The sequence below is a fragment of the Chiloscyllium plagiosum genome, unplaced genomic scaffold (assembly GCF_037043375.1).
Source record: "Chiloscyllium plagiosum isolate Xiang-an unplaced genomic scaffold, Cpla_swu_hap1 HiC_scaffold_3, whole genome shotgun sequence".
In the NCBI taxonomy this organism is placed as follows: Eukaryota; Metazoa; Chordata; class Chondrichthyes; order Orectolobiformes; family Hemiscylliidae; genus Chiloscyllium; species Chiloscyllium plagiosum.
The window spans coordinates 136,253,016-136,483,843 of record NW_028270141.1 but is presented as its reverse complement, the minus strand read 5'-3'; the positions used below and the strand labels follow the sequence as shown (position 1 = coordinate 136,483,843).

General features: G+C 41.8%; 2 protein-coding genes and 1 pseudogene across 4 annotated transcripts; all 3 read left to right on the top strand.

The window, feature by feature from the left end:
* Window positions 1–20,870: 20,870 nt before the first annotated feature.
* Window positions 20,871–76,650, top strand: tmem87b (transmembrane protein 87B). Of its 2 annotated transcripts, none has more exons than XM_087983702.1 (21): window positions 20,871–21,142; window positions 31,861–31,921; window positions 44,634–44,725; window positions 45,552–45,689; window positions 45,779–45,832; window positions 47,325–47,384; window positions 47,617–47,658; window positions 47,894–47,993; window positions 50,844–50,905; window positions 54,069–54,252; window positions 55,911–56,010; window positions 56,657–56,750; window positions 64,024–64,099; window positions 67,271–67,375; window positions 67,474–67,532; window positions 69,362–69,465; window positions 70,607–70,674; window positions 71,002–71,069; window positions 72,273–72,322; window positions 73,039–73,069; window positions 73,839–76,650. In XM_087983702.1, exons 1-21 carry the CDS (start codon window positions 20,996–20,998, stop codon window positions 73,878–73,880), a joined length of 1,737 nt encoding a protein of 578 aa, XP_087839828.1. In that variant the 5' UTR covers window positions 20,871–20,995; the 3' UTR covers window positions 73,881–76,650. The 2 variants fall into 2 exon arrangements, with proteins under 2 accessions (XP_087839828.1, XP_087839819.1); XM_087983693.1 differs by lacking the exon at window positions 64,024–64,099 and adding an exon at window positions 61,397–61,472 and having other exon boundaries at window positions 20,875–21,142.
* A 15,735-nt stretch (window positions 76,651–92,385) lies between these two features.
* On the top strand, window positions 92,386–137,825 carry fbln7 (fibulin 7). 2 transcript variants are annotated; one of them, XM_087983686.1, is made up of 9 exons: window positions 99,275–99,401; window positions 106,778–106,949; window positions 108,415–108,485; window positions 109,176–109,349; window positions 118,139–118,264; window positions 123,924–124,043; window positions 127,610–127,747; window positions 130,621–130,759; window positions 136,411–137,825. In XM_087983686.1, exons 2-9 carry the CDS (start codon window positions 106,837–106,839, stop codon window positions 136,781–136,783), a joined length of 1,254 nt encoding a protein of 417 aa, XP_087839812.1. In that variant the 5' UTR covers window positions 99,275–99,401; window positions 106,778–106,836; the 3' UTR covers window positions 136,784–137,825. The 2 variants fall into 2 exon arrangements, with proteins under 2 accessions (XP_043543123.2, XP_087839812.1); XM_043687188.2 differs by lacking the exons at window positions 106,778–106,949; window positions 108,415–108,485 and adding an exon at window positions 92,386–92,616 and having other exon boundaries at window positions 99,242–99,401.
* Window positions 137,826–218,817: 80,992 nt separating this feature from the next.
* Window positions 218,818–221,195, top strand: LOC148151354 (uncharacterized; annotated as a pseudogene).
* The last annotated feature ends 9,633 nt before the right edge of the window (window positions 221,196–230,828 follow it).

Genomic DNA, 230,828 nt, shown 5'->3' with positions numbered 1-230,828 from the left:
TTCAAGTTCGAACAAGACTTCTTTTCTGCACAGGACCTCCAACCAACACTATACACTATATTGACAACATTTTCTTCCTCTGGACCCATGGTGAGGAGTCACTGAAACAACTAAACAGTGACGTCAATGAGTTTCAACCCACCATCAGAATTAAAATGGACTACACTTTAGTATCTGTCTCATTCTTGGATATATGCATCTCCATCAAGGATGGGCACCTCAGTGCCTCACTCTACCGCAGACACACAGATAACCTCACAATGCTGCACTTCTATAGCTTCCACATGAAACACATTAAAACAGCTATCCCCTACGGACAAGCCCTCCGCATACACAGGATCTGGTTGGATGAGGAGGAACATGACGGGCAATTGAAAGCGCTCAAGGATGCCCTCATAAGAACAGGGTACAATGCTCAACTCATCGACCGCCAATTCTGACATGCCACAGTGAGAAACTGTAATGACTTCCTCAGGAGACAGACACAGGCTGCAACAGACAGGTTACCCTTCATGGTCCAGTACTTCCCGGGAGCCGAAAGATCACGATATGTTCTTCGCAGCCTGCAACACAATATCAATGAAGATGAGCACCTCGCCAAGATGTTCCCCATGCCTCCTCCTCTTTAAACAATCACCAAACTAAACAGATCATGATTCATAGCAAACTGCCCAGCCTTCGGGACAATAACACCATACAACCCTGCCACAGCAGCCGTTGCAAGACGTGTCAGAGTATCGACACAGGTAACACCACTACATGCGGTGAAACATCCCACCATGTATGCGGTGAATACTTATGTGACTTAGCCAACGTGGTCTATCTCATATGCTGCAGGCAAGGATGCCCTGAGACATGGTACATTGGCAAGACCGAGCAGACGCTACGACAATGGATGAATGGACACCGCACAACAATCACCAGACAGGAGTGTTCCCTCCCATTCGGCCTCAGACCATCGGGTGACCATCCTCCAAGGCAAACTTTGACACTAGAAACAATGCAGAGTGGCTGAGCAGAGGCTGATAGCAAAGTTTGGTACCCATGGGAATGACCTCAACCAGGACCTTGGATTCATGTCACACTACAGGTGATCCCACTGCGCTATACAAACACACACACACACACTCATGCGCACACACATACACCCCCCGCACTCACACTGACACACGCATCCTCTCACAGATACCTCATTACACTAACACACACATTTAACAAAGCTTACACACACAAATATGTACATACACACTCTATCATGAGCACTCACACCCACACACAGTCACATACACACTCAATCTGTCGCCCTACATGCGCATACATATAAGCTTAGGAGATGAATTTGTTTTTGCAGAATTACATTTTATTTTACTGCATGAATCCATATAAAACTCTATAAAACTATAAAGAGAGTTTGTTTGTCAGTCTGACATAGTATTGGGACACAGACAGACAGACTTCACACCTATTGTTTAAAAAGCTGAGTTATCTTGACAATGTAATTTAAAAGAAGTTCTGGGATTTACATATCAAAGAACAGAAACCAGCAAATCATTAACCTGATTCTTTCCTGGACCACATCTTCACGACACTGGACTCCTTTGGCTATAAATTCTGTGAGCATGATCTTAACCTCCACAACCACCTGATGAAGGAGCGGCACTCTGAAAGCTAGTGCTTCCAATTAAACCTGTTGGACTATAACCTGATGTTGTGTGATTTTTAACTTTGATCACTGGTAAAAATATGCTTTTTTATGAGTATTATCAAACATAGACAATGCTGACAGGTTCAATGTCTTTGTTTTCTCCAACAAATAAATCAATTTACGAGTGAAGCAGATTGAGAACAAGTAGAAAATGGCATATAAACATATGCAGTCTCATGGTAATATAGTACATTTAGAATACAAAAAGACTCCCATTGTTTACTTCTTGTAAACTTGAATCTGTCTCTGTTCACGTCATGAATTTCTTGTCCCAGTACAAAGAAAGCACAGAGGAAAAGTAAAAATAAGAGGGAAATGAGATTGTCTAAGATTAGATTAGCATGTAACAAAAGGGAAACATAAAGATCTTTTATAAATAGTGAAAAGGAGACAATGCATAGGCAGGGCTAATAGAGATCAGAAAGGAGATCTTTTGTAGTGGCAGAGAACATGACTGACATCCTGAATGAGTGCATCTGTCTTCACTAAAGACACTGCCAATGACAAAGGAAAAAAAATAACATTAACTTTATTCTAAATAAAAACGGAAAGAACTGCAGATACCATAAATCAGAACCAAAAACATAAGTTGCTGGAAAAGCTCAACAGGTCTGGCAGCATCTGTGAAGAGAAATCAAAGTTTCAGGTCTGGTAACCTTCAAAACTGATGATAGCTAGGAAAATATTGGTTTATATGCAGAAGATAGGTTGGGGGTGGGGTAAGGAGTAAATGATAAGTATGGATAGAGCCTAAAGAGATAGAAGAACACTTGGACAGACAAAGGAGTCAATAACCATCTGGCTGGGAGGGTGAATAGCTGTTAATTGAGATTGTTAATGGCTAACAATGGATAGTGTCATGATTTGGAGATGCCGGTGTTGGACTAGGGTGTACAAAGTTAAAAATCACACAACACCAGGTTATAGTCCAACAGGTTTAATTGGAAGCACTAGCTTTCGGAGCGCCGCTCCTTCATCAGGTAGTTGTGTGTAATGGCAGACTATGTGATAACAAGGCTCTGGTTTGTGTGGTAGGGGTCTAGGATAGAGGAGATTCAGGTCCTCAAGTTATTAAACTCGATATTGAGTCTGGAAGGCTGCAGGATCCCCAAGCAGAAAACTCGTGTTGAGCTTCGCTGCAGGACTGCAGCAAGCCTGAGACAGAAATGTTGGTAAGGGAACAGGGTGGTGTGTTAAAATGGCGGGCAAGTGGAAGCTCAGGATATTTTTTGCAGACAGAACATAGATGTTCTGTGAAGCGATCACCCAGTTTATGCTTCATTTCCCCAGTGTAGAGGAGACCACATTTGAGCAGCGAATACAGTAAACTAGATTTTGAGAAGTGAAGATAAAGTGCTATTTCATAAGTATGTAAGTTAGCTCGCTGAACTGGAAGGTTTGTTTTCAGACATTTCATCACCATGACAAGGTAACATCATCAGTGAAAGTCTCTGGTGAAGTGCTAGTGGTATGCCCCGCCTCTCTATTTATAGGTCTTGGTTTCTTTGTGTGGGTGATGTCATTTCCAGTTCTTTTTCTCAAGGGAAGGTATCTAAGTCAATGTGTTTATTGATGGAGTTCTGGTTAGAATGCCATGCCTCTGGGAATTTTCATGTGTGTCTTTGTTTCGCCTGTCCTAGGATGTGTGTATGGTCCCAGTCAAAGTGGTGTTCTTCTTTGTCTGTATGTATAGAAACTAGTGATAGTGGGTCATGCCTTTTGGTGGCTAGTTGGTGTTCACGTGTCCTGGTGGCAAGTTTCCTGCTTGTTTGTCCAATGCAGTGTTTTTTATATTTTTTGCATGGTACTTTGTAAATGACATTAGTTTTGCTGGTAGTATCTAATGGCATCATGGTAGCCCACAAACCTACCAACACACTTAAACAGCAACTAATGAACCGAAAGGATTCCTTAGATACTTCACCGGAGATGCTCATTGACAATGTTATTTAGTCATGGTGACGAAACTTCTGAAAACAAATCTTCCAGTTCAGCAAGCTAACTTACATCAACCTGAGCTACAAATCTCAAAATTCGCTAAGTGCTGTTTCATCTGGTAGGTGTACTTGGGCCCCTCGACACTGTGGAGGGAGGAGGTAAATGGACAGGTGTTACACTTTCTGCAGTTGCAGCGGTGTGTGCTGTGGGGCAGTGGGTAGGTTTTGGGATGAAAGAAGAGTGGACCAGGGTGTCCTGGAGGGAACGGTCCCGGGGGGGTGGGGGGAGATACATGAATGGTGGTGGCACCTTGTTGGAGTTGGTAGAAATGGTGGCTGATGATGTTCTAGACATGGATGTTGGTTGGATGGTTCGTAAGAAAAGGAGAACCTATTACTGTTGCGGGAGGGAAGAATGGGGTGAGGACGGAAGTATGGGAGATGGATCAGACCCAGTTGAGGACCCTGTCGACAACAGTGATGGGGAACCCTTGTTTGTGGTCGAAGGTGGACATTTCAGAGACTTCCTTGTCAAAGTTGGCCTCATCGGAACATACGCGACAGAGAAGAGGAACTGGGAGACTGGAATGGAATCTTTACAGGATACAGGGTGCGAGGATGTATAGTCCGGGAACTGTGGGAGTCAGTGGGTTTATAATGGATACTAGTGGCCAATCTATCCCCAGAAATGGAAACCGAGATGATAAGGAAGGGAAGAGAGAAGTCAGAGATAGACCACGTGAAAGTGAGGGCGGGGTGGAATTTGGAAGTGAAATCGATGAACTTTTCCGATTCCGGACGAGAGAGGGAGGCGGCACCGATGATATCATTGAGATGTTGGAAAAAGAGCTGTGGGTGGGGGCCAGGATAAGACTGGAACAAGGAATGTTCTACGTACCCAACGAAGAAACAGGCATAACTGGGGCCCATGCGAGAACCCATTGCGACCCATCTGACCTGAAGAAAATGAGAGTAGTTAAAAGACAAGCTGTTGAGGGTGAGGATGAGCTTGGCCAAGCAGAGGAGGGTAGTGGTGGGTGGGGATGATTCAGGCCTTTGCTCCAGGAAGAAGCAGAGAGCCCTGAGACCATTCTGGTGGGAGATGGACATGTAAAGGGATTGCACGTCCATAGTAAAGAGGAGGCAGCTGAAACCTGCTAAGTGGAAATTCTGAAACTGATGAAAAGCATCAGAACAATCGCAGATGTAATAAGCAGGGACTGGACCAGCAGAGAAAAGACTGAAGGAAGAGATCTAGGGCTGGAGCAGGCTGAAAAAATGGGTCGACACAGGCAGTCTTGCTTGTGGGTTTTTGAAAGGAGATAGAAGCAAACTGTGCAGGGCTGTGGGTCTATTAGCTTGGAGGCAGTTAGGGGAGATCACCAGTGAAATGAAGTTCAGTGACTGTAGCTGATACAATGACCTGATGTGCCATGTTGGGTTCATGGTTCAGGGGAAGGTAGGAAGAGGTATCCAGGCTTAGCCTCTGTAATGTAGAAGTCAGTATGCCAGATTACAACAGCAGCACCCTTATTGGCAGGCTTAACAACAAAGTCAGGGCTGGATCTAAGCACACGGAATGCAGTCAGTTCAAAGGGAAATAGGTTGGATTAGGTGAGGTGGGTAGAGAAATTGAGCCAAACAATGTCACATCAACAGATCTCAATGAACAGATCATGTGCAGGTAAAAAGCCAGAGGGAGGGGTCCAGGTGGATGGAGTGTTGGAACTGGCTGAAGGGGTCTATGGGACAGGGAGAGGACTCTTGTCAAAAGAAATGGGCACGGAAACAAAGACAATGAACGAGTTTGACATCGTGTCGTGCTTGAAATTCATGAAGGTGGGGACACAGAGGGATAAAGCTGAAATCTTTGTTAGGTACACAACATTCAGCATTGGACAACAGAAGCTTAGAAGGTTATGTGAATACCCGAGAAGAGGTGGGGTTGGGGATTGGATGGAGTCAGAGGGGAGGGGAGGGGAGAAATTTCCAGGAGACCATTTTATCCGAACCAGTTTCTTTACTAAAGAGCTGGTATTTGAAAGCTTGGCAACATGTGCATCCTAGATTGCAGAAGAAAATAAGAATGGAAATTGTGAAAGCTCTGATGGGAGATTGGAGGTTTCTATATTCAACAAACACACTCAAAACAAAAGGAAGAAAAGTCAGCAACTGTCAGAATATGAGAAAACCACTGCCTAATATCTGTTGTTGGAAAAATGCTAGAGTCTCTTATTCATAGCAGGTCATTTAGAAAAGCTTAATACAATCAGAATCAACATAATTTTGTGAAAAAGAAATAATGTTTGACAATTTTTCTAGATCTTTGGCATTTAATGGGGAAGTTAATGGACAGTTAATAATGGGGAATATAGTATATTTGGATTTCCAGAAGGCATTCAATATGGTGCCACATTAAAGGTTGTACAGGAGTTAATAGCTCTTGGTATTGCAGGAGTTAATGTATTATGATGGATCAAGGTTTGGTTAGCACATTAAAGACAGACGGCAAAGATTAGTAAGTGTTTTTCAGCTTGGAAAAATTTAACTCGTGGATTGCCAGAAGGATTGGTTGTAGGGCCTCATATACTATCGATATTAATGATTTTGATCACAAAGCTGATCCCTTCTTTCTAAAAGCTGTTCCTTTTCTCAAGGATACTGTGTCCTTGGTTTTCTTTCAGTGGGGTTGTAAACCAGTTTCTAGCTCCAAGGTGACTAGCCTTTTGTTTATATGTAAACAGGTGAGACTTCAGGCCAAAGTGGTCATGTTTTAGACGTGACCTGTATAATGAAAGGGGAGTGGTCAGTTCTGTCCAGAACTAGTTAGGAGCTCAACAGTGAACTGTGTGGAAACAGGTTGCTAGACTCTCTCCTTCTGCCCGTCTAAATTCAACCAGTAAGCATTTGTTCCATTTTTACAGTTTTTTAAGGGGGTTTGTTTATTGGGACTGTTGTGTATATTCAGAACAGCATAATTAAGTCTAGTTTGGATAGACTTTGGATAGAGTCATGGGGTGGAAGGTGAGGACTGGGGGTGCTATCTTCGGGGTGTGGGATTTGAGGGTGGAGGTGTAAGAGGTGGAGGAGATGCACTGACGGACATTGTTGATCATGTGGGAGGGAAAATTGTAGTCCTTGAAATAGGGGGACATCTGGGATGTCCTGGAGTGGTATCACTCCTCCTGGGAGCAGATATGCCGGAGGTGGAGGAATTGGGAGTAAGGGATCACATTTTTACAGCAGAGGAGTTGGGAGGAGGTGTAATCAAGGTCGCTGTGGGAATTGGTGGGTTTGAAATAGATGTCCATGTTGAGTTGGTTGCCAGAGATGGAGAGGTCCTGGAAGGGGAGGGAGATGTCAGAGATGGTCTATATGAATTTGAGGTCGAGGTGGATGGTTGGGTGAAGTTGATGAACTGTTCAACCTCATTGTGGGAGTACAAGATGGTGCCAATATAGTCCTCAATGTAATGGAGGAAAAGGTGGGGGATAGTACCAGTGTTACTACAGAAGGTGGACTGTTCTACGTATCCTACGAAGAGGCAGGTATAGCTGGGCCCATGGCTACCCTCTGGTCTGTAGGAAGTGAGAGGATTTGAAGGAAAACCTGCTGTACTTTTCCAACACCACACCTTTTGCCTCTGATCTCCAGAATCTGTAGTCGTCACTTTCTCCTCTGTTGAGCTGAATGTCCTGCTTCTATATGTTATGTTCTTATGAAGATAAATAAAATAGAATACTTCTTGAAATTAACATGATCATTCTAAAAGATGAAAGACATAAAACTAACTTTATTTAATATTACCTTCCATGACACTGTAATCCTGTTGTTAAAAAGTCTGTGTATTATGATTCTGCTCCACAACCACCTGAAGAAGCAGCGCTTTAAAAGCCATTGATTCCAAATAAACCTGTTGGACTATAACTTGGTCTTGTGTAATTTATAACTTTGTCCACCCCAGACCAATACTGTTACCTTCAAATCATGATCTCGATTGGTGAGAGACCTGAGAAATGTTTATATTTAGTGGAATCTGGATGTATTTACATATGTTATGTTTTGTAGTTCCTGGAACTCTAAAATAATTCATACGAACTGTGGAGCTGAGGTACTTATGATTACTTCCCCACTTTCCTGGATCAGAGCAGCTTCAACATTCAAAAATCTTGACAGCATCCAGGACAAACTGTAGCAGTAGTACATCCATCTTCACTAAGGCTCCTTAGACAGTACCTTCCAAACCCACTGTAGCTTGAGAAATGAAAACATGGAAGGCCAAAGATCATAAAACAGGAGTTCTTTATTCGACTGGCATCACAGACATGAAGGGAAAGTAAGGTTAAACAAAGAAGTACTTAAGTGGAATGAAGTAATTGGTTTACTTTGAGTTGAGGAATCCCTTATCTGAAGAGGAGTGATGGCCGAGTGGTATTATTGCCAGCTTGTTAACTTAGAGACTCAGTTAATGTTCTGGGAACCTGGGTCCAAGTTCTGCCATGGTAGACAACACCTGGACGGCACGGTGGCTCAGTGGTTAGCACTGCTGCCTCACAGCACCAGGGTCCCAGGTTCGATTCCAGCCTCAGGCAACTGTGTGGAGTTTGCACATTCGCCCCGTGTCTGTGTCGGTTTCCTCCAGGTGCTCCGGTTTCCTCCCACAATCCAAAGATGTGCAGGTCAGGTGAATTGGCCATGCTAAATTGCCCATGGTGTTAGGTGCATTAGTCAGAAGGAAATGGGACTGGGTGGAGAAAGTGAGGTCTGCAGATGCTGGAGATCAGAGCTGAAAATGTGTTGCTGGAAAAGCGCAGCAGATCAGGCAGCATCCAGGGAACAGGAGAATCGACGTTTCGGGCATAAGCCCTTCTTCAGGAATGGGACTGGGTGGGTTACTCTGCGGAGGGTTGGTGTGGACTGGTTGGGCTGAAGGGCCTGTTTCCACACTGTAGGGAATCTAATCTCCGGGACACCCGCACCAACCAACCAACCCCACCGCCCCGTGCTGAACATTTCAACTTCCTCTCCCACTCTGCCGAGGACATGCAGGTCCTGTGCCTCCTCCATTGCCACTCCCTCACCACCCAATGCCTGGAGGAAGAACGCTTTATCTGCCACCTCGGAACCCTTCAACCTCAGGGTATCAATATGGACTTTACCAGTTTCCAGCTCAGCACTGCCCTCATGACCTGTCCCACCCGTCAATCTTCCTTTCCGACCTATCACCTTTACCCCCATCTCCATCCACCTATTGCACTCTGAGGTAACTTCTCCCCAGCTCCACTCCACTCCCACTATCTCTCCACCGCCAAGACTCTCAGCCTCATTCCTGATGAAGGGATCTGGCCCAAAATGTCAATTTTCCAGCTCCTCGGATGCTGCCTGACCTGCTGTCTTTTCCAGCAACAGCCTGTCAACTCTGATCTCCAGCATCTGCAGACCTCACTATCTCATGGTAGAATTTGAATTCAACTTCAAATTAAAAATCTGGAATTGACAGTCTATTAGTGACCATGAATCCATTGCTCATTGTTGGAAAAAAACATTTGATTCATTCCTATCCTCCAGAGAAGGAAACTGCCATCCTTACCTGTGACTCCAAACCCACAGCAATGTGGCTTTTAACTACCTTCTGTGCAATTAGGGATGGGTAATAAATGCTGGCCTAGCCAGCAACACCCTCATTGTGAACATTTAACCAAAAATCTGCTTGCTGTTCCAATGAGGCCTCCTTCCCCCAAACCACTCCCTTTTTACCCAAAGAGATCCATTCAACTACTGCAGCAAACCTCTTTCATCAACCCTACCTGCTGCTGGAAATTTCATTACACAAAGGGCAAGTCCTGCTTGTTTGTCTCCAAGGCACTGATCATTTGACTTAGAAATGTATCACCATTCCTTCAGTGTCACTAGACCAAAATCTTGATTCCCTCCTTTACAACATTGTGAACGTGTATACACCAAATGGACTGCAGTAGTTCAAAAAAGCAGCTGACCACTACCTTCTCAAGACAAAATGGGAATAGGCATAAAATGCTGGCCCAGCCAATGATATCAACATTCTTTGAATGGAATTTTGAATCTTAATTTATTATTTTCTAATACATTATTATTGCTATTGTATTTTTCAATCATTTTAATCTGTTTTCTTGGCTTTTGTTTATGAGATTGATAATTTTTTGTACTTCCTATCTCTTAACGTACATTTCTTGAGTATTTGTTGAGCTTTTTCTGGCCTCTGTTCTTCTTCAAGGTCAGAGCAGTGTGTCTGTGTTTGTATTTGGTGTCTTTTTCAAGGATATGAAGGTTCTCTGATTCCACTTCATATTTTCTGTTAGTTTCCACCAAACAGTATCTAAACCATTCCCTTTCCTCAACAACAGTTTTTCATTGTTTTTGGTCTTGGATCTATACTCTTTCCCTGGATGAAGAATTGATCATTCCCTTGCTTGAAGGTAGTCATTTCTTTTTGGATTATGCACACTGTCTCACTCAATGATAACCTTCTACGGTAGTACAACAATCAAAGTTACATTCTTCAACAGTCTTCTCCCCATCAACAACCACGCTGGAGATAATCATTTTTGCTATGGTGATGAAACAATCAGGAAAAACTACATTTGCAGGTTTTGGAAGAAATAATTCTAAAACCACAAAGTCTTGGGTTTAACCATGTATCTACTGAGCTACAGACTGATCATTGCTGTGCAGATGAGATTAAAAATTTGGAAAGTGTATGAAACCAACCCATCTAATTTTGGATTTGGATTAGAAATGTGATTTCCAAGATGCACACAGAAATCATGCTCTTATTAAAGATGAGTGTTTCAATAAATATTTTTGTTAAAAAAAATTGGCATGGTTTGCTCTTATCCTGGCTAACAGTCAGAAACAAAATTGGATTTTTGTTAGTTTCATTAAATTTTCATATTTGTGGTGATTCTGGGGCGAGTGGGGTTTGATTTCCAGTGCAATACTCCAGTGGGTCATGACACGTAAAAATTTGACAGTTGAATATCATTTCCTCAATCCTATGAGTAATCACTGGTCATCAGTGATCATTGGATTCTTGCTTAACATTTTGATATTCCTAGAAGTCCTTGATAAAATCTTCAGATAATATCAAATTTGAATATTTTATGTGTTAGCAACTTTTTGTTAATCAAATTATCTATAACTGTGAGATGTTTTCATTGCTCAAAGTATTGTCTAAATATAGAGATACTGGTGATATATGCTGGTTGTCTAGCTTGGCAAATCTGGCACTACGCTTCGTCTCCGAATACATGTACACAATACCATGTTTTTTGATGATATTGGGAGAAAGTGAGGATGCAGATGCTGGAGATCAGAGTCAAAAAGTGTGGCACTGGAAAAGCACAGCAGGTCAGGAAGCATTCGAGGAGCTCATTCCTGATGAAGAGCTTATGCCCAAAATGTTGACTTTCCTGCTGCTCGGATGTTGCCTGACTTGCTGCACTTTTCCAGCACCACACTTTTTGACTTTCAGATGACATTACCAAGGAGTAGAATGTAGATGAGAAATAGGAAGGGGATAAGAATACTCCAGATGCAAGGGTGCAGGAACAGGATGAGAAGGTATTGAATGCGATTAGCTGTTTACTACTAAATAGGTAAAAATGGAACCAGTCAATGGCAGTACCAACCAACAGAACAATAAAGGAGAAGCATCAGAGGAGGATCGTCTTATCAACAGTGTCAAAGTCTGCAGACGGGTCAACATGACTGAAGAGGGATGATTCAACATTGTTACATAGATGTAATTTGTGTCTTTGATAAGGATCATTTCAGTTCCATTGCAGGGGACAAACATAGAACATAGAACATAGAAGAATACAGCGCAGTACAGGCCCTTTGGCCCTCGATGTTGCGCCGATCCAAGCCCACCTAGCCTATACTAACCCACTATCCTCCATATACCTATCCAATGCCCGCTTAAATGCCCATAAAGAGGGAGAGTCCACCACTGCTACTGGCAGGGCATTCCATGAACTTACGACTCGCTGAGTGAAGAACCTACCCCTAACTTCAGTCCTATATCTACCCCCCTTAATTTAAAGCTATGCCCCCTTGTAATACCCGACTCCATACGCGGGAAAAGGTTCACACTGTCAACCCTATCTAACCCCCTAATCATCTTGTACACCTCAATCAAGTCACCCCTAAACCTTATTTTCTCTAATGAAAACAGCCCCAAATGTCTCAGTCTTTCCTCTTTGGGAGGTGACAACACATTCAAGTGAGATTTGGAGTGGTAACTCGCAAGAATAGATGTGTAGAAGTAGAGGTTTTAGGAATGGTGATGATCGTAAATGGCGTGTCACCTGTGCAGAAGAAACGGTGAACAAACTTAACTAGCACTCAGGGCTGGAGTGAACAATGTTTGGGTGTTAGCAACTAACAGTAGGAATATTTGACAGATTCATGCACAAAGTGAGTTCAGAGATGGCATGAATGAAAGAAGGAGAAAAGCTAGACATGATGGGTTTAGGCCAAGGGAGCCTTGTGGAAAGTGTGGCCTAGAGGGCCAGGGAAGGAAAGGACGCGAAGAGGCAGATTAATATACAGTTTCAAAATTTGAGAGAAAAAGAGATCGCTTGTAATGGAGATGGAATCCAGTGGTTTCTTTGCATCCCAGTCAGATCCATTTGACTAATTCTTTAGTGCTGTTAACTTGCCAACAATCAAAAGTTTGATCTAAAATAATATCAATGCTCTGAGCTGTACTAAATCAACAAGCAGTTAATATTGTATTGATGTGATGTAACTGAAATGCTTCTGTAACAATTATTTCAAAAAAACATAAACATTCATTATGTAAATAATTAGTAAATGCGGCTGTGATTCTGAAGCTAACTAATAATTGTTAGTTCAAAACTTGGTTGTCTGAATTCTTTGACAATTGGCAAAGGGTTACATTATGTAAAACTTGTGCAGATTGTGATAGGGACAGTAGAGGCGTTGAGGTTGGTCATGTAAAAGTTCGTATCTCATGAATTAAAAACAAAGTCTCAGGCATTGTCAAGAGAGCAAACCCTCATAAGGCCCTTGAGAAGGCCTACAGTGAAGAGATTACATATTGATAGATTTTCCTTGATAAACACTAATTAAATTTGAATCCTATATTTTGAATATGTTATGTAATGGTGATATAGTAACTCCCATTTTAAATAGTTCCACATTAACATCATTCAACAGGGCCCGTATTCACGTTTAGTATCAGCAGTTTTAAGATTGTTTTGCACTACATCCTCACAATGTAGGATTGTGAGACATGATCTATGCCATTTAGAGTGGTGTCCCCCACTCCCTTACTCTCTTGGTTATTGCTCCCTCTCACTGACCTTCCCTCTTACAAACCCTTGCTGCTCAACCTCCCTCTCATTGACTCATGTTCACTGCTGACCTTTCCTTCCATTGACCCTCATCCCTTCCTCTGACCCTCCCTCTCCTAAGCACTGCTGACCTTACCTTTCATTGACCTTCCCAGCTGCTATTGATATTTCTGCTCACAGACATTTCCTCTCATCTATTTTCCCAGTTACTATTCACGTTTCGACTCACTCACCTGCTCTCTTGTCTTTCTCCACTTCACAGCTTGCCTCTGCAAATCTGAAATGCTAAGCTGCTCTTCCTGCCTCTCGTGCTCACCTTGTGAGTCCAAACTCACAATGACCATTCAGGAAAATGAAGCAATGAGTGGGAAAGATTAGAAGATGGATGCTTGGCAAGAGATGGTCAGCATGAGGATAGTTTGATGTGATGGAGGGTCAAGAAGAGGGAGGATTGGCAAGCACGATTGGTGGCAACTTGAAAGGTCAGAAGGCAGGAATAGTGGTTAACTGAAGGGTCATGGAGTGGGAAATGCAGCAAACCAGACAGCTGGGGAACTGGAGAGGTGGCAAACTGGAGGGTTGAAGAACAGGAGAGTAGGATGTTGAAGAGTCAGTGCGCAGGAGAGGTAGTGAACCAGCAGTCAGGACAAAATATCTACATTTCTCTTTTCAGTTTCAAAATTATTTTATCTTGAAACTCACTTAATTTATGAATATAGGAACTTAGCAATGTCAGTTATTTCAACTTGCAGGGTTAAATGGCAATGAAAAGTATTTCACTCACACAAACTTTTTAGTTTGACAAAAGGTATGATATAAATGAATTATTCCTTTCTTTGTAATGTATACAATTGATTACAATTTTGATTTCAAACTGGTGTCTTGCACTTTAGCTGGCTTAGTTTTGGTGGTAAAGAGATCTTGTGACACAGTGGGTCAGTCCCTGCCTTTGAATCAGAGGGTAGGTTAGAGTCCCATTGCAGAATTTGGTGGCTGAGCAGAGAACATTTGTATTCTGGCCAAAGATCTGCAAATCCTTCCAATACACCTATAGCAAGTGCTAAGAATGGGAGAGATTCCTGATCAGCCAGAACTGTGTGAGCTGCAGGACTGCAGCCAATCCATTGAAAAGATTCTCTGTGCAAGCTCTTGTCACAGGATCTGTGTCAAGAGAAGAGAGTTCTGATGGTTTAGAGATGAAAATAACAGCTATTATGCATTCTCTGAATTTTTGCGATTATGGCTAATCATCAAATCAGAATAGGATTATGCTTGGCCCCTGATGCCCCCTTCTGGACAAATAATTTGCCAATACCGACTCTCAAGGACACTACATGAATAACGGATCATTTTAAGAACAGAAGAACTAAGAGCAGAAGTAGGCAATTCAGCTCCTCAAGCCCACTCCTTCATTTAATACGATCATGGCTGATCTCATCATGGTCTCAACTCACTTCTTTTGCCTCTTCCCCATTACCCTTCAACCCATTACTCATTAAAAATCAACCTTGTCCATAAGTTTATTCAGGGTACCAGCATACACCAACCCTAGGGTAATGAGTTCGACAGATTTGTGATCCTTTGAGAAGTAATTCCTCCTTATTTGTTTCAAATATATCACTCCTTTGCCTAAAACTATGAACTGTCATTCTAGAATGCTGCACAAAGGGAAACATCTACATTGTCATAGAATTGCTAGTGTAGAAACAGGCCATTTAGCCCAACAAGTCCACACAGACCCTCCGAAGAGTATCCCACTCAGACACATTCCCCTACCCTATTACTCTACATTTTGTCCCATGACTAATGCACCTAACCTACATATCCCTGGACATGATGGGCAACTTAGCATGGCCAATTCACCTAATCTGCACATCTTTGGACTGTGGGAGGAAGCCAGAGGAAACACATGCAGACACCGGGAGAATGTGCAAACTCCACACAGTCACTTGAGGCTGGATTCGAACCCGGGTCTCTGGCGCTGTGAGGCAGCAGTACAAACCACTGAGCCACTGTGCCGCCCCAAGACAGTCTTATATCTTATATACCTCAATTAAGTCTCCTTATCCTTTTAAATGTGAGTATAGGTGTAAACTCCTCATACGTTAAAAATCACACAACACCAGGTTATAGTCCAACAGGTTGAATTGGAAGCACACTAGCTTTCGGAGCGCGCTCCTTCATCAGGTGATTCAATCCTTCCATCCTTGAAATTAATCCAGTGAACCGTAACTGTCTTCAACACATTGTTCCTCAATTAAAGGGACCAAAACTGTACACCAGATGCAGCCTCACAAAAGCCTTGCACAATATCAAAAACATTTACCTATTTTTGTACTCCTTCCTTAGCAATAAATCCCAAATTTCCATTTGCCTACTTATTACTTGTTGTACCTGCATACTAACTTTATGCTGGAAGAACACGCCAAGCCAGGTAGCATCAGGAGATGGGGAAGTTAACAGGACTAAAGAAGGGTTACATCAGAAACGTTGACTTCTCCATTTCCTGATGCTGCCTGGCTTGCTGTGTTCTTCCAGCCTCTTGCTTGTCTACCTTGGATTCCAGCATCTGCAGTTTTTTTTTGTCTCCATTAACTTTATTCAGGACATGCACAAGGACACCCAGATCTCCCTACTCTGAAACCTTTTGAAATTCCTCTCCATTTAGATAACAAGTTGCATTATACTCTTCTGACTAAAATGAATAAAACCTCACATTTATCCATGTTCAACTCCATCTGCCTAATTTTGGCCAATTCACCTAGCCTATCCATATCCAGTTGTAATTTTCTTACTTCTTTATTGCAATTTACTTATTTTAGTGCAATCTGCAAATTTGTCGATAGTACATTCTATCTCAAGTGACCAAATCCTATGGCACCCCATTAGAGTCAGAGTCGTAGAGATGTACAGCATGGAGACAGACCCTTCAGTCCAACTAATCCATGTTGGCCAGATATCCTAAATAAATCTAGACCAGTTTGCCAGCACCTGGCCCGTATCCCTCTAAACCCTTTCTATTCACATGGTCATCCAGATTCCTTTTAAATGCTGCAATTGTGCCAGCCTCCACCACTTCCTCTGGCAGCTCATTCCAAATACACGTCACCCTCTGCATGAAAAAGTTGCCCCTTAGATTTAAAAGGGACCTTTCTCCTCTCACCCGAAACCTATGCCCTTGAGTTCTGGACTCCCCCACCCCAGGTAAAAGACCTCATCTACTTATCCTACCCATGCCCCTCATAATTTTATAAACCTCTATAAGGTCACCCCTCAGCCTCTGACGCTCCAGGGAAAACAGCACCAGCCTATTCAACCTCTCCCTATAGGTCAAATCATCCAACCCTGGCAAAATCCTTGTAAATCTTTTCTGACCCCTTTCAAGTTTCACAACACCCTTCCAAAAGGAAGAAGACCAGAAGAATTGCACGCAGTATTTCCAAAAGTGACCCAACAAATGTCTGTACAGCCGCAACATAACATCCCAATTCCTACACTGATTGCTCTGACCAATAAAGAAAAGCATACCAAATGCCTTCTTCACTATCCTATCCATCTGTGATTTCACTTTCAAGGAACTATGAACCTGTACTCCAAGGTCTCTGTTCAGCAACATTCCCCAGGATCTTACCATTAAGTGTATAAGTCCTGCTCTGATTTGCTTTTCCAAAATGCAATTTATCTAAATGAAGCTCCATGTTACAGCATGCCAAAACAGGAAAAGACTCTTATCTCGACTCTCTGCTTTCACTGGTTAGACAATCCTCAACCCAAGCTAATATATTACCGCTAACCATGCGTGAGCTTAACCTTGTATATTAACCTTTTTTGCAGCACATGACCAAGTGCTTTCTGGAAATTCAGATATACATCTACAGGAGCCCACTACAATCTTTGCTTGTTACATCTTCAAAGAAACCTAGCAAATTAGTCAAACATAACTTACCCTTCATAAAATCATGCTGTCTCTGTTGGATTTTGTTTTGACTTTCTAAATGTCCCATTGTCATTTCTTTAAAGATGTATTCCAACAATTTTCCAATGACCAAACTTACTGGTCTATAATTTCCTAGTATCTGCCTTGCTCCCTTTTTGAAGAAGGCTATTTTATTAGCATATTTCCAATCTTTTGCAACCTTTCCAGAATCTAGAAAATTTTGGAATATTTTAGCCAATGGACAGAGTGATCAACACATATGGAACCATAACCCACCAAGGTTTCACACTTTGAGGAACAAAGGCAGGAAATAAATGTAGGAGCAACAGAGGTCATTATTTCAAATCTGACTATTTAATTTCTGTAGTAAGCATGATAGTTTAGAAAATGTGAGCTATTGACTTTGGTTACTGGCAATCAGATTCTACTGAAAACTTCAGTGTCCTCACTTAAAAATTCAAGTTGAATTTCTTTTTAAAACTCAAAGTAAAAAATGCCCAGTATGGTACAAAACCATACACTTTGACTATTCTTCTTATACCAAAGCTTCAGGGCTTTGTAGATTAATGTAAAAATGAACAAAGTAAGAGTTTAGAACTTGATGAAGCTTTTGTGCAGATCATTAAGTAATCAAAGTGAGTTATTGCTAGCAAACACAGAAAATGCTTGTTAGAGACTAGACTAGAGAATATCCCCAAAGCATATTATGGAGATAGCCTAGACCTTAACTTTTTTAAAAAGGCAAGTGTGAGGCACTTTGTTCCAGATATGATTCGATTGGTTCACTATTAAGCTTTAATCAATACTTGATTCTTACAGCACAGTTAAAATACAATGAAAAGAAGAATTGGCATAATTTTATTTAAATACTTAAAAAGATAATGTGTTATTTAATTACTAATCATCAACTGTTCCAATATAGGCAGCATTCCATAACACACCCTTGACAAAGGCAATTGAACAATACAGTTATTATTCTCACATGCTGTCTCTCTCCAGTCCAATAAAAAGAAACAATCTGCCAGTTTTGATATTTGAGAGGAAACCTCTGTCTAAGACTTCTGTCTAGCAGCAGAGAACTCAAGCTTTCAGCTCCAGCAGACAGCAAAACCACTAGCTAACTGCAAGCAAAACTAAAGTTCTTTTTGGGTTTATGCAAACCTAACACTGCACACTCATGATTCTTTTGTCTTACTTTAAAAAAAAACCATCAGGGAGAACTCAAAGTTGTTTACCAACTTCCTGGGTGAAGACGACATTTTGGTACCACTGTGACAACACCCCTCTGCAAGAGAAACAGAACAGAACACATCTCTTAAAGGCACAGTATCGTCACATGCTGGAGAAATCCAGCAGGTCTGGCATCATCTGTGGAGAGAGAAACAGAGTTATCATCGTAAATCCAGTATGAATCTTCTTCAGTTTTGAAATTAGATTGGATCCAGAAAAAAAATTAATCCTATTTGAAAATGTAAAAAGTTTTTTAAAGAAGCCTGGGTTTTCTGATCATATCCTCCTGATTTGTAGGAGTAAATTCTACATATCTGACCAGAAATTTGACAGAGTTTTGTGAAGCTGGGTACCTGCCACTTTTGTGTCAACTCTATTTTCAAACATGATTGCCAGCAACCTAAATAAAAGCCCGATTATGTTTTGCCATTTTCAGCTAATTTTCATACTGCGTGCAATCATGTCCCAATTCCTTGCACTAAGCTAACATGGTCTCCAAACAATACCAATCATGGATTCATGCTTGACCTAACCCACTTAACTATGTAGATGCCATGTATTAAATTGCTACCTATAAAAGTTCAGTACCTCATGACTCCTTGATGCCTTTCTTACACGTCTATACTATTATCAGTGCATCAATGTGGGTATCATTTACACTGCAGATGTGTAATGTCTTCAAATTCCTAATGATTCTGGAAAGAGTTTGTGCCCATTGAAGTCTCATCACATACCACTTAAGCTGCCCAGTTTAAATTCTGAATGAAGCCTGCTCAGTAATATTCAGTTTGCTTTCTGCCAGGGTTCGTTTATGTCCTAACTGACATGAGGAAGATGGACATGGTTGTTGGAAGTTAATCACCTCAGCTCCAAGTCATCCCTGCTGGTGCTCCTCAAGGTATTTTTCTCTATTCTATTCAGATACTCTCTTACACACAACTGAAAGCATTTTTCTCCCATTACCAAGCCACCTATGGCATTTTCTTTTCCATTTATTAACCATCTCCTCAGAGACTTGTGTCTTTGCTCAACTATTATCAGTTGATTGATCAATGACCTTCTTTCTACCATAAAGTCAGAAGGGGGGTTGTTCACTAATGATTGCACAAGATTCAGCACTATTCATGACTCCTCACTTCCTGCTAATAAAAGCAAAAACTGGATGCTGGAAAAAAAACCCCAAAGTGCTAGAGAAACTCAGCAAGTCTGTGGGAGAGAAATAGAGTTAACGTTTTGAGTCCAAAATGACTCTTCTTTAGACTTATTTCTCACATAATTAAGTAGTCCATGTCTATATACAGTTAGACTTGGACAATATTCAGGCTACAGCTGACAAGTGGCATATTCACATCATATAAGTGAGGCAATGATCATCTCTCAGAGAGAATCTAACCATCACCCCTGACAAACAATTAGATTATCATTACTGAATCCACAGTTATCAACATCCTGGGAGTTACCTTCAATCAGAACTAGACAAGCTATAAATAAAAAGGTAAAAGATAAAGTTGCCACAGACCCACAGGACTGTGCTTTCATGCGAACGACAGTGGATGGTTGTTTAACCCAATGGTCACACCTCATGCAAGGGGCAAGGCTGAGAAGGCAGATCCTTCACAGTGCAGAAACTGAACCCACACTATTGGCATCACTCTGAATCACAAAGTGGCCATCCATCCAAACAACTGACCCCTAAGCCATACAAATACAGTGGCTACAAGAGCAGGTCAGAGACTAGGATCCTGATGGAATTCATCTCCTGATTTTCCCAAAGTGTGTCCACCATCTATAAAGCACAAGCCATGAGTGTGATGGAACATTCCCTTCTGCCTGGATGAGCACAGCTCCAACAACAACACAGAAACTTTACACCATTCAGGTCAAAGCATCCCTCTTGATTGGTACCACATCCATAAACATTCACTCCCTCCACCAGTGATGGTCAGTAGCAGCAGTGTGTCCTACCTACAAGATGCACTGCAGAAATTCAGCAAGGATGTGAGGACAACACTTTCCAAACGCATGGCCACTATCATCCAGAAGGACAACAGCAGTTGATACGTGGGAACACCACCACATGCAAGTTGCCCTCCAAGCCACTCACCATCCTGACCTGGAAATACATTTCTGTTGCTTCAATGTCACTGGGTCAAAATCCTGGAACTCGCTCCCAAATGGTATTGTGGATGTACCTCCAGCGAATGGACTGCAGTCGTTCAAGGGAATAGCTCACCATCCCTGCTGGTGCAACGAGGGATGGACAATAAATGCTGGTCTTAGCCACCTTCACCCACATTCCCATAAGTGAATAAACAAAATATCAGCTGAAGGAAACAAACAGAAAACGCTGGGAATTGCGAGTCGTTACAATCTGTGGAAAGTGGAACATGACAGGTTGGTGAATTCTTCAGTCGGAAAAATCATGGTTAAAACGTTTGCATCATTTTCGGAGTGGAGGAAGAGGGGAATAAACCATTTATTTCCTTTCCAGCGAAGGCACCGCGAAAGGAAAACCTCACTCATCCCTCCCTCGACGGTTGATCGCGAGCCGTTCGTTTCCACGTGACCAAGAATTAAAGACAGCCAACCGGTGACAAAGACGCGCATGCGGACATGTTTCAGTCAACGCACCAGCGGAGGCGCGTCGCCCAAGGGCATACTGCGCGTGCTCTTCGGTGTCAACAAGCGCAGCCAGTCAGCTAGCGCACGCGCAGTTGTTGCCGCCTGGCGTTGTTTCCTCCCGCCTCTTCCGGGCAGGTAGGGTGTATGACGTCAGTCTTTGACAGGTGAGGCGGCAGTTGCCGTCCTGTGGGGGAAATCGGGCGGAAAGATGGCTGTAGGTGGGCGGCTGGAACCTGGACCGGGACGCGCAAAGCGGGCTTCCCCACTCGTGGCTTTTTACATCTCCGCCTCTTTTCTCATTCGTGGCGCACAGACAGTCCCGGAGCCGGGTTTCTGGAGCCGGACGGTGGGGCCGGTGAGTGTGTTGACGCCTCGTGGTTATCTTTGCCGGTGGAGGTGGGTGTCTCCTGATATCTTCACGCTGAACGATGGCGTGACCGCTGACACGGGATTTTTCCCCCTCAAGCGGTCTGGCCTACGTTGCAAACTCGTGGAAAAAAATATCCGCCCCATTAGGGATGCTGCGATCTGGAGGTATTCGTGGTCGCAAGCTGCTGGCCGAGTGGGGCTGCAGCCCCGTCGTAATCAAAACACATCAGATCAATGTTATCCTAGTCGTTTAAATCATGCGTTTCAAATATTTATTCGTGTAAAATAGACCTCCCGAAGTGCAACCCTTTCTCAAGGTAAGCACCAGGACGCATGACGACTATACATGCTGTCAGACCTGCGAGGCTTCAGCCGAAGCAGTTCCATTTGAAAAGTAATATCCCCAAGGTGGCGCGGGCATACCTCCTGTCCAATTTGTGGATTCTTATTTCAAGTAAGAGCAGTTTTCATCATTCATCCAAGACCTGTGTACAAATGTGATGTGGACAAGTCAGGGGCTGGAAATACACAGCAAGCCAGCCAGCATCATGTCTTACCTTGATTCCATCTCATTCCCCTCTCCCCTGCCTCGTTCAGGCATTCCCACTGACATCTGCAACATGAACCATGCCTGTCATCTCTTCAGTAACTTCCAATTCCCTAACACCCAGCACTTTATCTTCACTATGGACATGCAGTCCTTATGCACGTCCATACCCCTTAAGGATGGCCCTTTGCTTCTTCCTCTCTAACAGACTCACCTAGTCCCCCACCTCCACCTTGCCGAACTGGTCCTCACCCTTAATAGCTTTCCCTTAAATTCCTGCCATTTCCTCCAAATCCATCGGGTCACAATAGTCACCTGGATGAACCCCAGCTCTTTTTTGGCAATGTCGAACAGTGCCTCTTCAGTACCTACACAGGCACTGTGTCCAACTCTTCCGCCATTACATCTCTGACTGTATTGGTGCAGCATCCTGCACCCAGGCTGAACTGGAGCTGTTCATCGATTTTCCCCACAACTTCCACCCTGCCCTCAAATTCACTTGTCCATCTCTGATACGTCCCTCCCATTTCTTGACCACTCCATTTCTATTTTCGGCAGCAGTCTCCAAATGGGCATTTACTACAAACACACAGAGGGCTTATGTCCAAAACGTCGATTCTCCTGCTCCTCGGATGCTGTTTGACCTTTGCTTTTCCAGCACTACACTCTCAACCCCTATTACAAACCCACAGACTCCTGTAAGTACATGGATTACACCTCCACCCACCCAGTATCCTACAAGAACTCCATCCCGTTCTCCCAATCCTCCACCACATCTGCTTGGACAAGGAGACATTCCACTCCCAAGCATCCGAGATGTCCCCCTATTTCGAACAAAATGCTTTTCCTCCCTCTGTCATCCAGACAGCCCCCCACCGCAAGACTTCCATTCCCTGTTCCACTGCTCTAAACCTCCCCACAAATGCAATAAAGACAGAGTTCCCCTTGTCCTCACCTACCACTACACCAGTCTCCGCATCTGATGCATCGTCCTTAAACCCTTCCGCTAACTCCAACTAGACCTCACCACCATTAACAACTTCCCCTCCCCTCCCCACCCGTCTCTGCCTACTGCAAGAACCATTTCCTTCAACAGTCCTTGGTTTGCACCACTCTCCCCACCAATCTCCCGGATACCAGGTACCTTCCCCGCAACTGAAAAAGATGCAAAACCTGCCGGTACACCATCCCTCTCAGCTCCATCCAGAACCCCAAACTGTTCTTCCAAGTGAGATAGAGGTTCGGCTGCCTCTCTTCCAACCTAATTTACTGCACCAGGTTCTCCCGATGTGGCCTTTACATAGGAGCAACCAAACGTAAAATTAGAGAAGCATCTCAGCTAAGCCCACACAGGCCGACCAGACCTCCCAGTCACCGGCCATTTTAATTCACCTTCCCACTCCCTTTCCAAATGACCATCCTTGGCCTCCTCCATTGCCACAACAAACCAAACCACAAATTGGAGGAACAACACCTCGTCTTCTGCCTCGGCTGCCTACAGCTTCGAGGACTCAACATTGAGTTCTCCAATTTCATATACCCTCTCTTCCCATACTTCCACTCCTCCCACCCATCTACCGGATTCATTCCTCCCATTCACTAATCAGTTCGTACCGTCTCCCTGTCTTCACCTATCCCTGCTTCACCCTGCCCCTGCAGCTCGCCCAATACCTACCCCCCGGTCCTGAAGAACGGTTACACCTGAACCGTCGATTGCTCCATCTCCTCATATTGCCTGCCTTGCTCTGTTCTTCCAACCTTCTGCCTGTCGACTTTGAATCCCAGCATTTGCAGTTTTTATTTTTGCAGTCTCTTACAAAATGTATCTCTGACCTGTCACAAACCAAATACTATTTATTTGCTGCTTTGAAAAAAAAATTGAAATGCCATTACACTTTAAAACTTGTTAAAAGTGATTGGATAGATTTTGTTTTGGAAAGGAGGTAAAATTTGAAAATTATGTAGACTTGAGGTTTAGTTAATATGCAATAATTGTTTCCTTGAGCAAAGGGATTCATATCAAGGACAGAAATTTCTTAAGTTCATAAGATATAGGAGCAGAATTAGGCCATTTGTTCCATTGAGTCTGCTCTGCTAGTTGATCACAGCTGATCTGCTCCCCACCCCAATTTTCCTGCCTTCTTCCCGTAATTCTTCAATCCTTTACCAATTAAAAATCTGTCCCACTCCTCAGATTTACTCACTGTCCCAGCATCCACTGCATCCCCACAAATTCCACAGATTTAAAGTAGATCAAAGAACTTTAGGATACTGAAGATCTGATTCAAAAACAGGAGAAACACAGCAGCTCTGGAAACAAAAGCAGAGTTAACGTTTTGAATCCAATGACCACCTTCAGAACACAGATTTAAAGTAACTTTTTTTAATGAGTTCGGTTTCTTGTTGTCACATATACCAAAATACAGTGAAAAGTGTTGTCTTGTGTGCCATACAGGCAGATTGTTCCATACAATGTGCATCAGGGTAGTAGAACAGACTGCAGAGTTAGAGCCACAGAAAATGCAGAGAAAGGGATCAGAAAGAACAATTTTGAGAGGAAAGATTAAAAGATAGTTGAAGAGGTTTTGCTGTTATAGCCTAAGTGGAAGGCAGATGTTGGGTGTTTGGAACTCATAGAAGCCTTTATAGTGAGGATTTGGCCCATCGGGCCTGAAGAGCGCCCTATCCTACCCCATATTTACCATGGCAAACTCATCTAGCCTGAACATGCCTGGCTGTTGCGAATAATTTAGCAGAGCCAATCCACCTAACCTGTACATTTTTGGACTGTGGGAGAAAAACAGAAATTCATGGAGGGAACATGCAAACTCCAGACAGGCAGTCACCCGAGACTGGAATTGAACTCTGGTCCCTGGCATTGTGTGAGTCATCAGTGTTAACCACTGAGCTACCATATTGGTCTTCTGTCTTGACCACCCTTTCAAGCAGCAACTCGTGGAGGCAGAAATCATCATCACACTCAAGTAATACTTGAATGTGCACTCAATGCCATCATTTACACTGAAGACGATATTACGAGGTGAGATAAAAACAAAGTATTGAAAGAGCTAGGAAATGGGTTTACACCAGGTGGATATTTTTGGCCAGCATTCAAGTTCGGGATGGGGCAAATGGACTCCGTCTGCTGTAAATTTGTCTGATTCTGTATTTTATTATATTGACCAACCTCTCCCCTCACCTGAGGCCTGGTGATCCACGAGTTAAATCACCGCCAGTTGTGTCTCTCTAATGAGAGAACAGCCATTTGGCCAGTAGGACTACGGCAACTTTGCCTTTATATTCAGTAGAAATGTATTGATTGCAGAGTTTAGTTTTAGTCATGTACTAGACTTTACTTTATGTGGAGCTTTCTCATGCATGAAATTATAATTGAACATCCAAAGTAGTTGTCTTGGGTTAAGTCATGATCTTGTGCTAGAAATCTGAATTGTTTCACCCTGCCTCTTTGTACAATGGAATACATATCATACTGCACAGAAGGCAGCCATTTGACCCATCATGTCTGTGGTGATCCGAAAACAGAGCTGATGATGTCATTTTATTGCCTTATCCCTGTAGTCCTGCACAAGTTTTCATTTTAAATCTTTGTCCAGTTCCCTTAATACTACCTTTCAGATCTTTTGTATACATCTCTTTCTGTTCATCTATTGAAAAAGTGACCAATGAAGAATAACATTTTCCTGATAGTACAGATTTTATCTTTCTGGCCATATAGGTACCTACTACTTGCCTGCGGAAATAAAATTAAGCTTTTAATTCATATTCCATTTGATTTTCATGCAATTTGATATCTGACACACAAGCTCTTGGTGTCTTGATTTAGTACTTACCTATAAATGCATTGAGAGATGAGCAATAAATGCTGTTCCAGCCAGTAATACCCATGTTCTATAAAGAAATAAAAAGTGAAGACGGTGAAAGTGAAAGCAGCCATTACCAAATTCTGGCACCTATAAAATTCAAGCAGGCAATCAAATACTTGTACTTTGTACCGAGTTGTCCGCTTTGTGAATCAGATTGTTAGTGCTAGTGGGCTAGACGGTTGATACTCCTGACATAGTAAGATGAATCAAATGTCACTGTGCTTGAATCATTAATAATATTGAATTTAAAAGTTTTCAGCTCTGAAAGTAATAAATGGGCCTAAATGTCAACTTAAAATTTCCAACTATTCCTCTCAACAACAATTTTTCTACACCAACTTTGTAAAATAAATTAATTTTGGTCTCTCATCACTTCCTTAGTTTATTTATCATTGTAAATTAATGACTGTTCATCAACCTCCCAAACAAAGGGAATAGTGTCTTCCTCATTGCATCAAAATTATTAATTAATTTAAAATCTCTATTCAATCCTTGTGTGTTTTTTTTTATATTATTGGAAGTAGTCTCTGTATCTTGAGGTGAAAAATATGTTGCTGGAAAAGCGCAGCAGGTCAGGCAGCATCCAAGGAGCAGGAGAATCGACGTTTCGGGCATAAGCCCTTATTCAGGAATCTGATCTCCAGCATCTGCAGTCCTCACTTTTTCCTCTGTATCTTGAGGCTTTACTTGCAGTTGTTTCTCGTTCAACTGAACATTTACTGTGATGGCTTTAATATCCTTTTTACTTCCATCTTTTCTACATCCACTCTTGACTAAGCCAATTTGGAACATTTTGGGAGAGAGATCCAAATTAGTAATACTTACTGGGTTTTCAAAAATTTCCTGAATGGTCAAGGTATAATTTGATAATTAAGTACGGGCGGCACGGTGGCACAGTGGTTAGCACTGCTGCCTCACAGCGCCAGAGACCTGGGTTCAGTTCCCGACTCAGGCGACTAACTGTGTGGAGTTTGCACGTTCTCCCCGTGTCTGCGTGGGTTTCCTCCGGGTGCTCCGGTTTCCTCCCACAGTTCAAAGATGTGCTGGTCAGTTGAATTGGCCATGCTAAATTGCCCGTAGTGTTAGGTTAGGGGTATGGGTGGGTTGCGCTTCGGCAGGGCGGTGTGGATTTGTTGGGCCAAAGGACCTGTTTCCACACTGTAAGTAATCTAATCTAATCTAAAAGTCCTCTTAGAGTCATAGAGGTGGTACAGCGTGGAAACAGACCCTTCGGTCCAACCTGTCCATACCAACCAGATATCCCAACCCAATCTAGTCCCACCTGCCAGCACCCGGCCCATATCCCTCCAAACCCTTCCTATTCATATACCCATCCAAATGCCTCTTAAATGTTGCAATTGTACCAGCCTCCACCACATCCTCTCGCAGCTCATTCCATACACATACCACCCTCTGTGTGAAAAAGTTGTCCCTTTGGTCTCTTTTATATCTTTCCTCTCTCACCCTAAACCTATGCCCTCTAGTTCTGGACTCCCCGACCCCAGGGAAAAGTCTTTGTCTATTTATCCTATCTATGCCCCTCATAATTTTGTAAACCTCTATAAGGTCATCCCTCAGCCTCCGACGCTCCAGGTAAAATGGCCCCAGCCTGTTCAGCCTTTCCCTATAGCTCAAATCCTCCAACCCTGGCAACATCCTTGTAAATCTTTTCTGAACCCTTTCAAGTTTCACAACATCTTTCTGATAGGAAGGAGACCAGAATTACACGCAATATTGCAACAGTGGCCTAACCAATGTCCTGTACAGCCGCAACATGACCTCCCAACTCCTGTACTCAATACTCTGACCAATAAAGGAAAGCATACCAAATGCCGCCTTCACTATTCTATCTACCTGTGACTCCACTTTCAAGGAGCTATGAACCTGCACTCCAAGGTCTCTTTGTTCAGCAACACTCTCTAGGACCTTACCATTAAGTGTATAAGTCCTGCTAAGATTTGCTTTCCCAAAATGCAGCACCTCACATTTATCTGAATTAAACTCCATCTGCCACTTCTCAGCCCATCGGCCCATCTGGTCCAGATCCTGTTGTAATGTAAGGTAACCCTCTTCGCTGTCCACTACACCTCCAATTTTGGTGTCATGACTTCTTCCAAATGAATTAGTTTCTGTCTATACTCTTAAATCCTTTTGGTATTTGAAATTCCTCTATTGACTTGCACATCAATTTCCTATGCTCAAGGGAGTATAAGCCAAGTTTATTCAACCTGTCCTTTGAAATTAAACCTCTGAACTATGGTATCATTCTATGCTGTACCACCTAAAAGGCTAATAAGTCTTTCCTGAGATGCATTTATCGAACATCTAGTTGGATCCAACTAATTTTCCATATAAGTGTAATTTCGCTGTTTTCAATCCAGTTGTCTTTCTCCAGTACTTGATCAACACTTTTGTACCTTTTTGGATCTTGAATTTTATTTTGTGAACTGATCTTCAAAATCTCTTTGCTCAACTATGATTCCTAGACTTTAGAGAATTCAAAACTGTTGCTTATAACCTATCCCATATCAAGTCATTTTCATTAATCAATCCTATGCTCACTGAGCTGCAGTGGCTTAGATACTTCAATTTAAAATGCATCCTCATGTTTTAGTCCTTCTGGAATTTGTTTAAGCAAGAGTTGGATAGAGCTCTCAAGGATAGTGGAATCAAGGGTTATGGAGATAAGGCAGGAGCAGGATACTGATTGAGGATGTTCAGCCATGATCATAATGAATGGTGGTGCAGGCTTGAAGGGCAGAATGGCCTACTCCTGCACCTATTGTCTATAATTGTACATTTATCATTTATCAAATAGTGTATAGACCATGATTGACTCCAATGTAGCATTTGAAAGTGAAAAGCACAAATTAATTATCAGAACTTTAGATTTTGTTAAGGTGAACTTTAATCAGTAAAGTCACTGTAAACAGTGAAAATCTGTTACCAAAACTGAAATTGCTGGAGCATTTATGAAGAGAAGGTAAAGCCAATGTTTCAGGTCCAGAGACCCTTCAACAGAACAATTCATATCTAGAGGACTGGAGTACAAAGATGCAGAAGTTATGTCTCCGTTATACAAAAACCTGATTAGACTTGGAGTTCTGTGAGCTGATTTAGGGACTACACTTTAGGAGGCAAAAAAGCAAACTTTCTATTAAGCAAGCAGCTATGGGAACAGGAGTGTGCCGGTTGTCCAAATATTCTGGTTGATCAAGAGGCATACACAATCAATAGAAATGTAATATAGGGGATATACACATCACATAAATTTGCCTTACATAAAATTTACCAACAGAGAGCCTTTGTACTTGCACCCTCAACTGACTACTCGGATATCACTGAGATCACAATGTGGTAAACCTCTGGTATTTGAGGTACATAATTTTTGTTGATTTATTGAGAATGCCAGTTAAAGTTGCCACTTGAAACAAAGTTTGCTATATTGGCCTTGGAGGGAGTCCAAGACAGGCTTACAAGTATGACTCCAGAACTTCAGGGGTTAAGGTTTGAGGAGAGATTACACAAATGAGGCATGTTTTCTCTAGAATGTAGATGGTGAAGAAGTAATCTGATCAAAGTCTTCAAGGTACTAATATGCAAAGACAGGATAAATAAAGATACACTATTTCTACTGGTTGGGGGTTCTAGAACTCGGGAGCAAATCTAAAAATTAGGGCCAGATCATGATATTTCTGGAGTAATGTTGGGAAGCACTTCTCCACAGATTAGAGGGGTTTGGAATTCTCTTCCACAAACTGCAGTTGCTAATTTTTATTTTTTTTTTGTTGTTCAGCAAAAGTATTCAGGGATATAGGCCAAAGGCAGGTATATAGAATTAGACCACAAATCAGCCATTATTTCACTGATGGAATGGACTCAGAAGCTCAATGGCCTTGTCATTTATAACTCTGTAAGCTACTCAAGTCCTGTACAGAAGTGTGTTTGTCTGACTTGGGTCTCCTGTGCATCCCTTTCTTTTTGTGCCACCTTTTTGTTTTAGTTGCCTCTTCAGCTGTGTAGCTTACGTGCTGTAGAACATTCTCTCTAAAATAGGCTGAATTTCCACTTTCCTCTTTTTTTGATAATTTCCTCACTCAGTCTCTCTTGACTCAACCTTTTTCTTTTCCTTTCACTTGTTTAGCTCCTTGACAGGGGACTCATTTTTCATTGATTGTGCCTTAGAACATTTTTCAGTGTTTAAGGTATTTTGACCATGTGTATTTTTCTTTCTTTTTGAGATTTCATTGCCATTATGATCATTTTCTCAGGCTGAACCAACAGTTTGTAACTTTTCATCATGTTTGACCCTGAGCTGACCTTCAAAGAAAAGCAGGGAAATTATCTCTGGTGACAACATTTATCTTATCCGCTGTCACAAAAACAAACTGGCTATTATCACATTATTGTTTGTGGGAACTTGCTGTGCACATGTTGTCTGCTGTATTTCCTACACTATAACAGTACCTACACTTCAAAAGTACTTAATTGGCTGGAAAGTACTTTGTGACATCTACTGGTCAAAAAAAGCACTATATAAGTGTAAGACTTTCTTTTATCCCAGAACCAACCTTGTAAATATGAGGGGCATCAGTTACTTGGATAGATTGGAGAACCTGATGATCTTCTTGGAGAAGAAAAGATTGCAACAATATCTGTTAGAACTGTTCAAAAGTAGAGATGAATGTTCCACTGGGCACAAGTTGTGAGAAACTGAACCCTAATTTTAAGCGTAATAGCAAAAATGCAATATAAGGAAAAACTTTTTTAAGCACTACATGGTTAATAAGAGGAATTCACTAGTTGAGAGTATGTCAGAAGTGGATTCAATCATGGCTTTCAAAGGCAGTTAGATAAATGGCTAAAGAGAGAAAACTTGCAAAGTGGATGAGTGTCACAAGCTTTGCGGGGAGTTGGCACTGACTTTGTAACGTCAGATCTTTTGTTTTTAATCCTGATTGCCCTTGATCTGAGTGGCTTTCTGGATCATGTTAAGAGCCAACCACGTTGCATTTGAAGTTGCATATGGGTCAGACTGGTTAAGGATGAAACATTTCCTTCCCTGACCGCTTAAATGAGCCAAATAAATATTCTTTTGTCCATTGATAGTTTCATGGCCACCATTACTGAGTCTAAATTTTCATTCCAGATTTTTATTAGTTGAATTTAAATTTCACCAGCTGTATTTGAACCCAGCCCCAGAGCATTTCGTCTGGGCTTCTGGTTTACTACTTCAGTGAAATTGCCACTAAGTCACAATTTCCTCAAGTGGCCATTTCTTGTGCTTTAGTAGTTTTTGTTGATGTCATTGTTGTGCATCAGCTATACATTTGCGTATTTTGCATTAAACTGTGTTTTAGGAATTAAAGTTTTACGCTTATGATGAATGGAAACACTTGGTTTAAAAAAACATTGGTATTACCTAATATAAATGCAAATGAAACAAACTTATGTTGGCTTCAAAAGTAGTTGTTGGAAAAGCTCAGCAGGTCTGGCAGCATCTGTGAAGAGAAGTCAGAGTTAACGTTTCAAGTCCGGTGACCCTTCCTCAGAACTGCACTTTTCCTTTGAGGAAAGGTCACCGGACCCGAAACATTAACTGATTTCTATTCATAGATGCTGCCAGACCTGCTGAACTTTTCCAGCAACTTCTGTTTTTATTTCTGATTTACGGTATCTGCAGTTCTTTCAGTTTTTATTGGATTGGTTATATTTAATTAACTTGTGTTTATTGTACAAGGTCAAAGGGCTCTTGTGGCACAGTGGTAGTGCCCTACCTCTGTGCCAGAAGGTCTGTGTTCAAGTTTTATCTGTTTGAGGTGTGTCATAATATCTCTGAAGAAGTTGATTAGAAAAATTACCTGCAAGGTCAAAGTTAAAAGTGTACATACTGAACAATGGCTGACCCATCATTAACTCGACCAGAATGTTCAATGCATCTGTCTTTGCTAAAGTTTAGCTTTTTTATTAATAATCTGTCATAGAGACCTGTAAACTCCATATAATATAAATTATTCATGAGTATCAGAATTCAAGTAATTTTATAATTATTCATTCAATGGATGAACAGTATCTCTTAAGAACTTAACAAAATGCTTATGCATGTTTTGGGATCATGGTGACAAATCTTTCTGGTGCTTAACTAGAATATATCAATTCCGGTGCTGATAATGCCATTTCAACTTTAAAATATACCTGACACAATATTAGCATGATCTTCATTTTTGTTTTGTTACTTTTGACCAATGCTTGTGATTCAAATTTTATTTTCAGAACCATAAGCCACTGCTGTTTACAAAAACAATGTTTAACAAAACAGATATTGTACTTGAAGGTAAGTTAAGTTTATTTTGAACCTAACTTGTGGTGATTTTTTTGTTTGAAAGCAGTTGGTGTACATCTACAGTCATTAAATACGCAACAGTTATTTTCAATGTTTTTCTGAAGTAAAAATATAAAACTTTTATCCAAGTATGGTTAATAGCTATGTCTCCCTGTGCACATTTTGCAGCTGTGCTGCTTTCCTCTTGAATTACCCTGAAAAACCTAACGATCTTTTAAAAAGTAGGACAGGGAGAAAATGGGTGACTTACTCCTGTTTCTGATAATGACACACTAATAAAGTATGAGTTCTGTGACAAATGACTTGTAATGTTATGCTTCTATTTTCATTTTATGGGGAGACTGTATTTTTCTCATTCTCCTCAGCTTCTCTGTTGCTATTGATATCCTTTCCTCTGTTGCCCAGCTTCCTAGACTGCACGCACTTGATTTTTTTTCCTTTCCAACTGGAGCAGGTGAAACTTAAGACACTAAAATAGACAAATCTTGAGCACTTGATGATTGAGAGTTGCAGGGTTTTACAGCATGAAAAGAGGCCCTTCGGTCCATCGTGTTTGCGCCCGTTATCAAACATCCATCCGTTTTAATCCCATTTCTCAGAACATGACCCATAGTCTCGTAAGCTGTACCAAATAAAGTATGCATCTAAATCATTCTTAAATATCTTGGAGGATTCTGCCTTTACCGTCCTTTTGAGGCAGTGAGTTTCATTGTCCTCTCTGGGTAAAAATATTTTTCCTCAAATCCCTTTTAAACCTACTGGTGCTTATTTTAAAACCATGCCCTGAATTACTGACTGCTCTACTAAGGGGAGATGTTTCTCCCTATTTACTCTATCTCCATCACAACTTTGTACACCATCCTTTTTTGCTCTGAGAGCAACCCCACCTTATCTCGTCTCTCTTCATAACTGAATCTCTCCAGCCAGAGAATACCCTGGTGAATCTGTTGTGCACTGTCTGTAGCGCAATCACGTCTTTGGTATAGTGTGTCAACTTGAACTGACCTGAACACAGTACAGTACTCTTGTGGCCTGACTAACATTATATAAAGCTCCGTCAAAACCCCTTGCTTTTGTATTCAGTACCCATGGAAACAAATATCTCCTATTTCTTCTTAGCTATCTTATCTACCTGATCTGTTGCAAATAGACGTGCTGCCAAGGTCCCTCTGAGTCTTTCTTCCTGGGGTGCTGCTGTTCATCACATCCTCCCAAGACTTGCTATTCCTTTCAAAATTATTACCTCACACCTTTTGGGGTTAAATTTCATTTGCCACTGTTTTGCCAATCTGACTAGCCCATCTATATCAGCTGATAGTCTCTAGCTTTGCTCCTCACTGTTTGTCATACCACCAATTTTTATGTCACCTGTGCTTACTAATCATATCTCCTATGTTTGATGTGAGTTACAAGTGGAGTTCCGCAGGGATAAGTTCTGGGCCCTCTGCTGTTTGTAATTTTTATTAATGACTTGGAAGAGGGAGTCGAAGGGTGGGTCAGTAAATTTGCAGACGATACGAAGATTGGTGGAGTTGTGGATAGTGAGGAGGGCTGTTGTCGGCTGCAAAGGGACTTAGATATGACGCAGAGCTGGGCTGAGGAGTGGCAGATGGTGTTCAACCCTGTCAAGTGTGAGGTTGTCCATTTTGGAAGGACAAATAAGAATGCGGAATACAGGGTTAACGGTAGGGTTCTTAGTAAGGTGGAGGAGCAGAGGGATCTTGGGGTCTATGTTCATAGCTCTTTGAAAGTTGCCATTCAAGTGGATAGAGCTTGTAAGAAGGCCTATGGTGTATTAGTGTTCATTAGCAGAGGAATTGAATTCAAGAGTCGTGAGGTGATGTTGCAGCTGTATAGGACCTTGGTAAGGCCACATTTGGAGTACTGTGTGCAGTTCTGGTCGCCTCACTTTAGGAAAGATGTGGAAGCTTTGGAGAGGGTGCAGAGGAGATTTACCAGGATGTTGTCTGGAATGGAGAATAGGTCGTACGAGGATAGGTTGAGAGTGCTAGGCCTTTTCTCATTGGAACGGCGAAAGATGAGGGGTGACTTGATAGAGGTTTATAAGATGATCAGAGGAATAGATAGAGTAGACAGTCAGAGACTTTTTCCCCGGGTACAACATAGTGTTACAAGGGGACATAAATTTAAGGTGAAGGGTGGAAGGTATGGGGGGAATGTCAGGGGTAGGTTCTTTACCCAGAGAGTGGTCAGGGCATGGAATGCGCTGCCTGTGGGAGTGGCAGAGTCAGAATCATTGGTGACCTTTAAGGGGCAATTGGATAGGTACATGGATAGGTGCTTAAGCTAGGACAAATGTTCGGCACAACATCGTGGGCTGAAGGGCCTGTTCTGTGCTGTATTGTTCTATGTTCTATGTTTGTATCTTGGTCATTAACACTATAAACAGTAAGGGGCCAATCATCAAACCTTGTGGTACATTACTGGACAAAGTACAAAAATACCCTTTGACAGTCACTGTCCTACCACAAAGCCAGTTTTGGATGCAATTTGCCAAATTGTCCTGGGTTGCTCAGGCTCTTAACATCTTAACCAATGCGAGACCTTATTAAAAGTCTTACTGAAGTCAATGTAGACCATGAGAACTGCCCTCCTTTCATGTGCACCTTTGAAAAATGGTACCACATGAGCTGGTTTCCAGACAGGATTTGACAATTCATGTCAGAGCTCCTGAAATATCCTTCCTTGCCTCCCACAACAGCCTGGGATACTTCTCACCTCGGCCTGGGGAATTATCCACACTCGAGCCTGCTAAAATCGCTAATATGCCACCATCTCAGTAATCCTGTTCAAGTATATCACAGTCCACCTTCTGATTTCTGTACTTAAATCATCCTTTTGTTTTTTTTTTAAAAGGACCAATCACAAGCAATAAACAACTGTAAATAACACCCTGACCATCCTCCCCGTGGCATATACTTCCCCCAAAATACAAAAAGAAATGTCAAACAACAGTAATAAGTATAAACCTATAAATAACACAAAACCATAATAAATTAGATCAGCAGTAAGATAACTGCATTAGCAAAAGAAAGAGGGAAAAAAGAAGAAAAATAATCGCCACAACAGAAGATACCTCAGTCTGGAACATTTAAATAGACAACACCCTTAACATATGAAAGAAAAGGGTTCCAGATTTTTGTAAAATTGTTAAAGGAGCCAGATAAGGATAATCTAATTTTTTTAAAAGTCTAGCACATGTCTAACCCAGTGTGTATGAGTAGGCAGAATTAGGGATTTCCATTTTAACAATATCAATCTTCTGGCCAACAGGGTAGTGAATGCTATCATTTTTTCTAAGAGGGAGAAAGTTTAGGTAAAGAGGGTAACACCCCAAACAAAGCAGTCATAGCTTTAGGAGTAAGATTTTTGCCAGATACCTTAGATAAGATGTCAAAAATATCAGTTCAATATCTACTTAAAGAAGGGTAAAGCCAAAACATGTGCATATAATTTGCTGGGGTTTGTTGACACTGACCACAGGACAGAGCCAACTCCTCAAATATTTTTGCAAGTTGAGCTTTGGTGTAGTGGGTACAGTGTAGAATCTTGCATTGAATAAAACAATGTTTTGCACAGATAGAAAACCTGTGCATCCTTTGTGATATTTCATCCCACAGATCACCTAGTATTACTCTTCCAGAACTGACCCTCCGATAGCTTTAATAGAATCAAGAGAACTAAGCATACTTTATGAACATTTGAATAAATAGCTGAAATAGCCCCCTTTTAATGAAGAAAACGGTTCGAGAAAGATGTCAAAATCAGAATCATTAGGAAGGGCGGGGAAAACCTGAAATGAACTATGGACAAAGCTGCGAACTTGGAGGTATCTAAAGAAGTGGCTTTTAGGAAGTGAAAACTTTTCAACTAATTGTTGAAAAGATGCAAAAATGCCAACAACATATAAATCTTTCAGTTTTTATTCCTTACTTGGCTCAACCCGAAAAGGCACTGTCCGCTAAAGAGATTAGATTAGATTAGATTAGATTAGATTAGATTAGATTAGATTAGATTAGATTAGATTAGATTAGATTACAGTGTGGAAACAGGCCCTTCGGCCCAACGAGTCCACACCGAGCCGCCGAAGCGAAACCCACCCATACCCCTACATTTACCCCTTACCTAACACTATGGGCAATTTAGCATGGCCAATTCACCTGACCCTGCGCATCTTTGGACTGTGGGAGGAAACCGGAGCACCCGGAGGAAACCCACGCAGACACGGGGAGAACGTGCAAACTCCACACAGTCAGTCGCCTGAGGCGGGAATTGAACCCGAGTCTCTGGCGCTGTGAGGCAGCAGTGCTAACCACTGTGCCGCCCACTAAGATGGGGGAGAAATATGATTTGCCAGCAACGGTGCCTTAGTAGAATATGACTGAAAGCAAAAATGATGTCTAAATTGAAACCATATTTCTAGACACGGTAAAACAATTATATTGTTCAACTAAATTGAAGTAGAAGAAAGGACCGGTGAATGCAATACAGCCTTCAATGTTACCGGATGGGTGGAATTTACCTCCATAGCCAAGCAAATTGAAAGAACATGAAGGTTCTCATATTGGAGCCAATTATACAAATTTCTAATGTTTGCTGCCCAGTAATAAAATATTCGCTACCCCACCTAGTATCTTAAGCCTCTGTAACAAGTGTTTTCATAACCTAGAAGCTTTTTTATTCCAAATAAATTCAAGAATGAGACTGTCTACTTTATCGTAAAAGGAAAGAGGTAGAAGAATTGGTATGTATTGAAATAAATAAGAAAATTGTGGAAAAATATTAATTTTAAGGGAATTAATTCTAATAGGAACAGGCAAATTAAGGAGGGATCATTGTTCGAAGTCTCGTTTAATTTGTACCAATAATGGTTCAAATGTTTTCCTGTACAAATTGCCAAGTATATCTGCCATGTGTACACCAAGATAAACAAAACCAGAGTTGGCAATTTCAAATGATAAACAATCTAGTGGGTATTCCCTGACAGGCTTATTGATAGCAAATATCTCACTTTTGCTAAAATTCAATTTATACTCAGAAATCTTACTGAAAGATTCTAAAACTGAAAATGCGGTGGGAATGTAGAGATAAGTTCGAGACAAACAGCAAAAAGTCATCTACATTGCGAGCTATCTTCAACTCCACACTATTTCTAATAATGCCAGAGTTTGTCGAGCAATAGACAGAGATTCCATTACAATGGCAAACAGAAGTAGACTCAAAGGACAACTTTGTCTAGTGGGACGATAAAGGTTGCAATAACCAGAATTCATGTTATTGGTCCTAACAGAGGGCTGCGGTCATGCATAGAGTAGTTTGATCCAAGAAATAAATTTTTCCTCAAAGCCAAATTTCTCCGAAGTGGAAAAAAAATTATTTCATTCCACTCTATCAAAGGCTTTTTCAGCATCTAAAGATGTCAAAGCCTCAGGAACAGTAGATGGGGAAGAATTGTAAACAATGTTAAGTACCCACCTAAGATTAAAAGAGTGCCTGTTGCAAATATGTCCAGTTTGATCCAAGGATATGATCGATGGATGGCTGGTTTCCCAACGTCATGCCAATAGCTTTGACAATAATTTAAAGTTGAACATTTAGCTGATTTATAGGATGATATGACCCACACAGTAAGGAATATTTACCTTTCTTTAAAAGCACAAAAAGATGCCTGAGTTAAAGTTTGAGGAAGAGAACCAGAATTAAACACTTCAACAAACACATCTACCAAAGGTTTTTCCAAAATGGTTTTCTGGCCAAATTTCATAAAACATCGGGTCCAGGACCCTTACTGCTTTGTAATGATCAAGCTGCAGCCTCAAGTTTTGTTGCTGTGATTGGTTGTTCCAATGCCGTTGCCACATTTTGATCAATAGTAGGTACATTAAACTTATCAAAAATGCTATCAAAATCTGCTGTTGCAGAAGAACTTTCAGATGAATAAAGTGAAATGTAAAATTTCTTAAGTCTAGTTGGTTTCTAATAGGTCTGACGTGACACCTGAATTAGCCTTAATTTGTGGGATTAATTGAGATGAGGACATTTGATGTAACTGATGTGCCAACAATTTACTGGTTCTATCCCCTTATTCTTATCATTTTTACCGAGAGTGAAGTAAAAGCTCGGTGGTGTATTGTGACATTACAACATTATACTCTGCCTGTAGGGATATGTATTCTTTATACATTTCTGAAGACTTGGAGATTGCATCAATAGAGTCTAATAGAGACATGTTGTGCTAACCATGCCAATTTCTCTTTCCTAAGTATTTTCTTATGTGCTGCATAAGAAATTATTTCACCCCTAATGAATGCCTTCAGGGTTTCCTACAGCAAGGAAGCTGTGATGTCTGGGATTTTGTTAGATTTTTTTTGAAAAATCTATCTGCTGACACAAAATTAACAAAATCTTCTTCTAAGGGTAATGGCGTATTGAGATGCCAAAGTGGGCGTGTATTAAGAAACATTTTGAAAACGAACATTCATAGAGACAGATGCATGGTGTGATAAAACAACTGAATCATATTTGGAACCAGAAATGGATATGAGCAATCTGTCATCCACCAAAAAGAAATCAATACATGAAAAAGTGTGGTGGACATGCAAAAAAAAATCCTTTTTAGAGGGATTAAAGAACTGCCAGGCATCAACAACATTAAACTCCTCCATTAAAGTCTTAATTATTTTAGCAGATTTGGATTGGGCACTAGGAAATGAAGATTTTGATAGTGGAACGAGGACATGCCGCAACCCAAAGGACGAGCCACACTACCATATATCAAGAGCATTTCCAAACTGACAGCCAGACTACCGCAACCACTAGGACTCATAACAGCACACAAACAAACAGCCACTCTTCGACAACAACTCACCAGAACGAAGGACCCAATACCTAGCATGAGCAAAACCAATGTAGTGTACAAAATCCCATGCAAGGACTGCACAAAACACTACATAGGACAAACAGGAAGACAGCTAACGATCCGCATCCATTAACACCAACTAGCCACGAAACGACACAACCAGCTATACTTCGTAGCCACACACGCAGATAACAAGCAACATGAGTTCGACTGGAACAACACTACTATTTTCGGACAAGCCAAACAGAGAACAGCCAGGGAATTCCTAGAGGCATGGCACTCATCCACAGATTCAATCAATAAGCACATCGATCTGGACCCAATATACTGACCACTGCAACGGACAGCTGGAACTGACAACCGGAAGCGGCAGAGACAAACCACTATAAATGCCGGAGGAAAGATCACAGAAGCGCTTCACAGGAGGCTCCCAAGCACTGAGGATGTCACCTCGACAAGACGAAACGTCTGCAACACAAATTCCCAGCTCGGCGAACAGAACCACAACAACGAGCACCCGAGCTACAAATCTTCTCACAAATAATAAATCTGCCGGTAGAGTCAGATAGTTTTAGCATGGATGAAAGGAATAGATTTATGTAAAAGAATAGCAATTTCTCTAGATCAGATAGAAAAGGAGGAAACTTAAACTTGTCTAATCCGACCTCGTTTCAACTTAGGACTGACTATATTTTTCAAATGGGTTTCTTGTAAATAAATTATATGGGCATTAAGATGGCGTAAATACAGTAAAATCTTACTGTGTTTAATTGGGTTGTTCAGCCTTTGTAATTCAGATTGGCAAATTTATTGTCCCCACCACCAAAGGTGGTGAAGCATTAAACTTTTTCATGTGTAATAATCACATGTAAAATTCCAAATGTGCAAAAATAGATAAACAAATGTAAACCTTGTAAAAGTGAGGTATGTGCCACCCCCTTCTCTATCCCCATCAGAACCAAAACAAACTCCACCATCCCCCATTGCCGTATCCCCCCAAATTGAATACCTGCCCACCAACCCCTCCCCATCCCAGCAGAGGCATCCTCTAGATGGGTGCTTGCTGTCTTCACCCATAGTAAAAAAAACTGTCTTCTTTTGTAGCTCACGCGAACTACACGACGACTTTGGAATGTAAAAGTTAACTGAACAAAAACTACGTCGCAAAAATGAGTAACAATGTGGGCGGACGGTGGCACAGTGGTTAGCACTGCTACCTCACAGTGCCAGAAACCCGGGTTCAATTCCCACCTCAGGCGACTGACTGACTGTGTGGAGTTTGCACATTCTCCCCTTGTTTGCATGGGTTTCCTCCGGATGCTCCGGTTTTCTTCCACGGAAATGTGCAGGTTAGGTGAATTGGCCATACTAAATTGTCCCTTGGTGTTAGGTGAAGGGGTAAATGTAGGGGAATGGGTCTGGGTGGGTTGCTCTTCAGAGGGTCGGTGTGGACTTGTTGGGCTGAAGGGCCTGTTTAAACACTGTGTTGTGTAATCTAATCTAATCTAAATGAAATAAAATATATACTATGTATGGTTAAACAATTAAACTCTATATTCTTTGGTACCAGTAGAGCAACCTTTCAACAAAATACAAGTCTTGAGTAAAAAAGCATGTACTTTTGGTGAATGAAATCAAATATAAGAAGAATACCAAATCCAAGTCCATAAACATAGCATACTGTCCATCTTCATCTCCACAATGGGAAATGTAGTCTTTGTCTGTGGTAGCGTAAAGCTAATGTCTAATCGGCCTAGTTAGGCCCAACCATCAATCTGGCTCGGGAACCGCAATCTTTTTCAGGTTTTTATTCACCAAGACCATAGCCCAACCTGGGTCATCAAAACTGAGTTGGCTGCTCAGCAAGATGATATGTAATATCGCAGGATAACGAAGGTCAAATTTAACATTAGGACATGAGTGTTGCTCCTTCTTTACCTTGGCAAAAGCTGCATGCTGCTTAGCCACAGTCAGGGTGAAATCCAGAAAAATGTATACTCTTTCCATTATATACAAGGGGAGAAGCATCTCCAGCAGGGCACAGAATGTGATTTTGCACTTGAAACTGGTTCACCCCGACAACCATCGGGGGAGCAAACTCGCCTTCTTTCAATTTAGCACAGTGTGCAATGAGCCCTATCCAACACTGGTTTAGCCTCAAGTCTGAGCAAGTCCTGTAAAAGTTGGGCCATAAATTCTGTGGGGCGAGGATCCTCCAATCCCTTGGGTAAACCCACAAATCGAATATTATTCCACCAGAAGTGGGCCTCCAAGTCTTCACATTTCTTAGTCAGAGACTCAGTCGTAACAGATAACACACTAACATTAGCTTGGAGGCTAGCTATCTGGTTAATATGCTCATCAGCCAAACGTTCCAGGTCCAAAGTAGTCCTGCATTGTTTAAAAAAAAACGTTCTTCCAACGGCTTCAGAGCAGTTGTTACCTCCTTTTTAACTGGCTCTGAAATTATAGATTCAACCCTGGTCATGATTTCAACCACACATCATCCATCATGTTCTAAATCCTACATAGCATAGCTTCATTAGTATCCGGCTAAGGCAATTGGTGCAGCCTAGGACGACTGGACTTGGCTGACTCAATCTTTGTTCGAAAAGTCGCCATTTGAAAGGATACAGGTAAAAATGGGTTGTTCAGAAAAAAATAGCTGAACAGTGTAGAGGGCGTGTAACAAATGCATTTAAGAAACCAAATATTTAAATTTACTACATTCCCGAGGAGTGAACCCAAACTACATCAGACGTCGTTATGCCACTGGTCCCAAAATCTTGGTGGAAATCCCATCTCCTGCAATTTCCAGTTTGAGTGGAGCTTGGGAGGAGCTTCTCTCTCTCCCAGAGATGTCTGCTGACCTGTCGGGAGAATTTGTTTCCTGCCGTTCCTCCTCTGTGTCTCTGGGTCTTTCCTTCGTCTCTCCAACTCTGCACCCCTCTCTCTCCCCCATCCCCGGCTCCAAGGGTTCTGAGGAAGGGTCACTGGACTGAAACATTAAATCTGCTTTCTCTCCACAGAGGCTGCCGGAACTGCTGACCTTTTCCGGCAGTTTGCGTTTTTGTTAGTGGAGGATGTGAGCTTTGTGAATCCAGCAGTGATTGCCACTATGTAATTGCTATGGGATCAGTCAGGGAGCTAGTCACTTCGGCAGCTAGAATTCACCAAAGGGTCTCTAATCACTGGGTCCTGGTCACCATGGATGGTCATTTGTATTGGTCTTCCACAGTAGTCACTGTCTGTGCTTGCTTTGTTTCCGTTCTTTCCCTTCAAATGTTCTGTAAATCTTGAAGCTTTGTATGTTATCTCTCCATATCCTTGATGTTTTCACTGCTGACTGCTCATGTGAGCTGTTATTAACTAACCCACTGTGAAAGGGCCATTTGTCATTCAAGTTACTTATCACTTGAACCCACAGTATCTTGTCAGTTGTTGCAGTCAGGAGATTTCGAGAGTCCACATGTCAGACTTAATGTAGTTTATTAGAACCCTCTGTCCACAACTCTCACTTAGCCTTTTGAGTGACTCCCGCTCCTCTGATGTGCATTTTTCTGCAAACAGCTGCTCCCAATCCACTTGGCCAGATCCTGTATTATCTTGTTAAAATTGCCTTTCAGAACCCATCTTTTTTCTTGTACATAATTACTTTAAATCCCACTGAATTTATAGTCGCTATCACTGATTTCCATTTCCATTCCCTACCCCCAGCATCACTACCACTAACAACATCACATCTAACTTCATTTGGCTTCATTTGCAATAATGGGTCCAACCCCCCTCTTGTATGACTTTGTCTATGCTGGCTCAGAATGGTCTCCTGGATAAATTTTAAGAATTCTGACTGCTCTAAACTCTTCAGACTTAGTCTATCCCAGATGATATTCGGGAAGTTGAAATTCCTTACTGTTAAGACTCAATTATTTTACACTTCTAAGATTTGCCTGCATATCTATCTTGCTGTCTCTCCCTGATTATTTTGGCTAAATTTAGTGCAGAATTTGACTCCTTAATCTCAACATTCATTGCTCTTTTGTCATTAATCCTCTTTGTCACTTCAGAGAGTTGCATCAAATTTGTAAGAAATGACCTTCCCTTAAGGCTATGCTGACTATCCCTAACCAGGTCATGCCTTTCTAAAGGACCGTTTATCCAATCTCACGATTGATTTCAACTATTTGTTCACCACCAAAATAAGATTGTCCTGTAGGGTTTAATCAGTCACAGTGCTGCTGAGGTGATCTTGGTGATAGGCTTTGAAGTCACCACCCAGAGTACTTTCTGTACTCTGCCATCTTCAGCGCTTCTAACCAAGCAATACTGAATGTGGAGGAATGCTAATTCATCAGATGACAGCAGAACGTGTTGTAAAAGGATATCTTGCCAATTACTTTTTGACCTGATGCCATGCAACTTCATGGGCTTCGAAGTTAATGTTGAGGACTCCTAGGCCATTTGCTATCTGAGACTGCATCACTGTTCTGCCAGTTCATCTGGCTTTATCTAGCCAATGAGTCTGGTTGTATCCAGGGCCAGTGATAGTTGATGTCCTTACCATCGTTATCTAAGATTTGATTCTGTGTATATAACTGATAGGCTGTTGCAGTGGTCCACTTTCCCAGTTTTCACTGAAGCCTCCGGCTGGGTTTGCTATGAACAATCTCCTCCAATTAACTTTTGAAAGTTCTTTTCTCAAACCTTTAAAATTTATCTTACTCCAATTAAAAGTTTTTAGCTTTTATGGAAATCTTGTGCTTTTCCAAAACATTTTAAAGCTAATAGAATTATGACCACTAGACCCAAAGTGTTCCCTTCCTATCATGTCAGTCACTTGCCCTGCCTTATTATACTAGAGAAGGTCAAATTCTCCTTCTCTAGAAGGAACATTTACATTAGATTATATTAGATTCCCTACAGTGTGGAAACGGGCCCTTCGGCCCAACAAATCCACACCGACCCTCCGAAGAGTAACCCACCCAGTCCCATTTCCCTCTGTCTAATGCACCTAACACTATGGGCAGTTTAGCATGGCCAGTTCACCTGGCCCGCACATCTTTAGACTGTGGGAGGAAGCTGGAGCGCCCGGAGGAAACGCACACAGACACGGGGAGAATGTGCAAACTCCACACAGTCGCCCGACGCCGGAATCAGACTTGGGACCCTGGTGCAGTGAGGCATCAGTGCTAACCACTGAGCCACCGTGCCGCCCCAATTGAGGAAGAAAATTTTCTTGAATTCATTTAACAAATTCTTTACCTTCCAAACCTTTAACGCTATGGTAGTCCCAGTCAGTGTTTGGTAAATTAAAATCTCCTATCATTGTCGCCTTCTTATTCTGACATATATCTGAGATCTCTCTAGGCACTTTTTCTTCTCTTTCTCTCTAACTGTTAGGGTTGATGCCACTGTTGTAGCTGTTAATTGTTCACCACCATTCTTGGGCATTACACTGAAATTACTAAATTATTGTGTATGTCCAAAGATATAACACTTGTAGCAAAGGTTTTTGACTCTTCTTTTTTCTGAACAAAGCCGGTCTAAACGTCATGGTGTCAATCATGGCATCAGCAAAGGTTTTACTGTAAAAAATTATATTTGTATTCAGTTTCTAAACAATCTTGGGGAATTTGCATGAATTTAAAACATACCACTGTTTGTTGCGACCTAATTGGTGATTTGATATCAATGCCAGTTGATACTAGCAGGAATTGTTCTTTCATCGATGCTTGATTTCCTGAATTTTGAATTTCTAGCATTTTTACCAAGCAGTTTGTAGTATTCTAACATTTCCTTATGTTTTTCTTTTTTCCTGTTCAGTTGTTTCATTCAAATGTCCTGAGAATGTATCATTAACAGTTGAATGGTACCTTAGGTATTACCCTTGTCACAATGAATTTAATAACATCAAAGTAAGTATTCTTTTAAAATAGTTAAAATAGAGGATTTTTTTAGCTTTATATTTCCACTACAAGTAAGATATTGTATATGCAAGTCTTCACTAAGTAGCCCATGTGGAAAATGGTAATTTTATTTCAGACATTAAACATAAAGAAGAAATATCTGACTTCTCCTAATTGTCAACTGTCAATGGATCAAGTTTATAATGTGAAATGTAAACTAGTAATGCAAGAACTATTTGATATTTAGAAAGTAGATTTTGAACGATAAGATTTTCTGAAGGGGCATGCCCTTTATTAACTGCAAGGTTCGGGCTTTATTCATTCCCAAGCATCTTCAAAAAGTCAACACAAGTGTGTTAAAGGGGCAAACCCATTTTCGGCAGTACTTCATTTAGGGGATTGTTAAATTTTAGAGTTTTATTTATTCAAATGTTCACTGTTGAAAGATTACAGTATTAAGTCTTGGTATAATATTTTGGTTTTGCATTGCAAGGATGTTACAGAACGAAGTCTGAGTTTAGCTGCAAGCAATAAAACTAAAATTCTAGCTCCAGTCAGGATCACAAAGTGGAGGTATTTTGAACTCCTTAGTAAAAGCTACAACTGACAAATTATTATAAAATATCCATACCTTCAGCTTACTAAATCAGGGAAAGAAAAACTGCTTTCATCAAATTGTTCGCGAAAATACATTAATTTTGGCCCATTTATTTATATATTTTGCTGCTGCTGCTTGTCTAAGTATTGTAATCTTTAGAGCATGTCAGTGAAATGTTGATACCTTTTTGCAAATAATTCCATTTGTAACTATTCTAGTTTTCTTACTCTTCATTAGGAAATATATGACATATATTTTAGCAGTGGTATTCGTAATAGTCTTGAACCTCACCCATTAAGTCAAGGGCAATACATTGCACACAAGACTGAAAATATTGTCTGCAATGACAAAATTCAAGTCTTCCCAAAATTTAATGTAAGTATATGTACGTAGTGCTAAACTACATTATCTGTTTAAATTGAGTCCTATCCTCCAGTCTAACATATATAAATTTTACCTTTCAGATGAGCCATGATCTTCCAAAACCAGTGGTGGTACAGACGCCAAATATAAATATGGTAATGAATTGGCAGTACTTTTAATGTATTATAATTAGGTACTGCTTATTTTGTAGCCAACTTGAACTTTTAACACACTTTTTGCACTTTTCATCATGGTCAATACAAACAGCTTCCAGCAGGTTCTGAGCAATATTCACTTCATCTTATACATTGGGATTCTTTGCTCAGGTCAGCTTTTCTTGCAAGCAGTTTCCAAACACACAGCCTTCTGCCCAAAAAACACAATCAAAAACTAGTTCAATTTGTTCCCTTTTTTTTGTTTCTCAACATTCTCTGTATTTAGCTGTCCAGCCACCAGCCTCCTCTTGGCCAATGCAACATCCATTAGCTGAAGTCCTTGAGCGTATCACATCCTAGTGCTGCAGTGTTTTAAAACAATAATTGATCTTTTGAAGCCAGTTACCATATGCAAATATCAGTTTGTATGTTCTCTTTCACAAACAAGCTCCTGTTCTAAGTTTGATTTTGACTACACACAGTTTGCAAACCAAAAATGAAGAAAATAAGAAAATCCGTGATGGTCTCAACATTATTGCCATGAGTGTGTTTTAAGATATTGATTGTAAATTCAAGATTTCCATCTTCAGACTGTAACATTCATAATTGTTATGATCTTCCTTGCTTGGAGGATTCAATTACTGAGCTCATTAATCCTGTCTTATTCAACATTTGCCTGTTCCATGGAACACTTACCATATGACTACAGTAGCCCACCACCCCAATCCCAACCACCACCACTACTGTTTTCAACCAACCTATCAGTTATTGATGAAAGGCAGCGTTTGCCCATCCAGAGTTGTGCCAAATGGCTAAACAGTTGCTTTCACTCTTCTCAATGTTTAATCTTCAAGAGCAGTTAATTGCAGCCCATGTTAAATCATTAATGTTTGGCCTTGTTATAAATTTGTGGGAAAGTGTAATACATAATTCTTTTGTAATATGAGCCAGATGACATTCTGTTATAACTCCTAAAATACAGACAGAAAGTTTCAGGGAGCTCGTTATTGTTCTCAACTATATTTGGTAGTAACTTCTCATTTTTTCCAAGTAATTAATGTGATAGATTTGTTGATTTTAATTTGGTAGTTGTAGAGCAGAATTATTATATTAATTGTGCTGTTTGTAGTAACACTACACTTGCTGTCTTGACCTTTATTCATGAGGTCATGGGAATTTTTGGAAATGTGCATTTTTCTTTTAATTATTTTTAAAAGACTCCTATATAATAGAGAAGTTTAGTTGTATAGCCAGATAGTTATTAGTGATGAAGATTTTGAGGCACTTCTCAGATGGCGGTTCTACTTGACACTATTTTAATGTCCTTCTCCAGCATAGTCATTGTTGTGAAGGCAAATTTGACTTTTTTATTTTGATGTTATTGTAGACTTAAAGTAAATGCAAAATTTTGATGAAGTGTAACTTCAGTATCTTCTATTCAGGAACTATAATCTGAATAAACCTGTGTATAACTTTAATGTGTTGTTTTAAGACTGGAAGCAACTCTGATGTCAAGATCACTGATCACGTCCATGCGTCTGAAGAAGACAAGGTATTGCAGTTTTTAAAAACTGTTTTAATTGTCAATTATGATATAAAAACATCTGATTTTATTGTAAGTTAAGAATTTATTTTCCATAGTCAAGTGTAATTTTAAATATATAATCACTTGGTGTACTGTATCTACACAATAATATGTAATTTCCTTGTTACAAATTATGTTATTGTGACTGAGTGAAAGCAGTTAACAAAGCAAATGAACAGAACGATTTTTTTTATTTCAGACTCTTCATTCAATACGAAAAAGAGACCTCTCAATTAAAAAGGTACCAATTTACTTGTGAATATTACCATGTTAAAGTTACTTCAATTTTACGTAAACTCGGTATTGCTAATGCTAACATCTCATGAACAAATATCATATCCTCCTTTGATTGCAGTAGCAAGCAAAATGTATCAGATTTTTGTTTTGAGCTCCCATGAAGCTGTACTTATTATCTTTGAAAATATTTGCAGATTGATTCTCTTATTATATGTTAAGTAAGACACTTTATTTTGCAGCGTGATGTTATAGCGCAAACCTGGAGAGATGGCCCATATCTTTTTATTGTCTCAATCAAATCTCTTGGTGAAAGAATTGAAAGCAACTGGAATTTAACAGGTGAATTTCAATCCCCACACATACATAAAAAGGGAATGGGTAAGCTTTTATTTAAAAAATCAAATTCATGTGTTTACTTGATCATAGCTGTACATTATAGGTACATAATACGACAATAAAGAATTGCCATGACCGAGATTGGAGGAGTGCATTTTCATTCTCTCCCTCCCGGTTCCACCTCCCTCTCCTTTTCCACTCCTCCTCCCACCCACTCGTTCCATCCATTCATCACAAAATAAATTAACTATTTTCCCACTAATCTATATATTCATTTATATAGTTTATTTATATTGGGTCTTTTATTCATATAATCTATCAACCAATCACAAAGTTATTTATTTTTGTGACAAAAACAGGACTTGTTCAATAAAAAGGCAAAGCTGCCATCAAGCCAATTGAGCTTACCAACCCCAAAATTAAAATTAAACCAAATGTTTTTGACTTTTATGAGCCATAAATTTACGAATCAAGTAATCTTGAAAACAAATAAATAGGTACATAGGATTTGGAGAAGGAATGAATTATTTGAACCTTTAAAACTACTATTCTGGAAGATCATGGCTGATCGAGATGTGGTCTCAGCTACACTTTCTATCTACCATAACCCTTGACGCTGTTGACTATTTAAAATTCATTTAACTTGGTCTTGCAAAAATTCAATGACGTGGCCATCTCTGCCTTCTGAGGGAAAAAGATCCCTCTGATTAGTTATCCAAAACTCAGTCTTAAAAAAACAGAATCTCTTGTTCTTAAGCTATGCCCCTTCTAGTTTCTCTTACAAAGAGCTGCATCCTCTCAGAAGTTACTGTCTATTATCCTTGAAATCTTGCATTTGACTGTAGTAATTTCTCATTCTTGTAAATTCCAGTAGGATCATGGCTAATCTGATCACTCCACATTTCCACCAACCCCGGTAACATTTCACAGTATTCCTTAACAAAAATATCTAATACAGACACCATTATGTTCAAGTATTCCACTTCCTGACACCTTTTTGAGGGAGAGAATTTCAATGACACACACATTGCATTTTTCTGAGAGAAAAGCTCCCCTCATTTCTGTCTTAAGTGGACAACGCCTTATTTTTGAGCAATTACCCCTAGTCTCGATTCTCCAAGGATAAGCATCTTTACCATATCTGTCAAGCCTCCTCTAGACCTTGGATGTTTCAGTCAAGTTGCCTATTGCTCATCTAAGTCCCAGAGGTCTGTAGGGCTGCTCTCTAATTAGAGAGGAAGATGATTGGTAGTGAGTTTAACCTAAGCTTCTCCTCGTCCTCGTCCTCGTCCTCGTCCTCAAGGATGACCTTCCATTCCTGAGAGGAGGGGGTGGGAGGCTTCTGCGGTGGCTGAATAGTCCATACCTGGGATGGGTGAGATGAGATGGGACCTTCATGGTAACCTCAGCTGGTGCGGGAATTGACTCCAGGCTGTTGGCTTCACTCTGCATTGCAAAGCTGCCATCCAGCCAACTGAGTTAATTAAACCCCCACCACACAAAAGCCTAGCATAAGGCAATCTGCCCATTCAGATACTAGTCCAGTAAACCTTCTCTGAACTACTTTCAGTGGACTTCTATCCTCCTTTAAATAAGGCAATCAGCACTATACACAATCTAGAAAGGTTCTCACCAGTGCCTTCCATAATGGAAGCATAGTCTCTCTATTTTTGTTTAATTCCCTTCGCAATAAACAATGTTCTATTCACCCACTAGGGCACCCAAATTATTTGTGTCTCCAAGTTCTTCAATCTGTATCTATTAAAATAACACACAGCTTTTCTGTTTTTCTTGCCAAAGTAGGAAAATATGAATTTGTTCATATTATACGTCATTTCTCAAATTTTTATCCATTCACTAAGTTATATGCCTTTATAGATACTGTACTGCCTCTTGACAATTTCCTTTCTTGCCTATCTTCCTGTCATCATCAAATTTAATAGCCATGCATTGTCCTACATCCAATTCATTGATATTACATATACATTCATATATATTACATTAATTATGAATCTGGAAAAAGTGCATTTATCCTAACTCTCTGCTTCCTATTAGATAATTAATCTTTATTCTAACATGTTGCCTCTTCCACCATGAGTGGTTATTTTGTATGGTTAGCTTTGATATGGCAGCTCACCAAATGCCCTTTGGAAATCAAAGTAAACCAAATCCACATGTTCCCTTTTTTCCTTTTTGTTCTTTGTTAGCTGAGCACAATTTCTTTTTCACAAAACCATGTTGACTCTGCCCAATGAAATTAGGATTTTTTCAAGTATCCTGCTTTAAATTTTTTAATAGATTGTTGCAATTTCACTGTGACAAATCTATATGCATAAGAGTATAGGTTGCATAAGGCCTCTTCTCAGCTCTTGATTCCTGTAACAAAATAGCTTCCAACAGTGCAGCATAAGCATTCTGATCCAATGCAACTCCATTACAGTAGAAACTACACTTGAAGTATAAATTGACATGCAATGCTTTGGGATGTCCTGAGAAAATAAAAGCTGCTGTATAAATTCCAGTTTCTAAATATGTGAATTCATTTCTTGGCTGAGTGAGTTGCAGATGTTGATGTGTCCTGTTGGTTTTTTTTTTCTATTTGAGAAGCTAGCTGATCATTAAATGATTTCAACAAAGTTAATGGAGTTATCTGAAATATACTAAAATGAAATCCGAGTTGGGACTGAAATATTCATTATGAATTGAATGGTTTCCTGTGCTGTAGTTCCAATGATCTAGTTCTGAAATGTGATCTTTTACTTAGAAAAGAATTTTAGCCGGAAGTTAGACTTCATTAGTTTCAAATAATCTTACTCATTCAGAATTTCATAATCAATTGAAGTATCTTTGCAGTGCGAGTGTTAATGCAAGGTTCACATGGATATATCTCTGCAACTGAATTTCCACTGATGGTTGTAAGTATGACATATCTATTCTCCGTTTTTAAAATAATTACGTCTGATTTTTTTTGGTTATTGTTTGCTTGTATTAAACAATTTTAAGTGTTCCAATCCCTTGTGAATCCAGCTGTTATTTATTTGTCACACAATTCAAACTTATAATGTTAAAAATCACACAACACCAGGTTATAATCCAATTGCAAACACTAGCTTTCGGAGCACTGCTCCTTCATCAGGTGGTTGTGGAGTATTTATAGCAAAATTTTACAGTGTGATGTAGCTGAAATTGTACATTGAAAAATACCTTGATTGTTAAGTGTCTCATCTGTTAGAATGTGATTTACATATAAAAGAATGTGATTTACATATAAAAGAAGTGAAACTAACCTGGTCATTCCATTCCTGATGAACGGCTTTTGTACGAAACATTGATTTTCCTGCTCCTCGGATGCTGCCTGACCTGCTGTGCTTTTCCAGCACCACTCTAATCTTGACTCTGATCTCCAGCATCTGCAGTCCGCATGTTTGCCTGGTCATTCTAACCGATGAGAGACTTAACAAACAATCAAGGTACTTTTTAATGTATAATTTCAATTACATCACACTGTAAACTTTTGCTATAAATTCTGTGTCTTACAATTGTGTACTCCACAGACACCTGATGAAGGAGCAGCGCTCTGAATTAAATTTGTTGGACTATAACCTGGTGTTGTGATTTTTAACTTTGTACACCCCAGTCCAACACCGGCAACTCCAAATCAAACTTTTAATAGTTACCATGCGGCAAGAGTGCATGGAATCATTTCAGTATTATCCTTGTTAATCTTGGGCTTCAACTTCACTAACCTGTCTGTTCCCCATGCTTCTTGATTCCTCAATAGACCAAAGTGTATCTGTCCCTGCCTTAACAAGAAAACATCCCAAAATCCTGTGGGATAAAGAATTCAAAGATTTACCCCTTTTAGATTAGATTCCCTACAGTGTGGAAACAGGCCCTTCGGCCCAACAAGTCCACACCGACCCTCCGAAGAGCAACCACCCAGACCCATTCCCCTATGTTCACCTTTGACTAATACACCTAACACTATGAGCAATTTAGCATGGCCAATTCACCTAACCTGCACATCTTTGGACTGTGGGCAGAAACCGGAGCACCCGGAGGAAACCCACGCAGACATGTGGAGAATGTGCAAACTCCACACAGACAGTTGCCTGAGGTGGGAATTGAACCTGGGTCCCTGGTGCTGTGAGGCAGCAGTGCTAACCACTGAGCCACTATATGAAGAAACTTCTCCCAGTGCAGCCCTAAATGATTTGTGTGCTTACCCTAAGATAATGGGTATTTTAAATTCTCCTGTTGGTGGGAACAAATTCTGTCTGCACCATGAAACCTGTCTAGAATCTTTTATGTTTCAATGAGGTTCTTCTGAACTCCAGAAATGATGCGTCCAAGTCAGACAGATTCTCATCATAGGCCAACTGTTTCACCCGAGAAATTAATCTGATGAGCCTTCACACCTATCGCCTTCAGTATAGATATATATTTTTTCTTAAATATAGAGACCAAACCTGTGCACACAATTCCAAATGTATTCCCACTAAATCCACATACAGTTGTAGAAAGACTTATTTATTCATGTACTCCAGTTCCCTTGTGGTCGTGGCCGACATGCCTTTCTTATTACGTTCCGTATATGCATTCTCATTTCTTTGTAATCCTTACCTGAGCACATCCAAGTCTGTGTATTTTAACAAATACACATTTGATTCCTTTTAAAAATTCTGCTTTTTTACATTTATGACGTGGACTAGAGATGGTGAATTAGCTAACCCTCCCCACCTAATTACTCCATCTGTCATCTTTTGTCCACTCACTTAACCTGTTCTTTTGGCTGTCTGCATCCTCACAGCTCACATTTCCACCCAGGTTTGTACCTTCACCAAACCAGAATGCATACTCTATCTCTTTCTCTAAGTCACTGATGTAGAAATTAAATGTCTGAGCTCTCAACACTCTGCTCGTTATGGCCTGCCAATTCTCACTGTCATCTTTGTGGATCAGACCAAATCCCCTCAAAATATATCAAGGAAATAGCCTAACTTTTATTTAAAGGCAAGTGTAAGGCACTGTGTTCCAGATGTAATTTGCTTGGTCCACGACTAGGCTTTAAGCAAAACACATTTAAAATACAGAAAAAGAGGAATTTGCATAACTTGAACTTGCTTGAAATACTCAGTTAAATAATAGGTACACAATCCTTTATCCAAAATCCTTGGGGCCAGTTGTTTTACGGAATTTGAAATTTTTCTGATTTTGGAATAAATAACATTTTCACAGTGAAATAAAAAAAGTTTACCAAACAGCAAACGCATGTGTGAATAGTACAAACAATGAGACACAATTGACGCCTGCCAGTGCTGGGCCGTGCCGCGATGTCACATCTGAGTGACCTGGTTCGAGTGGATGTGGAGTTGAGTCACCTGTGTGCATGCCAAAATGACACACGACACTCCATGAAAAAGATTTTGGAGCTTTTTGATTTCGGATAAAAGATTTTGTACCTGTATTAGTCATCAACTGTTCCAATATAGCAGTATCCTATTTACATACCCTTGACAAATGCAATTCAGCAAAACAGATTTTCCCATGAGCTATTTCCAATCCAGGAGAAGGAAACCCTGAAAGAAACAATCTAACAGTAGCATGAGAGTCCAAGCTTTTCCCAAAAGCAGAGAGCCCAAGCGAGAGAGAACTGTATTTATCACTTACAACTCCAAAAACTTCAACTTCAACTGAAAACAAAACTGAAACCATGAGACTGTGTGAGCCTGACTCCAACCACTTATGCTTTTTTTTGTAATTGACAAAGCACATTCAGGGAGCTCAAAGCTGTTTACCCACTGCTTTTGAAGCAGACATTCCGGCAGCAGTGGAAACACCTCTCTGCAAGTGAAACAGCACAAAACAAATCCCTATTAAAGTTACAGTACTATCACATTTCAGACCAAGCAAATGGTCCTGTCAGACCATTTTGGTGTCGAGAGAAGTTGTTGTTTAAATTCTCCCTGTGTGTATTTATGATCTGTTGTTCTGGATCTAAATTTTGTATTTTATGTTTGGTCATTTGCACTAATTTTGAATATTGTTTCAAATATTGTGTATTTGTTCTTCTTACAGTTTTATATGGTGATGTGCATCCTATACATAATTTATGGCATCTTGTGGTTGTTCTGGTCTGCGTGTTACTGGAAAGACTTATTGAGAATCCAGTTTTGGATAGCTGGAGTTATTTTTCTTGGGATGCTGGAAAAAGCTGTTTTCTATGCAGAATATCAGAACACTAATACTCGTGGGGTATCTGGTATGTTTAATTCTTGCTCTGCTCAATCATTGAGTGACATTGATTAATACATTAAATGTGACACACACAGGTTCAAGCATTCAACACTTTTTCTAGAAATGAAATAGCTTAGGACTCGATCTGTTTTGATTCTGATCTTTACACTAGAGAAGTCATTAATTAGATGTGCATGCATCTTACAAGCTAAAGTACACGTATGTTCATAGTCAGTTTGAAAGTGACCTAAGTCTTGATATTGTTTTCTTATTCACCATCTTGACTAGGTCATACAATCTGGCTGGAGAGCACTTTGAATTAAATGGTGCATCAAGTTTCTTAGATTGCTGTCTTTGCAGATAATTTTCAGTGCTTCTGTCAATATAGATGCAAGATCCTAGAATTCACTCCATTAAGTTTCTTCCCTTCTTGTGGAAAACTGATATAATTGCATTAATGCTATTTGCTGTATCCTGTTTCATCAATAGTATGTGTGCAAAATGATGATGTGAATAAATATTAGCTGATAGGTCTTTTTGCAAGGAAAATTGAAAATATGATTTTGAATATCTAAACTGATGTAAATGAAATGCCACTTTCCTTTGGGGAATCATAGAATTGATTTTGTGTAAAAATAAATCTTCCTGTGTACTCCATATGCTATTAAAGGTTCATTGAGGTGATGTAAGAATATTGGGTCACTGTCAAAATATGTTCATCACTTATTAGAGCTGGTTGTCATGATATGCACATTCTTTATTTTCTCCCTATTGAAATTTCATTTACTTTCTGTTGTGTCTGTAAAAGATGAATTCAAACAAGAAAACATTTTAAAGTCACAAACAAAAACAAAGTGTTGGAGAAACTCAGCAGATCTGGCAGCATCTGTGGAGAAAAGCAGTTAATGCTTTGAGATCATGACTCTTCAGAACTGGACTTAAAATGTTAACTCTGCTTTCGTTTCATAGATACTACCAGATCTGTTGAATTTCTCCAGAAATTTCTATTTTTGTTTGTTTCAGATCTCGATATCTTCAGTTCTGTGTTTTATTTTAAGCTTTTTGAAGTCCTTCAATGGCCTCAAAAATAGTGTTAAAAGTCAAACAAAGTCCAGCAAACTGGATAAGTTTATTAAAAACTTGCTGATGAAGAAAGAAATTGGTGTTCTTTAGTTTGAAGAGTTTTGGACCTCAACGTAGTAAGCTGATGATATGCTCCTGGGAGTTTGCTTAATTTGGCAGTGTGTGAATGCATCTCTGGCAATGCTTCTGCTTTTCTTCTCTTATTTGTAAAGGTGAACCTGACCTCTTAGTAACATCCTTCCACTTCCTTGTTTTTAATGGGCGGCACGGTGGCACAGTGATTAGCACTGCTGCCTCACAGCGCTGGAGACCTGGGTTCAATTCCCGCCTCAGGCGACTGACTGTGTGGAGTTTGCACATTCTCCCCGTGTCTGTGTGGGTTTCCTCCGGGTGCTCCGGTTTCCTCCCACAGTCCAAAGATGTGCAGGTCAGGTGAATTGCCCGTAGTGTTAGGGTAGGGGTATGGGTGGGTTGTGCTTTGGTGGGTTGGTGTGGACTTGTTGGGCCGAAGGGCCTGTTTCTACACTGGAAGTAATCTAATCTAATTTACTGTACTTAAACTGTTTCGGAGGCACCTAATGGGTTTGTTTTTCCCTACAGTGCAAGGTCTTCTAATTTTTGCGGAGCTTATTTCTGCAATGAAAAGGACATTGGCTCGGCTCCTTGTGATTATTGTAAGCTTGGGATATGGAATAGTTAAGTAAGTATTTACCCAAATGAGTTTCAATTTAAGTGGATAGGAGAGAAGTCGGTATAAATTTACTGCAAGGGTTAGGTTACGAGGTATGACTAAACAAACGAGCATTGTATTTCCTGGAATTTATAAAGTTTAAGCAATGATTTGATGAAAAGTTTCAAGATACTAAGGGGAACAAATCTGGTAGATGGGGAGAAATTATTTATGCTTCTTTCAGAGTCCAGGTTAGTGATATAGTCAAAATATTAGAACCAGACCAGTCAGTAAGTGAAACACTTCTTTAAAAGCATGTATGTGAAGTTAGGGCACAGATCAGCTATGATCTTATTAAAAGTCAGAATAGGCTTGAGGCGCTGAATGGCCAACTCCTGTTCCTATGGAGTGGGTCATGAATGTTTGACTCTTCCTCATATGGTAATTAATTATATCAGTTTTTAAATTGACAACTGATCTACTGACTGATGTTAGCTAAAACTGCTAAGACACATGGACAAGAGGATTGCTGAACAACCATGATGTTGAATGGTGGCTGATCTTTTTTTTAAAAGACTAAATGGCCTTCGCATTTTCCTCAATGACCGAAACAGTTCATTGTTAAAAGGAAATATATTTGAAGTGCATCTCTTTAACTATTGTATCACTTATACAGACCTCGATTGGGCACAGTAATGCACAGAGTAATTGGTTTGGGAGCACTGTACCTGGTTTTTGCAGCTGTCGAAGGAGTCTTGAGAATTACAGGGGTAAAGTCAACCAATTATTTTTAATTTAGATTTTTTGAAACTGCCTCACACAGCTTAATTCTGTAAAATAGAGAACTGATGGTATGATTTACTCAAACCTTCTCTTTTGACCTGTTTTTCTCATTTCAGATGCTCTAAATTTATACAAACATGTTTTATGGTGAAATGGGGACCTTAAGTTTAAATGAAGTATAAGACGAAAGCTGAGTGTCTCGTACCATGTACTTTTTTTTTTTAAAAACAGCAATGTTAGAGCCTCCTGAATTGTGTACAAATACCCTCCATGAGCCACTTTTTTTTTTTTAAGTGATTTTTTTTATTTAGAGTCATAGAGATGTACAGCATGGAAACAGACCCTTCGGTCCAGCCTGTCCATACCGACCAGATATCCCAACCCAATCTAGTCCCACCTGCCAGCACCCGGCCCATATCCCTCCAAACCCTTCCTATTCATATACCCATCCAAATGCCTCTTAAATGTTGCAATTGTACCGGCCTCCTCCACATCCTCTGGCAGCTCATTCCATACACGTACTACCCTCTGCATGAAAACGGTGTCCCTTAGGTCTCTTTTATATCTTCCCCTCTCACCCTAAACCTATGCCCTCTAGTTCTGGACTCCCCGACTCCAGGGAAAAGACTTTGTCTATTTATCCTATCTATGCCCCTCATAATTTTGTAAACCTCTATAAGGTCACCCCTCCGCCTCCAGTGAAAACATCCCCAGCCTGTTCAAGCTCTCCCTATAGCTCAAATCCTCCAACCCTGGCAACATCCTTAAATCTTTTCTGAACCCTTTCAAGTTTCACATCTTTCCAATAGGAAGGAGACCAGAATTGCATGCAAAATTCCAACAGTGCCTAACAAATGTCCTGTACAGCCTCAAAATGACCTCCCAAATCATGTACTCAATACTCTGACCAATAAAGGAAAGCATACCAAACTCCTCCTTCACTATGGAACAGGAGAATCGACGTTTCGGGCATAAGCCCTTCTTCAGGAATGAGGAAAGTTTGTCCAGCAGGCTAAGATAAAAGGTAGGGAGGAGGGACTTGGGGGAGGGGCGTCGGAAAAGTGATAGGTGGAAAAAGGTCAAGGTGAGGGTGATAGGTCAGACTGGGGTGGGGGCGGAGAGGTCGGGAAGAAGATCTCAGGTTAGGAAGGCGGTGCTGAATTTGATGGATTTGACTGAGACAGGGTGGGGGGAGGGGAAATGAGGAAACTGGTGAAATCCGAGTTCATCCCTTGTGGTTGGAGGGTTCCTAGCCGGAAGATGAGGCGTTCTTCCTCCAACCGTCGTTTTGTTGTGGTCTGACGATGGAGGAGTCCAAAGACCTGCATGTCCTTGGTGGAGTGGGAGGGGGAATTGAAATGTTGAGCTACAGGGTGGTTGGGTTGGTTGGTCCGGGTGTCCCAGAGGTGTTCTCTGAAACGCTCCGCAAGTAGCCGGCCTGTCTCCCCAATGTAGAGGAGGCCACATCGGGTGCAGAGGATGTAATAGATGATATGTGTGGAGGTGCAGGTGAATCTGTGGCGGATATGGAAGTTTCCTTTGGGGCCTTGGAGGGAGGTGAGGGGGGAGGTGTGGGCGCAAGTCTTGCACCTCCTGCGGTTGCAGGGGAAGGTGCCGGGAGTGGAGGTTGGGTTGGTGGGGGGTGTGGATCTGACGAGGGAGTCACGGAGGGAGTGGTCTTTACGGAATGCTGATAGGGGAGGGGAGGGAAATATATCCTTGCTGGTGGGGTCCGTTTGGAGGTAGCGGAAATGACGGCGGATGATGCGCTGTACATGGAGATTGGTGGGGTGGTAGGTGAGGACCAGTGGGGTTCTGTCCTGGTGGTGGTTGGAGGCGCGGGGTTCAAGGGCGGAGGAGCGGGAAGTGGAAGAGATGCGGTGGAGGGCATCGTCGACCACGTCGGGGGGGAAATTGCGGTCCTTGAAGAAGGAGGCCATCTGGGTTGTGCGTTTTTGGAACTGGTCCTCCTGGGAGCAGATGCGGCGGAGTGGAAGGAATTGGGAGAATGGGATGACGTTTTTACAGGGGGCAGGATGGGAGGAGGTGTAGTCCAGGTAGCGGCGTTTTTACAGGGGGCAGGATGGGAGGAGGTGTAGTCCAGGTAGCGGCGTTTTTACAGGGGGCAGGATGGGAGGAGGTGTAGTCCATCGTCAGACCACAACAAAACGACGGTTGGAGGAAGAACGCCTCATCTTCCGGCTAGGAACCCTCCAACCACAAGGGATGAACTCGGATTTCACCAGTTTCCTCATTTCCCCTCCCCCCACCCTGTCTCAGTCAAATCCATCAAATTCAGCACCGCCTTCCTAACCTGCAATCTTCTTCCCGACCTCTCCGCCCCCACTCCAGTCTGACCTATCACCCTCACCTTGACCTCTTTCCACCTATCACATTTCCGACGCCCCTCCCCCAAGTCCCTCCTCCCTACCTTTTATCTTAGCCTGCTGGACAAACTTTCCTCATTCCTGAAGAAGGGCTTATGCCCGAAACATCGATTCTCCTGTTCCCTGGATGCTGCCTGACCTGCTGCGCTTTTCCAGCAACACATCTCCGGCTCTGATCTCCAGCATCTGCAGACCTCGCTTTCTCCTCCTTCACTATCCTATCTACCTGCGACTCCACTTTCAAGGAGCTACGAACCTGCACTCCAAGGTCTCTTTGTTCAGCAACACTTCCTAGGACCTTACCATTAAGGGTATAAGTCCTGCTAAGATTTGCTTTCCCAAAATGCAGCACCTCGCATTTACCTGAATTAAACTCCATCTGCCACTTCTCAGCCCATTGGCCCATCTGACCAAGATTCTGTTGTAATCTGAGGTAACTGTCTTCACTGTCCACTACACCTCCAATGTTGGTGTCATCTGCAAACTTGCTAACTGTACCTCTTATGCTCGCATCCAAATCATTTATGTAAATGACAAAAAGTAGAGGACCCAGCACCGATCCTTGTGTCACTCCATTTTTAGTAATGTGAAGAATTTTTCAAACAATTTTAATTGGATCAAAATTACTTTGAAATTTTTTTTTAAAAAGTCAAACTAAACATGTTAAATGATTATTGAGCCCCAGTCAAAAAGACACATGCAATGCTGAACTATACATCTAAATCGTTGAAGGAAACAAACTGCCTAGTTATCCAATAAGATTAAATATTTCATACTGTATCCAGTTCTGGTCATTCAGTCATAAAACAGGCATACAAATCCTTGAATTCTTTGAGAAGGCCCAAATAGCTCTCCAACTTTTAGAATAAGCAATTTGAGAAATTGCCTCAGAGGTCCAGAAAAAATTGCATAGAAAAGGTCGATTTGAAGTGAAGGTGAAAGTCTTGGAAACATTTAAACTCTTGAATGTGGAATGGATTTCTGGAGGTTTTTTTTTTTGGATGAATTGATAGCCTTCCTGATCGGTTGATATTTTCACTCCTGTTTCACTTGCTGTTCTCTCCCCTTAATAATAATGCAGGATCTCGCAAGCCTGTATTGCATTATTCCATGGTGCAGCACTTAAACACAGCAATATGGGGATGCAATAGCAAAGTGGTATTACTGCTGGACTGTTAATCCAGAGACTGGATTAGAGTGGTGCTGGAAGAGCACAGCAGTTTAGGCAGCATCCGAGGAGCAGTAAAATTGACGTTTCGGGCAAAAGCCCTTCATCAGGAATACAGGCAGAGTGCCTTCAGGGTGGAGAGATAAATGAGAGGAGGGTGAGGGTGGGGAGAAAGTAGCATAGTACCATAGGTGAATGGGGGTGGGGATGAAGGTGATAAGTCAGGGAGGAGAGTGGGGGAAGGTAGCAAAGAGTACAATAGGTGAATGGAGATGGGCTGAAGGTGATAGGTCAGAGAGGAGGGTGGAGTGGATAGGTGCAAAGGAAGGTAGGCAGGTAGGACAAGTCATGGGGACAGTGCTGAGCTGGAAGTTTGGAGCTGGGATGAGGTGGGGGAAGAGGAAATGAGGAAACTGGTGAAGTCCACATTGATGCCCTGGGGTTGAAGTGTTCCGAGGCGGAAGATGAGGTGTTCTTCCTCCCAGGTGTCGGGTGCTGAGGGAGTTGCGGTGAAGGAAGCCCAGGATCTCCATGTCCTCAGCTGAGTTGAAATGTTGGGCCGCAGGGCAGGGTGGGTGATTGGTGAGGGTGTCCCAGAGATGTTCCCTAAAGTGCTCTGCTAGGAGGTGTCCAGTCTAATCCAGAGACCCAGGTAATGTTCTGGGGACCTGGGTTTGAATCCCATCACAGCAGATGGTGAAATTTGAATTCAATAAATATCAGGGATTAAGAGTTTAATGATTGCCCATCCCTATTCATGGTAATAAACGCTGGCCTCACCAGTGATGCCCTCCTGTAAATGAATGAAAAAAAAAAGTCACAGGGTGAGGTGGGGGGAAGGAAAACATTTAAGTTGAAGTTGCTGTATCATTGTAGATATTGTCTGCTAATCGGTTTAATTGTGATAAAGCTTAATTCTGTCAGCAAACTAGGGATTAATCTCCTATCTATTATTCAATTTTGAAGTTTAATTTGTTCGTCCATGAAAATTGTCCAACATTTAAACTGACCTATTTTCTTTTATCCTATCAAAACCAATTCGAAGAAAATCTAACATATGCTTTCTTTAATACTGCAGGATCGAAGAAGTGTGCCAGTTTTGGTGGCTGACATAGCTTTAGCATTAATTGACTCCTGTTTTGTGTGGTTCATATCCTTCGAAAGCTTCTTATGATTTCTTAAAAAGTATTGATCTTAAAATGAATGGTTCTTGCTTAAGGGATTATGGACAGAACTTCCAACTTCGATATTGGTATAAAATGGAAGATGTCAGTATTGTTGGTTGTTCATACACACTCTGCTTCAGTCGAAAGTAACATCATGCAATAGGTTTAATGGTTGGCTGATTCCGTATTGCCAGTTGACTCTCTCTAAAGTTGAAAGTTCAGACCAGAGTGATCTTTATTTTTTGATGATGTAATTTCGTACAGTGGCAGAGTTATTCCTTGCCTTTTGATCAGTTTCTGCTATGATTTCAAGCCCACCAGTAGCATTTAGTTTATTTCTGATGCAGTACTGGAGTTTAACAATAATACTGTAACAGCATTGTTGCTCTGTTACTGGGCAAGCAACTAAGGCCTGGCCTCATTAATCTGGAAAGTTAGTGATCAGTCCCACCATGGCATTGTGAGAATATCACTTTGAGTAAATAAATCTGGAATGATAAATCTGGCACTGAAATTATGTCTATAAATTTAAGATAGTGCCAGGAAAATGGTTGGCTATTGTCCTTTAAATATCCCTGCCAGGTTTGGCCTATATGTGACTTTAGACATGTCAGAAGGGTATTTTACTCCTAAGTACTTTCTGAAATGACCTAGTAAACCACGTGTCACACCACTTCAAGCAAATATTATGGCACGCTATTGTCTTTGTTTGAAATGCAACTTATCACCACCTTCAGGATACTTAGGGGTGGGCGGTGATTTCTGGCCATGCGGTGATCTCCACATCCCAAAAATGAATAAAAGAGAGAACCCTCCGAAGCCTATCCTCCATTTTGTTTCAATCAATTCCCATTATACACAGATACCAAGCACTTACAATTTATGTAGGAACTATTGCTAGCGATATTAAACCAATCATTTCAAGCACTGCAAATTTATGGATACTGCTTTCCTCAAAACTTATGTGTGCTCCATGTATGAAGCCAAATAAAAGTAGTATTGGTAGTCTTGAGAATTTTGTTCTGCCCAAGGTTTTGTATTGATCCTTTTTTAATGAGGTTAACAGACTCTAAAGTAGACAGGTAATAACAATAGATCAATCTTGTGATAAATGTGTTTAATTTCTCACACAGTAACTACCAGCCACAAGATTTTTTATTTTAAGAAAGTCCACAGCGTTCATCCAAACATTCCCACCATGGGAGCAAGTTCTGTTTCTTAATTCCTCTGTTGGATTACATCACAATTACGAATTTGTTTTTTTTACATAATTTGTTAAAAATTATGGGATCATACGGTATAGGAGAGGCTCTTTGGCCCATCAAATCAGTACCACCATATCTACACTAAATTTCTTTGAACAGAGTTTAGGCTCTGAAAGGGAGGTGAATCATGAGGATGCAATTGTAAGCATAGATAAAAGCAGCACCGATATAACTTTAGAACAACTGTTGGCCCTACTCTGCTTGGTAATAAATGGGAGGTGAGGCAGAATATAAGCAAACACATCTGTTCTACAAATATGCAAACATAGTCCATTGCAATCTTTTTAAAACAAAACCTCTCGAAGGGCAACAAAAGGTACTTATGCAAAAATGACACAGCAGCAACTTCTCCCAGTTAAAAAAAATCCAATGATGACATGATAGCTCCATGTTGTAAATTGTTTAATTCACCAGCAAAATGTTATTAACTTCAGATAATTTGTGTGTAACATCACTGATAGCAATGTTGTCTCGTGGCACAACGTACTTAGTCATCTTCATTCTGACCCGGAATTGTGGTGTTGCTACATGCAATTATGAATTTTAGCTCTTCAGTGGATTAAACATCTCCAATGTACAGTAAATTGCTGAATGTTTTATGACTTTCAATTTTGTGAACCTGTAGGAATTAAGGCAGACATTCATTTTTTATATATTTTGGAACTTGGTGTCCTCATTCTCATGTGCTTGATAGCATTTGTTTATTGGAGCATTTTACTAATTGCAGTAGATTCAGAATTAATGTTTAACATCAAGCTGCAATCTCACATAAATAAGGCCAACTAGACATGCACAGAGCAATAAAGAATTTGGCCTGACTCATAGTATGTACTGCTATCCATGACAAAGTTTATTTATATCACAATTGAGATTATTTTCAATGTTGGACTGCTGCTAGACAACATGATTTTTTTTTAGAAGATGTGGGCTATACTGATTGGACCAGTATTTACTGCCCTTCCCTCAATCGAATGATGATTATAAAAGACATTTGATGTATAATTTTGCTTATGAACAACCTTCGTTAGAACCTGTTATTTGATCAGAGCTGTCAAGCACTGAATGATTTGGGCTTCTGTTTTTGTGATAAATTGCTTGTTGTATTGTTACACACTGGGTATTTTCTCAGCAAACAAGTCTTGGAAAGAATTCTCTCTCAATCTATTGTCAGTTAGTTTTCTTGTTATTGATTGTCAACTGCTGCTTTTGTCTTTAAACTGTGTGCTTTCTTTCTCTCTCTCTAACTGGAATTGTTTAACATTTTAACTTTCTAGGGAAAGAAATCTGGTTTTGAGCTTTTGTCCAATATCCCATTGGCTTTGCTTGATTCTGGCTTGTGCTGGTGGATATCCTTTAATAATAATCATTGCTTCTGATCTCGTGTCTTAAATTCACACCTCTGTTTTGCATTCTGAATCTAAAACTTCATACTAATGGTAAATTGTTCTCACTTGTTTCTAAATTGATTGTTCAGCAAAAGTCACTTCAATCTGTTCTGTATATCTTTTCCTTGAAAGGCAGGGTTGAGTTTATATCTGAAATGCCCAACAAGATCCATTATTTGAACAAGATGCATTCTTTAGAAAAGATTATTGCTTTTGTTTCTCTCAATTTTTGTAGATACTTGTGTAAAATTTGATTAAGTTGGTAATGGTGATACTAATGTCTCATTCATGAAGTGCATAATCTTGGATAACTGCAGTGCTGCGGGAATAGAAGGATGAAACATCACTGCATGTATGTATATCTGTTCAGGTAAAGCACAAGATCCCAGGGTAATGTTTGAGGAGGAACAATGAGTTCTCCCAGTGGGCTGACCATATTTTACTCTGAGGCCATGAGCAAAACAGAAGGTTAGCATGTTCATTCAACTTGTTTGTTGTCTTGGGGAATCTGAGTGCAAGTTGCCATGTCTACCCAAACAGGATATCACTGCACAAAAAAAATTGATTTGATTGTAAAATGGTTTGTCAAGTGCATGTTTACTTTTCCATTCTACTAACAGATGCTTGTTTGAGAAAGTAAGAAAAATTTGTGACTTTTTGAAATGCAGAATTGTTATCGACAGTTGCTAGAAGATGGTGCAAAACATTATTTTTCCAGCTTTACTAAGCTACGTTTTACACTCTGATACAAAGTTCCTTTGCCTGGAGGTTCAGTTACTAAAATGTTAGTAGCTCTGTCCAAGTATTCAACCTGAGACTTTGAAAATATTCATCCATGGCCACTGTACATGGAGATTAAAAATGACCAGAAATTTCACCAGTAACATCACAGGATGAAACTGTCTTATTTTGTGTTTTGATAGTAGTTGGGATTTGTACAGCAATTTGATATATACCTGTTATTGAATAACACCAGTGATTCCAACTATTGGACCCATCATTTCGAGCAAATCTAATATCACTGGAAAGAAGGTAGTTTCCAAAGAGCTGTAATATAAAGTACAAGTTCAATGTGTAAACTTGCCCCTTGTCTCTATTCATGTCCAGCAGTATCAACCAAAGCTCCCTCTTGTTTAATTTTTGATACCTTTTTTATCTTCACTATTAATATGGTTTTATTTTAAAAATGGTTTTATTTAAAAAAAACCTTATTTTAATTTGTTGTAATTGATTTTATTTTGCAAAAACACTCACTACAAATTCATTCTACACTTAAAAGTTACTTATTGAAGTATTTTGAGTTGTTCAGAAGTTGAGGCTGGGGGAATGCATGTGTTGGTAGGTGCCTGTGTAAGCTGTCTGAAAATGGTTTGGAAAAATCAGTTATTTTCACTGGTATGGATTTGAAGACTCCTGCTCATGGCTAGTAGCTGCCATTTGCTTAGCTTATGGCTATATTTATTCTTGATTTGGAGATGCTGTTGTTGGACTGGGGCGTACAAAGTTAAAAATCACGACACCAGGTTATAGTCTAACAGGTTTATTTGGAAGCACTAGCTTTCTGAGTGCTGCTCCTTCAGGTAGTTGTGGAGTATAAGATTATAAGACAAAAATTCTGTGTCTTATGATCTTATTCTTCACAACCACCTGATGAAGGGGCAGCACTCCTAAAGCTAGTGCTTCCAAATAAACCTGTGGGAGTATAACCTGGTGTTGTGATTTTAACTTTATATTTATTCTTGATGTTTCAGTGAAATGGTGACCAAGAGTGAGTATTTTGCTATATTAAAGTGTAAGCATGACTGACGTTTTGGAACAAAGCATTTGTACATAGTGGATCAATAGTTGCCCTTGAGTTGGTAGCGAGCTGCTGCCTTGAACTGCTGTTAGGGAGACAGTTCTAGGATTTTGACCCAGCAAGGCAGAGGGAACAGCAACATAGTTCCAAGTGAGGATGACAAATCACGTGAATGATAACTTGGCGATGATTAGTATTCCCATGTATCTGCTGCCCAGATCCTTCTATGTGCTGGTTGTCAGGGTTTGGAAGGTGCTTTACAGAGACCTTTCGGTGAATTTTGTCGATGGCATGGACTGCTGCTTCCGTGCATTGGCGTTGGAGGGAGTGGATGTGGTGTGATGAAGTGGGTTGCTTTGTCCTGGATTGTGTTGAGCTTCTTGTGTGGTTGGAGAAAATTTGCTTGTTTTATTTTCAAACACTTCTATTTACCTCCTTTTTAAAGTGCACAGTATTATTCAATGGTCCATGCTGTTATTTAGTTGGAAATTTTGAAGTAGTTAGGTTTTATGTGAGCCTTATTAGTGATAATTGTATTCATGAAATTCAGCAGTGAAAGCTTTAGTCTAATGTGTATTAAAAAAATATATGGGACTGTGTAGCTACCCAACATGACATTTGTGTGTGAAATGTGGGTATTTGGCATTCTCTATGATGAGGAAATGGCAATGAGGCGATAATGTTAAATAGACTAGTGATCCAGAAGCCCAAGCTAATACTTTGGAGACATGGGATCTAATCTCGCCATGGCAGCTGGTAGAATCTAAATTCAATTGATAAAGCTGGAATTGAAAATTAGTTTTCACAATGGTGAGCGTGAAACCATCTTGATTTCATTTTTTTTTTAAAGCATCTAGTTGACTAATATCTTTTCGGGAAAGTAATCTATCAGTCTTAGCCAGTCTGGCCATCATCTGACTCCAGACCTAAAAGTTGACTCCGAAATGACCCAGCAAGACACTCGGTTCTAGGCAATTACGGTTGAGCCACAAATACTTGCCTTGCCAGGGGTACTCAAAGAAAATGCAGCTTTGCTGAATCAGCTATTTAAAGTGAGATTTTTATTTGACCTGTTATTTCGTTTTTAATTTGCATTCATTCTGAATTATGTTGAAGGAAAAGCTCCAATTAGAACCCTGTTGCTCATTTCTTCAGTTGTGGGTGTTTTTTGATAAATTTGATTATTTTGGTTTAGGGTTTTCTCAATGGAAATGTAACAGCAAATTCTGAGATTCAAGTTGAAGGGTTGGATTTGAATATTCTCATGAGAGTGTTTTAATGATGCATAGAGTAATATAGTCCTTGTTAAAGCTATTTTCCTTAACCATTGTCACATATTTGTCAGTTTAGCTCAAACAATTAGGACTCTAAAATTAAGGAAAAATACAGTGAAGCTGTCGCTCTACAGACATTTTACTAATATGTTGATTTTGGCAATAGTAGGTAAGTCCTTATTTCCAGTCTATTCAGGGTTTTCAGTTGAAGTGACTAGTTATGGTTTCTCATGTGTATTAATGAAACTGTCTGTCTTAATTTTCTAGCGTCAGTTGGGTTTATGGTATGGACAACCAAAAAATTCAGATTAACAGCATGTCAGTCAGTAAGTCATGAAAACATTTTACTTATCAATTTCTCTTTTGCAGTTTTCTGTCAGAACCTTCCAAATATACTGCATGTCAAGTGGAATGCATGTTTATTGATCACATTTTCAAATTGTTGTGGAGTCCTCTTAACACTTGATTTAACTAAACCAATCATAACAATAAACAGTAAAAGATACTAAATTAATTCAGTCACTTGAGTGTTAATGTTTTTAGAAATAGAATTAGTGCTTCAGTATTATGTCTGACCTACTGTGTCAACAATACTAGCATCAATATTTGATAAAATTAATTATTTAGCTTTGAAGGTCACAATTCTGTTCGGCCCTGCTGCTCCAAGGAAATGGGCAAGCAATTATTTTGTTAGAATTGCCATAGGAAAGAACAGCTCTACAACTATCCACTTTCAAGTGGGTATGCTGACAAAACTATAGAGCATGTCCCTTGACATAAATTAAGTTGAACTGCAAATTTCCTTGCATACAAATTGCTGGAAGACATGAAGATTATTATTATCTGTCGATGGTGACTGTTGGCAGATATCCTAACTCTGGACAGATATCTGACTACTATGACAGACATTAATCAAAAAAGGAACTATGGCCATTTTCTGCCATCTGCAGCAGTATACTAGGTCAAAATGCTTGCTTGGTTCAAATCTACTAACTTTAAATACTGGGATCACATCCTTAATTTGTGTTTTAGCTGCTTTACAGAATGAAGGCTTGGAAATAGATTGTCTGCTTGTCCTCAGGCATAACGTGTATAGCTAGGAAGTCTAAAAATTAAGTTATTGGGATTATAGTGCAAGCAATAAACCACATACAGTTTAGGAAATTTTAAAATAAACTTGAGATTATGAGCACTTGCTTAAAAAGAACTTGATTTGCTCTGGCAGGACTGCACTGAAATCTCAATTAGGGAGAGCTTTAGTATCTTCACTGCATATGACTCCTGACTCTATCAGCCTGCGTGTCGAGCAGTTTACCCTTCGTCCTCAATAGAGGTTCTTATTACAGAAGCTGGTTTTAAATTCTTCTTGGAGAATAATCTCTTAAGTTTTTAATGCTTGTGTCCACCTTTGTTTAACTCATTCGAATTCAAATTAGCTTTGCCTCAGCTGCCTCCTTAACTCCATGAACCATTGCTTTTTGTTGTAGCTTTATAATCCTAATATACTTCACTATCAGAAGTGCTTCACCTGTCAACTTACTCTGCATGAGCAGCATACAGTCTTCTTTTGCTCAGTTCATTTGTCTATTTTCTCAAGTGATGTGAAGAATTCCTCCACATCATTTTCCTCAAATTTTGTTAGGACCTGTACAACCGTAGCAATTTCTTGCCAGACTTTAAATTATAATTCATATTCTCCCCACTGCAGAGTCCATAAAAACATCTGACACCTAATTTAAAGTTCATTTGAAGAATTTGGGGTAAGCCATTCAGAACTGAGATGAGGAAGAATTTCTGCACTTAGAGTAGTGAACCTGTAGAGTTCTGTTCCACAGGAAGCTGTTGGGGCCAGTTTATTAGAGAAATTTCCAGAGAGCGTGGGATGTGGCTCTTGCGGCTAAAGGGATTAAGGAGTATGGAGAGAAAACTGGGGTACTGAGATTGTTTGATCAACCATGATCATACTGAATGGTGATGCAGGCTCAAAGGGCCGAATGGCCTACTCCTGCACCTATTTTCTATGTTTCTACCTCTGTTAGAAATTGTTGGCAGTCTTTTGTGATTGTGGTATTTTGAGTGTTTTAATTCAAAATTTCAATTTGTTTAAATTGATATGGAACATGAGCCACTTTTTATGTCTTTCAAAAATTACTAGGATTGGATGGAACTGTGGGTTGATGATGCTTTCTGGAGATTCCTTTTTTCTGTCATTCTCCTAGTCATAATGTTCCTCTGGAGACCATCAGCAAATAATCAGAGGTATAAGTTTCTAATGTCCTGTATACATTTGAAATATTTTTTGAGTTTCTGTCTTTTGCTTTTGATTTCTATCAGGTAAAAACAATGACTGCAGATGCTGGAAACCAGATTCTAGATTAGAGTGGTGCTGGAAAAGCACAGCAGTTCAGGCAGCATCCAAGGAGCAGGATAATCGACGTTTTGGGCAAAAACCCTTAATCAGGAATAACTATGAAGGGCTTTTGCCCGAAACGTCGATTTTCCTGCTCAGATGCTGCTTTAATTGCTGTGCTTTTCCAGCACCACTCTAATCTAGAACCTAGATTTTGATTTCTATTGTTTGCTTTTGATTTTCTTTAGTTTCATTGCTATTTTATAGTTTTGGGTAAGTGATTTGTTCTAAATCTGTTTGCTAAGCTGCCATTTAATTGTTAACAGCAACACATACAAAAGCACCCTGATTCAATTTACCTTTTTCTTCTTTGTGATAAGGTGAAGTCAGAGGGGACAAGCCTCTTTCCCATGCGTTGTGCACAGAAAAGGCTAGATTACGTTTCTTGACTGTTTTAGTATGTGTCTGAAAGTTAATTGAACTTTTCCCGCTAACTTGTTTTAATCTCGTATTGAGGGTTCACCACTGCCCAAAGTGAACGTTCTAGTATTCAGAGTGCTTCAGAGAATGTCTGAGCATTTCAGTATTGTTTAATCTGAGCTGCTGGTGTTATGAATTTGAAATGCACAATTCTTCAGATTTTACAATCCGCTTGCTGTGTTATCCTATTAAAATGAGATAAAAATATTTGAGATTTTTTGAGTTTTAAACTTAAATTATTTATAATGCTGTTTGAAAGTTGTAAAATGCTGTGAAAGCTCAATGCTAAAAATTTCTACCAAATAATTTGGATTATAAAATGTGCGTCACTGAGTTTTACATTTGGAAAAGGTGTCAAAATGTCATTTGTGACATGTTGAAATACCAGTTTTCCAAGTTGGTAAAGGAATGCTATAATTAACTTCTACTTGGTGAGGTTGAGTTGTAATACCTTCAGCAATGTCTAAACTCATACCAGATGTGTCACCTGAGATATATTGAGGCTACTGAAAGAAGGGAAAGTTTCATTTTCTGATTCTATATTTCTCTTGGGTGCCATTTTAACTTCAGATATGCATTTACTCCACTTATTGATGACCCAGATGATGAAATGAATGAATTGGTTGGAACAAACTTTGGTAAATATACGTTTTACTTAATTTCTATTTTTGACCTGTAAATTTGGTGTAAATGAAAGTCCTACAACATAGCAAAGTATTCATCACAGTTTGTAAAATTGTTTATTTCTGTGAAAAAGACTATGCAGCAATGAACTGTATTTGAGTACATACTGTATTAGGTGAATTTTCTGAACTTGATGTGTTAATTGACCTTTTGAGACAGTCCTGTTAGATTCAAGTCAACTTAAAGTCTGTTTTTTTTTTCTGTTTCTTTTACTTTTTAATATATACTGTAACAGTCTGTTCCATTCAGTATTGACATTTTTTTGATTGTGTGCTCTACAGCTGATGGAATAAAGGTTAACATGTCCAAAGTGAGGATTAATGGTGCAGCAAAACCAGGTTCGAATATGGTAAGTAGTATTTTTGCATGTTTTTCATGTCACTGGCTCAATGGATGCAAACATTCAGATATAAAGTATTCATGCTGGATAAGATTGAAATTGTGTTAAGATTGTTAAACACCTGGTTTTCAAATGCCAAGCTGTTTCTGCATATTAATGACCTACATTTTGCTATCAGCAGTGAAGGAACAGGGCTTGCTGACAAGTTCAAAGAAAGCTGTTCATTAAAGTTCAGTGATCTCTGTGGTGTGAGTTTTCAGTTTGCTTTTCCTGATAGTTTAAATCTGGGCTAACTTAACGTGTATGACAGCAAGCAGTTAGTAGCAAGCAGGTAACCACCCAACCACTGAAGTACTCATGCATTCTATCCTTTTGGTTTACTGGTCTAGAATTCTCTCTCAAAAGCTCTCCACATTTTTAAAAAAAATCTTCTTTTTTAAATGTCCCTTCAAACATATTTTTCTATCAAGTATTTAATATCTCCTTATCTCAAGTATTTAATATCTCCTTATTTGTCTCCTGTGATCCTCCTCTTAGAATGTTATACAATGTTAAAACACCAAATAAATCCACATGCCATCCTAACTTACCACTAGTACATCATTCCTTCACTGTCACTAGATCAAAAAACCTAGAATTCCCTTCTTAACAGCATGGTGGTATCTTCTGCAAGATGAAATACAATAGTCCAAGAAGGCAGCTCACCACCTTCTCAAGGTCTACTGGAGATGGGTGAGTTATGCTGGCTGAGCAAGTGAAATTCTAATTCCATGAAAGAATATCAGTATTAATCTGAATTGTGGAATCTTGTGGCACAGGAGACCATTTTCACTCTAATCAACTCTTTGAGTCACCTTCTCCACTGTTTCTCTATATCCCTGCCAGAGTATATCTTCTCGAATATCTCTAACTCCTCCTTCAAGTGGTGGGGAGGATCAGGTAATTTTGGGAGTGAAGTTGAAGGAACAGTAATCATAAACTCTGGAAGTGTAAACTTAAACAGTGTGACAGCTTTCCTTGCTCAGGGATTTCTTGTTTCCTCACTGTCTTTGAATTTGTATTGTATGGTCAAAATTGACCTGAACAGGTTTTACCAATCGATCTTGTGTTCACAAATTGTTTGTTTTCCTTTTCTGACACAATTATTACAAAATTGTACAGATTTGTATACTTTTTCAGAAGTTGGTTTGATATTTGCTTTTCCTTTAATAGGATGAAGATTTAAAGTGGGTAGAAGAGAACATCCCTTCTGTTGCAGATGTGTAATTATCAACATTTATTAAATCTCTATGGCTTTTATTTCTGATCTCATCCAAGCTTTGAGTTTTTAAATACTTTTTTGTACCTTCATGGCCTGTCCCATTTTTTTAACATCTCGGTGCTCAAGTTGCTCCCTTGTGTCAGCTACTACTGTTTTCCAGCAACTTTATCAAAAAACTGCACTAAAATGTCTGTTTGCTCTAGCCCTTTTTACCTCATGTTTTCAATGTTTAACTATTCTTTCCAACATTGTTAATTTTTTTTGTGTTACATATATTTCTGAATAAATATCTGTCATCTTATTATCCCCCCCTAGCATTACAATGTGGTGTCTAATTTAGAAATCTAGAAGCAAAGTTATGTACTTGAACATTAGTTGTTTTATTATTTCATCTACTCCTGTTAAGTGTAATTCCGTTAATCTTGAATAAAGACCGGTAACTCCCAGTTGTAGTGACTGCAGTTTTCTGTTTGAGCTGTGCACCTGAGTGTACTTGTGGTGAATTTATCACATAGGTCACAGTGTCAAGCTGACCTCTTCTAAAGCACTGTGTGTAAATACCCACCCAGAAAGTTTAAGGGTACCATATATTGAGATAAGCAGGCAGCACAAAAGAAATCTAGAGGTTTTAGTGTTCTGCAATTGCAGTATATTGTTTCCATTATTCCAGCATGACTGCCCTCATTTGCTAATATCGCTTTTTCAATCATGTTTCAGTGCACTCCCAATGTTGCTGGATTCAGATGAAGTAAGTAGACTCCTCCAAGAGCATAATGCTTTTATATTCTTTATACCCGGTTCACTAATGGGTTTGGCTGCTAACAGAAACATTCTTGTTGTTCATTCCATCTCCCTTCCTAACTGTCAAAACAATGTTGTTTAATTACCAGATGGTTTATTGTTTACCTAGTCTGTACAGCTGAGAGCGTAACTAGGTAATGATACCATCATTATGTGCTTGTATTATCCTGAGGGAGGCCAGGGTGTACCACATGTTACAATGTTCTGTGCATGTAGCCTGTACAGAGTTTTGACAGGTTCCATATTTCTAAGGTTCTGTTTAGCATGCATACAGGAACCTAGCTGAATTTCATAAATCAAATTTTCATGTGATAAATCAAGGATTTTGTGGTATCTGATAATTATGACTTGTCAATAGTTGTGGAATAGTGGTTTTTGCAGAGATCGTATTTGCCAGATTAATCTGCTTGTCAAGGAAGGTATGACAAAGTGACTAGAACAACTTTTTTTCAGCATCTTTTAACATAATGAAACATCCCAAGGTGCTTCACAGGAGCACAGTAAAACAAAGTATGACATAAGAATAGATTAGTTTACAAAAATTTTAAGTGCCTTAGTAGAGGAAAGTGAGGTTGAGGAGCAGCAAGGTAAAGGGAGAGAATTCCATAACTTGGGCATTTCGTAGTTATGTGTAAGAATAGAAACTAGATGTAGCTTTTTGTTTTAAAATCTAAACAGGACCAATTTTAATTTTGTTGTTTTTCTTTCCAAATTAGGAAATAATGACAACCAAATATGAAATGTCAAAGATGGAATGAAGTTTTGTGCAATGTGAGCCTGAGTTTACTGTGAAATTCACTTTGACTCTGTGACTTCTGCAATATGTGGGGTCCAAGGACAATAAATGAAGAAACGTGCAAATGACTTGAGCTGTTAAACAGGTTATGAGAGAGAAAAATGAATGTTTGTTTACTTTGTATGAAATTTCACATTCTAACTTTATTTTTACACTTGTTTTTGAGGTAAATAAATGTACAAGTCCATATAGTAAAATATCTTAATTATGCACTGCAAACAGATTTTGCTACAAGTCTCTTTCAAGTTAAAAATCACACAACAACAGGTTTATCTGGAAGCACTAGCTTTTGGAGCACCGTTCCTTCATCAACCACCTGACTATAACCTGGTGGTGTGATTTTTAACTTTGTCCACTCCAGTCCAACACCAGCACCTCCCAAGTCGTCTAAATTGATAGGAGAACTCAATTTTCTATAATTCATCATTTCTTCTTCCGTCTTGGAATGAAATGCTCCTCTGTGGGTTGCTAATTTAGAAATTTATCCTTAAGACATTATTTCATTAAGCTAGCCTACATAAATTGCAAGAAGTATCTTGAAATATTCTGTTTGCATTAATTTAGAAGTCTTAAGTTCATACCCACCTATAAAGCTGGTGTCTGTTTCTGGCAGTATTTACTCACAGCATACTGTGTGAATCACTGTCTTTTGTTTTGAATATGGATACAATGGATGAATATTGCTATAAGAACACTAGTAAATATATTCTGTAAATAAAAACAAATGTTGTGCCCATGCTAGAAGAAAAATGGATGTTAGGAAGCACCTGCAGAGTCATGTTCTACATTATCTCAATTGTACTTTGTTTTTAAATAATGAAAATATTGATTTGTAAATGTATGGATTAGTGAAGCAGATCTGAGTGGACTAGTAAAATGTAAATTGACGTTGCTCAAACATTATTGTAATACTGAATTCATCAGTCACCTATTAGCAACACAAAACAAGTAGCCAGCTGATCTGAGGCCTTCAATCTTTGCCGTTGCTGCAGTAACAGCACTAGCTCTTGTCAAGGTTTGCTGTTTTGGTGCAGTCAAACAAAATAATTCAAATTTATTTTCTTCCTATGCAAGAAAGCATTGTCCTGCTTAGATAGGCACAATGCTGTTGTTCCTCTTTTCAGGTCCTCGATCCAGCTGGCTTCCTGATCACTGAAGAGGTGAGAAACCGGTATCCCGGGTGCAAGTGATCCTTTTCTTTTGGTCCACTCCTCCCTCTTCTCACTTTATCTCTTTTTTTTACCTTAATAAGCACTGCAGCTGAGATCAGAACTTTGTTCGGTGGGCAGTTGCAAACCTGTCCTCCCACTATGCTACGGCACAATGTCACACCATCAAGATGTTGCTGATAACAACTTTGTTAATGTATTTTATTTATTTTTTAATTGCCTGCATTTTGCCTAATGATGGCTGCAGTCCTTGTCTGTTTTAAAACTGTGCCCTGTGGAAGAATTACCAGTGTTCAACCAAAAGGCACAATTCTATTTTTGCATCAATTTAATTGTGATAATAGGAGGACCATTTTAAATAGCCTCTGCTGGGTACTATGGAAAGTCTTTAAACTGGGAAATTATTTTGGATAATTCTGCAAGATATTTTTATGTCAAACCACTAAATATGCAAATAAATGGTGACATTAATAACAATCTATGAATGTTGTAAATGAAGTCAAACATTTGCTGCTGGAATTTTGAAACAAGCAAGAAACTGAAACAAAAATAGAAAATGCTGATAATATTCAGCACATCCAGAAATGTCTGGAGAGAGAAACCAAACTGATGGTGGTGGGGTGGGGTGGGGGTGGTGGTGGGGGGGGAAGAGAGGTTGGGAGAAGGAAATTGTTTGGTGGTGACTTAACACACCACCTCTACAGGCACAATAACTTGCCATATTAAAAGCTAACAGGTGAGGTTTTGACCTATTTCAGGCTTTGCCAGTGGCGTTTTGGACTAAAGTCCGCAGCCTAGTCCACTCTGGCAAACAGTTGTATGACTGTTTGTTTTTCTTGTGGGGAGGATGGTCTGTGAGCTACACTGTTGCACCCCATGATTGGTGCATTGGCAGCCCCCAATATGGTCGGGAGATCGCTACGTTTTTCACTTGCTGGGGAACCAGGTGATCGAGTAGTTGGTGAGTTGGGTCTTTCACTGGTTATTAACTGATGACTTATTGCTCCCCAGTTGATCTTGTCACCCAGCACTTAAATTGCTGATGTGGCGAGAAGGGAGTGAGTTTCTGTCTAGGGCCAACTTTCTCCATTGTATGCCCTTGCTACTTTCCGTATGGGAAAATCACTCGCGTTCATGTTTCAGTTTTTGACCTTTCTTCAGAATTCTGAAATGTTAACTCCATCTCTGTCTTCGGATGTTGACAGACCTGCTGAGTACTTTCACCATCATTTTGTTATAAATGCTGTGTTTCTTAAAGTTAGGTTTCAGGTGATTGCACTTTCATTGTTGCAAACGTTCCACAAAAAAGATTTTTCTTTTGTTAAAGGAAATGTGCATTTTCACTGCTTTCTCTTAATAGTCTTAACTTGTTTAAGAACAAATTATGCTTACAAATTCTGTTTCTACTGATTACAGTATAACATGATTAACCACAATTCCACAAAAGCAATAACCTGTGAAATCATGGTTTGACTCTGTATTTTCAAAATTAAACATCCCTATCTCTGAAGAGATTTCAAAATAATGTTTTTTTTACTTCATTAAATGTAATACAAAAGCACACTTCTGAGTTGCTTTTCTAATTTGAGAAAGGTGTTTGATTTGTTTTGGCCATAAGTACATTGCTCGCCTTTCCAGCTATCATTCATTTAATTCAGTTGTACAAATTGAAAGAAAATGAGATGAGAAATCTAATAAGATGTATCTGGATGAAGATCTGCAGCAATTTCGACATGATGACTGATCAGCAAGCTATTGTACCATTTTGCATCTACAATGTGATAGGGATCACATTTTAGTTCAGCACATGGTGATGGTGAGTGCAGCATGCATACTATTCTGTATTGACGCCTTGCTTAAACCACACTTCTGGAGTACTGTGTACAGTTCTGGCCATGATATTATTAAAAGGAGAGGGACACAAGAAGGGGTACAGAGAGAATTTACAAGGGTAATACTAGAAATGAGGTTATACATATCAGCGAAGCAATGATGGGTTAGAACTACTTTTCTCTCACCAAAAGACAGCCAAGGGGTGATGTTATTGAGGCCTTTTAAAAAAAAATTTGATGGGTTTTGGATTCAGAGAATGTTTTCTGAGGAAAAGCATCATGACAGCTTATCAATGAGCACTAAGAAATTATATACAAACTTGGAAAGAAGCCAAAGTGGTAAGAATGTGGAACTCACCACCACAGGACCTGGTAGAAGTGTTGCATAGATGTAGTGGTACTGTCCTTGGTTCTAAGGAGGCCCAAGTTTCAAGTCTTACCGGTTCCAGAAGTTTTTAGCAACATGTCTGTGCAGGTTGGTTTGAAAGTATCTAGCAAGGAAAGGGAATGGAGGCTTGTGGTGATGGACTTTAGGGAGGAAAAGCATGAGTGGACTTCACCTGACAAAGGAACAGCACTCTGAAAGCTTGGGATTTTAAATAAACCTGTTGAACTATAACCTGGTGTGACGTGACTTCTGACAATGTCCTTCCTTGTTGGATTGGACACATACTACTGTAGGAAACTCTCCTCAACACAATCAAAAACACTTTACAGTACCAGTATCCCAGTCCATATTTGGATAATTTAAATCCCCCATTACAAATACTCCACGACATTGGCATTTCTCTAATTATCCTGTAGATTTGTTCCTCAACATCCCTTTCACTACTTGGTAGTTTGTAGACTACACTGAGTAATGTAATTGCACCCTTTATTCAGCCAAATTGACTCCATCCTGTCAACCTCTTGTCATGTCCTTCTTAACCAACACTCGTCCTCCATTCCTTCCTTCTCTGTCTTTCCTGAACAATGTATACGTAGGAATATTTAACACCCAGTCTTGTCCTATTTCCACAACATCATCATTCTACATTAGAATCTGCATTTGTAACTGCCAACCTTGTTTACTGTAGTCCATGTACTTACATACAAACTAAATTACCATTGTGGAGAGTGGATACAAAGTTGATGGACTGCTACTGCACTGCAACATTTCGTGACTGGACAGTCAAGTTCTGAGAAAGCAAACTTGATATGAATGGTAAGACTAAATTAGTGAAAGGAACTAAGTGTTCAATTTTAAGGGGTTAATCTTGTATAAAATCTATCACTGTTTGCCAGCAATTTTGCATTTTACAAAATGTTTCCAATCTAAAGTCTCTTTAGAAGTTTGAGGGCAGGGTTAATGGAGCAAATTGAGGTCTTTGTTGCAGAGCAGGTGAGATCTAATTATGTAACTGACAACAGTTTTCGTAACTGCCTGGTGGGGAAGGGATCTGAATCCCACTAGTACAAATAATTGGACTGTCGGTAGTGCTCTGGTGCAGAGTGAAGTATTGCAAGTTTGGTGAAAGGGTCATTTGGTGAGAAGGGGAGGGATGTCCTTTTTCACCATTTTCTTTCTCCATCTTCAGTCTCGAAGATGAGGAGTTGAATAGCTGCAGGAGATGGGTGAGTTTTGAAAATGTTAATGAATAATATTACAGGGAAAGAAATACTCAAATAGGTCCAGGAACCAACACTGGACAAGTGGCTGCCTTGATGAATAAGAAAAGATGAGTATTTCCACTGTCCAACCTTTAAAGTAAAATATTGTGTCCTGAAAGCATAAGAAACAAGGTAATCTCCTCTGGGTGTGTTACGTATATTAATATTCTTCAAATGAGAGGAAATGAATGGTAAAACAGCTTGGCCAGGTTGAATGCTTCTCCTGTGGGATTTGGAAAGCCAGGAATATTTTCACTATCCAGGGTAACACTTGTACAGGGTATGTCTTCAGTTGCAGCTACTGGAAATCAATGTTTCAGACCTAGCATGGTCACTGGAGTATCTGCAAGCCAGAGGTACTCCTGCACAACAAGTACCAGAAGGTTATCACATCACAGGTAAACAGTGCAGAAGCAGCAAGGAAATGAGTAGGTGGCAGAGAGTAAAAGCACAATGGTAGTAGTACAGGAGTCTCTTGGGTCCACCTTCCTCTCAACATTTTCTGTTGTGGATATTGAGGGAGAGATGGATTCTCAGGAATGTAATGAAGCCCAAGTCCATGGCAGTATGTCGCTCAGCTGCAAGGGGTAAGAAAGGAAAAGAAATTGGGAGAGCAATCGTGATAGGGGACTCTATCCTAATAGGAACATATAGGTGTTTCTGCAGCTGCAGATGTGACGCAAGGATTGTATGATCCTGATACTAACATCAAGGATGTCATTGAGTAGCTACAGGATATTTTAAAGGGCGAGGGAGAACAGCTAGTGATTCTGGTCCATATCAGTATTATCGTGGGTTCAGTGTGGTGCTGGAAAAGCATAGCAGGTCAGGCAGCATCCGAGGAGCAGGAGAATCGACGGTTCAGGTTCCTGATGAAGGGCTTATGTCTGAAACGTCGATTCTCCTGCACCTCGGATGCTGCCTGACTTGCTGTGCTTTTCCAGCACGACACAGTCGACTCCTATCTCCAGCATCTGCAGTCCTCACTTTCTCCAAGTATTATCATGGCCACAGGTCAGACCCCAAAGTAGTGTAGGCATTTTTTCAATTTGTAATTCCAATTTTTTTTAAATTTAGAAAAGAGGAATGATAGGCAAAAATGGCTGCAAATGTAAATTACATGTCTGCCTTGGAAGCTGAACTCTCGGAATGTACTACTGGAGATGAAAGAAACTTTAAACAACAGCCCTTCAAAAGGGAGAAAAAGCACATCAGAACAGATTGGATTGTGGTCTCTTATAACTGCAAAGGCATTGCTCAACAGGAAGCTTTGCCCTGCAGGTGCTGTGCTAAACTGCAAACACGTTTATTCTGTTTCCTATCAATTTAAAAGCCAATTTAAACTCTACTGGAGTGTGCTTGTGGGACTGTGTGCTTGTGGGACTGTGTGCTTGTGGGACTGTGTGCTTGTGGGACTGTGTGCTTGTGGGACTGTGTGCTTGTGGGACTGTGTGCTTGTGGGAACGGGCCTGGTTTTAGTGATTAGCATACAGTGAAAGTCACAGTCAAAGAACTAGCCCTTATCACCCTTGGGTTGGAGGTAAGGGGACTTTTACTCAGAGTGCATGAAGTCTGGTGGCAAGCAAAGTGACCAAAGGAAACCGCACAACCTGCACTTGCACGGAATGCTGGAATTCAGTTATTGTTGAAAGGAATCAGAACTACAGAATCTCAATCTATCTACAAAACTAAAGCTTATGACACCAACTGTTCAATTACTAATATGAACACTAATAACCACCACTGCAATGACTGCAACATTCAACTATCCACTCTTCACAAACAATTCAGACACTGATATATGTACGTGTTTTTAAAAAATGTTTAAATTTGTCTTGCTTTTTATTTCTAACTTGTTACACTATGACCTCTCATGCTTAGTGGTTATTAAACTTGCTGTTTTTTGATCATTCAATTCAACCAGGCTTTTTTGAATAATTTTAAAACGTTTTGGGAGAAAGATATCCAGAGGAAAGGGATATGTTAAGTGTACCTTGTTATGACCAACTGACTAAAGAAAGAAGGCAAGCAGTTCACCTCTTTTCTTTCTTTCTCTCTCTCTCTCTCTCTCTCTCTCTTTTTTTCCCCCTTGCCCCATCCCCACCAACACTGTCTGGGAATACCCAGATCCTTCTCTGCTTTTTCCACAAATTGCCTGGAGTCTGGACTAACAGCAGCCAACGACCAGTGGTGAAGCAATGACGTTTGCAAGCAGAATAGAGGGACCCACGAAATAAAATTAAAAGTAGGATCTCAGAGATAATGACCTCAGGATCACCTCCGTACTGATTCAAATCCACCCATTTTGGTTTTAAAAATGAACCCAAGAGTTTCCAGTCAATTGCATTTCATCAGAGCAACTGTTTCCTCTAACATGACAGACCTGACTCCAGCAGGAGTTCCTCTGCTTGTCTGTATCTTCGTTAGGTCTGACGTTATTTCTCAGGCTGGACAAATAATGTCAAATACAGTCTGGTACCACAATTACTGGGCAAACCAATTGACACCCCCCCTCCGCCCACCCTATACACACACAAGTTAATTTTCTATGTTAATGTCCTGCTGGTTCCCACTAAGTTGGATGTTTACAAAAGAAGCATTTGTTGGATCTCTCCGTATAGCAGTTTTGCATCTGTCAACTTCTGCATTCTGGCCCCTTTTAATCCAGAGCTTTGACATCACGTCCACATCTCAACCAGCAGAGTGCGCTCATTGGCTGTGATTCTGAATTGGATTGTTTTGTCATGGAGACTTTACAGTTACAATCCAGTGGAGGGTGCTGCTATCTATGTTTTGTTTAGCCTGTGGCTGACAATGTAAACTAATTTCTTCCTGTGTCTGCTTAGTCCTGAGGTACCCATATTTTCCTCAGTTGAAATGTAAGTGTTGTGAGCCATTGCACCAACAGTGACCCATGGTTGTCCATTAACACGGTTTTGTGAAGGGTAGATCATGCCTAACTAACCTTATTGAGTTTGTCAAGAAGGTGACAAAACAGGTGGACGAAGTTAAAGCGGTTGATGTGGTGTATATGGACTTCAGTAAAGTGTTTGACAAGGTTCCACATGGTAAGCTATTGCACAAAATACGGAGTTCCAGGCTTGAAGGTGATTTAGCAGTTTGGATCAGGAATTGGCTAGCAGAAAGAAGACAGAGGGTGGTGCTTGATGGGAAATGTTCAACCTGGAGCTCAGTTACCAGTGGTATGCCGCAAGGATCTGTTTTGGATGTTTGTCATTTTTATAAATGATCTGGATGTGGACATAGAAGATCAGGTTAGTAAATTTGCGGATGGCACTAAGTTAGGCAGAGTTGTGGATAGTGCCGAAGGATGACGTGGGTTACAGAGGGACGTAGATAAAATGGAGTTTAATGTGGAAAAGTGTGAGGTAGTTTACTTCGGAAGAAGTATTACAAATGCAGAGTTCTGGGCTAATTGTAAAATTCTTGGCAGTGTAGATGAACAGGGAGATCTCAGCGTCCAGGTGCATAAATCCCTGAAAGTTGCCACCCAGGTTGATCAGGCTGTCAAGAAGGCATATGGTGTGTTGGCATTTATTGGTACAGAGATTGAGTTTCGGAGGCACAAGGTCATGCTTCGGCTGTATAAGACAGTGGTCAGATGGCACCTGGAGTATTGCGTGCAGTTCTGATCTCTGCATTACAGGAAGGATGTGGAAACTTTGGAAAGGGCTCAAAGGAGATTTACTAGGATGTTGCCTGGTATGGAAGGAAGGTCTTATGAGGAAAGGCTGAGGATATTGAGGCTGTGTTCAATGTAGAGAAGAAGTTTGAGAGGTGACTTAAGCGAGACATGTAAGATAATCAGAGGGTTAGATAGGGTGGATAGTTAGAGCCTTTTTCTTCGGATGGTGAAGGCTAACACAAGAGGACATAGATTTAGGACAGATATCATGAGTAGTTTCTTTAATCGAAGTAGTAGGGGGGTGCAACAGCCTGCCTGCAACAGTAGTAGACTCGCTGACGTTAAGGGCATTTGAATGGGCATTGGACATACCTTTCTATTGTTATCCATATGTATAGGTTAGATGGGCATCAGATTAATTTCACAGTGAGGCGCAACATCGAGGGCAGAAAGGTCTGTAACCTTCTGTTCTACGTAATGGAAGGTAAAGTACCCCATCATCAAGCTGTCTCTCTAAATGAAGATGGCGTCTATTCAAGGTCATTAGTTTCCACCAAGGTTCTTCCTTCTTTGCCTCCTCATTAAGACATTGTGACTCGAAGCATCCTGCAGTCTGATGGATGTTGTCACCATTTTGCTCCTCTCAGACAATGATATCAATGGTGCTGTGCTTCAACTAGAGCTTCAGAGCACTTCTGGTTTCTCTCCTGAACTGTTGGACATCTGAGAACTGAGAAAACTGGACCTGTCAAAGAAAATGCTTTTCAGCCATTCGAATATCATATCAATCCATCAAAGTTGATTTTTTCAGTGGTTTTGCCTGAATACGAGGGTGAAGCTCAAGGACATTAAAATCACCAGGAAAATAGTACTGGGCAAATTGTTGAAAGTGCAGACATACAGATCACCAGTCCTGGCTGACTTCATCCAAGGGTTTTAAAATAAGCAGGGAGATTGGTGCTTTGGTTCCAATTCTCTCAAATTCCCTAGATTTGAGAAAGCTTCCATGAGTTTGGAAAATAATGAGTATAGCTTCTTTATTCAAAAAGGCAGGGAGAGAGAAAGCAGAAAATTACAAGCCAGTGAGCTTAACAACTGTCAGAGGGAAACTGACAGAGGTATTATTGGGGCACTTTGTTGACTCTTCCTGATTATGTTGAATCTATCAGAGTTTTGTGACAATGAAATCATGTTCAACCATTTTATTGGAGTTCTTCTGAAAAAGTAATGTTCGCGTGAATAAAGGAAATCAGTGGATGTACTGTAATTAGATTTCCAGAAGGTATTTAATAAAGTGCCACATTAAAATGTATTTCACAAAATAAAAGCTTACAGTGTACAAGAAAATATATTCATGTGGATTGAAGATTGTCTCGCCAACAGGAAAGCAAAGATGTAAATGGGCCATTTTCTTGTTGGCAGGGTAGTCAGGATCAATACTAAAGGTTCAACTCTTTGCAATTTATATAAATGACTTGAATAAAAGGAAAAAGGTATGGTAACTAAATTTGTTGATGACATAAGATGAGGAGGAAAAGCAAGCTATGGAGAGAATGTAAGGAAGCTACAAAGGGATCAAGGTAGGTTCAATGAATGGGCGAACATTGGGCAAATATGTACAATATGGGAAAATCTGAAGTTATCCATTTTGGAAAAAGGACAGAAAAGAAGTATATGATCTAAATGATGAAATAGTGCAGAGCTGAGAGATCTCTGTGTCCTGGTGCACGGATTGTTAAAGGTTTTTAGGAAGATACAGCAAGTAATTTTGTGAGTTGGCTTGGAGGGGAATTTGTAATTATGAACGCTGATTATTGGCAAGTGGTGATAGAACCCACCCCACAACTAGAGAACCGAATCACAGCCCTCCTCAAAAACCTTCAGAAATCTGGAGAAATAAATAAGACCGACTTCCAAAAAATGAAATCAGACGGATCCAACACACCATGTTCCTACAGATTACCCAAAATTCACAAACCAGGAGCCCCCCTCAGACCCACTGACTCGCTACCTGGAACACCAACGTACATATTGCCCAAGGAGCTAAACCAAAGACCAAAACACTTAGTAGAAAACTCATGCCACTCCACTGACTCCACCCAAGAATTCCTGAAGACACCAAAATAGAAGAGGATGAAATAATGGTCTCCTTTGATATAACAGCCCTGTTCACATCCATCAACATCAACCTGACCAAGAAACACTGACTATATTATTATAAGAACCAAAGACACATACACCAAACATCACCAACTTCATCAGCAAGAACAAAAGACAGTATCGTCAAGCTAGTGGACCTATGCTTTACCACCCACTTCACCTTCAGTAACAAAACCTACAGACAAACCAACGGAACACCCATGGGGTCTCCGATATCAGGATTCTTAGCAGAGGCAGTAATACAGAGACTCGAACAAATAGCTCTATCAAACATCCAACCCAAAGTTTGGGTTTGCTATGTGGATGACACCTTTGTCATCACTAAATGAAACAAATTAGAGGAAACATTCAAGACCATCAATAATACCCTTACTGGCATAAAATTTACTAAAGAGGAGGAAAACAACAACAAACTGCCCATTCTGAGATGTCACAGTAGACAGCCAATGGGGAACTTGAAACCAGCATCTAGAGGAAAACAACACATACGGACCAAATACTGAACTACAGAAGCAATCATTCCAACAACCACAAACGAAGCTGCATCAGAACAATATTTCAACAAGCCACCACACACTGCAGCACAGAGGAACTAGGTAGAGGAAAATCACCTCTACAGTGTATTCAAAAAGAGGGAGCTGAGAGTGCAATAGGTGGATGGAGGTGGGGGTGAAGATGATAGGTGGGATAGGAGGGTGGAGCGGATAGGTGGGAAGGATGATTGACAGGTGGGACAGTATTGAGCTGGAAGGCTGGAACGGGGGTAAGGTTGGGGGAGGGAAAATGAGGAAACTGGTGAAGTACACATTGATACCAGTGGGGTTGGAAGGTCCCAAGGTGGAAGATGAGGCATTCTTCCTCCAGGCATCAGGTGGTGAGGGAGTGGCGGTGGAGGAGGCCTAGGACCTGCATATTCTCAGCAGAGTGGGAGGGGCCACGGGGTGTTGGGGTTGATTGATGCGGGTGTCCGGCAGATGTTCTCTAAAGCGCTCTGCGAGAAGGCGTCCAGTCTCCCTCATATAGAGGAGACCGCATCGGGAGCAATGGATACAATAAATTACATTGGTGGATGTGCAGGTGAAACTTTGATGGATGTGGAAGGCTCCTTTGGGGCCTTGGGCGGAGGTGAAGGGGGAGGTGTGGGCACAGGTTTTGCAATTCCTGCTGTGGTAGGGGAAGGTGCCAGGAGGGGAGGGTGGTTTGTTGGGAGGCGTGGGACCGCAATTTCCTCTCCCACGTGGTTGAAGATGCCCTCCAACGCATCTCATCCATGTCCCGCGCCTCTGCCCTTTAACCCCACCCTTCCAACTGCAACAAGGCCTGAACCCCTCTGGTCCTCACCTTCCAGCCCACCATCCTCCACAAAAAAATCACATCATGTGCCGACATTTCCACCACCTACAAACTGACCCCACCACCAAGAACATATTTCCTTCCCCACCCCGCAAAGACCGTTCCCTCCACGATTACCTGGTCAGGTCCACTCCCCCAACAACCCACCCTGCCCTCCTGGCACCTTACCCTGCCACCGCAGGAATTGCGAATCCTGCACCCACACCTCCCCCCTCACCTCCATCCAAGGCCCCAAAGGAGCCTTCCACATCCATCAAAGTTTAACCTGCTCTTCCACACCATTTATTGTATCCGTTGCTCCCAATACAGTCTCCTCTACATTGAGGAGAATGGACACCTTCTCGCAGAGCACTTTAGAGAACACCTCCAGGACACCAGAACCAATTGACCCCACTGCCTCGTGGCCAAACATTTCAACTCCCCCTCCCACTCTGCCAAGGACATGCAGGCTCTGGGCCTCCTCCATTGCCACTCCCTCACCTCCTGACACCTGGAGGAAGAATGCCTCATCTTCCGCCTTGGAATGCTTCAACCCCAGGGCATCAATGTGGACTTCACCAGTTTCCTCATTTCCCCTCTCCCACCTTACCCCAGTTCCAGTTTACAGCTCAGCACCATCCTCATGACCAGTCCCACCTGTCAATCCTCCTTCCCACCTATCCGCTCCACCTTAACTCCCACCTCCATTCACCTCCATTGCATTCTGAGCTACCTTCTCCGCAACCCCACCCCCCTTCCCATTCATCTCTCCACTCTCAAGGTTCCCAGCCTCATTCCTGATGAAGGGCTTTTGCCCAAAACGTCGATTCTCCTGCTCCTCGGATGCTGCCTGACCTGCTGTGCTTTTCCAGCACCACTCTAAACTTGATCCAATGAACACAGTCTGCCAATTTCTCAGCAACAAACCCAAACAAGCAGACAAAATGCATCCAGAAACCCTAGCCACTCTCCCCTACATCAAAGACATCTCAGAAATGACTGCCAGACTACTCAGACCTCTTGGAATTATAGTAGCCCTCAAACCCACCAACACACTAAAACAGCAGCTAATGAACTTGAAAGACCCTATACAGACAAGCAAACTTAATGTCATTTACAAATACCTTGCAAGAACTATAACAAACACTACATTGCACAAATAGGCAGACAACTAGCCACCAGGATAAATGGACATCAACTAGCCACAAAAAGACATGACCCACTCTCACTATTATCCTTATATATGGATGAGGAAGGACACCACTTCGACTGGGACAACACATCCATCCTAGAACAATGTGGAAGGGCTAATGCCCTTCCTGAAGAAGGGCTAATGCCCGAAACGTCGATTCTCCTGTTCCCTAGATGCTGCCTGACCTGCTGCGCTTTTCCAGCAACACATTTCCATCTCTGATCTCCAGCATCTGCAGACCTCACTTTCTCCATCCTAGAACAAGCCAAACAGAGATACACACGAGAATTCGTAGAAGCATGGTACGCCTACCAGAACTCTAACAACAAACACATTGACTTAGATCCCATTTACCACCCCCGACAAAAATACAGGAAATGATGTCACCGCCGGAAATGACATCACCAACCCAAGGAAACCCAAACATATAAATAGAAAGTGGGCTACACCACCAGTGCTTCATTCGGAGGCTCACTGAAGATGTTACCTAGTATGGTAATGAAACAGCTGAAACTGAACCTTCCAGCTCAGCAAGCAAACCTACATCCAGAGAATTAATACTAAAGAGGACTGGATCAGATTGCAGCAGGACATTAATATACTTACAGAATTGGGCATATATTTGGCAAATTAAGTTCAAGATAACTAAATATGAAGTAGTATGCTTTAGTAGAGAGATAAGGGGGTAATTTATTACTTGGAAGAAGCAAGTCTATAAGAGTTAGAGGAATAAAAGATACTCCAAGTGCAAATGCACCTTATTGAAAGTTGTGTGAGAGGTTGACGAGGTCATGGAAAAGCAAATCAAGTTCTGGGTTTTACGTCTAGAAGGATTGAATCAAGAAGTAGTGAATTAAGTTAAACTTGTCAAACTTTGGTTAGACCATACTTGCAGAGTTCTGTGTTTCTGGTCATCGTTATCATTTAAAATGGATGTAGAAGCATTGACAGCAAATATTTACAAGCATGAGATCAGAAAGGTTTACATTTGATGTAAAGAATGACAGGCTGGGTTCCGTTTCTTTAATCAAAAGAAGGCTGAGGAGGTGAAAGGTTTTTGATAGATTGTCTACAAGAGAATGTTTCCTCTAAAGGGGAAGGGCAACTAGAGACTCTCGATATAAAATTGTCACCAATAAATCTAAAAAGGAGTTCAGAAGACAATATTTTATCCTAAGAATGTAGAACTCACGACCACGGGGAACAGTCGAAGAGAATAGTATAGATGAAACTGGACAAATATTTCCATGAGAATAGAGTCAACTGCTTTAATAATTATTTGCATCATGAAATGACTGAAGGAACCTCAAATGGGTAAAAACAACCCATGGAAATTAGGCTGAATGGCCTGTTTCTATGTAGTATAGTAGCTGTCATGTTCATCTTGCACTTGAATGGTTTCCAGTTCAAAACCAATCAAAAAAGCACTCCAATGCTATTGGGCAGCATGGTGGTTTAGTGGTTAGTAGTGCTTCCTCACAACACCAAAGACCCAGGTTCAGATCCAGCCTTGTGGGATGGTCTGTGTGGAGGGGCTAGGTGTGGGGGGGGATTGCTCTTTGAAAGGTTCCTGCAGATTCAATGGTCCAGATAGTCCCTTTCTGCACTATAGGGATTCTATGTGTAAATTCTACATAGTCAGTCTGGATCTTAAAAGGGTCTTGCCAGTAGCAGACTCCCCCGCCCTCACTATTATCCCACTGCAATGATTTTCTCAATGCATTTTGCACGAGGGTTATCAACTCCACAGTGTATTATGGTGGATGCAATTCCATCACCACACTGTGCCACAGTCTTGAATGTTAATTCATCCCTGTGGTGATCCCTGTCCTTCAAATAGGACATTAAACCTAGTGCCCAGTTTGCCATTTAGATGCATATTACAATTTTCCAAACAAGAACAGGGGAAGGGAGTTTTTGCTGTGTCCTGAATAGCCATTCTACTTCAACTAGCAACATTACTGTTTGATGAACTGCTTATCCAACTCCCTGCTGTACTCATCTCTGTCTTAAATGAGAGACCTTTACTTGGAACTGTATCTCCTACCTTTAGTTTCCCAATAAAGAGGAATAATTTATCTGCATCCATCCTGTCAAGTCCCAGCAGAATTCACAGGTTTCAACAAAGCAACCTTTTGTTCAGTTAACTTCAAATGAATATAGGCCTAACTTGCTCAATCTTTCCTCATAAGACAAGTCCTCCATTCCCAGCATGATTGGAGTGAATCTTCTCTGAATCACCTCCAATTCAAATACGTCCTATTTTAAACAAAGAGAACAAACCACAATAGAGTATTCCAGGTGTGGACTTGCCAATATCTTGCACCACTGTGGCAAGACTTCTCTATTTTTATTCCCTCTTACAATAAAGGCAAATTCCATATGCCTTCCCCAATTACTTTCTGTACCTGCACATTAACTTTACATAATTCATGTGCAAGGGCACCTAAATCTCTGTACTACAGAACTCTGCAGTCTCTTGCCATTCCAATCAGGGAGCCCTGATCTGTAAACATCTGACTTACAAATGCTTGTACTTATAAACGCAATCCCATACAGGAGTGTCATTTTAAAGATTCAACATACAGACATTTCCTGTACATACAAATGCTTGCCTTGCATTATCCAAATGTGTGTTGCATACAACTTGCATACAAACCGACTTGCAAAATGTCGACTCCAGAATGGAACCCATTCACAACTCAGGGACTGTCTGTATCCTGTTTTTAGGTCGTAGAATCATTATACCTCAGAACAAGGCCAGTCAGCCCATTTTGTAAATGCTGGCTCTCTGTAGAACATGCCTATAAGTAGCTAAAATCAGAGGCTAGTTGGAAAGAAACTAAACTACCCCCCAGCTCCTCTGACCCCAATTTGAAGAGAGCCAGCACTGCCTTAACTTTTGCCCCACAACCAAAAACAGCTTAAAGCTTGGTTTAATTTCATTGGCTTTTCTAAGAATCTTGCTATGTATTGCACTTTGAAAGTATTCCATTGTTACCAAATGTCCAAAATGGCCCTTACCAGTTTTTATAGATGCACCATTGAAAGCATCCTACCCGGATGTATTACAAGCTTGGTGTGGCAACTGCTCTACCCAAGAAATTACAGAGTTGTGAATGCAGCCCAGTCTGTCATGCAAAACAGCCTTCCTCCCACTGACTCCTTCAAGACTTCCCACGGACTCAGGAAAGCAGCCAACATAACCAAAGACCTCTCCCACCCCAGTTATACTCTCGTCGACCCTGTTCCATCAGGCAGAATATACAAAAGTTTGAAAACGTGCCAACAGATTCAAGAACAGCTTCTTCCCCATTGTTATCAGACGTATGAATGGACCTCTCGTATATTAATGTTGACCTTTCTCTGCACCTTCTCTGTAGCTGTAACACTATATTCTGCATTCTGTTCTATTACCCTGATTTACTCATGTAAGATACAATTTGTCTGGATAGTATGTAAAACAACTGTTTTCAGTGTATCTCTGTGCATTTCACAATAATAAATCAAATCAAATCAATACTTCACATGTGCTGCCCTGTTATATGGAACACAGAACATTACAGAACAGTACAGGCCCTTCGGCCCTCGATGTTGCACCAACTTTGGAACCAATCTGAAGCCCATCTAACATTTTCATCCATATGTTTATCCAATGGCATTTAAATACCTTTAAAGTTGGTGAGTCTACTACTGTTACAGGCAGTGCATTCTATGCCTCTACTACTCTGAGTATAGAAACTACCTCTGACATCTGTCCTATATCTTTTACTCCACAATTTAAAGCTATGTCTCCTTGTGCTAGCCAACACCATCTGAGAAAAAAGGTTGAGAGGAGACTTAATTGAGACATATAAGGTAATCTAACCCTCTGATTACCTTATATGTCTCAATTAAGTCTCCTCTCAACCTTCTCTCTGAAGAAAACAGCCTCACATCCCTCAGCCTTTCCTCATAAAACCTTCCCTCCAGACCAGGCAACATCCTAGTAAATCTCCTCTGCACCCTTTCCAAAGCTTCCACTTCCTTCAAATAATGTGGTGACCAGAACTGTACGCAATACTCCAAGTACAGCTGCACTTGAGTTTTGTATAGTTGCAGCAAGACCTTGTGCCTCTGAAACTCAATCCCTCTACTAATAAAAGCTAACGCACTGTACGCCTCTCCTAACAACACTATCAACTTGGGTAGCAACTTTCAGGGAACTATGAACATGGATACCGAGACCTCTCTGCTCATCTACACTACCAAGAATCTTACCATTAGCCCAGTACTCTTTATTCATGTTGCTCCTTCCAAAGTAAATCACCTCACACTTTTCTGCATTAAACTCCATTTGCCACCTCTCAGCCCAACTCTGCATTTATCTACGTCCCTCTGTAACCTGCAACATCCTTCAGCACTATCCATAACTCCACTGACATTAGTGTCATCCACAAATTTACTAATCCATCCTTCCACACCTTCATCTAGGTCATTTATAAAAATACCAAACAGCAGTAACCCCAAAACAGATCCATGCCGTACACCACTGGTAACTAAGCTCCAGGATGAACATTTCCCATCAAGCACCACTCTCTGTCTTCTTTCGACTAGACAATTTCTGATCTAAACCGCTAAATTACCCTCAATCCCATGCCTCCATATTTTGTACAATAGCCCACCGTGGGCAATGGTAGTTAGGTATATTTTTTATAATTAGGTATATTTCTCATATTTCCATTTTAATTGAATTCTTTTTTAAAATCAGAGAACTGTTTATAATTTTAAAGATATCACATCTAAAGTTTTAAAATACTCTAATCCCTATTATCACTCACCATTTTGGTAATATTTCAAAAATCACAAAAATAATTGTTGTTTTTAATATTTTCAGTGGGGTTCAGTTCTGAAACCTGACGGGATAGTGTTTGTTTCACCAATTGATCAGCTGCACGAATTCACCGTGTGCATTGGAGATATTTTCTAATCAACCCGTCAAAGAAGTCATTACACGTTTCCGGAGTGGATGTAAGGGTATCTTGCAATATTGCATGATCACATTGAAAAATCCTTGTGCCCACGGATGTAAACCGCCTTGAAAAGGAATGGGTTTATGTTCCAGGTCTATGTCGTAACATATTTGAAGAGGTTGATATACCAACTATTTGTAAAGTCACCCTTATTTAATTTATGTTTTTTGCTCAAGCTAAAAATAATGTAATTCTTAAAGCGTGCTTTGATATTCTTTTTTTTTAAAAAAAGTAATTGTAAAGTTGAAGGCATGTTTTGGTCTAAATTTTACCAGCTTCCTCCCCACCCCTTTTCCGTAAAGGGGCGGACCAACATCATCCTGAGAGGAACCTCAGCCTTTCCTACTCTGACCAGGCAGTCCTGCAGAGATCACCCCCAGCTCCCGCAGCAAGAAAACAAACCGCAGGTTTTGTTGTGGGTCCGGTCGCGTCTGGAAAAGGAGCCCGTGGTAAACACAGCCAGCTGTTCTCATGTTATTCCAGGAGGGAAACTCACTGGAAGCGATGCTCTCGCTGTAAATGCACCTGCAAGTCAGAGCCAGAGGTTTTCCTGGTTTGGGTGGAGGGGGGTGGGTAGGGTGAAAACCCGATCCTGAAGGAATTCCCCAGGATTAGAGGAGGACAGGCGATATGGTTGCTGCTGTTCAGCACGGTGTTTTTCTGTACCTCGTGCTCTCCTGCTTTTACCCATCCCATGCAGCGCAGGTAAGCAGCGACTTCAGTCTTCACTCTTCTTTAGAAAAACCGTGAAGCGAGAACAGGAGGGAGATGAGTTTATTTGTGAATTAAAAAGTGAACAATTTCCAAAGTAAATGCCATGGGACAAGGGATGGACGCTCTTGTCGGTTTGCAGACTTTCCCGCAAACTTGTTTAAAGTTGATACGTCCGAGCCGTTGGAACAAATTTTACAGAAGGGGAAAAAAAACATTTCAGGCGTTGTACGCGTGAAACTCTTTGTTTAACGCGTGTTTTAAGCATTTTCACCAGCTATTTATGTGTGTACATTGAGGAGCTGCTCACACAGAATGGTTTAAACATTGCTGGAAGTGGTCGTTGTGCACTTTACAGAGAGAGCTCTAAAACTTGAGAGGAGCTGGCTGTGTAATGGAAACAAGAGTGGAGATGCAAGCATATTATTTCCCAATGTTCGAGCATAAGGTACAGCTGCAGAAGAGTAAACAGCTGTAATTGAACAAGCATCCACAGGACAGGACAAAATTACAATACAGCACACAGCTACTGTGCAGTACACGGCCATAGTGCAGTACAGGAGACAGTGAGGTCTGCAGATACTGGAGATCAGAGTTGAGAGTGTGTTGCTGGAAAAGCACAGCAGGTCAGGCAGTATCCGAGGAGTTGTACAGTCGGTTCTACTATAACACGCGTTTCTTCAACGCGAATTGGCTTTAACGCGATTAAAGATTTTTGACATTTATTTGTAGAACGCCAAATTTCATTACCTGTATTGGTAATAACGCGGTTCCGACCCTCATTAATTTAAATGGCGAGGTTATTCTGCGACCTTACAATGCAAGATCGCATGAGAACGGAACTGTCACGTTATATCAGAACCGACTGTACACAGCTATAGTGCAGCACACAGTTATAGTGCAATACAGAGCTATAGTGCAGCACACAGTTATAGTGCTATAGAGAGCTATAGGGCAGCACACAGTTATAGTGCAATAGTTATTATGCAGCACACAGTTATAGTGCAGCACACAGCTATAGTTTAGCACACAGTTATAGTGCAATAGTTATTATGCAGCACACAGCTATAGCGCAATACACAGCTATAGTGCAGCACACAGCTATAGTGCAGCACACAGCTATAATGCAGCACACAGTTATAGTGCAGCACACAGTTATAGTGCAATACACATTTATATTGCAGCACACGGTTATAGTGCAGCATACGGTTATAGTGCAGCACACAGCTATAGTGCAATACACAGTTATAGTGTAATACACAGCTATAGTGCAGCACACAGTTATAGTGCAAACACAGTTATAGTGCAAACACAGTTATAGTGCAATACAGTTAGTGCAGCACACAGCTACAGTGCAGCACACAGCTACAGTGCAATACACAGCTATAGTGCAGCACACAGCTATAGCGCAATACACAGCTAACGTGCAGCACACAGCTATAGTGCAATACACAGCTGTAGTGCAGCACACAGCTATAGCGCAATACACAGCTATAGGGCAGCATACAGCTATAGTGCAGCACACAGCTATAGTGCAGCACACAGCTATAGTGCAATACACAGTTATAGTGTAATACACAGTTATAGTGTAATACACAGCTATAATGCAGCACAGAGTTATAGTGCAGCACACAGCTACAGTGCAGCACACAGCTACAGTGCAGCACACAGCTAATGTGCAGCACAGCTAATATGCAATACACAGCTATAGGGCAGCACACAGCTATAGTGCAGCACACAGTGATAGTGCAATACACAGTTATAGTGCAGCACACAGCTATAGTGCAGCACACAGTTATAGTGCAATATACAGCTATAGTGCAGCACACAGCTATAATGCAGCACACCGATATAGTGCAATACACCGATATAGTGCAATACACAGTTATAGTGCAGCACACAGTTATAGTGCAGCACACGGTTATAGAGCAATACACAGTTATAGTTCAATACACTGTTATAGTGTAATACACAGCTATAGTGCAGCACACAGTTATAGTGCAATACACAGTTATAATGCAGCATACAGTTATAGTGTAGCACACAGTTATAGTGCAATACACAGTTATAGTTCAATACACAGCTATAGTGCAGCACACAGCTATTGTGTAGCATATAGCTTAGTGCAGCACACAGCTACAGTGCAGCATACAGTTATAGTGCAATACACAGTTATAGTGCAGCATACAGCTATAGTACAGCACACAGCTATAGCGCAATACACAGCTATAGTGCAGCACACAGTTATAATGCAGCACACAGTTATAGTGTAGCACACAGTTATAGTGTAGTACACAGCTATAGTGCAGCACGCAGTTATAGTGCAGCACGCAGTTATAGTGCAGCACGCAGTTATAGTGCAGCACACAGCTATAGTGCAATACACAGCTATAGTGCAATACACAGCTATAGTGCAGCACACAGCTATAGCGCAATACACAGCTATAGTGCAATACACAGCTGTAGTGCAGCACACAGCTATAGCACAATACACATCTATAGTGCAGCATACAGCTATACCGCAATACACAGCTGTAGTGCAATACATAGCTGTAGTGCAGCACACAGCTAGAGTGCAAAACACAGCTAGAGTGCAGCACACAACTATAGTGCAATGCACAGCTATAGTGCGGCACACAGCCATAGTGCAGCATGTAGCTATAATGCAATACACACCTATAGTGCAGCACAAAGTTATATTGCAATACACAGCTATAGTGAGCTGACAACTATAGTGAAATACACAGTTATAGTGCAGCACACAGTGATAGTGCAACACACAGTATAGTGCAATACACAGTTATAGTGCAGCACACAGCTATAGTTCAATACACAGCTATAGTGCAGCACACAGTGATAGTGCAATACACAGTTATAGTGCAGCACACAGTTATAGTTCAATACACAGCTATAGTGCAGCACACAGCTATTGTGTAGCATATAGCTTAGTGCAGCACACAGTTATAGTGCAATACACAGCTACAGTGCAGCACACAGCTATAATGCAGCACACAGCTATAGTTCAACACACAGTTATAGTGCAATATACAGCTATAGTGCACCACACAGCTATCATGCAGCACACAGCTATCGTGCAGCACACGGTTATAGTGCAATACACAGTTATAGTGCAATACACAGCTATAGTGCAGCACACAGCTATAGTGCAATACACAGTTATAATGCAGCACACAGTTATAGTGTAACACACAGTTATAGTGCAATACACAGCTATAGTGCAATACACAGTTATTATAGTGCAGCACGCAGTTATAGTGCAATACACAGTTATAGTGCAATACACAGTTTTAGTGCAGCACACAGCTACAGTGCAATACACAGCTATAGTGCAGCACACAGCTATAGTGCAGTACACAGCTATAGCGCAATACACAGCTATAGCGCAATACACAGCTATAGCGCAATACACAGCTGTAGTGCAGCACACAGCTATAGCGCAATACACAGCTGTAGTGAGGCACACAGCTATAGCGCAATACACAGCTGTAGTGCAGCACACAGCTATAGCGCAATACACAGCTGTAGTGAGGCACACAGCTATAGCGCAATACACAGTTATAGTGCAATACACAGCTGTAGTGAGGCACACAGCTAGAGTGCAACATACAGCTATAGTGCAGCACTCAGCTATAGTGCAATGCACAGCCATAGTGCAGCATGTAGCTATAGTGCAGCATGTAGCTATAATGCAATACACACCTATAGTGCAGCACACAGTTATAGTGCAGCACACAGCTATAGTGAGCACACAACTATAGTGCTATGCATAGTTACAGTGCAGCACACAGCTATAATGCAATACACGGTAATAGTGCAGCACAAAGCTATAGTGAGCACACAACTATAGTGCAAGACACACAGCTGTAGTGCAGCACACAGCTGTAGTGCAATACACAGCTATCGTGCAGCACACAGTTAAAGTGCAATACAGTTATATTGCAGCACACAGCTATAGTGCAGCACACAGTTATAGTGCAATACACAGTTGTAGTGCAGCGCACAGCTATAGTGCAGCACACAGTTATAGTGCAATGCACAGCTATAGTTCAATACACAGCTATAGTGCAGCACACAGCTATAGTGCAGCATACAGCTGTAGTGCAGCACACAGTTATAGTGCAATACACAGCTGTAGGGCAGCACACAGCTACAGTGCAATACATTTACAGTGCAATACACAGTCGTAGTGCAGCATACAGCTATAGTGCAGCACATAGTTATAGTGCAATACACAGTTGTAGTGCAGAACACAGTAATAGTGCAATACACAGTTGTAGTGCAGCGCATAGCTATAGTGCAGCACACAGCTGTAGTGCAATACACAGTTACAGTGCAACACACAGCTATACTGCAGCATATAGCTATAGTGCAATACACAGTTATAGTGCAGCACACAGCTATAGGGCAGCACACAGTTATAGTGCAATACACAGCTATAGTTCAATACAGTTATAGTGCAGCACACTGCTATAGCACAATACACAGCTGTCGTGCAGCACACATATATAGTGCAATGCGCAGCTATAGTGTAGCATATAGCTACAGTGCAGCACAGTTATTGTGCAATACACATCTGTAGTGCAGCACACAGCTGTCGTGCAATGCACAGTAATAGTGTAGCACACAGCTATAGTGCAATGCACAGCTATAGTGCAGCATACAGCTATAGTGCAACACACAACTATAGTGCAATGCACAGCTGTAGTGTAGCACACAGCTGTAGTGCAATTCACAGCTATGGTGCCGCACACAGCTGTAGTGCAGCATGTAGCTATAGTGCAATACACACCTATAGTGCAGCACACAGTTATATGCAATACACAGCTATAGTGAGCAGGCAACTATAGTGGAATACACAGTTATAGTGCAGCACATAGTTATAGTGAGCACACAACTATAGTGCTATGCATAGTTTCAGTGCAGCACACAGCTATAGCGCAATACACAGCTATAGTGCAGCACACATCTATAGTGCATTACACTGCTGTAGTGCAGCACACAGTTATAGCGCAACAAACAGCTATAGGGCAGCATACAGCTATAGTGCAGCACACAGTTATAGTGCAGCATATAGCTATAGTGCAGCACACAGTTATATTGCGATACACAGCTATTGTGAGCACACAACTATAGTGGAATACACAGCTATAGTGAGCATACAACTATTGTGCTATGCAGTTACAGTGCAGCACACAGCTATGGTGCAGCACACAGCTATAGTGCAATATACAGCTATTGTGCAATACACAATAATAGTGCAGCACAGTTACAGTGCAATACACAGTTATAGTGCAGCACACAGCTCTAGTGCAATGCACAGCTATAGTGCAGCACACAGCTATAGTGCAATACACACCTTTAGTACAGCACACAGTTATAGTGCAATACACAGCTATAGTGAGCACACAACTATAGTGGAATACACAGTTATAGTGCAGCACACAGCTATAGTGAGCACACAACTACAGTGCTATACATAGTTACACTGCAGCACACAGCTATAGTGCAGCATACAGCTATAGTGCAATACACAGCTATAGTGCAATACACGGTAATAGTGCTGCACACAGCTATAGTGCAGCACACAACTATAGTGCAGTACACAGTTATAGTGCAATACACAGCTGTAGTGCAGCACACAGCTATAGTGCAATACACAGCTATAGTGCAATACACGGTAATAGTGCTGCACACAGCTATAGTGAGCACACAACTATAGAGTAGCAACACAGCTATAGTGCAATACACAGCTATAGTGCAATACACAGCTATAGTGCAGCTCACAGCTATAGTGCAGCACACAGTTATAGTGCAATACAGTTATAGTGCAGCACACAGTTATAGTGCAATACACAGCTATAGTGCAGCACACAGTTATAGTGCAATACACAGTTATAGTGCAGCACACAGTTATAGTGCAATACACAACTATAGTGCAGCACACAGTTATAGTGCAGCAAAATGTTTGAAGTCAATGCTGGCACATTGGAAGATGGTTGTGGTTTTGAAGGTCAGTCATCTCAGCGCTAGAACATCTCTGCAGAAGTTCCTCAGAGTGGTGTCCTATGCCTAACCATCTTCAGCTACTTCATCAATGACCTTCCTTTCATCATCAGGTCAAAAGTCAGAATGTTTGTCAATGATTGCACAGTGTTCAGAACCATTTGCAACATCTCAGATATTGAAGCAGTCCACATTCCAGGCTTGGACTGTAAAGTTTAAAGTAATGTTTGTGTCACACAAAAGCCAGGAAATGGTAATCTCCAATAAGAAAAACCCATGCACAATAATAAAACAACAAATCACAATTTTCTGGAACAACTATAGTGCAGCACATGGCTAGAATATAATATTAGCTGGAATATGGCACACAGATACAATATAGTTTACATCTTGAATACAACATACAATATGTGGGTATAATAGAGCAGATCTAGAATAAAGCACACACCTCTGATGCAGTATGCAATTGTAGAATAATGTAGATTTAGAATACAGGACACAGTTGTGGAATAACAGTCTGACCACATTTTGACCACGTGTTTAAACAGTAAATATTAGGACTAAGACCTTATTCACCTCTGTTTTCATTGTGTAGGGTTGCCTGAATAAACAGAAAGTCCTAACTGTCATCCGACAAATGCAACAGTTCTTAAAAGGACAAGAAACACATTTCACTGATGGAATTCGTACCATGAAAGCCAAGCTTTCAGCCTTACAGATATCTGTGACCAAACTGACAGCAGACCAACCCTCAGGTATGTTAACATCAGACCCATATCAGCAGAAACCTGTTACACCAAACAAGTGTCTATAAAGAAAAACCCAAAAGAACTGCAAATGCTGGAAATCAGAAACAAACCAGAAATTGCTGGAAAAAGTCAGCAGGTCTGGCAGTATCTGTGGAGAGAAATCACAGTTAACATTTCTTACCCCTCTTCAGACCCAAAACATTGACTACAACGTTGTGCTTTCCCAACTATCTACTGATGAGGTCTCCTAACAAATAGATCCTCTCTGCATATCTGGGCAGGCATCCTTGATTGCTACCCCAAGGAAGGAGAATGAAACAAATCCTACAAAAGTTGAATGATGTGACTTTTGAGAACCCTTGTGCAAAGGGTTCTGAGGGTAAGGGAATTGGGTGCTGCCCCTTTAATTTTGTGGAAACTTTGAGTCAGTGATTCTTGGCAATCCAAGCAGCCTGAACAAATGATGTTTCAAAGTGGGCTGGTTCAATTTTTACCACTTCTTGAATGAACTTGACCTTTAAAAACAAGTCATGAATGTTGGTGTCAGTGGTAAAACCAGTATTGGTTTTCTGGAATAACTTGCAGGCTAGACTGAGTAAAAGTGGCAGATCACCTTCCAGAACAGATGTTGGTGATCCAGATGGGTTCTTAATAATAATAAATCAAGTCTCGTGGTCACCGTTACTGAGACCAGATTTTAAGTTGCTGATTTATTAAATTGAATTTCATCAGCTACCACAGTGGGATTCAAAGCATTAGCCTGGGCTCTGAATTGCTCATCCAGTTACATGACCATCTCCCAACTGCCTTCAGAGCTGGGGTCTTCAAACTCTGGTGGAGCAAGCTAGTTTAAAGCAATTTATAGATTCAGAGCACCATAAACATTGTCACACTGGGCCTGTTCCTTTTTACTTCACTTGATATGAAATGCCTTAACCCCTAAACATCCTTGAGAATGGAGAATGATATTGGAGAGGAGGCTGCTGAGTGAAGATGAGCTAGACCCTCTCCCTTAGCCAACATCATCCTTGATTCAGCAAGCTCATGTGCCCAATAAACTGAGATCTTAGGAGGAGATTCTTAAAAAATATTCATTCATAGTATGTGGACGACGTTGGCTGGGTCAGCAATTAAAGCCCATCCCTAATTGCTGAGTGGGTTGCTTGGCATTACAGAGGACAGTTAAAAGTCTCCTTCATTGCTGTGGGTCTGGAGTCTCATATAGGCTAGACAAGGGCAGATTTCCTTTCCAAAAGGGTATTAGAGAGCCAGATGAATATTTACAACAGTCAGCAATGGCTACCTGCTTGTCATTGCACTGTTTTTTAATTCCAGACTTTATAGATTGAATACAAATGGCACCATGCTGGGATTAAATCTTATGTGTCCAGAACATTAGTCTAGGGTTCTGCATGAATAGTCCGAAGACTTTATAACCATTCCACCTCCTCCCCAGATACTCTGAAGTAAGTAGTTAAGTGTCCTCAATATTGACATCATCTCAAGTTTCATTTCTCCCCTAAGACTGAACCAGTTTATGGCATGGGAATGCTGTTTCTGTCTCAGAGTGTCTTAGGATTTAAGAACATCCAAAACTCATAACATCGAATAAACATAAAAAGTTTGTTCAAAAGCATGTATAAACTGAAGGCTGTGTAGAGAAAAATGTTAAAAGCAACTTGCTGTGCTTTGCCTTTCTACCTCTTGTAACTTGCAGGTACTTGGAGTAATAGCTATAGCTTAATGTCTGGGTTAACACAAAATCTTCATGGATTTATAGCTTAATAGTTCATATGATTTTACATCATACTTACTAATGTGCCGAATTACAAAGCAGTTGCATAAGGATTTGCCAATTATATTGTTATAGAGTCATTGCACATTGTCACATTTCAACACGATCCAGTGTTCAAGGTGTCAAATGTTCTTTTCATTACGGACATACTGGGGATTAGAGGCTGGAGGTTGGAGTTTCCTTTGCATTAATATGCCAGGATAATAGCATAAAGTGGCAAAATCAGTGATAAATCTTGGTAATGTGTTTCTGCATGGAGCCAAATTTATGACTCATTGTCTACACCGTACCCATCACACTTTGTGACCTGCTCAATGTAAATAAAAGCCTTGGATCGCAGGTTTAGAGTACCTAGTGAATTCTCCTACTGCCATCCTGTTGCAGACTCTTCCTGGGATCATGTGGTGACAGTGTTAGTAGGCTTGGGATAGCTGTGAAAAAGGTCAATGGTGCATTGATTACACTATTTAATCTGAGATGCAATAGAAGGGGAAGGCTGAAGCCAAACCCAAAACTTACCTTTTTAGGAGTCATTTCTTCTGATAATGCTTTTTTCTGTTCAGTAAAGTGACATAACATTTGATGCTTCAGACGATCACAGCTTCATGCTGCTAATGGTTTGTAGATTCTAAAGCTTCATGCATCTTTATTCCATTTGAGCAAATCTTGTAAAACAAATGGGTCAAGACCCTTTTATTGCCTATCCCATCTTAATTCTCCTGTGCAGAGTAGAATCCTATCTGTGGTATTCTGACACCATTTAGATTAAGATCTGATAATGGGATTGATACGTTAAGCTCCAAAGTTATTACAGCAGGGCAAACTGTTTGGTAAAGGTAAACCAAGGATTTGGAAGAATGGCAATCGAAAGTCTTGTACTAGTGCTAAATGTTGCGCCATATCTTGGATGGGATCTTAATCCGAGTTCCATGGCAGATTCAAAAGTTTCAAAAGTGTCAAGAACTCTCCGAAGACAAAAATGGAAACAAGTCCAGTAAAGAATTGTTGACATCTATCCAAGCATAGTTGCCGCTATTTCTGATATAGAGTATAGAACCTAGAACAATACAGCGCAGAACAGGCCCTTTGGCCCTCAATGTTGCGCCGACCCGTGAACTATTCTCAGTTCCCCCTACACTATCCCATCATGCATGTGCTTATCCAAGGATTGTTTAAATCTCCCTAATGTGGCTGAGTCAACTACATTAGCAGGTAGGGCATTCCACGCCCTTACCATTCTCTGAGTAAAGAATCTGCCTCTGACATTTGTCTTAAATCTATCACCCCTCAATTTGTAGCTATGCCCCCTCGTCCAAACTAACGTCATCATCCTAGGAAAAAGACTTTCACTGTCTACCCTATCTAATCCTCTGATCATCTTGTATGTCTCAATCAAATCCCCTCTTAGCCTTCATCTTTGCAATGAGAACAGACCCAAGTCTCTCAGCCTTTCCTCATAAGACCTTCCCTCCAGATCAGGCAACATCCTCGTAAATCTCCTCTGCACCTTTTCCAATGCTTCCACATCCTTCCCAAAATATGGCGACCAGAACTGTCCACAATATTCCAAGTGTGACCGTAGTAACATTTTGTATAGTTGCAGCATAATATTGCGGCTCCGGAACTCAATCCCTCTACAAATGAAACCTAACACACCGTATGCCTTCTTAACAGCACTATCAAGCTGGGTGGCAACTTTCAGGGATCTATGTACATGGACTCCAAGATCCCTCTGCACATCCACACTACCAAGATTCTTTCCATTGACTCAGTACTCTGTCTTCCTGTTATTCTTCCCAAAGTGCATCACCTCACATTTAGCTGCATTGAACTCCATTTGCCACCTCTCAGCCCAATTCTGCAGTTTAACCAAGTCCCCCTGCAATCTGTAACATTCTTACAAACTGTCCACCGACTTTAGTGTCATCTGCAAAGTTATTAAACCGTCCACCTATGTTTGTGTCTAAGTCATTTCTAAAAGTAACAAATAGCAGTGGTCCCAAAACAGATCCTTGTGCCACACCACTAGTAACCGGACTCCAGGCTGAATATTTTCCATCAACCACCACTCACTGCTTTCTTTCAGAAAGCCAGTTTCTAATCCAAACTGCTAAATCCAAAATGCCTCTGCATTTTCTCCAACAGCTTACCATGTAGAACTTTATCAAAGGCTTTACTGAAGTCCATGTATGCCATGTCAACTGCCCTACCTTCATCCACGTGCTTGGTCACCTTCTCAAAAAACTCAATGAGGTTTGTGAGACACGACCTGCCCTTGACGAAACCATGTTGACTGTCTGAAATCAAATTGTTGCTTGCTAGATGATTATAAATTTCATCTCATAATCCTTTCCAAAACCTTTCCTGCAACAGGAGTAAGGCTCACTGTTCTATAGTTACCTGGGTCATCTCTACTGCCCTTCTTGAACAAGGGCATAACATTTGCAATCCTCCAGTCCTCTGGTACTAAACCTGTAGACAATGATGACTCAAATAGCAAAGCCAAAGGCTCTGCTATCTCCTCCATAGCTTCCCAAAGAATCCTCGGATAGATCCCATCCGGCCCAGGGGACTTGTTTACTTTCACTCCTTCTAGAAATGATAACACCTGTTCGTAACTAACCTCGATCCTTTCTAGTCTAATATCTCATACCTCATTCTTCTCCTTTACAATATTCTCCTTTTCCTGAGTGAAAACCGATGAGAAATGTTCGTTTAGCACCTCTCCAATCTCCACAGGGTCCACCTTCAACTTCCTACTTCTGTCTTTGACTGTCCCTATTCCGACCCTAGTCATTCTCTTTTTCTTCACATACCTATGGAAAGCTTTAGGGTTCTCCTTTATTCTATTTGCTAAAGACTGCTCGAGTCCTCTCTTTACTCTTCTTAACTCTCTCTTTAAATCCTTCCGAGCTGATCTGTAACTCTCCATCGCCTTATCTGAACAACTTGCCTCATCAACACATAAGACTCCTTCTTCTGCTTAACATGAGATGCAATTTCTGTAGTAAACCACAATTTCCTTACCTTATCATTCCCTCCCTGCTTGACAGAGATATACCTATCAAGGACACGCAATATCTGTTCCTTAAACCAGCTCTACATTTCGATTGCCCCCATCCCCTGCATTTTGCTACCCCATTCTGTGCATCCTAATTCTTGCCTAATCGCATTATAATTGCCCTTGCCCCATCGGTAACTCTTACCCTGTGCTAAGTACCTATCCCTTTCCATCGCAACACTAAACATAACTGAATTATGGTCACTCTGTCCAAAGTGCTCACCTACAACTAAATCAAACACCTGGCCTAGTTCATTACCAAGTACCAGATCCAGTGTGGCCTCCCCTCTTGTCGGCCCTTCGACATACTGAGTCAGGAAACCCTCCTGTACACATTGAACAAAAAATGATCCATCTGACGTACTAGAGTTATAGCATTTCCAGTCAATGTTGGGGAAGTTAAAGTCCCCCATCATGACCACCCTGTTCCTTTCACTCCTGCGCAGAATAATTTTGCCAATCCCCTCTTCCACCTCCCTGGAACTCTGCGGAGGCCTATTAAAAAAAACTCCAAGCAGTGTGACCTCTCCTCTCCGGTTTCTAACCTCAGCCCACACTACCTCAGTAGACGAGCCCTCATCAAAAGTTCTTTCAGCCACCGTTGTACTATCCTTGACTAACAAGGCCACACCTCCCCCCTCTTTTACCGCCTTGCCTGTTCTTAGTGAAAGATCTATACCCTGGAACCTGCAACATCCATTCCTCACCCTGCTCTATCCATGTCTCCAAAATGGCCACAACATCAAAGTCCCAGATACCTACCCATGCTGCAAGCTCACCTGCCTTATTTCGAATACTTCTGGCTTTGAAGTAGACACACTTCGAACCAGCTTGCTCTCTGCCAGCACATTCCTGTGACCCTGAAATCCTGTCCCTGTCCTCCCTACTCTCATCCCCCTCTGCACTGCAACTACGTCTCAGGTTCCCATCCCCCTGAGTAGAAGAAATTGCATTTCAGTTTCTCAAGATGTTCCAATGGGCTACTTGAAATAACTCCACAGCAAAGGTATCCTATCTCCCAGCCACCCTTTATTTATACATGCATAATATTTGTCGCTGGTCCAGCTGCTTCAGAGCCAGCTCTCTGAATGAGCTGAAGCTCTGACAGTCCTGTTTATATCTGTCAGCCAGGGCTCTGTGATTGCAATGAGTAACAACCCCAATCAAGAATTCATATTCTATGAGGTCCATCTCGCTGACTTTGTTACAATCTCTACAAATACCTAACACTACGCAGATAATTATTTTTTAAGTATTGTTGCTTGCATATGGGTAGGTCTGCAAGAAAACAAAATGAATTGATCTGTTTTTTGATGGTGTTGGTTAATTACTATGGGAGAATGTACTTGCTCTTTCTTGAATAATCATGTGGAATTTCTTTACATGGCCAACCCACCTGGGACCTTGGTTTAACGATTAATTCGAAAGACCAGCAATGTAAATTTGTAATATGCAAGCTTGCCCAATGCTGTATGGAAGTGGCAAATAAGATTATGGGGTAGAACTTCTGAATTCGATCAGAACAATAACCAAGGAATTTCAGGCACAAAATGGTGTTTAGCACTAATTGAGTGTAATAATTTTTTGTACTACTTTTCACCCACTAAACAAAGCCATGCCCAAGGATAAGTTCATTGTGGGGTAGATTTGTGCCAATTATTCTTGTCTTTTCTCCCTCCCATGTTCTTTCATAGGGTGTGGGTGTCACTGATAGGACCAGGGTTTGCCCATCTCTCAACATCCTTGGGCTGAGAGCTTTTCTTGTACATCATTTTCAGAAAGCAGTTAAGAGTTGACCATATTGCTACAGGTCTGGAGGATGGCAGATTTCTTTCCCTAAAGAACTTCAACAAATTACACCTATTACCAGTAGCTTCATGGTTACCAATGCTGAGACTGGCTGTCAGTTCCAGATGTATTAAGACATTTTATCCCTAGGACAATAGCCTATGATAGTGACACTATGGTACCATCTCCTCTTTGAGGAGGCTTTTAAAACATCCTTTGTTTAAGTGCAAATGCACTAATAGGTATCTTTTAAAGGCTTTTAAATGCAAACGCACTTAATTTACTAAGAACCTGACTACCAATGAGTTTAGGAAAGGTTTAAGTATAATTTTTGAATGTCACTGTCATTGACCTAGTGAGGGCAAAGTGGTCTGTGTTCAACTGAGCTTGGTCCATGACTTGGAAGGGAATTTGATGGTTCCTGACACTCCTGTTTAACATTTTGAATTTAAGGCAGTATCTAAGTTCACCAGAAGCTTCTTCTTATTCATATGGCAGGGGAAACAGAAAGTTTGATATTGTATTTTGGTAATATCGTAGGCGCGTAATCCAGAACCCCAAATTAAGATTCTGTTTAATATATAATTAATTTAAATTAATATATTTGAACCTGGGTTCAAATCCTGCAATGGCAGATTGTGAAATTTGAATTCAATAAAATCTAGAATAAAAAGTTGATCTAATGATGACCATTGTCGTTTGTCATAAAAACCCACCTGGTTCATTTCTATCCTTTAGGGAAGGAAATATGCTATCCTTAGCTGGTCTGGCCTACATGTGACTTCAGATCCACAGCAATGTTGTTGACTCTTAACTGCCTTCTGGGAAATTATGGATGGGCAATAAATGTTGACCTAGCCAGCGATGCCTATGCCCCACCAGCAAATAAAGAATCCAGTCAGCTGACAATGTGAGTGATTGTGACTTCCACCAGGAGTGAATCTCTCAGGACAGATGTTCAGTTTATGGAGCATAATGTGGGAAAATGTAAGTGTTTCACCTTGGCAAGCAGAATAGGCAAGCTGAATATTATTTAAATGGAGAGAGATTGCAGAATGTTGTGCTACACAGGGATTTGGAATCGAACTTGCATGTAAAACAAGTAATTAGGAAAGCAGGGCATTAGTGAGACAATAAGCTGAATCTTCCTAGTCCCTAAATGGCATGGACAATGGTGACTCAGTTGGGTAACTAAGATGTTTTGCTGAAATGAAATTCTCAATGTCAAGAGCAAATACTTTGAATCTTTAACCAAGTGGTGAATGATGACACGAGAACCTCGCTACTGACCAGTGTGAGACCTATTTGCTTGTATTGGCATGTTTTATTACTGAGCTCACCTCATGATATGCAGTTTCCCATGTTCTTACCTGCTGAATAGAAACTTGATGGTTTCAAGGAGAGACAGACGGGTATCTGACGACTCCATGCCATTTGCTCCTCCAGACCTCTCTCTTGGACAACAATCACCAAGGTCTCAGGACATGCTCCTTTGGTTCATGGCACCCTCATGACACATCTCCGATTCACTTATAACATGGTTAGAATCAGAGAATCCCTACAGTGTCGACCTTCAGCCCAACAAGTCCACACTGACCCTCCAATTAGCATCCCACCTAGACCCGTTCCCCTACCCTATTATTCTACGTTTCCCATGACTAATGCACCTAGCCTACAGATCCCTGAACACTCTGGGCAATTTAGCGCGGCCAATTCACCTGACCTGCACATCTTTGGACTGTGGGAGGATACTGGAGCACCCAGGGGAAACCCACACAGACACAGCGAGAGTGTGCAAACTCCATTCGGACAGTTGCCCGTGGCTGGAATGAAAGCCGGGTCCCTGGTGCTGTGAGACAGCAGTGCTAACCACTGAGCTAACATGCCGCCCTTCCATGCTGCTCTTCCGTGCTGTACCCTGGAGTGTCCCAGCATGTTCCATTGGACTTTTGCTGCCCGAACATGTGGCAAGCTCCCAGCTCACAGATTTGATCAGGGCATCTGTCAGGGAGCGCCGCTTACTCCTGAAGCTGATGACTCACTTTGCACTGACTTGGACCCTCAAAGGATTCCTGCTTTCCCTTGTCTTTCTTGCACGTTGCATTTTCAGCCAGACCAAAAGTCTCACAGGACTTCAGTCTTGCCTTGTTGTTTAGTGCAGACACGAAGTCAGGGAGCTTGCCTTGGTTGTCATTGTTGTTTTGGATCACAGTGTATATCCAAGAGGTTCTTTAGGTACGGTTAAATGTAGTTAAGAGAAGACTCGACAACAGCAATTTGCTAAAATATGGATGTTTCTTAAATAATAATATCGATAATAACAATACTAAAGAAAGGAAAATTTGCAGTAAGTCTCACGCCCTTCTTCCCATCAGGGACTCCTCGATCGATGGCTGGTCTGGAGGCTTAAGTTTGTTCCTGGCACCATTCGCGATCCTAGTCCAAGGTGAAGTCCAAAATCTCAACGAAATCTTTCTCTTATACAGTGTAGCAAACAGCCAACGCAGAAAAGCAGATACAGAAAACAAGCTGCTTGCAAGTACAGAAAACAAGTTTTGATTTTGTCATCTGCAGCATGTACAGGAATGTTCACAGGACTCATTCAAGGTCATGCAGCTGTCAAATATCATCAATAATTTTAGCCCTTCGGCCCATCCTATACAGTCAGTCAGTGAGGTGGGTGTGTTGCTGTACAACACTGTAATACTACACCAATATCACATCTGCCATATGCATGGAAACACACTGCAACCAAATGGCCATGTCACAAAAGTCTAACAGAAAAGTTCCTCACTCAGATCAAAGGCGACAGCCTTTAGTGAAGAGGTTCTGGCACTGTACGTTTAGGCTTAGTCAGCTGCTTAGGCAGTCAGGGTCAGAGGAATCCATTTCACAACCATTTCAGCGTGAGCAGAGTAAGTGTGAAGGAAGGGCTCCACCTTTGAGCAATATGAGACCCTTCAAGAGGAAATAGCATTAACCAGGTACTGTCACAATGCAGGTGAAAATGCTGTATGCGAGCCTTACACATTGACCTAGTGTGTAGACTCTCCCAGAAGTAGAAATAGATAATCCTAAATGACATAAGTCTCAATTGAAAACTTGTTTTTCTCTCTGTCTCTCTGCTTTGTTATAGTAACGTGGTGTCCATCACTGGAGATTCCTAAACATGGCAAGAAGCTTGGCTCCAGGTACAGCGCAGATCATGAGGTGCATTTTGTCTGTCTGCCTGGCTACCAGCTCATCGGCTCCAGTACCAGGGTCTGTCAGCCCAACGGGCGCTGGACAGGGGTGAATGCTAGCTGCACAGGTACTCCAGTTTAAAGTTTCATAGTAGGTTGGCACTGTTCACACCAAAGACTAAAGCACTAATTATTTACTTTAGTAGGTAACAAAACATTTAGAGAAGCTCAAGTATCCTGAATGAGACACCATCATTAGATATTAGCTGGAACCAAATCACCACAATAATGTGTTCCTTTAATACATTACACTTTCTCACTTACTCTTTTTTTCTGAAATTTTAGAAGTAAAAGTGCGAACACTTACTTGCTGGATTGTCAGGGTGTGATTTCCAATTTTAGAAAATAGCTCTTGAATCAGAACAGCCATTCAGTCTCTCAAGCCTGTTCCACCTTTTTAATGGCTGATTTGCAACCTAACTCCATGTGATATTAACTTAATGCTTCCATGCACAATTACTATTTAAAAGGTGTTAAACCCTCCAATTTTTTTTCCTTTTAACAAAATCAAGTTGAGATGCATTTATATGTCACGTATGACACAGTTGTAACACTCTCTGAGTTAGGAGATTGTCCATCCAAAGAGTTGAACATAAAATCTACACTGACATCTCGGTGTGGTACTGAGGGTGTGCTGCACTTTTAGAGCTGCTATCTTTCAGAGAAAGTATCAAACCAACGTCCAATTTTCTCTCTCACAATAGTGCAAGATCCCATGCACTGTTCCAAATAGCTGGGTAGTTATCCCTGCTATCCTGACCAAAATTTATTTCTCGACCAAGTTCACTAAAAACAGACTATCTGTCACATTTTGGCTTTTGCATGTCCTGCACTATACATTGCTAATAACACTTCATGGACTGTGAAAGTTTTTGATGTTTTTAACCCTTTGTGGATTCAATATTTTCTTTTATTCATTCAAGGGATGTGGTCATCGCTGGTTATGGCCCATCTCTAATTGCCCAGAGGGCAGTCAAGAGTCAACCACATTGCGGTGGGTCTGGAGTCACATGTAGGTCAGATCAGGCAAAGATTGCAGATTACCTACGCTAAAGGATATCAGTGTTTTTCCGACAATAAGAATTTAATTCCCAGATTTGTTATTGAATTCAAATTCTACCACCTGCCATGGCAGGATTTGAACCCGGGTTTTGCTTTCCTAGAAAAATTATTTGGAAGAAATATACTTGTGCACAAAGGTTTAGTGTATGGAATAATCACAATGAGTTATCCAAGTAAATTCAATCATAATGTCTTGAAACGAGTCAGATAAATACTTGGGAGTAGTTTCAATAACACCATTTAATGTCCTTGTATAGGAACATCATAACAAGAGAAGGCCATTCAGTCGATTGGGTCTGCCCCACCATTCAACATGATCATATCTGATCAAACCCATTGATATCTGTTTTACCCATCCCCATAACATCATTGGTCAGCGGAAATCTATCAATCTCCAGAAAGATCTCCAGGGTGTTGCTAAGTAATGAATAATGGTTGGTTATACACACAATCAAGTTGTATTTTTGGAGGATTATAATATTTTTAAAAGTATTGTGAAATACTAAAGCTAAATAAATTTGTTACCAAATCGACTACATAAGCATGCGGTTTGAAAAAAAAAACTGACAATGCTCGTGTGTGATACATTTTTATCAAAGGCATTGATTTAAAGTAAATGGGTTAATACCTCCATAACAATTGTAACATTAAGCACATTTGCTGAACATTTGCACATTAATATAATATGAAATGATTTGAAGACTCACACCATTAGGTTGAATTGGGTCAGGAATTGATCATTAATTGTTGATAATTGTTCTTGATGGGATCCCAAATAGGAAACTCCTACGTTACACAAATGTTTAGCCAAAAATGCATGTCAGTACCTAGATTAAAGAGGAGGCAGTGAATAATGAGAGAGTTTGTGTCTCTTGTCACACAAAACTGCTTTGATCAAAGTCGGCAGAATGTTCTCACTCCTAAGTGTTAAAAAAAAGACAACATTATATTCCCCATGTGGGAATACCTGCATATCTCTCCTTAGCTTAATGATATTTGGTCACACATTCCACCCTGAGCTTTCTATCTTTCCCATCAAGCAGCCTTTGCCAGCGTGAAGTGGCCTGTGCTCACTTGTCCTGGTAACCCAGCCATGCTCCAGCTGCCGGGGTGATGGATTTTGGAGGTCAAGGATGTATTTAGTTAATGGTCTCAGACATTTCATTAAATAATTTCATGGTCTAATGGTCCGGAGATATTCCAGGCATGCTATTGATAGCCAGCAGCACCTAGTTCTGGTGGAGTTAGTTCTCTGTGATGTTGCACTGGCTGGTTGTAGTGTAATGTAAACGAGCTCTGTGAGTCAGGATGCACAGGGCATGGATCTTTTTGTCCTGTTTGAATGAAGGAAAATGTGGAGCTGATGCTATTGTGATTGAAATCCCTTAAGAAATGTTATAGGCTGCGTTACAAGATCACGCATGGATAAAGATGAAGGAGATCATTCTGCTCACTTGGTCTAATTCTTCCACAATAAATAGGAAAAGGACGTGGTTGTTTAGTCCCTTAGAGCCTGTTCTGCCATTCAGTTAGACCATGACTGATTTATACCTTGTTTCCTTTACCCACATTGGTTCCATTGCCTTTACTACCCTGGCAAAATGTTTAATAAATCCCCAGCCTCTGAGGCTTGTGAGAAAATACATTGAAGATTTGCACTTTGTGTGAAGAAGTGCTTTTTGACATCAGTCCTGAAAAGTTTGCTCTAATTTTAGTTTAAACTGATGTCCCCTTATTAAGGACTTCTCCACTAGAGGAGATAGTTTCCATTATTCTCATTTCAAATCCTTGAATTGTCTTAATCACCTCAAATAGATCATACCTCATTCTTCTACATGAAAAGGTATACAAAGCTAATCAATGCATGTTGCTGTCAAATGTAATCTTTATTAGTTTCAATATCATTCTGGTGCAACGGGGATGCATATCCTTCTCCCTCCTCATCCTCCTGAATCTCCCCAACACAAAATCAGTGTATCCATTCTGAGGGGCGTGACCAAGAAGTAGATAGACTCAGACTTTTTTTCACTGGAATGTAGGAGGATGAGAGGTGAGAGATGTTTATAAAATCATGAGGGGGTAGAGATAAGATGACTGGCAGGTGTCTTTTCCCTAGAGTGGAATATTTCAAGACTAGAGGCATATTTTTAAAGTGAGAGGAGAAAGATTTTAAAAAGACACAAGGAGCAATTTTTTTATACAGAGAGTGGTTCATGTGTGGAATGAACTTCCAGAGAAAATGATGGATGTAGGTACAGTTACAGCATTTAATAGGCATTTAGATAAGTCCATGAATAAGAAATGTTTGGAGGGATATGGGCCAAGCGCAGGCAAGTGGGACGAGTTTAGTTTGGGATCATGGTCAACATGGACTGGTTGGACTGAAGGTCTGTTTCTGTGCTGTATGACTCTACAACTGAATGCCATTCTTCATATTCAGTATAACCAGGGCTTTGTGGGTGGCATGGTGGCACAGTGGTTAGCACTGCTGCCTCACAGCGCCAGAGACCTGGGTTCAAGTCCCGCCTCAGGCGACTGACTGTGTGGAGTTTGCACATTCTCCCCGTGTCTGCGTGGGTTTCCTACAGGTGCTCCGGTTTCCTCCCACAGTCCAAAAAAAATGTGCAGGTTAGGTGAATTGGCCATGTTAAATTGCCCGTAGTGTTAGGGGGCCGGGGTAAATGTAGGGGAAAGGGTCTGGGTGGGTTGCGGGTCGGTGTGGACTTGTTGGGCTGAAGGGCCTGTTTCCACACTGTAAGTAATCTAATCTAATCTTGTACAATCGCAATTAATTTTAATCAATACAAGCTCCACCATCTCCTTTTCCTGAAGGCACCTAATATCCTGACCTCCAGAACTTCCTTAGAAATTGTTTCACTTATTCCCCACCTTGTTTTTTTTTTAGTTGTGGGATATGGGTGTCACTGGCCAGGCCTAGTTGCCCTTAAGAAGGTGGTGTTGAACCACTGCAGTCCACTATTGACAGCCCCACAATGCTGTTAGGGAGGAAATTCCAGGATTTTGGCACAGTGACACTGAAGGAAGGGTGATATATTTTGCTGTAAGGAGGACTTGTGGCTTGGAGGGGAACTTGGTGGTGGTTCCCATGTGTCTGCTACCCTGTTCTTCCAGATGAAAGTGATCATGGATTTAGAAGGTGCTGTTTGAGAATCCTTGGGGAATTTCTGCAGTGCTTCATGTAGACAGTACATACTGCTGCTACTGAACATTGGTGATGGAATGATTGAATATTTCTGGATATGGTGCCAATTAAGAGGGCTGCTTTGTCCTGGATGCTGTCAAACCACTTGAGTGTTTTTAGAGCAGCACTCATCCAGGCAACTGCGAAGTATTCCATCATTCTCCTGATTTGTGCCTTGTAGATGGTGGACAGACTTTGGAGAGTCAGGAGGTGAGTTACATGCCATATTATTCCTAGCCTGTGACCTACTTTTGTAGCCACACTATGTATATGGCAAGTTGAGTTGAAGTCCAGTTGAGATTCTGGCCAATGGTAACTCCCAGAATGTTGTTAGTAGGGATTCAGTGACGATGGCACCATTGAATGTCAAGGGGCAGTGGTTAGATTGTTTCTTATTGGAGAGGGTGATTACTTGACACTTGTGTGGCATGAATCTAACTTGCCACTTGTCAGCCCAAGCCTGGATATTGTCCAGAACTTGCCACATTTGAACATGGATTGCTTCAGCATCTGAGGAGTCACAAAGGGTGCTGAACATTATGCAATTATCAGTGAACATCTCCATTTTTGTCCTTACGATGGAAGGAAGGTCATTGATAAAGCAGTTGAAGATGGTTGGGCATAGGACACTGCCCTGAGGAACTCCTGCAGAGTTGTCCTGGAGATACAGATCATTACAGCGCAGTACAGGTCCTTCCGCCCTCAACATTGCACCAACCTGTGCAACCAATCTGAAGCCCATCAACCTACACTCTTCCATTTTCATCCATATGTCTATCCAATTACCATTTAAATGCCCTTAAAGTTGGCAAGTCTACTGCTGTTGCAGGCAGGCTGTTCCAAGCCCCTATCTGAGTAAAGAAACTACCCTGACATCTGTCCTATATCTATTACCCCTCAATTTAAAGCCATGTCCCCTCGTGCTAGCCATCGCCATTTGAGGAAAAAAGCTCTCACTGTCCACCCTGTTTAACCCTCTGATTATCTTCTGTGTCTCAATTAAGTCACTTCTTGTTCCTGTTAGTTTATGTCCATAGTTCCTAACCTATTTTCCTAACCAAATATTGTGCTAAGTTAAAAATCAAACAACACCAGGTTAATGTTGAGTTAGACTAGTTCTATTTCCAAAGTGGGTTTTACATGGATTCATGCAATTTTGGAGCAAAATAAAATAGAATTCTGCTAAAACAAATTCACCCCCATAAACTGTGCATGTGGAGGAGAGAGAGAGCGTGCGCGTGCACGTGGATGTGAGTGCATGTGATAAGAGTGTGTGTGTGTGTCTTTGTGTGTGTAAGCTTGGTTAAGTGTGTGTGAGTGTGATGAGGTATATGCCTGTGAGAGGATTTGTAAAATTTGATCTTGCTTATTCAGCAGCCTTTGCCGAACCACCACTCATAGAGCTTTCAATCAACATTGATTTACTTGCTGGAATTTCTTTGTGATAATGCAAAGTGATTGCTCCATGGAGAGGCAGAGAATGGAGTCATGGCGACACCATGCGGATCTGCACCATGGCCTGTGAGCTGCAAATTTGTAGCTTTTATAAACCCCTTGTAGTTTATTGGGTACACAGATTTCAAAAGAAGTGCCAGCAGCAAAACCTCAGTCAAAAACAGGATAAAGGTTAGTTTATTGAGAAACTACTGGTGAAATTGCTGTGTAAAAGAAAATGGTACAATTATAGGTAAAATACAGATACAAAGATTAAAATAGTTATGGATAAAGATGAAAGCAAGTTCTGTCTGTTATTGTTGCAGACCTGTTACTTGTTTGAAGTTTCTTTCTTTGAGATGAAGTGGTTGAAATCTTGAAGTCAGAATTCAGCAGCTGTGATGGTTTCTGTTGTTGAATAGTTGGATATTGCTTCAAGAGGTAGCCTGAGGAGAACGGTGCAGGGAGGAAGTGAAGGCTGCTTTATTTTCCTTTCACGGCATTGCAGGTTCTAGTAGCTGGGTTTAGTACTCCAGTCCTTTTTTGCAGTTTGTTTTTTTTCCATCTCCCTTTTGAGAACCCTCTTTCTGGCTCTCCCTCCCTCCCTCCCCCTTTCTCACTGACTATCTCTCTATGATTGTGTCTCTTTCAGACCTCCTTGGAGTTCAGTTTAACATGGTGTCTCACAATGTGTCCAATACAAATGGCTGCTCTGTTCATTTTTGATGCATCATTGTTTCACAAAGCAAAGTCAGTCGTGCTACAGTTTCCTACGGGATCATTCTAGTTTTCTGTTTCTCTTGGAAGCTTTGAATTTTCATATCTTTAGGCAACGCATGGCATTGATCATGAATTAATTGAAGTTTTGATGTCTCCCTCTGTGATTTAGTGCCATCAAGGCACACAGCGCAGGAACAGGTCCTTAGGTCCAGTATGTCTATGCTGACCAATAAGCCACCACACTATGCTAATCCCATTTACTTGCACTTGATCCATAGCTTACTATAACCCGGCATTTTAATTACTCATCTAGAAAGTTTTTTAAATGTTGGGCAGCACGTTCCATATTTTTAGCACCCTCTGTGTAATAAAAAGCTTTCTCAAATTCCCTCTAAACTAGTCATTCCTCGCCCTCTGGTATGAGATGCATCTGCAGAGACAGTCTACTCTCTCTCTGTCTCTCACAATTTTGTAAACCTCAATCAGATTCCCCCCCTCAGCTTCAGCTGCTCCAGGCTCAGCAAACACAGCCTATCCAGTCTTTTCTTATAACTATGACTTTTCATCTCAGGCAGCAACCTGGAGAATCTCCTCTGCACCCTCTCCAGTGCAGTCACGTCCTTCCGATAGTGTGGCAACCAGAGATAATACACGATCTGTCTGTTTTAGTGAATTGATAAGAACAGTAAAGTGACTTTTGGAGTTATTTTGTAAGATGCTGCATTCATTTTGAAAATTCAGATTAACCTTTTATGCAAATATAGCATTAATAAGATACATCTAATTTAAAATCAATCAGATGAGAAAAAAACAGAAACACAAGAATACATACTATTATAATTAGACAGCCATGACAAAAGACAACAGCAGAGTAGTTACAAAGACAACAGAGCACAAGGACTCTGGTACAAGAGCAATGCATAACACTGCTTAACTACACTGTTTAATATAGTCAAATAACAGTGATTTGTTCATTGACAGTAGCTTTGCGCTATTCTTAAATATGAAATTTATTTAAAGCTGTATTTGTTTTGGAAAATAAAGGTGGAGTTATGGTATAGATCACTCATGATCCGAGTTAATTCTAGTGGTAGCAGGTTTTTATCTGGACATTAAAAAATTGGAAATCAAAGAGCAATGGTCTTATTATCAATTTACTGTTCACTCTTCAGCTGCAGTATTGTGATATGACATTGGTGCCATGCAGACAGGCATGGTCTGTAAAGCAGCAATCTCTCCACTTTGGCTGAAAACTGTAGTTCCAACTTCCAGTGGGACACCAGAGGGGCAGAATCTTTAGTGGGCTGGGCAGGAGGCAAAGATGAATTTGCAGTGGGTTAAAGTTTTGTGATTAAGCTCCCGGAATGTTTGAAGCAGGTCAGCTCAATGGGCTGAAGGACCTTTCTCTGTACTGTAGGCCTCTCAGACTATGACCCCATGGTCAGGAACCTGTTGTGCATTCTGTAGCACATCATCAATGCTCATGAACACACCAGCCCATTGGAATTATATTCAGGGATTCAGCTCTATTAGTCAAAAAAGGGAAACATAAAGAGTTGGCTGTGTTGATCCACAATGAGATGTGTAACTGGTCACATAGAGCCTACCTTCAAAGTCTGGTGAGTAGAAACCTCTTAATTCTTTCATAGACAAGGTGTTTATTTGAGAACAGTGTTTGGGTTTTATTTACAATAAAACAAGGTCAGATAGTCCTTTTGGAACAGGGGCCTAATCCAACATTCTTCAGAAATGAAGTGGCTGGAGACTCCTGTGATGCGCTCAAAAAAAATTGTTTTTTATACTATGGTGGTTCATGACAGATGAATAAATATTGAAGGCCATTATCATGTTTTCAGTTCAGAATAATCAAGGATGATATTTAGTTTAGAAGAATCAGAGACTGAAAGATTTTACAGCAGCTCAGAGTAGACCTGACTGGAGTCATACAGTCAAGCAGACCCTTCGGTCCAAATCATCCATGCTGACCAGGTTTCCGAAGCTGAACTAGTCCCATTTGCTTGCATTTGGCCCATATCCCTTTAAACCTTTCTATTCAGATACATATCCAAATGTCTTTTAAATGTAGTAACTGTACTTAGGTTCTCTCTCAGAAATGAGTCCTTCAGAGTGGTTCAAGGATAACGTTAGCATGGCTGACATTAGTTTTTTGCATAAATAACTTTCAAAAGGCATACTGGCAGGGCAAGAATTTGCAGGTCTGTAGGAACCAGGCAGGGGACAGGAATCAGTTGCTGTGTTCTTTTGACACCGATGGTCAAATGGACCCCTTTTTTGCTGCATCATTCATTGATTCTATAGTTAATAAGTGTTACTGGGATCTACATCCCAAGGAAATGATTTAAAATTCATCTAAATGTTACCTGGACTGTGGTGTTTGGCTTACCCATTTTTTTCAACTCTGTTTGATTTCTCTCATAGAAGTTAATGAATGTGCCAGTAACCCCTGTCAGAATGGAGGGATCTGTGTGGATGCTGTGAACCAATACACGTGTACTTGCCCAGATAACTGGATGGGGCGCCACTGTCAATATCCGGGAGAGACAGGTTTGTAATAGTGCGGAGGCTGAATACTGTCTGGATTTGAGTAGGTGAGAACAGTATGTCTTTATACTGAAAGTTGAGGAACAAATCTATTGACATGGAAAATGTGCTGTGAAGGATTTTAGAAAGCCAAACATTTTTTTAAAAAATCGACCTAATAATTGAAAAGCATTTTCTGCTCTGTTATGAAGTAATTTTGCACATGCTGTGGTTTTGACTTGTTTGAAAAAACCATGTGGAATCCGTTCCAGGAGCTTCCCTTTGAAGTTGGTGTTATTATTGTGTGGGATGCAAGCACATTCCACTGCAGGGAACGTCATCCTGTACTGGGAATAATATTACTTTCCTTCTCGTTGGAGATGTATAAACAAACTATTGGAGAGCAGGATGAGAAGGCTGAATAGCTGAATAGCCTTTTCAGTAATAAACTGCTCTGAGATTATAATTACTCCATGATCTTATTGAATAGTAAAGCAGACTCGATGGGCCGAATGGTCTAATTCTCCCACATCTCAGGGTATCACATGTTTGCTGTTCCTGTCGGTAACTTTGTCCAGGTGAGAATTACAGGCCTAATTCTGATTTCTGACCTTTTGTTGCAAAAAACCCTCAGAGTGTCTTTTTATTCATTCATGGGATGAACATGACACTGGTTAGGCCAGCATTTATTATCCAACCCTAACTGCCCAGAGCTTAGTAAAGAGTAATCCATATTGCTGTCGGTCTGCAGTCAAGGCCAGACCAAGTAAGAATGGTAGTTTCCTTCCCTAAACGACATTAGTGAACAAGTTGGGTTTTTCCAACAATCAATAATGGATTCACGGTCATTGTTAGACTCTTAATCCCAGATTTTTAAAATTAAATTTAAATTCAACCATCTACCGTGGCAGGATTGAACCCGAGATCCTGGAACATTACTTGGGTCTTTGGATTAACAGTCCAGCACTAATACCACAAAGCCATCACCTCCTCAAACCTAGACCAGATTGCATTGAAAGAATATTCCTTCCTTACTCAATGGTTTGTCTGAGGTTTCTTCCTTAATATACTAAACTGTAATTTATGACCATTAAAATGAAATAATTCTTTGTGATACTGGAACCAAATGTTGGCACCTTTCTGTGAAATCGCTGTCACTACTATTTTTACAAAAAAAAATCACTAACCAATTATTGTGAGCAAGAGGATTTTGGAGCATTTCATATTGTGTGATTCCAACTAACTTTGCAGGTTAAAGTAGAATGTGGTTATGTTGTAACTGTTATCTTTTTGTTATCTTTTAAAATAAACAATTGGGGAATTCATTTTGTGGTCCTAAGTGCCACTGTTTTATTGCTGAGAGATAGCCTTGGATATTATAATGATGGGCAAAAGTGAGGATTGCAGATGCTGGAAATCAGAGTCTAGATTAGAGTGGTGCTGGAAAAGCACAGCAGATCAGGCAGCATCCGAGGAGCAGGAAAATCGACGTTTCGGGCAAAAGCCCTTCATCAGGAATATTACAGTGATGCCTGACTGTTTAATTATCCATTACATGTAATGACAGCATCTAAATCCTCTGGGACATAATAACCTGTACAAATATGTTTTGATCAGTGCCCTTTGTTTTATAAAGTTAACTTCTGAAATTTGCCTAACCTTGGAGGAGAACAATAAAACTTGCATTTACAAAGGGCCTTTCACAGCATTGGAATTTTCCAAAATACATTACAGCCAGTTTTGATGCCTGTTGTAGTCTAGAAAAAAAAGACAATTTGTAAAGTTGCAATGAAGTCCTATAAAACAACAATGTGTTAAGAAGTGATATTTGAGTGATATTGGCAGCGGGATGAATATTGGCCATCTTTGGAATAGTGACATGGGTTTTTAACATTGACCTGAGTTAATACCCCATACAAAGAGATAGCACCTTCAACAATGCAGCACTCCCTCAGCACAATTTTGAAATGTCAGGTTAGATTTGGTTCTGGTAGGACTTGCATTCAGAAAAATCTAAAGCAAAAGATGAGCGTGCTTTGCAGTAAGAGGTAGCTAACATCCATTGAAAGAATTTTTCATCCTCTCTGTGTTCAGTCAAGAGGCTGCAGAGGCATGTTAATAAACATTTTAGGTTTGGTCAGTTTTCTTTATCAAAGAATCCTTACCAGAATGTCAACAATCCTAAATGTTTGAAGGCAGTGAGTAATCCTGCAAACTGCAGCCCTGTGATCATGTAAAATCCACAGAGCAAGGTCAAATCTGTCACAAAATTGGAACAGAAATTGCTGGAGAAACTTGTGGCAGCATTTGTGGAAAGACAGCAGGGTTAACGTTTTGGGTCTCGTGACCCTTCTTCAAATCTGTATCTATGGCTTCACTGTCTCAGCTCAATGTTCTGGAATTCCTTCCTACTCCGCTGCATCTTTCTCATCCATTAAGATGCCCCTCAAAACCTAATTTTTTGATGAACTGCTAGATATTTTTGTGGTGTTAGGTGTGGGAGCACTTAGTTGACTTTCTGAGCATGGTGCCTGGGGTCTGGTTGTAACAGTCCACTCCCAATCCTAACCGATCCAATTTTCGTAGGAAACAGAAATTCAACACGACCTTCAAGTAGACACCATTTTGCCTGGTTCAAGCACATTGACCCAGAGAGTGAGTCACAGTTTGATGGAGCAGATGTTGAAGCTCAGGAATGGTGAAGAAAGTCTGTTTTAAATGTCACATTCGCAAGGCTTTTTTTTTCAATATCCCTGGCTGTTTAAAAATGGAAAAAGTGTTTAACCTGTCAGTAAGAAATTTAAAAATGAATAAGCCTGACTGCTTTGGAAACAGGCCAATTGGAGAGAGTTAGAAAATAAATTGGCATTGTAGGCAGTTCAGAGAAGGTTCACGAGGCTGACTCTGGACACGGAAGGATTTTCTTGTGAGGACATGTTAAGTAGTTTGGGCCTGGATTTGTTTGAGTTTAGAAGAATGAGAGGTAGTCTTATTGAAATCTACAAGATTCTTAGAGGACATGACAGGGTGGATGCAGAAAGGTTATTATCCCTTGTTAGGAGTCTGTGACATAATCTCAGAATGGAGGGTCGCACATTTAAGACAGAGATGAGGAGGAATTTCTTCTATCAGAGCATTGTGAATCGGTGGAATGTTTAATCATCAAGGGAATCATGGGCTATCGGGAAAAGGCAAGAAAATGGAGTTTGAAATAACTCCACAGAGGCCAGTATCCTGTCACCAAGTCATGTGTTATTTACAGAAGGGGAGTCCTTGACACTGACCCAGCTCCCTCAGAGCCAGCTGTCAGAGTGAACAGAAAACCTCAGTTTTTTTTTCTTCTTCTTTTGCTTGTTTTTCCCTGGCACCCATGTCGTGTATGTGTAGGTGTCAGACACAGTGAAGAACAACAAGTTTGTAAATCTTTATTTATGTCCCACCACCAGGAAGAAAGGAAGCACCCAAGTGGCCAGTGACAAGCAGTGCCCTTCTTAGACGGCATTGCTGCGTGGTCAAACAGTGAAGGGGAAGGCAGGGCTTAAATAAAAACAGAGTTGGAGGGGGAAATAATGCACTCCACTCCCTGTGGTGTCCACCTCTCCCTGAACAGCTCAAGGGTGTTGGTGGACACTGCGTGCTCCTTCTCCAGAGACTCCCGGGCTCGGATGTAACCATGGAAGAGGGGAAGGCAATTGGCCATAACGACCCCCTCCACGGCCCGCTGCCTGGACCTGTTTATGGCCAGTTTGGCCAACATTCATGTTTATATCTGTCAGCTAGGGCTCCCTGATTGGACCGCATTAACAGCCCCAATTCAGGGAACTCATATCCACTTGACTGACCTCGTTATAATCTCTACAGAGCTGAGGGTATCAGACCAGCCATGATCTCATCAAATGGCAGGGCAGACTTGATGGGCTGAATGTCCTAAAACTGCTTCTACACCTTAAAGTAATATTGCAGTCTCTACAATTTCAGTAGAGAACTTTGTTGACAATTCCCAAGGGCTCAACTTAAGTTACTATGGATGCTTGGCTGAGCTCTAAATACTGAAAGGTATTCTGAGTTCACAGTTTGATTGATGATTTAAAGAGACTATTAAAGGATCAGTTGTCTTGGAGGTGGGGTCTGAACAGAAGTTTTCTTTTTTATAAGAGATTAATAATTTGAGGAGATTTAAAAACTTTCAATGAGTTTCCTGAATAGGAGTTGCTTTCACTATCAGATGTGTATGAGTAACAGTTATACAGTCAGTTCTTCTATAACGCAACCCCACATTATAGAAAGATCACACTTTAGAAACAACCTTGAAGTGTTGGTGATGTAAACGCGTTACAGCCACCATATGTTTTAAAAGTTCCTGCCTTAGAAACAGCATCTCCAATTCATCAATAGCGTTGCAGTGAATTCACGTTGAAGAAATGTGCGTTATAACAGAACGACCTGTATGACATTGTATGAGATATGGCCATGATGGATACCATTGAGTGGCTATCGAGGTAACATGAAGCTATGAGAGGGCATGGGAAGTATGGGGGCATAAACTGGCATCGAGGTGATGTACCTATTTAAATACTGCGACTACAGAGCTGATTAGAAGCTCAGAATTGTGCAATGAGTAACTCATCTCCTGACCTGAAAGGGAATGTTAATGGGGTGTGCAGGGTGGGCATTGGAGGACCTACCAGCTTCGAAAAGATTTGGGACAAATTCCCAGAGGATCAAATTGTGCCTTCCAATAGGGCACCTTGGCACTCACCTGTCTCTTTGGCCACCGAGACTGTGCTTCTGGGGTCAACAGACCAGACTCAATCTGGTCCTGGAAGGAGAAAGTCAGATTCCTGAAGAAGGGCTCATGCCTGAAACGTCGATTCTCCTGCTCCTTGGATGCTGCCTGACCTGCTGCGCTTTTCCAGCAACACATTTTCAGCTCAATCTGGTCCTGGCCTACTTGGAGTCAAAACCTGGCCGTGTGGGGGTCCTGTAAACTGAGGCAGCTCTGCTGAATTGGGAAAGCTCCTGACTCAGGCGACCTGCAAAAAAGAATCAGCTGTTTCCCATTGTTTGACCATTAATCCGATAAGTCCTTCTGAAGTGCTTTGGGACTTTTGGCTACATTAAAGACACTATACAAATGCAAGTTATTTGTTGTTGAAGTTCCTAAAAATCACAAAAATGTAAAGTTGAACTTCTTTTAGTTATTGCCCATTTGGTTTCCCCTGGCTCAATACTGCCCAAACTAATTGGAAGAATTCATGTAATGGCCTTTTCACAGAACATTACAGATGTGTTTTGCAAAGAGCAAGGTGTCGGCTCAATAACACTTAACTGAAGCCTGACAGAGTCACACGGGGAAATTGTAAACTTATGTTCTCCATTGAGTGACACCTTTCCAAATAAAACAAGTATCAAAACCAGAATCCAGAATAAATAGAAGCGTGGTGTGATGGAATCATTTAATTTAGTTAAAGCCTTTGTACTTATGCCATACCTTTTGTTTTTCTGACTTTTATCAAGAGCAGGGATTTAACTCCCCAGGTGTTGCGTTGCAATTACAGACTACTTGTGACCTGTTGAAAACATAGAGCAGTGCAAGCAACTTTTCTGGTATGTCACTTCCTCTACCTGTCTGCCACCCTTCTCCCACCCCCCCCTCCCCCCGGCCCACATCCCATTGCTGTAGAATGGAGTGACCTGTCCTTTAATCGGAAACCCCGTTGTGCAAAGGTGGAGAGAACCCAACACTGCAGCTGTGATGCTGGCTTCCATATGAGTGGGAGCAGTGAGAACAGTGTGTGCCAAGGTATGTGCATGTGCTTACCGTAATAACATGTGGTCGCGTGCAGAGCGTACAAATTGCTAGAACATTCTCAGACATGCAAACGTTACTTCTATTGTAAGATTAGATTTCCTACAGTGCGGAAACAGGCCCTTCGGCCCAACCAGTCCACACCGATCCTCTGAAGAGTAACCCACCCAGACCCATTCCCCTCTGACTAATGGACCTAACACTATGGGGCAATTTAGCATGGTCAATTCACCTGACCTGCACATCTTTGGACTGTGGGAGGAAACCGGAGCACCTAGTGCTGTGAGGCAGCAGTGCTAACCACTGAGCCACCATGCCACCGTAAGTTAATGGTGGTTAAATTACAATTATCACCAACCCTGCTTTTTACCCTCTCTTTGAAAAATATACACTCCCATTTCCCAACTCTCTGGCCTCCTCCCTATTTCCATCATCGATTAATCACGGCTTATTCAGAAAATTATATTTTGCACCTTCCAAGTTCCACAACACATTATCCTGTCCATTTCACTCCCTGTTGACTGACCATAACCCCAGTAAAGTGACCTTAATGTCCTCATCTTGCCTTTCAGTTGATCTGTGGTCTTGCTGCAGATCTTCTTACCAACCCACTCCAGGAGCTAGCATCACACAGACTGTCCTTACACCTAATAAATCTTGGTTTCCCTCTACATCTGTTCCATCATTGCTATCTCTCATGTCAGCCATTAGACTATGTCTTCCAACCCTATTCCTGAGTCTTCCAACTTATGTCCCTCTCTTTTCAAAATCTTCCTCTTTTTGACAATATCTCACCATCCCCTTAATTTTTGCAACATTTCCATTCTTTGCTACTGGTTGGTATTCATTCCACATTGCGCTGCAGGGTCTCTCTAGACCAAAGGAGTGCTAGCGAAAGATGATGTGAGTTTTTATTTCACATTGATTAGCCCAAAGCTTTTAAAACAGAATGAACATGGTTCCTCAGTGTACCTGACAGGGAAAGGATTTATTATCTATCCCTAATTATTCTTGAGGAGGAGGTGGTGTAGATCTTGTACTTACGAGTCTACAATACCCACATTGTCCGAAGGATATGGCGGAATTCATAGATAATCTCCTATGGGCAGGAAATGACTTTGAGACGGCAATGCAGGATGATCATATGGGGAATAGAGAGGGTTTGCAGAGGCAGAGCCTCAGACATGTTTTAGGGTCAGCTGAGTTGATTTGCCATTAACACGCATTAAAACCTGTGATTTAAGTAATGGATCTTTTATAAATGCCATTATGATGAGGAATCATTTGCCTCACTGCACAGTGCAATGGAACTAAATCTGTACCTGCTCCAGAGGTATGTAATAGCATCTCTGAAAAGCTTGATTAGAAAATATCCATCCTAGGGAACAGAATAATGCAATTGAGGAACATGTTGCTCATCATGCTGGCCTCCATTCTTAGTGGCTTGTCCTTTACAACAGAAAGTGAGGACTGCAGATGCTGGAGATCAGAGCTGAAAATATGATGCTGGAAAAGCGCAGCAGGTCAGGCAGCGTCCAAGGAGCAGGAGAATTGACGTTTCGGGCATGAGCCCTTCTTCAGGAATGAGCTTCAGGAATGAGCTCATTCCTGAAGAAGGGTTTATGCCCGAAACGTCGATTCTCCTGCTCCTTGGACGCTGCCTGACCTGCTGCGCTTTTCCAGCATCACATTTTCAGCCCTTTACAACAGAACCCAAACGTAACCAACTAGTAACCTCTGTTAAAAGTTATTACTAATTGTGTAAATAAAAATAATTTTGCATCAGATCAGTTCGCCTCAGACTACATCTGTATGTTTCTGTACTCTGATGTAAAGCCAAATTGGCTGAAGCATGGGAAAAAAAAGACAATTTCCTGCTAAACCTTTTTGAAAAACATATCAAGACCTTTGTGACTGAGACTAACTTGACTTAGAATTGTCTCACTGGATTCCGGTTATGCGGTTAAGATTAGAAATGCTGGCTGTCTCTAGAGCAGAGAGGTGAAAGAGCGATTTAATAGCCATGTTCTACATCACGAAAAGTCATCGTTATATTTGTGAAGAGTGAATAGGAAGAAACTGTAGCAGAAGAGCTGTTCACCACACAGTAGGTTTACCATAATTGGTAAAAGAACAGGAGCAGAAATGAAGAGATTTCTTTAAGAAACAGAGACACACAGAAAATATGATTAGGAGTAGGTCATTATTTCCCTCACACCCACTTCAGCATAATCATGGCAATTCTTCATCTCTGTGCCATACTCCCATTCTGTCTCCATACTCCTGACAAATTTATTCTTGATAAATCTATTTCTTTCTACGCACCCACAGCCTTCTGTGGTAGAAAATTCTCTGTCTGAATGAAACTATTTCTCCACATCTCTGTCCAAAATGGCCTGTCCCAACCTTGAGACTGTGGCTCCCTGATATAGCACCCTCAACCATAGCCAGGAGAAACATCATTCTTGCATCCAGTCAGTCTAGCCCTTTGGGAATTTTATATATTTCAGTGAGATCCCTTCTCATTTTCTAAACTCAAGTGAGTACAGGTTCAGTTCAGCCAATCTCCCCTCATACGACAAACCTGCCATCCCAAGAATCAATCTGGCGAACCTTCTCTGTATTCCCTGTGTGGAAAGTATCACTTTTCTTAGAATAAGGAGGTCAGACCTGCATGTAATTCTCTGGATGTGATCCTACCAAAGTCCTGCACAGCTACAATGAGACTTCCTTGCTGGTGTACTCCAGTACTCAAACCTTCTTGCAATCAAGGCCAACATACCATTTTCTTTCCTGATTACTTGCTGACCAGGTATGTTTGCTTTCAGTGACTCTGAAGTCCCTTCATACATTAACATTTCCCAGTCTACTGCCAATTAAATAATACACTGACTTTCTGTGTTTTTTGTAATAAACTGGATAACTTCACACTGAGCCGAATCATACTACATCGGCCATCTATTTGCCCACTCAGCTTGAAGCCTCTTCCCCACCACTCACATTCTCACCAGCTTTGTGTTATCAGTCACTTTAAACATATTACACTCAATTCCCTTATCCAGAGTCTTGATTTATTTTGTGAATAGCTGGGGCCCAAGCACTGATCACTGCAGTATTCCACTAGTCACCGCCTTCAAGACTGAAAATGACCCGTTCCTATGCTCTGCTTCCTGAATGCTAACCAGTTTTCTGTCCACACAGTACATTACCCAGAGCACCCAGAGGAAACCCACACACACAGACACGGGAGAATGTGCAAACTCCACATAGACAATGGCCCAATAGCGAATTTAGCCCAAGTCCCTGGCGCTGAGGTGGTAGCGCTAATCGCTGAGCAACTGTGCTGCCCAATGCCTGTGTGATCATATAACCATTCAGGTTAGAAACCACAGGTGCTACAGGGTTATTTTCCTGAGAGTTGAACACTGAGGAGTATTTGTCCAAGTTCTTCGCAACTGCCAATTCAATTTGTAAAGCATGTCCAACGGGAGAGCTCGGCTGTACCCAGTGTGCTACAGACACTCGTTTGAAGGTAATACTTTTCATTTTTCCACGCACAGATGTGAACGAGTGCGAGGTTTTCCAACTGGATGGGCTTGCCAAACTCTGCATGTACACATGTGTTAACATCCCTGGGTCCTACCGCTGTACCTGTCCTCCTGCATACAAACTTCTCAACGACGGAAGAAGCTGTGCTGGTAAGCAGCTCCCCCACTGGCTTTTAACTGTTAAGCTTTGATAGTGGATTCAGTGGGATGTAACAAAAACTTCTACAGGTTGAGTGATCCAAATTAATATGTTTATTAATGGTAATATACATAGTAAGTGGATATTAATCAATAAATATATTAAGTATGGGGGAGCTTGAGGTGTTTGTTTTTGAGACCCTGTTTCTTTGGAGTTTTTTCAGTTGTTAAATGTTAGTGTGTCATGTGTATTGTTAATTTGTATAATGTTGCATAAAATACAAAAAGAAAGTAAATATATTAAGCAGTAAATTGATATATTAAATGGTAAATGCAAAATAAGCAGTAAATGTGTATATATAGCTGTAAATTTGTGTGAAGCAGTAAATGTTTATTGACTATGAGTCTCATGCCTTTCTACCTGTTGGAGATCCCGCTTTACAACGGCTAGTCTGGAAAACACAGGATTCCTGACACCCTTCACCAATCCTAACCTGAGGTGAAGCCCAACAGTCAATACTACACGTGTCAAGTTGACAACAAGTCTCCCTGTGTTACAGTGGCAAATCCCAGCCCGAGGTGAAGTCCATTGAAGTTGGCAAAGTGCCTGATATTAGAACCAATCTGCATCTAAGACTACATGCTGTGTCATCATTTCGTGGTACATAGAACATAGAACAATACAGCACAGAACAGGCCCTTCGGCCCACGATGTTGTGCCGAACATTTGTCCTAGCTTAAGCACCTATCCATGTACCTATCCAATTGCCGCTTAAAGGTCACCAAAGATTCTGACTCTACCACTCCCACAGGCAGCGCATTCCATCCCCCCACCACTCTCTGGGTAAAGAACCCACCCCTGACATCTCCCCTACACCTTCCACCCTTCACCTTAAATTTATGTCCCCTTGTAACACTCTGTTGTACCCGGGGAAAAAGTTTCTGACTGTCTACTCTATCTATTCCTCTGATCATCTTATAAACCTCTATCAAGTCACCCCTCATCCTTCGCCGTTCCAACGAGAAAAGGCCTAGCACTCTCAACCTATCCTCGTACGACCTATTCTCCATTCCAGGCAACATCCTGGTAAATCTTCTCTGCACCCTCTCCAAAGCTTCCACATCTTTCCTAAAGTGAGGCGACCAGAACTGCACACAGTACTCCAAATGTGGCCTAACCAAAGTCCTGTACAGTTGCAACATCACTTCACGACTCTTGAATTCAATCCCTCTGCTAATGAACGCTAATACACCATAGGCCTTTTTACAAGCTCTATCCACCTGAGTGGCAACTTTCAAAGATCTATGAACATAGACCCCAAGATCCCTCTGCTCCTCCACCTTACTAAGAACCCTACCGTTAACCCTGTATTCCGCATTCTTATTTGTCTTTCCAAAATGGACAACCTCACACTTGGCAGGGTTGAACTCCATCTGCCACTCCTCAGCCCAGCTCTGCATCATATCTAAGTCCCTTTGCAGCCGACAAGAGCCCTCCTCACTATCCACAACTCCACCAATCTTCGTATCATCTGCAAATTTACTGACCCACCCTTCGACTCCCTCATCCAAGTCATTAATAAAAATTACAAACAGCAGAGGACCCAGAACTGATCCCTGCGGAACTCCACTTGTAACTGGGCTCCAGGCTGAATATTTACCATCTACCACCACTCTCTGACTTCGACCGGTTAGCCAGTTTTCTATCCAATTGGCCAAATTTCCCTCTATCCCATGCCTCCTGACTTTCCGCGTAAGAAGGCATGTAGCACTTTTCCAGCCATTCCATTATACAAAAAAAAACTCCAAGTGGCTCAGTATGAAGTCTAACTGGACAGTTCACTCAGACAATTCAGTGTCATATGGTTACCCTGCAGTGAAAACAGACTGATTTTGCATTCGGCCTGTTTTCCACTGCTCGTTGTCAGATCCAACTAACCCTTAATTATTAACCCTTAATGGTCTGGTTTGAAGATGTCATTTCAATCCTACCACTACATTAACCCATTCTTGAAAACTGTGTATTGTTGACCATCTGTACTTGTCTTTGACAAGGCGATAGTCAGCATCCTTCCAAATATGTATGTGGTGACAATGTCTCAACTGTGCTGTTAGATCAAGAGGTTTAGCGCTGATGAAGGAATGGAAATCCGCTAGTAAAAAGTGTCAAATTTAACTGGCTTTACAGAAGTTTGTGTAAACGTGCGATGGATGCTGGGACAATGAGTAAATTTAATGACGAGCTAGACATTTTGAATTGGTAATGGGTTGAAGGGTTATGGGGAGAAGGCAGGAAAATGGGGTGAGGATCAAATGGTGGAGCAGACTCAATGGGCCAAATGGCCTCATTCTGCTCCTATATCTTATGAACTTACGAACATCTGGACAATAGAACACATAAGTTCATCCATCTCACGTCTTTTTAGTTGTATGTGAGAAGCCAAGTGAAATCAACACTATCCGACCTCAAACCAGTGATGTTGAGTTTTGGGGTTTGAATTGAGCCCACAAGAAAAATGCACATAAAAAGCATCTGCAACAGTGCCAAATGAGTTTAAAATACTTTCCAAAAAGAGATAGGGTTAAATACCCTAAGGCATTTCCTATCAATTGACTCAGAGAAAAACTTTGGCAAATGCCAGGAAGAGGTCTCCAGTCAAAGACTCAGAAGCTGGGAAAATCACACTCACATGTCACCTGAAGAGGGAGGATGAAACATGGGCAGAAGTACAAGATAATAATGAACTGCATGAAATTAAATTGTGTTATTGAAATTAAGTAGAATTATTACAAAAATGCTAAGTTTGGTTGCACCGCTTATAAAAGTTCAAAGACTGTTTGGTGTGTTTAAAACATGCTCTCAGTTGTGGTCTGCTTTATTCCAGATGTAGATGAATGTGCGACATTGCAACACAACTGCACAGCAGGGGAGACTTGTATCAATATAGGAGGAGGATTTCAATGTGTTAACCCACAGTGTCCGGAGCCACGTGGGAATACCAGCTATGTTAAAACCTCACCCTTGTAAGTCAAACTGCACCTGAATTCATATATTCAGTCATGTCTTGCTTTCAGAATATTGTGGCTTTAAGATTCAGGTGCGTCCATTATCCAGCTCAGACAATTTGAGTTGTTTTGGACGAGACCAAACCCTCTCAAAACATATCAAGGAATTTATCTAGTTTCTGCCTTTTATCTTATTTAAAGACAAGTGTAAGGTGCTGCATTTCAGAAGCGATTCGACTACTAGGCTTGAAGCATTTCACTCTTACACCACAGTTAAAATATAAACAATAAAGAAAAAATGGCATAACTTTAACCTCTATTGAGATACTTAACAAAATGATATGTACTTTTGAAATATCTCCACAGAGGCTGAAATCCTGTCACCCAGTGACTATTTAATTACACATGGAGAGTCCTTGACACTGATCTAGCCTCCTCAGAACCAGCTCCCAGAGTAGACAGAACTTCTGGACCATGTTAATCAGGGAACTCATATTCTATGAGGTCCACCTGGCAGGCCTCATTACAATCACTACCTTCCTACCCCTGTGAGTGTGAGGACATAGGCTGCTTTTTTTTTGTAGCTCCTCCTGGGGCTTTTTAGCACTGGGTCAGGTTCCTCCAACTCTGATTCTGATACGGGTAATGTGTAATGTGCAGTAGCTTGTCTCTTGTGCCTGGTAGGATTCTAAGGTATCTTCAAGGCTTGACAGAGAGGGAGAACCCATCGGCTCCGGAACAGTCAGAACGGCTGTTGGGGAGCTGGACACGTTTTGCTCCCATGCTGTCTGAGTTTGCAGTTTCCATATGGTCCACGTGTTTGTTCAAGACCATCGTACCGACCTGCCCTTTATATAATACTGGATCTGACCTCATGTTGACCATGCCTCTAATTCATGCAGGGCCATTCCTGTGCGAAACTTCATCCCTGAAATAAATTGTCTCTCTCCCTTAGCAGAGTCTTGTGTCTAGATTTGGCATTCTTCATGCTGTTTCACTGCTCCCCCCACATCTCGCACATGAGGTTTGGGAATATCAAGTTTAACTTGGTGCAGAGTTTTCTCCATTAGCAACTCTGCTGGGGATATCCCTATCGTTTCATGAGGGGACAGTCCTATAATCAAATAGGAACTAGGACGTTTGGTATCTAGTGAAGCTGTAGGCTATTTCTTTAAGCCTGCCTTCAAAGTTTGGACTGCTCTTTTTGCCAGACCATTGGATGTTGGATGATATGGAGCTGTCCTTATATTTCGAATACCATTCGACTTTAGGGAATACTCAAATTTCCTGCTAGTAAACGATGGCCCATTATCAGTGATCAACATTTCCGGGAATCTATATCGTGCAAAAGATGCACACAGATTTCTATCATCGTCCTCATGTTTAATGAATAAACTTAGTGCATGCCCAATCAGTTTGAGTGGGCGTTCACAATGACCAAGAGCTCTGAGCCCATGAAAGGACCATTTCTAAGGCTGACCCTTTTTTAAAGAGTTGATGCAAAGGTGCCAGATGCCCACGTAATAATTCACCAGCCCAAAGAAATCCTAAGTTCTGCTACAGATATTGGAATCCAAGGCACCCTTGATCATCCTCACTTTATCTTCCAGTGGGTGTATCGACTCTGCAGTGCATTAGCCCAAAGCAAAATTAAAACCTTGGGTCGGTGTGAGCCCAACTCTTCTTTTGTCTAATTTTAAAAACAAAGCTATTTACTTTTTCCATGAAGCAGACACCTCATCAGCAGCTTTACAGCACCCCCCCTTCAAGGGAACCAGGACAGACAAAAGGCACATGTCATCACAGGTCTGTTGTCAGAAATTGCAGTATTGCCCTGTCAGGGATAGTAAAAAAGGGTCCCACTTTCTCTGGACCAGAATCATAGAACTCCCTTCTGAACAGTGTTGTGAGCATTCTTACTGCCCAAGGACGCAGCAGTTCAAAATGGTGGCTCGTTTCCAACTACCAGGGCATTTAGTGTTGGGCAATAAAAGCTGGCCCAATCAACGATACCTAGAATTAAATAAAACCCTAAACTTGGTTCTCATTGCTCTGATCAAGGTGCTGACCAGAGGCCTGGCAAATAATGTTATGCAAAGTGGTGAATGACAGAGCAAAGATATTTGATAGGCCTTGGTGAAGGCTTTAGGTAGGTTAGTCTTAAGTCCACACTTTTAGTGAGGACTTTATTCTGTTAGCCACATTTCCATAAAACTCACATCATGATTACTGGCTCCCCATATTTATACAACTAATTCTCTCCCAGTTAACCATTAATTAATATACCCATCACCTTGTCCCATTAGGTCTTAGGCCTCCCTTCAGACCATTTTAGAGGACAACTGATTCCCTTTTTCTGCTTTTTAAATAAATCAATATCTGTCACAAAAAAATCAATATACAATAATAGAGACAATCAAAATGACAACCCTATACCCCTGACTTTTCATTGCACATTAAAGTTCCAAACTTCCTTTTTCCAGTGTGCCTTACAGTTTCTTTAAGCTTGCACTTTTCTTTAATAAAACATTCAGATAGCTCACTGCTGCTATCATCCATTCTCTAACTGCAATTTAAATCCTCAGTCTTTTTCATCCACACATTTTGTTGAGTGTACAGTATCCCTTAGTAGGTTATTATTAGTAAAGCACTCAATGGATATTGCAATGGGGAACCCTTTTTGGAAATTCTTCCAATATTTTCAGTAAGAAAAATGTCATATGTACCACCTCACCAAGGATGAGAGTTTCTGCTGCTGAAGTCTTTTTAACTACTGCTATGGACCAGACCAGATTCCATCAAAACATTTCAAGAAAGTAGCCCAGACCCTAACTTTGCTAGTTGTTATAAACAGGCGTAAAGCGGATATTCCAGGAATGATGCAGCTGGTCAAAACACTTTATTTTAAACAAATCAGAATTTATTTACAAGATTACAGAATGAAACACAAACAAAAGCGAATAGAATACAGAATAACTTAACCTATCCAAAACCCAACAGATTATTCTAACTTAATGATGCTGTTCCAAATATTTGCAAAAATTCCCATATATACTCCTTGGCACAAAATGTAAAATTAAGCACAGAGCTGTACAGGAGAGGGGAGCATCAGCGTGGACCTACTTCTTTGGGTCCAGCAGCTTCACAACTCTGCTTGCTAAAATCAAACCAAACCAGACAAAAGCTGAGCTGGGAGAACTGGCTAATTCCCTTGCATTGTACAAGTGTGTTTTTTAAACTTGAAAGCCTTTTCGCTGAGGCAGTATCTGTTAGCTATAATCAAATTGGCTCTAAAACCTTTCAAACCTACACTTTTCGGAATGGCTGCTTTTACGGCCACTGAGAAGAGAAGCCAAGGACAGTATAACCTTGTTAATGGAGCAGCATCATCACACTAGTCTTTTGACATTTTTCGCTCCCCAAACTAAAGTGCAACATTTACCTCCTTTATTCACAATAAAAAATGTGAGTTCTCCTGCACTTGAGAACCCATCACAGATTTGCATAAGAAGCACCACTAGAAACAAGAGGCTTCAAGTTCCTGGCATCTCTCATTGACGGAATTTTTTTTTAAAAAATGCTCCATTTTTAATTTTGCCAATGTTTGGTACATCTGAATGCTATTTATGATCTTGGGATTTTTCATGTTTTATATTTTTCTAAAACTGCCATTCGACCTTGTTTGGTAAGCAGGCCATTCAGCCCAGCGAGACCACACCAACCTTCCGAGGTGTATTCCACCCACCACCTTGTAATTCCCATGGCCAATCCACCTCACCTGGACTGTGGAAGGAGACCAGAGCACCCAAAGGAAACCCATGTAGATGCAGGGAGAATGTGCAAACTCCACACAGACAATCGCCTGATGGTAGAATTGAACCTGGGTCCCAGCACCGTGAGACAACAGTGCTAACCACTAAGCCACTGTTGCCAACCAGGTTGATAGGGTTGTTAAGAAGGCATATGGTGTATTAGCTTTTATTGTTAGAGGAATTGAGTTTCGGAGCCATGACGCCATGTTACAACTGTACAAAACTCTGCTGTGGCTGCACTTGGAGTATTGCATGCAGTTTGGTCACCGCATTATAGGAAGGGTGTGAAAGCTTTGGAAAACGTTCAGAGGAGATTTAATAGGATGTTGCCTGGTATGGAGGGAAGGTCTTATGAGGAGAAGCTGATGGACTTGAGACTATTTTCATTAGAGCGAAGAAGTTTGAGAGGTAACTTAATTGAGACATGTAAGATAATCAGAGAGTTAGATAGGGTGGACAGTGAGAGCCTTTTTCCTCGATTGGGGAATGGCCAGCACGAGGGGACATAGCTTTAAATTGAGGGGTGATAGATCTAGGACTGATGTCAGAGGTTGTTCCTTTACTCAGAGAGTAGGAGGGGTGTGGAATGCCCTGCGTGCAACAATAGTAGACTCGCCAATCTTCAGGGCATTTAAATGGCCATTGGAAATACAAATGGATGAAAATGGAATAGTTTAGGTTGGATGGGCTTCAGATTGGTTTCACATGTCGGTGCAACATCGAGGGCCGAAGGGCCTCTAATACGCTGTAATGTTCTACGTTCTATGCCTCCCATTCTTCTAAACTCCAATGAGTTCAAATCCAACCTACTCATCCTCTCCTCATAGATAGTCTCTCCATCCCAGGTATAAGTATAGTGAACCTTCTTTGGACTTCATCCAATGCCAGTATATCTTACCTTAGATAAGGGGACAAAAACTGTTCACAGTATTCCATTAACGTCTGACTAGTGCTTTATATAGTTTTATCCTCACCTCCCTATTATACTGGATTCCCTTTGAAATAAAGACCAACATTACATTTGCCTTCCCTATTATCCACTGAACTTTTGTGCTGGCTTTTTATGATTTATGCATGAAGTTTCCCAAATCTCTCTGAGAGAGAGAAAATGGTTCTAAATTTGTGAAAAACTGACCACGCCCCTTAAGCAGTCAACAAATTATCTTTTTGACAAATTTTATCCATCCAGTTTTACAATTTGTCCAAACCTTCATCCTTGTTCAAATCATCAGGCTCCAATTCATCAGCCTGTATGAGGAGAAAGCAGTTGTTGCTAGACCTATTAATCTGGAGAACCAGGGTTCAAATCTCACCATGACAGATGATGGAATCTGAATTAAGAACCTAACAATGGCCATGAACCCCATCTGGTTCAATTAAGCCCTTTCGAGTAGGAAACTTCTGTCTTTACCCTGTGATTCAAGATCCTCAGCAATGTGATTGATTCTCAAGTGCCCTTTGCATAATTAGGGATTGGCTCAAATAGTGACGCCCACATGATTTAAAGAAAAATTAGATAACTCTGCCCTTGTGGCATCAGAAGTTGGCAAACCCAGGAGAGCGGTATATGAAAGAAAATTCAGGATTATCATGGTATTATTTTAAAAAGTAAGACAAGAACAATACTTGCATCAGTATTTATACTACAGATACATTTAAGTCGAAGCTAGATAGACACATGAGGACAAAGAAGTAGAGAGCTATGCTAATAAGGTGAGACAAGGTAGCATGGTGGAAGGCTAATATTGACTAGAAACATTGGTGTAGATCACGTGAGCCAAGTGCTTTGTTTCTGTAATTCCATTTTTCTTAACAAAAATGTTGCTGCAATATGTCTTCTGCTTTTCTTTTTTCTAGTCAGTGTGAACGTCACCCATGCCCTATGAATAGCAAATCCTGCCATCATGCAGCAAAGACCATCTCCTTCCATTACCTGTCATTGCCCTCAAAACTGAAAACTCCAGTTACCTTATTCCGTATGGCTACAGCTGCTGCTCCTGGAAGGCCTGGACCCGATAATCTGCGTTTTGGCATTGTAGGAAAGAATAATCAAGGGCAGTTTGTAGTCCAGCGTTCTGATAGACAAACCGGTGAGCTCATACTTGTTCAGCCTTTGAAAGGTCCTTGTACTGTAGAAGTGGATGTGGACATGTCCGAATACCGTGACCGCACTTTCCAGGCCAAGCATGTGTCAAAGGTTACCCTTTTCATTTCAGCCAATGGATTTTGAGAAAATATTCAGGGATTCCGAATCTTCAGTTCAAGGGATTTGTTTGAATTATGACTTTTATTGTGGGAGTTTATGGATCACATCCCAGAGAGAAGGATACTTTATCCGAGTCCAAATACCACAATATAATGATCAGAACCTGTTACATTATCGATTTCTCTTCAATTGTATATTCACAGTCATGTTAGGCTCAGCTGGAGTCTTCAACACTCTACTGAACTCTGTCATTGTATGTGGCCCAAATCTTTTGGCATTTGTATAGCTGTCCCTGTTTGCCATAGCATTTGTCAGTGCTTGTTTTTCCCCATTTTATTATAGATCTCCAGTTTCCTGTTCACTATTAAATGTCCTATCTCCAATGCAATCTCCATCAATTAATTAGAATATTTCCTGGAAGGAAATAGAGAATCAGAGTTGACATTATACACAACAACCATTCAGTGAAGAAAACCAAACCCGGGCCTGCTACTTACTTGATATTTAAGTGGGAACTTGACATTGAGATAAAGGATCAGCCATGATCATATTGAATGGTGGAGCAGGCTCAAAGGGCCAAATGGCCTACTCCAGGTCCTAGTTTTATGTTTCCATGTATACTCGTATCCCTTATAGGCAGCACCAATAAATTGAATTCTCATTAATCTTGGGCTGTCTGGTGCAAACAAGTTAATCTATTATTGTGTACTGTACAACACAATGCAGTGTTTAATCTACATCAGGCAATTAGTGAAAGCAGCGAGGGACAATGAGGAATATCATCATGACCTCCTAACAAGATGTCTTCTTTGCCTTGATGCATATAGAAAATTGATGGATTGACCAACATCAAATTGCCTGAGTTTGTTATAACAGTATAACAACATATACGGTCTGAAGCTGTTAGTTTATTTTTACCATATCTTTAGGAGCAGTCTCCAGGTAAAAACTATCAATGCAATTATAGATATGCACTGGAAGTTCTAAGATGGTTTCTTGTGGAAACTCTTTATTTCGACGCCAGGCATTGTTTTACCAATTGTTTTAATAAAAATATTTCACACTGCACTTGGTGTCACGCTGATGGTTGCACATTACACAGTTGCAGATGATTTTTTTTCTTTGTGTCGCTGCAGTTGCTTCTTTAATAAGTACAGACATTGGAGATTGGTGAACATTGTTGGAAAATTTTGGATTAGTGGTGCTGGAAGAACACAGCAGTTCAGGCAGCATCCGAGGAGCAGCCATTGATATGATGAACATTGGGATAATTCCTAGGAAATTCCTGGCAGTAGATGGAAACCATTTTGGCAAAAGGTGAGGGCACTGTGCTAACGGGGATACAATAGCAAGTAGCAAGTGATGTGGCCGTCGAGTTTTCTGCTGTCCAGAATTGCTTTGAGTCACCGGGAGCAAACAGTTAATCAACAGTTAATTAAACAACCCAGGACGAACAGTTAATCGACAGGACGGCATTAAGCAACCCAGGAGAAAATGCATTAAGTAATGTATTTTTCATAATTTTTCACACTTTTATTGTTCCTTGGAAAACTATTGGAGATGGGAGACAAGGATCATCATATTGAGTGATGAGAAATCCATTTTCTTTGTATTGAGAAAGTTGAACATATGGAGGACAGGTATACTGGGAGTACAGTGAGACAGGGCATTTGGAATTGGGAAATCATATGATCAGCTGGTGCAGACATGATGTTCTGATTCTGTGTGGTAACACTCATGAAACTCTGTGGTAAGCTTCAGGAATCTGTCCCACCAGAGATGGCAGCCCTTAGTATCACAGAAAAGGAGATTTACAATAGGTTGGTCAACATAGAGAACAGTGAAGCAACTGTCAATGGATTTTTTAAATTATATATTTAATATCAATGATATCAATAGCATAGCTTGCTAGAGTTCAGAAAGTGGTAGAGGGGAAAGAACACGTTAAGATTCCAGCCCAATGGTTTTGTCTTAAATTTGAGCAAAAGGCGACAACAATATTCTCCAGAAAGTTACTTGAATTGTGCAAAATTAAATTGTATCAGAAATCCATTTATTACCCCTACAATTATGATCATGCTATTGGCTGTGGTACAGGGTGTGTGTTTGAGCCCTGTCCAAGAGCGTAAAACTAGATGTTTGTTTGCTGCATTGTTGGATATGTAATCTTTACGTTCAGATATTAACAAAGGCCTTTCCCCCTGTGTGGGGCCTTGCTCTGTACAAAGTGAATGCTTTGGGCTAAATCCTATCTATCTTTTGTGAAGTCCAAGTTGTGTTGCATTTTTTGGATGGATTTCTGCTGCAAGGCCTCGTGGGTTTTCTCACTGAGTCATTCTGAACTTGCCTCATTAACTCTCTACCCCAACTCAGTGGTGTCCTTCATGTCTGATTCCCATATTACCATGTGTCCTTTCCACAACTATTTGCACCTCAGCGGATATCAATGAATTGACAAGCATCCCTGGTACTGGTACCATCTTAAAAACCTATTAGGTACCTGGCAAGCACTGTCAGTCTAAGGCTGCCCCACACAGATCCTGATATTTGCCTCAGACATGGCAGACAAGATGAAAACCAGTGCTAATCAGTGTCCCGCTTTGCAGGCAGGGACTTGGAGATCCTGGTGAATGAGAAGATATAGAGGCAAGACTTCCTCTTCCCCGAGGACCAGCAGTTGAGACCACGATAAGAGACCATGATCCAGAGTGGTCACTTGGGTTAAAGCCATCAGCGTTCTGGAGCAATGCCCAGCTCAATGTCCTTCTCCAGTCTGAAGTCACATGACAGGTTTATTTGAAATCACAAGCTTCCGTAGATGAAGTGGAGGGATACACATAGGCACAGAATTTAAAGGCAGAGAAATCATTGCAAAGTAATTCTAGGTAATTTAAGAGTATCAAAAGATAATACAAATGGCGTGAGTGGAATGTCAATAGGCTGAATAACAAGTCTTTGCAGGTGATCACAAGTGTCAAATGGTGGAAGGTGTAACTAGCTGAATAGTAAGTGAAGGGATGACTTTTCACTTGCTATTGACACCTTACTTCACAGGTCATCTCTTCACTTGCTATTCAGCTATTTACACCTTACACCGACAGGTTATTCAATGTCACTGACACTGACATTGACAGGTTATTCAGCCTGTCAACACTCCACTCACACTATTTGTACTATCCTTATCTTTTGACACTCTTAAATTACTTAGAATACCAAACTCCTTCACTATCCTATCTACCTGCGACTCCACTTTCAAGGAGCTATGAACCTGCACTCCAAGGTCCCTTTGTTCAGCAAAACTCCCAAGGACCTTACCATTAAGTGTATAAGTCCTGCTAGGATTTGCTTTCCCAAAATGCAGCACCTCGCATTTATCTAAATTAAACTCCATCTGCCACTTCTGAGCCCATTGGCCCATCTGGTCCAGATCCTGTTGTAATCTGAGGTAACCTTCTTCACTGTCCACTACACCTCCAATTTTGGTGTCATCTGCAAACTTACTAACTATACCTCTTATACTCACATCCAAATCATTGTAAATGATGAAAAGTAGTGGACCCAGCATTGATCCTTGTGGCACTCCACTGGTCACAGGCCTCCAGTCTGAAAAACAACCCTCCACCACTCCCCTCTGTCTTCTACTTTTGAGCCAGTACTGATTCCAAATGGATAGTTATCCCTTTTTTCCATGAGATCTAACCTTGCTAACCTGTCTCCCATGGGGAACCTTGTCAAACGCCATACTGAAGTCCATATAATCACATCTACTGCTCTGCCCTCATCAATCCTCAGTTGGACCGAAGGGTCTGTTTATATCTGTGACTCTATGACCTTGGAATGATCTCTCTGCCTATAAATTCTGTACCTATGTACTTCACTTCACCTGATGGAGCAGTGCTCTGAAAGCTTGTAATTTCAAATAAATCTGTTGGACTATAATCTGGTGTCATGTGACTTCTGACTTTGTCCACCCAAGTCCAACACCAACATCTCCACATCATGGCTTTTCCAGTCTGCCAAAGCAAATGCCACCGTCTTCTCTCCAATACCTCATCCTCTGTCTATCTCAGATACTGGACCCACCTCCCACTCAGGCTCATGCTCTGCCACTCTCATTATTGTCTGCTCATCTTCACTATGGACATCCTGTCCCTATACACTCCCATCCACCATGACAAGGGCCTCCAAGCCCTCTGTTTCTTCCTCTCCCAACGTCCCCACCAGTACCCTTCCACTGACAATCATTTAGCTGAACTGGTCCTCACCCTCAATAATTTCTCCTTTGAATCCTCCCACTTCCTCCAGATGAAGGGGGTAGCCATGGGCACCCGCATGGACCCCAGCTATGCCTGTCTCCTGGTCGGTTATGTGGAACAGGCCATCTTCGATAGTTACACCGGCATCACTTCCCACCTTTTCCTCCACTACATTGATGACTGCATCGGTGCCACCTCGTTCTCCCACGAGGAGGTGGATCAATTCATCAACTTCACCAACACATTCCATCCTGACCTCAAGTTCACCTGGACCATCTCAGACACCTCCCTCACTTTTGTGGACCTCTCCATCTTCATCAACGGTGACCGACTCAACACTGACATTTTCTACAAACCCACTGACTCCCACAGCCACCTGGACCATGCCTCCTCCCACCCTGCCTCCTGTAAAAATGCTATCCCTTATTCCCAATTCCTCCGCCTCTGCCGTATCTGTTCCTAGGAGGACCAGTTGTGCCACAGAACACACCAGATGGCCTCCTTCTTTAAAGACTGTAATTTCCCCTCCCAATTGGTTGATGATGCCCTCCAGCACATCTCATTCACTTCCCATACCTCCGCCCTCAAACCCCATCCCTCCAACCGCAACAAGGGCAGAACCCCCCTGGTCCTCACCTTCCACCCCACCAACCTCCACATAAACCACATCATCCTCAGCCATTTCCGCCACCTACAAATGGACTCCACCACCAGAGATATATTTGCCTCCCCACCCCTATCCTCGTTGCATAAAGGCCATTCCCTCCGTGACTACCTGGTCAGATCCATACCCCCTACTAACCCACCGTCCCCTCCCAGCACCTTCCCCTGCCACCGCAGGAATTGCAAAACCTGTGCCCACACCTCCCCCCTCACCTCCATCCAAGACCCCAAAGGAGCCTTTCACATCCATCAAAGTTTCACTTGCACGTCATTTATAGCATCCATTGCTCCTGATGCGGTCTCCTCTATATTATGGAGACTGGACGCCTTCTCACAGAGCGCTTTAGAGAACATCTCCGGGACACCCGCACCAATCAACCACATGCCCCATGGCCGAACATTTCAACTCCCCCTCCCACTCTGCCAAGGACATGCGGGTCCTGGGCCGCCTCCACCGCCGCTCCCTCACCACCCAATACCTGGAGGAAGAACGCCTCATCTTCCTCCAACTCCATGGTATCAATGTGGACTTCACTAGTTTCCTCATTTCCCCTTCCCCCACCTTACCCCCATTCCAACCTTCCAGCTCAGTACTGTCTCACCTGTCAAACTTCCTTCCCATCTATCTGCTCCACCCTCCTATCCCAGCTATCACTTCACCCCCACCTCCATCCACCTATTGCACTCTCAGCTCAAACCCCACGGCCTCAATGTGGATTTCACCAGTTTCCTCATTTCCCCTCTCTCCACCTTATCCCAGTTCCAACCTTCCAACTCGGCATCACCCTCATGACCTGTCCTACTTTCTTCCCACTTATTCACTCCATACTCCTCTCCGACTTATCACCATTACCTCTACCTCCATCCACCTATTGCACTCTCAGCTACCTTCCCCCGCCCCCTCCCATTTATCTCACCACCCGCTCAGCTCACAGCCTCATTCCTTATGAAGGGCTTTTGCGCAAAATGTCAATTCTCCTCCTCCTCAGATGCTGCCTGACCTGGTGTGCTTTTCCAGTGCCACACTCTCAACTCAGCATCTTTCCTCAGTTGTTCCATTCCAATCCTCAGCTTTGCTAACCATCTGCAATGCCTACTCATTCACTCAGGGCACCTCCCCAACTTGCACCAAAAGTAACAGGTGTGTCACCCACTTTCATCTCCCTCCATCTTATTCCAGGAGAAAAGCAGTTCCCAGCAAAAAGCCTGAAGATGGGTGGTGAGCTGCCTGATATTCACCTCCTCACTCTTTTAATGGAGAGTCTCCTAACTCTGACCAAATGGTTGCCTGATGCTTCCAGCCCCTGGACTGATATTGGACATTACTCTTGACTTACTGTGACTGGCTCCCTTGAATTAATAAGTAACATGAGCCTTATTTCTCTGGCTCAGGGGAAGAAAACATAAAAAGGCAATGCAAGGCAAAGGTGCCAAGAGAGAGAGTGAATGCTATGACTGTAAGCAAAGAGTTCAGAGATGCAGCCTGGTCCAGTCCACGAGCTGGGTGTGTATCCCTGAGCATTACACTGAGAATTGCTAATGCAGCCTGAGGTGAAGCATTGAAGTGCAGAGCATCCTGTAAGTGGATTGGAGATGGGCCATGAGTATTATTTGGGGTTGGTACATGTTTGATGCCAATTTCTGTAAATGTGGGGTGGGTGTGACCAGTGACCATGGAGTGTGCCCTGAGATGTAGGTGCCCAGTGTACAACATGAAGGTTGTTTGGAGAGTAGAATGAACTGGGGCTGCCAGGTACCTGCTCTGGTATTCACAATAAGTATGGTAAGTTAGAAACCTGAATATTAATTAGGTAAAATGGGCCATCAACAAGGCATTTAATAAACAATTATCCCCCTTCATTAACAACTTGCTGCTGATTAGTAAGAAACTTGCCGCACCATTTGTGAAAAGCATAGAAGATGGAATGAGATGGACATCAAGTTGGGCTTCTCATCTGATTCTGCAACAACTCTTGCCAAAGCCCACATTGCTCAGAACCCATTGTTGCATTACAACAGTGACTCTGCCATGTTAATGGTAATGTTCTAATAACCATCACTCATCGGGAATTAATTAACACTACAGGTTTGTTTACTTGAAACAGTAAAACAAGTTTAATCATAAAGTAACTGGTTTCTGTGTGTCTGTGGCAGTCTACAATCCCCCAACTGACATACTAGCAGGCAGAGTCCCAGCATTGTATACACACAGCATGTGGAGTCCCTGAAGGTAAACTCTCTTAAACATGAACAGTGACTCAAAATCAAAAATATTTAATTAACTGAAAACCACTTGAGACAGTTTTCATGTGTGAAAAATGGCCTGCAAGACGTAGCAGAAAGGGTTGACGACAGCAAGGCTATTTACTGAATTGGTGTTCTTAGTCCTTCAAACAATGTTTGAGACAGTGCCCTACTACAGACCTGTCAGCAAAGTGATTATTCATATCATAAAAGGAGCAATAACAATATTGGTACAAAACTATGTGAGTCATATGAAGTAGAGAGTCGTGGCTAATTTTCGGGCTGGGGGAAGGTTTATAATGGAGACTGCCAATGTTGATATTGGGATCCTTACTTTTCCTGATGCATATGATGTAGTGCAAAGGTTTTAATGGGGCACACATTCTTTGCACTGTACTCCCGTTCACATTACTGGATATCATGACTTGAAGACGTTAATTGTGGAATTCCTACATTTGTCAGCTCCACAACAGCTGCATTAAAAATGAAATAACATTGGCCAGAGTCCAAGACAAAACTCACTGACAGTGCTGCCCCACATACCTAGACACTATGTTAGTGTGCTTTGGGCATGGTTCACTTGCATAGCTACATTCAGGGAATATGTTTCCAGACACTTTTATGCTGCTGTTGAATTCGGAAAGATGATTTTAAACTTGTTGTCGGATGTCAAAGCCCAGGGGCAAAATTAGTCTTTGACATCCATTGAAGTTATTGGGAAAGAAAATTTGCTGCCTCTTAAAACAGACAGTTGATTTCACTTGGGAGAACGTGAGGACTGCAGATGCTGGAGATCAAACTCGAGAGTGTGGTGCTGTAAAAGCACTGTAGGTCAGGCAGCATCCAAGGAGCAGGAGAATCGACATTACATGCATAAGCCCTTCATTAGGAATGAGCTGATTTCACTTGTTGAGTTTTCCAAGAATCACTATTTCACCTGCATACATTTTACAGCACCGATCTCTACACCAGGGATGACCTTTTATAGAAATGTTTCTTTTGGTATTTCTTTGTTGGCAAAGATTTTAGAAAGCTCGTACTCATTAGTTATTGGCTGCTGGTGTCTGGTCAGGCCTATCCATTACCAGCATGATATCCTACAGTGGGTATAAGTGAAGGTGTACTTGCTGCTGGATGCATTTGAATCTATCTTTCTCCTCCTTTTCTTTATGATGCTGGCTCTTTGCTGAGTCTCAAAGTTTTCTGTAGTACTCCTGATGTTTACTGCAATGCCAATTCCTTGTCTTTTATCTTTTCGTGTTCTTCATTTTCAAATACTTGTCCAACTCCCTTTTAAGGGATGAGTATTTTTGTGCCATATCAGTGTATATCTCTTAAGTCTGCTTTAACTTATTTTCCTAATGTTAACAAATCTTTTCAAAATTACAAAATCTGGATTGAATCCTTGAACCAGGCCCTATCTGAGTACCAAGTTTTGTTTAAAGTCATTCTTCAGTGTTTGAGGCATATTGTTCACAGACTAACAAATAGGGGCAAAAATATTCTGCTTCCAACCACGAAGCAATGAAATGATACCTGGACTTCAGAGGTTATGCGGAGATATTATACAAATTAGACCTATTTTGTCCAGAATTTAGAAGGTTAGGGCGTGATCTGATCAAAGTCTTCAAGAACTGGCAAAGACAGAGTAGATAAAGATAAACTATTTCTACTGGTTGGGGAATCCTAAAATTAGGATCATAGTCTGAAAATTAGGGGCAGACTGTTCAAAAAAGGTATTAGGAAGCACTTCTACATGCAAAGGGTGGTAGATCTTTTGAACCCTCTTCCACAAACAGAAAAGAGTGGATACTGAATCAGTTGTTAACTTTAAATCTGACATCAGTAAATATTTAGGGAGAAAGGACTGCAGATGCTAGAGATCAGAATCAAAAGTGTGGAGCTGGAAAAGCACAGCCAGTCAAGCAGCACCCAAGGAGTAGGAGCATGAGCCCTTCTTCCTGATGAAGAGCTTATGCTCAAAACATCAACTCTCCTGCTCCTCGGATGCTGCCTGACCGGCTCTGCTTTTGCAGGACCACATTGTTTGGATCAGTAAATCTTTGTTTTGCAAAGGTATTCAGGGATATGGGGCCAAAGGCAGGTAAATGGAATTAGGACATGGATCATGATTTTATTGAATGGTGGAACAGGCTCGAGGAACTGAATGGCCTACTTCTGTTCCTGTATTTCTATGCAAATGCATGTATAATATTAAATATGCCACATACACTTCTGCTAATTCTGGTCAGATGATTTAAAATGAGTTGACGACACAAAACTAGTTGGCAGTGAGAAAAGAAGGAAAAGAGGCTTCTAGGGGATGTAGACAAGCTCAGTGAGTTGGCAAGAACATGACAGATGGCATATCAGACTGGAACTTGTGAAGTTATCTATTTTGGGAGGAAACACAGAAATAAAGTGTATTTTTTAAATGGTTAGAGATTGGTAATCCAAAGGGACCTGGAGTCTCTGAAAACTATTATGCAGGTGCAATAATCAGTTAAGAAGACAGTGTGTATTGGTCTTTATTGCAAGAGGATTTGAGTCTAGGAGTAAAGAAATTTTGATCAGTTGTATAGAGCCTTGGTGAAACCTCACATGGACTGTTGTTTACAGTTCTGGGGCCCCTTGCCTAAGGAAGGATATACTTTTCCGAAAGGGAGTAGAACAAAGATTCACCTGGCTGATTCCTGGGATGGTGGGTTTGTCCTGTGAGGAGAGATTGAGGAGAATGGATTTATATTCTCTAGTGTTCAGAAAAATGAGAAGTGAGCTCATCGAAGTATACAAAATTCCTATCAGCGTTCAACATACTGTATGAAAGTGTCTGAAGAAATACTATACGACTGAGTGTAGTAGGCATCACCCAGTCATATAATGTCATGGGGACTTCAGTCAGAATAAAGTAAGTGACACTAGTGCCACTGTGCTCCTAACAATCTCCATCGTAATTTGGTCATATTCATGTAACCTGAAAAAGTTGCAGCAATGCAACAAACTCCATATTGTCTACTCAAAAGGCTCTTCTCATTAGATCAGAAAGGTAGATCTCCTAATCATACTAGACTACTTTGAACTTGAAGCAAACCATACACAGCAGACAAGGGAGATACAGGAAGGCTGTTACTCCATCTGAGAAGTAAGGGATGGGTGTAGGAATGGAGAAAGTGAGGACTGCAGATGCTGGAGATCAGTGCTGAAAAATGTGTTGCTGGAAAAGCGCAGCAGGTCAGGCAGCATCCAAGGAGCAGGAGAATCGACGTTTCGGGCATAAGCCCTTCTTCAGGACACCTGGAGGCTGAGTACATTCAAGTTAGGGGTCAATAGATTTCTAGATAGTGAAGACATCAAAGAGAATGGGAATATGATGTTCAGACAGAAGGTCAGTCACAATCTAGTTAAATGGTAAAGCAGGTTCAATGGGCCGGATGGCCTTCTCTGGCTAATTCATATATTTTATGAGCTAAGGATGTCCATCATCTAAACCAACCTTGTGATTATCATCTTTTTATCCTCTTCTGGTTAGTCTCTCCTCTTGTATTCCAAACTTTTCTCTCCTTCCCACAGATACTGACTCCTACAATACTGACACCTACAAAGGTATGATTCCATGTGTACTGGTCCATCAGCAAAATTTTCATTTGTCACTAAGGATAATGACAGAGTATTCATGCACAGGGATCATTACAACTGAGTCCATTCTCCCCTTAGCAGATATTCCCTCATGCTGAAGCCACTTCATAATAATCATCAGTAGACTCCCTAGTTTCTTTCTTCCCACTTCAAAGAAAACCAGTTGTTGCAATTCAACGGCCACCTCAAGTCATCTGAGATTTTCTGATCAGAATAGTTCCAAGAAAGAAGTTTCAGTTGGCCAAGGTAAACTAAAAATGTAAAGTTTACATGAAATATGTATGATTTGGAGATGCCTGTGTTGGATTGGAGTGTACAAAGTTAAAAATCATGCATCACCAGGTTATAGTACAACAGGTTTAATTGGAAGCACTAGCTTTCGGACTGTCGCTCCATCAGGTGGTTGACAATCACCTGACGAAGGAGCGTCGCTCCGAAAGCTAGTGCTTCCAATTAAACCTGTTGGACTATAACCTGGTGTTGCATGATTTTTAACTTTGTACACTCCAATCCAACACAGGCATCTCCAAATCACTGCTTCATCAGGTGGTTGTAGAGTACACAATTGTAACACACAGAATTTATAGCAAAAGTTTACAGTGTGATGTAACTGAAATTATACATTGAAAAATACCTTGATTGTTTAAGTCTGTCATCTGTTAGAGTGACCATGTTAGTTTCACTTCTTTCATATGTAAATCACAAAACTTGTTTTAAGAAAGTTACATTCTCAAGTTAATCAATTGTTAAAGTTAACCTGAGAGTGTAACTTCTAAAAAAATGTTTTGTGATTTACATATGAAAGAAGTGAAACTAACATGGTCATCCTAACAGATGAGAGACTTAAAAACAATCAAGGTATTTTTCAATGTATAATTTCAGTTACATCACACTGTAAACTTTTGCTATAAATTCTGTGTCTTACAATTGTGTCCTCCACAACCACCTGATGAAAGTGCAGTGCTCCGAAAGCTAGTGTGCTTCCAATTAAACCTGCTGGACTATAACCTGGTGTTGAATGAAATATGTAAGTGCAGCTCTTGGTGAAACAGCTTAGAGAATCATTAAGCTGTGACAAAAGCAAATTACTGCAGATGCTGGAATCTGAAACCAAAAGAGAAAACGCTGGAAAATCTCAGCAGGTCTGGCAGCATCTGTAAGGAAAGAAAAGAGCTGACGTTTCAAGTCTAACTGACTCTTTGTCAAAGCTAAAAAAAAGGGAGAAATAGGGAGGCATTTATATTAGGCTGAGAGAAGATGAGTCATGGCTCCAGAAGAAGGAGCACATATTAAGAGCTATAAATCCACAGCTCTCCTCACGTAATGTCCTGTAGGGACTCTATCCCTTTCTCTCAGCTCCTTTGCCTCCGCTGCATTTGTTTCAATGAGTCCACTTTCCAAAGTGGTGCTCTTAATATGTGCTCCTTCTCCAACCGTGGCTTCCCACCTACAGTTGTTGACAGGGTTCTCGACAGTGTGTGGTCCATCTCCCGCGCCACGACCTTCACCCCCTCCCTCCCCTCCCAGAACAAGGGTAGGGTCCCTCTTGTTCTCACCTTTCACCCCACCAGCCTTCACATGCAAAGAATAATCCTCCGCCATTTTTGCCAATTCCAACATGACGCCACCACTAAACACATCTTCCCTTCCCTCCCCCTGTCTGCATTCCGCACAGATCGTTCCCTCTGGGACAACCTAGTCCACTCCTCCATCACACCTAACACGTCTCCCATCACACCCGGCACCTCTCCCATCACATCTAACACCTCTCCCATCCCACCTAACACCTCTCCCATCACACCTAACACCTCTCCCATCACACCTAACACCTCTCCCATCACACCCGGCACCTCTCCCATCACACCTAACACCTCTCCCATCACACCCGGCACCTCTCCCATCACACCTAACACCTCTCCCATCACACCCGGCACCTCTCCCATCACACCTAACACCTCTCCCATCACACCTAACACCTCTCCCATCACACCCGGCACCTCTCCCATCACACCTAACACCTCTTCCATCACACACGGCACCTTCCATGCAATCGCAGAAGGTGCAATAGCTGCCCCTTTACCTCTTCCATGATCACCATCCAAGGCACTCATTTCAGATTAAGCAGCATTTCACTTGTACCTCTTTCAATTTGGTCTATTGCATTTGTTGCTCCCAATGTGGTTTCCTCTATATCGGAGAGACAAAATGCTGACTGGGTGATCGCTTTGCTGAACACCTTCGGTCTGTACGCAATCAGGTCCCTGACCTTCCCGTGGCTTGCCACTTCAACATACAATCCTGCTCCCATGCCCACATGTCTGTCCTTGGCCTGCTGCAATGTTCCAGTGAAGCTCAACGCAAACTGAGGAACAGCATTTCATCTTCTGACTAGGCACATTACAGCCTGCCGGTCTCAACATTGAATTCAGCAATTTCAGATGATTATCCCATCTCGACCCCTCTTTTTATTCTGCTCCGTAATTTTATTTCATTTATTTTATCTATCCTTTTTAAAAAAATTTTCACTGTTCTGTAACTCTTATTTCTTGATTGTCTTTCTTTCTCTCGCTCCCCACTCTCTCATCACCTTTTTCCTCTCCTCTTCCCCCTTTGGTACCCTTCTCCCCGTTTTCCATTTTGCCTCTGCTTCACCCATCTCCCCCCCCCCATTCCCCACATATTTTGTCACATAGCACTGGCTTCAGCCTTGGTCATTCACAGTTCCTAATCTCCCTATAATGTCTCTATGCACTGTCATTATCACCTCTTTATTGCTACCTGCTGAGATTTTCCAGCATTTTCTCTTTTGGATTAAGCTGTGACGTCTAGTCCAGTCATATCTGCGGTTAGTTATTTGCAACTGCAAACAAATAGTAAGGCTGCACCAAGTTTGAAGCTAATATGTTCCAACATGGCTCTTAGAGTGCCAGTCTTGCTGCAAATATCAGATGCGTCTCTCTGAGCTGAAGATTTAATAGAAGTATGTGAGCAATAATCCCCTTACACAGCACTCATACAGTTTGCAAACAAACAGGGGAGCAGTTTAAGCTTCTTGAGTAATTTCCATTCAATCTCTGACAGATTTAGCATAAATTCTACCCTTGCTCCATTTGTGTGATCTCTATGACAGAACTAAAACATAAACATTTCTGCAGCAACTCGAACTTATTTGAATCTGCACAACATTTTTCTAATTTTCTGAATATTTACATCTCCCTGTGGGAGAGGTGGTGTGGGGAGTAGCATAAAATGTTGGGTTCAAGTCCCAAACACGGAGATTTAAGTAAAAAAAATCTAGCCCTACACTCTAGTGCACCACTGAGGGAATGTCACACTGTTGGAGATGCTGTTTTTTGAATGTGACATTAAACCAAGGCTCTGTTTGCTTTATCAAGTGGATATAAAGATCCCCATTCTGAACCCAGAGCCATAGCAATGTAATTGATTCTTAACTGCCCTATGAAATGGCTTAGCAAGTCCCTTAGTTGTATCAATCCACAATGTTTTATTTAATAGGAATAAGACTGGCTGAACAATCCAACATCAGCCTAGAAATAGCATACAATCATATCGCAGCTAGTGCAACTAACCTTGATATTATTCATTCATGACATGGGATGTGAGTATTGCTGACTGGGCCAGCATTTATTGCCCATCACTTGATACCCTTGAGTAAGTGACTTTCAGGGGTTTGTGGAGGGGGAGCAGGGAATTGCCTTCTTGAGCTGTTGAAGTTTGTTTGGTCTGGAGAGAGCCCGCAATGCTGTTAGGGAGATCCAGAATTTTGACACAGTGAATGAATGATGATATATTTCCAAGTCAGGATGATGAGTATCTTACAGTCATAGAGTCATAGAGATGTACAGCATGGAAACAGACCCTTCAGTCCAACCCGTCCATGCCGACCAGATATCCCAACCCAATCTAGTCCCACTTGCCAGCACCTGCCCATATCCCTCCAAACCCTTCCTATTCATATACCCATCCAAATGCCTCTTAAATGTTGCAATTGTACCAGCCTCCACCACTTCCTCTGGCAGCTCATTCCATACACGTACCACCATCTGTGTGAAAAAGTTGCCCCTTAGGTCTCTTTTATATCTTTCCCCTCTCACCCTAAACCTAGATATTTCAGAACCTATTGAGCCAGAGTGGAAGCAAGATATCCTCAATCTGGAAGGACTGCCTAAGAAAGATGGGAATTACACAGTCCTTGTAAAGTATAAGTTCCATCTTCACACTGAGGACATTATCCAGTGCATTGTGTGGTACAGCCACTGTGGTGAAAGAGATATATTCAGAACAGATTCGGCAACCCAAAACACTCGGAAGCAAAAGCCCAGGCGTTCGCCATTGAACAAAACTGATCCACTGGTGGAACTGGGGGTTTGGTGATAAGAATAAACTTGGTACAAATTACGGTCAGTTGAAGTGTGCAGATTCTATCTTCCAACTGCTGAAATTAATTACTCACCATGTTTCCTTAAATGGAGCAATTTACTTTCTTGGGTTTTTAAGAAGGTTTTATTCCGAAATCACTGTTTTGGAGAGTTTGACTCAGAAAATAAGGTGATTTATGAAGAACAATTAGGTGGGAAATGATGGAATATTTCAGGAATGTGGAGAACATGACAAACTGCATTAATCTTAAAAATAAAACTACTAGCATTGCTCCCTTAAGGGGATTTAACAGGATTAAAATACAAAACGGTACTGTTGCAGCTGCTGTCACCAAAGTGTCACCATTCATTGGCACCTCCACTTGAACATGTTTTGTGAGTGTAAGAGTATCAGATATATGCCAGCAAACATTTCAATTCTACAATTACATCATCGCTCCAGTGCAATGATCACCTTTAATTCAAATTCTTAAGCGAAACAGAAAACAGTTGCAATATTCTCCATTTTAAAAATGCATATGAAACTTATTAATGCTTATGTCAGTACTGACTGATTGTAAAGTTGTCTCACCGAGAAAGGGCTATATTTTAAAGTTTATGAGTTGCTGCACATTTGCAGTATTTGAAAAGATCCAAAACCTTGAGCAATTTTGCCTTTGTGTGTTATTAGTTTCAAATATACAGATTGTTCACATAATGTTTTCAATTCAAATGGGAACCAAAACATTCTTACCAGCTGAAGTTTGTTTATTCAGTCATGGGTTATATCACCAGGATTTATTGTCAATCTTTAATTGCCTTGAGAAGGTGGAGAATCTACTTTTAAATTGCTGCAGTTCATATGGTAAAGGTCCACCCCTGTTGTTTTAGGATTTCCAGGATTTTTACTCATTGAAGGTGAAGGATCGGCAGTATAATTCCAAGTCAGGATGGAGGGAAACTTACGGATGACAGTGTACCCATGTATCTGCTGCCCTTTTCCTTCTACATGGCATGCTTAGAATGTAGTTTAAGGATCTTTGGTCAGTTGCAATGATGAATCCCATTGATGGTACACACTGCTCACACTGTAGTCTCGTGACATTAAAGTGCTAAATGGGCTACTTTGTCTTTGAATATTGTTGGAGCTGCACACAATCAGGCAAGTTGTAAGTCTTCCATCGTAGTCCTGACTTGTGCTTGTAGTAAATAGAAAGGCTTGCCGAATCAGGTGGTGAACTGTTTACCTCAGAATTTCAGATCTTTGACTTTTTCTTGTAGCTCCAGTATGTGTGAAACTTACTCAGTTAAGTTTCTGATTAATGATGACTCCCTAGAATGTTGTTAATGGGATTTTGGCCATGGTAATCCCATTTAATATCAAGGAGAGATTATTAGATTCTCGCTTGTTGGAGATGGTAATTGCCTGAGACTTATAAGGCTTAAATTTTACTTGCCATTTATCAGTACAAGCTTGAACATTGTCGAGATCTTGCTCCATGCAGGTATAGAAGTATCTGCAGAGTCACAAATGGGTGCTGAACATTATGCAGTCGTCAGTAAGCATCACTGCTTCTGATTAATAGAGGAAGGTCAATACTGGCTGAAGATACTTTGACCAAAGGCACTACTCTGAGGATTTCCTGCAGTAATGCCCTGGGAGTGAGATGACATATCTCTAAAAACTACAATAATCTTCTGTTGTGCCAGGTATGACTCCAACCAGTGTGGAATCTTTCCCTAGATTCCCACTGATACCAGTCTTGGTCGAGCATCTTGATGCTACACTTGGTCAAATGCCACTTACTTCACGGGCAGTCATTATCACTTCACCTCCCAAAATTCAGTTTCATCATATTTTTGACAAAATTGTTATCAGGTCTGGATTTCAGTACTTCTAAATGCCCATGAGCAGATTACTACTGAATAAGTGTTGCTTGATAGCACTGTCATTGACACCTCCCAGCACTTTGCTTATAATTATGAATAGATGCCTGGACCAGTAAGAGGCCAGATTGAACTTACCCTACTTTTGATGGACAGGCCGTAACACAGGTAATTTTCTACATTGTCGAATGGATGCCATACTAAAGCGTGCTATTTCTGGAGCACACATGTTTAACATTCCAGCTGAGGTGTTGTCAAAGCCAATTACACCTGCTGCATTCAGAGCCTTCAGCCATTTCTTGAAGTTGTTTAAAGTCAATTGGCTGAAGTTTGGCATCTGTGATTGTAGGGACCTCAGGTGGAGGGGAAATGGAACATCAGCTCAGCACAACTGACTGAGGTTAGTTGCAAAGATTTCAGCCTTATCACTTGCATTCAGAGGATGTGGATGTTCGTGGTATCTCCTCTTTCAATTAAGTGTTTAATTGTTCACTAACATGTGGCATATCTGCAGAACATTGACTTGATCCATTGCTTGTGTGATTGATTTGTTCTGTGTATCACAAAATGCTAACGTGCATTTAATCCTGCATAGCTTCACCAGAACAGCACTGCATTTTTAGTTATGTTTCATGCTGTTCTTGACATATTCTCTGAGTTTCTCATTGAAGAAAGTTTGATCCCCTGACTTGATGGGAACAGTAGATTGAGGGAGATGCAATTAAATGAGGTTCTGATTGTACTGGAATAAAATCCTGCAGCTGCTGATGGCTCATAACATGCCATGAATGCCCATGTGAAAATAACTAAATAAATGCAAGTCCTTTCTTTCTGCTGGAGGAGCAGGAAGTTCTCTAGATGTCCTAACTGACACTCCTGCTGCATTCTAAATCACACACAAAAAAAAACAAATTGATGGCTGATTTATCTTGTTTGTGAAATAACTAACTATACTATTTGGCAAAGCTTTAAACCTTTAACTAATTTAACACCTTTATCTCACTCCTTTTTGGCACTTGGCCTAACCCAAGGTAGTCAAATTAATGATAATCCTTTTCCCTTTATGTTCCACTGCCCATAGTTACTGGCCAGGTTCGTAAAGATATTTAGTTTACTTCCTTAGTTATATCAGCTGTACTGTTTGATCCAATACGATAGACTCTGTTTTCTCATTTTCTAAATCCCTATCGCAATTTCCTATTTAACCTCCTGGTCCAATATCAGGCATGTTTAATATAAAATTAATTATATTTTAGCTGAACATGGGAATTAGCTGAACATGGGAAGTGATTCAAATCCATGGGGTGTGTATCTGTGTATATGTTCCTCAATTCCACAGCTGGTCCCACCAGGTGGCAAAGTCTGGTTATACTGTGTCTTATACACACACTGTGGCTTACACAGGATTAGCGTGAGGAGTTCAGTAGCTAGTGCAATAACATAGGACAATTGGTTTAGGTATTGTGCCACGTTGTCCTTCATGCTTTCCACAGCTTGAACAATAACTGTTCTTTTTCAACCAGCTACAACTTCCCCATTCTCGCTGGCCCCTGTAGATGTAAACATACTGAGTGATTGTTGACACAGCATGACTGTCACTGTTATAGAGTCATAGAGATGTATAGCATGGAAACAGACCCTTCAGTCCAACCCGTCCATGCTCACCAGATATCCAAACCCAATCTAGTCCCGCCTGCCAGCACCCAGCCCATAGCCCTCCAAACCCTTCCTATTCATATACCCATCCAAATGCCTCTTAAATGTTGCAATTGTACCAGCCTCCAACACGTACTCTGGCAGCTCATTCCATACACATACCACCCTCTGCGTGAAAAAGTTACCCCTTAGGTCTCTTTTATACCTTTCCCCTCTCACCCTAAACCTATGCCCTCTAGTTCTGGACTCCCTGACTCCAGGGAAAAGACTTTGTTTATTTATCCTATCCTTGCCCCTCATAATTTTGAAAACCTCTATAAGGTCACCCCTCAGCCTCCAACGCTCCAGGGAAAACAGCCCCAGCCTGTTCAGCCTCTCCCTGTAGCTCAAACCCTCCAACCCTGGCAACATCCTTGTAAATCTTTTCTGAACCCTTTCAAGTTTCACAACATCTTTTTGATAGGAAGGAGACCAGAATTGCACGCAATATTCCAACAGTGGCCTAACCAATGTCCTGTACAGCCGCAATATGACATCCCAACTCCTGTACTCAATACTCTGACCGATAAAGGAAAGCATACCAACTGCCTTCTTCACAATCCTATCTACCTGCGACTCCACTTTCAAGGAGCTATGAACCTGCACTCCAAGGTCTCTTTGTTCAGCAACACTCCCTAGGACCCTACCATTAAGTGCTTACGTCCTGCTAAGATTTGCTTTCCCAAAATGCAGCACCTCGCATTTATCTGAATTAAACTCCATCTGCCACTTCTCAGCCCATTGGCCCATCTGGTCCAGATCCTGTTGTAATCTGAGGTAATCCTCTTTGCTGTCCACTGCACTTCCAATTTTGGTGTCATCTGCAAACTTACTAACTGTACCTCTTATGCTCGCATCCAAATCATTTATGTAAATGACAAAAAGTAGAGAACCCAGCACCGATCCTTGTGGCACTCCACTGGTCACAGGCCTCCAGTCTGAAAAACAACCCTCTACCACCACCCTCTGTCTTCTACCTTTGAGCCAGTTCTGTATCCAAATGGCTAGTTCTCCCTGTATTCCATGAAATCTAACCTTGCTAATCAGTCCCCCATGGGGAACCTTGTTGAACGCCTTACTGAAGTCCATATAGATCACATCTACTGCTCTGCCCTCATCAATCTTCTTTGTTACCTCTTCAAAAAATGCAATCAAGTTTGTGAGACATGATTTCCCACACACAAAGCCATGTTGACTATCCCGAATCAGTCCTTGCCTTTCTAAATACATGTATATCCTGTCCCTCAGGATTCACTCCAACAACTTGCCCACCACTGAGGTCAGGCTCACCGGTCTATAGTTCCCTGGCTTGTCTTTACCGCCCTTCTTAAACAATGGCACCACATTTGCCAACCTACAGTCTTCCAGCACCTTACCTGTGACTATCGATGATACAAATATCTCAGCCAGAGGCCCAGCAATCACTTCTCTAGCTTCCCACAGAGTTCTTGGGTACACCTGATCAGGTCCTGGGGATTTATCCACCTTTAACCGTTTCAAGACATCCGGCACTTCCTCCTCTGCAATCTGGACATTTTGCAAGATGTCACCATCTATTTCCTTACAGTCTATATCTTCCATATCCTTTTCCACAGTAAATACTGATGCAAAATATTCATTTAGTATCTCCCCCATTTTCTGTGGCTCCACACAAAGGCCGCCTTGCTGATCTTTGAGGGGCCCTCTTCTCTCCCTAGTTACCCTTTTGTCCTTAATATATTTGTAAAAACCCTTTGGATTCTCCTTAATTCTATTTGCCAAAGCTATCTCATGTCCCCGTTTCGCCCTCCTGATTTCCCTCTTAAGTATACTCCTACTTCCTTTATACTCTTCTAAGGATTCACTCGATCTGTCCTGTCTATACCTGACATATGATTCCTTCTTTTTCTTAACCAAACCCTCAATTTCTCTAGTCATCCAGCATTCCCTATACCTATCAGCCTTCCCTTTCACCCTGACAGGAATATACTTTCTCTGGATTCTTGTTATCTCATTTATGAAGGCTTCCCATTTTCCAGCCGTCCCTTTGCCTGCGAACATCTGCCTCCAATCAGCTTTCGAAAGTTCTTGTCTAATACCGTCAAAATTGGCCTTTCTCCAATTTAGAACTTCAACTTTTAGATCTGGTCTATCCTTTTCCATCACTATTTTAAAACGAATAGAATTATGTTCGTTGGCTCCCTCACTGACACCTCAGTCACCTGCCCTGCTTTATTTCCCAAGAGTAGGTCAAGTTTTGCACCTTCTCTAGTATCTGGATTAGTGGTGCTGGAAGAGCACAGCAGTTCAGGCAGCATCCGAGGAGCAGTAAAATCGACGTTTCGGGCAAAAGCACTTCATCAGGAATACAGGCAGAGTGCCTGAAGGGTGGAGAGATAAATGAGAGGAGGCTGTGGGTGGGGAGAAAGTAGCATAGAGTACACTAGGTGAGTGGGCGAGGGGATGAAGGTGATAGGTCAGGGAGGAGGGCGGAGTGGATAGGTGAAAAAGAAGATAGGCAGGTAGGACAAGTCATGGGGACAGTTCTGAGCTGGAAGTTTGGAACTGGGGTGAGGTGAGGGAAGGGGAAATGAGGAAACTCTTGAAGTCCACATTGATGCCCTGGGGTTGAAGTGTTCCGAGGCGGAAGATGAGGCGTTCTTCCTCCAGGTGTCGAGTGCTGAGGGAGCGGCGGTGAAGGAGGCCCTACTTTCACATACTGAATCAGAAAATTGTCTTGTACACACTTAAGAAATTCCTCTCCATCTAAACCTTTAACACTATGGCAGTCCCAGTCTATGTTTGGAAAGTTAAAGTCCCCTACCATAGCTACCCTATTATTCTTACAGATAGCTGAGATCTCCTCACAAGTTTGTTTCTCAATTTCTCTCTGACTATTGGGGGGTCTATAATACAATCCCAATAAGGTGATCATCCCTTTCTTATTTCTCAGTTCCACCCAAATAACTTCACTGGATGTATTTCCGGGAATATCTTCTCTCAGCACAGCTGTAATGCTATCCCTTATCAAAAATGCCACTCCCCCTCCTCTCTTGCCTCCCTTTCTATCCTTCCTGTAGCATTTGTATCCTGGAACATTAAACTGCCTGTCCTGCCCATTCCTGAGCCATGTTTCTGTAATTGGTGTGATATCCCAGTCCCACGTTCCTAACCATGCCCTGAGTTCATCTGCCTTCCCTGTTAGGCCCCTTGCATTTAAATAAATGCAGTCTAATTTATTAGTCCGACCTTGTCCCTGTCTGCCCTGACTGTTTGACTCACTTCTGTTCTCAACTGTACCAGTCTCAGGTTGATCTCTTTCCTCACTATCTCCCTGGGCCCCATCCCCACATCACCCCCACCTTACTAGTTTAAATCCTCCCAAGCAGTTCTAGCAAATTTCCCTGCCAGTATATTAGTCCCCTTCCAATTTAGGTGCAATCCGTCCTTCTTGTACAGTCCACTTCTACCCCAAAAGAGATTCCAATGATCCAAAAATGTGAATCCTTCTCCCATACACCAGCTCCTCAGCCATGCATTCATCTGCTCTATCCTCCTATTCCTGCCCTCACTAGTTCGTAGCACTGGGAGTAATCCAGATATTACTACCCTTGAGGACTTCCTTTTTAAATTTCTGCCTAACTCTCTGTAATCTCCCTTCAGAATCTCAACCTTTTCCCTTCCTATGTCATTGGTTCCAATGTGTACAATGACCTCTTGCTGGCCCTTCTCCCCTGTGAGAACATTCTGCACCCTCTCTGAGACATCCTTGATCCTGGCACCAGGGAAACAACACACCATTCTGTTTTTTCACTACTGGCCACAGAAATGTCTGTCTGTATCTATGACTACAGAATCACCTAACACAATTGATCTCTTGGAAGCCGATGTACCCCTCGTTGCATTAGAGCCACTCTCAATACCAGAAACTTGGCTGTTCGTGCTATGTTCTCCTGAGAATCCATCACCCCCTACATTTTCCAAAACAGCATTCCTGTTTGAAATAGGTATATCCACAAAAAACTCCTGCACTAGCTGCCTACCTCTCTTACCCTTTCTGGAGTTAACCCATCTATGTGACTGTATCTGAGACTTTCCCCCTTCCTATAACTGCCATCCATCACATACTGTTGCTGTTGCAAATTCCTCATCGCTTCTCCAACCGATCCACTCGATCTGATAAGATTCTCATCCAACAGCATTATGGCAGATATAATCCGCAGTAACCCTTAAACTCTCTTTAAACTCCCACATCTGACAAGAAGTACATATCATTGCAAAGGCCATTTTTGCTCCTTCACAATCTACAGACCCAGAAAATAACACCATCTTATTACTCTACAAACACTGCCCCAGGTTAAATTAGTAGCTATGGCTTATATTTTAAGTTTAATCAAGAGACTTATCTCCAAAAACATATAATCAAGAAAGAACCCACTGTACTCACTAATACAGCCTTTCTCTTGGACAGACTTAAAACAACAATTAACTTATCTGATTCTGTGCTGTGAACTTCGCCCAACAGTTCCTCCAAGATTAGTTGTGAATTTCACTGTTTGTTAATTTTCCCAGATGCACTCCGATGTCCAGTGATACACGAATTCAAACAGCAAAGGCGGTAACTGTGCAGGTTCTCTCTCTCTCTCTCTCTCTCTTGTTTGGAAAACTCCTGCTGTCATATGGTAATGTAATATCTCTCATCACCCACATATGTGACAAGTATTGGCTCTCTTGCTGCCCTTATATTCTCCATTGTAACATTCAATCCACATCTAGGCCCTTTTGTTAGAAATGTCGGATGAGTGTATACTACTGGATCACTACCATGATATCTTTGCTGATACCAAGCTCCTTGTGCATAAGGCAGTCATCCTTTGACTCTTCTGTATGGCTCCAAAATCTAGGACTACATATATATAGACTCCATTTCAAAATCCTTGAGAACTATCTTTAATGCTGCTTGAAATGAATTCTCCACATTAGCTGGCAGTGTCCTTGATGAAACCAAAAGCATCAGCATTGAGGTCATGATCATATGAAACCAGGTCCTTTGGGCCTGCCACATGCTTAGGATGCCTGAGTTCTGATTGTCAAAGCAAATGTCAGGTCAAGGGTTTAATGCATAAATATAAAACTATTGCAGAATGTCCCGGACACACCTACCAAATTTATGGTCAGAGCTGTGGCTCTAGGATTGGGCTCAACAGCCTCACAAAGACCCACTGATCACATGCCCGGTGATATGGAATTTCCAAGATGGACAATCATATTTATTAATGAATGATTACCAATGGTGAAGAAGGGCTTATGCCCGAAACGTCGATTCTCCTGTTCCCTGGATGCTGCCTGACCTGCTGCGCTTTTCCAGCAACACATTTCCAGCTCTGATCTCCAGCATCTGCAGACCTCACTTTCTCCTCAAAGATGACCAATGGTGACCAATACTGGAGTATTTCCTATACTACTATTTAGTGTAACACTAACTGTACTATACAATTATAACTATATCCTATATCTCTACTATGTATACTGGTATATTGCAGTAACTGATATGACATATCATCATGTATAACACATTCTGCATTAATGTATATCTTTGAGCAGTAAACCTTTGAGCAATAGCTGATCGGATCATGCTCCCTGTGCCATAAATGATTAAATAAATGCACATTAGATATCCTCAAGAGTACCTCACCTGAAGGAATTTTTAGGTATGTGAAAGGGAAAAAAATGGTTAAGACTAAAATTGGGCCCTTGAAGACAGAAACAGGGGAATATATTACGGGGAACAAAGAAATGGCAGAAGAGTTGAATTGGTACTTCAGATCTGTGTTCACTGGGGAAGACACAAGCAATCTCCCAGAGGTAACAGTTGATGTGGATTGAATGTTACAATGGAGAATATAAGGGCAGCAAGAAAGCCAATACTTGCCAGGAATTGGTGTTGGAGAGACTTAGGTCTGAAGGCTGATAAGTCCCCGGAGCCTGATGGTCTACATCCCAGGGTACTGAAGGAGGTGGCTCTAGAAATTGTGGATGCATTGGTGATTATTTTCCAGAGTTCGATAGATTCAGGATCAGTTCCTGCGGATTGGAGAGTGGCTAATGCTGTACCACTTTTTAAGAAAGGAGCGAGAGAGAAAGCAGGAAATTATAGACCAGTTAGTCTGACCTCAGTGGTGGGAAAGATGCTGGAGTCAATTATAAAGGATGAAATTACGACACATCTGGATAGCAGTAACAGGATAGGTCAGAGTCAGCATGGATTTATGAAGGGGAAATCATGCTTGATTAATCTTCTGAAATTTTTTGAGGATGTAACTCTGAAGATGGACAAGGGAGATCCAGTGGATGTAGTGTACCTGGACTTTCAGAAAGCCTTTGATAAAGTCCCACATAGGAGGTTAGTGAGCAAAATTAGGGCACATGGTATTGGGGGCAAACTACTGACTTGGATTGAAAATTGGTTGGCTGACAGGAAACAAAGAGTAGTGATAAACGGCTCCCTTTCGGAATGGCAGGCGGTGACTAGTGGGGTACCGTAGGGATCAGTGCAGGGACCGCAGCTTTTTACAATATATATTAATGATATAGAAGATGGTATTAATAGTAACATTAGCAAATTTGCTGATGATACAAAGCTGGGTGGCAGGGTGAAATGTGAGGAGGATGTTAGGAGATTACAGGGTGACCTGGACAGGTTAGGTGAGTGGACAGATGCATGGCAGATGCAGTTTAATGTGGATAAATGTATGGTTATCCACTTTGGTGGCAAGAACAGGAAGGCAGATTACTACCTAAATGGAGTCAAGTTAGGTAAAGGGGCAGTACAAAGAGATCTGGGTGTTCTTGTACACTAGTCAATGAAGGCAAGCATGCAAGTACAGCAGGTAGTGAAGAAAGCTAATAGCATGCTGGCCTTCATAACAAGAGGGATTGAGTATAGAAGCAAAGAGGTTCTTCTGCAGCTGTACAGGGCCCTGGTGAGACCGCACCTGAAATATTGTGTGCAGTTCTGGTCTCCAAATTTGAGGAAAGACATTCTGGCTACGCTGCATTCTGGAGTGCAGCGTAGGTTCACGAGGTCAATTCCTGGAATGGCAGGACTATCTTATGTTAAAAGATTGGCTTGTATACCCTTGAGTTTAGAAGACTGAGAGGGGATCTGATTGAGATGTATAAGATTAATAAAGGATTGGACACTCTGGAGGCAGGAAACATGTTTCCGCTGATGGGTGAGTCCCGAACCAGAGGGCACAGCTTAAAAATAAGGCGTAGGCCATTTAGGACAGAAATGAGGAGAAACTTCTTCACCCAGAGAGTGGTGGGTGTGTGGAATGCTCTGCCCCAGAAGGCAGTGGAGACCCAGTCTCTGGATTTGTTTAAGCAAGAGTTGGATAGAGCTCTTAAGGATAGTGGAATCTAGGGTTATGGAGATAAGGCAAGAACACAATACTGATTGAGGATGATCAGCCATGATCATAATGAATGGTGGTGCAGGCTCGAAGGGCAGAATGGCCAACTCCTGCACCTATTGTCTATTGTCTATTGTCTAATTACCTCAGATTTTCCCTTGTTTACTCGAGTATCATAATCTATTTCTGATCGCAGCATTTGAAAGATTTTCCAGCTCTTTGATCAATTTATGAATGGTCCAGGCATTACTCTCTAGTAACATGGCCAAGCAATGAATTACCCATAAAAACCGAAGGAACTGTAGATGCTGTAAATCAGAAACAAAAACAGAAGTTGCTGGAAAAGCTCAATAGGCCTGGCAGCATCTGTGAAGAGAAATTAGAGTTAACATTTCAGATCCAGTGACACTTCCTCAGAACTATTGATTATTGATTACCGAGTCCTTTGTGGACAAGGATAACCATGAAGGATATTTCTCATTTTTATATGTGACCATACTTTGAAGCATAAGCTACTGCTGTGTATCATTTTGATTGTTCCATTATTTTGTCTCAAGGTATTTTGTTTCTTGTGCACATCATCAGCTATTGCTTTTATTTGTATTACAACAGCAATTACTGCTGATGTAGACCCATACTGAAATGCAGTGCCAGAATTTTTGTAGCTATTGGCTTCACTGTGTAGTAGGTTTAAATTTTGTCTACGTCCTCACTTTAAAATGAAATCTGACAAAGGCACTGAATTAGTACATTGAAGTGGATCCTGGAAGTGGATCAGAAAAGACTGAATGTAAATTCAAGTGAATAGCTACCATTAGTTCTGAGGAAGGGTCACCAAATCCGAAACGTTAACTTTGATTTCTCTTTGTAGGTGCTACCAGTTCTGTTTCTGTTTTTGCTTATGATTAACTATGTCAGATCTTGGTCCATACTGAGTTCCTTGTCCTTAATCTTTGACCCTTTTCCAAAATTTCCTTAAATTGAGGGCTTAAATAGTGAACCTTTTGTTGCACCATATCTATATGGACTTCAGTAAGGTGTTCGACAAGGTTCCTCATGGTAGACTGGTTAGTAAGTTTAGATCACATGGAATACAGGGAGAACCAGCCACCTAGATACAGAACTGGCTCAAAGATAGAAGACAAAGGGTAGTGGTGGTGGGTTGCTTTTCAGATTGGAGGCCTGTGACCAGTAGTGTGCCACAAGGATCAGTGCTGGGTCTACTGCTTTTCATCATTTATGTAAATGATTTGGATGTGATCACAGGTAGTAAGTTTACAGATGACACCAAAATTGGAGGTGTAGTGGACAGTGAAGAAGGTTACCTCAGAGTACACCGGGATCTTGATCAGATGGGCCAATGGCCGAGGAGTGGCAGATGGAGTTTAATTTAGATATATGTGAGGTGTTGCATTTTGGAAAGGAAAATTAGGGCAGGACTTACACACTTAATGGTAAAGTCCTGGGGAGTGTTGCTGAACAAAGAGGCCTTGGTGTACAGTTCATAGTTCCTTGAAAGTGGAGTTGCAGGTGGATAGGACAGTGCAGAAGGTGTTTAATGTACTTTCCCTTATTGGTCAGAGCATTGGGTACAGGAGTTGGGAGGTCATGTTGCAGCTGTATAGGACGTTAGGCCACTTTTGGAATATTGCATGCGGTTCTGGTCTCCTTCCTATCAGAAAGATGTTGTGAAACTTGAAAGGATTCAGAAAAGATTTACAAGGGTGTTGCCAGGGTTGGAGGATTTGAGCTATAGGGAGAGGCTGAATAGGCTGGGGGCTGTTTTCCTAGGAGCATCGGAGGCTGAGGGATGACCTTATAGAGGCTTATAAAATCATGAGGGGCATGGATAGAGTAAATAGACAAGGTCTTTTCCCTGGATTGGGGCAGTCCCGAACTAGAGGGCATGGGTTTAGAGTGAGAGGGGAATGATTTAAAAGGGACTTATGGGGCAGCTTTTTCACCCAGAAGGTGGTATGTGTATGGAACAGAGGGAGTGGTGGAGGCTGGTACAATTACAACCTTTAAAAGGCATCTGGATGGGTACTTGAATAGGAAGGCTTTGGAGGGATATGGGCCAATTGCTGGCAAATAGGACTAGATTAATTTCGGATACCTGGTCAGCATGGGCAAGTTAGACCAAAGGGTGCTGTACATCTCTATGACTCTGTGGACAAGTAACTGCAATAAATGACAAAATTGACCAGTCTGCATTTCAGTTGGCCTTTTCCCTGGAATGTGCATGCAGTCATTGGCCACCCTCCACCATTAAGATCAAGGGATCAAAGGGTATGGGGAGTAAGCAGGAACCAGTATTCAATTGGATGATCGATCAACTAAGACCATATTGAATGTCGGAGCAGGTTAGAAGGCCAAATGACCTACTTATGATCCTATTTTCTTCATTTCTATATAATGTGTGGGACTGAACTGAACACCACTCAGGTCAACAGGAGATGTTTAGAACAATGAGTGCCAGCTCATGGTGTACATAATTATTTAAATGTTTATTATCCTTTGCCAATTCTCATCCTTTTCTGGTGCTCCCTAACCTCTGCCATACTATAGAAGACTTTTGTTACAGTCCTGGTCAGTTCATTGCACTGTGACATATCCATTACTCTCTTATTTACATTCTTGGTGTTGTTGACCTTACCACTTGGACACTTTTGTATGCAGCCCATCCTTCTTCCTGCCAGTCATGGACAAGTGTGGCATCAGTGCAAAGAAGCTTTACATCTCAACATCATGATGGTTCACATGGAATCATTCATTTGTTATAGCTCTTCAGGAGATATTCGGAAAGCAGTATCCCCACACAGAGGTCACTGCTATGTAAGATGATTCACCTACTCCCATAACTAAGTTCTCTGGAAAACATAAATCAGTTAGTGACTTGCTCCAATTGTGTTCAGTGCTTTCAATGACTTTTGCCTTTCAGGTCAATACAGGTGCAGTATTGCTTATTATGATCACTTCATAATGTCCTTATCGTTGTAGCACAACTTCTAACTCTTCCAGTGTGACCTTTAATCATGACATTATCTCCTACACAGGATATCTCACTCTGTTCCACTCGCCTACTTCCCTGGTGTATCCAATCAGTTGATCCAGAATGTCTTGTCTCAGTCTGGGCAGCTGCCTTCTCATAATTCATGACCTCTTTCACTTGCAGGTCCTACTTCCTCACTACCAGTCACAATCATAGAATCCCTACTGTGGAAAGAGGCCATTCAGCCCATTAAGTCTGCGCTGACCCTCTGAGGAGCATCTCACCCAAACCCAACCCCCTAATTTATCCTTGTAACCTCGCAATTACTATCGCTAATCCAAACTACAGGGCAATTCACCTTGGCCAATCCACTGAGCCTGCATATCTTTGGACTGTGGGAGGAAATTGGAGCACCTAGCAGAAACCCTCGCGGACACAGTCACCAGAGGCTGGAATCAAACCCTCATCCCTGATGAAGTGCTAACCACTGAGCCACTGTGCCGCCCATATGCCCAAACACCCATTGGCTATTTTCCAATATGCCCTGACAGTCTCATTGTCATTCCTGTCATTAGCTCATAAGGAGTTGATCCAGTCGATCTACTCCATATTGCCCCAAGTCCCACTAGGATACTAGACAACAGATCTGCTCATCCCTACGCTGTCTCCTTAATGGCTTTTACTCATTGTCTGTTTTATGTTTCACTCCTTCTTTGTACCATGCCTAAGTTGATTGCAGGTGATAGGGTCATGAAATTCTGTTTGATTTCCAGCAACTTAAACATTACGCAGATGACACCACTGTGGTAGGATAGATATCAAACAATGATGAGTCAGCATACAGAAAGAAGATGGAGGGCTTGGTGTCATAGTGCAATGATAACAACCCCTCTCTCAATGTTGAAAAAGAACTGATCTTTGACTTCAGAAAGAAAGGAGGAGGACACACTCCCATCTACATCAACGGAACGGAGGTTGACAGTGTTGAGAGTGTCAAGTTCCTAGGAGTGACGATACCGATAACCTGTCCTGGACTTCCCAAATCGATGTGACTGTCAAGAAGGCCTCTTCTTCCTCAGGAACTTTGGCATATTCTTAAAGATCCTCACCAACTTTTACCGATATACCATAGAAAACATACTATTTGGGTTTATAACAGCCTGGTATGGCAACTGCTCTGCCCAGGACCATAAAAAAACTGCAGAAGCTTGTGTGCACAGTCTAGATCATTACAGAAACCAACCTTCCATCCATGGACTCCATTGACACTTCTCATTGCCCTGGAAAGGCTGCCAACATTATCAAAGATCCCTCCCATCCTGGTAATGCTCTCCACCAACTTCTTCCATCAGGTAGAAGATACAGAAGGTTAAACACATGCACCAAGTTCAAGGTTAGCTTCTTTCCTGTTGTTATTAGACTAATGAATAGATTCTCTAACTTCACATTAACTTAATGTTAATGTTGATCTTGCTTTGTGCACCTCGAGTGCAGTGTAACCTGTATGCCTCACTCTGTCCAAGCACCCTAGAATCTATATGTCCATGCTTACAATGATCTGCCTGTACTGCTCACAAACAAAGCTTTTCACTGTACTTAGGTGCACATGACAACAATAAATCAAGTCGAATAGAATTATAAGAAATAGGAGCAGGACCTCCTCAGGTCTAGCCCAGGCCTCAACTCCTTGATATTTCAAAAATCCATCCACTTCCTATTTAAATACTTTCAATTATCTCAGTTCCAACGTCTCAGTCTCCGAGGCAGAGAATTCCAGATGATTACTATCCTCAGAGAAGAAATTCCCTCATCTCTCAGTTTTAAATGAGTGCCCCTCATTCAAGATTCCTCTACAAGTGGAAATGTCTACTCAGATTCTTGTATATTTCAATGGGTCACCCCTCATTCTTCTAAACTCTAATCAATAAAGGCATAACCTGTTTAGCTGTTCTCGATAAGATAATCTCTCCATCCCAGGACTCAGCCTGTTGACTCTATTTTCAATTATAATGTTGTGGCAAAATGCAGCACAGAAACAGAGTCTTTGGTTCAATTTGTCCATGCCGACCAAGTTTCCCAAACTAAACCAGTCCCATTTGCCTGAATGTGGCCCAGATCACTCTAAATCTTTCCTATTCATGTGCTTATCCAAATGTCTGTTAAATATTGTAACTGTACCTGCATCCATCACTTCCTCATCCAGTTCATTCCACATACGGAAATGTTGCCCCTCAGGTCCCTTTTAAATCTTTCTCCTCTCACCTTAAACCTATGCTCTCTAATTTTGAACTCCCTTAACCCGAGGAAAAAGTCCTTTGTTATTCACCTTGTCTATGCCCCTCATAATTTTATAAACATCTGTAAGGTTGCCCCTCAACCTCCTACACTTCAGGGGAAAGAAGTCCCAGCCTATCCAACCTTTCCTTATAACTCAAACCCTCTAGTCCTGATAATTTCTTGTAATGCTAGTGTACTCTTTTCTTAAAAAAAAACAGGGACCAAAACTGTACACATTTCTTGTTGTGGCCTCATCACCAATAACCTACACTGTTGTAACAAGACTTCAATATTTTTAAACTTCCTAAAGACCAAAATTCAACGTGTCTTCTTAATTATTTGCTGCAACTTAATCACTCCTAAATCCTTAGTCACTCATCCTATAAAAATGAGTGTTTCCCCTAGGAAGCCTAGGTTCAAGTCCCACCTGCTCTAGCACTATGTTATAACATCTTTGAATGGGTTGGTTAGAAAATAGCTAAAATGTATTTCCTTCTTCTGATTGCATCTGTAATGGTATTTGCAATCTTGGGATTGCCTCTTCTACCAATATTCAAGCAACATTTGGAAATGAAAAGTCTCATGTAGGATAGACTTGCATCAACTCTGCAAATTGTTCAGTAATGACCAAACAACAACCTTATTCCCAACTTGGCTGAAGGTGTCTTATGAAAACAATTTACAGTCCCTTTGGGGACCTTCACTGATCTTCCCGGGTCAGGTTAGACATGTACCAGGCATTGCTGTCACTGCTTTGTTATATTTCTTCCCATTCCATACCACCACCACCATCTACCCATCCTCTATAATATGGCTTCCCTCCCAGGGGCTGCACTTCCATGGTATGTTTTATGAGTTGCAGACCCTCGCTGAACACTATCGGCATCTTTTACCACTCCTCCTTCTTCCTGTTGCATTTATTGACTTCTCCCATATCCCTGCATGAATGTACCATATTTATTTCCTCCAAAATAATTCCTGCTGCTGCTGCCTGATGCTCAGGATCTATGCTCAGCCTTCCTGTCCTCAGCATGCCCTTCTGGTAACCTCGTTGAATGGAGCCTACCCCTTCTAATGTGCTTTATTGCTACCTCTAGTGATAGTTTAACAACTCTCACTAATTCCTTAGTTTCTATCACATGCCGTCATCCTCAGGTGATGTACCCTTTCAACTTGATGTCATTTTTTTAAACATATAATTATGTTTAAACACTTACCTACTGTCTTTGTAAATGTTAGCGTCCTAAGTGCGCTATCACATTGCGTTCACATCTGTATCCGACATTTCAATTTGTTTTCAAAGCTCCTATTTCTTCTCTTTACCACAACTGAAGATGGTCACTATCTATTCATGTTGGTATTGTCCACGGACAGATTACCATGCTCAATAACATTCTCTAACAGAAATTATTGCTAATTCGCAATTACTGACAACCAGACACAAATTCTGGATTAGTGGTGCTGGAAGAGCACAGCAGTTCAGGCAGCATCCGAGGAGCAGTAAAATCGACGTTTCGGGCAAAAGCACTTCATCAGGAATACAGGCAGAGAAGGGTGGAAAGATAAATGAGAGGAGGGTGGGGGTGGGGAGAAAGTAGCATAGAGTACAATAGGTGAGTGGGGGAGGGGATGAAGGTGATAGGTCAGGGTGGAGTGGATGGTGGAAAAGGAGATAGGCAGGTAGGACAAGTCCGGACAAGTCATGGGGACAGTGCTGAGCTGGAAGTTTGGAACTAGGGTGAGGTGGGGGAAGGTGAAATAAGGAAACTGTTGAAGTCCACATTGATGCCCTGGGGTTGAAGTGTTCCGAGGCAGAAGATGAGGCGTTCTTCCTCCAGGCGTCTGGTGGTGAGGGATCAGCGGTGAAGGAGGCCCAGGAGCTCCATGTCCTCGGCAGAGTGGGAGGGGGAGTTGAAATGTTGGGCCACGGGGCGGTGTGGTTGATTGGTGCAGGTGTTCCGGAGATGTTCCCTAAAGTGCTCTGCTAGGAGGCTCCCAGTCTCCCCAATGTAGAGGAGACCGCATCGGGAGCAATGGATACAATAAATGATATTAGTGGATGTGCAAGTAAAACTTTGATGGATGTGGAAGGCTCCCTTAGGGCCTTGGATAGAGGTCAGGGAGGAGGTGTGGGTTTTACAGTTCCTGCGGTGGCAGGGGAAAGTGCCAGGGTAGGTTGTAGGGGGCGTGGACCTGATCAGGTAGTCACAGAGGGAACGGTCTTTGCGGAAGGCGGAAAGGGGTGGGGAGGGAAATATATCCCTGGTGGTGGAAATGTGGCAGATGATTTGGTTTATGCGAAGGTTGGTAGGGTGGAAGGTGAGCACCAGGGGCGTTCTGTCCTTGTTACGGTTGGAGGGGTGGGGTCTGAGGGCGGAGGTGCGGGATGTGGATAAGATGCGTTGGAGGGCATCTTTAACCACGTGGGAAGGGAAATTGCGGTCTCTAAAGAAGGAGGCCATCTGGTGTGTTCTGTGGTGGAACTGGTCCTCCTGGGAGCAGATACGGCGGAGGAATTGGGAATACGGGATGGCATTTTTGCAAGAGGTAGGGTGGGAAGAGGTGTAATCCAGGTAGCTGTGTGAGTCGGTGGGTTTGTAAAAAATGTCAGTGTCAAGTCGGTCGTCATTAATGGAGATGGAGAGGTCCAGGAAGGGGAGGGAGGTGTCAGAGATGGTCCAGGTAAATTTAAGGTCAGGGTGGAATGTGTTGGTGAAGTTGGCGGAAGCACGAGGTGGCGCCAATGCAGTCATCAATGTAGCAGAGGAAGAGGTGGGGAGTGGTGCCGGTGTAATTACGGAAGATCAACTGCTCTACATGTCCAGAAGATATTTTCCCTCATGGGAGAGTTTAGGACCAGAGGGCATAATCAGAGGATAAAGGGGTGGCAACTTAAGACTGAGCTGAGGAGGAATTTCTTCTCTCAAAGGATTGTGAACGGTGTAAAGGCGTAGATTTAAAGCTGAGATAGATTCCTGATCTGTAGAGGAATCAAGGATTATAGGGAAAGGGGAGGAAAGTGCACGTGACCAAGCGCCCGATCAGTAATGAGCCTATTGAATGGCAAAGTAGGCTTGAGGGTGTGAATGGCCTATTCTTGGTTCTATTTCTTATGGTCTTATGGTCTTATGGCTGATTTAACTGGTTTGTAGAGTGTTGTTGGCATAGAATGGGTGTTCCATAAAAACCAGCCACTGCACACCACAAATACATCAGCGCTTTGAGATGAATCACGCACAATGTAAACAAAAGTGCTGTGATTATTTTGTAATTTCCCTTCCCATTTTATACAATATAAATTTATGAACGATTAAAACAAGATTCTGAAAATAAATCATCATTCTAGAATCGTTACTTTCGATCAGGCTAACTGTGGCCTTGGTTCGAGCGTGAAGATAAATTTCAAACGTTTGCACATTGTAAACACAACAGTTGCCAAGCTAAACACTGTTTAGAAACCCTTTAATGAATACGCAGACATAACACATTCCAGTTACTCATATAACTGCTATGTGGGAATGACTGTATTGCCTTAAATATAAATCACACAATGCCCATGTATTTCCAAATATTATGGACACGCTATGCTTTGAAGATACATGAACTTCTGCCAAAATGGATCAAGTAATGGTGATAATGTCAATGGGCCATTAATCCAGAGGCCTAGGCTAACCGTTTTGGGAACATAGATTCAAATCCTGTCAAAGCTGCTGCTGGAATTGATTGGGGGAAAAAAAATCTAGAATAGAAAGGTTGTATCAGTGACAGTAGCCATGATATTATCATTGAATGTCATAAAAACAAATCGAGTTCACTGGTGTCCTTATTAGGGAAGGAAACCTGCTGTTCTTCCTGGGCTTTTTTCTAACTCACTCATGGGATATGGCCCGCACTGACATGGCAAGCATTTATTGTCCATCCTTAGTTGCCATTGAAAATGATGAAGAGTTGCCTTCCTGAACTGCTGTAGTCCACGTGCTGTAGGTTGACTCTAAACCATGAGGGAATGAATTCAGGATTTTAGCCAAACGACAATGTTTCCAAGTCAAGATGGTGAGTGGCTTGGAGGGGAACCCGCAATTAATGGTGCTTCCATGTTTCTGCTGCCCTTGTTCTGAATGGACGTGGTCATAGGTTTGGAAGATGCTGTCCAAGGATCTGTTTTTACTGAGTATTGATGGTAGGGGAAGTGGATGTTTGTTCATATTTGTGGATCACCAATCGGCACTTCTGGCTGAAGATTGTTGCTTGAGCCTTATCTTTTGCACTAATGAATTTAGCTTCCACACTATTGAAGATGGGATTATTTGTCGTGCCTTCTCCTCCAGTGAGTTGTTTGATTGTCCACAACCATTCATGACTGGAAATGGCAGGACTATGCAGTTTAGATCTGATATGTTGGTTGTGGAATCAATTATCTCTGCTGCTTCTGCTGCATTGAAACTTCACCAGGTTGAAACTTCATTTTTAGGTATGCTTGCTGCTGCTCCCGGCATGCCCAACTGCACTCTTCATTGTGACTTCAAACTCCATATGAGGCTTCAGGCCCACCATTATGAAATTGGCAATGAATTTTGGCCTTCTGAGCAATGCCCTTCTCCCATTAATAAATGTACTCGTGACACAAGTTAGTTTGTACATTAATAGTTCTTGTTGCCATTAGCTACGCAGTTGGAAAAGCCATGCCGCTGCTTGGGTCTATTCACTTTATCGATCCATTTCAGTTTCTGTTCTGGACTTGTAATACAATTGTAGTCTCCCATCAAGATTTCCTGTGTTGCATCAAGTTATTTCTTTCAAGTTCCCGTAGTTGTCTTTTCTTTATAGAAATTTTTCCAGTATATGTTTTTCATCTCTTTGATTTTCTGTTCCATGTAACAAAGCAACTGTATATGGCTCATAAAGAATGCTGTCCTTTCTATCTACCCTTCTCCATGAACTTGCACTCATCCAAAACTCTCAAATGTGTATACTTTTCATGTTGGTCTGTAATGACCCCTGGTCTGGCAATACCACGAATAAAAGATTCTTATACTGTGTTCTAATGTCTCCAACACTCAGCCTCTCCCTATCTCTGTCACCTCCTTGAATTCTGGCCCCTTCCATATCTCTTTGTTCATCACTGTAGCATTGCCACTTATGCCCTCAGCTGCTTGGACTGACCTCTCAAATTCCTTCCCTAAATATCTCTCCATCTCCTTTCAGAAATGAGAAAAGAAAACACTGGAAATACTCATCAAATCAGGCAGCATCCATGAAAAAAGTTAAAGTTAAAATTTCTGGTTGTTTTAGTCAGAATTAGGAAAAGTTAGAAAGGTAGAAAGTTTAGAATCCCAGAATAGCTACAGCGAGGCGACCATATTGAGTATCCGATGTGTCCACTTTGTCTATGTTGGCTTTGGAATTCTTCATTCTTCATACTTTTCCCCTTTAGCTTTGCGAATGTCATCACTTCAGATAATTTTCCAGTTTCAGTTCAATAAGTGCATCATCTTGTAACTTAAAGAATTCATGCTGAGGAGAACTTTGAGCACCACCAAATATAATGATATTGTAATAGCCTGGATAGAAGAACAGCTTTGAACTTCAAAGGAGTATAACCTAACATTGGGGTCTCTGTCCCAGTCTTGTAACAATGGGCATGCCAAAGTAACTTGGACTTGGTTGCTATCATACAAGAAATTACATCTTGCTTCAGCGAAGAGCCTGTTCTTGTTAGGTTACTTTTCCTCTACTGCACTGAACCAACTGGGTGCTGTAGACCTTTGTTAGGACTTTTGCAAGAGCCAGTGTTCTTCTGAATCACAATATAAGAGAAGCAAGAAGGTTTATAACTGAGCAGTGGAAACAATGGACTGAGTGGAATAATGGATTCTGGATCAATGGTGCTGGAAGAGCACAGCAATTCAGGCAGCATCCGAGGACAGGCAAAATCGACGTTTCGGGCAAAAGCCCTTCATCAGGAATAAAAAAACTGATGAAGGGCTTTTGCCCGAAACGTCGATTTTGCCTGTCCTCGGATGCTGCCTGAATTGCTGTGCTCTTCCAGCACCATTGATCCAGAATCTGGTTTCCAGCATCTGCAGTCATTGTTTTTACCTGAGTGGAATGATGTGTTGCCGCATCAAAGAGTAGAGATAAGGTAAGAGGAAAGTAATATGAGAAATAATGGATGGAAAGAAAAATCATAGGAATACCAACAATCAAAACTAGATAGAGTCAGACAGCATGGAAACAGACACTGCAGTTCAATTCATCCAGGCTGAGCAGGTTTCTCAAACTTAGTACCGTTTGCCTGCATTTGGCCCATATCCCTCTAAAGCTTTCCTATTCATATACCCATCCAGTTGCCTTTTAAATGTTGTAACTACACCTGCATCTACAACTTTCTCTGGCAATTCATTTCATATACAGATGTTACAAAGATAACAAAAAGACAGAACTAAACACTATCTGGATGCACATAATATTCATGATAAAGTTAAAAAAAATGATAGCGCATACTAAAGTAAATACATAGTACCTGATTAGTATTATGGAGACATGACTTCAGGATGACCAGGATTGGCACCTGAATTTTGGGGCTTTTATGACATGTAAGAAAAAAAGGAAATGAGGTGAAGGTAGAGGGACTGTTAATTAGGGATGGCAAGAAGTTGCTAATGGGTTAGTAAATTTGTTTGTGCTAATTTTCCAAGATTTATTTGATTCAAGAAAGATTCCATCAGTCTGGAAAGTAGCAGGTATAACCTTCACAGGAAAATGGCAGAAAACAGGAAACTATAGGCTGATTAACTTGATATCTGACATGGGGAAGGTGTTAGAATTCATTATTAAAATTCATTATTACAGTTACATACAATGCAAGTAGTTAATTTTATCAAAGGGAAATCATGTTTAATGAATTTATTGGAGTTTTTTGAAGGAGTAATATATTCTGTGGATAAAGGGGAGTCTGTAGACATTCTGCATCTAGATTTGCAGAAGGTGCCACATCAAAGTTAATGCAGAAAATAGAAGTTCATGGTGTGGGGAGTAACACATTAGCATGGACATACGATTGCCTAGCTGTCAGAAAATAGAAGTATGTATGAACAGGTTTTTGTCTAATTAGCAGGATGTGACAAGTGGAATCCCATAGGGGCCTATGCTGAGGCCTTAAATTTTTATAACTTACATCAATGACTTAGATGAGGAGAGCAAAGACAAGGTAGTTAAATTTGCAAATGACACCAAGTAGGAAAATACGTTGTGAAGAAGAATATGGAAATTGCAAGCATATATAGAAAGTTTAGTGAGTGGGCAAAAATCTGACAGGTGGAATATAATATGGAAAAATATTAAATTAAAAAGCAGAATATTACTTAAATTGAGAATGACTGCAGAACTCGGAGGGGCAAAGGGATTTAGGTGTTCTGGTGCATGAGTCACAAAAGGTTCATATAGTTTCATAGTAATAGAAGCAGGGGTAGGTCATTTGGCCCATCGAGCCTCCTCCACTATTCATTAAAATCATGGCTGATCCATCCATCGTCTCAGCTCCTCCTACATGCATTATCCTCATAACCCTTAATTCCCCTACCATGCAAAAACCTATCCAACTGTGTCTTGAGTATATTTATGAAGCTGCCTCTACTGCTTCCTTGTGCAGAGAATTCTATAGATTCACTACTCTCTGGGAAAAACAGTTCCTCCTCATCTCTGTCCTAAATCTACTCACCCTAATCTTGAGGCCATTTCCCATATTTCTAGTCTCACACACCAGCGGAAACAACTTGCCTGCCTTTATCTTATCTATGCATTAGCCCTTCTTCAGGAATGCCCGAAACGTCGATTCTCCTGTTCCCTAGATGCTGCCTGACCTGCTGCGCTTTTCCAGCAACACATTTCCATCTCTGATCTCCAGCATCTGCAGACCTCACTTTCTCCTTTATCTTATCTATCCCTTTCATAATTTTATATGTTTCTATAAGATTCATTCTCATTCTTCTAAATTCTAGTGAGTACAGTCCCAGGCAGCTCAACCTCTCCTCATAGAGTAACCTGCTCATTGCTGGAATCAATCTGGTGAACCTCCTCTGCACCGTCTCCAAAGCTAGTATATCCTTCCTCAAGTAAGGAGATCAGAACTGTGCACAAAGCTCCAGATGTGGCCTCACCAAAACCTTGTATAATTGCAGCAGAATCCCCCTGCTCTTAAATTCAATCCCTCTAGCTGTGAAGATTAATATTCTGTTTTCCTTCTTGGTTACTGTATTACCTACAAATCAACTTTTAGCAACTCATGTATGAGCACTCCTTTGTTTAGATTACTTACAGTATGGAAATAGGCCCTTCGGCCCAACAAGTCCACACTGACCCGCAACCCACCCAGACCCATTCCCCTACATTTACCCCTTCACCTAACACTGCGGGCAATTTAGCATGGCCAATTGACCTATCATGCACATTTTTGGACTGTGGGAGGAAATCGGAGCAGCTGGAGGAAACCCACGCAGACCCGGGGAGAACATGCAAATTCCACACAGACAGTCGTCTGAGGCGGGAATTGAACGTGGGTTTTTGGTGCTGTGAGGCAGCAGTGCTAACCACTGTGCCACCGTTACTCTGCACAACAGCATGCTGCAATCTTTCTCCATTTAAATAATACTCTGACCTACTATTTTCACTTCGAAAGTGGATAACCTCACATTTACTAACATTGTACTCCATCTGCCAGACCCTTGCCCACTCACTTAACCTATCTAAATCTCTCTGCAGACCCTCCACATCCTCTTGTCTTTCCACTCAATTTACTGTCATCAGCAAACTTGGATACATTACACTCGGTCTCCTCTTCCAAATCATTTATATATATCATGAACAGTTGCAGGCCCAACACTGATTCCTGCAGCACCCACTCATCATAGATCTCCAGCCAGAGAAACACCCATTTATCCCAACTCTCCGCTTTCTATTGGTTAACCAGCCCTCTATCCATGCTAGTACATTCTCCGCAACTCCATGCATTCTAATGGATTAGACTTTTATGCGGCACCTTCTGGAAATCCAAGCATATAATATCCACCTGTTCCCCTCCATCCACCATGCTTGTTACAATCTCAAAGAATTCCAGTCAGTTTGTCAACACGACCTTCCCTTCCTGAATCCATGCTGCGTCTGCCTGATCAAACCTTTCCCATCCAGGTGTCTCACTATTTCTTCTTTAATGATAGCCTCCAGCATTTTCCTGACTACAGATGTTAAGCTAACTGGCCTATAGTTACCTGCCTTTTGCCTACACCCTTTTTTAAACAGCAGCATGACACTCACTCTTTTCCAGTCCACTGGGTCCTGCCTGGAGTCCAGTGAATTTTGGTAAATTACCACTAATGCATCCACTATAACTTCTGCCATTTTTTCAGCACCCTGGGATGTATTCCATCAGGACAAGGGCACTTATTAGATTTCATTACTGTGTGGAACCAGGCCCTTCGGCCCAACAAGTCCACACCGACCCGCTGAAGCGCAACCCACCCATACACCTACATTTACCCCTTACCTAACACTACGGGCAATTTAGCATGGCCAATTCACCTGACCTGCACATTTTTGGACTGTGGGAGGAAACCGGAGCACCCGGAGGAAACCCACGCAGACATGGGGAGAACGTGCAAACTCCACACAGTCAGTCGCCTGAGGCGGGAATTGAACCCGGGTCTCTAGCGCTGTGAGGCAGCAGTGCTAACCACTGTGCCACCGTGCCGCTATCTACCTTTACACCCTCAAGTTTGCTCAACACTACCCCTTTAGTGATAACAATTGAATTAAGGTTCTCACCTCCCATTATATCCTTAGCATCATTCTTTGGCATGTCAGATATATCTTTCACTGTGAAGACTGACACAAAATAGTTATTCAAGACCTCGGCCATTTCAGCACAACCCAATATTAATTCCCCTTTCTCATCCTGCAAGGGATCTACGTCCACTTTAAGCACCCTTTCCGTTTTATATATTTATAAAAAAATTTCCTACCTGCTTTTATAATCTGTGCTAGTTTGCATTCATAATCTATTTTTTCTTTATTGCTTACTTTGTGGTTCTTTGTTGCTTTTTGAAGTTTTGCAAATCTTCCTGTTTCCCATTACTTTTGGCTACTTTATAAGTCTGAGCTTTTAACTGGATGCCTTCCTTTATTTCCTTAGTTGTCCAAGGCTGGTTCTTCCTACCCTGGTTATCCTTGTTTTTGACTGGAATATACTTTCCTTGAGCAACGCAAAATCTCTTTGAAAGTCCTCCACTGTTCCTCAACTGTTCCACCATTTTACTAATTTAGCCAACTCCTTCCTCATCCCATTATAGTTTCCCTGTTTAAGCATAATACCCTGGTTGTAGATGGTACTACTTCACCCTCCATTTGATTCCAAAATTTGATCATATTGTGCTCACTATTTCCGAGACGATCCTTAACTACAAGATCATTAATCTTACCTATCTCATTAGACAGGACCAGATCTAAGATTGGATGCTCCCTTGTAGCTTCAGTAAAATGCTGTTCAAGAAAATTGTCACAGATGAGTTCTATGAACTCCTCTTCAAGGCTGCCTCTACTGCCTTGATTTGGCCAATCAATGTCCATGTTAAATTCCCCCATGATGCTGCCTTCCATTCTTATATGCGTCAGATATTTCTTGATTGATCACCTGTGCCACTGTAGCATTGTTATTGGGTGGCCTATAGATTACTTCCATCAATGACTTCTTCCCCTTACTATTCCTGCTGTCCACTAAATGGATTCAACATTTTGCTCCTTAGATCTTATATCATCTCTCCTTATTGCCCTAATCTCATCCTTAATTAACAGTGTCACCCCACCTCCCTTACCTTCCTGCCTATCCTTCCTAATTACCTGCTATTCTTGGACATTTAATTTCGAGTCATCACCATCCTGCAACCACGTTTCTATAATGGCAACTAAATCATATCCCTTTGTACTGATTTGAGCAACAAGTTCATCGACTTTGTTTCGAATACTACGGGTAGATATGCGAGCACAGCACATAGTCAGGAAGAGTAATGGGATTCGTAAAGTCATTGAGTCATACAACACAGGAACAGACCCTTTGGCCCAACTCGTCCATGCTGAACAAGTTTACCAAACTAAACTAGTCCCTTTTGCCTAGGTTTGGCCCATATCGCTCTAAACCTTTCTTATTCACATACATGTACAAATGTCTTTTACATGTTGCATCTGTCTTTTAAATGTACTTGCATCTACAATTTTCCCTGGCAGTTCATTCCACATATGAACCACGTTGCATGTGAAAATGTTGCCCATCAGGTCCTTTATAAATCTTTCTCCTCTCAGCTTAAAAATATGCCCTCTAGTTTTGAACGCCCCTACCCCAAGGAAAAGACCTTCACTCTTCTTATCTATGCCCCTCATGATTTTATAAACCTCTATATATAGGGGTGGCACGGTGGCTCAGTAGTTAGCGCTGTTGCCTCACAGCGCCAGGGGCCCAGGTCTGATTCCTGCCTTGGGCAGCTGTCTGTGTGGAGTTTCCTCTGGGTGCTCTGGTTTCCCCCCACAAGTCAAAGATGTGCAGGTTAGGTGAATTGGCCATGCTAAATTGCCATAGTGTTCAGGGATGTGTAGGCTAGGTGTATTCGTCTGGGGTAAATGTAGGGGAATGGATCTGGGTGGGTTACTCTTCGGAGGGTCTGTCTAGACTTGTTGGGCTGAAGGGCCTGTTTCCACACTGTAGGGATTCTATATCTATAAGGTCACCTCTCAACCTCCTATTGTTTTCTTCATAAGGAGAATTAAATAAAAATAATAATATTATGCTTCAGTCATACATGGCATTGGTGAGTCCACATCCAAAATACTGTGTTGGTCTGTTCAGTGTTGGTCTCCTTATTTAATAAAGTATATAACAACATTGCAGTTTGTTCAGAGAAGGTTTACTTGATTGATAACTGGAATGAGTGGGTTGTCTTATAAGTATAGGCTGGACAGACTGGGCTTCTTTCCACTGTAGGTTAGAAGAGGGAGAGGTGACTTGATATAAGTATTCAAGATCTCGAATTATTTTGATAAATTAATCTTGGAAAGATATTTGCACTTGTGGGTTAGTCCAGAACTAGGGGGTACTATTTAAAAATTAGAGGTCTTGCTTTCAGGACAGAGATCTGATCTTGTTCAGTAAGTGTTGAGTGACTTTGATCTCTGCCTCAAAAGGAGGTGGAAGTGAGGTCATTGAATATATTTAAGAATGGGATTGACCTCGCATTGACCGGCAGGGCAATCAACAGAGATCAGGGATAGATGGAAATGTGGAATTCCAATCACAAATAGTGTCATAGAGTCATAGAGATGTACAGCATGGAAACAGACCCTTTGGTCCAACTCGTCCATGCCGACCAGATATCCCAACCCAATCCAGTCCCACCTGCTAGCACCCGGCCCATATCCCTCCAAACCCTTCCTATTCATTTACCCATCCAAATGCCTCTTAAGTGTTGCAATGGTACCAGCCTCCACCACATCTTCTGGCAGTTCATTCCATACACATACCATCCTCTGCGTGAAAAAGTTGCCCCTTAGGTCTCTTTTCTATCTTTCCCCTCTCACCCTAAACCTATGCCCACTAGTTCTGGACTCCCCGGACCCAGGGAAAAGACTTTGTCTATTTATCCTATCCATGACCCTTATAATATTGTAAACCTCTATAATGTCACCCCTCAGCCTCCGACGCTCCAGGGAAAACAGCCCCAGCCTATTCAGCCTCTCCCTATAGCTCAAATCCTCCAATCCTGGCAACATCCTTGTAAATCTTTTCTGAACCCTTTCAAGTTTCACAACATCTTTCCGATAGGAAGGAGACCAGAATTGCACGCAATATTCCAACAGTGGCCTAACCAATGTCCTGTACAGCCGCAACATGACCTCCCAACTCCTGTACTCAATACTCTGACCAATAAAGGAAAGCATACCAAGCGCCTTCTTCACTAGAGGTGATGCTAGATGTGATGCTCAGGATGCCACAATACTGACATAATACATAGAATAATACATAGCACAGGAACAGGCCCTTTGGCCCATCATGTCTGCGCTGACCATGGCGTCATTCTAAACTAATCCGATCCAACTGCACATGGTGTATATCCGTCTATTTCCTGCCTGTTTATGTATCTATCTATATACCTCGGAAACATTGCTATTGTGTTTGCTTCTACCACCTCCACTGATAACACATTCCAGGCACCTACTACCCTCTTTGTAAACAGCTTGCTTTGCACATCTCCTTGAACTTTTCCCCTTCTTATCTTAAGCCTATGCCATCTAGTATTTGATATTTCCACCTTGGGAAAAAGACACTACAAATCCATTCTTTCAATGCCTCTCATAATTTTATATACTTTTATCAGGTCGCTCCTCAGCCTCCAACACTCAAAAGAAAACAATCCAAATGTTTCCAACTCCTCCTTATGGCTAATATACTTCAATTCAGGCAACATTCTGTTAAATCTGTTTTGTACCTTCTCCAAAGCCTCCACATCCTTCCTGTAGTCTGTTGACCAGAACTGCACACAAAATTCCAAATGTGGCCTAAATGAAGTTTTAAACAGCTGCATCATGACTTGCCAGCTTTTATACTCAATGACTTGACCAATGAAGGCAAGCATGCCAAACGCCTTCTTTACCATCTTACCCATTTGTGTTGCCACTTTCAGGACCTTGCATCCCAAGATCTTTCTATATATTAATACTGTTAAGGGTCCTGCTATTTACTGTATACTTTTCTCTTGCATTTGACCTCACAAAATGCATCAACTCACACCTTTCCACATTAAACTCCATCTGATATTTCTCTGCCCAACATTCCAGCTGATCTATATCCTGCTGCATCCTTTGACAACCTTCTTCGCTATCCACAGCTCCACCAATTTTTATGTAGAACATAGAACATAGAAAAGTACAGCACAAATAGGCCCTTTGGCCCACAATGTTGTGCCGAGGATTAATCCTAATGTAAAATAAAATAATTTAACCTACGCACCCCTCAATGTACTGCTATTCATGTGCATGTCCATCAGTCGCTTAAATATCCCTAATGACTCTGCTTCCACCACCATTGCTGGAAATGCATTCCATGCATTCACAATTTTCTGCATAAAGAACCTTCCTCTGACACCCCCTCTATATCTTTCACCTATGACCCCTCGTGCCAATCAATCCTGCCCTGGGGAAAAGTCTTTGACTATTGACTCTATCCTTGTGTACCTTGATCAGGTCACCTCTCTTCCTCCTCTCCAGAGAGAAAAGTCCGAGCTTAGACAACCTCTCTTCATAAGGCAAACCCTCCAGTCCAGGCAGCATCCTGGTTAACCTTCCTTGCACCCTCTCCAAAGCCTCTGTATCTTTCCTATAGAAGGATGACCAGAACCGGACATAATATTCCAAGTTTGGTCTCACCAGGGACTTGTAGAGCTGTAGCAAAACCTCGTGGCTCTTAAACTCGATCCTCCTGTTAATGAAAACCAAAACACCATATGCTTTCTTAACAACCATATCCACTTAGATGGCAATTTTGAGGGATCTATGTACTTGAACACCAAGATCCCTCTGTTCTTCAACACTACCAAGAATCCTGTGTTTAATCCTATATTCAGCAATCGAATTCGACCTTCCAAAATGAACCACTTCGCATTTATGCTGATTGAACTCCATCTGCAATTTCTCAGCCCAGCTCTGTACCCTGCCTATGTCGCGTTGCAGCCTGCATTAGCCCTCGATACTATGAACAGCACCTCCAACCTTTGTGTCATCTGCAAATTTACTAACCCACCCCTCAACCTCCTCATCCAACTCATTTATAAAAACTACAAAGATCAGATGCCCAAGAACAGAGCCCTGCAGGCCCCCACTCAACATTGACCTCCAGGCAGAATACTTACCATCTACAAACAAAATCTGCCTTCTGTCAACCAACCACTTCTGAATCTAGACAGCCAAATCTCCCTGTATCCCATACCTGACTTTATGAATGAGCCTACCATGGGGAACCTTAGCAAATGCCTTGCTGAAATCCATATACACCACATCCACTGCTCAACCTACATCAACCTGACTTGTCACCTCCTCAAAAAACTCAATAAGATTTGTGAGGCATAACCTGCCTCTCACAAAGCCATGCTGACTGCCTTTAATTATGCTATGCTTTTCCAAATAGTCATAAATCCTATCCCTCAGAATTCCTTCCAAAACTTTGCTGACCACAGACGTAAGACTGACTGGTCTGTAACTGCCAGGGATTTCGCTATTACATTTCTTGAAAAGAGGAACAACATTCACCACCTTCCAATCCTCCGGTACGACTCCCATGGAGAGTGAGGAAGCAGAGATCTTTGCCAGCAGCTTCGCAACCTTTCTCGCTTCCTAGAGCAGCCTAGGATAAATCTGGTCTGGCCCTGGGGACTTATCAATCTTAATGTTTGCCAAACTTCCCAGCACATCAACTTCAACAATCTCGATCTGTTCAAACCTGTTTCTCAGCTCCTCAAAGTTCTCATTCACAACAAGGTTCCTTTCCTTAGTGAAAACTGAAGCAAAAACCTCATTTAGGGCTTCCCCTATCTGCTTGGACTCCACTTCCAAGTTCCTTACGTTATCCCTGAATGGCCCTAACTTCTCCCTGATCATTCTCTTATTCCTCATGTATGATTAAAATGCCTTTGGGTTCTCCCTCATCCTTCTTTCCAAGCCTTTTTCATAACCACTCCTGGTTCTCCTCAGTCCACTTCTGAGCTCCTTTCTAGTAAGACTGTCATCCTCTAAAGCAGTGCTAGATCCTTGCTTCCTCCACCTTATATAAGCATCCATCTTCCTTTTGACAAGAAGCACCTCTGTTCTCGTCATCCAAGGTTCCTTAATCTTACCCCTTCTTACCTGTCTCAGAGGGACAAAGTTGTACATCACTTGCAACAACTGCTCCTTAAACAGTCTCCACATGTCTGCTGTGACCTTCCTGTGGAACAATTGCTCCCAGTCTGTACTTCCCAACTCCTTTTCCCCAATTAAATATCTTCCCTTGGTAACTGCTTCTTTCTCTCTCCAAGGCTATGGTAAATGTGAGGCAGTTCTGATCACTGTCACCAAAATGTTCTCCCACCATCAGATCTGACACCTGTCTTAGCTCATTGCTGAGCACCAAATCCAAAATGGCCTCTCCCCTCGTTGGCTGTTTACATACTGAGTAAGGAAACTGTCCTGAACACCTGACAAAAATGGCTCCATCCAAACCTAGGAGGTTTGCACTAAGGAGGTTCCAGTTGATACTGGGAAAGTTGAAATCACCCATTACAACAGCCCTGCTATATCTGCATTTTTCCAAAATCTGCAGGCCTATAAGATCTTCAATCTCTCTCCTGCTAATAGGGGGTCTGTAGAAAACTCCTAATGAGGTGGCTGCTCCCTTGCCAATTTACTATTCAGACCACCTGCATTTTTAACCATACAATTTATATATTTTACAAATAACAGAAGTCCCAGCATTGATCCACCAAAGATCTCTAGTCAGAAAAACATCCCTCTACAAGTATCCAACTTACCAACTCACCATGGATCACATGTAACTTAAACCTCTGGACCAGTCTATCATGAGGAACCTTGTCAAATGCAAACATAATGTTCTGTTGCTGAGAGATAAACCTTCATAAATATAGTTAGATATATCTCTTGGTGTTAAAGGGATCAAGAGTATGGGAAGAAAGTGGGAACAGGGTATTGAGGTGAATGATCAGCCATGATTATAACGAATGGTGGAACAGGTTCAAGGAATAGAATAGAATATCCTTTATTGTCATATGTGCTCAAGTACAGAAGTACAGGAGTACAGTGAAAAGTTTTACAATGTCGCCTGTTATGGCACCATCTTCGGTACAAAGTAGCTAGGTACAAATTTTAGATACAAAAAGAGGAATAAAAAAGTACAGAGGAACCTCGATTATCCATAGGACATAGGTAGGAGTATTTCGCTGAGTTAATTGAATTCTGGATAATCGAATTCTGGATAATAACATAGTTTGTCCAAAGTTCGTGCGAAGATTTGTAGCTTGGGTGCTCGTTGTTGTGATTCTGTTCGCCGAGCTGGAAGTTTTTGTTGCAAACGTTTCGTCCCCTGGCTAGGCGACATCATCAGTGCTTGGGAGCCTCCTGCGAAGAGCTTCTTTGATGTTTCCTCCAGTGTTTATAGTGGTCTGTCCCTGCCGCTTCCAGTTGTCAGTTTCAGCTGTCCGCTGTAGTGGTTGGTATATTGGGTCCAGGTCAATGTGTTTGTTGATGGAGTTTGTGGATGAATGCCATGCCTCTAGGAATTCCCTGGCTGTTCTCTGTCTGGCTTGCCCTATGATAGTAGTGTTGTCCCAGTCGAATTCATGTTGCTTGTTGTCTGCGTGTGTGGTCTGCCACACACACAGACGAAGTCCTAAACTATGAAAGTAACCACCCCAACACACACAAACGAAGCTGCATCAGGACACTATTCAAAAGGACCACAACACACTGCAGTACACCAGAACTGCAAAAAGAAGAAGAGGAACACCTATACAAGGTATTCGCCAAAAACGGATACCCGCGCAACTTCATCAACAGATGCCTAAGAGAAAGACCACGGAACAAGGACATACCACAACCAAAAGGACTAGCCACACTACCATACATCAGGAGCATCTCAGAACTGACAGCCAGACTACTGCGACACCTAGGACTCATAACGGCACACAAACCAACAGCCACGCTCAGACAACAACTCACCAGAACGAAGGACCCGATACCCAACATGAGCAAAACTAATGTAGTGTACAAAATACCATGCAAGGACTGCACTAAACACTATATAGGACAAACAGGAAGACAGCTAACAATCCGCATACATGAACATCAACTAGCCACGAAACGACACGACCAGCTATCCTTAGTAGCCACACACGCAGACAACAAGCAACATGAATTCGACTGGGACAACACTACTATCATAGGGCAAGCCAGACAGAGAACAGCCAGGGAATTCCTAGAGGCATGGCATTCATCCACAAACTCCATCAACAAACACATCGACCTGGACCCAATATACCAACCACTACAGCGGACAGCTGAAACTGACAACCGGAAGCGGCAGGGACAGACCACTATAAACACTGGAGGAAACATCAAAGAAGCGCTTCGCAGGAGGCTCCCAAGCACTGATGATGTCGCCTAGCCAGGGGACGAAACGTTTGCAACAAAAACTTCCAGCTCGGCGAACAGAACCACAACAACATAGTTTGTCCCTGTGCTGCTCCCTGCTCCTCTACTTGATTTCCTGTGCTGCTCCCTGCTCCCGGACTTTCTCCCCACTACTCCCGGACTTGCTTCCCTGCATCACCCCCGCTCCTCGACTTGACTCCAAGCACCACCCCCACTCCCGGTATTGCTTCCCCGCGCCGGCCCCTGCTCCCCGACTTTATTCTCTGTGCCAGTCGCCACTCCTGGTCTTGCTACCCCGCACCGGCCCCTGCTCCCAGACTTGATAGCCTGCACCAGTCCCTGCTCCTGATCTTGATTCCTCGCGTCAGCCCCCGTTCCTGGACTTGATTCCCCGCACCGACCCCTGATCCCAGACTTGATACCCCACACCAGCCCCCACTCCCGGACTTGATACCCTGCGCCGAGCCCTGCTCCTGGGCTTGATTCTTCACACCAACCCTCGCTCCTGGACTTGATTCTTTGCACTGAATCCCTCTCGTCGACTCGATTCCTCACACTGGCCCCCTCTCTTCGACTCGATTCCTTGCACTGGCACCTGTTCCTCGACTCGAAGTCCAGGTCCAGATATTAGGGGAAAAAAAAACACAGAAAAGGAGGATAAAAGAGAGGAATAAAGAGAGGAACTCCAACTGGAGTGTCTTAATGTGCCGCCATTTTGCTCAAGTGAGCAAAGAATCAAATGGCCTTCTCCTGCTCCTATTTTTTATGTTTCTACCACCCTTGGAGGACCTCACTAAATCTTCCTCTGCTACATAACACACCAGCTCACTGCTACTTTGTGTTTCTGTAAACATTGTATCCATAACTTTTACCATGATCACTTGCCTATGACTCCAAATTAATCCATGTAAGTTCCAATTGAAATTCCACCCTTCTCATTTTGATTCCCTTGTTGTTGTAGGTATATCCAAAATAGTTAGAATTGCTCAAGCCAGTCTCTCATTACATCTTGAGATCCACACTCAATGCCATGTACTGCTACATACATTCTCCTGACCTACTTCTTCAGCAGGAGGGGCTCTCTGTAGCTCAAAGCTGTAATGGGCCAAAGTCTACTTTCATATTTTACTCATTTGCTCTTTTTTCCTTCAGATGTCACAATTACAAGCTTCAATAACTCTTGGATAACAATCCCCTCTGGATTTTTCTTCTCTTACACGTTCTTCTGAATCCTAATTTTTTCAAATTTGAATTACACTGTTTGCTTTTATTCAGAATCCTCTCTGATCTCCTTCTTTCTGATCTCAACTTGAAAATCTCAGCAAAGGCTTTCACAACTTGGGCCAAATGGCTTTTTTCTGTACAGATAGTTCTTCTATAATGCGATGGTTGCATTCTTATGTAACCCTACATTATATGAAAATTACGCTGTAGAAACAGCGCTTAAAGTGTGGGGGTTTTATCACTCACAGCCAACACACATTTTAAAAGTTTGCACTTTAGAAACAGTGTCCCCAACTCATCAATCGTGTTACACGTTATAACAGAACGACCTGTACTGTATAATTCACATAGTTCAATGCATTTCTACTTAATTCGTTAAAGCTCCCACTTCAATTAATTGCACTATGTTTAGCATTTCTTCATTCAGCTTCACCTCTGTAACCACTTCTGCGTTCACAATTACAGATTGCCCCCTTTCTTCCTTCTGCAATATTTTCTCTTCACATTGATCCCTTCCTTGGTCTCTTACTCTCTCTACATCTTTTCATTGAGAACTGCAGGTATGAGATTGGCTTTCTCTTTCTCACTGTTACCTTCATTCACTCAAACATTCTTCTCTCTAAATTTATTTCTTTTCTTCATTCAATCATGGATGTGAGTGTTAATGGCTAGGCCAGCATTTATTGCCAACCTTGAGAAGATGGTGAGATGCTGTCTAGAATGCTTCGGTTGACTCAGCCTCCAACGCACTTTCAGGCAGTACATTTGCAAACACAAGCCACCCATTGTATGAAAAACTTTTTCTTCTCATGTTACTACTGCTACATTTCCAAATCAGTTCAAACCTGACCCCTCTCGTTCTTGATTCCTTTACAAGTGGGGCAGTTTTTGACCTATCTACTCTATTCAGACCCCTGTGATTTAACAGAGAATTGGATTACTACCTAAAAAGGAAGAACATGCAGGGCTATGGGAGAAAAATGGGGGTGGTACAAGATGAATTGCTCCTTCCTGGAGCCAGCTGAAGATGGGCTGAATGCCCTCCATTGTGTTGTTACTATTCTCTGGTTCTGTGAACTCCACTGCGCTTCCTTGAATAGTTTCATGGAGTTTGTATTCCTCCCAAATAGGTATATAGGTCTCAATTTAATATAGCATCTAAAAAGTAACAACTATTACATAATAATAGCTCTCTTAGTGCTGCATCATGGAGGAAGCCTTGAACCTATGACATTCTAATGTAGAAGGGAACACAATACTACTGTGTCAAGAAACAACTGTCACTGATTTCAGAGAATGACAACACATTCAGCTGGAATTTCTTGAGATCCACACTCAATGCCATGTGCTACTATTTACATTCTCCTGACCTCCCTCTTCAGCACAAGGGGCTCACTCTATCTCCAAATTATACGAGGCCACAAAGTTAAAAATCACACAACACCAGGTTATAGTCCAACAGGTTTAACTGGAAGCATTAGCTTTCGAAGCGCCGCTCCTTCATCAAGTGATAACCACTTGATGAAAGAGTGGCTCTCTGAAAGCTAGTGCTTCCAATTAAACCTGTTGGACTATAACCTGGTGTTGTGTGATTTTTAACTTTATACACCCCAGTCCAACACCGGCATCTCCAAATCAGTACTAGGCCACAGTTTACTTTCATATTTTGCTCGTTTGGCTCTTTTTATTTCCTTCAGATGTCATGATTCCAAGCTTCAACAATTCTTGGATACCAATCCCCTTCAGGATTTTTCTTCCCTTTCACTTTCGTCTGAATCCTAATGTGTTCATCCAACTTCACTGCTTGTTTTTTTTTCAGAATCCTCTCTGACCTCTACTAGAAAATCTCAGCAACAGCTTTCACAACTTGGACCAAACGGCCATTCTCTGTAATATATATATAATTCACATAGTTCAATGTATTTCTACTTAATTCCTGAATGCTCTACTTCAGTTCTCCTGGCACTACCTAAATTCTGGACCCTTTGCTCTCAAATTGCTGCTCCTGCCTCCCACCCTGATTACTCCCAAAGCCACCACTCCCCATGCAGCCCCTATCCCACCCACCATTTTCCCCCATCCCCATGCCCCCATTGCATCCTGCCCCACTGCTAGCGGCCCCCAGACACTCAAGAATTACCTCACTATTGGCACTTACTAACCCTACCTGCCACTTCTCCAATCACAGGTCCTTCCTCTCCCATGTTTGTTTATGGTAGTTTCATTAGTGAGTCTACCAGCTACAAGCACAGGGGAATAGCAGCTTGTAATTGGAGGAGCAGATCATCATCATTGTCAGTCAATGTATGGGGATGATGTTTCTCCCGTTGGTTGTCGCGATGAGTGAATTTTTGAGGATGATTAGTGGATTTGTGGGACAGATTTTTTTTATTCACTTGTGGGAAGTAGGTTTTTCTGTCTAGGCAGCATTTATTGCCTGTCTCTAGATATCCCTGAGGAAGTTGTGGTGAACTGCCTTCTTGAACCACTGCAATCCATGTGCTGTAGGTTGACTCACAATGCCCTTAGAGAGAGAACTCCAGGATTGTGACCCAGTGACACTGAAGGAATGGCAAGATATTTCCAAGTCAAGATGGTGAGTAGCTTGGAGGAGAACCTTAAGGTGGTAGTATTCCCATGTAGCTGCTGCCTTTGTCTATCTACATGATAATGGTCATGGGTATGGAAGGTGCTGTCTAAGGATCTTTGGTGAATTTCTGCAGTCTATTTTGTAGATATTACACACTGCTGCTACTGAATGCCAGTGTTGAAGGGAGTAGATGCATGTGGATATGGTGTCAATCAAGCAGGCTGCTTTGTTCTGGATGGTGTCAAGCTTCTTCAGTGTTCTTGGGGTTGCACCCATCCTGGAAAGTGGGGACTATTCCATCATACTCCTGACTTGTGTCTTGCAAATGATGGGCAGGCTTTGGGGAGTCAGGAGGTGAGTTACTCACTACAGCATTCATAGCCTCTGACTTGCTCTTGTAGCCACTGTGTTTATGTGATGAGTCCAGTTGAGTTTTTAGTCAATGGTAATTGAATGTTGAGGGGCAGTAGTTAAAGTCTCTCTTATTGGAGATCATCATTGCTTAGCATTTGTGTGGCACAAATGCTACCTGCCACTTGTGCTAATCATTGTGCAATCATCGGTGAACATCCCCACTTCTGACTTTATGATGGAGCTGAGATGAGTGAGCTCCAACAACCACAACCATCTTCCGATGTGCCAGATGTGACTACAACAAATGGAGTGTTTTCCCCCTGGTACCCTTTGATTTCAGTTTTGCTGGGGCTCTTTGATGCAGCTTTGATGTCAAGGGCTGTCATTCTCACCTCATCTCTGGATTTCAGTTTTTCGTCCACGTTTGAAACAAAGCTGTTATGCGGTCAGACACAACCCAAACTGTACCACCAAATTCACCTTGTGCATTTTGAACATTGTTCAGAACAGAAGCTACCAAAAGGATGTATTTTTAAAACTCTGGTTTATACTTTTTGTAAGTAGCATCATGCAAATGTAAATACTATGAAACATCATCTGCTGGAGTTTCCATCAATACTAACTCTGTACAGATTTGGTTTCAAAGTTAGGATTTTCAGATTATTATGATTCAGTTGCTTGCTGGAATATCTTACAGAAATTAACCCACTGGAGATGTTGTAATTTATTTTTATTGGATATCCAAATATTGCAGAAAGCTTTAAATAGTAGCACAAAAGTAAAAAATCTGGTTTTAACATGGTGCCATCTGATTGCCCCTTTAAATACAATCCTTATTCTCTCGTTTCTTATGAAAGAACATGGAAAGAAAGCATTAACTTGTATTTGTATGGCCCTCAAAATAATCTCAGGACATTCCAAAGTGCTTTATAGCTAATCAAGTACTTTTGAAGTGTAGAGTTGATGCATAGATTGGCTAGAAAGCCTTCATCTATATTTATCACTATGTGATCTGCCACAAAGTAATGTGGAATGGAATGTGCCTGACTGAATGCAGCAATTGGATCAAATGCAAAGTGAAGTATGGGTAGTCCCAGTAGATGATGTATGACTAAACCAGAAAAACAGAGTTTATTTCTGAAGCAGTAAAGTGGGAATATTCCAATTATAGCTGAAAATGTGTTGCTGGAAAAGCGCAGCAGGTCAGGCAGCATCCAAGGAGCAGGAGAATCGACGTTTCGGGCATGAGCCCTTCTTCAGGAATATTCCAATTATAATTGACTTTCTTCCTTGGGTTGTAGAAATCTATTATAAAGTAATGCAAGGGTAAAAGCAATCTGCTGTGAAAACGAAATCCAGTCTGATTCTATTTAAGCAGCTTCTGCTTCAGCTTTGGTTGTGTTTGCACCACAGACTAATATCTTTATTCACTGCAACATAGGGAACATTGGCTCAGATTTCTGATGGCCAGATGGTCTTTGGACCATTGGGAACATTGGGAACTGAGAATTCCGAGAGGCAGCAGACTCCACGGGGGAGGCAATGGCCTAGTGGTATTATTGCTCGAATATTAATCCAGACCTAGGTTCGAATCCCACCACGAAAGATGGTGGAATTTGAATTCAATTTTAAAAATCTGGAATTAAGAGTTGACTGATGATCATGAAACCATTGTCAATTGTCAGAAAAACCCATCTGGTTCACTAATGTTCTTTAGGGAAGGAAATCTGCCATCCTCACCTGGTCTGGCCTCCACGTGACTTCAGAGCCATAGCAATGTGGTTGACTCTCAACTGTCCTCTTAAATGGCCCAGCAGGCCACTCAGCTGTATCAGTCACTAAAAAGTCACAACAAAGAAATGAAATTGGACAGAACACCTGGCATTGACCTTGGAACCGGAAAGGACAACAGCAAAAACAAACAGCTCTGTCGACCATGTAAAGTCCTCCTCCCCAACATCTGGGGGCTAGTGCTGAAATTGAGAGAGCTGTCTCACAGACTAGCCAAGCAACAGTCTGACATAGTCATTCTTATGGGATCTAACCTCCAGATAACACCCCAGACACTATCATTACCAATCTTGGATATGTCCTGTCCCACTGGCCAGCAGAGGTGGTAGCAGAGTGGTATACAGTCGGGAGGGAGTTGCCCTGGGAGTCCTTGTCATCAACTCTGGACCCCATGAAGTCTCATGGCTTCAGGTTAAACATGGTTACTGGTTACCATGTACCATCCTCCTTTCGGTTGATGAATCAGTACTCCAGTCATTTCTTGATATCACGTGGAGTGAATCGAATTGGCTGAAGACTGGTATCTCTGATGCTGGGGACCACTGGAGAAGACCAAGTTGGATCATCGATTTGGTACTTCCAACTGAAGATTGTTGCGAATGCATCAGCCTTATCGCTTGCACTGATGTTGAACAACACTTGAAGGAAGCACTGAGGGTGGCAAGGGTGCAAAATGTACTCTGGTTGGGGGATTTCAATGTCCACCACAAAGAGTGGCTTGGCAGCAGCATTACTAATCGAGCTGGTTGGGTCCTAAATGATACAACTGCTAGACTGGGCCTGCGGCAGGTGGTGAAGGAACCAATAACAGGAAAAACCATACTTGACCTCATCCTTACTAATCTGACAGCTGCAGAAGCATCTATCTATGACAGTATAGGCAAAAGTGACCACCGCACTGTCCTTATGGAGACAAAGTCCCGCCTTCACATTGAGAATAACCTCCATTGTGTTGTGTGACACTATCACTGTGTTAAATGGGACAGATGTCAAACTGATCTAGCAGCTCAAGACTGGGCCATCAACAGCAGTAGAACTGTACTCAAGCACAATCTGTAACCTCATGGCCTGGAATATCCCCCACTGAAAATGTGTTGCTGGAAAAGCGCAGCAGGTCAGGCAGCATCCAGGGAACAGGAGAATCGACATTTCGGGCATAAGCCCTTCTTCAGGCTTATGCCCGAAACGTCGATTCTCATGTTCCTTGGATGCTGCCTGACCTGCTGCGCTTTTCCAGCAACACATTTTCAGCTCTGATCTCCAGCATCTGCAGTCCTCACTTTCTCCTGGAATATCCCCCACTCAATCATTACCATCAAGCCAGGGATCAACCCTGTTCAATGGAGAGTGCAGAAGAGCATGCCAGGAGCAGCATCAGGCATACCTAAAAATGAGATGTCAACCCGGTGAAGCTACCAAACAGGACTAATTGCAAGTCAAATGGCATAAACAGTAAGTGATAGACAGAGCTAAGTGATCCCACAACCAACGGACCAGATCTAAGCTCTGCAGTCCTTCTACATCCAGTCATGAATGTTGGTGGACAATTAAACAACTCACTGGAGGAGGTGGCTCCACAAATATCCTCATCCTCAACGATGGAGGACCCCAGCACATCAGTGCAAGCGATAAGGTTGATGCTTTCGCAACAATCTTCAGTTAGAAGTACCAAGTCGATGATCCAACTTGGTCTTCTCCAGTGGTCCCCAGCATCAGAGATACCAGTCTTCAGCCAATTCGATTCACTCCACATGATATAAAGAAATGACTGGAGGCACTGGATACTGCAAAGGCAATGGGCCCTGTTAACATTCCGGCAATAGTACTGAAGACATGTGCTCCAGAACCTGCCGCTCCCCGAGCCAAGCTCTTCTAGTACATTTACAACACTGGTATCTACCCGACAATGTGGAAAAGCGCCCAGGTATGTCCTGTACACAAAAAGCAGGACAAATCCAACCCGGCCAATTACCGTCCGATCAGTCTACTCTCCATCATCTGCAAAAGTGATAGAAGGGATCATCAACAGTGTTATCAAGCAGCATCTGCTCAGCAACAACCTGCTGAGTGACACCCAGTTAGGGTTTCGCCAGGATCACTCAGCTCTTAATCTCATTACAGCCTTGGTTCAAATATAGGCAAAAGAGCTGAATTCCAGAGGTGAGGTGAGAGTGATAGCCCTTGACATCAAGGCTGCACTTGACTGAGTATGACATCAAGGAGCTCTGGAAAAATTGGAATCAATAGGTATCAGGGGCCAAACACTCCACTGGTTAGAGTCAGACCTGGCACAAAGGAAGATGGTTGTAGTAGTGGAGGGTCAGTCATCTCAGCTCCAGGACATCTCTGCAGGAGTTCCTCAGGGTAGTGTTGTGGGCCCAACAATCTTCAGTTGCATCATCAATAACCTTTCCTCTGTCATAAGGTCAGAAGTGTGGATGTTCGCCAATGATTGCACAGTGTTCAGCACGATTCGCAACTCCTCAGATACTGAAGCAATCCGTGCTCAAATGCAACAAGATCTGAACAATATCAGGCTGGGGCTGACAAGTAGCAAGTAACATTCATGCTACACAAATGCCAGACAATGACCATCAACAATAAGAGACACTCTAACCATTGCCCATGACATTCAATGCTATCACCACCACTGAATCCCCCACTGTCAACATCCTTGGGGTTACCATTGATCAGAAATTCAATTGGACTCACCACATAAACAAGGTGGCTACAAGAGCAGGTCAGAGATTAGGGAGACTGCAGCGAGTAACTCACCTCCTGACACCCCAAAGTCCATCCACCATCTACAAGGCACAAGTAAGGAGTGTGATGGAATACTCGCCACTCGCCTGGATGGGTGCAGCTCCAACAACACTCAAGACGCTTGACACCATCCAGGACAAAGCAACCCGCTTGATTGGCATCTCTTCTATAAACATTCAATCCCTCCACCACCAGCACTCAGTAGTAGCAGGGTGTACTAATCTACAAGATGCACTGCAGAAATTCACCAAAGATCCATAGACAGCAACTTCCAAACCCACAACCACTTCCACCTAGAAGAACAAGGGCAGCAGGTACTTGGGAACACCACTACTTGCAAGTTCCCCTCCAAGTCACTCACCATCCTGACTTGGAAATATACCACCATTCTTTCACAGTCATTGGGTCAAAATTCAGGAATTCCCTCCCTACCGGCATTGTGGTTCAACCCACAGCAAGCGGACTGCAGCAATTCAAGAAGGCAGCTCACCACCAGCTTATTAAGTGCAAATAGGGATGGGCTATCAATGGTGGCCAGCCAGTGACACCCAAGCCCCACAAATGAATTTTAAAAAAAAATCGCCTGGTTAACTGAAGATTCTGATGTACAATTCCCTTTTATCTGGATCCCTCTGACAAAGACCCCTTAAAACCCCTTAAATTTGGAGGGTTTTGTTTCTGTTAACAGTTATTGAGGAAAAGTTAACCAATTAAAAACTTAGCCTAACTTCTGGGTAAATTCTAAGCTGACCATTCCTCCTCCCCCTGTTTACTGCATGTACCTCTAATTACACCTCCCCCATGGCACAATTTCATTTACATCACAGCACTCTGTTCCTTCATATGTGTGCTTAAAAAAGCATCTGCTATAACATTTTCTTTTCCAGGCACATGAGTAATCTTCAAATTGTACAGATGGTGGATTTAGCTTCATCAAAACAACCATGAGTTCTTGTCCTGAAATTTATCCAAAAAAGTCAATGATTTGTGATTGTATAAATAACAGTTAACTTTCATTATTTTGGTGATTGATACGGTTGTCAGCACCGCATTCATGTTATCAAAGGCACTTTGACATTGTTGCATCCACTCAAATTTTCTGTGTTCCTTTAACAAATTCATCAAAGAATCCATGACAGTGCTGAAGTTCAGAAAAATCTTGCAATGAAATCCAATATTGGAAAATTGCACATTTTGAATTTGGAGCAGGAAAATCCAAAATAGCCCTTACTTTCAGTTCTCTAAATGTTATTTGGACGTGTTCTGCAGTGTAGCTCAAATGAGTCACTTTTGCTTTGGCAAATTCTCTCAGCCAAATTTATAGCCAGCAACTGATCAAACAGTTCAGTCAATGGTGCAAACGTTCTTCCCAATTTTGACTGAATACAACCAAACTGTCTATGTGAATTATGCTGTTACATAGTCCTTCACTAACTTAATTAGTCAATCTTTGGAATGTTGCTAGTGCAGTTTATATTCTAAACAACATGACTTTGTATTGATAAAGTCCGTACGGTATAACAAATGCTGATATTTCTTTGGTCAATGGAAGTTGTCAATATCCTTTTGATGATCAAATTTGATCATGAATTGGGTGTATGTCCAATTCTTTGAATGCAATCCTCCAATCGAGGAATACAATATAAGTCTGCTTTCATTACAGAATATTTGTGACTCACCCAGTTTCGGCACTATCGCGATAGGTGAGCTCGTGCTACTATGGTTCGGATCACTAACTTTATCTCTTCCCCTACCTTCTCTCACCAGTCTCTAGACTGTGACATGAACAGCCAAAAGATGTTTTTTCTTGGCCTATTCCTCCAAATCATATCATGATTATGTAATAGTCTTTGTAAGTCACTTCTATAGTTTTCTGGGGATAAGATATTATGCTATCTAACCTTTTAAAGTGCCTCCAGTTATCTAGTCCGATTGTTACAGAATATCTCTTTAACATAGTTACTGACATTGTCTTGTCTGGAGTACTCACTATGTGGATTTATGGAGGTATACAGCACAGTAAAAGGCCCTTCAGCCCATCAAGTCTGCACCAGTCAAAAACAATGATCTATTTTAATTCTATTTTCTAGCATTTGGCCCATACCTTTGTGTGCCTTGGCATCACAATGTACATCAAAATACTTCTCAAAAGTTGTGAGGGCTTCAGTGGGGGTGGCTCGGTGGTTAGCACTGCTGCCTCACAGCACCAGGATCCCAGGTTTGATTCCCACCTTGGGCAACTGTCTGCGTGGAGTTTGCACATTCTCCCAGTGTCTGTGTGGGTTTCCTCCAGGTGCTCTGGTTTCCTCCCACAATCCAAAGATGTGGTGAATTGGCCATGCTAAATTGCACATAGTGTTAGGTGCATTAGTCAGAGGGAAATGGGTCTGGATGGGTTACTCTTTGGAGGGTCAGTGTGGATTGGTTGGACTGAAGGGCCTGTTTCCACACTGTAGATAATCTAATCTAATCTTTCTGCCTCTACCACCTGAAGTTCCAGATTCTCACCAACCTCTGGGTGAAAAGATGTTTCCTCACATCCCTCCTAAACCTTTTATCACTTGTCTTAAGTTGATACTCCCAATCATTGATCCCACCTCCAAGATCCTTCCTATCTACTCTGTCTGCACCCCTCATCATTTTATACATCTCAATCATGCACCCCCTCAGTTTCCTCTGCTTTAAGGACAACACCTCCAGTCTGTCCAGTCTCTCTTCATAACTGAAAATCTCCAGCCCAAGCAACATTCTGGTAAATTTTCTCCGTACCCTCTTCAGTGCTATCACATCCCTTCTTTAATGTGGATTTCAGAATACAATACTCTAGTTGTGGTCTAACCATTGTTTTATACAGTTTCAGCATCACCTCCCTGCTCCTGAATGCTATGCCTTGACTAATAAGGGCAATTATTCCATATGACTTCTTAGCCACTTTAACTACCTGCCTTATTACCTTAAGAGGCCAGGGGACATGCAACCAATGTCTGTCTGTTCACCAGTGCTTCCCAGGGTGCTACCATTCATTATGTATTCCCTTGGAGAAAGTGAGGACTGCAGATGCTGGAGATCAGAGCTGAAAATGTGTTGCTGGAAAAGCGCAGCAGGTCAGGCAGCATCCAAGGAACAGGAGAATCGACGTTTCGGGCATAAGCCCTTCTTCAGGAATGAGGAAAGTGTGTCCAGCAGGCTAAGATAAAAGGTAGGGAGGAGGGACTTGGGGGAGGGGCGTTGGAAATGCGATAGGTGGAGGGAGGTCAAGGTGAGGGTGATAGGCCGGAGTGGGGTGGGGGCGGAGAGGTCAGGAAGAAGATTGCAGGTTAGGAAGGCAGTGCTGAGTTCGAGGGATTTGACTGAGACAAGGTGGGGGGAGGGGAAATGAGGAAACTGGAGAAATCTGAGTTCATCCTTTGTGGTTGGAGGGTTCCCAGGCGGAAGATGAGTCGCTCTTCCTCCAACCGGCGTGTTGCCATGGTATGGTGATGGAGGAGACCTGCATGTCCTTGGTGGAGTGGGAGAGAGAGTTGAAGTGTTGAGCCACGGGGTGGTTGGGTTGGTTGGTCCGGGTGTCCCAGAGGTGTTCTCTGAAACGTTCCGCAAGTAGGTGGCCTGTCTCCCCAATATAGAGGAGGCCACATCAGGTGCAGCAGATGCAATAGATGATGTGTGTGGAGGTGCAGGTGAATTTGTGGCGGATATGGAAGTGTCCCTTGGGGCCTTGGAGGGAAGTAAGGGGGGAGGTGTGGGCGCAAGTTTTGCATTTCTTGCGGTTGCAGGGGAAGGTGCCGGGAGTGGAGGTTGGGTTGATGGGGGGTGTGGACCTGATGAGGGAGTCACGGAGGGAATGGTCTTTTTGGAACGCTGATAGGGGAGGGGAGGGAAATATATCCCTGGTGGTGGGGTCCGTTTGGAGGTGGTGGAAATGACGGCGGATGATACGCTGTACATGGAGGTTGGTGGGGTGGTAGGTGAGGACCAGTGGGGTTCTGTCCTGGTGGCGGTTGGAGGGGCGGGGCTCAAGGGCGGAGGTGCGGGAAGTGGAAGAGATGCGGTGGAGGGCATCGTCGACCACGTCTGGGGGGAATTTGCGGTCCTTGAAGAAGGAGGCCATCTGGGTTGTACAGTTTTGGAACTGGTCCTTCTGGGAGCAGATGCGGTGGAGACGAAGGAATTGGGAATATAGGATGGTGTTTTTACAGGGGGCAGGGTGGGAGGAGGTGTAGTCTAGGTAGCTGTGGGAGTCGGTCTGTTTATAGTAAATTCCCTTGCCTTGTTTGACCTGCTCTAGTGCATCACCTCACATTTATCTGAATTGAATTCCATTTGCCACTGGTTAGCCCATCTGCTCAGCTTGTCTATATCCTCTTATAATCTAAGATTATCCTCCTATTTACCACCCCACGAATTTTCATATCATTAACAAGCTTACCAATTGATACTCGTATATTCCAATCTAAATCATTAAGATATACCAGAAACAGCAAGGGCCCACCATTAATTCCTATGGAACCCCAATGGACACAGGCTCCAGTCACAAAATAACCTTCTACTACCTATTACTCAGGAAATTCTGGATCCAATTTGCCAAATTTCCTTGGATCCCATGGGTTCTTACTTTTGCTATCAGTCTCTCACATGGGATCTTATCAATAGCTTTGCTGAAATCTGAGTAAACTACATCGAATGCATTACCCTCATCCAAACACCTGGTCACCTCTTTGAAAAATTCAATAAAGTTGGCCAGACATGACCAGCTAAACCCTTAACTGACAGCTCTTGATTAATCTCTGCCTCTCCAATTACAGATTAAATCTATCTTAGAATTGCTTCCAATAGTTTCCCCACAACTAAAGTTTATCCCTTGCTCCCTTCTTGAATAACATACCACATTGGTTGTCCTTCTGTCCTCTGACATCTCTCCAGCGGCCAAAGAGGAATTGAAACTTATTGCCGGCACCTCTGCTATTTCCCCCCTTTCCTCATTCAACAACCTGGGATACATTTCATCTGGCCTTGGAGATTTATCTACTTCTGAGCCTCTAAGGCCACTCAGAACCTTCTCTTGGTCAATGCTAATTTCTTCAATTATGTCAGTGTTCCTCCTGATTTCTATACCCACTCAGTCCCTTTCACTAGCTAACACTGACGCAAAATATTACTTTAGAACCTCACCTCTGTCCTCCAGCTCTGAGCACAATGACCACCGTGGTCCTTAATGGTATTTACTCTTTCCCTATTATCCTTTTATCCTTAATGAACTGGTGAAATAACTTAGGATTGTCATTTATTTTACCTCTCATTATTTATTCATGTCTCTTTGTTGCTCCCCTAATTTCCTTTTCAAGTTTTCCCTTGTACATTCTATACTCCTTTAGGACTCCTGCTTTCCTGAGGCCTCTGCATCTGCCACAAGCCTCCCCTTTTCTTTTTGTCCAATCTTATACATTCCTTAATATCCAGAGTTCATGGGATTTGTTAGTCCCATTCTTTATTGGAACACGTTGCCTCTGTACTGTCTCTATTTCCTTCTTGAACGTGCCCATCATTCTGACACAGACTTACTCAAAAGTATCTAGTCCCAGTTCACTCTGGCCAAATCACACCTGACCTTATCAAAATTGGTGTTCTCCTAGTTTAGAATTTAATTACGTCATAAGACCACATGAAATAGGAATGGGAGTAGGCCGTTCGGCTCCTTGTGCCTGCTCCGCCATTCAATAACAACATGCTGCTCCGACATTCCTCACTTCCACTTTCCTGCCTTCTCCTGTAACCCTTAATTCTCCGACTGATCAAGAATCAATCTATCCCAGCCTTAAGTATACATGAGGACTCTGCCCCACAACTCTCTGCGATAAGGAGTTCCAAAGACTTATAACCCTCAGACAGAAATTCCTTCTCATTTCAGTCTTGAGGGAAACACCCTGTCAAGTCCCTTAAGAATCCTAATTGTTTCAATCCTACATGAGATCACCTCTCATTCTTCTAAGCTCCACTGAGTAGAGTCCCAACCTGTTTAATGTGTAAACTGGAGTAATCTGCAAATAGTCACACTCTGCTCTTTTTCAACTTTTTGGGAGAAGGTCTATGCATCCCAAGAGTAAAGGTCCCACCACAATTCTCTGGAGCCACATGGAGAGAACATTTCTGGAAGAGGATGATTTCCCATTATATGGCCAAGGTAGCGGCGGAGTATAATGTTCAAGCCAGAGGTCATCCGCTCCACCCATTCTTCTTCTTTTCTTCCTTTTTCCCCCTCAGTGTTTTCTTTTCCTTCTTCTCTCATGGCTTCAAATGATTATTCCGGCCCTCCAGCGACAATTCCTGGCCTCTGGCGATAACTCCTGGCCTCCAGCGACAATTTCCATCCTCTAACAATGACTCCCAGCCTCCAGCGACTCCAGTCTGATGCAGCAGCCTCCCTGTGTGGATTGGTGTAGCAACCTCTCCGGCCTGGTGCATGCAGCTGCCTCCTGTAGCAGCCTCCTGGTGTGGGAGGCAACATCCCAACCTGGTGCAGTGGCCTCCCAGCATGAGGTAGCGATCTACAAGCCTGGCGTAGTGGCCTCCCTGCATGGCCGACGTAGCATTCTGAAGTGATCTCCCAGTCTCATGATCCTCAAGGTGAAGCCTGGTGCAGTCTGAAGCCAGGGTCTGTTGCAGACTGGAAGCTAAGTGCCAGCATGGTCTGTTGTTATAGAGTCATAGAGATGTACAACATGGAAACAGACAGTTTGGTCCAACTCGTCCATGCTGACTAAATATCCCAACCTAATCAAGTCCCACTTGCCAGCAACCGGCCCATATCCCTCCAAACCCTTCCTATTCACATATCCATCCTTTAAAATGATGCAATTGTACCAGCCTCCACCACTTCCTCTGGCAGGTCATTCCATGCACACAACACCTACTGCGTGAAAACGTTGCCCCTTAGGTCTCTTTTATATCTTTTCCCTCTCACCCTAAACCTATGCCCTCAAGGTTTGGACTCCCCCACCACAGGGAAAAGACCTTGTCTATTTACCCTATCCATGCCCTTCATGATTTATAAACATCTATAAGGTCACCCCTCAGCCTTCGACGGTCCAGATAAAACAGCCCCAGCATATTCAGCCTCTCCCTATAGCTCAAATCCTCCAAACCTGGCAACATCCTTGTAAATCTTTTTTTAACCTTTTCAAGCTTCACAACATCCTTCCAATAAGAAGGAGACCAGAATTGCATGCAACATTCCAATAGTGGCCTAACCAATGACCTGTACAGCTGCAACATGACCTCCCAACTCCTGTACTCAATACTCTGACCAATAAAGGAAAGCATACCAAATGCCTTCTTCATGATCCTATCTACCTGTGACTCTACTTTCAAGGAGCAATGAACCTGCATTCCAAGGTCACTTTGTTCAGCAACACTCCCAAGGAACTCAACATTAAGTGTATAAGGCCTGCCAAGATCTACTTTCCCAAAATGCAGCACCTCGCATTTATCTAAATTAAACTCCATCTGCCACTCCTCAGTCCATTGGCCCATCTGATCAAGATCCTGTTGTAATCTGAGGTAACCTTCTTCGCTGTCCATTACACCTCCAATTTTGGTGTCATGTCCAAACTTACTAACTATATCTCCTACATTCACATCCAAATCATTTATATAAATGACGAAAGATAGCGGACCCAGCACCGATCCTTGTGGTACTCCACTTTTCACAGGCCTCAATTCTGAAAAGCAACCCTCCACCACCACCCTCTGTTTTCTACTTTTGACCCAGTTCTGTATCCAAATGGCGAGTGCTGCCTGTATTCCAGGAGATCTAACCTTGCTAACCAGTATCCCATGAGGAACCTTGTCGAACGCCTTACTGAAGTCTATATAGATCACATCCACTGCTCTACCCTCATCAATCCTCTTTGCTAATTCTTCAAAAAACTTAATCAAGTTCGTGAAACATGGTGTCCCATGCACAAAGCCATGTTGACTATCCCTAATCAGTCCTTACCTTTCCAAATACGTGTAAATCCAGTCCCTCAGGATTCCCTCCAACAAGTGCTCACTACTGATGTCAAGCTCATCAGTTTATAGTACCCTGGCTTGTTCTTACCACCTTTCTTAAATAGTGGTACCACGTTAGCCAACCTCCATTTTTCCTGCACCTCACCTGTGACTATCGATGATAGAAATATCTCAGCAAGAGACCCAGCAATCACTTCTCTAGCTTCCCAGAGAGTTCTAGGGTACACCTGATCAGGTCCTGGGAATTTATCCACCTTTATGCGTTTCAAGATATTCAGCACTTCCTCCTTTGTAATATGGACATGTTTCAAGATGTCACAATCTATTTCCCTACATTCTATATCTTCCATGTCCTTTTCCATAGTAAACACTGATGCAAAATACTCATTTAGGATCTCTCCATCTCCTGCAGCTCCAAACAAAGGCTGCCTTGCTGATCTTTGAAGGGCCCTATTCTCTCCCTAGTTACCCTTTTGTCCTTAATGTATTTGTAAAATCCTTTTGGATTCTCCTTAATTCTATTTGCCAAAGTTTTCTCATGTCCCTTTATTGCCCTCCTGATTTCCTTCCTAAATATACTCCTACTGTCTTTATACTCTTCTAAGGTTTCACTCGATCTATTCTGCCGATACCTGACCTATGCTTCCTTTTTTTTCTTAACCAAACCCTAATTTTCTCTAGTCATCCAGCATTCCCTACACCTACCAGCCTTTTGTTTCACCCTGACAGAAATATACTGTCTCTGGAGTTTTGTTATTTCATTTCTGAAGGCTTCCCATTTTCCAGCAGTCCCTTTACCTGTGACATCTGCTCCCAGTCATCTTTTGAAAGTTCTTGCCTAATACCATCAAAATTAACCTCTCTCCAATTTAGAACTTCAACTTTTAGATTTGGTCTATCCTTTTCCATCACTATTTTAAAACAAATAGAATTATGGTCCCAAACTGCCCCCCACTGACACCTCAGTCACCTACCCTATCTTATTTCCCAAGAGTAGGTCACGTCTTAAACCTTCTCTAGTAGGTACATCCACAGATTGAATCAGAAAATTTTCTTGTACATACTTAACAAGTTCCTCTCTGTCTAAGCCCTTAACACTATGGTAGTCCCATTCTATGTTTGGAAAGTTAAAATCCCCTACCATAACCAGCCCGATTATGCTTACAGATAATTTAAATCTCCTTACAAGTTTGGTTCTCAATTTCCCGCTGACTATTAGGGGTTCTATAATAAAATCCCAATAAGGTGATCATCCCTTTCTTATTTCTCAATTCCACCCAAATAACTTCCCTGGATGTATTTGCGGGAATATCCTCCCTAAATACAGCTGTAACGGTATTATTTACCAAAACTGCCACTCCCTCTCCTCCCTTGCTTACCTTTCTATCTTTCCTGTAGCACTTGTATCCTGGAACATTAAGCCTGAGCCATGTTTCTGTAATTGCTATGATATCCCAGACCCATATTCCTAACCATGCTCTGAGTTCATCTGCCTTCCCTGTTAGGCCTCTTGCATTGAAATAAATGCAGTTTAATTTATCAGTACCACCTTGTTCTCTGCTTTGTCCCTGCCTACCCTGACTACTTGATACATTTCTTTTCTCAGTTGTACCAGTCTCAGATTGATCTCTTTCCTCACTACCTCCCTGGGTCCCACCTCCCTCCCCCGCCCCCATCTTAATAGTTTAAATCCTCCCGAGCAGCTCTAGCAAATATTCGTCCCCTTTCAATTCATGTTCAATCCATCCTTCTTGTACAGGTCACTTCTACCTCAGAAGAGATTCCAATGTCTTATTCCTCTACAAAACACTACTCCAGGCTAACTTAATACTTATGACTTCAGAGACATAGCTCAATAAAACATATAATCAATACAGAACCCACTCTACTCACCATTTACAGTAAGGCTATACTTAAAATATTCACTTATCTATTTCTGTGCTGCGACCTCTCCCAAATAGGTTCCTCCAAGATCAGTTGTGAATTTCGCTGTTTGTTAAGCTTTCCTCGATACACTCCGATGTCCAGTAATGCATGAATTTAAACATCTTGTGGAATCTTGCTATGCCCAAATAGGCATACCACACACTTCTTACGTTACAACTGGGTGTGCATTTCAAAGAATGTTCTGTATATTTGGATATCATGAATGACACAGTAAAAATTCAATTTCTCCTTTTTTCAATTAGATAGACAGTAATGTTACAGAAGAAACATGTTTTTGATGTCCTTAATGCAATGTTATGCATAAACATTTGGTTAGGGACTAAAGATTTTATATCCAGTAATTTATGTAAAAGGCATGGTATATATACAGGACATGGTACTTTAATGATATTTTGACTACATAGGCTTCATATTCAGGCAAATGTAGGTATCAACTATAAAAAGTAAAATGCTTCGAAGTATGGAGTTCTGTTTTCAGCTTCTTAAAGCGACTCTGGTTACTCTACCAAATTGTTGAATATTTTCAAGAAGGAGTTAAATACAGTTCTTAGGACTTAAGGGATCAAAGGATTTGGAGAGAAAGCAGGAACAGGATACTGAGTTGGATGACCAGCCATGATCATATTGAATGGTGGAGCAGGCTCAGAGCACTAAATGGCTTACTTCTACTCCTACTCTTTATGTTTCTGAGTTTATAACTGTTTTATAAGCTGTATACCCATTCTTAACAAATCAGTCAAAAAAAAATGCTTGAGAGAAAGAGGAAGACAAAAGCTGACATCACCCATCACTGAGCGCATATTTCCCTTGCGTTGGATCAAGCAGTATTACCAGACAAACACATGCATAATGTTTTCATTTCCCTCTTAAATGTGAGAGGATGTTTTGGGAGAGAAAAAGCACTGAGGTGGGAGGATGTGAAATGCAGATTCTACACATAAGAAACACCATACTTGGAATGCTCTCTCATTCATCTTTCAAAATGTGATGATTACCATTAAAAATACTTGTCGTTCCTAACATGTTAATCTGTGAATGGTGTATTAACTCCTTATCCATGGAATCATGCACCTATTCAGTCCTACACAGTAAGGTTTTATGTTCTGAGCTCAAAGCTCAGAAAGCAGATCAGCTTTGGACACTTACTGTAGTCGCTGGCTCAGTATCTAACTGATTTGTTCTGCTATTGAAAAATGTTGAAATTCCAGGCATGGAAACAAAATTCTTCTTCACAATAAACCATTATAATGTAGTTTTTTGTTATTCATGAAGCACGGCTGATAAGATGCCCACAAAATATTTGAAATATGAGGGTTAGCTAGCTAGTAGTAAAGAAGAAGGTTGCAACTTTTTTTAGTTACATAAAAGGTAACAGAAAGGCAAGAGTGGACATTGGACCATTGGAAAGTGAGGCTGGAGAAGTAGGAATGGGGAACAAAGAAATGGCAGAGGAATTGAATAGGTTCCTTGCATCAATTTCACAGTGAAAGACACCAGCAGTGTATCAAAACTTCAAGAGAGTCAGGAGGCACAGATGAATCTGGTGGCCATCGCTAAGGAGAAGGTGTTGGTGAAGCTGAAAGGTCTGAAGGTGGATAAATCACCGAGACTGTATCCCATGTTTCTGAAGGTGATAGTTGAGAAGATTGTAGAGACATTGCTGGTGATCTTTCAAGAATCACTGGAGTCAGGGAGGGTGTAAGAGGACTGGAAAATGGCTCATGTAACATTCCTGTTTAAGAAGGGACAGAGGCAAACAACAGGAAGTTATAGGCCAGTTAGTCTGATCTAGATTGCTGATAAGATTATAGAGTCCATTACTAAGGATGAGATTGTGGAGTGCTTGGAAGTGCATGGTAAAGTAGACGGAGTCAGCATGGCTATGTCAGGGGAGGTTATGCCTGACAAATTTAACTTCTTTGAGGAGGTAACCAGTAAGTTAGGACAAAAGAGTGGACATGATCAAAAGTGGACATGACCGACTTGGATTTCCAGAGGGCCTTTGCCATACAGGATTCTGCTAAATAAGAGTGACCAGATCACATTTGGAATATTGTGAGCAATTTTGGGCCTCATATCCAAGGAAGAGTGTTGGGGTTGGAGGGGTTCCAGAGGAGGTTTGTAAAAATGATCCTGAGGAGTAGTTGAGGACACTGGGAGTGGTAAATGGAGTTTAGAAGGATGAAGGGGGATCTGATTGAAATTTACAGAAGTTTAAATCCACAGAGGCCTGGATAGAGTGGATATGGAGAAGATGTTTCTACTTGGAGAACTCGGACCTGAGGGGACATCCTTAGAATGAAGGGATGACCCTTTAGAACTGAGATGAAGAGGGATTTATACAGCCAGAAATGATGAATCTGTGGAACTTATTGCCATAGAGGGCTGTAGAGGACATGTAATTGCTTGTATTTAAGACAGAGATAGATAGACCCTTCATGAGCAAGGGGATCAAGAGTTACATGGAGAAAACAGGGAATAGGGTTGAGAAAAATAGCAAGTACAGATGGTTCTTCTATAACTTGATAGTTGCGTTCTTGTGCAATCCCGCATTATAGAAAAATCGTGCTTTAGAAACAGCGCTTAAAGTGTTGGTGATGTAATCGTGTTATAGCCAACACGTATTTTGAAAGTTCGTGCTTTAGAAATAGTGCCCCAATTCATCAATTCACGTTAACAAAACATATGCTATAGCAGAACGACCCTGTATTATTGAATAGGAGGCAATGGCATGGTGGTATTATAACTGAGCTATTAATGCAGAGACTTAGGTTATGGCCTGGGGACCTTAGTTCAAGGCCTGCCATGGTAGGTAGGCAGCTGAATTCAACAACAAAAAAGTGGCACATTACAAGTTTAAATGATGACTTTGAAACTGTTGCTGATTGTTAGAAAAACCCACAAAGTTTGCTCGAGACCTTTATGGAAGGAAATATGGCATCTTTACCTGATCTGGCCCGTATGTGACTCCAGACTCACAGCAATGTGGTTGACTTTTAACTGCTGTTTAGGTAATTAAGGATGGGCAATAAAAGCCTGGCCAATGATGTCCACGTCTTCTGAATGAATTAAGAAAAAACTTGAAAGGGCTGAATTGCCTAATTCTGCTCCTATATCTTATGGACTGGGCTTATAATCATGAGAGTTTGGAAGGATGCGAAGGGATCTGCTTGAAACATATAAAATCCAAACAGAGATAGGCAGACCAGATGCAGGGAGGATGTTTTCCCTACTGGGGAAGTCTAATACCTGGCTTATATCTCAGTATATGGACTTGGCCATTTAGAACAGGACTGAAGAAATATTTCTTCATTCAAGGGGTAACGAACCTGTGGAATTCTTGATCTCAGGATGCTGCAGAGGCCAAATCACTGAATATATTCAAGAAAGAGACAGGTAAATAGTGAAATATTAAAGGCACCAAGGGGTATGGGGAGAAAGCGGGAATATGGCATTGAGATAAAAGTTCAGACATATTGAATGTAGAGTAATTTTGAATGGCCAACTCTTGCTCTTAATTTTTGTTTCTTCAAATAGTTTCTGTGCTTGAAGTTCTATGTAATAATAGTTTTCTTTCAATTCACATTCATGAAATGCAGTCATTATCATTGGTCATTGTCCCTGATTGCCCATGTTAAGGTGAGTGATGAGCTACCATCTTGAATTACTGAAGCTCATGTGGTATGGGTATATCAACAGTGCTATTAGGAAGGATTTCCAGTATTTTGATTGAGCAGTGTTGAAGGAACAGCAATAGATGGGCCAATGGGCTGAGGAATCACAGATGGAGTCTAATTTAGATGAATGTGAGGTGTTGCATTTTGATAAGACAAATCAAGGCAGGCCTTATAAAGTTAATGGTAGGGTACTGGAGTGTATTGCTGAACAAAAAGACCTTAGGGTGCAGGTTCATAGATCCTTAAAAGTGGAGGCACAGGTAGACAGAGTAGTAAAGATGGTGTTATTAGTTAGTACATTGAGTATATGAGCTGGAAAGTCATGTTGTGACTATACAGAACATTGGTCAGGCCACTTTTGGAATACTACGTTCAATTCTGATCTCCCTGCTTTAGGAAGGGCGATGTGAAACATGAAAGGGTTCAGAAAAGATTTACAAGTTTGTTGCTAGGGTTGGAGTTTTTGACCTACAGAGACAGGCTAATTACGCTGGGGCTGTTTTCCCTAGAGCAATGGAGGCTTATAGAGTTTTATAAAATCATGAGGCACATGGATAAGGTGAATAGCCAAGGTCGTCTTCCCAGGGTAGGGGAGTCCAATACTAGAGGGCACAGGTTTAAGGTGAGGGGAAAAGATTTAAAAGGGACCTAAAAGGCAACTTTTTAATGCAGAGGACAGTGTGTGTATGTAATGAGCTGCCAGAGGAACAGCTGGAGGTTGGTACAGTTAAAAGATTTAAACAGCATCTGGATGGGTTGATGAATAGGAAGGGTTTAGAGGGATATAAGCCAAATGCTGGCAAATGGGACTAGATTAATTTCAGATATCTGGTAGGCATGGATGGGTTAGACCAAAGGGTCTCTTTTCATGCTGTACAACTCGCTGATTCAATATCATGGGATATTGTTCATGGGATATTGGCATTTACTGTTTGATTTCATGCATTGCTGGACATCGGAGTGTGTCTAGGAAAACTTAACAAACAACGAAATTCACAACTGATCTTGGAGGAACCTGTTTGGGACAGGTCACAGCACAGAAACAGATAAGCCATAAGTATTAAGATAGCCTGGAGCAATGTTTTATAGAGCAATAGGACAGTACTATTTTCTGGGTCTGTAGATTAGAAGGAGCAAAATGGCCTTTAGTAGGTTGATATGCTCTTCTTGTAAATGCGAGAGTTTCGAGAGAGTTTACAGGTTACTGAGGCTTATATCTGCAATAAATGTTGTTGGTTGCGAATCCTGTCAAATCGAATGGATCGGTTGGAGCGACAGTTAGAGGCAATGAGAAATTTACAAGAGCAAGGGAGTGTAAAGCAAGATGGATGGCAGATATAAGAAGGGATAAAAACCGCAGATGCAGTCAGGTAGATGGGTTAACTCCAAGAATGATAGGAGAGGTAGGCAGGTAGTACAGGGGTCTTCTGTGGCTATCTCCATTTCAAACAAATATGTTTTTTGGAAAATGTAGTGGGGGTGAATGATTTTAGAACTAAAGCATTGAACCATACAGCGCAGAACAGGCCCTTTGGCCCTCAAAGTTGCATCAACCTGTGAACTAATCTAAGCCCATCTCCCTACACGATCCCATCATCATCCATGTGCTTATCTAAGGATTGTTTAAATACCTGTAATGTGGCTGAGTTAATTACATTAGCAGGCAGGGCATTCTACGCTCTTACCACTCTGAGTAAAGAATCTACCTCTGACATCTGTCTTAAATCTATCACCCCTCAATTTGTAGCTATTCCCCCTCATACATGCTGATGTCATCATCCTAGAAAAAAAACCTTTCACCGTCTACCATATCTAATCCTCTGATCATCTTGTATGCCTCTACCAAATCCCATCTTATCTGTCTTCTTTCCAATGAGAACAGACCCAAGTCTCTCAGCCTTTCCTCATAAGACCTTCCCTCCAGACCAGGTAACATCCTGGTAAATCTCCTCTGCACCTTTTCCAATGCTTCCACATCCTTCCTGTAATGGAGTGACCAGAACTGTACACAATTTTCCAAGTGCGGCCACACTTGAGTTTTGTATAGTTGTAGCATGACATTAAGGCTCCGGAACTCAATCCCTCTCCCAATAAAACCTAACACACTATATGCCTTCTTAACAGCACTATCAATCTGGGTGGTACCTTTTAGGGGTCCATGTACATGGACTCCAAGATCCCTCTCCACATCAGCACTACCAAGAATCTTTCCATTGACCCAGTATTCTGCCTTTCTGTTATTCTTACCAAAGTGAATCACCTCACATTTATCTGCATTGAACTCCATTTGCCACCTCTCGGCCCAATTCTGCAGTTTCTCCATGTCTCCCTGCAACCCGCAACATTCTTCCACACTGTCCACTACTCCACCAACTTTAGTATCATCTGCAAATTTGCTAACCCATCCGCTTATGCCTGCGTCTAAGTCATTTATAAAAATGACAAACAGCAGTGGTCCCAAAACAGATCCTTTGTGGCACACCACTAATAACCAGTCTCCAGGCTGAATATTTCCCATCAACCACCACTCACTGCCTGCTTACAGAAAGCCAGTTTCTAATCCAAGCTGCTAAATCACCCTCAATGTCATGCCTCTGCATTTTCTCCAACAGCCTACCATGTGGACCCTTATAAAAAGGCTTTACTAAAGTCCATGTCACCATGTCAACTACCCTACTACATCCACATGCTTGGTCACCTTCTTAAAAAATTCAATGAGGTTTGTGAGACATGACCCTGCACTTGATGAAACCATGTTGACTATCTGCAATGAAATTGTTGCTTGTTAGATGATTATAAATTCTATCTCTAATAATCCTTTCCAAATTTTTTCCTACAACAGACGTAAGGCTGATTGGTCTATAGTTACCTGGGTCATCTCTGCTGCCCTTCTTGAACAAGGGCACAACATTTGTAACCCTCCATTCCACTGGTACTAAACCTGTAGACAATGACAACTCAAAGATCAAAACCAAAGACTCCAACACCTCCTCCCCAGCTTCCCAGAAAATCCTTGGATAAATCCCATCCTGCCCAGACTTGTCTACTTTTCTTCCTTCTAGAATTGATAACACCTCTTCCTTACTAACCTCAATCTTTTCTAGTCTAATATCTCATATCTCATTCTTCTACTTGACAATATTCTCCTTTTCCTAAGTGAAAACCGATGAGAAATACTTGTTTAGTACCTCTCCGATCTCCACAGGACCACACACAACTTCCCACTTTTGTCTTTGACTGGCCCTATTACTATGTAAAAACTGGCCCTATTCCTATCCTAGTCATCCTTTTATTCCTCGCATACCTATAGAAAGCTTTAGGGTTCTCCTTTGCCGATTCTCTTCTCCACCTCCCTGGAACTCTGCGGAGGTCTATAAAAACCCCCCAGCAGTGTGACCTCTCCTCCCCTGCTTCCAACCTCAGCCCATACTACCTCAGAAGACGAGTCCTTGTCAAAGGTTTTTCAGCCATCATTATACTGTCCTTGACTAGCAAGGCCACACCTCCCCCTCTTTTACCGCCTTCCCGTTCTTAATGAAAGATCTGAACCCTGGAACCTGCAACATCCATTCCTGACCCTGCTCTATCTATGTATCCAAAATGGCCACAACATCGAAGTCCCAGCTACCTATCCATGCTACAAGCTCACCTACCTTATTTTGAATACTTCTGGCGTTGAAGTAGACACATTTCAAACCAGCTTGCTGTCTGCCAGCATGTTCCTGTGACCATGAAATCCTGTCCATGCCCTCCCTACTCTCATCCTCCTGTGCACTGGAACTACAGCTCAGGTGGCCGTTCCCCTACCGAGCTAGTTTAAACTCACCTGAATAGCACCAGCAAATTTCTCACCCAGAAGTTTAGTACCCCTCTGGTTTAAGTGAGGTCTCACCTTCCCCAGAATGAGCCCCAATTATCCATATGCCTGAAACCCTCCCTCCTGCACCATCTCTGCAGCCACGTGTTCAGCTGATATCTCTCCCTATTCCTTGCCTCGCTATCACGTGGCACAGGTAACAAATCAGAGATAACAACTCTGTTTGTTTTAGCTCTCAGCTTCCACCCTAGCTCCCTGAAATCCTGCCTTACATCCCTATCCCTCTTTCTACCTATGTTGTTGATACCTATGTGGACCACGACTTGAGGCTGGTCACCCTCTCCCTTCAGGACCCCAAAGACATGATCCGAGATGTCACGGACCCTGGCACCTCGAAGGCAACTCACCAACCGTGTGTCTCGTTTGTTCCCAACAAACCTTCTATCTGACCCTCTAACTATTGAGTCCCCAATGACTAACACTCTCCTTCATTCCCTCGTTCCCTTCTGTGCAATAGCGCCAATTCTGTGCCAGAGACCTGCACCCCAATGCATACCCCTGGTAAGTCATCCCCCCCAACAGTATCCAAAACGGTATACGTGTTTTTCAGGGGAATGACCACAAGGGATCCCCGCACTGACTGTTTTTCCCCCTTCAAACAGTTACCTAGCTTTCTTCGTGCCTTGTAACACGAACAGCCAAGCTTCTGGTATCAAGACAGATTCCAATGTCATGCGAGGTATGTCGGGTTCCAAGCAATCGATTGTTTAGATTAGATTAGATTAGATTAGATTAGATTAGATTAGATTACTTACAGTGTGGAAACAGGCCTTTCGGCCCAACAAGTCCACACCGCCCCGCCGAAGTGCAACCCACCCATACCCCTACCCCTACATTTACCCCTTACCTAACACTACGGGCAATTTAGCATGGCCAATTCACCTGACCTGCACATCTTTTGGATTGTGTGAGGAAACCGGAGCACCCGGAGGAAACCCACGCAGACACGGGGAGAACGTGCAAACTCCACACAGTCAGTCGCCTGAGGCGGGAATTGAACCCGGGTCTCTGGCGCTGTGAGGCAGCAGTGCTAACCACTGTGTCACCGTGCCACCCACAATTGTGTTCGGGGATTCTCTAGTCAGAGGCACAGATACATGTTTCTGCGGTCAGCAGGGAAAAATCAAAATGGTGTGTTGCCTCTCCGGTCCCAGGATCAGGAATGTCTCAGAGAGGGTGCAGAATGTTCTCAAAGGAGAGATGGACCAGCAGGAGGTCATTGTACACATTGGAACTGCCATAGGAAAGGAAAAGGATGAGATTCTGAAGGGAGAATATAGAAGGTTAGGCAGGAATTTAAAAAGGAGGTCCTCGAGGGTAGTAATATCTGGTTTACTCCTGGTGCTACGAGCTAATGAGGATAGGCATAGGAGGATAGAGCAGATGAATGCGTAGCTGAGAAGCTGGTATATGGGAGAAGAATTCACATTTTTGGATCACTGGAATCTCTTATGGCATAGAAGTCACCTGTACAAGAAGGATGGATTGAACCTGAATTGGAAGGGGTCTAATATACTGGCAGGGAGATTTGCTTGAGCTGCTCAGGAGGATTTAAACTTGTAAGTGGGGGAGGGGGGTTGGACCCAGGGAGATAAAGAGATCAAACTGAGACTGGTATATTTGAGAAAAGAAGCAAGTCAAACTGTCAGGGCAAGCAGGGACAAAGCAGATAACAAGGTTGGACTGATAAATTAAACTGCATTTATTTCAATGGAAGAGACCTAACAGGGAAGATAGATGAACTTAGGGCATGGTTAGGAACATGGGACTTGGATATCATAGCAATGACAGAAACACTGCTCAAGGATGGACAGGACTGGCGGCTTAACGTCCCAGAATACAAATGCGACAGGAAAGATATAAAGGGAGACAAGAGAGGAGGGGGAGTGACGTTTTTGATAAAAGATAACGTTACAGCTGTACTTAAGGAGAATATTCCTGAAAATACATCCAGGGAAGTTATTTGCATGGAATTGAGAAATAAGAAAGGGACGATCACCTTATTGGGATTGTATTATAGACCGCCTAATAGTCAGCGAGAAATTGAGAAACAAATTTGTAAGGAAATTTCAGTTATCTGTAAGAATAATAGGGTGGTTCGGGTAGGAAGGTTTTTAACTTTCCAAACATAGACTCGGACTGCCATAATGTTAAGGGCTTAGATGGAGAAGAATGTGTTAAGAGTGTACAAGAAAATTTTCTGATTCAATATGTGGATGTACCTACTAGAGGAGTTATGAAACTTGACCTACTCTTGGGAAATAAGGCAGGGAGGGTGACTGAGGTGTCAGCGGGGGAGTATTTTGGGGCCAGTGACCATAATTCTGTTTGTTTTAAAATAGTGATGCAAAAGGCTAGATTTAGCAGTTGAAGTTCTAAATTGGAGGAAAGCTAATTTTGAAGGTATTAGGCAAAAACTTTCAAAAGCTGATTGGGACAGGTGTTTGCAGGTAAAGGGGCGACTGGAAAATAGGAAGCCTTCAGAAATGAGATAATGAGAGTCCAGAGAGAATATATTCCTGTTATGGTGAAAAGAAAGGCTGGTAAGTGTAGGGACTACTGGATGACTGGAGAAATTGAGGGTCTGGTTAAGAAAAAGAAGGAAGCATATGTCAGGTTAAGACTGGAGAGATCAAGTAAATTCTTAGAAGAGTATAAAGGCAGTAGGAGTATATTTAAGAACGACATCAGAGGGCAAAAAGGGGACATGAGATAGCTTTGGCAAATAGGGTTAAGGAGAATCCAAAGGATTTTTACAAATAAATTAAGGACAAAAGGGTAACTAGGGAGGGAATATGGCCCTTCAAAGATCAACAAGGCAGCCTTTGTGCGGACAGCAGGAGATGGGGAGATACTAAATGAGTATTTTGCATCAGTGTTTACTGTGGAGAAGGACATGGAAGATATAGAATATGGGGAAATAGTTGGTGACATCTTGAAAAACGTCCATATTACAGAAGATAAAGTGCTGGATGTCTTGAAATGCATAAATGTGGATAAATCCCAGGACCTGATCAGGTGTACCCTAGAACTCCGTGGGAAGCTAGGGAAGTGATTGCTGGGTCCCTTGCGGAGATATTTCTATCATCGATAGTCACAGGTGAGGTGCCTAAAGACTGGAGGTTGGCTAATGTGGTACCACTATTTAAGAAAGTTAAGAACAAGCCAGGGAACTACAGACTGGTGAGCTTGACATCAGTGGTGAGCAAGTTGTTGGAGGGAATCCTGAAGGACAGGGTTTACACTTATGTGGAAAGTCAACATGACTTTGTACATGGAAAAATGTAACAAAGAGGATTTATGAGAGCAGAGTGGTGGACTTGATCTATATGAACTTCAGTAAGATGTTTGATAGGGTTCCGCATAGGAGACTGGTTAGCAAGGTTAGATTTCCTGGATTACAGGGAGAACTAGCCATTAGGATGCAGAACTGGCTCAAAGGTAGAAGACAGAGGGTAGTGGTGGAGGTTTTTTTTCGGACTGGAGGCCTGTGACCAGTGGAGTGCCACAAGGATCAGTGCTGGGTCCATTACTTTTTGTCATTTACATAAATGATTTGGATATCAACATAGGAGGTATAGTTCGTAAGTTTGCAGATGACACCAAAATTGGAGGTGTAGTAGACAGCGAAGAAGGTTACCTCAGATTACAACAGGTTCTTGACCAGATGGGCCAATGGGCTGAGAGTGGCAGATAGAGTTTAATCCAGATAAGTGCAAGGTGCTGCATTTTGGGAGAGCAAGTCAGAACAGGACTTATACACTATGGAGTGTTGCTGAACAAAGAGTCCTTGGAGTGCAGGTTCATAGCGCCTGGAATGTAGAGTCGCAGGTAGATAGGATAGTGAAGAAAGCGTTTGGTATGCTTTCCTTTATTGGTCAAGAGTATTGAGTACAGGAGTTGGGAGGTCATGTTGCAGCTGTACAGGACATTGGTTAAGCCACTTTTGGAAGTGATTGCTGGGCCTCTTGCTGAGATATTTGTATCATCAATAGTCACAGGTGAGGTGCCAGAAGACAGGAGGTTGGCTAACGTGGTGCCACTGTTTAAGAAGGGTGGTAAGGACAAGCCAGGGAACTATAGACCAGTGAGCCTGACGCTAGTGGTGGGCAAGTTGTTGGAGGGAATCCTGAGGGATAGGATGTACATGCATTTGGAAAGGCAAGGACTGATTAAGGATAGTCAACATGGCTTTGTGCGTGGGAAATCATGTCTCACAAACTTGATTGAGTTTTTTGAAGAAGGAACAAAGAGGATTGATGAGGGCAGAGTGGTAGCTGTGATCTATACGGACTTCAGTAAGGCGTTCGACAAGGTTCCCCATGGGAAACTGGTTAGCAAGGTTAGATCTCACGGAATACAGGGAGAACTAGCCATTTGGATACAGAACTGGCTCAAAGGTAGAAGACAGAGGGTGGTGGTGGAGGGTTATTTTTCGGACTGGAGGCCTGTGACCAGTGGAGTGCCACAAGGATCAGTGCTGGGTCCACTACTTTTTGTCATTTACATAAATGATTTGGATATCAACATAGGAGGTGTAGTTCGTAAGTTTGCAGATGACACCAAAATTGGAGGTGTAGTAGACAGCGAAGAAGGTTACCTCAGATTACAACAGGTTCTTGACCAGATGGGCCAATGGGCTGAGAGTGGCAGATAGAGTTTAATCCAGATAAGTGCAAGGTGCTGCATTTTGGGAAAGCAAAGCTTAGCAGGATTTATACACTTACTGATAAGGTCCTAGGGAATGTTGCTGAACAAAGAGACCTTGGAGTGCAGGTTCATAGCTTCTTGAAAGTGGAGTCGCAGGTAGATAGAATATTGAAGAAGGTGTTTGGTATGTTTCTTTTATTGGTCAGAGTACTGAGTACAGGAGTTGGGAGGTCATGTTGCGGCTGTACAGGACATTGGTTAGGCCACTGTTGGAATATTGCGTGCAATTCTGGTCTCCCTCCTATCGGAAAGATGTTGTGAAACTTGAAAGGGTTCAGAAAAGATTTATAAAGACGTTGCCAGGGTTGGAGGATTTTAGCTATTGGGAGAGGCTGAACAGGCTGGGGCTGTTTTCCGTGGAGCGGAAGTTGAGGGGTGACCTTATAGAAGTTTACAAAATCATGAGGGACATGGATAGGATAAATAGACAAAGTCTTTTCCCTGGTGTCCTGGAGTCCAGAACTCGAGGGCATAGGTTTAGGGTGAGGGGAAAGGTATAAAAGGGACCTAAAGGGGCAACTTTTTCACACAGAAGGTGATGTGTATATGGAATGAGCTGCCAGAGGAAGTGGTGGAGGCTGCTACAATTGCAACATTTGAAAGGTGTCTGGATGGGTATATGAAAATGAAGGGTTTAGAGAGATATGGGCCGGGTGATGGCAAGTGGGACTTGATTAGGTTGGGATATCTGGTCGGCATTGACAAGTTGCACTGAAGGGTCTGTTTCTGTGCTGTACATCTCTATGACTATTACTGGCTGGGACATTATTTATTGCTTAACAGATGGCAGTTAAGAGTCAACTGTAAGCCTGGATTGACCTGCAGGCTGGACTAGGTAAGGATGGCAGATTTTTCTCCTGAAAAGACATTTGTTAAACAAGTAGGCTTTTAATTAATTTATAGTGGGTTACTGTTAGGCCATCTGTCACTTTCCAGATTCGTTATTGTCTTCAAGTCTCACTATTACTAAGGTGGATCCGGACCTCTAGATTACTAACCATTGGACCACTGTCTCCCTAACCTGACTGAGAAAGTAGGTGGGGAGCTTGCAGGTAGTGAATTCCCGTATGCGTTTGGGCCTTGTTCTTCTAGCTGATAGAGATCACAGGTTTAGCATATACTGCCAAAGATCAGAGCCATCGACATCAAACTGGTGTTCTTTTCTGACCACTGCCTCCTGCTGCCTGACTGTCACCTACAGGATGAGCAGCGGGCGGGTAAGGGAACGTGGAAACTGAACACAAAGTTGTTGACCCCAGGAAACATTGAGGAGCTCAAGAGGATTACACAGGTTGGAGAACCATGAAGGCCCTCTTTGAGTTTCCAGCAGACTGGTGGGAAACAGTAAAAGGGAACATCAAAAGGTTTTTCATCCTCAAAGGTGTTCAGGAGGCGAGAGAGAGGCAGGGAAAGCTGTCCCAACTCCAGGAAAGTATGCAGAACCTGCTCCTGCTGCAGACGATGGGAGTTGATGTCAAGGAGGACCTCCAGGAGGTGAAGGGCCAGCAAGCCTTGCTCTTTGTCTTGGAGTTCTCCAAGATAATCTTCCGGTCCAGGGTCCGCTCTGTGGAGCAGGACGAGACATGCTCACGTTTCTTCTTCCAGAAGGTGCACAAAGAGACCTCCGTGTTCAGTAGCCTGAAGGAAGAACATGGCTTGGTAATGTCATCTCAGGTTGACGTCATGAGGATCAGCAAATCTGTCTATGCTAGTCTGTCTGACTCAAAGCCAACTGACAGCGCGGCCTCCCAGTCGTTCCTGTCCTCTATAATGGAGGTTTTAAACGACAGAACACGGGAGAGGCTGGACCAGCTGCTATCTCTGGATGAGCTGACCAAGGCCCTCAAGTCCTTCGAAAAGAATAAAACTCCCAGAAGCGATGGCTTACCAGTCGAGCTCTATTCTGCTCTATGGGACTAGATTGGCCAGGACCTGCTGGAGATGTATGTCAGTATGCTCCTGACAGGTACCATGAGCAAATGCATGAGGAAAGGCATCATCACCCTCATCTACAAGCATAAGGGGGAGAGGGAGGAAATCAGAAATTGGAGACCAATCTCACTATTAAACGTGGATTACAAAATCTTGTCAAAGGTCATCACCAACTGGGTCAGGTCTGCTTTGGGATTGGTGATTCACCTTGACCAAACCTGTGCTATAATGGGCAGGAAGATTGCTGAGAGTCTCGCACTCCTTAGGGATACGATTGTCTATGTGCAGGATAGGGGGGTGGACACCTGCCTCATCAGCCAGGACCAGGAGAAAGCCTTTGACAGGATATCGCATCCGTATATGAGAGATGTTCTCTCCAAAATGGGCTTTGGGGTGGGAATCTGCAATTGGATCCGGCTGCGCTACATCAATACTGTCAGTGCAGTCTCAATCAATGGGTGGGAATCAGACAGCTTCCCAGTCAGATCTGGAGTCAGGCAGGGCTGCCCTCTCTCTCCTGCCTTGTTTGTGTGCTGCATAGAGCCATTTGCCGAGTCCATCAGGAAGGATGCGAGCCAGAGAGGGGTGACTATTCATGGCAGCGGGGGCCTACAGGTTAAGGCCTCCGTGTACATGGATGATGTCGCCGTTTTCTGCTCGGATCCGCTGTCCATGCACAGACTCGTGCATCTGTGACCAGTTTGAACAGGCCTTGGGGGCCAAGGTAAACCGAGGCAAGAGTTAGGCCATGCTCTTTGTGAACTGGGCCAATCAATCCTCTATCCCCTTCACCTTCAGGACTGACCACCCAAAGGTTCTGGGTATTTGGTTTGGAGGGGCTGGGGCATGCACCAAGTCTTGGGAAGAGCATATTAGTAAAGTGAGGCAGAAACTAGGCAGATGGGAGCAACGGTCGCTCTCCATCGGAGGTCAAAACCTGGTCATCAGGTGTGAGGTACTATCATTGTTGTTATATGCGGCACAGTTCTGGCCTATTCCTAGAACCTGTGCCACCGCAGTCACCCGGGCCATCTTCCACTTCATGTGGAGATCAAAGATGCACTGAGTCCAAAGGGACACCATGTATAAAGATCTGGCAATGGGAGAAAAAAACACAGCCAATGCCACCCTCACTCTGATGGCCACCTTTGTGTGTGGCTGCATCAAGCTGTGCATGGATCCCCGGTACACAAACACCAAGTGTCAGTATGTATTGAGGTTCTACCTGTCCCTGGTGTTGCGAAGGTTGGGCCTGGTCTCGCTGCCACGGAACGCTTCAAGCAGTTGGACCATTCCGTACCACCTGCCCTTTGTGGAGAAATTTATGAAGAAAAACACCTTTGACCACAAGTCCATCAGGAAGTGGTCAGCACGTAGTGTCCTTGAGACCCTTTGGGAAAAGGAGAGGGTGGATCCTGTCGAGCAGTTCGCTGGGCAGACTGTCAAAGTCATTTGGCAGAATGCCTCATTGCTATAACTTTCAAACAAGCACCAAGACATGGCTTGGCTGGTGGTGAGACAGGCTCTGCCAGTGAGATCCTTCATGCACGCCCGGACTCTCTGCCCCATCGCATGCTGTCCTCAAAGCGGCTGTGGAGAGGACAAGACTGTCACACACCTCCTTCTGGAATGTGCCTATGCAAAGAAAGTCTGGAGAGGAATGCAGAGGTGTTTTTCGAGGTTCATCCCAAGCAGTTCCGTGACGCGAGACTCCGTGCTCTACGGTCTGTTCCCCGGGATGCACACTGAGACGAACATCAACTGTGCCTGCAGGATCATCAACTCGATGAAAGACACTCTTTAGTCTGCCGAAACCTGTTAATCTTCCAGCTGAAGGAGTTAACCCTGACTGAGTGTTGCAGATCGGCACATTCCAAGGTCCAGATCTAAGTGTTGAGACATGCTGAAGCTTGGGGCAGCTGCACCAAGGCGTGGTGGGGAAAGACCACTGTATAGTGTCTGCCTGCCTAAGAAGAACAGGGGGCCCACCCAGTAATTTGGCTCTGCTGATGCCTCAGCAAAATATCCAGACGGTCAACATACAGACTTGTATATACGAATGATTTATTCCGATCTCTGTATGTAAAGAAATGCAATGTATACATATGAAAGGCATCACCAATTGTATAGATATCAAAATATTTTTTATGAATAAAGTATATTTTTGAAATAAAAAAAATATACTGTCAAAGATGACTTGGTGAGAATGGGCATTTTGTTTGATTATTGCTCCAACATCCCAAGGTCAGAATTTTCATTTGGGAAGAGACAGAGTGTAACGAACTGTAAGCTCAACTTTAGAAATCAGGTGTGTGTGTATTTCTGCAATGAACAAAATTCTGTTGCTAATTAGCAGATTTTCTCTCATTAGCAGTAAATCAGATTACTTCCCCTTTCACAAGCGGCAACCTCCTCACAGTAATCCTTTCATAAAGCAATCCAATTTAAACAAATTCCATTCCTTTCCTTTTTACGTCTTTCCAACGGAACATCAAAGCCATTTTCCCTGCTTTGTATGCAGCAACAGCACTAGAAATTACTCAGAATCTATTTACATTACTCAGTCTCAAGTCCCTCCACTGCGCCTGGAGGGTAGTCGTAAATAAAATTCAGCTCAGTTCTTCTGAGTTCAAGCCTCGATTCTGACCTGAATCCCAGCAGGTGCTCTACCCACCTTCTGACAAGATTTACCTACTCAACAGGCATATCTACATGGCTTCGAGGCAGGGTCCTGAGAAGTCCAGATTTAGAAGGGTTTTGTCCCAGTCAGGGTCAGAAACCCTATTTCCATCCTGATTAGGTTAAAACTTTCTCACACAACTTTAGATGGCACTGGAGATTCCTGGACAGGGGTCTCCTGTTATGTACCTGTCCAAAAATGTACAAATCCATCAGAGGAGAAGCTACATCTACTTATGTAGTAGTGCTCTGCTCTGTGATTTAAATGTCCAGTAGCAGAGCCAGCCATTTTGACAGCTACTGTGAAAGGGTAAGTAAGTGTAGGTGTCAGGTGGCGAGGGTACCAAGTAGGGAAACTAAATCAATTCACGGAAACACATCCCTCCAAATTTAATGGAATCTTTCAGAGGTTTCCAAATGCAGAAACATTGTCCATTAGTATCTTTAATTGCCTTGTCAATTCCCATAAACTTGTGTGCCTGGGATTTTGCAAGGTCCCTATATCAAACTCCAGTCTATGCTACTCCAATGACATTCTAGTGATTGGAATAACTGGCCAAATTGTCCAATCCATTGTTAGTGAAAAGACGGTACTGAGAAAAAGCGCAATATACTGTAATTGACAAGCATCAACACCAGTTATGAAGTGTGTCTTGCTCATACCAAGTTAGCTAGCAAAGATGCGCATGTGTAGATAATGTGGTGATGTCAGCAAAAATTATAATTTTGGAACAGCATGTCACCTCTGGGGTTACCTCAATGTAGAAGCATAGAAAATAGGAGCAGGAGTAGGCCATTTGGCCCTTCAAGCCTGCTCCACCTTTCATTTTAATTTATCTTTCTTTTTTTCCTTTTTGTCTACTTTTCATTATCATCATGGTTGATTATATAACCCAATGGCTTTTCCCTCCCTTTGCATTTCATTTACAGCATTTCTAAAGCATTAAGTGACAGGGTCATAAACTGACTTGGCCCCTTTTAAATAAATTTCCTTTATGGATTGAACTCACTGTTACAACCCCTTTGGGAAAGTGTGCAGATTCTCAAGTACCATTACTCCCAGCATTGCCACAAAATTTAATCAATGCATTCAAAGTCTCTGATTTAACAGTCTGTTGGAATCAAGCTACCAGAAAACATTGAATAAGTTCCAGTAATTAACAAAAATGATTACTTATTACAAGTAAGCACATTTTAATCATGAGTAAACAGCTATGAACTATCAAGATATGGCCCCTACCAACTAAAACTCTAAACACCTTTTAAAATCCCTACACATACACACGAACTGAAAAAGACAAATAAGCGGGGCAGGCTTGAAGGCCAAGTGTCTTACTCTTGCTACTTGGTTGTAAGACCTTCTATTCTTCAATCTCCTTTCTCCAGGTTCTTTCATTTCTTTGCAGGAGACATGGGGTGATTGGGATACTAACTAAGAGTCTTAGTTACTGGTTAAAGACTCGAGCTTTCAGCAACTGGAGGGAGAAAGTAGTTGGTTTTCTTCAGATTACAGATATCTTTACTGCAGAGAGAATTAGGAGAAAGTGAGATGCTGGAGACCAGAGTTGAAAAATGTGATGCTGGAAAAACACAGCAGGCCAGGCAGTATCCGAGGAGGAGAATCGACGTTTCGGGCATAAGCCCATCTTCAGGATTCCTGAAGAAGGGCTTATGTCCGAAACGTCGATTCTCCTGCTCCTCGGATGCTGCCTGGCCTGCTGTGTTTTTCCAGCATCACATTTTTCAACTGCAGAGAGAATTGCACACTCATAACCTGCCCCCTCAGCAATACAAATACTTCTCCCTGTGTTGTTCACATCCATGAGCTGATCAGCTCCCCATGCTTTGGCAGCTGCACAAACCAATCAGCTGCTTGTTGCTGGCCAAATTTAAGTCTACAACTCCAATGCTCCTGACTGGTGCTGTGCTATCTACATTTATCCCTATTTCTTGAACAAAGTAGCAATGCAGACATTATACATAATGAATTACAGTAACTTGTGTTTAAAAGTACAGTACTTCTTTCCATAGCCCTTGGTTTTAAAACAAACCTATTTCCATTTTAGTCCACAATCAAAGAAACAGAAAATAGAATGATAGTCTTCACATCATTGACTATTTGTATAATGTGTTTCCTTTCTACTACATATCGGGATGTTACAGCCAGCAGAGGGAGAGAGAGAGAGAGAGATGTTTATCCCTCAGCTGGATTTGAATCGATGGTACAAGGGTGAATTATCAGGTTATTCCATTTTATTGCAAATTTGTCTCACTGAGTATTGTATATTATGTAATTATTGAACGTAGAGCCCTTTATCAGGTTTCATATTTTATTTGGAGTGATCATTTAATCATTAGCAATTTGCTCAAGGATCACAGGTACTTAAAACAGACAATGGAAAAAAAGTTAATAAAAATAGAAAAGTTAATAAAAAATAGAAAAGGAATGGCAATGATAGTAACTGTTCAACTCTATTAGCTGAACATTCCTAGAATCTGAATAAATGCCTGCCAATGTGATACCTCCCTGCTTATTTTAAAACAAACTCAAGATCAAAAACAGGCTTTAACATTTCAGGAATCTATTGTGGGTTATTACAATGCAAAAGCACAGAGATGTATTACTTTTCTTTTGCAACTTGCGCCTTCTTGAGCTTTAATGCCATTCCATGACAATGCCATCTTTGTTCTGGGCAGCTTCTGTGACATGGCTCTGCAAAGCTTTGTGTGCGTGCATGTTTTCTGTACCATCTCTGTGAATACCAAACAGATATAGTGAGATAGTAAAAGCCTCATTAAAATAAGAATCAGAGAACAGGAAGAAGTGTAGACTTGTAGTTTGGAGCCCAAAACCGCTCAGATTGGCTGATGTAAGCACCTAGCAGATGATTCTAAACTTGCTGAACATTTACTAAAGTGTAGAAGACATGCTGGAGCTTCTTATAGTGCAGTTGAAATTTTGGAGGCATGAACTCTGAAGCACTAATGGCCAACTTACCTTACTCTCAAAAGGTCTTTCTTTTTCGTTCACCCTCAAAGTTCTCTAGTTCTTGCTAAAGGGTCACAACAAATTTTCAAGCCTTGAAATGGAGTCACAATAGGTAGAAGTTTGAAAACACCGAGCTAAGCTGTCCAGCCTGTTTGCAATTTATAAAGGCAAATAATAATGTAGATTTCTGCTTTTAGATCAATGGCTGGATAAGGAGACCTCAGCCAAACTTGTACATTGTAGAAAGCCAAAAATCCGCATCATGGAATTTTTATTTGCAAAGGGAAATGACATAAACTTCTGAAGATGACTTGTTGCTCTAAATCTTGGAAGGTGGGCCAGTAAGTTGCACGCTACATAAGTTTTTTCTCCACTACAGTTATTTTTCAAAGTTTCTGGTTTAGACAAAGACCTTTCACATTCTTCTGAGATTTGGTAAACTAACTTTTGCAAGGATCACAAACTCCTAGCTATGTAGTAAGCTTCCTGAGAAATCTGTTGAACATTTGGGAACCGTGCTGTAACATTTCAAGAAACACCAAAGAAAGAAGTGATCATCAAGAATACATTTAGCAAAATAGTGATATGCATCCAGGTGGCAAGGGATATTTACAGATCACAAGGGAGACAAATGATTACAAGATTCTATCGTGCAATCACATAATATCATGTACCAAATCAGCAAACCAAATCATTATTCCTTTTCTTTTACAATCTTTACTGATTGGATCCCAGAGCTGCTTTCTGTCTTTGGTTGAAAACACCTAAGAAGAGATAAGAACTCAACAGCTAACACATTTCATCAAAGATTACAAAGTTTCTTAAATCAGAAAATCTTCACCAATTAGTTGAAGGCACACCCATGCATTTCTGCCATTTGTTCTGGGTTTCTACTTTCCTCACAAGTCACATTTATGCGTTGCTTTGCTTTGTTGAAAGATACCAGACCACATCAGAGCTGCACAGCACCAGCCAATCCAATGCATAACTAAAATTACAGGTAGACATCTTACAATTCTTTTACCACAGGGAAATTGCTTGCAGAGGCTATATTTTATAAAGGATTTAAATTACTGAGTTCTCTCATTCTACAAGCTAACCTGGCTCTGCTATGAATAGGAGAAAGTGAGGACTGCAGATGCTGGAGACCAGAGTTGAAAAATGTGGTGCTGGAAAAACACAACAGGCCAGGCAGCATCCAAGGAGTAGGAGAATCGACATTTCGGGCATAAGCCCTTCTTCAGGAATGAGACTGGTGTGCCAAGCGGGCTGAGATAAAAGGTAGGGGGAAGGGAATTTGGGGGAGAGGCGCTGGGAATACAATAGGTGGAAGGAGGTGAGGGTGAGGGTGATAGGCCGGAGAGGGGGTGGGGGCGGAGAGGTCGAGAAGATGATTGCAGGTCAAGAGGGCCGTGCTGAATCCGGGGGGTGGGACTGAGATAAGGTGGGAGGAAAATGAGGAAGCTGGAGAAATCTACATTCATCCCGTGTGGTTGAAGGGTTCCTAGGTGGAAGATGAGGCGCTCTTCCTCCAGGCGTTGTGTGGTCAGGGTCTGTCAATGGAGAAGGCCAAGGACCTGCATGTCCTTGGCGGAGTGGGAGGGGGAGTTAAAGTGTTCAGCCATGGGGCGGTTGGGTTGGTTGGTGCGGGTGTCCCAGAGGTGTTCCCTGAAATGTTCCGCAAGTAGGCAGCCTGCCTCCCCAATGTAGAGGAGACCATATCGGGTGCAGCGGATACAGTAAATGATGTGTGTGGAGGTGCAGGTGAATTTGCGATGGATATGGAAGGATCCATTGTGGCCTTGGAGGGATGTTAGGGGAGAGGTGTGGGCGCAGGTTTTGCACTTCTTGCGGTTGCAGGGGAAGGTGCCGGGAGTGGAGGTTGGGTTGGTGGGGGGTGTGGACCTGACAAGGGAGTTGCGGAGGGAGTGGTCTCTCCGGAACGCTGATAGGGGTGGGGAGGGAAATATATCCTTGGTGGTGGGGTCTGTTTGGAGGTGGCGGAAATGACGGAGGATGATACGATGTATCCAGAGTTTGAGTGGGTGGAAGGTGAGGACCAGTGGGGTTCTGTCCTGATGGCAATTGGAGGGGCGGGGTTCAAGGGCGGAGGTGCAGGAAGTGGAGGAGATGTGGTGGAGAGCATTGTTGACCACGTCGGTGGGGAAATTGCAGTCTTTGAAGAAGGAGGCCGTTTGGGTTGTTCGGTAGTGGTGAAGAAGTCTGCTATGAATAGTCTGTGAAGCAAATTGGCTGTACAATGATAGCCTGTGAAGCAACTAGTCTTGTTAAGTTGATGACAGAATCTCACAGCTATACTGTGTACCTTCAATGCAAGCTGACATTAGCTGTCTGTCTCAAACTCTTAGTGTGTCTATCAACCTTAGATGCTTTCTTAAAAGTCTAAAACCTAGACAGATTAAAAACCTGATGGCCAGTCATTTTGCAGACAGACTGCATAACCTCACACATTAGCCAGAAAAGCCATTACCTTGCCCCTAACGCCACCTTGATTTCATCGTACAGTTCCCTTTTATGGTAGAGTTTGCTACATGCCAACGTGGAGTACAATGGCTGTTTATTGAATATCTTTATTAAAGTACAGTCAGTTCTCATATAAACACAACAGTTCCATTCTCGTGTGATCTCATTATAAGAAAAATCGCTCAATAGCTGCGTCATTTAAACTAATGGGGCCAAAATCACGTTATAAGAACAATAAGAACTTAGCAAGAGTAGGCCACCTGGCCCTTTGAGCCTGCTCTACCATTCAATAAGATCTTTTCATGACCTCAGCTCCACTTACCCACACTCTCACTTTAACCCTTAATTTCTTTACTTTTCAAAACAAAAATTGACTATCTTAGCTTTGAAAGCATTTACTGAGGAAGCCTCAACTACTTCACTGGGCAGGGAATTCCAGAGATTCACAACCCTTTGGGTGAAGGAGTTCCTCGTCAATTTGGATCTAAATCTGCTCCCCCTAATTTTGAGACAATGCCCTCTTGTCCTAGATTCACTCACCATTGGAAACATCCTCTCTAGATCTATCTTGTCTATTCCCTTCATAATTTTTGCCCACTTAAACTATGTCCCTTTGCAAAGTTTCACATTCATCTTAGTATCATCCACAAACTTTGACACAAGTGGTCCCCAACTCCAAATCATCTATGTAAATTGTGAATAATTACATTCCAACACTGATCGCCAACCAGAAAAACACTCGTTTATCCCCACTCTTTGCTTCCTATTAGTTAACCAATCCTCTATCCATACTAATACATTGTCCGTAACACCTTGCATCTTTATCTTATGCAGCAGCCTTGTGTGAAACCTTGTTGAATGTCTTTTGGAAATCTAGGTACATCACATTTACTGGGTCCCTGTTGTCCACTGTGCTCAATGTCTTCATAGAATTCCAGTAGATTAGTTAAGCATGACCTGCCCTTTATGACCCCTTCTGTGTCTGCCCAACGGGACAATTTCTATCTAGATGCCTTGCTATTTCTTCCTTGATAATAGCGTCAAGCATTTTCCCCACTACAGAAGTAAAGCTAATTGGTCTATAATTTCCCCATCTTTTGTCTACTTCCTTTTATAAACAGTAGCGTCATATTTGCTGTTTTCAAATCTGCGGTAACTGCCCCAGAGTCCAGTGAATTTTGGAAAATCACCACAAGTGCATTTGCTATTTCTCCCGCCATCTCTTTTAGTATCCAGGGATGCATTCCATCAGGGCCAGGAGACTTGCCTAATTTATCTCCATTAGCTTGCCCAACACTATCTCTTTTGTGATTATGGTTGTTTCCAGATCCTCACCTACCTTCGTCTCTTTATCAATTACTGACACATTATTAGTGTTCTCCAGTGTGAAGACCAACACAAAATACTTGTTAAATTCCTCAGCCATTTCCTCATATCCCATTTCTAAATCCCCCTCTAAAGTACCAATGAACCAATGTTTAATTTAGCCATTTTTTTGTTTTATACATTTATAGACACTTTTGCTGTCTGTCTTTATATTCTGAGCTAGTTTATTCTCATAATCTATCTTACTTTCCTTTATAGCTTTTTTCGTGGCTCTCTGTTGACCTTTAAAGCTTTTCCAAACTTCTAGTTTCCTGCAGATCTTGGCCACTTTGTATGCCTTCTCTTTCTATTTGATAGCTTTCCGTATTGCCTTAGACACCCATGGCAGATTATCCCTTTTCCTATAGTCCTTCTTTCTTCACTGATATATACTTTTGCTGAGCACTTTGAAAAATTGCTTTGGAAGTCCTCCACTATTCCTCTACTGTCCCACCATAAAGTCTTTGTTTCCAGTCTACTTTAGCCAACTCCTCTCTCATCCTATTGTAGACCCCTGGTACTGAAATTTTATTTTCTCTTTCTATCTGTACTCTAAATTCAACCATACTGTGATTACTCCTTCTAAAAGGATTCCGAACTATGACATAATTAATTATTCCTGTCTCATTACACAGGACCAACATGGTCCCTCGTCGGTTCCATTACATACTGTTCAAGAAAACTATCATGGATACATTTTATAAACTGCTTCAAGGCTACCCTAACTGATCTGGTTCGACCAATCAACACGTAGAGTAACATTCCCCATGATAATTGCTATACACCATTTTTACAGGCATTAGTTATTTCTTTGTTTATTGCCTGTCCCAATGTGATATTATTATTATTTGGTGGCCTATAGACTATGCCTATCAGAGACTCTTCTTAGAATTTCTAATTTTCACCCAAATAGATTCAACCTTATTCTCCATAGAACCTCTCACATATAGCCAATATAGGCAAGGAAAGTTCACATTCTACAAATAAGAGTCTAAATTCTTCAATCGTGTTAAAAGCTAATTCCTTGTACTGACTATACTGCCAGAGAGGTTGCCTTTCAAGTGAAAATGTTAAACTGGTACCTCATCTGGCTTCTCAGTTGAAGAAAACAGCATCCCAAAAGGTATTTCTTAAAAAAAAAACCAGAAAGCTCTTCCCCCATGTTCTGAACAAAGTATATACAGTCTCAATGTTATGCACCACAGGAACAGACTCTTCGGTCCAACTTATCTATGCAATCAGATGTCCTAAACTGCTACAGTCCCATTTGCCATCATTTGGCCCATATTTGTCTTAACCCTTCCTATTCATGTACCCATCCAGATGTTGTTTAAATATTGCAATTGTATTCGTCTCTACCACCTTAGCTGGCAGCTCATTCCATACATGCACTACCCTCTGTGTGGAAAAAGTTGCCCCTCAGATCCCTTGTAAATCTTTCCTCTCACCTTAAACCTATGGCCTCTAGTTTTGGACTCCCCCACCCCAGGGAAAAGACCTTGTTTATTTATCTTTATCCTATCCATGCCCCTCATGATTTTATAAACCTCTATAAGGTCATCCCTCAGCCTCCAACACTCCAGGGAATTCATCTCCAGCCTATTGAGCCTCTCCCTATAGCTCAAATTCCCCAATCCTAGCAACATCTATGTAAGTCTTTTCAGAACACGTTCAAGTTAACATCTTTCCTGTAGCAGGAAGATCAGAATTGAACACAGTTCTTTAAAACTGGCCTCAGCAATATCCTGTACAGCCGCAACATGACATCTCAACTCCTATATTCAAAGCATTAACTAATGAAGGCAAGCATGCCAAACACCTAGTCAGTATCATTGCTAGCCACATGTTTAGTATTCTAGAAAAAGTGAGAAGTAACTTTTGCTGGTCTTGTAGCTGATACCAGTTAGTTGTTGTGTAATTGAAAATTTCAAAGTTGTTTCTGAATTAGATGACCAGAAGATTCTGCCTCAATTCATAATTGCAGCAAGTCTAACAGTAGCTTTCAAAACACATTAGTGTTTTG

Coding starts and splice junctions, on each gene's coding strand:
- tmem87b (XM_087983702.1), top strand. CDS start 20,996: ATGGCTGTAGGTGGGCGGCTGGAACCTGGACCGGGACGCGCAAAGCGG. Junction 47,994..50,843: donor AAGCAACTGGAATTTAACAG/GTGAATTTCAAT, acceptor GTATCTTTGCAG/TGCGAGTGTTAATGCAAGGT. Junction 54,253..55,910: donor TAATACTCGTGGGGTATCTG/GTATGTTTAATT, acceptor TTTTCCCTACAG/TGCAAGGTCTTCTAATTTTT.
- fbln7 (XM_043687188.2), top strand. CDS start 92,542: ATGGTTGCTGCTGTTCAGCACGGTGTTTTTCTGTACCTCGTGCTCTCC. Junction 99,402..109,175: donor GACAGCAGACCAACCCTCAG/GTATGTTAACAT, acceptor GCTTTGTTATAG/TAACGTGGTGTCCATCACTG. Junction 118,265..123,923: donor TCAATATCCGGGAGAGACAG/GTTTGTAATAGT, acceptor CCATTGCTGTAG/AATGGAGTGACCTGTCCTTT.